A 231,310-nucleotide genomic window follows, 5' to 3' on the forward strand; every position below is an offset into this window, starting at 1 on the left:
GTCCACCATACACTTCATGATGATTGAGCCTCAATGCAGACAGGGGTTTCCCTCAAGCTTCCAAAAAGTTGAGAGACCCCCCATGTGTCTCATAAGACCAAACTGTGCATGATTCCACTTCTCTGTTTACCATGGAACAAGAGTTTGGACAAAAGAACAGACCCAAATTCTACCTTGAGGCTTTTCGTTCTTTCTAGCTCTTTCATCTGAACTCTGAGTTGTTCTCTGCAGGCATAAACCAAACTCTAGCATCATCTTCTAAATTCTTCATTAGTAATTCAGAGTAACGACTCTCCAAACCAGGATGAATTTCCTGATCCACACCCTTTCCATGTGGCCTTAATGTGTTTTATCACCGTTCATCTTTTAAGAGTCAAAAAACCAGTTTTCGTACACTTTGTTGTTCATCTTTCCCCATTCTCTTTTCTCCATTTTTCCTTACTTTGTTTAGTCTCCCTCCAATATGGATTTGACTTGAATTATTCCAACAACTGCATTTTCCTTCTAATTCACATTTGCTCTTTAGACCAAACCTCAACATATTTCTTCTCCATTCACTGTATTCTGTATTTTTTTCTCTTATACCATGACTGCACATACAATCTCAAAAGCTTGAATTACAAGTAGCCAATTGGCATATCTACCTCATCTATGTTTATTATCTTTACTCACAAATACAGGGCACCAAAGTTCTCTGGGAAATCAGCTCTGCTACTCTCAAGGTACACGAAAGAAACTGAGTAAGATTCCCTGAGAGATTTACAGCTATCATCATGATAACCTGGGAATAACCAACTACAATTGCTCCAATGAGGCCCAAGAGTTAATTACCACTGCTTAATTAATCCAAGAGACTCGCTAACTGAATGCCCAACTGGGTTGTGAAAATAATCACTAAATAACCAAAAGGTCTTCCAGAAGCCAAGAGAATAGCACTTGGGCCTGACTGTAAAGGCAGAGATTAGGGGCCGGCTCCGTGGCCAAGTGGTTAAGTTCCCCCGCTCTGCTGCGGTGGCCAGGGTTCGGATCCTAGGTGCGGACATGGCACCGCTCCTCGAGCCATGTTGAGGCTGCGTCCCACATCCCACAACTAGAAGGACCTGCAACTAAGATATGCAGCTATGTATGGGGGGCAGGGTTGGGAAATAAAACAGGAAAAAAAAAAAAAAGAAGATTGGCAACAGTTGTTAGCCCAGGTGCCAATCCTTAAAAAAAAAAAAAAGGCAGAGATTAAATTCCTCCTTCTGGCTTCCTTCTGCTTCACTAGAAAGCTGGTTACCCATAAGGAGAAAGGCAAGGAAAAAAAATCTCTGAATGTAGAGCTTCACCCAAAAAGGAGGCTCTCCCTAGAGAGTGAGCCACACTTCCTAGAAGAGACACAACAGACCATGATTCGAGAAATGGAAAGAAAGATCTGCAGGTAAGTAGCAAGTGTCTTGGCCTCAGAAGGAAAAGATATCCTGAGTAATTACCCTGATGAAATGTATGGAGGTGACCTGACAAGGCTAAAAGTAGAGTTTACTGTCCAGGAACACAAAACAATTTTAAGAATACAAGATGTAGAGATGGCCCAAGTTCAAAACCTGACTCACCATTTACTAATGTGTCATCTTGCTGAGCTTATTTAAGCCTCAGTATCCTTATCTGTAAAGTAGGAGTAATCACAGGATTGTAGTGAGGATTAACAAAATCATCTAAATTAAGCACTTAACTAAATATCCAGCACATGGTAAATGCTCTTAAAATGCTATGACTGATTATTATGTATGAAGGATCTCATTAACAGTTATCCCATGGACCTACTTCTCCCAACTCCTGCTGAGTAATTGGAAAATAACTGAAACCATCAGAAAAAGCCTCACATTTTGAGATACAGGGGGCTCGCCATAGTCATGGGTTTGATCTGTGGTTGGTTGAATTTGCTGATGCAGAAACCTGCAGATACAGAGAACCAACTGTATTCGTTGTACTCCACCATTTTATATAAGGGACTTGAGCATCTGCTGATGTTGAGGGGGTGGAGTTCCTAGAACCAATACTGTATGGATATGAAGACTGTAGTTCTCAAGGGTTGGGCCAGAAACTGAAAGAACTGAGGGGTAGTATTAGTGTTTTTGTCCCCGGTAATGATAAGAAATTTGAAAGATAAAGAGGAATCAGAGTCCAGGAAGTTAGTAGCTGGTACTAGTTTATGGTGTCAGAGAATGGATTTTGGCTTCCTGAATGACTGTTTAGGGTCATAGAACAATAGACACCTGGCTGGTTATAGGGCTGGTGTATGGGAAAAACCACTGTCCATCAGCAAGAGAATAAATAAAGAAATGGTAGTCTATTCATGTAACAGAATACTACTCACAATTTTTAAAGAAATAAGTACTAAACACACAACACATGGATGAATTTCAAAAACATTGTGAGTGAAAGAAGCTAGGCACAAAAGCATGTACTGCATGAGTCTATTTGCATGAAGTTCTAGAATAGACAGAACTAATCTAATGATGATAGAAAATGAAATAGTGATTGTCTCTGGCATGGAGGGCAGGTAAGGAGGGAGGAAATGACAGCAAGAGGCAATTTAGGGAGTGATGGAAATGTCCTATATCTTCTTTTGGTGCTTGTTTATCAAAACTCATTGAACTGAATTAAGAGTATTTTACTGTATCTTAAATATAACTTAATTAAAAACGATAGTGAAAGTAAAACAAAGACATTTCAGATTAACAAAGATCGAGGTTGAAAGAATTTACCATTCACAGCCCCTCTTTGAAAAATGTTCCACAGGATGTTCCTCAGGAAGAAGAAAATTAATCTACAATGAAGAAATGAGAGTAAAGAAACAAAGAAACTGAGAACATCAATTGTATTTAAAAAATGCCAAAATATTCACTGATCTTTTATGTTTTAAGAGGTAAAATTAAATACTATGCAATATTAACAAGAAAGGCAGAAGCTACTGCTTTTTCATGAAAAGAGCAGAGATATTGATTAAATTTAGACTTTTTCGGTCAAATATGCATGCAAAAAAGGAATGATAGCACCTAAAAAAGTAGTATAGTGTATAGCTTTTTGAGTAGCAGGGGATGTGGGGAGATGCATAGGAATAAAGAAAGCTCAATGAATCTAATAAACTTCATCAAAAATACACATACACACACATGCACATACACATAAACATACACATGAGAGAATGAAGAATCAAAGAATTGCATGGTAACTATAAATACAAAATAAAGTGGTAGAAATAGAGACATCAGTAATCACAATAAACATGCATAGACTAAACTCATCAGTCTTACATTGGTTTTTAAAAAGATACACTCTCCAATTACATACTGCTTACAAGAGACACACCTAAACATAATGCCAAAAAAGACTGAAAGTAAAGAGGTGAAAAATTATATAATGGGAAAATACTAATGAAAATAAAATTGATATAGTCATATTAAATCAGATAAAAATAAATTTAAGGAAGAAAACATGATTAAAAATATTACCATGTAGTGAAAACATGAATAATTTTTCAGAAAGATATAATATTCTTGAACCTGTATATACGTAATAACATAGCTTCAAAAACAAAACACCACAAGGAGAAATGAACAAATCCACAATCATTGGGGGAAGAATTTAACATCTTGCAGTAACAGCTATATTAAAAGCAATATGGAAATAAGCATTTAAACAGCACAATTAATAAACTTCACCAAATAGACTGCAATTTATATCATACACCAAAAATTAAAGAATACATTTTATTTTCAAGAACACATGAATAATTTACCAAAAAGTTACTGGATACTTGCCCATAAAACAAGATTCAATAAATTCAAAATATTCTGTAATATACAGACCACATTTTGTGATCAAAGTACTACAATATTAGACTCCAGTAGTTTGAAAATAGACCTCAAAACCATGCATGTTAGGAAATTTTTAAATATTTTGTAAGTAATTTATGGTACCACAAATAAATCATAAAGGAAATTATCACTATTCAGACTCGAATGGCAATAGAAGTACTACATATCAAAATTGGTGGATGCAACTCAATATTCAGTACTTAGGGGCAATTGTAGCCTTAAATGCATATATTAGAAAAGATGAAAGATCAAAATGTTATATCTTCAGCATCTAATTCAAAAAACTAGAAAATGAAAAACAGTAAACCCAAATGAAGGAGTAGAAGAAAGCAAATTAAAACTATTAAGGCAGAAATTCACCATATAGAAACAAAAAACAAAATAGAGTCAACTGAACCAAAGCCTTGGTCTTTGCAAAGACCAAAATTGAGCCAATCCTCTCGCAATGTTGAATAAGAAAAAGAACTAAAGTACAAATTATCCACATTAGACGTGAAAAAAGGTATGTAATTACATATACATTAGAAATTTAAAGCATCTCAGAATACTTGAAAAACTTCATGGCAATAAATTCAAAACGTAGAAAGGCATACATTTTTCGAAAAAAAACTTGAGAGCCAGCCCTGATGGCCCAGTGGTTAAAGTTTCGCCCTCTCACTGCTTCAGCAGCCTGTGTCCGCTTCCCCATCACAGAACCACACCACCTGTCTGCCGATTGCCATGCTGTGGCAGCGGCTCACACAGAAGAACTAGAATGACTTGCACCCACATATACAACCATGTACTGGGGCTTTGAAGAGAAAAAAAAAAAAAACTTGAATTACCAAACTTTCTCATAAGAAATATAGAAAACCTGAACAGATTTACAATTATTAAAGTTGAATCAGTAATTGAAAACCTATGTTCTCCTCCACCTCCACAAAAAGAGCCAGAATGATTGCACAGGTGCGTGCCAAACCTCCAAGCAAAAAGCATTTCCTAACTTATACAAATGTTACTGAGCATATGGAAAGAGGAAAAACTCCTTGAGTCATTATATGAGGCTAATGTAACCTCAGTGCCCAAACTGGAGAAGGGTAGTGTAAAAAGAGAAAATTACAGGCTAAGTTCACTCACGAACACAGATGTAAAAGTCTTGAATAATTTATTAGCAACCAAGTGCAGTGAAATATTTAAAAATAAATACCCCATGACCAAGTAAGCCTTATATCAGGAATGCAAGGATGATTTAATATTAGAAAATCAATAAAAGTAATATACAACCCTAATAAATAAAAGGAGAAAACCATGTGATAGTCTCAAAAGACGCAGAAAGAGAACAGATGAGACTCAACATCCGCTCATAGAAAGAACTCTTAGCAATCAGGAATGGAGGGAAACTTTCTTGACTTGATCAAATGCATCTACCCAAAATCTTCAGCAAATATCATGCTGAATAGTAAAATGTTTACAGCATTCCACGTTAAGGAATAAGATGTCCTTTAGCACTGCTTGTAGTCAGCATTTTCCTGAATGTTCTAGCTAAAGTACAAGGACCAGGGGAGAAAAAAAGGATGTAAAGATTGGGGAGGAAGAATCAAAACTGTCAGTATCCACAGATGATATGATTGTCGACGTGGAAAATCTATGCGATGACATAAAGAAACTATTTGACGCAATAAGAGCCTGATGGATACAAAATAATACACAAAAATCAATAACATCTCTATACATCGGCAACATCCAATTAAAAAATATAATTTAAAAATCATATCAGTCACAGTTGCAACCAAAATATAGGGTACATGAGAACATAGCTGACAAACGATATTCATTAATATTATAGAAACTATAAAATTTTATTGAAAGATGTAAATTTTTGAAACCTAAAAAAATAGAAAAATGCAGAGTGTTCATGAATAAGAAAGATTCAATATTTTAGACAGCAATTCTCTCCAAATTAATCCATAAAATCAATGCATTCCAGTCAAATATTCCTGGAAGATTTTTCACAGACCTCATCAAGCTGATGTTAAAACTCCCACAGAAGAACAAAGGGCAAAGAAGAACCAGGACAATTTCGAAGAAAATAAATGAAAGGGAATGTACCCTAGAAGATATCAAGATTTATTATGAAGTCATACCATAGGGCAAGGTGAGACAGTGGACAATTGGACCAGAATAGAGAGCCTAGAAGCAGACCTGGGTTTATGTATGGGAACTTAGAATATGACAAAAGAGGTCTTAAAAATTAGTGGGGAAACTATGACCTAATTTTTCACAATATAAATAAAATCTTTTTTAAAACGGTAAATCTATTAACACAAACTGTTGGCAAGCATGTGGGAAAGGGAAACGCACAGCTGCCCTCACAGGAAAGCAAAATATCTAGAAAATTTCAAAGTGCTACACACACTTCAACTTGGCAGCTCCACCTTGGTCGTCATCCTGGAGAAACCTTGGCACATGCCTACAGGCAGAGATGTATAAAAATGTCCAGTGTACTCTTTGTGAAAAGAAACAACCGGAACAAAGTGTTCATCAGAATAGACTATAAAATGTGGTTTATTCATAAAATGGAACACTCCAAGCCATTACAATAAACTAAATCTTGGTAGAATGTTGACTGAAAAAAGAAAATTGCAAAATGACTTACACTATATAAACAGGTTTCTCATTTATGTAAATTTTTCAAACACACAAAACAATCGCACATGTTAGTAAAAATTAAAAAGCAAGCATGGGAATGATACCCACTCACCTCAGGATTGGTTTTTTTCTGTCACTTCCCTGAGTGGTCTGAGGTAAAAATATACAATATGAAGCTCTGGTAAATTTGGGTGATGATACATGGGCGCCTTGATAAGTTATTTTCTGTACTTATTTGTATGTTTGAAATGAGTGAGACTAAGCCACTGAAGAAGTAAGTTAATAACTGTCTGTACAGTGTGACTAAGAAGATCGGAGAAGACCTAAGTTCAGTGAAGGTGAAGAGCGGGTGAACACAGGTGGGCAGAATGGCAGGTAATTAAGTGAATTAAGGCTTAAAAAGAGGGGGACCAGAGAGCAGGAATGTGGCAGAGATCCTGCTGTCCTGTGCAGGGAAGAGAAGCACAGAGCTTCACCCTTTTTTCTGGAAAAGAGATAATTCATACAAACCTTCATAAACTCATAAACTACTCCATCAAAATTATTTCCCTCCCTTTTCTCAATTCCGCGTTTAATTAGCCACCTCTGGTATTAATCCAGCTTCCCAGGTACCACAACACTCTGCTATGAATAGTCTGGAATTTTCCTGCCATTGAGAGTATAATGAAGCAATGACGGCCTGGGCTTTGGAATAGGATCAAGAAATACCCGAGCCCAGATCCTGCTCTACCAGTAGCTGCCTGACATTGGGCAAGTTAACTAACCTCTCTGGGCTTCAGTTTCTTCATCTTCAAAATATATAACAAGAATACGTACCTCACTGGGTTATACTGAAGTTTAAATAATATAATGTATGCAAAGAGGTTAACACATTGTCTATCATATAGTAAACGTTGAATGGACCCGCAACATCAGCGTCACCTGGGAACTTGCTAGAAATGAAAATTCTCAGCTCCACCCCAGGCCTCCTGAATCAGAAGCTCTAAGAGGTGGGGTTCTGCAATCTGTTTTTTTAACAAACCCTTCAGATCATTCTGATGACACAAGAGTTTGAGAACTAGTAGTTTCAAATAAGCAGAACCTCCTTGCTAGCTCAGGTCAATTAGCCTCCCCTGAGGCACACGGGCTGCATGGAGGAGTGGATACCTGAACGAAATTACCCTGCTTTTAGGAAAGAGGTAGGGGATGCCAGGTTAGCACTAAGCTCTAACAAACATGCATTAACATTCCTCAGTACTTACTATAAACCAGCCCTGGGTTAACCATTTTGCATACATTATGTAACAACCTACAAGGTAAGTGGTATTTTTACACGCATAATAGAGGCAAAACTTGAAGCACAGAGGGTTTATGCAACTTGCCCAAGATCATAGGACTAACCAGCAAGCCTGGCTTCCCATCCAACAGTCTGACTGCAGATGTCTTCTAAACCATGCTACTGATGAGGATTTTAGGCTGGTTAATTTTAAAACTTCAGATGAGAAGCAGGCTCCAAGGAGTGGAATTTGCTTGCCCTTTGATCAGAGACAGTTGCATTTGTGAAGGAAATCTCCATGCCTCCCTCTCTGCCCCAGGAGGAAGAAGGGATGGCCTTATCTCTGGAAACTCTTAATGGGGAAGGCAAGGACTTAAGTTGTTTACTGTCTGGCAACCTCATGTAACTGAGCGCCCCCCCCCCCCCAAATCCTCTTTTGTCTTTAGCTGAGAATAATATTTAAGCGGTGACTTCTGCCATTTACTCAATCCGGTTTGATTCTTATCTAAAAGTTGTGGGACTGCCCAATGGCTGGACCCTACCAGCACTGGTACCATTTTAACTTTTTTTTTTGTCTTGTAAAGAGATGACTCACACACCTATGCCTTAAATTTAGCCTTACTCTCCACCCAACTTTGCAGCAGAAGCGGCAGCAGCAACAGCACCATGCCGGCAGCAGCTCTGCCTGCCCATGGGTCCTGTCCCCATGCTATTCTATTCTCTAAATAAAAGAGCACTACTGCCAGATCTTAAGTGTCTAAGAAATCTTTCTTTCAACTCCTCAGCTTACTGACCCCGCATCACTACTACATGGGTTTTTGTTTGTGTTTGTTTTTGTTTTTGAAGTTTCTCTACTTGCAAAACGGAGGACTAGCTCCAGATCCGCGGTGACCCCACCGCACCAGGAGAAAGCCAGCCACCCTAAGTAACATCTGTAACTTGCCTCTGTCTCACTCACTTTACAGATAAGGAAATTGAGGCTAAAAGAAGCTGAAATACTTCCTAAAGCCACTGAGTCAGTCAGCAGCACAACCAGAATTTGAAAACCAGTTCTCTTAGAATAAGAAGATTTATGAAATCTGTTAAAGAGACGTCTGTCTTAGCGTGGAAGACTTACTCCCTTTTTTCTATTCATTTAATTTGTTGTTAAATCTGGAGTTTTAAACAATTGAGACACTAGCAGCTTCTTGACTGGAGTAGAAAATGCTGAAGAAAAAAGATCTTAAATGAGCAGTTTCACTTAGCAAGGAAAGGGCCCCTTTTTCCTTCATAAACCCTCTTAAAAAATTGCCATCTGAGCTGGTAGCAGCTGTTCCATTCTCATATTTGACTCCACAGGAAGTAACTTTGGGCTCCTTTTTTAAAAATTGGAAATCAATGTGAAATCAGGTGATGGAGGAAGCCAATGAAGTCTTTTTGTTCATATTCCCTTACTGTGGTATGCAAACACTCTTCTCTTCACCAGCATTGATCTGATAGCAGATGATTGCCTGTGTTTCTTGTGTTGGCATACTGAAATCCTTCAAGTACTCTTAGCCTGGCGTAGCCTGGACTTGCTATAGACTAGAAAAAATAAATCAATTTCTTTCTAAAACTTTTACTTGGGACAGTATTCAGAAGCCTTCTATTTCTGCGCTTTGGTCAAAATAACTGAAAGATTCAGTGTGAGACATCTACTCTATTTTCTATAAGTTGCTGCTCTTAAATTCCTAAATCGACCCAGGAGTGGGCAAAGAGTTAGAGCAAACAGTCAGCCAAAGAAATGGTCAGTAGAAAGACTCTTTCCTCTCAAATTATCACCCTCTGTGATTTGGGTACGTAATTTATCTTTGGATCATTTTCTAGCTTTCTAACAGTGTCTTTCATATTTTCACCCTCTTCAAGTAGATTGAACGATGAGTTCCAGTACTTCACCCTCCCTTGCCACGGCTTCATCACAACCAGAATGTATTTCTTGCTCTTAATGTTGGGCTCTACCATGTGGCTTGATTTCTCCAGTGGCAAGAGGAAAGAAGCGATACTCCAAAGCCTAGACAGGAATATTTCTATTTGCCGTCTTGCTCCTCTGCTATCGCCATGAGAACTTGCCCCTCTAGATGGAGCCAGATGGCTGCTCCAAGGAGGATGAGAGACATGTGGAGCTGATTCCGCCTAGTCCTGCAGTGAGAAACAGAGTCACCCCAGACACTGCAACTGGACAGTTGACACCCCACTGAGCCCAGCCCAGATTGAGCCGACCTCCACCTAACCTACACATCCATAAGCTAAATGGGTGCTTACTGTTGTACGTTACTAAGATTTTATGTAGCATTGATGTAAAAATAGTTAACACACTCTTGTAAAAGAAAATTAGGTGATTCCATGCATAAATGAGCCTATCAGAAAATGTGATTCCTTTTGAAACACACATACAAAATGTGGTCAGATCCATGAATTTGTCCCCTTTAGAGACTATGCATTTATTCTTTTGATACTGCCTTCTTCCAAAATAGTTTGGAGAAATGATTTTAGGAATTGCTTTCTTAATCTATAGCACAGATTTTGGATTATCCTCAGTACTAATAAATCTTCATACTTTGAAAATCTTTCATTTTTTTTAAGCTAAAAGACATTAGAGAGTATTTGGATTGCCTAAAGATCAACCAGAATTATTTTAATTTTTATTCAGGAGAAATAATATAAGTATAGTTCAGAAAGTTTAGAAAATTAAAATATTTCACCCTCAAACTCATAACCATAACGAATTGTTGTTTTGTTGTATTCAAATTTCTTTTTTCTCAAATGCACATGTTTTTCTAAGGTGTCTCAAAATATCATTCCCAAAAAGAGATGGCTTTCTTGTTACTAAGTTTGCAATGTGAAACTTGAATACAAAATAAATGTTTGGTATCAATTTGAATCATTTTTAAAATACCTCTGGCCATCTCTCTTTTATGTATATTTTACTTTATTTAATTACAGCTTCCGGAAAGTACATATGCCAATAAAATTGCCATTAATATATCTCTGTGTTTCCTCTGAAATAAAATCTGGAATAGGAAGATAGCGGCAAAAAACTTCAGGAATTAGAAGAATTAGAATTAGAAGGTATGATCCAGAAGCATAAAAGTCAAGAGCCTCAATGGGTGGCTTAACCAGGTCTGTCGACACATGGGGATGGTGCATGTTTGATGAAACTTTGAGTGAAAGGATTTTCTACTTCAAGCCAATTTCAGGTGGTTATTCTGTGAAAGCTACACTGAGCTCTGAAGAACTAGAATGTGTACATGGAGTTTTAACACCTCCTCCCTGATTTTTGGGGTTTTGTCTATCAAAAACACCATATTCCTTCAACAAAGCCATGCCCCAGCTCAGTAAAAAATGTTTTATCAGTAAAAATCTAGACTGTGGATGGGGTCCAAGTTATGCCACAGCCACATATTTGGGGTCACTAGACTATGGCTTCTTCCAGACCACAGCAGAAGTCATGAAATCTTTGCCTACATTTCCGTGGTGTGGTACTAATGCCCAGAGAGGAGTTATAGTCAACAAAAATGGTGAGCTATATTTCACAAAATAATTTTATTTAGCATGCAGTGAAACATCTGCTTATGGAAATGAACTTGAGATAAGCCTTTCTATAAAACTGGATGTTTTCTTTTTGTCAGTTTCTTTAAAAACGTATCCTAATCTTTGCATAGAGTTGTAATTACATCATGCCTACAAACTTCTTTCCTTTCTTTAATATTTGCTCATAAGCATATAACTACATATATTTAATGACTGCATAATATTTCAGAATTAAAGACATCGCATTTATTTAGTCATTCTCTTACAGTTGGATAGTTCGTTTTTGTTTTTTTTAAATAAATAATAATGAAATGAACATATCTGTGCATATGAATTTCCCCTTTCATATTAGTTTCTTGTGAAAGATTCCTAAACATAAGACTACTAGATCAACAGTTGTGAACATTTTTATGGCACTTTGTACATGATGAGATGCTATTTTCTAGAAGGTTATGCCATTTTCACTGAAGTAAAGAATACCAATTTCACCAGAGTCTCAAATATTAGATATTATCATTTATAAATCATTTTTGCTGATATAATAGGCAAGGAAGTTACCTCTTTATATTTTCAAAATGGCATTTATTTGATTACAAGCCAGATCGAATATTTTTCCATATTTATTTGCTAGCTTTATATCACAAGTTTGTTTGCTGTCATCTTTTCTTGTTGTTGGGTTTTTCAGTTTGTTTTGGTTTTGCTAGTTTTATATTTAGTAAAGAAAAGACATCAGCTAAAGAATCAGTGATTTGCCGGGGGGACAAGAGAAGAGACAGACCTCAAAATGAAGAGGAGATTGTAAAGAATTGTCTTTCCTGTTGGATAAGCATTGAAGATGTCCCCACCCCCAAAATGTCCTTTGAAAATTGCAGGTCGAGGGGAAATTTTGTTAAAAGCATAGAATATGCTAGACCTAATTGACAAACTGGAACTAAACAATATATATGGAGTAAATAACAGCAACACAAGAGTTTTCAAGCCACTCAAAAGTGAAACTGTGGAATGAATGGGTAAAGTGTAAAAGCTGTTGCTGAACTTGGTGTAAATGGTAAGAACCCGCCCAGGGGGCTCAGTGAACCCAATGCTTTTAGGAGAGGCTGGGCCTTACAACGTTAAGCTCCTGTTCATACTGGGAAACACCGATATTGAGTGGTGTCCTTGGACCCACAAACAGATATGATCTCTATTGAGGACAATGACAAGGACCCTTGGGGGACATACAGTGGAGTGGATAAGGGATGAAGATTTGGTTTCGATCTCTATGACCTTCTAGCTGTGCCACCTTGAAAACAAGACTTCCTGTCTCTAACCCTCAGTTCCATACGTGCAATATGAAGGGACTAACCTTGCTTATCCTGTAAGACTGAGAATTCAATGAGACAACACACAGAAACTACTTACCTCAGTGCCCAGCCCGGGTTTAGTTCTCAGCAAATCTTACTTACTGAGCAATTGTTATTAATTGTCTGTAAAAGAGATTCACACATGAATGACATTTTAGAGTTCTTTAAAAGACTAAATGAGACAGTTACTGATAGCCATATTTGCCAGGCCTAGCCCTGTACCTCTGATCCAGCTAACCTGCCTGCCCGCCATGTCATACAGCCAGCACCCAGTAAGAACACATCCATGGAAATTTGAGATTATTCCCAGCCCGGCTTGAATTTCACAACAATGAGTTATAATTTAGTATTAATACATTAATGTAAATTTAATAATAGTGTAATTAATATTAGTTATTTTAAAAATCTTGATTTTTCTGCTAAGTGCTATTGTGCCAAGCCCTGTATTATATGCTGCAATAACACTGTAAGGTGAATATTATTATTATTCCAGTGTGGAAGGATGAGTACAGGATTCTTTTTAACAGCTGGCATCGGAAAACCTCTTATGGAGGGGACTGCCTTTATTTAATGGCCACGTCCATAAAAAATAGATAGTATATGCCTATTCCCCCTTTTCTTATCCTTTCCTCCTTTCTACTGTTCAGAGCTTGGAGTGTTGACTGGGACTCCATTTGGGGCCATGAGAAAAGACACAATACCCTACAGAGGGAGGAGGGAAAAGCTGGGAGGTTCTTGAAGGCCCCATGCCAGCTAGACTGCCCATCCCTGGATTTTACTTGGAGAGAGAAAAAAATTTCTCTCTTTTTGAGCTAGTATTTTCAAGTCTCTCTTCATCACAGCCAATCCTAATCCTGACTGATGGAAGAGGACATTGGACTTTACCGAGAAGCCAATCCTATTTAGGGTCAAAGAATAGAATGACCTCCGCTGACATGTGGGTCACGACTATTTTAAAGATGGAAAAACAGAGGGTCAAAGGGATTAAGTGATTTGCCCAAAGCTAGCTATGTGGCAGAACTAAATTTGGACCAAGGTCTACCTGGCTTAAACCCTATTTTCTAAATTATTCCTTCTCTCCTGATTTCTGCCTCTCCCTTGGGGCTGACGTTAATACTTTTTTTGGATACTGAACTTGTCTCCATCTTGGCTACAGTCTGCACTCTGACTCTTCCCTCCCTCCACTGGTGGTTAGCCTGCAGACTCTCGAGAAAACTGACCCTTCCCCCATTCCAGTCAAGACTGGCTTCCTTGACTCTCTCCCAGGGCAAATGCATATGACCAGTATCCCTGCTGCAGCTCCCCAGTAACAGGGAATTAGACGTTAATTCAGCCACACTTTCCAAAAGACTTTCATTCAAGTTAGGCACAAATGCATTTTTGCCTTCAAGTTGAGTCACAGTGAGATTCCAGAATTTCTAAAAATATGAGGATAATACATTCAAATCAGTTATTAAAGGAAGCTAGAGGTGTTTAGGGTATGTCCTTCGACCTCCTGAGATTGATATCAGGGGAAAACATGCCCTTTCAAAAATGATTCTAGAATGCCACTGTGAGAGAGAGAATGAGAAGCTGGCCTCATCCTTTTGGCATTTCTTTGGATCGTCTAATAAATTCGTTCTTAAAATAATTTTTTTCTATTATGAAAGTACTTCCTGTTCATTACAGAAAAATTACAAAGTAAAAAAGGATTATAACTCAATAAGAAACACTGTTAATATTTTGGTGTTTTCAACTCGCAGTCTCTCTGTGTCATAAATTTTTTAAATCCTTGCAATCATATGGCATATTAAAAAACTTATATAGAGTGATTGTTAACAATAACTACTTTTATTTTTCAAGTTGTGGATACAGATTGCAAAAAACTGGAAAATAGAAATAAGTATGAAAAAATAAAATCACCCAGAATGTCAATGCCAAGAGAAAATTTATGAAAATAATTTTAGTATTTGTCCCAGCAGCTTTCCTGCTATGCTATATTTTTATTTGATTGAAATTAAACTGTAGAGCTGGATTTTTAAGTAAATTCAACACAGACACACCCAGGTCCTATATAGAAGATGTTGCAAAGAGTCTTTCCCTTGGCACCCCAACGTCTAAGTTTATTAATATGAATTTTAAAGAAGCAGGACATCATCACTCAAGTTCTTTGGCAAAGAAAATGTTAATATATTACTCTTTGAAACTCTGATTTTGTGAAAGGAAAAAATATGATTTGTTTAGCAATTTTTCTGGCACAGTATCCCCAGCATGTAAATAGTTTTGTCATTCTTAGCAAGTTCTTGCAGAGTCATGCCAATTATTGTTTCGAATGGTTTTGAAACATGGCAACAATGTCCATCTGAATTATGGTGGGAAGAATGTGGCCAAAAAAACACATTTCCTAGTACTGGAAAAAGCTCAAAAACAAAAAACATGAAAAGCTGAGAGATTCACTGTCTCAGTTTGGGCTGCTATAACAAAGCATCATAGAATGGGTGGCTTAAACAATATTTATTTCTCAAAGTTCTGGAAGCAGAAAGTCCAAGATCTGGGTGACAGCAGATTCAGTGTCTGGTGAGAGCCACTTCCTAGCTCATAGACAGCCATCTTCTTGCTGTGTCCTCACATGGTGAAGGGGGCAACAGAGCTCTCTGGGCTCTCTTTTATGAGGGCTCTACTCTCATGACCTAATCACCTCCCAAACGCCCTCACTTCCTAATACCATCACATTGTGGATTAGGTTTCAATATATGAATTTGGGGGGGGGACATTCTGTCTGTAGCACCCACTTCCTTCCTTTTCATCTTTTCTCCTCTGCTGTCCACTAATATGTCTGCTGTCTTTCTTCACAGAGGACACGACTTCTTGATACAGTTGTGTTTCCTCCTTCCAACTTCCTGTCCCCACAGTTTTCTAGGGACTGCCTCCTCTGCCTAGATGAAGACAGATGGAGGAGGCAGTAATTCACACTGTGGACCTACAAAGAAGTGCAACAGAAATCCTGGCGCAAGGATCCTCAGAGTTCCACAACTCTGAAGTTACATTTGTAATAAAATGAGTCCAAAAAAAGCCACGTGACTACCCCCTGCCCTGTAGGGTCAGCCCATTATAATAGTAATGCATAGAAAGCCCTACATTTCAGCCTCTGAATAGCTTCGTGTTTAATTAAAGAAGCAAAGCCCAGGAATTTCTAATCTTTACTCTTGTCCTTCAAATATTAAAGGGTATCCACAGGAACTCATTAAAACTCCCAGGAGTGCTTTTCTCCACTTCCCCAAAAGATCCCTCTCTCTCTCATCTATACCACCCATCCCTACCAGTCCAGTACCTCAGTGGCCTCTCTCCTCCTTGGCCCCAAGGAACAATCTGTTGGCACCTCTGTCTCTCACTAGAGTTGTCATTCTCCTAGGCATCTGACTATTATTCTCATGAGAATCTACCTAGAGTTTCTGGCCTTTTCTTAGGAGAAGGGGAGAAGAGCTAAGAGGGCAAAGGGTAGGTGAGAGAAAGCTGTGGTTTTCATCCCATCATATAATATGGACAAGGATTGAGTGATCTAGAAGGAATGAGATGTTGGCAGTGTACAGAAAGGAAACCAATGAGACCGGAGCCCAAAGCGTCATCACTCCAGGGACATAGTGGAGTACAAAACACTCTTCTAAGTCAGGTCCATCCTTCTCAAGTTCCAAAACTCTTGCACAAGAGTCTGGTTTTGGGGACGCTGTGGAACAAGCTCATTTCGTGTGCAGAGTTCACACAGAGGGTATGTGAGAACATACATATTATGCTGGAGAAGCAGCACTAACAACCTCCACCAACCCTCCACCACCATCTCCTCCACCAAATGCCACCACCACCGGCACCATGTGTACCACCACCTAGGTGCATGTTACTATCGTTTCCTTTCTAAAGAAATTTTTTCAGTATGAAAAATAAAGAGAATATAAGTACCACTGAGACTAGATCATCACTACCATATCGTCATGTGTTTTAGTCTTTTTTATGATTTTATTTATGCTGAGTTGGTAAGACATCAGCATGGTTCAAAATATAAAAGGTAAGAAAGGGTATATAGTGAAAATCTCCCTCCATCCCCTGCTGCCTAGACATCCAGTTCTCTGCCCCCAGAGGCTGCTATGTTTCAAATGTTTTTTAAATAAGAGAAATAAAACATTATAGGCATAGTTGAAGTCTCCTTTTTCCCATTCTCCTTCAATGCTCCCTAGAGGCAACCATTATCAGGAATTTGATGCATTCTTCCATTGACTTTTTATGATTTTTACATACAGAGACATGTATTTGTGAACCATAGAGAGTTTTGTACTGGTGCTTTTGTAATTCACATCAATGAGATCATACCTTTAAGCACTACACTATGCTGCCAGTTCATTCCTCTTAACTGCTATGTGATATTCTAGCATATGACTACACTATGTCTTATTCATCCATTTTCCTACTGATAGACAGGAAATTCTTTCCTATTGTTCAGTAACATAAACAATGCTACCACTGTGATATTTTCTAAATTAAAATAACGTTTAGGGCCATTTCTTCCCAGATGAATCTATAAATTCAAAATAATCGAGTCAAAATCTAATAAGATATTTTATGAAAATTGATAAGTTCATTCCAAAGTTCATCTGGAAGAGAAAACAAACAAGAATTGGCAAATATTTCTTGAAAACAAGACAGAAATTCACCCTCTAGTTTTATAATCTGCTTTTTTTTCATTTGGTATTTTATTCTAGGGGAGGAAGGATCAACCAGGCGCTTCTAAGGAAGAAAAGGTGGCTCTTCCTTCCCTGGAGGTTGCTGTCTGTACGTGGGATGCTGGAAATGCTGCAGCCACCTTGCTACCAGCCTAAGAATGAAACCAACACAGCAAGGTCCAAGCAAGAAGAATCAAGAGAAACTGAGCTAGACCCTGAAATACTACAGCTGGAACTAGCCCTGCCTCTACAGTTGTTGGTATTTAAATAATAAATGTCCTCAGTTGTATGCCCTAATTTAAAGGAGCAGAGGAGGGGGAAGGATTGTCCTATTTGTAGCCAAAAGCCTGCGGACTGATACAATGTCTTATAACAAAGTCTGATTTAATCAATCCTGGATGTTGGATTTTTAAGTGATTTTCAATTTTTTTTCATGTCCCCCCCACAAAACAAATACTGCAAGAAATATCCTTGTTGCTAAATCTCTATGCAAGTCTATGATTATTTTGCTAGGATAGATTCCTGAATAATTCCTACTCAAGTGGAATTACTCAACCCAGAATATCGAAAAAAGAGGTTTGCTTGATAGAAAATGTTGTAACAAATTCTAATTCAATAGAGAAAAATATGGAAACTAAAATAATCTCTGAGTCCTAACCTTGTACCCAATGCCTCCTGCTTCACTTAGGACAGCTTCCTGCCTTGGACCCCAAGGCCTCTATTCTATTTGCTGCTAGCAGAATGACAATAACAAGAGTAATGACAACAGTTAACATTTATTAAGCATTTATTCTGTGCAACAATGTATTCACGTATTATCTCATTTAATCTTCACAATAACCCTTTTAAGAAAATACTGTTACTATTCTCATTTTATAAATAAGGGAATGAGGCTTAGAGAGAGTTAGTGACTTGTCCAGCATCACGCTGCTAAGTGAAGAAGCTGAGATTCCAACCCTGGTCTTACAGCTCACCATCCTGCTTCTCTGACCTCTCCCAGAGTCCTTGCCAAGAGCTCTACGTCCAGATCTTTCCACCCAGTTTCCTAGCTTTCTCATGTGTTCTTTTAGTTAACATTAAAAGAATAAATATTAAAAGAATATGCAGGGGCCGGCCCCGTGGCCAAGTGGTTGGGTTCGCTTCGGCGGCCCAGGGTTTCTCCAGTTCAGATCCTGGGCGCAGACAGGACACCACTCATCAGGCCATGGTGAGGCGGCATCCCACATAGCACAACCAGAGGCACTCACAACTAGAAAATACAACTACGTATGGGGGGGCTTTCAGGATAAGAATAAAAAAAAGAAGAAGAAGATTGGCAACAGTCGTTAGCTCAGGTGCCAGACTTTAAAAAACAAGAATATGCAAAGAATAATGCCAGAGTTGGGAAGAGGCAAGTAAACAGACGTGTTCCCAGCAGTCTAACCTGCTCCCTCAGTTACTCCAGAGGTGGAGCCTCACCTAAAGGGATGCCTTAGTCTTGGTGGAGCTGAGCAAGGGAAAACGTCTCCCACTAATGTTCCTATATCATCACCATCATGATCCCTCTTTCTCTTTCAGAACTAAGTCAAAACCCTCAGCAAGTGCTACCAAATGCCACACACAAAGATCCAGTTACAGACATTGCTTTTGCTTCCCTAGCATCCATTCCTCCCTTCCAGCTTCCCCAAAGCTCCCCATTTCCTCTGGAGATTGATGTGGCTAAAGGAGAGATGGCTTCACCCCCAGCTTGAGGAGTATAACACATGATTTAAGCTAAGTCCTAACTGAAATGAGTCATTCAGAGGTGGCCTGAGGCCTTAGCTGGACCAATTAGAGTGACTCTTGACCAAAATAGCCTTAACATTGCACTCAGCTTGACTAACACTTAGACAGGCTTCCTGACTCTAGGGCCCTGACTTCCCTTTCCTTAGAGCATTTCCTTTAGAAGATTTTCAATTATAAGAAGATATATTTCTTCTACGCCCAAGGAATGTCTTTCTGATGGACCTGGGAGCCAATACTTCGAAAAGTAATCATCAAGAAAGACAGAGCCCCTATCTCCCAGTCTCTGTGGGAAGGCAGGAACCTAATTTTGATAAGGGCCAATTAGCAAACATAGATGGCCTAATCACATTGACCAACCTCCCCACTGACATCCTCCAGTGCTTTTCCACCAGCTCATCCCAGCACTTCAAAATTCTCCCATCCTTTGTTTCAATAGAGTTGAGTTCATTCTCTCTCCCCTATTGCCATTTCTCTTTGACATTCTCAGCACTCTTCCTGGGACTACTAACATGAAGACAACCTCCCACGAGATCTGAATGAGGAACCACAGGGTCGTGATGCCCACTAAGAGCCATCTTGGGATCTAGAGGCCAGCTGGTCTTGGGATGAAGCTGACATCACCATCAATGGAAGACAGAGCAAAGACATAGGGCGAAAAAGTCTGATTCCTCGAGGATATCACTGACATACTAGATCAAGACTTACCCCTAACCTGGTCTCCCTCTCAACTTTTCGAATACATGAGCTAATAAATTCCCTTTATTGTTTCAGACAATTTGGGTTAGGGTTTTTGTTAATTGCAACCAAGAGTGTTCTAACTGGTTCCTCTCCAATCTGGAGCTTTCAAGTACAGAACTTGGGTCACGGCCTCCCAATAACAGCAAAGTTAATACTTACATAGCACTTACTATGGGCCAGGCAGTCTCCTAAGCACTTCATGCATTTTGATTTATTTAACTCTCACAACAGTCTTATGAGTTAGTTGGGTTTTTTAAAGCCCATTAGAAAGGAGGAAAATGAGGCACAAAAATAGGTTACATAACTTTGAAAAAGCTAGCAGATGACAGAGCCAAGATTCAAACCCAGTCAGAGCCTCTGGCTCCAGAATTCTTGCTCCTAACAAGGCCACCGGCATCTCTCTACTGCTATCCTCAGTTCCCTCCTTAAGGGAGACCAATAACATCATATCGGACTCGGGAAGTTGGGAGTGGGACGTGGGTAAGGAATATGCAGATGTTCATTTCCATTTGTTTTTTAGGGAACTTGAAGATCTGCATGTCAGTTTTCTTATCCCAAAATCCAATTGAGAATTAGACTGTGTCACAGGTGATTTCTCAGCTGCTGACAGTGGTTGTCTACGGCTGGGTCGATATTTTCATGTCTACTCATAGTCCTGTGTGTCAAGATCACTGAAAAATAAATGCCAGGGTCTTTTCTCAGTGTTCTAGCTGCTGCTTTGATTTTAGACACAAAGTCTAAAGTCTATCTCCCAGGTATTTATGTGTATAATTCAAGAGGTGTAAATTTATGTAGAACTTATTCACATAAACATAGAATTATTCTCAACTAGCGTGCTTTTTGAAGCCAAGCAGCCTGTGCCTCATCTTCATTTTGCTGAGGTAGCTGTGGAAGCTTCAACCAATGACACTTGGGTTTCAAACTATGCCTTTATCTCCATGCAAAACAGTCTAAAAATTTTCATTAAAAAAGAAAAAGTAAAACCAGAGTGCTACAAAAATTCTCTCTGCTATCAGGAGCTTATGATGTTTTAGAGTAATAATAATCTTTCATGGAACTGAATGGGCACTATTTTCTTTATTACTTCATATTTCCCTCTCTTTGGCACTTTTTTTTCTATTTATTAATTCAACCATGAAAAGGGCTCAAGAAGCAAAAGAAGAAAAATATGGGCAGTCCTTCCAAGTCAAAGACCAGATGTTGGGAAATTACAGTTCATAACAACTAAAAGTCTGAGCTGAGATATTTGAATCTGTACATTTCAAAGTGAACTAGAACCTTTTCCTGGGAGCCAGGGGGAAAAGGAGGTTTCCAAAATTCCTGTCCTCTGCAGACAATTCTCAGAGTGGTCTATGGAATTAATCAGACCATTGCAAAAATATATAATTTAGCCACAAGTACATATTGCCATCCCACTTGTTGTTTAGTAATATAAACCTCCATTTTTTCACACTTATAATTCTTTTTTCCTAGTTTTATTGAGATATAATTGACATCACATAATTATTTCTTTATTTTCCATTTTATCACAAGCTTTCTGCCTATACACCCCCATTTTAAATGAAGCTGGATTCTATCTGGCAAATATAGATTTATTTTGCCCAATGGGAGGAAAGAACCATCACTTCTCAGAACCTCCCTTTACTTTTCAGTGTCTGTATGCAGGCCAAACATAAATGGATGTAAAGTGAGACCAATTATTGAATGTCTACTAAATACTTAGTTCTAAACAGGATACTTAAACATCTGTTATCTCATTTAAATCTATGGAAGCTCATGAAATGTTAGTCATCCTATTTTAAAGAGGGGGAAACTGAAGAAACTTAAGTTCTGTTGCAATGAGTAACAGATACAGGCTCATAATCCTTCTTATCGATGCATTTTCTGCTACTGTGCTGCTTTTCTAGAACAGTTAAAAAACAAATACACATAGGGTCAACGACTTCAGCACAATGGATAAGCCAATATGAGATAATTCTTGTTGTAGAGATTGTTCTCTCCCATCCTCAGACAGCCACAGAAGGCAGGCATATTTGCAAAATGGGGCTTTACGAAGCTTCCAGTATTACATACATTAATGCAGTAGTTAATAGGAATAGGAACATAACCAGTGTTATAGAAAGGCAGTTAATGAAGACTCCATGCTTTAAATCTAATTATTAAAAATTTACAGACTGAAAGACTGACAAGTCTGCTTGTATCGGCTTGGATACATGCAACACCAGCCAGAGTGTGGCTCCAAAAGCAACAACACCGGCCCAAGATACCAACAGAAGAAAAGTACCCAAACAGGACCAGGACATTGTCCCTCAGTACTTTATTAGCACCTTAGTGTAGAGGGATTCATAGGAAATACCAATAGCTCTAGACTATGGTGCTACGCTTATCAGTGTAAGTTTGTAAGTTTGTTTGTAGTTCATGTACTGTCATGTAGACTATATCATTCTTTCCTTTATGTAGATTCAGTGATCACAAATAATCATCAATGATCTTTTAGAGTTCCATGTTAAAAGAACCACTCCAAATAAGAGAGGAGTACCAGAAATCGAGGATACATCTACTGCTGTTGCTAACGATCAGACCCGACCGATAATTGCTCTAAAATGCCTAGAGGAGAGACAATGTAAGCAGCATGAACTCTTCCTAACAAGTTTCATTTCTGTTTGACTTCCTGCACAAGTTTCATTATATATTAATTAAGTAACATTTTTTAAACCTATCATGCTGAATATAAGATTTATCATGAACCCTTCACCAACTTACTAAGAATTAAGCTTGAATGCCTAATTCTGCCAACGATAAATCAGAGATTAAAATGTGTACCTTTCCATTATTCTTCCAAAGCTTTGTAAGATGCTGGAAGAAATTGTGCAGGAATGTATAAATGTCTGAGACCATTTTGTACCATGAATCACTGGTGGCCAAAGAAGATTCCAGGTTTTTCTAAAACTTGCTTCATCTTAGGAAAGCTTCAATAGCTCAGAGATACACAGTCCTGGTTTCCCTTTACGGAAAATATATCCTTTCCAAGACCAACTCCAGATATATTAGCTCCATGCCTCTCATTGGTTTTTTGACACATTCTCATGAGTCACTTGCACACTCTCAGAGTGTAAGCTTTAGAGAAAGAGGCTTTGTTTTGTTTTATGCAAAACCTTTGACTCCTATAATGTGCAGTTCACACTTTGGTGTCAGATAAATGACAAATAATCATTGTTAGAGGCAATAACACATTGGGATGTGAAGTTTTACAGCAATCCCTGTTTTCCTTGAGCTGCTAAAATCATTAAATTTATGACATTGGTGGATTAGTAGAACTGTATGCCTCTGCTCTATTTACTTAATTTTTGAATTGACTGGAACGTGCTTTTAATGCGGAAATCGTATTACGGTGTTCAAATATTTTGTGCTCTGAACAAGATTATTAGCTGTAGAAACCAAATGGGATTTTATCCATTGTCATCATCCTCTATGTTCCTTGACATGTTCATTCCATCTATTGGCAAACCAAATTTGATGTCAGAATCCGCTCCAAAATACCAACAACATGTTTTGTAATTGCAAAGCTAACACCTATGAATAATAAAATTGCAAACAAGCAGAACACCATCAAAAATTCAAGATGATTATTTTTTAATGATTATATTATTTCCTGTGTGTGACAGTATACAAAGCACGGGACATCGTCTTTCTCAAGATTGAATTCTCGTGAATATCTGAGCCTGGGGACCATGAGGGCAGAGGCAATATTTTTTCCATCAATCTAATAGTAATACATGTCTTGGAAAGCAGTAAGTTGGGTAAGAGAAAGGATTCCTGGCTCATTCCCCATCTAACCTTAAACACTTTTAAGCTAATTACCTGAAGAATGCATGAGGAATTAAATGCCCTTTGCCTCTAGTGATTGTTCAGGGAGCGAGAAGACAGAATTCCAATTCTAGTCCTGTCATTGATCTGTTGGTCTTACTGACTTACTCTCTAAAAATCTATCTCCATTTAAGTCTGTCCTAGAACCACGAGATGATAGAGACCACCTAGTTATCTAACGCCTTCATTTTTAGGTGAAGAAACGAAGGCTCAGCTTAAGGGACTAGCCCAGAGCCATCCTCCTTGATTCTACATGGCTTGTTTAAGCTCTGACCCATTCTGATGCTACACAGCAGGTCTCCAAATTCACCTTAAGATTCACTGTCTTGGTCTCAAACTGTCTGCCCTGACCCAGTTGGAGCTCCACACCCAACTCTCAATCTACCACCTTTTCCTCTTATCTCATTTCCTTCAACACCAACAGCAGGACTAGTTCCCTTTAAGTTGCTTTGTCCAATTGCAAATGCTCTGGGAGGTGTAACACCTTATTATCTAACAATGTCTGCCATTTATCGAATGCTTTTTGTGCCCCAGACACTATATCAGGCATGCCATAAACACTCTTAGATTTAATCTTCACAACACTATGAGATTGGTATCATTGCACAGATGGGAAAACCAAAAGTCAGGGAACAGAATTAACATGCTTAAGTTCACTAAGCTGGTAAGTGGTACAACCAGAATTTGTACCCACCTCTGTCTGGTGCTCTTAACCACTGTGCTTACTGCCTGTCATTTCCCTCTGAAGCATTTGGTCGTTCATTGAACACACCATTTTCAAACATCAAGATATACGCTGGGCACAATGCTGGAAGAACAGGGAATGCAGTGACAAAAGAACAGCTTGGAGCATCCGGGGCAGCAGTGACGCCTGAGACCCTGAACTGTTAGTCCCCAGAGTAGTGACCTGGTGCCTGAGCCTAGTCACAGCACGGGCGCAGGGGAAGGAAGGGGCAGATCCCAGGCAATAAGAAATTAGACCTGGTCTGAAGAGACCAGTCTTCTGAGCAACCACTGCCTCAGGTGGCTCTACAAATTCCAAATATTTCTTTCTGAATTTCCTCCCATCCCTAGTCGCTATTCCTCCGCAGCTCCTCGGTTTGCAGAAGTTGTAGGCTCTCTTCACCTGGGTTTGTAAGTCTAAGGAAAGTGTGGTTTTTCCCCTGGCATACCGAGACTGGGTGCTCAGCAATTCCCTCCTCTGTCCGTTTGTATTTGTTACGCACTCGCGCTCTGCGGGTATTTTAGAAATCGCTAATGTTTGCAGAATTTGGTTCTCTGGCTGCTGCTCCCTCTCTTCCCTCAGTCCCCGAATGCCCATGTAGCTGACGTTCTTCCTTCATATTTGAACATTGGCTCAAGCTTCCCATTTTTAAATTACTTCTGCTGTCAGCTCGTTTACTGGCATTGCTCATCCACTGGTTTGGGGTTTGCTTTTTTTTAAGTTTCCTTCTTCAACAAAGCTTTCGCGCTTAGGGTTCCAGCCTCATCACACTGTACCCTGGTCACTTGGCACCTGCATCTCAAATGTATTCATCAACCATATGCTTTTTCTCCTGCCTCTTCATCTCCTGAGATTTGCAAAGGGTTTTGTAATGGCCTATAAAGACGGTGTTGGGGACACATTGCCTTTGGTTCTGATTTCTCATTTGAGTTTTCACATTTGTCTTAAGTGGGTTTGTTAAGCTCCAGAAAAACAGCAATCAAAGCAACTAAGTATCCATGACATATCAGCACAGCAATAAACCCTACAAAGATGAATTGTGTTTTTTTAAAAAAAATCAGATGATTTTCTCATAGAAAGAAATTAAAAAGTCAAATAGAAAAGGAACAGTGAAGTGTGAGAAGGAAATGCTGACAGCTAAATTACGCTTCAAGGAAAGAGAGAATTCTCCTGCCAGGGCCTAGATGAGGGGACACTGATGCCAGAGCTCCAGTTTAAATTCCGACGGTCCTGTATGGGCCTTCAGACCATTATTCTCTTTCCTGTGTTCAGTTATCAGTTCTTTCTTCATTGCAATAAATGTTTGGATACGTTCAGCGAGAGGCTTTTTGGATGACAAGCATATTTCTACAAAGCAAAATAAATAAACATGATATGGTTGCTGCCTATTTCAAGAACCCCATATGGCTGCTTCTACACAGGGCTGTCCACCTCAGGAGGCCAGCTTCCCATTGGAAAGGGTATGCAGCCCATCTTAAGACAGGCTTTATAAATCGATTACAAAATTCCAATCTCATTCTGTCACTCACTTCAGCTGTGTAAGAAAAGAAAAGGAGAGAATTTTAATGATTCTGGAAACTGCCATATGTGTAAAAGCTGAAACCAGCAAATATTCATTTTCTTTTTTGGCAGATGACTCTGGTAATTAAGGTAAACTACTAACAACCCTTTTCAGAGTGCAGGATAGATTGTTCCCAAACATATTGAGAGGAATCATATTGAGCAGCTTGAAGCCCAGACAGATCCTCAGAGAGAGCCCTGCCAAAAAAAAACTGCCCACAAAGAAAAACGTAAACCTAGGGAAGTGGAAACCTGAGTCTGTACAAGGTTTCCATCTGCCCCATGTGTTCTATGCTGCACCCTTTTATGATCATTCGTTTGTGTTCCAGTTCTTCTCAAAAGGTGATTTACATTAGACAAATCCTTTTTGAAAGCAGGTGTTTTAATGACTGCATTTGCCAAAGAGTCTTGAGCAGTGGTTGCAAACTTTTGCTGTGATGGGCTAGTTAATCAATATTTCCAGCTTTACGGGCCATATTGTCACTCTGGCAACTATCAATTCCGCCATTGTGGTGAGAAAGCAGCCACAGACAATAGTAAACACGTGAGTGTGGCTGTGCTCCAGTGAAACTTTACCTATAAAAATGAGGTGAGGGGCGGGCCCCACGGCCGAGTGGTTAAGTTCACACACTCCGTTTTGGCAGCCCAGGGTTTCGCCAGTTTGGATCCTGGGCGCAGCCATACCTAGAATGACCCACAACTATAATGTGCAAATATGTACTGGGGGGATTTGGGGAGAAAAAGCAGGAAAAAAAAAATGAGGTGAGGCATGTTTGGCCTGGGGGCTATAGTTTCCTGACACTTGCTCTTGAGGATAATGTAATAGGGTATGACACAGAGCAAGCCAGCCACTTCCTCTTCCCAGGGAGTAGACTTCCTGGTTCCAGTCATGAGGTGTACCACCCAGGGAAGATGAGCTCAGTCTGTGGGGAAAACAACCCATTTTGGAAGTCTAGACTTCCTGAGCCCTCTGACAACTGTGACACATCACGGCATTATTTAGTCTCTCATTCGTTTACAATGAGTCACTGCTTGATTTGCAAGATTCCCTACTTCAGTGATAACATTGAAAGCCTACTAATATTAGTCACAGCAAGAAGCTGCTCCTAAAACTGGGAGAGGAAATTACTTTACAGTTTTAATTTCAGACTATGAATTAAAATGCCTATATATCAAATGGTTTTTATGTCGCCTTTGGTACAAACACAAACAAGAATGATCACTTTCATGTTGTTCTCAACAGTAGAACATTGTCTAAAGTCTTGAATCAAAAGACTTGAACAGGTGTGCCCTGCAATATAGAGGAAAATGCATGGGCTTTGGACTCAGAAAGACCTGGATTCTAACCTCTGCTCTGCCATTTACTACCCACGAACCTGGCCGAGTCATTCAACCTCTCTGAGTTCATTTCCCTGTTGGCAGAATAATGCAACGAGCCCTTCCCCGGCTGTCTCTCTACCTCAAAGCATTGTTGGCCAGGAATTAGGGTATTGGGGGCAGACGGCTATGAAATGATATAATGGTTAAGGAATATCTTTGTTCATTGGACAGTGCTCCTCTCACAGGAAGGGTTATAATTTTTGAGACTGGAACTAGCCACTAAACTCAAGTCCCTCTACCTAGAGGAATTAAGTTCATTGAGGAGCATCCTGATGATCCACATTGATACTGAAACATATTGGAACTCACTCCTCTAGTACTATTTCCTATCTTCAGCTATTAGGGGGGAAAAATCACTGAACAAATCTAGTAATAGAAAAACAGGCAGGCAGATGATGCAGGCTCAGTGAGGGACTCTCCTCTTCCCCCATTCTAAGCTCTCCTGTCTTTCTTCTACATTGTACCCTGGAAATCTTCAGAAAGATGGTGCACCTACCATTTTCTTGGTGACTGACATATCCCTAGGCTAGCCATTCTTCTCACTAAGAGATTTTCCTCTTCAACCCAAGATTGTCCCCTGTCTTGATATTTTCATCTCTCCTGATTATAAAAATTTTCTTAAAGCATTTATTTCTTGCCTTATAAGGTATTATATTGTACCTTTGCAATGGTCAGAGGCAGTTGGTCAGTCTTAGATAGGCCCAAGGGATGAAGTGGCATTTGTCAAAAACATCCTGTAGAGAAGAAAATGTGATTTGAATGGAGTGAGCAGTGGGGATGCCAACTCCGTTCTCGGTTGATAAAAGTAAGTACTTTCAAGGTAGCCATTTCTTACCCAATTAATCTCATTCTCTGATTTATATAATTCCCAATCAAAATTCCAATGGGTTGGAGACAATTTTGTTTTGTACACCTTGGCAACACAAAAGTTCATGTGGATGAATTAACAGATGAAACCAGCTAAGGAAAGTTTTAAAATGAAGAATGATGAGTAGATACATGCCTGACTTAACATTCCTAATTTTAAAATTGTGATACTCAAATACGAAATAAAAACTGAAAGTCAGATCAATGGAAATAGCTCCACACTAAAACAGACTCCAGTGTATTTATGGTCAAGAATAAAGGACATATGGTAAGGATAAAAGGATAAAGATTAAGCACTATTTCCTCAGGAAGCCTTCCTTGGTTAGCTCAGTTCTGGATTAAATATCCCTCTTTGGTAATCACATAGCATTCTGTGAATGCTCCTTTTTCTTTATGTATCAAAGTATGCCTTATAGTTGAAGTCAAAGCATAGGGTACATCTCAAGGAATTCTCATAAAATAAACACACCTATGTAGCCAGCAACCAGGTCAAGAAACAAATGTTATCAGAATGCTAGAAGGCCCCTCATTCCCCTTCCAGGGACAATCCCTACCCTCAGCACCAAAGTCTCTGATGGTTACTATTACCCTGACTTCTAACAAAGAGATTCATTTTTCACCTTTTGGAACTTTCTATGAATGAGCTTATATAGTACATACTCTTTTGTGCCTGGCTTCTTTGGCTCAACCTTATTTTTCTAAGACTTATCCACGTTATTGGAGTTCATTTTTTCTCATTGCTGTACAATATTCCATTAAGTGAATGTACCATGATATATTTTTCCAGTCTACCAGATATGCTGTTTACCTTGTTTCCATTTGGGAGCTACGTGCTATTATGAACATCCTTGTGCAAGTCTTTTGGTGGAAAGCATATGCACATTTCTGTTAGTATATGCCTGGTGGTGGAGGTACTGGGTCATAAGGTGTGTGTTCTGTTATCTTTAGTAGACAATGCTTAACAGCTTTTCAAAGTGGCTATACCAATTTACATGCCCACAAGCAGTGTATAAGAGCTTCCTTTGCTCCACAGCCTCACCAACACTTGGTAGCGTCTGTTTCATTTTAGCCATTCTGGTGGGGTTCTGGGCACACATCTAAAAGTACGCTGTCATACTTTAACTGTTTGCTTGTCTACCTCCCTTACAAGTTTGCAGGAATCCATTCTACAATGTAAGAAACCAAGGCCCAAAGAGATTGAGAGATATGCCCACAGTCGCAACGTATTAGTATTTACAGCACAGAAGTCTATAATGGGCAGTGTTCACGGGACCAGGGAGGACAGCCTGCCTTCTTTAAGAGGCGAAAAATCCACTTCCAGATAATTAATGCAACTTGCTCATATAACCAAAGAGTCGCTCAGACAACCACATGTGTATGCACGTGCGCACACACACATCCATTCAGCATTTCTAAATGGAAGGTTTAATTTGGAAGCATACTGCTGTTAGTTAAATGATCCTGCAACCAGCAACCACACATCTCCCCCTTATCTCCCTTTGGTTAAATGTTTTGAAATGAGTTTCAAATGGGGTTGGCTCAAATGACAGCTCTTCATTTCACCTTGTTTCTGCAGATGCCATTTGCGGGAATGTTTTATGGTTCTGTTAATTACCCACGTCAAGAGGTTATTTTATTGTTTCTGGAGAAGTAGAATCATAAATGTAAATATTCTGAGGCAACAAATTTCTTCAGCAAACTAAAATTAAGAGTTCTTACTATATAAATCAATGCATACATTTTAAATGTGCATTCTTTCAGTTATTACTAATATCTAGAATACTTTTCAGGCACAGGTTTATGTGGAAGAGATGAGGTGAATGCTGTGCTTTAAAAACAGACTGGAAGTCCAAAAGATGTGGATTTGAATCCCAGCAGTAGCATTCAGACAGCGCTCTTAGCATCTCTGGACCTCAGATTCCTCATCTCTGAAATGGGAGATTATAATACTAGCTATCTGCTAGTGTTGTTATGAGGTTAAATAGACTATTGCATAAAAAGAGCTGACAATAACAAATGCACAATTATTGCCTACTGATGATTGAGGGTTGAGGAATTCTCTAACAGTGATGAATGGTGTAGACAGCATATAGCATAACGGCTGAAAGTTGAAGTCCTGAAGCCATAATGCCTGGATATATATTCTGACTTTACCAGTTGCGAGCTGTGTTACTTTGGAGAAGTACTCAACCCCTCTGTGCTTCAGCTTCTGTATCTATAAGATGGGTGGCAATAGACCAGTTTTATGGTGGTGTGAAGATTAAATGAGATAATCCATGAAACCTGCTTAGAAGGAACTTGACACATCGTTGAGTGAACAATTAATGCTAGCTGCAGACGCGTATGGGTTTGTCCCATTTATGTTGGGTAGGATCATTTATGTTTACTTTATGACCTGAAAGTGTGGAAATAAGCCTGATTTCCTTTGTTGCTTTTCACTTGCTGCAACTCAGCCAGCACCCTTTCAGTCTAATCTTTCTTCTGCTATGTTCCTCGAAATGGAAAATGAACGCCTTAATTATGAATAAGAATGGAATGTTTCTCTCCTAGGTGTCAATAAAAATGACTTTCTTTTCCTGAGGAAGAAAATACTCTTTAGTCCTCCTGGCAAATCCTCACGTCAGAGCCTTACTGTGCTCAGCATGAAAGGGTTGGCACTGGCTAAGAACCGCAATGTGTGTGCGCCTCAGCAGCTCTGAGCACAGCGAGGGGCCTTGGCACCTCAGGCAGGTGGCAGTGGGAGCAGCTCAACATTCTGACACAGACCAGTGCCCACCACAGAGCTCTTACAGAAAGGGTGTCAGAGGACAGCCTCTCAAGCCATAGCTATCAAGACATTGCTTCATAGGGCAACATGGCCCCACCTCACCACACCACCTCAGTTCCAGCATAGTGAGAAAAGCCTAGATTTTGAAGTCAGTCTGACGTGGATTCAAGTCTCAGTTCCACCATTTCAAACAGCATGACTCAGAGCGAGTTGTGTACCCTCTCTGAGCATCAGTCTCCTCATCTGTAAAATGGGGATAAGAATACTTACCTCAGAGGTAATCATGAAGAATAAATAAGATAAAATAGGTTTGTAAAGCACTTCTGCCAGTAGCTGGCAAGTAGTAGCTACGATTCTACTTTTCTAAACCTCAGCACTAATGTGTCTGGATCATTCCACACGTGACCTCTCCAAGAGCAATGAAAGAAATGGGAGGGGCCAGCCGCATGCTGTAGTGGTTAAGTTCATGCACTCTGCTTCAGCAGCCTGGGTTCGTGGGTTCAGATCCCAGGCACAGACACACACCACTGGTCAGCCATGCTGTGGTGGCAACCCACATATAAAATAGAGGAAGATTGGCACAGATGTTAGCTCAGAGCTAATCTTCCTCAGCAAAAAAAATAAATAAATAAAAGTAAAAATAAGTTCTAAAAAATGAAGTAAATGGGAAGCTCCCAAAAAGAGCTTGAACTGCATCTTATCTCCTACTCTTTGGAGGACAGAAGCAATTGGCTGTTTCAGTCCTGAAGGCCCTCAGCCAGTTTCGGCTGCAGGCCACAGGCAGAGAAGGCAGAGTTTCCCTGGCACAGCTCAATTTCCTTTCATCTGTGCTGACAAACTGGCCAGATTTCTTTTTTACCGAAGTTTGCTAAAAACGTCAAGAAGAAGCCAACACCAATATTCTGAACTTTTTCAACCACTTCCTCTCGAAGAACAGGCTCAGAAGACACACAGTCTCACTTCCAAGGTTGTCACAGGCTATAATTTACTAAATGTTTCACCATATTATAAGAAGAGTCATCAACTTCCCAGACTGCAATCTCCTCATCCCTGCAGCCCAACACTGGGCACCGGCCCAGGAAGCCAAGATCACATATTTGTACGGCTTTCATAGCAGTGTCTTATTCTTCGTTCCAATTCCATATGAGAAAGGATTCAGGTTTCAGCTTCTTTAATATATCAAGAACTGATCAGAGTTCAGGCTCTGGAGTCAGACAGCCTGGTTGCAATCCAGACTCCACCATTTACTACCGCATGACCCTGGACACATTACTTAAATGCCCTGAGCCTCAGTTTCTTCATCTGTAAAATGGAGATGGTAATCATAGTGCCCTTTTCATGGGCTGTCATGAGCATGAAATGAGTTGATGTATGAAAAGCACACGGTGTCAGGCACGTGATAAGCTCTCACTAAGTGTTAGCTCTCGTTATTATCAAACACCTAGTATGTTCTGGACATTCTGCTAGTTATTGGGGAGATCATGGATAACATGTTCCTGGTCTTGTGGAGTTTACAGGGTAGAGCAAAAATATCAGACACATAATTACACAGATAATTATTTATATTGCAGGTACAATCAACGCTACGAAGATGTCCCAGATTGTTCACATCCTTGGTAATCTGGGGCCTCTGAATTGAAGGGAGACTTGCTGAGGTGACTTAATGAACACAGAACCAACATTTGTAACATTCTACATGGAAAGTAAATCTAGAAAAAATCAACTCTTCTCACTCATTCCACTTTTTATAATGCTTTAAAGTAGCCTGCATTGCATGTTCACATCTGTATAGAAGCAGGATGGCATTGTGGTTAAGAACAACCTCAGCAATCAGACTGCCTGGGTTCAAACTCAAGCTTTACCATTGGCCAGCTTTGTGAACTTGGACAGATTCCATACCTCTCTGGGCTTCAGTTCCTCATCTATAATATGAACAAGAGAATAGTTGCACCATGTTATTGGGAGGAAGAACTAATTTAGTTGATGCCCATAAGTTACTGAGAACAGTGCTTAACATATAGTAAGCACTCAGTAAATAGTAGCTCTTATTATGATGTCATTTGAACTTCTCGATAGCCTTACAGGTGGGGTGGTTATTGCCTGCATTCTATAGGTAAGGAAAGCGACTCCAAGAAATACGCCAGTAATTCGTAAAGCTAGAACTCAAAGCCAGCTCTCCTGTCTCCATATCCTTGTTATTTCCTGTACTCCCAACAGCCTCTCAATTGGCCAAAAAAGAAAAATTTCTCTTTGAAAAGTCAACATAAAAAGGGTGTAGGTTAAAGTGTTTTATGAAGAGGGAGAGTATTGTGACACATAACTGAGAAAAACAGCAAAAGAAAGCTAAGAGAAGCCAAAGGTTTTATTTTAAAAGATAAATGAGTAGCAAATCAGCTGACAAAATGAGAGGGGTTAAGAATAGTTTCCTGCGTAATTAAATCTCTAGAGATTTCGTTAGAGTACCATAGTTTACATCAGGTTAAAACAAAAGATCACATTAGCAATTGCACAAGTTTATGTGCAGTGCTTTATCCACAGAGCAACATTAATAAGTCAATTTTAGAGAGTCTGATCAAACTGTTACTGTAAGATAAAAGAAGCAGGACATTTAGGGGACAAGATTTTTAAGGCAGTACACACACCAAAAAAACCCTACATTTATTCTATCACTAACATGTAATCTAGGCATTATCATGTTTTATTTATTTAATTTTTAATTGTGGTGAAATACACATAACATCAAATTTACCATCTTAACCATTTTCAAGTGTACGGCTCAGCGGCATTGCATACCTTGATATTATTGTACAACCATCACCACCATTCATTTCCAGAACTCTTTCTATCTTGCTAAACTGAAACTTTGTGCCCCTTAAACAGCAGTTTCCCATTCGTCCCTTGGAACTATTACTTTTAAATCAAATAAGCTTTTCAATCAGGATCACTTTCTTTCAACTACTTAGTTTTTCCTTTTTTTTTTCTTCTTTTTTTTTATTAATGTTATGATAGATTACAATCTTGTGAGATTTCAGTTGTACATTTTTGTTAGTCATGTTGTGGGTACACCACTTCCCCCTTTGTGCCCTCCCCCCACCCCCCCTTTTCCCTGATAACCACCGATCAGATCTCCTTCTCAATATACTAATTTCCACCTATGAGTGGAGTCATATAGAGTTCGTCTTTCTCTGACTGACTTATTTCGCTTAACATAATGCCCTCGAGGTCCATCCACGTTGTTGTGAATGGGCCAATTTCGTCTTTTTTTATGGCTGAGTAGTATTCCATTGTGTATATATACCACATCTTCTTTATCCAATCATCAGTTTCTGGGCATGTAGGCTGGTTCCACGTCTTGGCTATTGTAAATAATGCTGCGATGAACATAGGGGTGCAACGGACTCTTGAGATATCTGTTATCAGGTTCTTAGGATAGATACCCAGTAATGGGATGGCTGGGTCATAGGGTATTTCTATTTTTAACTTTTTGAGAAATCTCCATACTGTTTTCCATAGTGGCTGTACCAGTTTGCATTCCCACCAACAGTGTATGAGGGTTCCTCTTTCTCCACAACCTCTCCAACATTTGTCGTTCTTGGTTTTGGATGTTTTTGCCAATCTAACGGGGGTAAGGTGATATCTTAGTGTAGTTTTGATTTGCATTTCCCTGATGATTAGCGATGATGAACATCTTTTCATGTGTCTATTGGCCATATTCATATCTTCTTTTGAGAAATGTCTGTTCATGTCCTCTGCCCATTTTTTGATCGGTTGTTTGTTTTTTTGTTGTTAAGCAGTGTGAGTTCTTTGTATATTATGGAGATTAACCCTTTGTCGGATAAGTGGCTTGTAAATATTTTTTCCCAATTAGTGAGCTGTTTTTTTGTTTCAATCCTGTTTTCCCTTGCCTTGAAGAAGCTCTTTAGTCTGATGAAGTACCATTTGTTTATTCTTTCTATTGTTTCCCTCAACTGAGGAGTTACAGTGTCCGAAAAGATTCTTTTGAAACTGATGTCAAAGAGTGTACTGCCTATATTCTCTTCCAAAAGACTTGTTGTCTCAGGCCTAATCTTTAGGTCTTTGATCCATTTTGAGTTTATTTTGGTGTGTGGTGAAAAAGAATGGTCAATTTTCAATCTTTTGCATGTGGCTGTCCAGTTTTCCCAGCACCATTTGTTGAAGAGACTTTCTTTTCTCCATTGTAGGCCCTCTGCTCCTTTGTCGAAGATTAGCTGTCCATAGATGTGTGGTTTTATCTCTGGGCTTTCAATTCTGTTCCATTGATCTGTGGACCTGTTTTTGTACCAGTACCATGCTGTTTTGATCACTGTAGCTTTGTAGTATGTTTTGAAATCGGGGATTGTGATTCCGCCGGCTTTGTTTTTCTTGCTCAGGATTGCTTTAGCAATTCACGGTCTTTTGTTCCCCCATATGAATTTTAGGATTGTTTGTTCAATTTCTGTGAAGAATGTTCTTGGGATTCTGATTGGGATAGCATTGAATCTGTATATTGCTTTAGGTAGTATGGACATTTTAACTATGTTTATTCTTCCAATCCATGTGCAAGGAATGTTTTTCCATCTCTTTATGTCATCGCCTATTTCTTTCAAGAAAGTCTTGTAGTTTTCATTGTATAGATCCTTCACTTCCTTGGTTAAGTTTATCCCAAGGTATTTTATTCTTTTCGTTGCGATTGTGAATGGAATAGAGTTCTTGAGTTCTTTTTCTGTTAGTTTATTGTTAGTGTATAGAAATGCTACTGATTTATGCACGTTAATTTTATACCCTGCTACTTTGCTGTAGTTGTTGATTATTTCTAATAGTTTTTCTGTGGATTCTTTGGGGTTTTCTATGTATAAGATCATGTCGTCTGCAAACAGCAAGAGTTTTACTTCTTCGTTACCTATTTGGATTCCTTTTATTTCTTTTTCCTGCCGAATTGCTCTGGCCAGCACCTCCAGTACTATGTTGAATAGGAGTGGTGAAAGTGGCTTAGTTTTTCCTTTTTAAAACAAAATTCACTACAACTTAAAAGCTTTTCAAGAATTCAAATATGATGCAGTTCATTCTAATTAGTAAGACATCGTTAGTCACATCGAAGTGTTTGGAGGCTACCCTCTGTCTAATGCTATGCTGTCATTTCTATGGCCCCATCCGTAATTTTGATTTCAGAAAGTCAAACAACAGAAAACAGCTGTTGGTAAATCCACACCGGAAGACAAGGACAGAGGTTTCTAGAATCCACCATAAGAACATCTTATCACTTGATGTCAGTCCCATTCCCATTGAAACAGGATAAAAGAGAAGAAGTTTCCTGCACACACAAAACCCATTGACTATCTGGTCGGTGTGAGAGAAAGTGTTGGTCACCCCAGCACAGACCCCATAATTATGCTTTCAAACACGTTTGCCACAAGAGCCAGAATATTCCAGTTGCTATCAGAGCCCTCAAAGAAACTTCATAACATCCAGTTCAGCAGATAACAAGTCACAAAGAGACACTATTCTTTGCAAATGACAATGAATTTTTCATCTCAGCCTTTTTGATGTGTAAGGACATATATTTAGAAGGAAAAGCTTTCATTATGGCTAATCAAAGAAAAGGAGTTTTTTAAAAAGAAAAATTTATCATGAGTTTCTCCAGGACAAACGGTGTGACCCAGGGCTTTGTCCCCAAAGATGAGGTGCTTTTGAGGACAATGGAAACTGTCACACGATTGCAGAATTGCCCCCTCCCCATTGACACAAGGCAGCCCCTTACAAATGGCTACAGCTCGCTGTGCAGGTAGTGATGGAAATAGTCAATCACCTCACATTTATTTGGCATCGTGTCGTTCCCCCAGGTATCATTTCTCTGCTCTGAGCTTTGTAGATGCTGCTGTTCAGCTTGCTAATGACATTAACAGGAATATGGTGTCTCCTCTACGAGCTGTGGCCATTTTTAGCAACAGCACTTGGTCTGGAAAACTCCAGATTCACTAAATGATACACGTGCAAAGGGTTCCTTTAGAACAAACTGCTATTTGTACCAGATTTGCCTTTAAAAAGAACTGAAGTAGAAGTGTGTGTGTGTGTGTGTGTGTGTGTGTGTGTGTGCGTGCGTGTGTGTGTATGTTTGATTGGAAATTCATGGAAATCCACCATTATAAAAAGCAGATATATTATGAAGGGGAAAAACATAGCTGTGTTGCTGCACTTTACAAGGTCGACTCTCTTTGTAATTATATTAATATTCTGTCCAGTATGATGTGTGCATTTCATCCTGTGAGTCCTGTTTATTGATTACGCATCAAGCACTTTAACTGCCTTCCCTTTTCTTAAGGAAATTAGGTCAGGGCTCAGGGTAGCCTGACCAGCTCGCCTCTCAGGTGAAGCTGGCCTCCTCAAGCTCCGGCCACAGTAGTTTTTTCCATCTGCTGGCCTCAAAGATTCATTGAAAATAAAAACATCAGAAGCATCTCAGTTCAGGCAACGCTCCTTGTGAAATGTTCACTTTAATGACACTGTAATGTCATGCCCCTTGGTGTGCCATTTTATTGTGAGACTTAATCAAAGGCAAAAGGAAATAAAGATGTCTGGCTCGGGTGCAGGTGCTTCTTTGTCAGACTGGGTTCCTGGGGGAGTGGGGAGTGGTCCACAGTAGTAGGGGCTTAGGCACAAAGGCTGAGCTTCGCAGGGTCTTGGCAGTTGTTTTTGTGTGAGTCCAAAAGTTTGCTCTATATCTGTGTGTGTGCTTTGTATAGTCCCATATATATGGACCGCAGGATTAAGAGAGAAAAGGAAGAGAGAGAGAGAGAGGATGTGTCAGGGAGCTTTCTATAGTTCTGCATAGGCCCTGGGGTTACGTGTGTATGCAGTGGTCGTGTGTGTGCCCATGTACGTACGGTGAAGTGGGGGGTGTTCGTGTGAGGGGTATATATGTGGTATACGTGTGTGGTATGTGTGTGTGCATGGTGTGTGTGTTCATGGGGAGTGTTCACGTGCTGTGTGATGTGGGACTGCATATATAATGTATGTGTTTGTGCGCATTGTCTGTGTGTGGTGTGTGGTGTGTACGGCATGTGTTCACAGTTTATGTGTGTTATTTGGGTGTGTTTGTACGTGGTATATGTGCATGCCTGTGATACTGTGTGTGCATATGGTGAGTGTGTGTACACATGAATGTGCATTCGCATGCCCATGTATACATATGATCTGCAGAGTCCTTTATAGACCCTAGGATTTGAATGTGTTCATTGCTAGGAAGTGTCTTATGTTTGTGGGTACACGTGCCCATTTAGGCTGCCTTTGGCCTTATACACTGTGTCTCAGGGCCAACCATGCATATTTAAGAGAAAAGACAAAGCACTTCACCTAAGTGCCAAGCTCACAATGGTCACTCAATTTGGTAAATGTTTTCAAAGAAGAAAGATGATAAGAAAAGAAAATTCCAAAGAATCTTAAAATTGGCATTTTTACCTTGACATGGATGTTAGGATTTACGGGATGATGCTATTTAATCACACCTCTTCCCATATGGGTTCTGAATCCATTGAGGAGATAGACCCAGATCGACAGATCTGAAATGATCAGCTTTATTTCCAATAAGGTTGCCTTGAAGAACTTGCCTTGACCTATGACCAGAACCCACTTGCCAACCGTAACACCAGGCTTCCCTCCAAAGCTCAGAGCCACTCTACAGAGTTTATGGTACAGAGGGTCAGAGAATGGACGTGTGGTGAGGACAGGCTTCTGGAAAACAGAGAACTCAGAGGAGCTGGACTTTCACACACCCTGACTCTCTTCCCAGCAAGGAAAGGGGACAGAAAAAAGGACAAAGGTTTTCTTCCCAAGTCTTCCATTCTTCCACAAGGTGGATGTTCCTACTTTATGGATTAAGGCAAAAAAAGAACAGGAGAAGGAAAATGATTTCCCTTATGACTCCAAAGATTTTGCTGTCTTAGCCTACCAGACTTAAGCATCCAGGCTGTGGTCAACCAAGAGTGTGTGAAGAGATTGTGGGGTCCCCATTGGGAGCAATCAGGGGTTAACCAGGACACCCTCATGAGGCCACTTCTCCAACAGCAATCACCAACCCTTTGTGTTTCTTCCTGAGATTGCTGGTGAGCACTTCAGCTTTTGCCCTCAAAATGGGCAAATTCAGTTCATTAAATAACTCCTTGTGGGGTTGTCTAGGCCACAAATTTCACTCCTGAATCTATTCCCATCTTTAATCATGTTCAGCAATGTTAGGGGAAATCCATTTCCTTCTCCTCGCATGTCTGCATGTTGCCACACCCCTCCCATAGAGTAAAACTTCTGCCCTGTCCTACCCCTTGTTCCCTCCATACATCAGAGTGTCTGTACATCTGACTGGAGGAGTGGGAGCAGTCCACATTTATTATCTGGGGGAGTGGAGGTTCCTTCCTGTGTGGTCCTTCTGTCTATACCATCAGGGGCCCCAAGTTGGCCAGGGCAGTCGCTGACCCAGACTCTCCCTGCAGTGGGTTGTCCCAAGGTCTAGACTTGGGGAAAAAATGATAGGAAACCTGTTTGGCAATGGTCAAAAGCCATGTCCTCCAGTCCACTGCTGCCAGTACACAATCTAAGATTTTGCCTCCATCTAAATTATATATTTATTTCTCAACCCAGAGATCCCCTTCAAGCTCAATAAAAGATGCTAGTTGCATGGACTTTAGGGAGCGAGAGAGGCAAGTCTGTAATTATGTTGGAGTTGATGATTATGAGGTAGATGTGATTGTTCAGTGCTACTCAGGCTCACAAAGCCCTTCTGATTCTTCATAACAACTCTCTCTTATGTCAGTTCCTCTTCTTTTCTATCACCATTTCTAAGACTTTTGCTACTACCTGCAAGCAGGCTCCTGGAGACTAGCCCTGGGCCCCCAACCAATCCAGCCTACACACAATTATCTGTTTAGTCTTCCTGAAATTTTTCTTTTCAAATAGCTATCACATGGTCAGGTACATGTAAAGACACCAAAATGTCACCCTAGAGGACTGAACCCTAACTCTTTATCCTATACATTACAGTCCACCATCTGGTCCCCTTGCAAATGTATCTCTATTTCCCCCTAAATCTTCTTCTCCCAACAAACCCAGACATACCCATGTCAATTCCCCTCTTCCCACTTTTACACTAGTCACATCCTAAATAAGCTAAACTTGCAAGAATTCAGCCTTATGCACTCTTCCCACCACCCTCAGCAGACTGAGATAGAGCTTAGAGACACCAAAGAGCTAACCAAGAGCCAAAGGAGTGCCTCTTTGTCCTTTACCAAACTTCAGTTGCTTCATATTCCCAATATTACAAGCATCTTGCCTTGTGGATTTGACTCTACTGCTTAAAACAATGCTATTTTTGTTCAACACCATCCCAGTCACAAGCCAACTATAGAAATTTGAGGGCTGGAAGAAAGAAGTCCAAAGAGGTATCAATCTGTGCTAACTCTGCAGGGAAAAATGACTGTGCTGAGCTCGAAGACAGAAGGTGCATGCACACCACAGAATCAATATAAGAGCCTATACTTTGTCTCTTTAAGGGAATTTTAAGACTAAAATCTGACTTTCCATGAATTTATGTTTATGTGCCCCTCTTTTGAATGGAACTCTTGTATTAGATATGACACTACTCTACCTACACCAAGTGCCCCACCCAATCCTCTCTTTGTTTCAATGCCCAATTGCAGTTCCACCTATTCCTCAGTGCTGCCTCTGACCACTGAGCCCTCAGTGAGCTCTCACTCCTCTGGACTCACTGGATACCCCTATCATTTTCCTAAAATGCAACTTACGCAACCTTCCGTCATCACCCATCTAGTTATGAGTGGTGTATATGTATGGAGCCAATCTGTCTGACAGAATTACAAACCCCTGGAAGATAGAGACTTTATCTCTTAGTCTTTGCATTTCTAGCATCCAGCCAGAGTAAATTCTGGATATACATGTGCAATGTCAATGAATGAATTAAAAATATGGTTCTTTGGAAAGACCCCAAAGTCAAGGTGTCAAGAAAAACGTTTGTATATTCATCCACCTAGAAAATGCCTGCTCATCCTTAATAATCCAGATCAAATGCCAGCTCCTCTTCAGTGTCATGGAAACAAACATGGCTGGGGGTCAGCCGGACAGGAATTTAAATCTTTTCTGCACCACAACTGGCTGAGTGATTGTGAATGGCGAGTTGTCATCGAGCCTTGGTTTCTACTTCTATTAAGTAGAAGTGGTGACATCCACCTTAGAAGGCCAGAATAAATAAAATAAGACATAGATAGTGTCTAGAACAAGGTAGGTCTGGAATAAATGGTAATTATTAACACTTTCTTCAACGTCCTTTCCTCCATGCTCCCACCACACTTTGTACACGTTGCTGTCATGGTCCTTATACACCACACTGTGAATATTTGGGTCCACATTTGTCTCCTCCATAGGCTAGGAACTTCTTGAGGGCAGGGATTATCCCACCTCTATGAGCGCTTATTTCAGGCCAGGCTCTGAGCTAGGCCCTCTACAGACATTATCTCATTTAATCCTCACAACAAACAACAATTAGCTGCCTTTCAAACACGAGGAATTTAACCCCCACAATAACCTACTATTATCCTCATTTTGGGGGGCAATGGGGGGAAGATTAGCCCTGAGCTAACATCTGTGCCCATCTTTCCCTATTTTATATGTGGGATGCCTGCCACATCACGGCTTGATAAGCGGTGTGGAGGTCCACACCTGGGATCTGAACCAGTGAACCCCAGGCTGCCGAAGCAGAGCACGCAAACATAACCACTGTGCCACCGGGCCAGCCCCACTATTATCCTCACTTTGAACATGATATAATTGGTCTTGGAGGGTTCAGGAAACCCAAACACAAGTTCAGACAGGTACAAGTAATGGAGGCGGCCTCTACACCCATGTCACTTGAAATACAAGTCCATATCCTTAATCACCATCTTGGGACCAAGGATGTCTTAGCCATCCTTCGTCATCCCTCTAATATTTACTGGTACAAGAGTGACGTGAATGAGCATTTACAAAGTGATTATTTAGTAAATAAAGGGATTCCAAATTCATATAAATGAATAGCTTTGTTCCACCTTGAGATGATCCTGCATCTGGAACAGGGCCTGAGACATGACTGCAATGGCATAAGTAACCTTTTCAGGAAAGGGCTCTAAATTTGCCAGCTTCCTGTTTCATAGGAGGCACACATTTAGCACATAAAGGAAAATCATGCTTTATATCCCAAAGAACTTCTCCCACAGTTCCTGCGGGAGGATCTTCATTGCAGCATTATTTGTGGAGACAGGAAATTGGAGTCTCCGAGCTGGGAGAGCAGAGATGCAAAATGTGATAGATGTTCGCCCTGGGGTACAGCCACCATAAGAACGGATTATAAGTGGACGAAGCAACATGGGTACTCTTTAAAGGCAAAATGTTAGAAACAAATGAAATTTATAGCAGTGCCATTTACACAATACTATTTACATAAATTCAAAATGCGTACACACAAAGCATAGTACACATTTTGGTTGTGTGGTTCGTGATTAAGAGCATTGATTCAAGAGCTCAACTGTCTGGGTTCAAATCCCAACCTCATTGCTTGGTAGCTGCATGATCTTAGGCAAGTTACTTAACATCTCTGTGCCTCAGTTCTTTCTTCTATTAAATGGGGATAATAAAGGTACTTAACTTGAAAGGTTGTTATGAGAATTACATGAATGATTACACATGCAGGGCTTAGAACAGAGCCTGGCACACAGTAGGTTCTACACAAGTATTATATATCATTTCATTTTTTAAAAACATACAAAGAAAAAATACATATTAAACACATTAGAATGACTGTCTATAGGGGACAGAATAAGGATGGGATAAAAAGGAATAAATACAGATAAACAAGAGGAACCTTGCATGAAACAGTGATTCTAATTCACCATGAACTCAGAAGCATGATTAACTCAATGTTCTTCAGTTTACATTTTAAAAAGATCACTAGAACTTACTAGTCAAGCTGTTATCAACTATTTGCCTGAGGGAGTCGGTAGGTGATTCTTTGCACGTTGCATTTGTACTAAGTCAACTGTTCAAAATACAAATAACTCACCCTAAAATTAGGATCGACTAATACTTAAGACAAAACTACAGCTCAGCCCAGCCTGCCCCAATACCATTCTGAGCCAACACAGCCACTGGGTAATGAATGAACAAGCACTTAAGTGCCTACTATGTGCAAGACACTGAATTGGCTACAATAAAGCAAAAGAAGGTCATTAATGTAAACACCTGAAAAATAAAATACTAAGTTTAAAGGAGAGTAGTACCAACTATAGCTGTTGAAAGCAATTCAAAACTACTTGCATCTGGAGTACTAGGGAAGGCTTCACAGGAAAAGTGGGAAGGAGAGCTAACCCCACCAGCTGCTTGAATAACTTCTAATGGTTCTCCTTATTAAACAAGATGCTTAAGCTACAAATGAACCAACAGCTACATGAAAGGGAAAACTCATGTAACAAAATAATTCCAACCAACCTTAGCCTCCAGGGTAACAAACACCTCATGATGTCTGGTACTACAATTAGGATGGGCTCATTCCCCAGGAGGTGCGCCAGCAACTGCACTGTGGACAGCAGATAAACGTGAAGAAAATTATTATTCCAGAGATTGGAAGGAGGGAATTTTTTATACCAATTTCTTTTGAATCTTATCAAATCATTAATGATTACTAAACTATCAGTAATAAGATGCAAATGCAAAGTGATATGATTATGCTGTGGGTAGAGTCCTAATTTTTTAAATGTGTGTTTTAGTACAAGCATCAAATACACATGTGGATGTATGACTTTTTGCACTACCACAAGACATCCCAAAATCCAGTCTAAAAAGGAGGAGTCTTATTGTAGCATTGCTCGTCATGATTCTTAGCGATTCCAGACTGCACGGCCCAAAATGATGAAGAAGTTTAGAACAGAGTAATCTGTGCATACTAACACTATGTATGTCTTTTTCATTGGTAATAATGTGAAATCAAAGCTTTGATGTGGCCAGCCTTTGGGAAGGAAACCAATACGGCTTGGCTGTTTTCCTTCCTTATTTTAATGGGATGGCATTTGTTAAATAAGTTCTTGGGAGGAACTCACATTCCTTTTTGGCCTTGACTTTGTCTCCTAAAATGTTCAAATCCCTTTAAAGATATGTCTTTCGATGACTGTATCAATGATGAAATGATTATTAGAATTGGATTTTGCTGCAAGTGAGCAAAAGTCCAAACAACAGTGGCTTTGAAAAGATAGAATGTGTTCCCTTTCCAATAAGCATCAGCAGTCCAGTGTTGATGTGGTAGCTCCATAGTCATCGAGGACCCAGTGTCCTGCATCCTCAATTGAGGATAGAGTCCAGATGACTGCTCCATGCAGCTCCAGCCATCACATCAACATTCCAGGCAGCAGAGGAGGAAGGGGAAGGAAGGGAGCACATAATCTCTCTTTAACAAAACATCCAATAGACTTCACCCTGCTTCTTCCCTTCACAGCCCATCAGCCATGGCCACACCTCCAACAAAAGAGGCTGGAAAAGGTAGTCATCGTTCCAAGCAGCCATGGGCCCACCTAACAACAAGGGATTCTATTACAGCAGGAGAAAAGAAGAATGGATTTTGGAGGATAATCAGGAAATTCAGCCACACTATTCCTGAGTAAAACAATGTTATTTTTTATACATTCATTTCCCATCTCGGGTTAACTATTTTAGTATACTGTACATTTTCCAAATGTTACTTTTTCTATCACCAGAAGAATAAAAAAGAAAAATAATATTCAACTATTTCCAGTGTTTAAGAAATATTGGGCATTGTGTTGAGGCTTTCACATTTGTTATCTCATTCAATTCTCACAAGATATTACCCTCATTTGAGGAAAATAAGATTCAGAGCATTCATATGTGAAATGGGAGCATTTAAGCTTAGAGCTCCTCCTCGCTTTCTCCCCTATGAAATGTATTTAAGTAAATTCTTCTCCTCCTTAGAATTCATCAACAACCCTTGTTCAACTCTCCCCACAACCAAGACTCTTTTTCTGAAGCCATCAGTAAATCAATCAGGATTCTGCCGTGCATCCGTAAAAAGGTGACTGCCAACATTTGCAATATGGAACGGAAATTCCCAAATGTTTCTATGCTTGTTTTAAGTCGTGAATTCATGTTCTTCATGCCCCAATCATTAAATGTTTCATTTTACCATGTGCTGTTCAGAAGTGCCACATAATGTTATCGTTTGCTCTAGTGCCACATAACATTGGAACGGATTCTCTTGGCCTCCACCCCAGAAAAACACCCAACTTTCAGGACGTGCTCCAGCAATCCTCCTCCCTCTCTGCTCTAGAATGGGTACCATCTCCATCACTGGAATTTCAAGGCAATTGTATTCGTAATTGTAGCAGAAGATATTGATTGAGTGTTTAATAGGTGCCAATGATGTGGAAATGATCAATGAGGTAGAGTGGATTGCTATAATTATTACTATTCCCATTTTATGGATGAAAACGCAGGGCCTTAGAAAGGCTGAGTAACATGTCACAGTCCTCATAATTAACATGTAAAAGAGCTGGGACTTGAACTTGCTTGTCTTTGGCCAAATAGCTCATACTCTTAACCTGCCTACAATGAAGCAGGTACCAGCTGAAGTGTTGATAACACAGCAGACGTGCCAGAGTCAGTCCCTGTCCTCAAGAATTCACAGTCAGTGGGGTAAACAGCAACATGGCTTCAATTGCACTGCACTGTGACAAGTGTTAGGACTGGCTGAGACCCATTCTTGCTGGTGCCCACAAAGAGGAGCAGCTAATCCCACACTCGGAATGTGAGACTGTGCGTTGTCTTCTATCTTTTACAGGTACTGCATCTCTCTACCCAAAGACCAGAGTCTCATACATCTTTGTTTCCTTGGTCCCTAACACAACTCCTGACACATAATAAGTGTTTATGAAGTGGCCCTTGCTATAGAACCAGCTCTGTACGACCCAGAGTGAAGAGTGGGTACCCTGACAAATAAGGCAATTTAGGACGAAATCCACACTTTCTAGCCAAGATGTTATCTGCCCAGATTTACACTAATTTCATTTTTCATCTAGTGGTACTGTATTTGAAGACATGCAAACTGGTTGGACAGAAAAATCCCAGAGTGAGCAGCAGTTGGGCTGTTTATAACCCTTAGGGAAGCTTCTGGAAGACTGAGGGCAGTCATTGGTCATGTGAACTTGAGGAAGCAGCCACCAGGCAGAGTTTTCTGAAAAGTAGGAAAAAACAGCAAGTCAGACTTGCAGGAAGGCAAACACTATCTCTAGCAACTTGTCCAGGAAGCCAAACAATTCTCCCTATAACAATTGGCCGCAAATGGTCAAGATGTGATTAATAACTCACATCTTCCCTAATTTTTGTCCCCACATCCACCTTAAGACCAACTAGTGAGAGCCAAATATACACCCATTACCAATCATATAGGATGCCCCACTTCTAGTTAGCCTGCCCACAGCTTCCTCATGCCTACAGCTTCCTCAGCCTCCAATCAGGGCATCCCTGAAGCCTTCTATTTCAAGCTTTCCCACTCTTCTGCCTGCCTTAGGGTCTGCCAAATGCAAGTGATAATGGCTGACTCCCTTGCTATAGCAAGCTCTGAGTAGCCTTCGCTTGTTCTCATTTGATTGGTCTTCATTTATTCCCCGCCCACCAACCCCACCCCTGTCACCATGTATTTTCTCTGGGCTATGCTAATTCTCTTTCGTGTCCCACATCAATCTGCTTTCTATGCTGATTTACATGGGATCGTGTTTGACCGGTCTTTTTTGTGTGTTTGAGTTGACATTCCAACTGCAGAAAAATCTCAGTCTCTCCATCTGAAATTGCTCACTGTGCAGAGATAAAGCACTTGAGGCTTTACTAACTGATCAATGGTATTTCTCCAGCTTCTGCTACTTCTGTTCCAATTTGCTACTGTAGTGACCTGTTCTCCAGTTCTCTCAAACATCCACTTGGGTTATTGGATAATGCCTTCATCTTTGCTGCTGAAGACACAACAAAAGAATGCAAGATAATAAGAATCTCATGACATCCTCTGGTGTTTTTATGCCTATTGTAAAGACAAGAAGACTGAGGCAGACAAGTGTTAGTAACCTGATGGGCATAGTCAGGATCCAAGGAGAAAGTTTAGCAGCTAAGTGGAGATTTGCAGGGAAAAAAAAGGTCTGGGTGCTTCTATTAAGAACACACCACAGAGAAATAGATGCTCAGGTACAAATGAACCAAGAGGATGGGACAAAAAGGTTTATAAACGCCAAGTTGTCTTTTCAAAATTTTGCCATTTATGAAATCCCGGCATCTTCCATTTTAGCACTTAGGAAACCATTGTATTTAGTTATATTTGCTTCCCACATTTTGCATTGTTTCTCTGAAATGTTATTCACTTTCCTATGGGGAAAGACGCCTGAAAGAAACAAATGGTCCTTTTTTCAACAGGACCTAATGTTCCCACCTCTTTCAGCCTTGGCCCCCAAGGTCCCACAGACCTCATCTAAGCAGCCAACACTATGGCAGGCTTTGGTTCAAAGAGGCTGAGTTTGTATTGTAAGAAAAGAAGAGGAGCAGCCACTAAAAGTGTTTAGTTGATTTAACGAGGCAGTTTGTACCTTCTGGAATGTACAAGTTGTTAATAAATTGCATTTCTTCTCTTTTTATAGAGTACATTCCTAGTGTGGTGTTTTGGTTTATGTTTTATGATAGGTGCTATAGTTTCAGGTTTTGAATATGAGTTTCATTAATCCTTAATTTGTGCCTCTACCAGAAGGAACTGAATATTTGAGACTTTGCACACAGTGCCCTCTCCTGGATGAAGCAGTGTCTCCTTTCCTGATTTGCAAAGCTTAGAGATGAAGAAATGGATGCTAAAAGATGAGGGAAGGTTCCAGGGGCCCTGCATGGTGGGGATTGCTGATCTTCCCTGGAGACACAAACAGGGGTGCCCAAAGTGATCAGCAAGACCAAGGCCCAATCCTGTCCAGTGAAAGGTGAGAGAGCCCCAGACTTCTACGGCTATAAAGGAAAAAAAATGCCAAGGAGAGGATATAGTTACTATCTGGACCCAGAAGTCTAAGCAGAAATCTAAACGCCTGAGAATGAGTTGGATGGATGGATTTAATCTCACTTCGGATTGGTGCAGGGACTCAAATAGAACCTTAGAATGACTCCTGGAAATTATATACTGTTCATCTGTTAAATTTGTTTAGCTCCATCAAAGCAACTGAGTTGTAAGACATATAGATTGCGTTTAAAGGATGCTTTTTGAAGAAGTGCTAGTCCAGAAGTCGAGGAAATATTGGCCTCTCTAAAAACAATTGGGAAGGGGTGTGTGATCATTGTTGCTATTTACCGATATTTCCAGTTCTCCTTCTGGGCGCAAATGAGGAGTGCACTTTCTGTACCTTCGCAAAACTTCATGTGGCCATGTGGCTTGCTGTGGCCAATGAAGTGTGAGTGGAAGTTAAGCCTTAAAGGACTGGTGCAAGAGTCTTCCTCTTTCCTTCCTCTCCCCACCACAGTGGGCAAACTATAACCCACAGACCAAATCAAGCCCATTGCCAGTTTTTATAAATAAAGTTTTATTGGAACTCAAAATTGTCCATCCCTTTCCATACTGTCTCTACCAGTTCACACACTACAATGGCAGAGTTGAATAGCTGCAACAGAGATCACATGGCCTGCAAAGCCTAAAATATTTTCTGTCTGGCCCTTTACAGAAAAATTTTGCCAACTCATGCTCTAGATGGTAGGATCTCTTAGAGAAAACATCGTGGAGCACAGCCCGTGCTGGATGTGATGGACATGTAGCATGAGAATGAAATAAACCTTCATTGTTTTAAGCCACTGAGATTTTGAAGTGGTTTTGCTACCCCAGCATGACCAAGCCCATCCTGACTGATACACAGGGTAAAGAAGGATCTCCAACAAAAATAGAAAAAGAGAACTTACACTCAGAATCTAAAACATCTTAAAAGAAGCTCTCCAAATATTAACGATGCAAATTCAATGTCACTGACATCATTCTCTTAACCAGATGGGGAATAAGCATCATCTCCACATGCAAATGAGGTTATTTACCAGGTAAGTCAGACAAAGGCATGACATTTTTTTCTCCCTAAAATCAAAAGAAATTAATTTCTGTGTCTAAGGAAGGTCGGCCAGCTTTAACCAGACACTGGTTTGTTTTATGAGAGGAGTGAAGAGGCTCATTACAGCAAATCCCAGGCACACGTTGATAAATTCACAAACTTGGACTCTCATAAAACTCAGGAACACACTTCCCATTGCCTTCCACACTTCTTCTGAATCATTGAGCCAGAGGCAGCTGCCTGATTTGTGACCTTCAGCTGTCCGCCATCCCTCGTAGATCATTTCTGCCTAATAGAGCCTTAAAATTGTCATCATTTTCTTTACTTCAACATTTGAAAGAATGTTAAAGATTGATCCACCACTGGGTTGGCTATTTTGCAACTTCCCCCAGCTGGTTAAGAAGGAAGTCATTGTAAATAAATGCAGCTTTCCTGGACATTTTAAATGGTAGCAATAAGAGCAATATCAGCAACACGGAGAGTAGGGGAGGGGAGGAAAGAAAGGACTGGATAAAACGGGCTGTGGCCAATGCGTATCACCCCTAGGAAACCAGGGTAAAGTGTTTCCCAGTTCCCCTGGATTGAAAGTTATCACCACCAAAGCTTGGAGTTTGGAAGGAAAGGAGTATGCTCTGCCCTTGTTTTCCATCAGTCTTGTCATCACATCTGGCTAATAAGCCTTCTGCAACCCAGGGCAGGATGCTGAGGACTGAAGAGGCATGGCTCCCTCTTGACCCACTACTAGTTTAGAGGTGGTTCCACTGGACCCTGGACGTCACACAAGGGCACTGCAGGTAAATAGGAGGCTTCAATCAGAAAGGCATCTGTGGACCTCGTAATGAATTCATCTGAAAGTGGGAGTGGGACAGAGAGGGTGGCAGGAATGCTGTACTCAGTCTCAGCAATCAGCCTCCAGGCATTCTGTAAAGCAGCCCAATCCCTCTGATGCTATGGATTTGTGCTGCTCACGACTGCTTCATCCAAATTCAGCTCAGAATGGAAATTCTTCTAATACAGAACTCCACACTCCCTCGGGCTGTGACAAGTGTTCTCCACAGACCCAAAAACTAAGGAGAAAGAAAGGAAGGGTTTTTTCTGTTGCCATTAGTGCCAGCCTTCTCTGTGAGCCTGTCTGATTCCTTCCAATCTATTCCAGGACAGTAAGTAGAAATGAATTTCCCAACCCCAGCAAGGCAGGTGGGAGCCATATGAATGGAACTAGAGCTTGGGGCCTCTGATGAGGAAGTTGAATCTGGTCCAGCGTTTTGCTTTTGTCAGTTGTCTGGGGTCGCTTGTTAAGTTCACAGATAATTTGCCAATAGGGCAGCTGCTGAGCACACTAGAACAAACAAAAGTTCAAAATGGCCTCACTAAATTAAAGGCAAGATCCAAAGCCACCAGCAAATGAAGGTTAATAGATGGCCTTACTGCATCTTAGATTAAGGGAGGAACAATAAAACTACCCGAGTACAAAAAGCATGTGAAAGTGCTGGCCGTAGGTGGGTATGACAAAGGAAGATCTGAAGGTCTTAGTGGACAAGTTCATTGAGCCAGCAATATAACAGAAGGGTTAAACAAGAATATAGAAGACAGAAATTATGAAATAATCCTCATAGACTCATGCATTCTTTCATTCAACAAACTCTACTGAATGCCTAGTATGTACCATGCACTGTACTATTTTCTAGAGTAATAGTCAACAAACCAGCACATACAGGTCAAATCTGGCCTACCACCTGTCTTTGTATGGCCCTTGAGCTAAGAATTATCTTCATCTTTCCATAAAGTAAAATTTTTTAAAAAATGAGTATTAGCCCTTCAGAGAGAACAGCTGTTCAAAAAATAAATGGCATTGCCTCTTGGCCTGCAAAGCCAGCCTAAAATATTTACTATCTGTCCTTTTCAGAAAAAAAGTTTGATGACCCCTAATCTAGGGGCACAAAGTTGAGTAAGAAAGGGCCCCTGCCCTCAAAGAACTCACAGTCGGGCATGAACTAAATAATCAGTATCATAGTACTTTGTCCTTTCCTGGCTTCACAATTTAAAAGCAAGATAGAAAATTTGAAGAAAGCTCATGGAAAGTTATAAAGATTAATAAAAGAATGGGAAGAAGAATTTATGAGAAAAGTTTAAAGGAATTTGGATTATTTATTCTTGAGAAAAGAAGTCTATGGGGAGACTTAAGAATAGTCTTCAAATATTTGAGGGGATATTATTAAGCAAAGGCTTTTCCATTGTAGACATAAAGATTAATAGAATGTAGGCTAAAATTTTTTATTATAGAGATGGGAGGATTTCTTGGAAGGCTTTTAAACTTCTACAATGAATTGAGAAATCCATTTTCTTTAATCCTCTAAAACTAGTGTATTTTCTCATCTGTCTGGGGCTGTTAAGTGTTGTTTGAGTGTTGTCTGAGCTAAAGGTGGAGGCAGACTAGATGCCCTGTGTTCGGACTGGCTCTCTGATTCCTCCCTTCAGAAGCTGGGACTATTCAGAAGAAGAAAGTCTTTTTCCCCTTCTGGGCCTCAATTTCCCCCTTTTGTAAAATGAAAGCCTGATATGCTCTGAGTCTGTGATTTCTTGGGCCAAAATTTTGAAATATTTCTGCAGCGAAGGAAAGCATAGAAGCTTCAATGATCTCACCTCACAAGGGAGGAGGCAATGGATGCTGTTTCATTCTTGATGTGAATAGAAAACTTTAGACTCAATATTTTTTTTAATTTAAAGGTAACTACTAATTGAAAAAAGAACAGAATATGTCCACTGGAGGAAAAAGACCAAATAAAACTTGAATAAATGACCAAAGATTGTAAAAGAATAAAAGAGGAAATGTCAAAGAGGCATACACAAAGAAAGACATAAAATAAGTAGGCAGAAGTAAGAACTGACATTCCACCATCACAATCAATGTGATGGGGTCATAGGCTCCTCTTTAAAAGATATACACTCTTAGGTTCGATCAGAATTGAACTCAACTGCATGCTGTTTACAAGAGAGCCACTGAAAACCAAATGACCCACGTGTGTAAAAAATAAAGGATTTAATATAGAACTTGGTTAATGATGTGCATGCTGAAGTCTTTAGGGGTGAAGTGTACTGATTGCTGCAACTTACCGTGGAATGCATCAAAAAAATAAGATGGACTGATAGACGGATAGAGAGATGGATGGATAGATATGTAAATAAGCAAATACAGGACAATATTAACTGTAGAAGCTAGGAGGTAGATATACGGATGTTTACTGAACAATTTCGTATGTTTGAAATTTTTAATAATAAAAATTTAGAGAAAAAAATAAAGAATTGGCCAAAAATAAGCCAAACAAATACATAGAGTAAGATTTCATTTTTTTTGTTAACTCTATAGATGTGTAAAGAAAAGAAAACTTTAAAAAGGAAATGGTATTTGAAGTAGGCAGAATCTGAGTTATTTGCGCTTCTTTGCTCGGCTCTTTTAATGACTTTGATAATAATTCCAAGGGTCACACAAGAAGGTCGACATATTTTGATGTGCGCTATGCCTCTGTCTAAATGTGACCATCCCTTGCTTTTTAGGGAAGATCATAAAGAAGCATAGTTTAAAGACAGGTTTTAGGACTGATGCTGTTAGAGACTACTTTCTTTATGCTAATTTATATCTAGAACTCTCTATCAGTAGAAGGACATTGGTCTTAGAATCAGATAGAGTGTGATTTCACCCAGTTCCATCACATTGTAGCCATGGGCGTATTAAACACTGGCCTTTGGTCAAAGAGAGAGAAGATATAACATTGGATGTGTTATATGCTACAGGATATAACATAACTCTATGTCTCCACGCAGATGTCTAAAAGCACCTTACGCTTAACATGTTCAAACCAGAACTCCTGATTTTTCACCTTCAAACCTCTTTTTCTATAGAGTCCCCATCTCAAATGGGGAAGTTTCTCAGGCCAAAACCCCTGGAGCCAGCTTTTTTCCTCTTCTTTCTCTCATATTCCACATATGGTGCAAATCCTGTTGGCACAACATTCAGAAAATACCCAGAATCAGATTGATTTTACCACCTCCAATGCTACATCTCTGGTGCCAACCACTATTGTTTCTTTTCTGGATTGTTGCAACAGCCTTGAAACTGGTTTCCTGGCTTCGACCTTTAGTCCCTCTAGCTTAGTCTCAACACAACAGCCAGACTGATCTTGCAAAATTATGTCCTGGGGCCAGCCCAGTGGCATAGTGGTTAAGTTCACACGCTCCACTTCTGTGGCCCAGGGTTCGTCTGTTCGGATCCCGGGCACGGACGTATGCACTGCTTATCAAGCCATGGCGTAGCAGGCATCCCACATATAGAGGAGGACAGAGACAGATGTTAGCTCAGGGCTAATCTTCCTCAAAAAAAAAAAATTATGTCTGATCATGTCATTCCTCTGCTCAAACCTCTTCAGTGGCTCCCCATCTCAATCACAGGAAAACCTGAAGTCCTTCAGTGGCTTGCAAGGTCTCTCTGCTGCTATCCCTGAGACCCCATCTCCTCCCGCTCCCCTCTCACCCACTCAGCCCCAGCCACACTGACCCCCTTGCTGTTCCTTGACCTTGTCAAGCACACACCAATCCCAGAGCATTTGCTGCTCTCTGCCTGAAACTCCCTTCCCCTGAGATCCACATGATTCACTCTCTTCCAACCTTCATGTCTCTGCAAAAATACCAACTTACTGTTAGACCTTCCCTGCCCACCCACGTGAAATGGCAACCCGCCACCCTCACACTCCCTATTATACTTACTCTGCTTTATTCTTTTTTTTAATTATTTTATTGAGGTCATATTGGTTTATAACTATGTAATTTCAGGTGTACATTATTATTTATCAGTTTCTGTTTAGACTGCATTATGCTCACCACAAATAGTCTAGTCTTTATCACCACTCATATGTGCCCCTTTAACCCTTTCACCCAGCCTCCCACCTACTTCCCTTCTGGTAACCACTAACTTGTTCTCTTTATCCATGTGTTTGTTTATCTTCCACATATGAGTGAAATCATGCAGCGTTTGCCTTTCTCTGTCTGGCTTATTTCACTTAACATAATACCCTCAAGGTCCATCCATCTTGTTGCAAATGGGACAATTTTGTCTTTTTTATTACTGAATAGTATTCCATTGTATCTATATATACCACATCTTCTTTATCCACTCATCTGTTGATGGGCACTGAGGTTGCTTCCACGTCTTGGCTATTGTGAATAATGCTACAATGAGCACAGGAGCGCATAGTCTCTTTGTATTGTAGATTTCAAGTTTTTTGGATAAATGCCCACTAGTGGGATGGCTGGATCATATAGTATTTCTATTTTTAATTTTTTGAGGAAGCTCCATACTCTTTTCCATAGTGGCTGCACCAGTTTCCATTCCCACCAGCAGTGTATGAGGGTTCCCTTTTTTTCATATCCTCTCCAACATTTGTTATTTTTTGTGTTGTTAGTTATAGCCATTCTGGTAGGTGTAAGGTAATATCTCATTGTAGTTTTGATTTGTATTTCCCTAGTAACTAGTAACTTTGAACATCTTTTCATGTGCCTGTTGGCCATCTGTATATCTTCTTTGGAAAAATGTCTGTTCACATTCTCTGCCCATTTTTTGATCAGGTTGTTCATTTTTTTGTTGTTGAGTTGTATGAGTTCTTTATATATTTTGGAAACTAACCCCTCATCGGATATATAATCTTCCAAATATTTTCCCAAATCTGCTTTATTCTTTTCAATAGCACTTATCTTTCTCTGGCATGTTACGTATTTACTTGTTTCCTTATTGTCTGTATCCCCTGCCCCTCATAAATAAAAGCCAAAAATTTTTGTTTCTGTTGCTACTATACGTTCAGACCTAGAACTGAACATGGCACTCATGTCTCCCCAGTAAATATTTGTTGAAGGAATATAAAAGTGCTTTGAAAATCATAAAGCACTAAATACATGGGATGTGGCCTCATTATTATTTACATGGGTAAGGCAAAGGCAAGCCTTTAAAAAAAATCCCCAGCTCATTTTTCTTCTCAATGAATCCTCTCTGCTATGTGATAAAGGAGATCCTTCCTCTCCCACTTAGACTAGATACTGCCAAGTTTGGTCATGTGTCATCCAGAGGTGATATTCAAAATAGTTAATAACCTGCTCGGGGCTGGCCCCGTGGCCGAGTGGTTAAGTTCTTGCGCTCCACTGCAGGCGGCCCAATGCTTCGTTGGTTCGAATCCTGGGCGCGGACACGGCACTGCTCATCAAACCATGCTGAGGCAGCGTCCCACATGCCACAACTAGAAGGACCCACAACGAAGACTATACAACTATGTACTGGGGGGCTTAGGGGATTAAAAAAAAAGAAAATAAATAAAATAAAATAAATTCTTTAAAAAAATAAATAAAAAAATCTCCTGTTTGGAAAAAAAAAAAAACCTGCTCTGCAGGAACTCGTTGAAATGGACACAATGACCAATCAAAATGATGCCAGTTGAATCTAGCATCTACTAGAGCAACATTGGCCTGGAGAAACTTATGATCAATGACAGTTCTACTACACTGTTATCTTCAAAAACTTGTAGACAAACAAGCATTGAACTAGGCATCAAAAACACCTGGGTTCATTGCCACTCCCTCTAACTGCAAGTTTCTCGACCTCAGCACTACTGATATATTGTACCACATAATTCTTTGATGTAGGGGGCTCTCTAGGGTATTGTAGAGTGTTTAGTAGCCTCCCTGGCCTCTACCTACTAGATTCCCATAGCATTTCCCCTAGTTGTGACAACCAAAACTGTCTCCAGACATTGCTAAATGTCTCCTGGGAGTTGAGAACCACTGCTCCAACTCCGAACTATGGAAACTGAGATAAATCAGTAAACCCCTGTGGGCATTAATTTCCTTGTTCCTAAAAGAGGAACAGTAATGCCTATCACACAGGGTAGCTTTCAGGACTAAAGGAGATAATGTATATAAAAGTACTTAGCAAATTTTACTGTACAATTTTTTTTTGTAACAGTTGGTTTTTACTCCTGACAAATAATGAAACATTTATCTTCCTCTAATAAATGACTTTGTCTATATAGGTATTGAGAAGGGGGAAATCCCCCCTTTCACCCTTTTTGTGTTCTTGTAGATGGACTAATAATAAAATTGACACAAAACCAGATTAACAGGAAAAAAACCAATTTAATATGTGCACACAGGAGATCATAGACAAATGATGTTCAAAGAGTGAACAAAGCAGGCAGTATATATATACATCTTTTTAAATAAAGAAGCAATAAATTTGTGAAGAAATGACAGGACAAAGAAACTTAGGTTTGGGGTACATAACTAATGAGGAATTTGAGCAGAGTTTAGGCTTAAGGTAGTAAGTTAGTAAAGCTAACAAAGTTTCTTTATACAGGCTTCTCAGCCCTGAATTCCCCAGCTCTGGTGATAAGGATACACAGAGAGCACCTTTCACATGGGATTTTTTTCTTGTATGGAGAGACAAAGGAGGGTCAGAGTGTTCTTCTCACACTGGCTGCTTCTCAAGTGATTTTAATTCAAAATAATCAATACGCCATTGTGGGATATTTTGGGGCAGCCTGCCCTGCGCCCCAACATAGGTGGTGCTGATGATGAGCATACTGCAATTCTACAGTCACAAAGCTGAGCTTTTTAGTGCCTTATCAGGTCACACCTGCAACACACAAATTATCTCCAAATCCATTCCCTGGTTGGTTTCTCCCCTTAAAGAGCATGCCCTTTAAAGAGTGCATTTAGAGGCAGTCTCACCTATGGTTAATTTTATGGGCTGTTTATCTACAGTAGGATTTACTTAAGTCTATCTTGGTAAATGTAACAAAGCCTGGGTGTGCTTTCATGGGGATGTGAGGTGAGGCTAGGGAGAGCAGAGAAAAGTCGTAGGCTAGTTTTGGAAATGTCATTTCAGAATCACTTAAGTTGGAAAAGTTCTAGACAGTTCTAAAACAAGACGTCTAATAAACAAACCCATCACAACAAATAAGACAGAAAACCTATGTCTGCTTTTTGGAGGCAGAGAATACTGCAACATTTGGTGTGGATTCTATCTTGGAAACTATTAATAACCTGCTCTGCCAATTTCTCAATCCCCTCAAGGACTGGACAACTGCATCGTGCAGTAGACTATATCTAGTGTGATATTAATTTACATCTTTCTCTGGTGAAAAGATTTAAACAGATGGTAGAAATCTAGGAGAGGTGGATAGAACTACCCTCACTTTACAAATGAAGAGATTCAAAGAGGTTTGGTAGCCTATACGCAATCACACAGATAATGATTGATGGAGCCAAGACTCGAACTCAAGTCAGCTACCTTCAGATCCCAGCTCTTTTCATTAAACTGCACTGAAATACATCATCATTCTTCGAGTTCATTACCTGTCTTCCATTATTTCACCACCTCCCCACAGAAAGCAATGGCAGGAAATATAAGTGGATTTTAACAGGATTAGCACATTTACAAAGGGCAAAGCCCAAAAAGCAGAAAAAAAGTTGGGTTAATTACAGGAAAGACTGTCAGCCCCTCTCTGGAGCAATGTTGGGGAAGGAACACCAGGAAGATCTTATGCATCTGAACCCTCAGATTCGTACATTCTCATATAGCATGCTTAGGCTTGTTGAACCCTAGCCTGCCAGGTGGGTTGCGTGCCATGAAAACTACCTCCAACCAGGGATGATATTCCAAATATGTACACCTAGTCCAGCAGAGGGACCACCCAATGACAGCAGACACTGACCCTGGAGAATTTCTACTGTAGTAATCTCTCTTTCCTTGGTTGATCATGGGGAAGTTGGGGGCGGGGAGTCTCCTGGGTGTATAGACAGTCCAAGGGGCTTGTAATGATTACTCATTCACTAGAATAGGAAAATTTCAGTATTTTAACAACTGTCCACCTGTTTGGTATATCCAGACATTCAGCCCTACTCCACACTTCCTAGATATGTGACCTTACACAATTTACTTAATCCTTCCAAGCTTTCATCTCATTTATTTGCAAAATGAAGATGCTGATAACAATAATTACCACCCAGAATTGTTGTGAGGATAAATGAGATGCAGGTAAAGTGCTATGCACTGTTCCTGGCGCATATTAGATGCACGATAACTATTAGCACTCATTATTATTAAAGGAGAAAGCTTGAAATATGCAACATATCAATTAATTTTGGCAAAAATGAACCAGAGCCTCCTATATAAGGTGTGACTATTTCCTGAGGTCAGACAAACATGGGATAATCTGCCCCTCACTGAATCACACCTTCCAACCCTTGTAAGTGAGTCAACTTGATTCCCTTTCAATTCTATTCTAAGCACTGGTACTAATTTTGTCCCCAAATAAGACAAATAGGATGACCTCTCCATCAACAGTGTGCTTTATGGAGTCAATCATGATTCATTCTGTCTCTACCAGTGGCCGAGTCCCCATCTTGCATCTCGAGATTTCAGCTGCAAAGCCCCAACCTTGCTAGTAGCTGAACACAGAGTCTAATGCCTCAGCCTTCAAAGGTTAGGTTTCCTGTCCCTCAATGCTGGTCACTAGCTCCCTGACCCCTGTTCCCTGGCTTTCTCAATGCTCACTGTCAGCTTGATCAGAACTAAGCCTCTTCAATGCCATGTGAGTCTCAGTCCAACATACTTTCCAGATCTTGGATCCTCAGTAGACCCTGGATTAAAAGGTTCAGGAATTCCGCATGTTGTTCCCCTGGACTTAGCTCCTGGTAGTGGATCTTCCAAACATTCCTATGTGCCAGCCCTGGTTGTGCTCCTGTATTTGGCCCCCATCTCTGACTGACCTAGACTCCAGGCAGTAAAGCTTGGTGGTTATGAACACAATGCTGGAGTCGTGCAAAGGAGAGATCGAATCCCAGGTCTGCCACTTACTAGCTTTATGGTCTTGAGCAATTACTTACACTTTCCAAATCAAATATAAAATAGGGAGAAAAATGCATCTTTCCCAGAGCTGCTGTAAGGACTGAAAGGTAAATTAGGCTTAGTTCCATAGCTGGCACATAGAAGAATTCAGCAAGTTAGTCTTATTTTTGATGGAAAGTAGCTCTCCCTCTCTCCACTGCAATCTGTGGTTTGGCCATTCTCTACTTACCTAAACTAGATCCTTAACAAAACTACTCTGAGTGGTTACTTACTGAATCAAAAGCCTAAATAGCTCTTCACACCAATACTTCTAGGTCTCTCAATCAAAATGATCCAAAACCAAATTTGGACACACACTGTTGTTTACTCTTTGTTTACAACTTCATTTCCTCAACAAATACATAGTGAGCATCTCCCATGTGTCAAACACTGGGCCGTGAGAACAAGATGGACCTGACACCTGCCCTCAGAAATGTTACAGCCGGGTGTGTCCCAACCAGAATTAAGGGACCTTCTTTCAGGAAAACTCCTTACTGAGCCAGGTGCTAGCTTGTGAAATAATTCTTTTGGTAATACTTTTCTACATTTTCTAATATTTTAAATGGGAGCATATCACTCTTATAATTTAAAAGCTCATTAAAATTGACAAATACTTGCTGACTATCTGAGAAGTGCATGAAAGTGATTTGTCAGGCCCCCTTATGAAGCAGGGACTTCCTGGTCATCTCACTACAACAGCATGTGTTTCTCCCAGGTAGACTCCTGGGCTAACAGCCCCTGCTGGCTCTTCGTCTGCTGCCCGACATCTATTCTCTTCCCTCCAGGGGCTTTGCCATTTTCTAGGCCTGAACGACCCAGTATTCTGAAATAAATACTGTGTTTAAAATCCAACCAATTTCCTCTGGAAATTTAGAACCCAGTTACTTTACCTGGATTCTTTAAACAAGACTCCAATTGCTACAGTCAGCCTTTTGGAAAAGCAAAGAAACTTCTCTCTTCGGAATTGCTACGTATGATGCCACTCCGTTTTCAAGGGTCTTAGATAAGTCTTCAATTTTGTGACGTTTAGAGATTAATAATACCTTAGGGGAAAAAAATGCTGAAAGGTAGGCAGGTCTTGTCAGAGTAAAAGGAAAGATTCTTTCCTGCTTTGCCGTGATTAGCTGCAAAAATTGTAGTGCAAGTTCCAGAGCTAAATGAATTAGCATGCACCCCACCCTGAGTTCTTTATTTGTTGAAGTAAAATGCTTACAATCTTTGCTTGGGGGAGAAAAAGGGGGTATGTCTTTGAGTGAATATGAATTAATCAGTACTTTATGGACAGAACCCATAATTTTAAAGCAGTGAAAAAAAGCGAGGCGTTTGTCAGGGTTTCACTCAGCAATCTCCCTCTGTCATTGCTAATAAATCTTTTATGCAGTGGAGTTGCACAATCTTTGCAGGAACATTCCCCCCCACCTTTCTTTGGAAGAAAAAAATAAGTTAGCATTCATCTCTCATATTTTCTTCTCCCTTCTCTATTTGAATCTCTGAAGCTCTTTATTTTTAAAGCCTTTTTTCCAAATTTAAAAGTTCAAGACCTCTTTTATCAGAAGAAATAATTCATATAGACATTCTCCCAGGAGGGTGAAGGAAAGAAGCTGCATTTCAGGTGAGGAACACAATATTTCAGTAAGTATAATATCCTGGCCTGCTAAACAATCAATATTTATAGATGGACTGAGATGGTCCACAGTGGACTGAAGGAGTTTGGAGATAGCTAAGAGGATAATTAAAGGATACAACATCCCAGTTCTAATGCTTTACAATTTTCCGGTAACTACTTATAGAAGCAAGATTCTGCCGAATTATAAACAGCTTGCCAATAACCTCACGATGCCCTGATTTAATTAGGATTTTATGCTCCTACTTGAAGGTTAGGTTCATTAGCTGTGAAATACGCCACTGGATGTCTGGATTAAGATTTAAAGGGAACCCTAAATATGGAGTGGCATGTAGCCAGTTTCTAGCCGCTTAAACCGTGTAAATGGATGTGTGATCATTCTCCTCGAGGCTGGTAACTTTTTATTTTTAGCCACAAATCCACAGGCCATCTCTCTTGGTTAGGGATGGGGCCTGATGGCCGGTCGAAAGCTTAAAAAGGTACATGACTGAGAAACAAGTTGTTAAGAGGCTATAATGAAGGGTTGGCGGGAGGCGGATAGGATGCCCATAATGATTTTGCCATTAAGCTTGCGTTCCATTTTACAGCTTGGATTTATTTATAACAACAGGTGGTGGTATTTGTGGGGAATTGCTTGTTTTTTCATTTGAGAAGGGCAGCTCCATACATCTGCTAGAAGACGAAACAAAACCTTTTCCAAACACCGTTTCCTTGCTTTCTGCATCACCATTAGGAAGGAAGAATTTGTAGCAAAAGGCCACCCTGCCATTATTTCTTCCTGATGACACTCATTTAGCAGCCATTAAAATGCAAATAGAACTATGATTTTTAGATCACAAAATTAACATTAACGGTTGGATGATTGATTAAAGGTCATGGCAACGGTATAACTTAATTTCTTAGATAATTGTGTTCGGTTTTCTGCAGACTGTTTGGGTTTCTGAATTAATTTTATCTGTTGTTGAACACTGACAGGTGCAGTAATTGGCAGAGTCTCCTTTGGGCTCATTTCTTCCCAGGAACCGCGCCCTCTCCTCTTCCTCGAAGCCATCACCTAAAACACAGAAGAGAAGGCCAAATCGGCCAGCACACAACCACGGACTTATGCGTCTGGCTGAGGTCACTGGAGGGGTTATTACAGACCTGCAAAGCCCCAAATAGAATTCCATTCCATGGCTAACGAGTTTTCCCCCTAAGAACTTCGTGCCTTGGGCTCACCATGGTATAAAGTGACCCCTGGCCCTCCCCTGGGGCCGAGGCCAGCCTCCTCAGATCTGGGGCTGAAGGATCCCATCTCAGACCCATTTTTCTTTAATGGGGGCAATAAGCCACAGAGAGAGGTAATAATAACACCACCAGCTCTTTGTGTCACCCCTGTATGCGAGAGTTCAGGCAGCAACCCAGGAAGCTGAGACGGGAAGTGGCCAAAGATTGGGTCTCTCTGCTCTGCTTCCCAAATGTCAAAAAAATAAAATGCCTATGATGCTTACTTGGCAGGCTAACTACCTTCTTTCATCCCAATAAATACAGAACTCTACTATAAAGTCAGGAATTCACAGGAAAAGCACCAGAGCACTGAGAGAATTGAGTTAAATTTTACTATTATTATTATTAGCACTTGAAGTAATTTCTCCTGGAAGTTTCAAAAGACTTCGTCTTCTGGTGATGGATTCTATTTTGCAAACTTCTATCCATCAGCTGCTGGATTCTGCTGAAAGCATATCCTTTCATTCTCCTGAGCTCTTAGACTAAGGCTGCACAGATGACTCCTAACCGAGAGCTGACATTCCAGGGAGAGCGCCCTCTGCACACGAAGCAGTTAAAGAGTAATGCACAGCAATATGCAAAGCAGTTACCAGACGTAAGCTCCTTAAGCTCACAACCGTGTGGCAGCAGGCTTTAGTTCAACACAAGTATTCATTCAACAAATACATATTGAGCACCTACTGTATGCCAGGTTCTGTTCAGGGTCTGAGGATACTCTAACAGAGGACAGACAGTCCCTTCGGAATGGAAGTTAAAGCCTCTGATGAGGTCCAGGGAAGGGAGACCAAGCAATAACCAGCAGTTAAAAGTGAGGTGAGTGCTACAAAAGGGAAAGGAAAAGGTAAATCAGTGCTGTCAGAGCCTGCGGCACACTTTGTATTCCCAGTGTCTTTCACAGTGCATACCAGGTCCTGAATGAATGCTTACTGAAGCCATCAATCTCTTTATTAATGAATCAAGAGGATATAAGGATATAATTCTGAAGAGTCCTAGAAGAGTCTGTGGAAGAAATGGGACTTATGGGCTACCACACTGGCTATTATCAGTTCCTGAAACACACCATGTTCCTCCTACCCCAGGGCCTTGGTACATGCCACTTTTACTGGGTAACACTCCCTCCCCTCCTCTACGCCTAGTTAGTGTCCTTAACTATGCCTAGTTAAGGTACTTCAGACCTCAGCCCAAAGGCTGGGACTACAGGGAAGGCATCCCTGACCTCCCCTTCCCTGCCCAGACCCCAGATCAGACCCAGGACCTGGGTATAGAGGCCCAGTCAGGGGCCCAAGTGTGGGTTCCCACAGACTACACCACTCTACCCGCTGCTATTGCACCCCCTGCATGGCCCACACCACACAATTTATGCTGATTTGGATTATTATTTGATGGATGTCTCTCTCCTCACTCTGGACTCTAGGCTCCAGGAGGGCCTAACAATGACTGTCTTTACACCATTGTGTCCAATGTGGGGCCTCAATAAATAGTTGTGAGACACATTTGCTGTGTTGGGTCTTTAAAAATGGCAAATATCCAAATAGGCAAAGAAGAGAAAGAGCAAGCATGGAGGATGGAAAGAGTGCAGAGTGGGTCTCACGGGGCTGCTCAGGGTGGATGCAAAATATTCACCAGCTGTCCAGCCTGGGCTCAGACCATGCAGAGCAGATGGTGCTGAGGCTGGTGTCCCCTGCGTTACTAGGCATTAACTCTTTAGTTCCTGGGTTGTGGAAGGATGGGCGGGTCCCAGGCAAAGATGCACCTCGGGTTATGGGGTAGGGGTGCTCCTCAGGGCAGCAGCTATCTACCAACATTTTAACAAGCTGAACATTCTATCAGAGAGTATCAGCGGACTGAGAGCAATCTCAGAGGTGAAAGGTGCCCCCCGGGGGGCTATTCCTATGCGGTTGGAAAGGAAGATAAGCTAAATTATGAGAAGCCTTAAAACTCAAGCATAGGCTTTTAATCTTGAGTTCAGCAGGCAACGTAGGAAGTCACTGTAGGTCCCTAAGAAAGGGAGAAATGATGAAAGGCATATTTTTAGAAGGACCGATTTCAAAGTTCAGGCCAGGTGTTGTACAAGGTGCCAGAGAACTAAAGATGATACATAGACATTAGGCTTTACCAAAACTAAGTTTCTCATTTGGTAATGCTCAGGGGACATTCTGAATTCCCCAAAGAGTTAAAGGCTCTGTGCTCAACTGCTATGAGGTTGGTTTTTGTGGTTTCCTCTTCCGGTCTCTGAGCTCCCTAAGGATAATTCCTTCCATCCTTAGTGATGAGGGTGGTGTCTAGGCCTTGGTAAATATGTATTGAATGGATAAATGAATGAATGGCTTTATCAAAACAAAAACATCTGTGCATCTATGCAATTCCTCTCTCCCCTCCAATTCTTTCTTAAACAAGTTTGCCCAACTAAAGCTTGTCTTTCATCAGCTTTGCCAAAACCAAAGACAGCCTGCGTTTTCTCCTCCTTTGTCTGCAATTTAATAGAGCCCCATCTCTGGGTAAGATTGCCGGGCCCCTTCTCTGAATCCAACGCCGTCCCTTCTTGGCAAACACTAACTTAGTAAGCTGTATTTCTTAAAGTTAACCAGGCTCATTACAGGCAACATATTTCCGGGAGGAGGGATGTTAATTTCTTTCTCATACAAAGAACAAAAATCAATATCATAAATCCAGGAAACCTCCCCTAAATGTCTCCCCTGTCATCACTCTCGCCTGCGCTCTGCATAAATACCGTTATGACAGGTTAGCTATATTTCTACTCAGGCAATATGATATTGAGGTGACTGCCGGACGAGTCACGCTGCTGAAGTCAGGAGTATCGTCTGAGATGTTATTCCTCAAGGTATTTTGTGACATTGGAATTCTGTCAGATGGAGCCGAATATACCTTTATCTTTTAAACAAGCCCCAGTTCCCATCCTCAGCCTGCTTAGAACACGCTGAACTTGGATGGCGACCTATAGATTTTCAACACAAGTTGGAGGTGGATGAAAAGGAAGCAGTTTTCTAGGGCATGTCTGCATCTCAATATACTCATTTACTCAGACGTGTAATAAACACCAACTGCACCCAGTGTGTGAGTGACCCATAAAAAAATAGGGACACAGGCACCAATTTTGAAGGAATTTATAGTCTAAGTAAGCAAATAGAGTTTAAACAAAGACTTGGTTTTAATTTTAATGCACACACATCAGATCCTAGTAAATTCCTGTGCAGAAATCTGAAATCTCCAAGTAGTGTTTTTCCTACCACCTTTGGAGAGTCGCTTAACCTCATACAGCCCCAGGGGGAGAAACACAGCTTCATTTTAGGAGTAAACAAGAATCTAATTTTAGAAATCCTCCAAGATGTTGACCTTTGTGCAGGGATCTGTCAGCCTAAGACCCAGGGTCTTGGATGGGATATTATAAATTGGAATCTAATACTCCTTCCTTCTCTCTGGATCTATGATGCCCCTGTTCAATCAGCAATGTCCAGCTTACGTGTGGAACTCAGCTCCAAAAGGTAGACTGCAAAACCTAGTGCCTTCAAAATCCCAAGGTATAGGCAAAATTAATTAGGGCATCACCACTAAATATTAGCCCTCCTTGAAATCTCCCTCCCAAGTTTATTTCTAATTATCTCCCATTGAGTCATGTCCCCAATGAGTCAAAAATTTTATTAGAATTTTTAGGAGCCTATATCCTGACAGCTTCAAAGGATTTTTATATTTTAGCATAGTTGATTCCCTCTAATATGCCTCCGTCCCTTAACTAATCTCCGTCCTGAATCATATTATAAAATCATAGAGTGGAGAGAGTCCTTTGAGGTCACCCAGCCCAATTCCATCTGATCGCAGACAAGGAAACTGAGGCCTAAGGTAGTTTGGTATCTTGAGAAATATGAATAAGGCCACAATGCAGAAACCTGATGCTACAGAGACTACCGTTAGGTCCTATCAAGACCAAATTGGAAATGGTCCTAGAACAAAGGCCTACATATTTTGACTTGGGGGCTATCCCATCAAAAGGTCATCTTATGCTCCAATCATCCTCCAAAAGTACCCCCTGCTAACAAGCTGAGCCTATGCACTCAGTTTCCAAGCCAGCTTCTGGTGCCTGCCCCTTTAATGTGGACAAACAGACAAGGAGCCATCATACATAGGAGCAAAGATTCCACCATGATAGACACTAAAGGAAACTAAAAACAAAACACAAGAAAAAGAACCTAGAGACAACAGAAAATCTGACTAACAGAAGAAATATATATATCAAAACAATACATCCTCAGAGCAATATTTTATACATAAAATATGATGCTATGAAAGGGAATTTATTAAAGAACAAGAAAGAGTTCTTACGTATTAAAAATACGAAAGCAAATAAAAACCTTAACGAGGAGTTTGGACAATCACGCCAAAAAAAGTCTCACAGAAAGCAAAACAAAAAGATAAAGAGACGAAAACTAGGCCAAAAAATGACAAGAATGCTGGGGAATTAATCCAGAAAGTCTGCCTTGCAACCAAAAGGAGTTCCAGGAATTCAGCACAGAGAAAATTGAGGGAAGGGAACTATCCGAGGCATAAAACAAGAACGTTTTCCAGGACGGCAGGATAGAAGTGTGCCTGAGAGAGCTTCCTGAGAGCCCAAAACCACAGGACGGCTGTGTGAAATTTCAGAAGCCGGGGATAAAAAGGGGATCTGGAGAGCTTTCGAGAAGAGAAGGAGAGTTTTCATCAAAGAACCAGGAATCAGAATGGCTTTGGACTTCTGGACACTGGAAATAAAGAAAAAGAATAGAGCAGTGCCTCCAAAATTCTGAGAGAAGATTATTTGAAGCTTAGCATTTGATATCAACCAAATGATAAATCAAATGTAAGGATGGAATATTGACAATTTCACACAAACAAGGTTCAGAGCTTATATCTTCTACATGTTATTTCTTAGGAAGTTATGGAAGGATTGGGCTTCTGCAAAAGGAGAAAGAAAAAACAAGAAAGAGGAAACATGGCATTCAGGAAAGGGACCAAACGAACAGGTAGTAAAGCTAAGTCCAAGCAGGAAAGCTGTAAAGCAGGACGTGGGAGGAACCAGCTGGACAGAGAACTAAAGAGAGAGGCGTCTAGGAGAAAAAAAATAGCAACTGGTAGATGACCTGTTGATTTGGGGAAAAGAAGGCACTTTCGGCTGCCAACACAAGAGCTATCTCCCCCTTTGTCCATGCCACTAGACTTTGTTTGGGCTGCAATCTGCCCAGCTCTCAGGATGAATTGAAATTGGCCTAAACCAATCATAGAGTCCCATGACAATTGCCAACCATTCATCTAATACAGACACGTGACCAGTTCTGGCCTCTGAGATGTAAACACGAGGCTTCATGGGGATTCTAAGAAACTGTTCCCTGGTAAAAGAGAGCAACCAAAGGCAAAGGGCCAGTTTTGACTCCCGCCATCTTCCTTCCTGCTCCTGCCTGTGTGGTATAGGACGTGTTCGCTGGAGCTGCAGCAGTGGTCGTGGGACCACCAAAGAGATATGGTCAACATGCTGAGGATGGCAGAGGAGAAAGACAGGGAGAGCTGAGTCGAAACCTACCTCTAAACCCACCCTGGAATCATCTACTGCCATGATTCTTAGGACATGAGATAATTACATGTCCTTGTCATATAAGCTACTATTTGCTGGGCGCCCTGTTACTTGAGGCCAAAAGCATCTCAGAGATATGGAAAAATGCCATGAACAGGCTTTGGCAGAAAAGTCAGAACATTTACATTACAAAAATTAAACGATAGGGGCCGGCCCAGTGGTGTAGCAGTTAAGTTCCCACATTCTGCTTCAGTGGCCCAGGGTTCACTGGTTCAGATCCCGGGTGCAAACATGGCACCACTCGTCAAGCCATGCTGTGGAAGGTGTCCCAGATATAAAGTAGAGGAAGATGGGTATGGATGTTAGCTCAGGGCCAGTCTACCTCAGCAAAAAGAGGAGGATTGGCATCAGTTGTTAGCTCAGGGCTAATCTTCCTAAAATAAATAAATAAACAATAGGCACATTGAAATCTGAGCAAAGAAAAAATGAGACATCCTTTAGAAGGAATGGCCAATAAACTTAGGGAAAGATGTTCAGCCTCACAAGTAAAAGGGAAATGTAAGTTGAAATCACAGTTAGATGCCATTTTATGCCCATGATATTAGAAAAAATAATAATAAAAGTCTGACAAGTCCAGGAAAACCCTCATACAGTGCTAGTGGGTATTTAATTATTTCAACCTTTTGGAGAACAATTTGACAATACCTAGTAAAATTGCCCATGCTTATATATATATATATATATATATAAATTTAGAAAAATATATGTATATATTTAGGAAAAAATACATATATATATTTAGAAAACTTTTCCACATATGCCCAAGAAGACAATTATGAGAATGTGCACTGCAGCATTGTTTATAATGGCAAAAAGAAATGGACAAAAATACAATTTTGCTTGTCAGTAGGAAAATGGGTTAATATAGTGTGATGCAGTCATATAATAAAATACCATATATACTGTGGTGTTCATAGAATGAAATGCCATACATTAGTTTTAAAAGCCAGAGTTACATGTATCAACATGGATAAATCTTAAAAACAAATGTTGAAAGAAAAAAGTGGGTACAAAAGGCTAAAGTATTATGTCATTTATATCGAATTTAAAAACATAGCGATACTATATATCATTTAGAAGCACATGCATATATAATGTAAGCAAAAAATAATTCACAGAAGGACAAGCACCAACTTTAAGATCATGGCTTTTCCAAGGAAGTGAGGAGAGAAGAACAAGAATGAGATTAGGAAGAGAAACCCAAAGGGTTTCAATTCTATCTGTAAAGCTTTGTTTTATGCCTGAAACAAATGTGGCAAAATGTCAGGTTATGACTAAGTGAGATCATAGCTATCTAGGTGTTCGTGATTTTTTTCCATAGCCATTTGCTTGACGTTTTCATGATGTGATCACAGTACCCTAATTGGCTTAGCCATCTCCTCATGGTCAAAGTAATGTCAAAACTGATTACTGAATGAACTAAAAATTGTCACATAAAAATATTAGTGGAAGAGAAAATAAAAGGTGTGAGAATTCTAACAGAAAATAAATAGAAAATGTTCACAATTTTAAAATTAAGAAAAAATATTAAGCTTATTATTTAGAAACAAAAGCAGTGAATACCAGAAGAAACTTTCAAAGTTGAAGTGATTGGCTCTGGCAAGTAAGTAGGGAGTGGCTGAGGGGCAGGAAACTTGTTACTGTTACTGACAGAAGACTGGAGACAAGTATGTGTTACTCTAGTTCTTGAAAAGAAGGCGGATTCAGTGATTTTGATGTCAATCCCAGTCAAAAATTATCTAATATGATTATAAAGGGAAGGGATATATTATGAGCACTTGGAAAAGAGAGTAGTGATAACTAGGACCCCTGAAGTGTTTAGTAAAATAAATTTAGTCTGTTTCATCCAAAGAATGAAGACTGGTGGGGCTGGAGTCTGGGGTTGTTTTGGGTATTCAAGAAGAGAGTGGCAGTCCATCATTGGGCATTTGAATGGCAGCAGTCAGCAATGAATGGGCTGGGAAATGGATAGAGAGTGGAAGGAGGCAAAGGGAAGGGGATTATGTGTGGCCAGTACACATAGTCCGCGGACAAATGACAGGAGTGGTACTGAGTCCTAGCACAGAGGAGGTCCTGAGGGGGAGATAAATGGGAAAGGAAGAGAAGGTCTGATCAAGAAGGCAAGTTAGAAACAAAGACCCCAAAGGGAGTCAAGGTGGATACCAATAAATATTTGTTGGTATTCAACTAGGCAGGACAAGAGTCAGGAGTGAGTGTGAACAGCAGAAATAGTATTTCTGGAAGTGATGCTGAGTCACTCTAGAGAGGGACGAATACCAGGGGCCAGAGAATGCCAAGATTTCTCAAGATACAGGAACTTGGGGACCTGACAAATCTTCCAAATGGCTTCCTCTTCTCCCAGCATGATTTTTACTGAGCTGTTCATATACGTAATGTATCTCCTTCCCCAATCCCACAGAATCTCAAAAGCATTGCCTGGTCCATGTTCCTACTGCAATAGTCCTAACACCACCAATGTATTGCTTTCTATTATTAAGAACAGCTAGACTAAATGGTTTGGCCTCTACTAGCTCTGCGACCTTGGGCAAGTATTTAGCCCCTCTGTGCCTCAGTTTCTTCAACTTTAAAATGGGTATAATATGAGTACCTACCTCATAAGGTAACATGCTTATCAAAGAGCTTGGCATATAGTAATCATTTGATAAATCTCAACAGTGATTATCATTCATTTTGGAAGCCAGACCTCAAAAAAGGCATATGTCACCACAGACACACTCAGAGGAAAGCAAGCAGGTTGGTAAAGGAAAATGGAATCAACTCAAGTGAGAAACATCGGAAAGAAATTACGATACTTATCACGGCTTGCTTAGTTGAATCCTTGGTGCCAAAGAAGTAAATAGTTTTGGAGAGAGTAAAGAGAAGTTCTAATAGCATAGTTTGAGCAGCTACTCTCTGCCGGGCACTGTGGGAAACATTCTGTAGCAAACTCTATCAGTTTCTATTTCAGTTACCACAACTAAGTAAAAACTTATACCCAAAATTTAGTAGTTTAAAACAACAACCATTGAATTATGCTCACAGGTTCTATGGGTTGGGAATTCAGCCAGCTCAGCCAGGATGTCTTGTCTCTGCTGCACGATGCTGGAGCCTCGGTTGGGAAGACCCAAAAGTTGGAGGCTGGAGTCACCTGAAGGCTCGCTCATTCACCCGTGAGGAGCTGGACTTGGATAACTGGAAGCCCAGGACTGCCACTGAAGTACTTCCATATGGCCTCTCTCTTACCTCAGGGGAGTCCAACTTCCTACAGGGCATCCATCTCAGGGCTCCAAGAGCAGGTGTTCCAGCAAACAAGGTAGAAGATGCATGGCCTTTTATGACCCAGCCTTAGGAGTCACACAGCATCACTTCTGCCATACTGTATTGGTTACAAATGTGGTTTGGGGGGAAGGGACATAAATCCCACTTCTTCTTTTTTTTTTTTTTTTTTATTTGAGAAAGATTAGCCCTGAGCCAACATCTGCTAGCAATCCTCCTCTTTCTTGCTGAGGAAGACTCACACTGAGCTAATATCCATGCCCATCTTCTTCTACTTTATATGTGGGACGCCTACCAGCATGGCTTGACAAGCGGTGGATAGGTCCACACCTGGGATCTGAACCGGCGCATCCTGGGCCACCAAAGCAGAATGAGTGAACTTAACTGCTGAGCACCGGACTGGCCTCAAAATCCCACTTCTTAAAGGGAGGCGTGTTGAATTTATGGATGTTCTTTTAAAACCCCACAGTTACCTATCTAATGTTTATCCCTCATTTCATCCTTTCTGCATGGACTAAATGATTGTGTCCCCCAAAATTCATATGTTGAAATCCTGGCCCCCAATATAATGGTCTTAGAAGGTGAGGCCTTTGGGAGGTAATTGGGTCATGAGGGTGTGGCCCTCATGAATAGGATTAATGCCCTTATAAAAAGGACCCCAGACAGCTGTCTTGCTCTCTCTTCTGTCATGTGAGGACACAGCAAGAAGACAGCCCTATGAACCAGGAAGCGGGCCCTCATCAAACACTGGATCTGCTGGTACCTTGATCTTCGACTTCCCAGCCTCCAGAACTGGGAGAAATAAATGTCTGTTGTTTAAGCCGCCCCATCTGTGGTACTTTGTTATGGCAGCCCATACTTGACTAAGACACTTACCAACAAAACTGCAATTCTGTTCAGAGTAGCAATGTGCCCAACCCAAGGTAATGAACCATAACAACCATATTCCCTTTTGCCAGTAATTTGTTGTGCCAGGGTCCATTAAAACTGAGTCATGTGACCCAGCTCTGGCCAATGAGACATGAGGAAAACTCTCCTAGGGACTTCTAGGAAGTATTTTCCTTTCCTGATAAAAGAGTCAGACTTGGCCATTACTGACACTTCCCCTTTTAGTCTTTCCTTGAATGCAGATATAATGCTTGGAACTATAGCAGCCATCTTGTGACCATGTGTTAATAAGCATGAGAATAAAAAATCAATATGCTAAGAATATCAGGAAAGAAAATACAAAGAGTATGGATCCTTGATTGCATCATTGAGCAGGTGAACAAATGCCAGCAGCTACTTACCACCAGACTTCTTGTTATACAAGAAAAACTAACTCCAATAATATTAGTCAAACTAATATTAGTCAAGTTTCTTTTACTTGCAGCTGAAAGCACTCCCAGCCAATACAGACTCATAATTTCATTTGACTCTCATAATAAATGAATTAGGCATTTTCTATTTGGGCTTTATTATCCCCATTTTGCAGGTTGGAACTTGAGTAATTTTTCCAAGTTCTCAGAACTAGAGAGTGATGCAAGATTTTGAACCTAGGGAAAATTTTAAAGTCCAAAATTTTTCCTCTACCCCTTGATATTCCCAGTGTAGGGAACAGCAGCACCTGGGAGCTTGTTAGAGATGCAGAATCTCTGGACCTACCCCAGATCCACCAGATCAAAATGTGCGATTTAACAAGATCCACAAGTTTACCTATATGATCCTAAGAGAAAGAATGAGGACCACTGATTGAAACCTACAGGAGGCCAGACTTCAGCTCAAAGAAAATGAGAAATTTTTAAATAATTAAAACTATCATGAAGGAAAGAATCTACTTGTGAAGCAGTGAGTTCCCCATCAGTGGAGGTATTCAACGTCAATAGAACACCTACTAGATAGGGATGCTATGAAGATAGCCTTGAGGCCTTTCCATTCTAGAAATAAGAAGTTGAGATTCTAAGTTGTTCCCATTGACCTTTCCAGTACCTGAAATTGTACCATTAGAGACGTCCCTGGACATTAAAAGCCCCATCTAATAAACGTCATTCTAAAGTCGTCAATATCCCACGTAGTAAAGAAGAGTTTGCAGCGCTCTGTGGGTGGGTAAGGGTAAGTGATGCTGGGAGATGAAGAGAAGCAAGTCTGGGGCAGGGTGCTGGCCCACTGATGGCCAAGTCTCATGAGGCAACCCAGCTGGGAGCAGAGGAAGAACACAGAGGCTGGGCATCTGAACCTGGGGAAGCAGGTGGGTAGGGAAGGGAACTTAGGGCCATGGCTGTCAGTGGCCCAGGAAGCAAAATTTGCACAGTTCCCTTCTGCTCCTAGTAGACACCACCTGCCTTTGGGTTTGAGGCGTCCCGCAGCCTCCCCCGCAGTTTCATCATCCCTGACTGAGCCCTGGGCCAAAGCCGAGAGCTCCAGCAGGCTTTGGAAGCGTACACGTGTAACCACATTCTCACCCTTTTGAATTTAATTCCACAGTATAATTAAGCACACATACTGCACACGCACGGCTATAATACGAGCTGTCGGTTCAATTTGGAAGTGTGCATTAAACAAATCCAAGCGAAGAGCAACAGTCTCGGAGCCCTAGGCCTGGGGGAGGAGCCAGAAACCAGCGCGGCAAAATGAACATTTCATGGGACATACTGCCACCCAGTGGCCACCAGGGAAATTGTCAAGACAAGGAAGCCCAGAGTAAATGGTGCCTTGGTGTCCTTGGACCCCCAGAGCCTGACAAATGCTCATAAATGTTTTGAACCAAATTGAATTGAATTAAATTGAGTTGGAGTGAAGTGAACTGAACTGAATGAACATAAAGTGGACAGGATTATAGTGGAAGAATGACCAGAGTTTGATGATCTGGTCCTGACCCCATGAAAGCATAGTATATTTTAGACCAAAGGGAAACATCTTCTTTGCAACTTGCATCAAGGAAAAGGGGAGAGTTTTGTCAGAAAAGATCTCAAAAAGGCAGGCTTTAGTGTGTGCCTCTGCTCAAATGATGATCAGATGTGGTCTACCAGGACTACAGTATAAATTCTGTTCCTGATACTTTACAAATAAATATTCCATAAATAAGTATAGAAATAAATATTCATATACAAAGAAAATATGAACTCAAACGCTTAATAAAATGGTCAAAATTGAAATAACAGTTACCTAACTGCCACCATCAGCCTCAGGAGCCCCTTCCTTGATGTCCAACTGCACCTCAACACACTACTCCCATTCTAGCTACTTCCAAATTGTGTAGTAATGGGGGATTTAAAGGTCTCTGTCCCCTTCAGGCTGTGAACTTTCAGAGGAGGCTTCTGTGCCTAGCACCAGGCCTATCACACAACAGATATGGGAGAGAGAGAAGGAGGAAAGGAGAGAGGTCAGGCATCCTTACTGTAGCATTGATGCAAATTTCAAAAGGAAACATTTCTTCTGTCTGTTTTGACAGGCCTGTGGCCTCCTGAACAAAGCTTCTGCCATTACCCTGGGGTTTTGGGGCCCTAAAAGTGATGACAGTTACAAGCTAAGCTCTCCAAGTCCTCATGCTATGGACTGAAATGTTTGTGTCCACCCAGAATTCCTAGGTTGAAACACTATTTTCTAATGAGGTGATATTTGGAGGTGGGGTCTTTGAGAGGTAATTAGTTCATGAGGGTGGAGCCCTCATGAATGGGATTAGTGCCCTTACAGGAAGAGAAATTAGAGCATGCAAGCTCTCTCTCACTCTCTCTCCCACCACGTGAGGACACAGCAAAAAGGTACCACCTGCAAACCAGGAAAAGAGCCTCACCAAGATCCAAATCTGCAGGCACCTTGATCTTCCCCTTCCCAACCTCCAGAACTGTGAGAAATAAATTTCAGTTGTTTAAGCCAACCAGTCTACAGTATTTTTCTTATAGCAGCTTCAAAAAGACCCCCTACTTTTTTCTTGGCTTTGTTTTTGTTTACTTTGTCTAGCTTCTTTCTGTTTCTAGGTAGCTTCAAAACACGCTATAAGATGTGGACTTAAGATATAATGATGTGGAATGAAATGCGTAAAGTACTTTACAGTTTACAAACGTCTCATTTGGCGTTAATAGGAGACAGCGGTGCCATTTCACAGATGTGGGAACTGAGACTCGAGAAGTTAGAGGATTTACCCAGAGTCACACACAAAGTCTGCAGCAGCACAAGGACTCGGACTCAGGCCTCCGCCACTAGATCGTACCACCTTCACACCTAGCGAACTTCCTGCAGGTGGGGTACAATAGGCCCCCCGACAAATTTCGCTCATAGACTCAGGGTTTCAACAGAGATGCTGTTCTGAGCTCTAACCTGGGATCTATTTTGAGGCCTTTCACCTTTGCCTTTTGACAGTCTGCCCATGGAAGCAAGCATTTGCTTTAGAAGCCATAAGCAGCCCCTCGCTGAAGGGCTCTGGTTCGGAAGGTGCTCCCCACGCAGGCCAGGCCTCTCTGCGTCTCAGAGGCCCACTTGGCCTCTGCAGGGTCATCCTTTCTTCCCACTTCTCCCCGTGGCATCCACGCTCAGAAAGAGCCCTGCAAAAGCCACTTGGAGCTTTTCAAAACTTTACCCCATCATGGTCATCTAGAAAACTACTTACCAGTGATAAACTCCCAGAGAGAAATTATGTTAAACCAGATATGAACCACAAATGAGAGTGACTTAGCAGCATAAAGCCATTCTAGGGAGAAAGGAGGAGCAGGGGAGTCTTTGTTGGGAAGAGTATTTAAATAAGATTTTCATTTACAGCACCAGTGAGTCCAAAATTGAAGCAATTGCCACCACGAGAGCAGGCTATCTCTGCCTATTAGTATTTTTACATTCGTCTTACTTTTCTTAAAAGAGTCATCACACACACATCTCTGTCTAGCATGAAAACTCTACTCTTACTTCTAGAGATTTCGAGACATCCTCTGTGAAGCTCTTCCAGCTGGCCCCTTAGGGAGGCCAAAGTACCCCTCCTCTCCTGCAATGGACTGAATATTTGTGTCCCCCCAGAATTCATGTATTGAAACTCTAATCTTAATGTGATGGTGTTAGGAGGTGGGGACTTTGGGAAGTAATTAGGTCATGAGGATGGAGCCTTCATAATGGGATTAGTGCTCTAAGAAGCCAGAGAGCTAGCTAGGACATAGCAAGCAGTGAGGACACAGCAAGAAGACGGCTACCTGTAAACCTGCAAGAGAGTCCTCACCAGAACTTGACTGTACTGGCACCCTGATCTCAGACTTCCAGCGTCCAGAACTGCGAGAAACAAATTTCTGTTTAAGCCACCCAGTCTGTGGCAACTTCTCGTAGCAGCCTAAACTGAATAAGACACTCCCTCTGCCCGCTTGCACACCCTGCATGATCACTGACCATCTACACTGTGATTGCCTCACTAGCCCACAAGCTTCTTGAGGTCAGGAATGGTGTGAAAGAATAAATAATCACGCCCTTTTGGAGTTCAGACAACAATCAAGATGATTCTAGAGAATTACTGAGCCAGTCAGAGATGCTCACAGCTCCACCTAAATACTGCACTGGACCTGATGTACTGAGTTGAAAACTAAATCTCTTATACATCGTCCTCTCAGATATATGCTTGTGGGTATCATCTAGAGAAGGAAAAAGTACCTATCTGTGGTGCCTTGGAGGATATTACAAAGATGATGATAAAAGAGCCTTCTTTTAAAATTGAGAGGGGTTCATCCATCACCAGCTGATTCTAGAGGGCTTTGTTTTTAACCCTTATAAAGCTCTTGTCCCATAGTACCTTGTAGCATCAGTTTTCTGGCTATGAATTTACAAGTTCCTTGAGGGCAGGGGAAGATCCTTCTTCTAAGATGTGTTAGTGGTCCTTAACATTTTTTGAGATGTGCACTTTAAGGAACCCAATAAATAATGCGCTGTCTTCCCCTTCTAAATTCCAAATCAAGTGAGAAATAAAATACAGGAGTCATGAAGATCAAAGTATAATTGCAATTATTAATAACACTTAGAATGTTCTAGGAACCATGAGTACTTAGACGTGTTAAGTCATTTTATAGTATTACAGGATAGGAAACTTAGGGACATAAAGTTGAGTCATTTGCCCACAGTCACATCACTAGTAAGAGGCAGAACCTGGATTTGTACCCAGCAGTGGTACCAGGGCCCACACTTGTAACCACTAGGCAACACTGCCTCTTGAACACCTAACATGCCAGTGAAGCTGGTTGGAGAGTAATCCTTGGTTCTGTGGCCAAATGGGCTTCCTAAAATAACCCCCCTAGGTTGAAACTTACCAACCAAAACTGCAGGCCTCCCTTAAAGGGCAGAATCTTCCCCTTAATGGGGAGCAGATAATAATGTGTCTTCTCTCCAGGACCAGCTACATAATTTGCAAGGACCAATGCAGAATGAAAACGCAGGGCCTCTTGTTCAAAAATTGTTAATAATTTCAAAACGGCAACAGCAGAATGCTAGACCAAGCACACAGCCTTCTGAGCAGAGTCTCATGCAACTTCATAGGTTGCATGCCCATGATGCTGGCCCTGCCTCAGTGACAAGGTAGATTCCAGCAAGAGAGAGGCCCAGGAAGCTCTTAGAGGAGCACACTCAGACTCCCCAGCCAGAGAAGTCACACCAAGGGTGGAGCGAGCCAGGCTGCTGAGAGAAGGAAGGTGGGAATGGTCTTCCCATCCTCTACCCTGCTGGAGAGTGGAACGAAAATTCCTTCCTTCTCCTCAACAGAAAATGAGAAATGGAGAATAAACCACCCACCATTCAGGGAGCTTTCTTGAAAAGATGGTGAAAGTCACACACATGCACATTACATTTTGCACACACTTTCATGGTCTTCACAAACCCCTTGAATATCGTCTTAGTTGGCTGGGGCTGCTATAACAAAACACCACAGACTGGGTGGCTTAAACAACAGACATTTGTTTCTCACTGTTTTGGAGGCTGGGAAGTCCAAGATCAAGTTGCCTGCTGATTCAGTGTCTGGTGAGGGCCTCTTCCTGGTTTGCAGATGGCTGCCTTCTTGCTGTATCCTCATATGGCAGAGAGAGAGAGAGAGAGAGAGAGAGCGAGAGCTCTGGTCTCTTCCTCTTCTTATAAGGGAACTAATTCCATCATGAGGGCTCCACCTTCATGACCTCTTCTAAACCTAATTACTTCCCAAAGGCCCCACTTCCAACCTCCAAATATCATTACATTGGGAGTTAACGTCTCAACACATTTGGGGAAACATTCAGTTCATAGCAGGTATATCTCTGCAAATCCACTGCATAGAAGGGGATGGGGATGGGTATACACACAGACATACACACAATATACATACACACATATATATATTTTTTGGTAGTGCCATCAAGTTGATTCTGACTCCTAGCGAACCTGTGTACAGCAGAGGGTTTGGGTTGTTTTGCGCCATCCTCTCACCTTCTAGTGCTATATCAGACAAGGTTCCCCTGCTATTCATAGAGTTTTCATGGTTTTTGGAAGTGGGTGGCCAGATTCTTCTTCCTATTCTGTCTAGTCTGGAAGCTTCACTGAAACTTCTCCACCGTGGGTGAAGACACTGCTAGTATGCGAAATACTGGTGGCATAGCTTTCAGCATCACAGCAACACACAGCTGCCACAGTATGCCAGCCTACAGATGGGCAGTGTGTTTCCCTGACCAGGAAATGATCCCTGGCTGCGGCAATAAGCACATGGAATCTTAACCACTAGACTACGAAGGCTGGCTCTATATTCACATATATATATGAGAGATCCCCTTGAGGCCTATTCCAGCTCTCAAATTGATCTTCCTGAAACTTTAATCCCAGCAGGGCTCCATCTGGCTCAGAATGAGTCAGCTCATTTCCTTCCGCAAGCAAAGGTCAAACCACATCCATTGTTTGTGTGCAGGAATCTTCCGTCTCTGTCACCCATGGCTGTCAATCCAAAGGACCAGATTTACATTCAGTGTGGTCTAGGTTCTCATTAACCTTGAATTGCCTCCTCCTACACAGAGCCATGACATTTAAAATCCTATCAAAGTAGTCTAAAGCAACTATCAGACTGAACCTTTGGGGGATAAAATAAATGACCCATGAGTTCAGGATGAGAAAGAAATAAAAGCAGGCCTTAAAGAGGTAAGGTCTCTATTGAATGCATCGCTCACAACACATTACTTTGTGTTGGTCTCTGTGGTGTACCTGGAATTCAATGATATTCATCAAATTTAGCCCTTCAAAAGTAATTTCGGTTCCGAATGCTGCCTTGAAAATGCTCACCAATCAAAATTTCCAAGAAGACTGGGGCTGGCCCCATGGCCGAGTGGTTAAGTTCGCGTACTCCGCTGCAGGCGGCCCAGTGTTTCGTTGGTTCGAATCCTGGGCGTGGACATGGCACTGCTCATCAGACCATGCTGAGGTAGCGTCCCACATGCCACAACTAGAAGGACCCACAACGAAGAATATACAACTATGTACGGGGGGCTTTGGGGAGAAAAAGGAAAAAATAAAATCTTTAAAAAAAAAATTTCCAAGAAGATACATTATAATTTTTAATGTGTTTCAATAAGTGTTATACAAATTCCGAAGACCAAGGTCTTATAAAAATAAATGATGATCCATCCATGTGAGCCATTGTAAAACAGATTGATCTTCTAATATTTTTTTTAAGATTTTATTTTTCCTTTTTTTCCCCGAAGCCCCCCAGTACACAGTTGTATATTTTTAGTTGTGGGTCCTTCTAGTTGTGGCATGTGGGATGCCACCTCAGCATGGCTTGATGAGCAGTGCCATGTCTGCACCCAGGATCTGAACTGGCAAAACCCTGGGCCACCGCAGCAGAGTGTGTGAACTTAACCACTCGGCCATGGGCCAGCCCGCCTCCAATATTTTTATACTGCATCAAATACATCTCTTTCCCCCACCAGGCTGATGAGCAATGTGCATCACTTATACTCATTCATTGGTTGAAAATTTATTGAGAACCTACTGTGTGTCAGATGATGTGACAGGACCTGGGAATACAAGGACAAATAAAAACCAGCTTCTGTCTTAAAACACTTTCCAGGGCAGGGAGGAGACAGTCATATGGAGATAAAGGCTACAAGCGCAACAGTTTCAGAGGACATGCTCTCCAAGGACGCAAAAGGAACTGACAGAATCTGGAAGGAGACAGTCTGATGGGGAGAACATTCCAGGCAGAGGAAAGGAGATGAGTAGAGGTAGAGGGGTGCAAATGTGAAAGCCATCCAAGGATCCTAAATGCAGTCCAGTGTTTTGTGGGGAAGATGAGTCTCGATTCTGCCATTTGTTTACCTTATGATTTTGAGTAGATCACTTCACTTTTCTGAACCTCAATTTCCTCATCTGTAAATTGGGATAATTACCTCTACTCACAGAATGGCTATGAGATTCCAATGAAAACTTGTATAAAAGTTACTTGCAAACTTGATGAACTCTACAAATGTCAGTTGTGCTTATCTGTTATGGTTAAGCCTACTGTTTCTCTTTTCTCTTAATCATGAAAGAATAGATTCTCAGAAGGGAAGTCATAGTCTACCCGGTCCAAGTCACTCGTAGATAACAAAACTGACACCCAGAGAGATGGTCCCGGCATCACCATTGTCAAAAGCAAAAGCATCAGCGTGAGCATCATGATTGTCATAGCTACCATTTTTAAGTCCTTACTGCATCCCGGGCTCTGTGCCAAGGATTTTATATACACCGCCTCCTTTACGACAACCCCGTGTGATCAGTAAGACAATTATTTCCATTTGATAGAGAAAGAAACTGAGGCTTGCAGAGGTTAAATACCTTGTCCAACAACTCAGTTAGTAAATGGTAAGGTCGGATCTGGACCCAGGGCTGACCGCCTGACCCGAGCCCTTCACATTATGCTATAATGCCTCTTTCTGCTTTTCCTTTTCCTCCTTTCTCCTCTTTTACTTTCCTCTCTGATGTTAAAGTAGGCCATTTGTAACACTCATCATTTCCAAGGAGAAACTTTTCTAGGAGGAAGTGAGGGAGGGAAACTGGTAGACAGACCCCCGGCTGCAAGTGTCAGACCCCACGTTGCCTGTCTCCAGGACTGCACCACAGGACACAGGAACAGCCTCTGCCAGAATTAGAGCTGGCGCTGGAAGCAGGAGGCGCACAGTGGGAGCTCCAAGCAAACGGCAGGAGAAGCTGCCTGTGCAGGAACTTCCTGACCCATTAGCCTTAACATATGTGTCTCATCCGCAGGGAGGAGGCAGGCTCTGCAGTAGCTTGCTCGCCCTGCTTTTTTTAACTCCCTCAGCCAGTCCTTCCCTTCCAGCAGGCTCTCTTCCTCCTCCTGGGGTTATTTATTTCTTCCCCATGTACATCTTTTTGTTTGTCCTACCATTTTGTTACTGCTGTAATGGAATCATTTCCTCCCTTTTTATTACAGTGCAACAGACATGTCTTGGGGTGTTGGGAGAATATTAAAACACCTTTGCTTCCACAGTTGTCATTGAGAGGCAAGCAGACACATGATTGTCCCTATATTAAAAGCCTTGTATTCCAGGAACCAAGCTCATGCTCCATTGCATGAATTCATAAATAAGTGTGAGTGCACGGGGACACAAATCAAAAGAGCAAATAAAATTTATAATCTAAAAGGAATTGAGCTGTCATGGGGTTTGGTGGCAGTGTCCCAAAGGACAAGCCAGACCCTGCAGGGGGAAAAGGTGCCTGCCTCTGGGGGATGATAGGAATCCAGCATTGACTCTGCAGTGGCTCTGCTTCAAGGTTCTGCCTTTAGAACCATTCCTGGGTTTAATCCACTCAACTCTAAGCCACGTGAGAGTAGGGTTCTCATCAGAGAGACCTACGGCCTGGCACTAAATAGCTCCCAACAGATATTCACAGAAGGAAGGAATGATGACATTGAAGATCCTAGTAAAAATGTAAATATGTCTTGTAAGTGAAACATGAAGGGCAGTTATGGGGCCACACTCCCCACCAAGAATTTGGAATTGCCTCCTGAGAATGGAAACAGAACATAGGTATGCAAATCACAGTAAGAGAGGATGGACTCTAACCAGACTTGACTTATGACCCAGGCAGAGAAATCATTTACATCCTGCATGCCAATTCCAGTCAGTTGACTGTGGTTCCCAGGAGTTCTGTATAGAGAAGGATTTTTGAGACTTCATTTGAGCCCAGTGGGAAAGACAGCCACGATCAATTAGTAATGTCTGTCATGCATACGGGGCTGGGGGATGGGATGGGAGGGGGTAATGGCAAAGTTAGCATATATTTGCCATCCCGTTATTAACACATCCAAAAAATGGTTAATCAGAAGTGAGACAGATCAAGTGCCAAGCCTTGAGCTTTGGTATGTATGTGATCCCCTACAGATAATGGGAGCCACTGAGGTGGATATGGGCACTGCCTGAGGGAGCCCTAGAGCAAGTATTTCTCTGATGTGGAAGGGCACAAAGCAGATGCCACATCATTAAGTATTCACCACCCTTTGCTGATTCCAGGTTTACCAAGCAAACTCTTATTTGCCTTCCTATTTAGCAAGCCTTTAGAGAAAGAATGATCTGAGTCAGGATACACTTAAAGTCAAGTGGTCAGTACCTCAGACATTTAGAGTTCTTGGCGGAAATTAAGAGGATGCCCTTCTGGTTTCATTATTACTCTCTGCAGACTTGGTTCATGTATGCCCATCCCAGAAGGACGAATCTACACTTAGGGTGCTCTTGGCCAGTCAAAAGTCTACAAGGCTGAGGACTAGATCTCAGACTGTGGAGAATTCACCAAAGTAAGGTTTCTCTGCCAGGCTTCCTCTGGGCTTATAGTAGCACGCCCTTCTGCGTGCCATGTTCTCTTGATAACTGCCACATGCTAAGAGGGCTATGTTGCACAATTAAGTCACTAGCATGTTCTCAGGAATGTGGTTAACAGATCCACTGAGTTCTGAAGGTGGGAAGCCATTGGATTATTCATTTTAATGAGGACAGAAAAGTAAACTTTCTGATGCCTGGATGTTGGCAGGCCTAGACAGGGCTTGTGAGCTCTTCAAGGGCAGAGACTACGTCTTATTTATGCCTATCTATCCTCAGTGCCCATCACCAGCCTAAGACATGTCAGGTACCAAATAAATATTTGGTGAATGAAGGAGTTGATTGAAGGGGCAGCAGAGGGCTGTGGAAGTGTTGGGGAGGGGACTGTTAGGATAAGAGAATGAGCCCTTTTTTGTTTGCCTCCTCCTCCAGAGTGTAAACTCCATGATTACAAGACCATATTGTCTTATTCACCACTGTATCCCTAGTGCCAAGCTCAGTGTCTGGTCATAATAGATGCTCAATAAGTATTTGTTAAATAAATAAATGAATGGATGGATGGGTAGATTGATGGATGAATGGATAAAAAGCACTTCTACATTAATCACCTCATTGGTACAGCACACTAACACTTTATGAGTTAGGCTTCAGTAGAAGGAAACATAAGTCACAACTCTAGTTATTTAGTGATTTAAGCAGGGAATTTGACTCAAAAAATTGTTGGAAGGGCTGGAGGAGTAGGCTCTGGTCTGGGCCTCCAGCAATGACCACTAAAACAACACTGCTGAGTTGGCCCCTACTACCACCATCAGTTACAGTGGGCAGCCAGGAAGCCACCCCTAGAAGGGTTGAGTTCAAAGACACACCACTGAGTCTGCAATACAAGGATAGGGAAGTCATCACCACTGCAACTGTCTCTCAACACCCTTAAAATTAGGTAGAAGGCCCTGGAACATTACTGCAGAGGGAAAAAAAATGTCTCTGTAACTGGACTTAACAGCAAACAGCTAAAAGAGCAGGAAGTTGGCTTGCACCTAACTTTCAAGATCCAAATCATGAGCTGCTGGATCTACCTTGAGAACCCTAAATCACATGTGTAGCCCTAGCTGCAAGGGAGTCTGGGAAATGTAGTGTTTAACTTTCCAGCTTCTGTAGCTCAGGAGAGCACCCTGTGGAGGTTGGAAAGGATGGTGATGAGTTCCAATTTACCAAAACACCACAAGCCCAGGAGGTAAGCAGGAGAATTTGCATTATTGCCATGTTCATAGATGAAAAACCTGAGTCTTGGGGAAATTAAGTGACAGTCCCTGTTGATTGGTTCTAAAAATTATTTGTGGAATGAGTGAGGATGAAAGATTTTCCCAGAGTCAAAAAGCAAACTCCTATTGTCCTTAAAGACCCAAGTGAAAGGGGCCTCTTCTATGATACTCGACCTTACTCTCTAGAAGAGTTTAATACTGCTGCTTATGCACACACACACACACACACACACACCAGGACTTTGATACTGCTACCATGGTGCCTACTGCAACTATTTGAAGGCCCAGTTTACATGTCTGTTTCCCTAAGTAGACTATGAAGTTCTCAAGGTCAAGGACGGCATCTTAACTCTGCTATCAGAGTGAATGAGACAATATGGTCTTATAATCATGGAGTTTATACTCTGATGAAAGAGACAAACAAAAAAGCAAGTAAAAAGCATGTAAGATAATTACAAATGCTGTGAAGAAAGTAAGTTACTATGCTTAACTTATAGGAGATAAAATCAATAATTGATTCATTGGCTTAATAATCGTGAAGTTCTGGGCTTTTGACTCCAGTCCAATGCTCTTTCCACTATGCCACACTATTTCTAGCCAACTCTTCCTGAAACCCACTGGCTTTATTATTCACTTACTCATTCATGCAAGCAATATTTAGTAAGCACCTGCAATGTATCTGTGTTTGGCAAAGGAGATGTAAGAGTAAGCAAACAGAAACTCAGTCTCAGCTCTCATGGAGAGTATAGTCTAGTGGAGAAGACTGGTACTAAGTAACTGATAAATACAAAACTATGCGAACAGTGATGGCACCATCAAAGGGGGTTAAAAGAAAACCACTGTTTCCTCTGCTTACAACATTTCTAACACTAGATGTGTGGGTTTTTCTATACCAAGCAATTCTCCATTTCTCAGCTGATACCAACTGGCTGTCCTACAATTTAACTTAATTCTTACACTAACTGCCCAGAGTTAGTACAAACCCCACAGGTTAAAGGCTCAATCCCACAAGAGCTTCCCCACTTTAGATGCCAATTGTAAGTCCCAGCTTGTCACTTGTACTTCTGACTGACAGACTAAACATCAGGGGTTCCCATGAGCCCCTCCTTAGGTTTGATTATTTGCTAGAATAGCTTACAAAATCCAGAGAAAAAGTTTACTATTACCAATTTATTATAAGGGATACAATTCAGGAACAGCCAAAAGGAAGAGACTCATAAGACAAGGTATGCAGGAAGAGTCATAGAGCATCCTGCCTTCTCCAGGCACACTACCTTCCCAGCACTTCCATGCATTCACCAACCTGGAAGCTCTCTGAACCCCATTGTTCAGATTTTTATGGAGGTTCCATTGCTTAGGCATGATTGATTAAATCACTGGCCACTGGTGATTGAACTCAACCTCCAGCCCCTCTTCTCTCCCCAGATGTCAGGGGATGGGGTTCAAAGTTCCAACCCTCTAATCACATAGCTGGTTTTCTCTAACAATGAGCCCCCATCCTCCCAGAATCACTGCATTATCACAAAGTCAGATATGGTTGAAAGGGGCTTATGATGAATAACAAAAGATCCTCCTTTTAGCTCTACCATTCAGAGATTCTGAGGGTTTTAGGAGCTGTGTGCCAGGAAATGGGGATGAAGACTAAATATATATTTCTTATTATATCACAATATCAGAGGTTCACAGTGGTATGGGAGCATGTAATAGAGGGTTTGATCTACACAGGGATGTCAGGGAAGGTTTGCCTAAAGCAGTAATAACAGCTAAGACCTAAACAATAATAGGAGTTACAGAATGCAAAGAGAGTGCCTAAAGCAGTAATAACAGCTAAGATCTAAACAATAACAGGAGTTACAGAATGCAAAGAGAGTAAGAAAGTACATTCCATGAGGAAGGAATATTCATACAAAGGCCTTGTGACAGGAGAAGTTGAAAGAACACAAGAATGAGGATGGTACCAGATGGGGCTGGAGGAAAGGAGGAAGAAGCCAGATCCTTGGGACTAGGGGTCAAATGAAGGATTTTTTTTAATTCATTTGGGGGAGAGAGAGTGACATGCTTACACATGTGCTGCAGAAAACTTCAGTGTGAAGAACAAATTACCACATCTCATTCATGTATTCAGCATCCCACTGTGCCTCACCCTGGGCCAGCCACAGAGAAGGTGAGCAGAGCTGCCTTCAAGAGCCGTCCCTATACTCTCGGTCCATCTTTCCAAGATTGAATTATATTTTGAACATCATACACATATAAGCTATGCACAAGAAAAACATGCATTTCCAAAGAACATTTTGGAGAGAAACAACTTGGTTATATCGCTCACATACAGAGGCATAGAGAGGTTTATATTGGCTTTTTGCGTTTAATTTACTTTGCAGAAAGAAATTTAAAAGTCTTTGGGATTGGAGGTTTCCTTTGAACTAACATCAAACCACCAGACCTGCTAAGGAAGGTTCAGCCAAGCTTTGATATGCCTCAGCACACACGTAGCATCGCTTCTGCTTTAGACATGCAAAGGGAAGGAAAAAATAGCACACTGTATCCAGAACCATTCCTTATTAAAAATAATTAGTGGAGATAGTGCATAAGTCACTTTTAAACTCCTCCTTTTCTCTAATTACCTTTTAAATACGTACCAAGATCAATTCACCAAACACTGCTTTGGATATTTTAGAAAATATCTTTTTACTCTATCCAATAAGAGCTTAAGCAAGAAACAGTATACACTCAGGCCAAACAAATAACTAAATTGACTTTTTCCCTTGTTTTTAAATCTCACTCACTGCTAAATTTTGTCTGTTGTGTTTTAGCTGATAATTAAATGAATTGCTTCCCCCACAAATTATAATTTCATTAGAAGGCATGGGTAGATCCGAAAGCAGCATTAAATTCTTGTGGGATTTTATATACTTTTCTGAGGATTAAGCAGAAATTTTACATAAAACAGGAAAGTGTACTTTGTGGGACAGATTTTTTTTTTTAAAGCTATCTTAACCTTGACTTTCCATAAACTCTAACTCGATTCCAGTAAAATCCATTTCAGGTTCGCGGTCATTCTAACCTGGCTATGCTCCTTACCAATCCTGAGCAAGGCACTTGTTCATGACCTGACCTTACATGACCTGAACAAGGCACTTGACCTGTCTGAGGTTTGGTTTGCTTACCTTTCAAATGGGAATAATAATTAAGTGAAGGTTTAAAGACAGTTTCAAAGCAAAAGGTGGGGCTATCAGGCCTGAGTTTCTGAGGAATGCTGAAAATGTTGGCTTTTCCAGGGCCTTGGTACATTAGCCACGCTCTCTCCCTGGCACCTGCATTCCTGCTTCACTGAAAAGTGAGCCACTCTTTTCATTGCTCTGGTGCCTCTGCAGATGCTTATGCCGCTCTGCCTAAAATTCCCCAACCTCCACTTCTTGAGTTGATCACTCCCTATTCTGTGTTTTCGTGATCTTCCCACAGCTTATCTCACCATATTAAAATTATTTATTCATGTCACTGGCTTTCTCAGCTAGGCATTTTGTTCCTTGGGGCAACAAGAATGTATTATTCTTCCCTATAGCCTTAACCCCTATCAAACTTCCTGTTATAAAATATGCATTTTCTGAGTAAATGAATGAATGACAATATGTAATAAGTCTAGTAAATTATGGAGAGACTGAAAATTGTAAGACCACATATCAAATTTACTATTGGTTTTTGTCTCTATGCAAACATTATGAACAATTTTTTTTAACATTTTTTATTTTTTTTTATTTAAAGATTGGCCCTGAGCTAACATCTGTTGCCAATATTTTTTTCTTCTTCTTCTCCCCAAAGTCCCCCGGGACATAGTTGTATATTCCAGTTGTAGATCCTTCTAGTTCTGCTATGTGGGACGCCATCTCAGCGTGGCTTGATGAGCGGTGCCATGTCTGCGCCCAGGATCCAAACCAATGAAACCCTAGGACACTGGAAGTGGAAAGCATGAACTAAACCACTCAGCCATGGGACTGGCCGCATGAGCAATTTTAATGGTAGAACATGCAAGGGTGAGGTCTCCCTTTAACCAAATCCACTGTTTCTAAAATCATCCTCTGCCTCTCTTATTCTTTCTTGCCCTTTGTTTATTTCCATCCTAGGAATAATCACAATTTATAACAATTTCCTTTATTGTTGATATTTTTTTCCCCACTAGAAGTTATTGAGGGCGAGATTTTGTCTGTCTTGCCCATTGTCGAGTCATAGCTCCTGAAACACGATAAGCATTCAAAAAAACATTTGTTAAAGAAATGAGTGAAGCCACCAAGTATGGAACAAACTGTCTTATAGAATCTCCACGTTCTGTCAGCTACGTGTATTTAATTTTCAAGATGACTAGGAAAGTTATAATTCTAGCCTTGTTGGGGCCTAATGGGGGCCCAAGAAATAGGACTCTTTTCCCTTGTATGAACCAGTTGAGAATTAAAACAAAGGAGTTGATAGTTAGAGAATTAAAATTTTACTTTTATTAGCAAATCAAGCCAAAATCAAAGAACTTGGCAAATGACCTCATGGTACTAAACCTCAGAATCATATCAAGTCAACCCCTTATCTCTGGGCAGTCCCTGCTTGGCGTGGGGAAGCTTCTCTTAAAACATTCCGACACACGCTGCAACATGGATGAACCTTGAGGACATTATGCTAAGGGAAATAAGCGAGTCACAAAAAGACATGCACTCTATGATTCCACTTATACGAGGTGCCTAGAATAGTCAAAACCATAGAGACAGAAAGTAGAATGCTGGATGCCAGGAGCTAGGGGAGGAGCGAATGGGGAGCTATTGTTTAATGGGTACAGAGTTTCAGTTTTACAAGATGAAAAGAGTTCTGAAGATGGATGGTGGTGACAGTTGTGCAACATCATGAATGTATTTAATACCACTGAACTGTATTCATTTTTTTTTTTTTTTTTGAGGAAGATCAGCCCTGAGCTAACATCTGCCAATCTTCCACTTTTTTGCTAAGGAAGACTAACCCTGAGCTAACATCCATGCCCGTCTTCCTCTACTTTATATGTGGGACGCCTCCCACGGCATGGCTTGCTTGATGAGCGGTGCCATGTCCGCACCCAGCATCCGAACCGGTGAACCCCAGGCCACCAAAGCGGAACGCATGCACTTAACTGCTGTACCACCAGGCCGGCCCCTGAACTGTACTCTTAAAAACAGTTAAGATGGTAAATTTTGTTATATATATTTTACCTCAATAAAAAAATGGATAAAAAAGAGACCAAAAAAGAAAAATTATGGCAGAGGAGGACACAGGTTCCCTGCAGACAGCTCATCCCCAAGAGCAAGGGCAGAAGCTTTGGGCCCCAAATGCATGGCTTCTTCGTCCCTGCTCACTGACAGAAGGCACCCGTCCACCTTCTTCAGGCAGAGAGGGAGGAAACAGACAGGCCAGTCAGCTACTGGGGCTCCCAGTCTCTCCCGTGGAGGAAAACAACAGGAGGGGGGAGTAAGTTTCCCCTCTCCCACCCACAACTAGCCTTGACCACAAATACACCTATTTTCAGACACTCTCTGTAAAGATTCTGAATTTGGCCACATTGGTTAAGTCTGCCAGGTCAATGTTAATAATTAGGAGAGAGAGCAAATAGCACCACTCAAGTCAACAAAATAACCAGAGGCTCAGGCAGCCCAGTTAATTTAGTCATTTTCCATCAGTTTGGGTACCCACAATACTAGTGGCCAGTAATATAACTAAGGGAAATAAAGCTACAAAATAATACTTTCTATCACCTTTGTTGATCCAGCTATGGTCATATGGCTTACTCTACAGCCTCCCAGCCAGTTCGCTCTCTGGTTTGGCCTAGAGCACCCCCAGCCACTGAGCTGCCAGTGAAGCTGAGAACCTTGCCTGTGTCAGCAGAAGCCACATAGGATAGCCCTTTCTTAAATATTTGAGATCCTCTCTATTGAAATCATTCTTTTCCTGGATGGGTAAAGGGCCTGAAGAATTCTCCAGAAGCAAAGCCAGATAGAGGAAGGCAGATGGAGAACTGGGAAGAGACCCTTAACATTCTTCGAGAATACTTCTTCAAGATGCCAAAAAGGAGAAACTCTGAAAGGCATTTTCCCCAGACCTCTCAGACTACTGCGAGCAAGGCTTCTGTGGAGGGATGAAAGAAAATATATCACAAAACAGAGAAAACTCCAATGTAAATGTTTGAATATCTGGTCTTTTCAGAGGCCTGCCTTTTGAGCCAAAAGGGGAAAAAGTAAAGGGTGGAGGGAAGGCCCTTAAAACTACTAAGTAATTTTTTTTCTGCTTTGCTTTTCCCTTGTGTAGAGCAAACTCTTATGTTACATCCCAGCCTGGAATAAATCTTCTGGGCTGAATGATAAATCAGGGATTGTAATGGAAATCACTATTGACCTCTAAAAGGGCACTGTCTTTATATTTTCACACTGTGCTGTTTGAAATGTCGACTCAGAATCAAGAAAATAATATGCCATCGATTTCTCTCCGTACCTCTTATAACAGAGCTTGAAATTGACCTGGAAAGCGTTGGTATGGGTTTACTCATTATGGTTTCAACATCATCGCAAATGGTGATTAATGATTCAGTCCTGGGAATGACATTGTTAGAACTTGTAATTACTTTGTGAGTCGTGTCCAAACAGCAACTAGTTTGCCCCATTCATACCACCTCCCAGAAGTGGATGTATTTTAATCTTCATGCAGTAAAACTTTGTGGTTCCTGATTAAAAGCCTATACAAGACAGGAATATTATTTCCTTCTATTATTTTTACCTTGTTTACTGCCTTCTCCTTGTCCAATTATTCTCTTTTCATTTCTCTTCTCATTTCTTAATGTACCAGGCCTCTCTGGCAATTTGTTAGTTCTAGTTTTTCATTCTTCATTCTTTTTATTTCTAATTTTCCTCTTTGTTTTTCCTCCAGTTTCATAATCTCTCTGTCTCTAATTCACTGGTCTTTTTTGCTCATTTTTCTTTTACTGTCTGATTTATCCATTTCATCTCTCATTTGCTCCAGAAAAAGCTTTTAAAGCCATCCAGATTCTCTTAGCCTTGCCTATTTCAAACGACAGTATGGAATGTCTTCCCTCGCCTACCTTAATCTTCAATATCCTGTCCATGCAGGACACATAGCCATCACTTAATGCCAGCTCTCCTAGCAAACCGCTATAGACAGGTGTCTATAGACATTCAATTAAACACAGAAGCTGGTGAGCATGACTTCTCTTCATTTTAAAAGCAGCTAGGTAGGAATGATTAATGTTTTTCTCTGTTAAAAGATTTTAAATAGCTTTGAGATGATGCAGCTCAGCTGAGCTGACCCGAGGGATCTGCAGAAGCAGGAGGGACCCCTACTCAGAATTTGGTTCGGATGTCCAGGCTGATGATGGCACACACATACCAAAAGGCTATGAAAAGGTTTATTATTTACATAATTGAGGCTTTTCTGGAGAGAGCAGGGCAGGCCTTCCAATCAGGTCCAAAATGGCTTGCGAACCCAAGGAAGGACGTTGGGTTGGGTTATGTGTTGTGGACAGGGGGTGGGGCCAGAGTAAGAGTACTCACCCACACACTGGCAGGGGCTTGTGTGCTTTCAATCTCCCACCAGCACCAAAGGAGAGAGCACTCTGGCTTTCTTATCGGCTTGCCTCCCTGTAGGGCAGAGGGGAAGAGGAAGAGGTGAGGCTTAAAAGCTGTCCACAGAGCCAGCCCTGATGACCTAGCAGTTAGTTCAGCATGCTCTGCTTCGGCAGCCCAGGTTCAGTTCCCAGGCATGGAACCACAGCACTCATCTGTCAGTAGCCATGCTGTGACGGCAGCTCACATAGAAGGACTTACAACTAGAACATACAACTACGTACTGGGACTTTGGGGAGAAAAAAAAAGGAGAGAAGAAGACTGGCAACAGATGTTAGCTCAGAGTGAATCTTTCCCAGGGTGAAAAAGAAAAGCTATCCACAGTCAAACATCAAAAAATGGAGTCAGACTCCTTGCAAGATCTTTGACCCAAGATAACCAAAAGCAAGTTGACAATCCCAGACCTAAACCACAACTGGGGAAGCCCAGGGAGAGAGAGTTCTACAGAGAATCTCTGAGGCTTGGAAAAGAGAAGCATCTCCCAGGCACATTGAGTTCATTCACACAATCTCTTTGGCCAAAGGATCCACAGGAACCTAATGTCTTACTCAGGTGAAAAAAGCAAAGAAGAAGAGCTCACTCTGCATTTAGATGAAGTACTTGGCCATCCACATGATGTGATTTGAACAAAAAGTGTTCCCTTGCCCAAACAGTCTTCTGTCTTAGGGATGCCCTAGAGTCAGACACACTTAATTGGTCCTCCTTTGTAATCAGGGGTCAAAGATTCCCATAATGTTTAGAAGAGCACTGAAGAAAGAGAATATTTTGTGGACCTGGATTCGAGTCCCTCCATTGCCACATTTGTGACCTTTAGAAATGTACTTATTTCTGAGCCCAGGTTCTGCTTCTGTACAATGGGGTAAATAATACCTACTCCATTTCATCAATTCTAAAATGTTACTCTTTCTTTACATTTTAGCATCTCTGAAAACTGAATAAAATCAGGAGCTTCTTAAAAATTGCAATTGGCAGCTTTTTTTTTTAGTTTTAGTAGCACATAATAATCTATGACATCTTGATTAATGAAACGCAGTATTTCACAGGGCCTAGAAAATGTAAATGTGAAAATAACTTTATTCATTATAAGTTCTATATAAATGCTTTATGTACCTCTTCAGGCCTCAGTTTCCTTATCTGTAAAATGGAGGTAATAGTGGTACCCACTGTATGGAGTTGTTGTAAGCATCAAGTTAATAAACATAAAGTGTTCAAAACAGTGTATGGCTCAGGGCAGGAGACTTTAGTACTATTATGGTTCCAAGATTTTCTCTGACTCTTTTGAAGATAAGTTGGTCATTGACTTATTTCCCAAACATTGAGTGTTCTGTGAGTGCCAGTAGGGCTCTAGAGTCAAACTCAATGGTTCTGAATCCTGGCTCTTCCCCTTACCAACTATGGGCAATTTCTGTAGGTTCATTCAGTCTCCTCTTTGGCATCTGTGAAATAAGAATTACAGCATCTGCTTCAGAAAGTGCAGGTGAGCCTTAAATGGGTCAATCCATGGGGGGAGCCTAGCAGCGTCTGGTGAGTGGAAGTTCTCAATAAATGCTAGTTATCAATTTTAGTAAGTGATACTGCTTTGAAGAAGCATCGGGTCTAGCTGTAGAGATGGCCCAGAGAGAGAGAATTACACTATCACAAGTAAAAGATGGCCCCTCTTCACACATTGCCCTCGGGTAAGACCCAACAATGTCCTGTAGTCAACGACCATCCAGGAACACATCTAAGGCCAAAGAGGGTTGGGACTGCTCCCTAATGGGGACATCATGAACAATCATAAAGTGTCTCCAAAAGAGGGTATCAGGAAGGATTTGTTCTAGGAGTTGGGCCTGTACTACCTTATTTGGGGAAGGGCTCGAGGAAGTGAATTGGGAGCTGTCAGAAAGCAGGGAAGTTGAATGATTACCTTAATTTTTACCTGATGAGCAGGAGGAAAGAAATAAGGCTAGAGGAGTCATTGAAGAAGAAGCAGTAATCACTCCTGATAGCCAGGAGAGGCGAGTGTTTGATCATTTTTGCAATTGCATCATGTCTGTCTTTATCCCTGCTTAGGCTTAATTATGGAGTGGTCTTATTTTTGTCCTGTTCCATCACATCCGTGAAAGTCCTCATCAGAGATTGATATTCCATGAAACTGCTTATGTTCACCAAGGGAACAGTATGACCCAACTGGTAGCAAGTAAGGCAGTTACTAGCTTTCAGCTGTGGGGTGACCAACTGTCCCAGTTTGCTTGGGAGCCAGGAGGCCGCCAACTGAGGGACTGGGCCACGACTTCCAGTGCTAAAACGGAGACAGTCATGGCCAAACAGGGATGTGTTGGTCACTCTAGCTGTCAGGGCTGCCTTTTTGTTTCTCAGACTTCACCCTTTTGATAACATATCCTGTGAATTACCTAATTTATACTTTATTGGTTGACTCACTGTCTGCATATGAGGATATGCTTTAGAGGCAGAGTCCCAGCTCTATCAATTACTGGCCACATGGCCTTGAGCAAATTTCAATGTCTCTGAGTCTGGGTTTCCTCCTCCCTAAAATGAGGTGGGTACGTTCTTCATGTGAAGGCTTAATGAGAAATGTTATCTTCAACAATGCCTTGCACATCACAGGCATTACACTGATGTTACTCCTCTTTCCTCCTCTAACTCCCTCCTCTACCCCATTGCATATCAGCTTTGCGCCATTTCATGCAACAGCCTTGGATTAACAGGTTATATTCTGGTAACCTTATTTGTATAGCTCCTAGCATGGTTCCAGGTGCCTATAAATACTTAAAAATTTACTTTGTCTTATCACTGTTCCTTTTTCTTCTCTTCAGTACTCCCACTTATTTTTTATGCTTCTCTATTCTCTTTTTTTTTCTTTTTTTTTTGAGGAAGATTAGCCCTGAGCTAACATCTGATGCCAATCCTCCTCTTTTTGCTGAGGAAGACTGGCCCTGAGCTAACATCCATGCCCATCTTCCTCTACTTTATATGTGGGACGCCTGCCACAGCATGGCTTGCCAAGCAGTGCCATGTCTGCACCCGGGATCCAAACCGGCCAACCCCAGGCTGCGGAAGCGGAACGTGCGAACTTAACCACTGCACCACTAGGCCTGCCCCTCTCTATTCGCTTTTCCTCCAGGAAACACCTGTAAGTAACAACAATAATAACAAATTCTGCATTTCTAGAACACTTTACAGCTTACAAAATGCTTTTCACCAAAAAAACACAAACAAAAAAACAACCTGAGAGACAAGTATTATTACTCTCCTGTTTGCAGATTAGCAAACTGAGACTTGAAGAAGCCGTGTGCCTGATTCAAGATCACACGGCTAGTAAAGAAATAGAACCAACCTTCTGAGTCTCTGCTCTGCTCTAAAACAACTTTTCCCAGGGGCTCAAAACTGGATCCTAGTGCATCCCCGTTTTTCACATAGCAGGGGCCCTGGATTGGGCCTCTCGACCAGATGTGGTTATTGAGACAAGCAGCTATCATTTGTAATTTCCTGTGCTGTCCCCCAGAGTCCACAGCTTAATTTCACTTTAAATCCAGCATGGCTCTTGCCAGAGCCATGAGAAAATCCCATTCGAGGTGGAACCACTGAAATTTGATTCAGAGCTCTCTGCTGGGTCTTCCTCTGACTACCAATTCAGCTTAGTCCCTGGCAGCTGGGCTCAGCTGGGGCTGGATAATTCTAATCTCCTTTGACTTGCCACTCCCCCTTCCCCACTGCCCCAAGAAGGGATGCCACATGGACTCACAATTGTCACCCCTTGGAGTCCTTCAAGTGTCATAGGCTAAGCAGAAATTACAAATAGGGTTTGGTATTTATATCAGACTAGTTCCAAAATATTTCCCTGTCTGGAGTTCTTCCATGGAAAAAGCATTTGTAGTATGCAGATGGAGGGTGTGGAGGAGACCCAGGAATGCAAGATCAACAGCCTTGAGTCCTCCTAGCTGAACACGTGAGAACACAGGATACCAAAGTGGAGAAATTTGTAGTGAAGCAGAAAGAGGCTACAATTTGGGGTCAGCACACCCAGATTCAAATACCAGTTCCCGTGTTCATAGGGTGGGTTGCCATATGCTATGCACTCAGTTTCTCCAAGTTTGTGCTCTCCTTTGAAATAGGAAAACAATAATGCCTGGCCTGCCCTTCTCTTTAAGGTGGTCCTGAGCTAAGGGACATAAAAGCGCTTTAGAAACTAGAAATCGCTAGACAAGCATAGGCTGTTAATATTACAGTGCAGCTCTCTAAACTTTGCAATATATTTTTCAGACAGAGATTCACTATGCATTCCAATTCTCTTTGGTCTTTGTTTTTCCTTCCAGTTCCTTTGATCTCTCTGCACTAGCTCAAAGTAGCCAAAGAACAGGTCTGCATTTGTTTCATAATTCACACAGTTATTCAAGCCAGTATGTGGCATTCCAACCCAAAAAGACAGTTCAAGAAAACTTAAGTGATTAAAAGGAGGGAAAACCACTTTTTGCTCAAAATGTGCTTTTTGGTTTTTGTATCTCTAATCTATAAGGAAATTTTACATTTTTGATTCACAAGAGAAAAAATACAAGAAATAAGAGAACTTGAGGATTGGAAAGGGATATTGTATCTCATACACAAGGATAATTGGAAAGAAACTACATTTATAAAGCTAATTGGTAATGTAGAGTCAAGTAGAAGTTGTGATTTCACAGCACAGTGAGATAAAATCATCAAAACGATGCTCCAGGTATTTGCATATCTTTGCTAAGCAAAGATAAATTTGCTTGTCACAACTCAAGTCAGAATTCTAGTAGATTCTTATCTCTGTCTAGGGCTTTGTCCAGGAAAAGAGACTGTTAGAAAATATGACTCACTTATTCTTTATATCTTAATAACATTTCTCTTTCACTCACACAGGGGTTAACATGTTTTCTGGGCGCTGACTATAATTGTTTATAAATTATCCACAAAGGAGTGAGACTAGGAAAATCCAGAAATATGTTTCTCTTTCTATGTACTGTCCTTCCAATCTGGTCCTGCTTCTGTTCACAGTATCCGATCGTTATGTATTTCCAGTGGAATCTTTTTGTTTTAAAACTTTCCATTTCAACAAGATGATTGATAGATGAGCCTATCTGTGAATAGGTGACAGACAGGACATGTGCATACATACCACATAGCATGAAATCCTTCTACAACACTAACCAGCCCACAGACAGTGGAATTTGGATTTGGCAATTGAATCTTGGACTCATTCCAGAAGATTTAGTGCAGGAAATACCAAAGGTCCTCACCACTGTGCAGCAGCTTCACGTTCAAGACGACACCTCCGTGAGAGGGGCTGCAGCGGAGGAATGTGGACACTGCTGGGTGTCAGAAATCAGAAACTTCCAAGTGGCCACAAGATGGCCTCACTGCTCAGACCCACATTATGTGTTTAGGTTGCAGTTTTGGTCTTCAAAGCAGGGCAGCAGGCACAGAGGTGTGTTTTAAAGACTGCCATTGAAATCGTGATCAGCGAGTGACAGCTTTTCTATTGTTCCACGGATTCTCCATCTAACTTATCAATAACAAGGTACATGCAGTGTCTTCAGGGGAAGAAAATAGAATTTTATGCATTTTTTAACTCTAATGTTACAGCCAAAATGTTTTCTGTTTAACACTACATACTTTGTTAAATTTCCCTGGTATCTTGATGCATAGCAATAAATACACTATTTAATAAGTATATTACCATATTTTTTAAAAAGTGGTATACTGAAGACTCTTTAAACACATCATAAATTGCTTCTACAAAAGGTTGTAACTAGCTTTAGGCTAACAGACAAGCTGAGAATGTTCATCACCTGCACCTCATCATCATTGAGTATAGCATTTTTTTAATCTTTCTTCTATGTAAGATGTTCCTTTGAACATGATTTGGGGGTTTGTCTAGCACAGCAGCTGGTGTTGCCATTTAATCCACTAGGGTTTGGGTGAAATTTCACATCACGTGACGTAGGCTAAGGAATGGGCCTAATTGGATAAAGAAAGTTTCAAGGCCAGGGTCAGCATGACAAGGGACGATAGTCACTCCCTCATTCCGAGAAGAAGCATGCCAGGGTCTGCTGGACCCGTGCCCTATTCCTTCTTATATGACAAGCCATGAGAGAGCAGCCTTATCAGCACGCCAAGCAGTCTGGTTTGGGGGCACCAGCTACTTACAGGAATTGTCTTGGAATGCCAGCTGCCCAGCACCTGGAGGCTCTGGAACCCCAAGGATGCTTCAGTTCAGTCCCTGCCTTGGCACGGGGAAGAAGCCCAGGTTCCATGAGAAGCTGAGCTTGGGCACTGCCCCTCCAACTGCGAGAAGGGCAAGGCCCTGACTCCTAGTTAGCCTCTGGTCCAGGCAACCCAGGTATACTAATCTGCTAGGGCTACTATAATCTGAGTGGCTTAAACAACAGAAATGTATTTCTCACAGTTCTGGAGGCTGGAAGTCCAAGATCAAGGTGTTGGCAGGTTTTATTTTTCCTAAGTCTCTCTCCTTGGCTTCCCTCTCATCGTGGCCTTGCATGGCCTTGTCATGCACATGAACTCCTGGTGTCTCTTCTTCTTATAAGGACCAACAGTCCTGTGACCTAATTTAACTTTAATTATCTCCTGAAAGCCCTTATCTCCAAATGCAGTCATATTGGGGGTTAGAGTTTCAACCTATGAAATCTTGGATGGGACACAATTCAGTCCATAACACCAGGTAAGCACACAGGATTATTCGGGACAATCCCGCTCCTTGGATAATACTTATTCAATTAACTACACAAAAAGCAGTATGACGTTGACAGTTTTTATTTTCATTTCTTTGATTACTAATGAAATTATGTGCCTTTTCACATACTTATTGGCCAGTTATATTCTTTCTATGCTTATTTATGCACTTTGCCCATTTTTCTTTGGAGATATTAGTGTTTACTCTTTGTCATATATTTTTATATAGAACGTCCTTTAATCCATTATGATTAGCATGTTGGTTTTTTTATTGCAACATATTGCTTTAATATAGAGGATATTTGTTGACTATCTCCTCAGAATCCACATTCATTCCTTCCCCACAGCTCTTAATGCTTGTCAAGGGATCCAAGTGGTTCAAGAAAATCTGACTCCCCTTGCAACAACAGGTTGGGTATAGACCTTGACCAAGTCAATCAACACAAGCCATGCCCATGATTGGCACAAGGGTGGGCATGTGACCCAAGTCAGTCTAATCAGGGTGAATCTCAGGAGTCTTGCTATAAAGGCTGACACAAAAATATTCCCTATTTCTTGCTAAACAAGAATATTGAAGCACATAACCTTAAGAGCTGCTGTCAACCATCTTGGAGAATCAGTTTAGGACAAGTTCACAGCAAAGAAAGTGGAGCAGAGAGATCAACTGAGTATATTTGGTATATTGTTGAACCACCAGATCAAGCCTTACCTGAAGGAAGCCTGCTTCAGGATTTTTCAATCACATGAGCCCAGGTATATCTATTCACTTGTACACACTGGACTAGCCCTCTTGGTTGTACATGGCTTGCATTCATTCTTATTAGTTGAGTGTCCATTCTAATTGGCCAATACTCATCTTGCACTGGTTGTTAAATGTTTTTAATATAATCCCTATACATGTGCCAGTAATTTCCCTTTAATATTAAACTTATTTGAGTAAGATTTGATTTTTGGTTAGTGTATCAAGCCATTGAGATTTGGGGGTTTGTCTAGTATAACAGCTAGTGTTACCTTACCTAATATGTAGGGAAAAGTCTTTTCTTTGACTATCAGTTTGCTAATTAGAACTCTGTACCATCTTTTTTACCTAAATTAAATCCCAAATGGATTGCTATTTCCCATAAAGAAGATACTCCCTATTTCTTTAAAGAACAGAATTGTAAGTTGTTTATAAAACAATATGCATGCAGACTTCTAGACTTTTGTGACTTTTTCTCAAATTTTATAGTTGTCTCATCCTTACCTAAGTTAATTTTTTACTGACTCACTTGCACTGAGTTTTTCCAATACATTCAATTTAGCTTTCACAGGAACAATTCTTTTTTCCATGCTCGTATTTCATCAGTGTACATAAATATTTAATTACATTACATAAATAAAGAAGTACAGTTGACACAAACTGGTTTGGAAACCTGTCATAATCAGAGTAAACCAGCAAGAACACACCAGAGCAAATTGGTATGAAGATTTGTCCTTCTGTGAATATCAGTCAGTATGTTTCACAGAGGAAATGATGATCTTTTCTTAATCTGATAAATTGATTAGGAGGAGATCGATCAACTGAATGCAACTGAGTTTCATTTCCTTCTTATTTCACTCAGAAATTTCCCATATATATTTGCAAATAAAGCTGTTCTACAGTTTGACATTTTTGTTGTTCATCTATCAGGTCTTAGTAGTAAGGTTGTGCTAACTTTATAGAATGAATTTGATGGTATCATTTATTTCTATTTAACAGACTACAAGAATTATACGTTTCTTGAAGAAATTCACTAATAAAATTATCAGATCTTAAAAATCTCTTTTGGAGGTAATTCTCTTGTAATTTCTTCCAGGATTGTTGTTCTATTCAGATTTTCCACTTCTTGAGTCAGTTTTAGTAATGTGTTTTCTCAGAAAACCATCTACTTCATTAGGGAGATTTCCAAATGTATCAGCATAGAGTCAGACACAACATTCTCTTATAAATTTTTCAACTTTTAATTCTGGAAAGTTTTAAGCGTACATAAAAGTAGAGAGAATAGTGTAATGAACCCCTACATATCCATTACTCAGCTTCAACAGTAAACAACATTTTTGCCAATATTCTTTTACTTATTCCTCTATCACTTTTTTTTTAAATGGAGCACTATTTTTTTTCAGCTTTATTGAGGTATAATTCACAAATAAAATTGTAAGATATTTAATGCACATTGTGATGATTTATATACATATACATTGTGAAAGGATTCCTCCATCCAGTGAACACATCCATCACCTCACATTTTTTTTTTTTTTTTTTTTTTTTTTTTTTGGTGAGAGCATTTAGGTTCTACTCTCAGCAAATTTCAGTTATACATGACAGTATTATCAGCTATAAACTTTGGTAATTCTTCCTACAAAAAATAACTTCTTTATATAAAAGCTTAACCTCTTCTATGTCTCTGATTTTATCCTATTTCTCATTTTTAACTTTTTAATTTTTTCTTCTCTATTTTCACAAGGTTTTCTTGATAAAGATAGTGGTTTTTCAGTGAATCAGCTCTTAGCTTAATGTATTAAATCTATATTGTTTCTGTTGTCTAATTCAAAGGTTTGTGTTAAGTTTATTTAATACTTCATTCTTACTACTGCTTTCCTTAACTTGGTTCAGTTTGTTTTTCTTGGGTTAAAGCCTTGCTTGTTGAATAATGAATTCCCTTGGGAATATCAATTTGCTTCTGAACACAACTTTGGCCTCATCCCTTATGGTATTCTCATTTTCCATATTTTCTAAATAGTCTATAATTGGAGTTTGTAATGTCCACTTTAAACCATGAATTATTTAAATAAATTGTGTGCTCTCTTTCTTTTTTCCCCCATTTATAAGCGCATGTGAATTTTTGTTTAAAATGTGCATATTAATTTTGTAGTATTTATTTCTCTTCACCCACTCCCAAGTTCTAGTGTTTATTATTATTTCACATATTATAATAACACTACATTATTAGGAAAATTATTAATTTTAAATTTTATATATTCACTTTAAAGAATTTTAACACCTAATTTTGTGTCTACAATTAGTCAATTAGACTTTATTTTAAAAATTTCAGCACTCTCCACCAACTCTTTAATACTATAACTTTCATTTTGATAAATGTCTTGGTCATCTGGACCACAACTTCAAGAAAACTTGTTGTCAAAATGACATAGTAAGAAAAAGAAGAAGAAGACTGGCAACAGATGTTAGCTCAGGTGCCAATCTTCAAAAAAAGAAAATGAAATAGTAAGTATTTATTTTGAGGTCCTCTCCTCTGCTCCTTTGCATAAAAGATAAATACAGAAGAAAAAAAGCATGCTCAAAACCAAAATGAACACACGTCCCAGACTAGAACCAAAATGAAAAGCAATAAATGGGGATAAAGCTACAGGCCTGCTGGGCTCCAGGTCAGAAGCAATCTGAGGTGGTCAGCAATTCAGCTTCTGTGGGGTAACAAGCAGGATTGATATTGTTAATATTAATAACTAGCACCGCACAGGCACCAACCAGTGAGGACGGATGCTGAAACCAATTAGTACAAACTCTGGCTGTAAAACAATAGGGTCACCCCAGAGCATACCAGCTGACTGTAGCCCCTAGCGACAGGAATAGGAATAGCCCACAGGAGTCTGGGCTCCTGGCTTGGGACCAGGGGCTAAGGTGAGGCCCCCCACCTCAAGAAGGGAGGACAAAAACAGCTGCTACCGATTGCTGTCTGTGACCACAACCACAGCACCTGTAATGCTGCAAGCTTAGGAAGGCAAGCCTCAGCCTCTCCACTTGGGTTCCAGGCAGATCATCTATGGGCTCAGGGACTGTATCTGTGATAGCCCCAACATCCCTGCGGGGCAGGAACACCAAGCAGCTGATACAAGACCTGGGGACTCCATGGACCAGGTGGAGACAAACCTCAAACTGTTAGAATGGGGAGTGGGGGGAATCAGAGAGAAACAATAGACAGAATAATAAAGAAATAAAATCTTCCATCCTCCTTCCCAAGAAAGGCCTGCAAACTGAAATCCAGAAAACTAATATTAAGAAAGATAACCAACACTACCAATCACTACTAAGAAAATAAAAAGGACACACTTTAAATTTTTTAAAAATAAATATATTTTAGTATCCTCAAAAGATAAATTAAAGAAAAATAGCCAGGAAAAAAAGAACAAAAAAATTATGAAACAAAAAGAGGCAGAAGCAAAACAGGGAAAAATCTGTTGATATGAAAAAATATGATATGAAAAAAACTGCAAAGAACTTTTTCAAGAAAGCTCTATGCATGCTATATTTCATGAGTCTTTGCATACCTAAAGGTCATTCTGCTCTGTTTACACCTGAAAAACAACTTGACTGAGTATAAAATTCTCAAGCCATATCTTTTATCCCCCAAATATATATGTAGTCATTGGTCCATTTCCTTCTGCCATTTAGTTTTGCAGGAAAGAAGGCTGAGGCCAATCTGTATATTGTTCTTTAATAGATTTGCAAGGGGGCAGGGGAGGTTGTCTGGATGCATCTGAGGTTCTTTATCTTTACAATTCAAAGAATTTGTCTGAGTGGGTCTGGGTATGGTTTTCTTTTTATTAATTTTGCTGGTAAATATTGAATCTTTTTCATGTTTATTCTTATCCAGTTATTGCTTCTCTATCAGCTAGTATTCACCTGCAGAAAACACAACTCACCAGTTTAAGCAGAGAGATCTGTTACAAGGTATTAAATTATTCACTAAATCACCAGGAGAACTGAAAAACAGACTCTAGACCTGTGCTGTCCAATATAGGAAGCACACATGGCTACTGAGTACTTGAAAAGTGGCTATTCTCAAATGAGATATGCATCAGTACAAAAAAAAAAGAATGTGATATATTGACTACATGTGGGAATGGTAATATTTTGGACATTTTGGGTTAAATAAAATATATTATTAAAATTAGCATCACCTAGTTCTTTGTACTAACTGCAGCTATTAGAAAATTTTAAATTACATCTATGCGTCATATTACATTTCTGTAGGATAGTGCTGCTCTAGACTGACCTTCCATGAGCGACTCCCAAAGGCACCTCTGAGAAGTGGGCTGCCAATAAAGCTGCTGCTCCAGCCACAGCTAGGGAGTGTAGAATCAGGAGGCTGCCTGCCAAGACAGGAGCCACTGCCACACCTGCTGGCTCTGGAACTCAGCCGCCCCATCCTCATCAGGAAACTGATCAGTGAACTGGAAAGCTGCCTCTAGAGTCGCCTCTGCCATAATCAGCACCAGAAAACTGGATGCCCCACAACTTCCCTCTCTCCCACGTGACTGAGTTCTAAATCCAGTTTCACTTGAGTGCATCGTCTTGCAGAACTTAAATCACATCCAAAACTGCAAGCAATTCTGGAAAGAGTGGGATTTGGCTTTCCAGTCTCTGCATACTATCAGAGGGTTGGAATGCATTCCAAGGAAGCCAATCTACAGTAACCAGCATTACTTCTATTACATTCACTCTTATTTCTTCGTTGGGAACACAAATACTTCTTGGGTTGAATCACTTCCTGTCCACGACGTGTTTTCCCATTATCTTTCTCTGCATTCTAGGAAAACCTCTAAAGTTTCCTTTTGATATCACCACTTCCATATTCTACAGTATCAGTTTGGCTCCTTAATACTTCCAATTAGGATTTTAATTCTCCTGTTAAATATTAGTTTTTTTGGAATTCTATGATGAACAGTACAAAAATGGAATTATGGGAAGGTATAGCTTGGGATCCTAACTAAGTCTAGGGATAGAGTTCTTTTTTCTTTATTCAGTGGTAATTTTTTCCCTAGACTCTATGTCTTGTTTCATTTTATTGTTTGCTTATCTTTCAAAGAAGAGATACCTTTAATGGGTATTTGCCAAGTATCGATTGTCCCACTGTCTGTCCACCATCAATGCCCTCAAGCCAAAGACCATCAGTAATGGATTGAACAAGTTGGACTTATAACCAGTTGCAGTGAGACAGAATGCATGCCATGGGGAACCATGGACATTTCAGTAAGAGGATGTTAGGAAAAACTTATTATAGGATTTGGGATTCAGTTGGGTGATTTGGCAGATCTTGCACCGTCAGAAAACAGGGACAATTTTATAATTGGGTATCTCAATAAGTCTTATTTACAAGGAAGGCAGACTGTAATTGACAAGGAAGCAGCCATCACTCATCTTAGCTGGCAAAGGATGTTTGGCATTTTGTGACCTGGACAATGTTCATGTGTTGTCTGTGTTCATACATAATTACCGAGTGCTCTTGCTCTGGCTTTGAAGCATTGTGGTCATGGAGTGGCCTTGTCTGATGCTGATGTTCTGTGAAACTGCTTATGTCCAACCAGAGCACATCAGACTTAGCTGTGAGTGCCAGGCCTGCTTACAACACCACCAAGGGCTAGTTCCTGAATGTCAGGGACTGCTTTTCTCTTTCTCATCACTTAAGTGCTAGTATAATTCCTCTATGGAATCCATTGCTGGAGGGAAAGCTGTTGACAATTCCTTGGCTTGATTCCCAGGATCAAGCAGACATTCATCTAGAGTCGCTGTATCTCCATTGCTGGTTCTCTCACTCCCTGAACAGATGCAAAGTGTTCTAGCTTGAATTCATACTAGAGCTTATCTCCAAGATGAAGTGCACCATCTCCAATCCCTTTGCACTTCCTGCCATTCATCTCTGGAAACTGCAGACTCTGAGAGTGTGAGGAAAGTGAGGTACCCTGGGAACAGTGAGGAGAGAAGTACTCCAGGCCTCTCCTCTAGCAATACTCACACAGTACAGGTAAGGTCAAAACGTACCCTGCATTTTGAACCAGGGTACAGGCAGTAGAAGACTGATAAAACACGTCTTGAGAATTCTTTTTAAACATAAATATTTCAGGCAACATTGTGTTTCTCAATCCATTTCCATCAGCTGTCCAGTAAATGGAAGTTATCCTAGATTCTGCCAATACATTGAGAGTTTGTTCTAATTTTTGAAAATATATCACCTTTTCTTTTTCTGGAGAAGATATAACAGGATCCTCTAGCCGGGCACCATTTTCAATTAGAATCTTGCCAAGCCAATCATGTATGGAAAACTTATCTACCTTGTCCAGGTTTCCACTCTAGAAATTATTTCTAAGAAAGATGCCAAACTTCTCTTAGCAACTGACACAGGAGATTAGATTACCTACTTAAGTTCACTGAAAATGGCTATTTAAAATTAGCATGTCTACGTAGGGCCTGCCTACCTTTATACAAATGGTCACGTAATCTTTGCCTGCAGAGACAGTCTATAGAATGTGGAGGATGATAGCTTTGATTTTTCTCTGTTCAGGCACTACATAGATAAATAGATGGATACGCCCACATCTACGTCTATATATGCAACTCGAGCTTGTTTGGGGTATAGTGACCCACGTGTAGGATGACCTAAAACCATGTTATATGAGGAAAAGTTGATGGAACTGAAAATGTCCACCTTAAAGCAGAAAGGATTTGGTGGAAGGAGTGGGGAGTGGGGTTTCCAGAGGGAGTAGAAATATAATGGTCCTCAAATTTTTGAAGGCTGTCATGTAGAAGGGAAAATAGTTTTGTTCTAAAAGGTAAGAACCAGAACCAACTGGTGGAAGCTTTAAGAAAGCAAAACATCACTCTGGACTTTCTCACAGACCTGGGTCCCATTTATAACAGACTGGCCCTGGAGGCATCTTCTGCAAAAATATGATTAACAGGGATTTTTATAGAGGGAATTCAAGACTCCACATGGTGATTCATCAAGAAGACCTTTAATGTCTTTTCCAATCTTAAAATTTAATGATACAAAGAAGACATTACGACTAACTGCAATGTGGGATCCTGGATTGGATTCTGGCCAGAAAAAGAACGTTCACGGGAAATCTGGCAAAACTTAAAGTCTGTAGATTAGTTAACAGTATTGCATCAATCTTAATTTCCCGGTTTTGATCATTCTAGTATGGTTATATAAGATGTTAACATTAGGGGAAGCTGGGGAAAGAATATAGGGGAACTCTATTTTTTTGCAACTTTTCTGAGTTGTAATATCATTGCAAAATAAAAACTTTTAAAAAATTAAACAGCAATATCAAAAACTTCAGAAAAACAGAGTCCATAATACCAAAGTCCCAAAGAACAGTCTGTTGCCTACCCATCCCTAAGGCCTGGCCTCCTTGGAATTTACCTAAAATTGCTATTTAATCAGTTTCTCGAATGGGCAAAACTCAGTGGTGTATAACAGATAAGAGTTTTATTTTTTTCTAATCACTCCTTCCCAACATGCTCTGTCAAATCACCCTTCTCCACCCCTGGGCAACATCTCAGGCATATCCTATAGATTCTTAAGTTATTTTCAAGAATTAAAACTCATTTAAAAGTCCTAGTTAAAACTTCAATCACATATCCAATTCAGAGTTCCCCCTCACCATACCTCTAGCCTTACCCCAACCTGTGACCTGAGGACTACAGCCCTACAGCATGGAAAGGAAGTGCCATCTGTCTTTCTTCCATCTCCTTCACCCTCCTGCCCCTCACCCTGCTGCTTCTGGCTTCTCCAGGGTCAAAACATGGAGCAGGGGGATTAGAGGAAAATGACTAAATGTATCTTTTGTGGTAGGGACTGTTATAATACAGTAGACCATGGCCTTGATGTTGGAAGAGCCTATATGCTGACTCTCTCCAATGGGATACATTTGTGAGACTTTCAAAGGCTCCCTGTGGTGTCTACCTGGCTGAAAAGCCTCCCCTCAAAGCAAACACACTCTCTCACTTCTGCCAGAAGTTTCTTGCAAACATCTCAGCTCCTACTCAGAAATAAACCAGATAGCAGCTTATTGCTGGGGTCCCCTCCTGGTTCAATGCCAGCTATCTTCCATTGTAACTCCTGGAAAGCACATATCCTCACCATTACAAATTCTCGTCATACAGACAGCTCTAACTGCTGCCCTCTTCATTCATTTAGGGTTCACTGGTTGTTCTGACCAGCCTCCCACACTCCAGACTCATCAGGCAGGAGCAAGCACCAGTTTCCATCAATTTACGTCCCTAAATTCCAGAAGACACATATCCATTTCTCCACGAATTCTCTCACTCTGCTCTATTCCAATCCCAGGGACACTGCTAGAGCCCCCAGTCCTCTCAAGGGCCTCCTCATAAGAAGAGAAAGGGAAATGCCACAACACTGTCCACTGCCCAGAGCCTCTTTAATCCCCTTTCTCCTGAAACAGTTGGAGGTGTGTGAAGGAGGTTGATAGTCACTGTACCTACCAGTTTTGCTGTCTTTTGACAATGTCTGCATGGATATGTCCAGTGCTAGTACCTGATTCAGAAATCTGGGGATACTTATCACCTTTTGTTCTCACCTTTGGGGCTTCAGAGGAAATTTGAAGACATCATGAAAAGTCCCATTCGATATCCTGTTACACTGAAAACACATCAAGACACCTTCCATATAAACCCTCTGTCCTCATCAGAGCTATCTGCAGACTACACAATGGGAAACAGAGAAGCTGCGACTACTGGCAGAGTCCTGCATCTGCACTGCTGAGATAAGACTTTTGGACAGATTTAAACCACAGACTTTTGCAATAGTTGCACAATCACTTCCGGCCCACCCTCATGCTGAATGTGTTCCAGAAAACTGTACATTCCTCAGGAGGCTATCATACAACTAAAGTAGAAAGGGTTGTAATTTGATGTGTAGGATTCTCCTTTGGGGGACTGAAAATATATCAGATAATAAAAAAAGACTTAATTAGGACAGGATAACTTTATATAGTTAAAGGCCATTCTGTAGAGAAGGGATTTAAATCATTCTGAATCATCCTAAGGAAGACTTTATGGAAACCCAGAGAAGTCAGTTTTGGGCCCAACAATATTCGTTCAATTACTCATTAATTCACTCATTCATTCACTGAGTTACTGCCATACTCCAGGCTCTGAGTTGGGGCTGGTGTTGCCACGATGGATAAGATTTGGTCCTTGCCCTCAGGAGCGCAAAGACAGTCTCCACAATGGAATTAGCTGCCACCACAAGTGGTGAGATCCTCTGTGGATCTTACATATGCATTATCTTGGATGACAGTAAGGAGTGGGAAGAAAGAAGTAGTGAAACAGCTGATCTTTAGGGTCCTCTCTACTCCTCCAAACCTGAGGTTCTGTCTGTGCTGTGGAAGGTGCAGATGAAAGGATGATGTCCTGCTGGCAATTTTCATAAAATGGAATGAGAGACTGAAGGAACTGACTTGGTCGCAGAAATTAATTTCAGACAAGTAATAGGACCTAAAGTGTACAGAGTTCAGCATGAGGGATGTGTTCATCAAAATGCAGAGGACAATCAGTAACAGGATCTCCATACAGGAGACCTAGGCTGGCAGAGGAATTCAAGTAGCTAGAGAGTAATGGAAATGCTTAGAGATGGTCTATATGCGCAAGCACTGAAACACAGAACAAGGGACAAGATTTACGATTGTTATTGTCCAACGAGGTTAAATGAGGCTTTTCCTGCCTCTGCACTGTGACTGAGGAGGTAAGGTGCTTAAATAAGGTGGTAGACACAGCAAGACATCCACCTCCAGCCTATATATAAGAAAGAGTGCTAACAAAGTTGTCAATCCAGTGGTATAGAAAAACACACCATTGCCTTCCCAAACCATGCGGGAGAAGCTTCAACTTTTTTTCTCCCCAAAACCCCAGTACATGATTGTATATCCTAGTTATAAGTCACTCTACTTCTTCTATGTGAGCCACTGCCACAGCATGGCACCTGACAGACATGCAGTGTGGTTCTACAATCGAGAAGCAAAGCCAGGCCACCAAAGCTGTGAGAGCACCAAACTTTAACCAGTAGGTCATCAGGGCTGGCTTGAGAGAAGCTTCAAGAAAAGCAATGGTAGAGAATGGAGGTAGAGAGTTCCTGTCAAGGGAAGGATACAATCTTACCTCCCTCTTACCCCACACTTACAAAGAGGCAGAAACCAGTAAGACCCAGGGAGAAAATCTGGGAGAGAGTATATTAGTTTTCTATTGCTGCCATAACAAATTAGTGCAAATTTAGTGGCTTAAAACAACACAAATTTATTATCTTACAGTCTATAGGGCAGAAGTCTAGTAGGGGTCTCACCTGACTAAAATCCAGGTGTCAGCAAGCTAAGTTCGTTTTTGGAGGCTCTAGGGGATAATCTGTTTCCTACTCATTTAGGGTGTTGGTGAAATTCAGTTCTTTGTATTTGAAGGACTTGGGTCCCCGTTTTCCTGCTGGCTGTAGCTGAGGATCATTCTCAGCTTCTCGAGGTCACTGCATTCCTTAGCTTGTGGCCTCTTCCTCCATCTTCAAGCCAACAATGGTGGAAGGGATCCTTCTAGTGTCACATTTCTCTGACGCTTCTGTAGTCACAGCTCCCTCCCTGCCTATAGCTGGGATAGGGTCTCCACTTGTAAAGACTCATGGGGTTAGATGATTAGATTTAGCCCACCAAATAATCCAGGATAATCCCCCCATCTCGAGGTCCATAACCTCAGTCACATCTGCAAAGTCCTTTTTGCCATGTAAGGTAATATATTCACAGGTTCCATGTTCTAGGGATTAAGGTGTGTATGTCTGCAGGGGGCCATTATTCTGCCTACCACAGATGCTCTGACTGTGTTCCCTGGAGTTTGAGGAGCACAGAGACTAGTGCCTGATTCTCACCTAGAAAAGGGAAGAGGCCGGCTGCAGCTGCCTATGATGGAGAGCAAAGAAAGAACACTGCCCTTCCAGACTTGAAAGAAGCAACCTGCCAGGTTACCTGTGGGCCAAATGGGTGCTGCAAAGGATAACCAGGCTAGAGTTCCTTGAAAGGACCTCACTCAAGAATACTGCCCACCAGGCTCCAGGCTCTCTCAGCAGAAAAAGGTTACACAGTGTCAACTGCTGGAGTACAGTGGAGGGCATATCAGAAGAGGGCGGCAAGAGAACGCCTCGCCCATGTCAGGAAACGTTGCAAAGTCAGAGGTCTCCAATAGGGATTCCCCAAAGAACCCACAAAAGTCCACTATTTTAAAAATGGTCAATATTTGAATGTTTGCTATGCAGAGGGTTTTAACAGACTAACACCTACTAGATTTAAAAAATATATCCCTCAACTCTAGCCCCTCCCCACAGACTAACTCTGGAGTATCTGGCAAGCAGGGGCAAGAGGTGGTGAGAAGAAGAAAGAAAAGGCAGACCTTGCCTCTCCCCTTCCCATTTTAAGTCTCTGGAAGAACATAGAAGGAGAAGCTTTTAATCAGATATGTCATTAAAGTCTTGATTTAGCTTGGGCTAGAATTTTTAATAACTTGAACTGCTCTAATCCCCAATGTCCAGCAAAACAAAAAAAAACGAAGCTTGCAGTGGAGTTTATTTGAAAGTTTATTTTGTTTTGTTTTGTTTTTAAAGATTGGCACCTGAGCTAACAACTGTCGCCAATTTTTTCTTTTGCTTTATCTCCCCAAACTCCCCCGTACACAGTTGTATATCTTAGTTGCAGGTCCTTCTAGTTGTGAGATGTGGGACACCGCCTCAACATGGCCTGATGAGCGGTGCCATGTCCGCACCCAGGATCCGAACCCTGGGCCGCAGCAGCAGAGCGCGCGGACTTAACCACTCGGCCACAGAGCCAGCCCCGAAAGTTTTATTTGAAGGTAGTGATAAGAAAGAATAAAGTGATTTGCTCCTGGCATAGCACCCAAGGCCAATACCTTCAATATACAGATCACATTTGTGGGGGCCTATCTAGCATCCCTTAAGAACCAGGATGCTGCCCAACAATTGTGCACTGACTCAAGAAAAAACAGTAGACACATGAGAACCACCAAGGGAAAACCACCTCTCAGAGGCTAGAGCAGCCTTTGATAAGATTCTACCCAGAGCCTTACCTATGCAGTGGCACCAAAACTTCCCGGGAGGGTGAGCTCTACATGTGCTTTATTTTGTTTAACGTCACACTTGAGCAAGTCACTTGACAAGTGAGTCTGGTTTTAAGTGAGGAAAGGAGGGAAAGCCTCCAAGAAGGAAGCATTAGGCATAGAAGGTACTACAGACTGAATGTTTGTGTCCTCCCAAAATTCATATGTTGAAACCTAATCCCCTGTGTGACGGTATCTGAAGGTGAGGCCTTTGGGAGGTGATTAGGTCCTGGGGGTAGAAGCCTCATGAATAGGATTAGTGCTCATATAAAGAGATCCCAGAGAGCTCCCTTGTCCCTGCCATCATGCGAGGACACATCTGTGAATCAGGAAGCAGGCCCTCACCAGACACCAAACTTGCAGGTGCCTTGATCTTGGACTTCCCAGCCTCCAGAACTGAGAAATAAATCTCTGTTGTTGATAAGCCACCTAGTCTATCATACTCTGTTTTATCAGCCCAAATAGACTAAGACAGAAGGGAAGCAAAGGCGTAACAGATGGGACTGAACAGGGCATTGCAAAGAAAAGAGGCCAGAGGTACTTACCTGGAGCAAATGTGAGTGTCCAGAAAGCAAGAGAAAAAGTTACCTAAGTAGGGCAGGGTCTTTAAACCTGGAAAAAGAAGTTTGGGCTTGTTGCAATGAGTAGTAGGGAACCATTAGAGCTTCTGAAATTAAGCATTGGCACTCATATATAGAAGATTAAAAAACACATGGATAAGGAGAACACATTTGTGGTTACCAGAGGGGAAGGGGAGGGTAGAGGGCGAAAGGGGCACACACGTGTGGTGATACACAAAAACTAGACTAGATTGTGGTGAACATGATGCAGTCTATACAGAAACTGATATACAATAATGTACACTTTAAATTTACACAATATGATAAGCCAATATAACTTCAGTAAAATAATTTTTTGTGTTCTTTTTTTTTCTTAAACAAAGATAAGCAAAACGGATTAGAAGAGAAGAACGAGGTTGAGAACACCAGCTAGGAATCTGTTGCCAAATTCCTGTGGTGAATCTACCTTTTGAACACAAGTTAGGGCCTATGATCTGACGAGTAGGAGTGAACATCCATCAACAAAATAGAATAACTGAACCAAGGGCGTTCCAGAAAATCTCTAGTTCTTGTAAGTACTCCAGGCATGTGGCAATGAGGCGGTATGATTTCTTAACCCCTCCTTCTTCGTTACAACATGTTGTAAGATGAGATCTCCACCATTCTTCTGAAATTGGTCAATTTGAGGGCAAGCAGGAAACTATGTAGCAACAGTTGCACCATTGTGAGATTTCATTCTTTTCCGGAGCTATGTTTTAGGTAGACTTCTATTTACAATCAATTCATCTCAAACAACCAAAACAGAACCAAAAAATCATTCTGAATGTGAATAAACTAGTTGGCTACTTCCCTGAAGCTGAATTTCCCATAAAGCACCACACTCCCTACTTTCTTCTTACCACATAGTCTCGTCTCATGGGTACCAGCCTCACTGAAGGTATTGATAGTTCTCAGGAAGGACAGCATAATTTCTCTGTGGGAAAATGCTTCACACACACAAACACAAATTAACACTACAACTATGGTATAACCTTAGCTCTATCTGTCCTGATTTCCTTACTCAACTCCCATTACCATTAAGTTCCCAGCATGCCACAGCACTAGGAGCTCATTGGGTTTGACAACAAGCTCAGCTCAAATCTCTGGAGGAGTAATAACTTTCTAAGTTTTGAGGCAATAGAAGAAACTGTAAGGGAAATGATCAATAAGTTTATCCTTGAAAATTCAAAACGTGCTAAACAACAACAAAAAAACTAAACTGGAAATAAACACAACAGATCAAATATTGACAGTAACTAAACAAGCAAAGGTTAATACCTACACTAAAATGAGCTTGTAAAAATTGGTAAGAACGTTATTAAGGCTCCCTGGACACAAATGAATATATGACATAATCAAACAGTTTGCATCAAAAATTAGAAATTATAATTAGTAAACACAAATACAGGGAAAAGTTCAACCCTTCTAATAATCAAAGGAATAATCATTAAAATGCAATGAGATATCACTTTATATCGATCTGATTTCAAATTAGAATGCCCGGGACTGGTGAGTTGGTGCACTTGTACCTGCATTGAGTAAACGGGGATGATAACGCTTTCTGAAAGAAGAGTTAACATAGTAGAGAACCATTAAAATGTTATGTCCTTTGATTCAGAAATCCTATTTCCATGGATTTATTCTAAGAAAATAATCCAAAATTTTTTCCTAAACTTGCATAAAGATTTCCATGTCAATATTATAATACCAAAACAAAATAAAACAAAACAAACCTGGGCTGTGTGCCTTACAGTTTGGAAATGATAAATGAACAACATTCCATCTAATAAATGCAACAAAAGAAACCTAAAAAATGAAAAACGAGACCTGATTAATTTTCAGGTAGCAGGAACGTGAGTGCAATATTTTTCTTTCATTTAAAGTTCCACTCATGTTGCTATAATAATGTTTGTATAGTTAAGTTCTTTCTTCATCAATGAGCTTATGGTATTCATGATAAAGAACCTTCCTTTTTTCTTTCCTTTTGCCCTTTTCGGTAGAGTTGGTAATTCAAAACAATCATAAGTAATTATCAGTTTACATTGTAAATATTCCATGGAAAGACATTGTAAAACATGCCATCTATTGATTTGTCCTCAGATTTCAACTCTCCAGACCAGCTAATTCGGAGCTTCCTGTGCCCAGTGAGACTTCATTTCTTTATTAACCATCATTTTATTTCATTTTTATTTTGGAATTATCACCCTAAAGTAGCCTGTCTATATTTTACTTCTAAAAAAAAATGAGAAACCCATCTGTAAAATGTAGAGATATTTTTCTTGAATAATTAACACTTTACTTTGACAATTCAACACTTTTTAGAGTGAAGTTGAGATTCTGAACTACAAACTAAGCCCAAAGAACATGAGACAAGATAAGAAGTTTTTCAAATGGGTCAACAATATATAAAGCTGTTTCAAAAGGCATTCCTTTCAAATCAAATCGAAAGTACTAAACAGTAGTTTGTTTCGTGAATCATAGTCTAAAATTAGCTTAGAATTTCTCAAGGAAATTGCACCATTTAAAATTGAATTTTTTTTCTTTTCTGAATTTTGTCTTTATCCTAACAAAATATATTCAACCAATCAGGAGAGGTAATGTCCTTGGGAGACTCTGCAGAATTAATCAAAAAATTATTGCAAGTCTCTTTATATACTTAACCTGGAAAAGGAGTAGCAAGATTTCTATATGAGAACACAAAATATTTTGAAATACAATTTAAGGTGGCCTAAGTAATTCAGAATTACAGTTCTCTTCCTTGCATATATTTTAAAAACTTTATCCAAGATGCTATTTTTTTTTTAAGATTTGCACCTGAGCTAACATCTGTTACCAATCTTATTTTCCTTCTTCTTCTTGTCCCCAAAGCCCCCCAGTACATAGTTGTATATTCTAGTTCTAGGTCCTTCTGGTTGTGCTATGTGGGACGCTGCCCCAGCATGGCCTGACGAGGGGTGCTTGGTCCACGCCCAGGATCCGAACCACCAAAACCCCGGGCCACAAAAGCAGAGCACACAAACCTAACCACTCAGCCATGGAGCCGGCCCCCACAAGATGTTACATTTTTAAAAATATATTTAGAACCCAAAATGTTACTAGTCTCATACTATTTCATGCAACATCATGAAAGTTACCACTAATTTTATCATATTACTTCTTCTTTTTCATCAAGGAAATGGCCTCTTGGTTACTAAGAAGCACCATGTTTCCATGTGGGAACTTCCACTAGAGCAGTGGTTCTCAATCCTTGCTATATATTAGAATCATCTGCAGCTCTTTAAAAAATATAAGGTTCCACCAAAAACCTATTAATTCTGAAGGGGAGGGGAGGGGGAACTAGCCTTAAACTTTATAAAAGCTTCCCATGAGATTCTAATGTTCCTCCAGGGTTGTGAATCACTATAAAAAAGTCATATTTCTATCCTCTCTCCACACTCCTCACTTACTCATCCCCAAGTGAGAAATTTACCTGCCTGTGAGAGATTAGAGTGTAACATACATTGGTTCATCTTCCTCCACTGGGTGGAATTAATATCTTAAAAAGGCAGTTCACCATTTCTGACAAAGTTAAACATACGCTTACCATAGGATCCAACCACCACACTCCTGGGAATTTAGCCAAGAGAAACGAAAATGTTAAGTCCACACAAACACTTGCAGACAAATGTTTAAAGCAGCTTTATTCATAAGAGCCAAAAACTGGAAACAACCCAAATGTCCAGCAACTGGTGAATGGATAAACAAACTGTGATACATCCATGCAATGGAACACAACTCAGCAATAAGTAGAAACAAACTGACTCACGCAGCAACATGGATGCTACATACTGTATAATCCCGTTTATATGACATTCTAGAAGCAGAGCTATAGAGACAGAAATCTGATCAGAATTGAGGATCTGGAGGTGAGGGTGGAAAGGAGAGGACATTCACTGCAAAGGCATAGGAGGGAACCTCCTGGGGTGATGGAGCTGTTCTCTATCTTGATTGTGATGGTGGTTACACAATTCTATATATTTGTCAAAACTGATCCAACTATACATGGAAAATGATGAATTTTACTGAATTTAAATTTTATTTCAGTTTTTAAAAAAGACAGTACCCAGTTATGGGGTTTTATTTCTTTTTCTGCTCACACTATTGGGGCTCACAGAGTGCAAGACAGCAATTCTGGGTATGTGAGTCTGGTCTAAACACTGAAACTTTCCCTCAGGGGGGTTAACCCAAGCTCTAGAACTTGGGGAAAGGAAGCCCCAGTCATGGATCCAACCACATTTTCCAATTCACTTTACAATAGCAAGGCTGATACGTCCATCTCCTGAATGACCCCTGAATCTACTTCTCAAATAGTTCTAAATTCAAGGAGTAAGAGAGAAGGTGGAATTAGGCATCACTCCAACTCTTCCCCTAATACACGGCCATACTGACGAGGAAATCTTGTAAGATCAATGCTACACTAGATGAGGGCAATCGAAACAACACATGGAAAGATAAAGGACGATAGGAGGCTGTGACTTCAGTACTTTCATAAGTCTTGACCATCGTAGGCTGCAACACATTATATTTTGGCTGATGTTTACAGACACAGGCCAGTTTTTACTGACATTAGTAAGTTTTTTCTGGCAGACTTAGATTTAAGTAGGTGTGACCGAATCAAATATTAGTTTACCAGAAAAAAGTATTTTCACGCCATGTAAGACTTACAAAACTTCAATAAACAGGATTATTACGCATTGGTAGAATAACTTTTGCTCACTATAACATATTTCTGAGTAAGGACAGTAGACTAGGGCTTGAAATTGCACCAGACAGTGAAGTGCACTTGGACCACAGAGGCCTGGCCTTTTAATTGCAGTATCTGGGTATGCATAGGTAGCAAAAGTTCAGCAGACCCAGGTTCAATTCCTCTCCATCTTGTTTTTTTTTTTCTTTTTTTTTTCCTGCTTTTTCTCCCCAAATCCCTCCAGTACATAGTTGTATATTTTAGTTGCGGGTCCTTCTAGTTGTGGCATGTGGGATGCCGCTTCAGCATGGCCTGATGAGATGTGCCATATCTGTGCCCAGGATCTGAACCTGTGAAACCCTGGGCCGCCGAAGCAAAGTGTGTGAACTTAACCACTCAGCCACGGGGCCAGCCCCTCCATCTTGTTTCGAACTTCAATAGTTCTAGGGCTAAGGAAAGAATTCAGTATAAATCTCTTGAAATCATTTGGTTTGTCCAGGGAAATTTGTTAATTAAGATGGATACTGTAGTAGGGTGGATCCTTAATTCAGTATGACTGATGTCATATTTGGACATAAGATGACCACGTAGAGAGAAGAGGATGTGAAGAGACACAAGGAGAAGCCACCATCTATAAGCCAAAGAGAGAGGCCTGGAACAGATCCTTCCCCCACAGCCCTCAGAAGGAACCAGCCCTGCCAAAACCTTAATTTTGAACTTCCGGCCTCCAAAACTGTGAGACCATATATTTCTGTCGTTTAAGTCACCCAGTTTATAGTACGTTGTTACAGCAGCTATAACAAATTCATACAGCCTTCAAAGGGAGCCCAGGTCAGAAAACTGCTCAGGAGCATCCCATTAAAGCTGTTAACAGTCCCTCAGGAATCAAGGAACCATCTTGAAAACTAGGAATGCTACACTAAAGTCATCCAATAAGATTGGAGAGGGAAGACTGAGACCATCAGGGCAGAATTCTCAAAACCTTCCTGAGTAAGTTTCAAGATAACACAGCTATTTTAAGAAGAGACACAGGTATTGCTTATGTCCTGAGGAAACAAGCCCGGGAATTTTAGAAAGTTAGCACTTTAAGCTGCAGAAGAAAATGAGACATACTGTGGGGGACCCAGGGAGGACTATAATACATTGAGTGCAGGCCTTGACCGGGTGCTAGTCTGATGGTAGAATATCTCCCAGAATGCTTTAGGCAAAGCCAGAACTCCCTGTTTCATCTCTCTCACAAGGAAAAAAGCCACAGTAGAAAAATCTAGAAGAGTATGTTAGGAAAAGACATGTGTGGCCCAGAAAAAAAAAAAAGTAAAAACACTCAGATCCTTCAGTATTAGCCCTGTTTACATAGAGAAGGAAAGGAACAAATTAAAAGGTTCGATTATTATCTTTTAACTCAGCTGAGCCTCCCTGGAAAGATTAGGGGAGACATGGAGGAAAATGGACCACTAGGTCACATCCCATTATTTCAGGCAAAGGTGTAATGAATGAAGTGGTTTTGTTCCTCTGAAATATCAGAAGTTAGTCAAGAACAGAAAAAAGTCAAAAAACGAGAACAGCAAGGTCCAAGATAGAATTCATTGAAGAAGTATGGATTTTCACCAGGCCCCTAGGAACACATCAGAGACATTAACAACAGCTCCAAGTTGAAGGCTGAAGAAGGCAAAGCTCATATGCCTAGGCCAGTAGTCAGCAAACTTTTCCTATAAAGGCCAGCTAATAAATATTTTAGTCTTTGTGAGCCACACAGTTGGCTCACTCAGCTGCCCCTCTTCAACTCTGTCTTGGAGTGTGAAAGAAGCCACAGGCAATACAGAAATGAATGGATCTGGCTGTACTGCAATAAAACTTTATATACAGACATCAAAATTGGATTTAATGCTATTTGCATATGTCAAGAAATATTATTCTTTTGATTTTTTAGCCATTTAAAATATAAAAATCATTACATTTATTAATGAATGTAACAAATTTATAGTATGCTTAAATATAAATGCAAATTTATATTTTACCATATAAAAAACAGGGAGTGGGTTACATTCTGCGCAGCAGCCAGAGTTTGCAAACCTCCTAGCCTAGTCAATTCCAAAACAAAAGCCCATGATAACAGCCCTTGTAGTAAAGGAGTAGAAATGCCTCTCACTGGAAAATGTGGAGACAATGCCCTGCAGAGCTCACACTCACTTCTGCCCTGGTGCGGCAGAGACACAGGCCTCAAAGGCAGATGGGAGGAAGGAGGTTTTGAATATGCTAAATAGGAAGGAGGGCATCTCAAATAATTGTCTGGGCATGTCACCTTTGTAAATTTCTAAATTTTACAAAAGCCATTCTCGGAGACAGGAGGCATTATGCATAGATGGATTTTTCCCAAGATGCAGTAAACATAGGGCCTAGCGCATATAGCCATAGCTACTGTATAATTAATCTCTTGAGGAAGATTCTCCTGAGTTTCCATTTCACGGTCACGGTCTCCAAGCACCAAGCACACACTGACTGATACCCTGGTGAGGCTAAGACCAGGATGACTTTCTCTTTGCACATGTGTGTTCGCACCGTCTCTCTCCTTCCTTCAAATACCACTGAATGTCTGGTCAGGGATATGCCAAGATCAGCGTTCTGGGAAGATCACCTTGCTTGTAGTAACTACTCAAGAGGCAAGGGATTTGACTATGTTTTCAATTTTTTGCTGGATAATTGTATTTACATGTGACCCATGCATATTTTAGACCCCTTAAAAAGTGGGGCTTTTTTTTTTTTAAAGATTTTATTTTTCCTTTGTCTCCCCAAAGCCCCCGGGTACATAGTTGTATATTCTTCGTTGTGGGTCCTTCTAGTTGTGGCATGTGGGACACTGCCTCAGCGTGGTTTGATGAGCAGTGCCATGTCCGCACCCAGGATTCGAACTGACGAAACACTGGGCCGCCTGCAGTGGAGCGCACAAACTTAACCACTCGGCCACGGGGCCAGCCAAAAGTGGGGCTTTTGAAAGACTTGAAGTTGAATTTAATTCAATTTCAGTATCCCTGAGAGAATGTATCAGTCAGGATGAACTAGGTATTATGTAGTAACAAATAATTCGAAAACATTGTTTTGAAAACAATGACAGTTTGTTTTTCAGTCCACACTACATGTCTATGACAAGTCAGCAAGGGGATTCTGCTTATCATAGTAAATCAGAGACCCTGTCTTTTGACCATTCCATCTCAATTTCTGCTGGGGCAGAAGTATAGGACTAAGCAAAGCTCACACTGGCTCATAAATTCCCACCAGGAGGTAATATATCATTTCACGTCACATTTCTTTGGCCAATGTGAGTCATATGACAAGGCCTAATTTCAAAGGCAGCAGCAAAGTGAAATCCTATCATGTGCCATGAAAGAGCAACGCAGGAAATCTTTAGTTCACAGTGCTGATAATTCTCACGGAAAATGATATCCATTCCAGTGGAAGAAAGCCAAAGCTGCCGATGGTAAAGAACTTGATTCTCCCCAGGGTCTGAGTGAGACCCTTCTGAACCTGAGCAGAATGACAAGTTAGCAAGAGCTCTAATTTCTTGGCACTTAAATTTATATGAAGGAAAGAAAATTTAGTTATTGGACTTTTGATTTGGGGGATGTTTTTTATTTTGCTGATATGATATTATTTGAAGAATCTTACCATGTTGTCTGGGCTCGTTGCCTGACTTCTGATATTCTCTATTGACTAAAATAGCTGGGCATAAATTAAAATGAGAAACAGACTGTGGACTCATTTTCAGCCAAGAATGCAGACCAGCCTTGCTGATAATTTAATTCATTTTCTTCTTCCGTCCCCTTTCAGAGCCTTCTGGTAGCAAAAGATAAACCTCTTACCTGTGGTCACAGGAGGATACTCAGAGGAGCTGTGGTTGGTAATAAGAGTGTGATTGCAGGAGAGAAAAAGCGGTAGAAATTGACCATCTCCTCTACCAAGAGAAATCACCATACTGGACATGAAAAACCCTAAGAATTAATTAAAAAGCAAAAAGCTGGGGATTGCCAGAGAAGAGCATTACTCCCCTGGGTGAGCTGTCCTAAAGTTGAGGCTAGGAGTGATGATATTGGGAAATTTAATTGTTGCCATAGACCCATGCTGCAGTCCCCATTTGAGTTTTGCCAATAATAAAGCTGATTTTTTAAAAATCTCCATCTAACTACTGCATTTACTTCTCAAATAGTTTGAAAGTTGGAAGAGAAAAAGATGTGATTAAAACCAGAACAAAGATACTTAGAAAAAATCAAAGCAGGACACTGCTTTCAAATATAATCTTAGATGGAACCTGAAAATACAAAACAGACAAAAGTGGGATTATTTTAGTGAAAGGAGAGAAAAGGAAGTTATGAAGCTCATCCTCTCAGCATGGCCCTCACCTCCTGTGGGACCTCTGAGTGCTTCTCAGAGCACAGCTCGAAAATCACTGTCTTAAAGAATTAGAATCACCAGCCATTTGATGCATATGTCAACTGGCCATTTTTAATGAGAATGAGCCCACCAAAAGTGCCTAAACCCTACATTACCCCATAAAAAACTCTCCTGATCTCTCCTTTCAGAGTACCTCAAAGAATGAGGACTCCTCTTTTCCGCACTGGGTACTCCTGAAGTTCAACATGTGTAAGAATCACCTGGGATTCCTGGGCCCTACACGCAGAGATATTCACTGTTTCCAGAGAGGATCTCAAGAAACTGTAGGTTCAACCACATCCATGTAAATCTGAGTCAGGTGTCCTGAGGACCAACTTTCAGAAATACAAGACACAAACACAGAGAATGTGAAAAGAAAAACTAATGGAGAATACACTGAAACCATCCATTGGTCCTAGATCATGGAGGGCCTTGAATGCCAAATGAAGACTGAAACTTTATTCAATGAACCTCAGAGAGCTCCTGAAGTGTTTTGAGCAGCAGAGTGACATGATCAGAGGCGAACTTTAAGAAAGTTAATCAAGAATAGGGAAAAATAAGTTAAGAAGTTATTGTAAGGGTCTAATAAAGAGATAACGAGTTCCTGGATTGAACAGAGGCAGTGAGAATGGAGAAAAGGGAACAGGTTTTAGCCTATATTATAGACTGAATGTTTGTGTCCCCCGCAAAATTCATATATTGAAGCCCTAACCCCCACTGTGATGGTATCAGAGATAGGACCTTTGGGAGGTAATTAGGATTAGAGTGGGGCCCTCTTGATGTGATTAGTACCTTTATAAGAAGAGACACCAGAGAACTTGCTCTCTCTCTCTGCCATGTGAGGACACAGTGAGAAAGTGTCTGTGTACAAGCCAGGAAGAGAACCCTCATCAGGACCTGACCATGCTGGCACCTTGATCTTGGAATTCCCAGCCTCCAGAATCATGAGAATGTTTAAGCCATCCAGTCTACGGTATTTTGTTATAGAAGCCCAAGCTAACTGATGGTCTACAAAGACAGAATCAATACGATGTGGCAAGCAGGAATTGGAAATCAAGAGGAAAAGTGGATTCAAATATGAGACTAGGGTTTGCCATCTAACTGGAAGACAAGAAGATTGTTCCTTTAACAAAAGAGAAGTGATTGAACTTTAGGATGATCCTGGCCATGCTGGTCATTGTGCCTGTCCTGCCATGGGCCCTGCTTAAGTGGTAAACGGGCAGTTCTCAGGGACCACATAATCCCTCCAGCCACAACTGGTTGGCGCAGTGTAGACATCTGACCCAAAGGCAGCCAACCTATAGGTCATCCAGGGGCCTATGAGCTGCCCTGGCTCAAAAACCTGAGCACAGCCAATCAGATTACTTGCCTCCGGAATCCAGAGAGAGAAAGAAAAAAAAAAAAAAAAAACAAGGAAATAAGACTGTTAACTGTAGGTGCCAAGAAGGGTCATGAACTTGAGAAAACCATAAAGCATAAGTAAAATGAAGAAGCAAAAGCTGTGAGAAAGAGGGAAAACTGAAGCCAGCACTTAAGATAGAAGGAAGCAAGACACGCAGAAAGTGAGTGCCATTGATAGTAAAGCACTAGAGTAGAAATCTACCACCAGCCGCAGCTGAGGTCTCTTACTGGGTATTTTGGGATTCCTTCCTTGCCCGCACATAGTAAGCACTCAAGAAGTAGGTTCTTTGAGAATTTAAAACAAAGGCCATTTGAGTCTTGTCCCATCCTCCAGTCCCTGCTCTTCCTGAAGCCTTGATGTTTACTTTCCCCAGGTGCCTATTTGTGTTCTCCCCACAACATACCCCTCATTGCTTGGCAAGTTGAATGAGAATTTTGTTCACACCCAAGCAAAAGGGTGTGACTAAATCAGGGAATACTGTACTTAGGGTACTTTCAGAAAATCAAGGTATAGAGGACGAAACTGCTGGAAAGAACCGAAGCTCAGGAAAGAGGTCAAGGCAAATGTTGATTTGAAGGTCATGCCCATAAAAGCATTATGTTAGACTAGATAACCTGACAGAGCAGATCACATAGATGGAGAAAACAGACAAGCCTAAGTCCTGAGGGAATCCTTCACTTACAGGAGAAGAGACAGAGGAGGAAAAGGAGACAGAACCCATACTTTCAAAAGGTCCCAGCCTATTTTGCATCAGGTTCATCTATGATTGCCAACCCTGGTGGTCTAGTGGTTAAGATTCAGCACTCTCACCATAGCAGCCCAGGTTCGTTTCCTGGCCACTAGTATTTCAAATACCAGCAGGGTCACTCACAGTGGACAGGTTTCAGGGGAGCTTTCAGACTAAGACAGACTAGGAAGAAGGTCCTGGCCACCCACTTCTGAAAAATTGACCATGAAAACCCTTTAAGTAGCAGCAAAGTATTGTCTGATATAGCGCCGGAAGGTGAGAGGATGGTGCAAAAAGTCCAGGCAGGGTTCTTCTCTGCTGTACCCAGGGGCGCTAGGAGTTGGAATTGACTGGACAGCACTAACAACATATGTGGTCATTTAGGCCATTTGAACAGGGCTGCTTTTATCCTATACAAAGCAGTTTTTAGTGGAAGACCTTTCCTCTGACTTCATCTCTTCATGCAGTGGGGCCGTCACAAAAGTAACAGTCCTAGCTTCTTGCCCACCTCCTTATTCACTCCTCCCCAGGAAAGGAAGAATAGGTAATAGAAACAGCTATAAAGTAGGCTTAGTGGGGCAAACTGAGTAAATTCAATTAGGAATGACATATTAGGAAACCTGTTAGGCTCTCAGACAAGCCATGGTCTCCAGGCTTAGCTCTTCAATAATCAATCTAATGAGATCTCTGTCTACTGGACCCATGTGCCAATCTCTCAATTGGTTCTAACATTTGGGCAGGGCAAAGAAAGGTGTTTATTTCGAATTTCACTCTACTGCAAGCTTGTCACCCAGAAAGCAGACTCTGAGATTGAGGTTAGCATGCAGGAAGTTGGTTAGGGTGAGTTCCTAGAATCAACACCTGTGGAGTAAGGGAAAGAAGCAGGATTACAGGAGAAGAAGTTAGGCTGCAAGGCCTCAAAGGACTGCCAGATTTAGCAAATAATCATACAGGATGCCCATTTAAATTTGAATTTCAGATAAACAGCAAAAAGAATTTTAGCAGCAATATGTCCCATGCAACATTTAAGACATGCTGGTTCTAAAAAATTATTTGTTGTTTATCTATAAGTCAAATTTAACTGGGCATCCTGTATTTAGTTTATCTGGCAACTCTAAGACCTCTGCCCCCCACAGGGAGCTCTTGAAGCTGGGAGAGCCCTCTCAACCTGTCCTGGGTTGGGCAAGGGTGCTGGGATTTTACAGCCCCACATAGGCCAGTCGTTGGATGCAACTGCTCCTGGGAAGGGGGTAGAAGCTTGAGCAAGGCAGTTCTCTTCAGCCACGGGTAAGTTCTGGAAAGGGTCGGCAGCTGGAAAGTGTCAGCCAACTATAATCGCAGCAGCTGGGGGGATAAGTCCTTCAGTCCTGGAGAGATCTGGGTGGTGCGATATAGCTTCCATGACCTTTACCTCTCTCCCCCCAAAAGTCTCTAACAATGATACATTATTTATTTAGTCCCTTCTGTGTTTTCATCAATGTTCTAGGCCCTAGAGGTACTTTTACTCTTATTGAAAGCTGTCAATGAAAAGAGAGAGAAACCAACCTAAATATTAGGTGAACAAGTTTTCAATGTTTTTTTTTTTTAAGATTGGCACCTGGGCTAACAACTGTTGCCAATCTTCCTTTTTTTTTTTAAGGATTGGCACCTGGGCTAACAACTGTTGCCAATCTTTCTTTTTTTTTTTTCTGCTTTAGCTCCCCAAATCCCCCCTATACACAGCTGTATATCTTAGTTGCAGGTCCTTCTAGTTGTGGGATGTGGGACGCCGTCTCAGCGTGGCCTGACGAGTGATGCCATGTCCGCGCCCAGGATCCAAACCCTGGAGCAGCAGAGCGCGCAAACTTAACCACTCTGCCACAGAGCCGGCCCCTCAATGTTTTATATTAAGATTCTCATACCTTTTTCTTTGGTCTTTTGAGACAGGTGGACCTTGTTACAGTTTTTCTTTCAAAAAAAATTTTTTTGAAGACACATTTAATTCTATACCCATCCCAAATAAAAAATTTACAATAAGCTAGGGGAAAAAGACACTTCCTTAATTTGAAAAAGGATTTCCACCACAAACCTAAAACATCTTGTTCTTTTTTTTTATTTAACTCTATTTTTTTTATTTAACTCTTTATTATGGAAATTTTCAAACACACATAAACATACAGAAAAGATTAATGAGCTCTATGTACCTATCGCTCAGCTCCAATAATTATCAACATTCTGCCAATTCCAAATATTCTGAAAAGTAAAATATTAGGCCACATCTCCATAAAAGTCAGGAACAAGATATAATAATGCCTATATTTGTGGTCAATAATTTTGTCCTAGAGTTACTGGTCAATACAAGACGATCAGAAAAAAGAAATAAATATGAATATTGGCAAGATAGGCATATACCTAGAAAATCCAAGGCAATCCACAAAATATCCATATGGACTAATTAAAATTTTTGGAAAGGTAGAAACAAGATTAACATATAAAAATCTACAGCTTTTCTATAATCAGCAAAGCTAATTTGAAAACATAAGAGGAGAAAGCTATATTCTATTCCAGTGAAACCTTGAATCACCTAGGAAAAACTTAAAAGTATGAAATTTATTGAAGATAACCATATAATTTTAATGAAGGCCATAAAAGATACTCGTAGATAAAAAGGTTCAATATTGCACAGATATTAATGTTCCCCAAATTAAATAATAAATGTGATGCAATTTTAATCAAAATTCCAACAGGATGTTTTATAGAATTGGTGAATTAATTCTAAAGTTCATCGATGAGAAGTGTCAAAAAAAGTCAAGATTTTTAGAAAAAGAACAAGAAAAAGGACTCTCACTCTACCAAAATGTACTATAAAGTCACAATAATTGAAATAATGTGGTATTGTGAAAAACAGGCAAATAGATTACCAGAACAAAATTAAAAGCCCAGAAAAATATATATATACATATAATCTTAGTATATGATAAATGAGGCCTTTAAAATCAGTCAGGAAATGACAGACTATTTAATAAATGGTGTTTGGACAAGGAGCTATCCATTTGGGAAAAAGTAAAATTAAATGCCTTCCTCACATCATACTTAAAAATACATTCCAGTTATACTTAAAATGTAAAATTTTTAAAAGATAAAAGAAAAAATGGGAAAAAATATTTATAATCTTGCAGGGGAGAAAGCTATTTTGACAAAACATAAAATTCAGATATATATTGTGTGTATGGTAGAAGACATATAAACAAATTCAAAAAGCAAATGAAATATGACAGTAAATATTTGCAACTGATATACCAAAACTTTACACCTCATTTTATTTTCCTATGTATACATAAATATATATCGCATTTTATCTGAATTATCTAATACAGTGGAATATTTTATATACATATATATGCATATAAAGAACCTATCAATCAACAAAAAACAACCCAATAGTTGAGGTCTATCCCCATGGAGCTTTTCCTGTAGACTCACATTGTTGGAAATGCCTCACAGAGTAACCTTGTGGTTTTCGCTTTACTCAGAGAACTATCTACTAGATGTGTAGTAACGAACTACAAGACAGAGCTCCTAAAAGTATGATAGACCTAATGGTTAAATTTTGTACCTTAGGTATTGGCATACCCCGCATTCTGTACTATTCTTGGGCATGATAGCTTAGGAGTGAATATGATTTGAACTCATTCATGTTTAGAGGGTGTCTGAAATTGAGAACCAGGCAGATACATCTACTCTGACCCTAAAAGTGGCCCTAAAATAAATTATTTTCACAGATGGGAAATCTGAGGTTCACAGAGTTCAAGCAGCTTGCCTGAGGTCAAATAATTTCTAAGTGGCAGAACCAAGGTTGTAATAAGACTTTCCTGACTCCAAAGACCAAGTTCTTTCTTTTGCACCATTTAGGGGTGTTCTTCCCCTTCCTGTATTTCTACATTTTTTAAGGCTTTACACAGCATAATAAAGAGGTTAGGAGTGCAAGCTCTAAGTGCAGACTGCCTTGTTTGACGATCTGGAAAAAGTTACTTAATCTCTATTTATAAGAATTGGGACAAGTTACTTAACTTCTCCAAGCCCAGTTTTCCCATCTGTAAAATAATTTTAATAGCAATACCTACCTCAGAGATTTTGGGGCTGATTAAATGAGATAGCATTTAACACAGTGCCTACCCATAGGCCAGTACACAATAGATGTTAGCTGTATCATTCCCACTCCAGGACACCTTGCTGGTACCAGCCAAGTCTGCCTAGGAAACTATCCTAGAGTATCTCCAGGGATCCACATCAAATTTACAAAATTTCTTTAAACTTTCTTAAGTACATACTTTCCTACATCTAAGATATGTCAGATTACATCTAGAGTTCTTTTCCTCACTTTTATGAACTCCAAGAAGATAGGGTTGAAAAGAGGGAGAAATAAAGGCCACCATAACTCATAAAATGCATAATAAGACCCAGAAATAATAGAAAGTTGACTTCAGCTGTGACTCACCAAGAGCTATTTGCACCAGTTCCTACTGCTTTACCACAACTCACTTCCCATATTGCTTAGCCCTATATATTGATCACCTGCAGCTCATATGTGAGGGCACTGATTACAAAATGTTATTTTGTACATCAGCTCAGCTGCCAGGAGCTCCCAACCCCAACACTCAGCAAAACTGGTTCCGATAACTAAGCTCTTCGTATTTCTAGGCTGAAGGAAAAGTAACTTATAATCCCCACAAAAGCTCTCTAAGATATTTATTACTGTCCTCATTTTACTGCTGAGGAAGATGGGGCTTCTCAAGACCATTATTTGTATTTCACTCAGTCACAGAGTTGACTGGGTGTGAAGAGAAGAGTTGACCCAGATCTCCCACAATGCTGCTCCAGGAGGAAGGAGACTGTGGGTTGCAAACAGCAGTGGTTCCCAAACTGGTCCTCCACCCACATGCCACCCACATCAGTTTTGCAATATCCTCCTACCTCCTTTGGGATTATTTACTCAATTTTTTTTAAATCAGTACACTTTTTGCTACCTAAATAAATTAGAGAACACCAGTCTAAAGAGCAACAACTGTGAAATCACACATTTTATACATGTATATTTTGAATAACAATCTTTAAGTGCATTCATTTCCTAGGCCTCTGTAACAAAATACTATAAACTGGGTGGGTTAAAAGAAGAGAAATTGATTTTCTCACAGTTCAGGAGGCCAGAAGTTCAAAATAAAGGTGTCACTAGTGTTGGTTCCTTCTGGAAGAGAAACTGTTCCATGCCCCTCTCCTAGCTTCATGATGTCCTTTGACTTGTACACACATCATTTCAATCTCTACCTCCATTTTCACACGCCCTTTCTCTCCCTGTCTCTGTGTCCAAATCTCCGTCTTCTTTCTCTTATAAAAACACTGGTCATTGGATTCAAGGTCCACCCTAAATCTAAGATTATTTTATCTCCAGATCCCTAACTAATTACATCTGCAAAAACCGTATTTCCAAACAAGGTCACATTCTGAGCTTCTGGGTGGACATGAAATTTGAGAAGGACACTAGTCAACCCACTATAAGTAAATAACCATTAGGATTTTCTTGAAAGTTTATCCATACATCACCTAAAATCATCTTGCACTCTGCTAGTGGTTTGCACATCACGCTAGGGAGACCTCGGGGTACACAGCATTTGGAGGCCCTTAGGCACCTCTCCCAGTTTTAAAAGCAGCAGATTTTATAGTCAAAGTGGTTGCACTTCCTTTATTGCATTTGAACCAATGTATGTTTAGGCAAATCAAGAAGTTGGTCCCCTATATAGAGCCAATTTTCTGGTTTTGAGAACTCGGGAAATGTTATTAATAATAGATTGCTTCAAGTGCTATTTCAAGAAGGTAGATGAACACTAGCTTATTGCATGATGCACTGTTTTCTGAAATCAGTAGCTGTGCATGTACAGGTCTCTGCAGGGTTGTCTTTGGGGATTTATTAAGTCTTCCCTCCACAGAGACAACCAAAGGATCTTAAGGTGGATTTGCAATTTAAAAGAGGTCATTAGTTAACACTGGACATTGTGGAACTCCATTTTGTGCAGGAAGGCAGGATGCCTGAGAGCACGTAAACAGGAACCTAGAGTAGGCCCATATTTTCAGTCCAGAGAAGAAGGATGGATAGGAGAATTTTATTCTCAGCAGCGTTTATGTGACCTAGACTTTCATGTGAAACACAGGTTGAATAAACTTGGGTTTTTCCATTTGAGAAAATATCCAGAAAACCTTATTCTTCTAAATGCACAGACTTCAGCTCTTTCTAAAAAGTACGCACTGGATAACAGAAATTAAATATCTCGGGGGAAGACATTTTTATTGTCATTCTTATTTTTAATTCAGATGCTATTTTTCTCTAAAATATTAAAAGTTATTTATCAAAAACCTAAGAGGAGAAACTGTCTTAAATGAAAAATTATCAGATGGTGAAGATCAATTATTATATGGTCTTGATGCAAAATATTATAAAAGATGCATAAGAGCAGATGCTGTCTTTGGAAGCATCTCTATAAGAACATTTCCAAAAACACATATGGTGTAGGAGCTGTCACATACATACCACCTCAGTGTTTAGACTGAGTTAAATAATTCACGGTGGTGTAACCAGCTTACAGAAATGTAATAAAACACTCTAAATAAATTGGGTTGTTGCCATGACAAATAACTGAAACAAAAGAAACAACAGCAACAAAAAAACCACTTAGACAAGAGGAGGTGTGCAAGGTCGCAAAACTGAAAAGTTCAGTATTTGTCAGCAAAAACTCAAAGTACAAGATGTTACTAACCTGTACCTTGTGTTTCTACCAACAAATATATCTTAAAGAAGCGACCCAAACCTTTATGTATGAATGGTTGCTGGCCTTCAAACAGTATTTGTCACTATATGACTCATCACCCAACACCATTGCCAATACAGAGAGCTCATAAACCACTCCCGCAGAACTTCCTCAGAGACTAACTACTCGTGCCACAAGAAAACGTGTTCCTTTACTTTTTAACCACTCCTAGGTTTTCATGATGTACATTGTCCAAATGAACAGGAAGGCTTTGGAGGGTCAAAGATGAGCAACTCCAAATGAAAATGTACTGCTTTGCCAGAAACATACATTTTTAACAGGAGACAGGCAGCATTCTGACAATGATTTTTAATAGGTGACAGGCAGCACTCTAATAGGGAAGGAGGAAAGGATGGGGGGAAGGGAGAAGGACCCACTGGAAGGAAAGTTGGAGAATCAGAAAGAAACTGTGCTGTTATTTACTCTATCCCCCTTTCAGGAATTCAAAGCAGATGTCAACGTGCTAAAAGCTATATGGAAACACTGCAGGAAAAAACTTGTTTAGTTTGGTTTAACATATTCTTTCTCAAACTGACTTGACTGCAAAGTCTCTTCTTCATACAACAACTTCTAACATCCTAATTCTATAGCATGTATTTTGGGGAATGTGGTACGCAGCCTGCAAAACAGCCTGCAAGATGGCCTCCAGTGATTCTCACCTCCTGGGATTCACACTTTTCTGTAATCCTCTCCCACTTTTAATAGAGCTAATCTAAATAATGAAAATGATATTGCAGAAATGATAGAGTGTGACTTTTGAGGCTGGGCTTCAAAGACATTGTGGCTTTCCCATTGCACTTTCTTGGATTGCTTATCCTGGGAGAAGCCAGTCAGTCACCATATCATGAGGACACTCAAGCTGCCTGCAGAGGCGCCCAAATGTAGAGGAACTGAGCACGATGTGAGTGAGCCATCTTGGAAGGGAATCCTCCAGCCCCAGTCAAGCCTTCAGATGACTCCAGACCCAGCTGGCATCTTCACTGTCACCTCAGGAGAGACCATAAGCAAGAACCACCCAGCTAAGCCAGTCCTAAACTTCAAACCAGAGACTATATGAGATCATAAATATCTGTTGTTGTTTTAAGCCACTAAGTTTGGAGATAACTTGTTATGCAGGAATAGATAACTAGTACAGGGAATATGAACCTAAAGCATTTGGTATCAATCATTTTGGTTTGTCATTAACCATCATGAAGCTTTAGTGTGGAATATGTTTTTACACTATTCCACCTCTCTAGACACAGTTAAATGGCCAAGGGATGGATTCATACCTACAGCCAAGCCAATCAGTGTTATTCCTTAGCATTTTTGTAACTGAAGCTGGACAAAGAGATTTATTCTCTGGTGATGAGGCCAGGAGATGTGGGACTCAGGAGCTGCCAGTGGCCAGATTTCATGCTGTGAAAAGAAAGCTTTTCTAAGACAAAGAAGTTGACAACACAGAGAGAAATTGGGTTCATAGAGTGAGAATAAAATACCTAGTAGCACTGAAGTCCCTAGTCCCAGGGGCCACTGATACCACTGCCCCTCATCCTTCTCAATGTGAGCCTTTTTTTTCCCCCACCGAGGGAGATTAGCCCTGCGCTAACTACTGCCAATCCTCCTCTTTTTTCTGAGGAAGACTGGCCCTGAGCTAACATCCATGCCCATCTTCTGCTTTATGTGTGGGACGCCTACCACAGCATGGCTTGCCACACGGTGCCACATCTGCACCCGGGATCCAAACCAGCGAACCCCGGGCCGCCAAAGCAGAACGTGCGCACTTAACCGCTGCGCCACCAGGCCAGCCCCACAATGTGAGTCTTTCCATTTCCCCTTTTTGCCTAGATTGGTTTAAGTTGGGCTTCTAAACCTTGCCTCCAAAAGAATCTTGACTACTACATTCCCATATAACTCCGTGCTTCCCCTAACACAGCACTGGTGACACAGGGCTGTAATTGCTGTTGCTTATCTACCTCCCTGTCCACAGAGAGTGGAGTTCATGGTCACAGCCTTCTTCCCTTCTCTGGGAACTGCACTCAACAGACAGGGTAAGACTCCGACAACCATGTCTGTACTTCATAAGCTTGGGCCCTGAACCATAGTTGATTCACTCAAGCTGGACCAATCAGATGCCCCCTCTAGGAATTTGGAATCGAGACCCACGGAGATTGAACACAGAAACCCTTCACACTAACAATAGCACTCTTCAGAGATGTTGTTAACCTCTAACTAGCAAGGTGTCCCAAGCTGCCTTAGTCTCTGCCTCTTGCGTGAATTCTCTAAGAACCTCCAGTATTCTTTCAACAAGCATACAAGGTCACTTCTGCTTCCTTAAGCCATAAGAAACTTGGCTAATCCGTGTCCCCACCTATTGCAGTCTCCGTGTGAGCAGGGACGACTTGTTCATCATTGTGTCTCCAGGGCCAGCATAGCCCCAAGTACACAGTCAGAACTCACTAAGAAGTTCATGAATGACTGAAGCTTACTGCACTGGGTGGGAGATGCTCTTCTTCCTACTTAGATGGAAAAGATCTAAATTCTTTTTACTCTTTTGCTTTCAAGGTCCTGCACTCCTCTGTCCTGGCCTTGGTTCTTCCTGTATAGGCAGCTACAGGGACCAGTGTGTCCTTTGTAGGCAGTACATCACGTCCCTGCTCAAGGAGGCACATTAGATACTAGAGGTCTCAGGCCTCCTGACATCCAAGAAACTCTGCCCTTGCCTGCATGCCTGGGGTCACCAGTCCCACCATCCTGCTTTTACTGTGCTGAGCTAGAGCCATGCTGACCAGATGATTTCCACGGCCAGTGCTGGCTTTATCCTGACAATGCCATGATTCCAGGAGGCTCTGACCCTCATATCTTATTGCTCCTCTGGTCCTTGCTCTCAGCATTCTAGGAGGTGCTTTTTAACATGGTCTCACTGCTTTGGGTAGAAAAGAATGACTTCCAGGGAAATTTCTACCTTTCTAGAGAACCATCCTTCTAAGAACAGATCTCATATATGACTAGAATTAAAAGAATTGGTGGGCTATGGGACAGAGCATGAGGATTATAGAGCAAGTTCAGGAGCTTCCGACTGCAAGAAGAGGAGCTAAGAAATCACGGTTAGCAAAAGCAGTCCTAAGAGGGAAATTCATCGCAATACAGGCTCACCTCACTAAACAAGAAAAAGCTCACGTAAGCAACCTCAAACGACACCTAACAGAACTAGAAAAAGAAGAACAAACAAAGCCCAGAGTCAGTAGAAGGAGGGAAATAATAAAAATAAGAGCAGAAATAAACGATATTGAAACAAAAAAGACAATAGAAAGGATCAATGAAACAAAGAGTTGGTTCTTCGAAAGAATTAACAAAATTGACAAACCCCTAGCCAGACTCACCAAGAAAAGAAGAGAGAAATCGCAAATTAATAAAATCAGGAATGACAGAGGAGAAATCACAACAGATACCAATGAAATACAAGAGATCATAAGAGAATACTATGAAAAACTATATGCCAACAAATTGAACAACCTGGAAGAAATGGACAAATTCCTAGACTCCTACAATCTCCCCAAACTGAATCAGGAAGAAATGGAGAATCTGAATAGACCAATCACAAGTAAGGAAATAGAAACGGTAATCAAAAACCTCCCCAAAAACAAGAGTCCAGGACCAGACGGCTTCTCTGGAGAATTCTACCAAACATTCAAAGAAGACTTAATACCTATTCTCCTCAAACTGTTCCAGAAAATTGAGAAAGATGGAGAACTCCCTAACACATTCTATGAAGCCAACATCACTCTGATCCCCAAACCTGACAAGGACAACACAAAGAAGGAGAACTACAGGCCGATATCACTGATGAACATAGATGCAAAAATCCTCAACAAAATTTTGGCAAACCGATTACAGCAATACATCAAAAAGATTATACACCATGATCAAGTGGGATTTATACCAGGGACACAGGGATGGTTCAACATCCGCAAGTCAATCAACGTGATACACTACATCAACAAAATGAAAAACAAAAACCACATGATCATCTCAATAGATGCAGAGAAAGCATTCGACAAGATCCAACACCCATTTATGATAAAAACCCTCAGTAAAATGGGTATAGAAGGAAAGTACCTCAACATAATAAAGGCCATATATGATAGACCCACAGCCAACATCATACTCAATGGACAAAAGCTGAAAGCCATCCCTCTGAGGACAGGAACAAGACAAGGGTGCCCACTTTCACCACTCCTATTCAACATAGTACTGGAGGTGCTGGCCAGAGCAATTCGGCAGGAAAAAGAAATAAAAGGAATCCAAATAGGTAACGAAGAAGTAAAACTCTTGCTGTTTGCAGACGACATGATCTTATACATAGAAAACCCCAAAGAATCCACAGAAAAACTATTAGAAATAATCAACAACTACAGCAAAGTAGCAGGGTATAAAATTAACGTGCATAAATCAGTAGCATTTCTATACACTAACAATAAACTAACAGAAAAAGAACTCAAGAACTCTATTCCATTCACAATCGCAACGAAAAGAATAAAATACCTTGGGATAAACTTAACCAAGGAAGTGAAGGATCTATACAATGAAAACTACAAGACTTTCTTGAAAGAAATAGGCGATGACATAAAGAGATGGAAAAACATTCCTTGCACATGGATTGGAAGAATAAACATAGTTAAAATGTCCATACTACCTAAAGCAATATACAGATTCAATGCTATCCCAATCAGAATCCCAAGAACATTCTTCACAGAAATTGAACAAACAATCCTAAAATTCATATGGGGGAACAAAAGACCGCGAATTGCTAAAGCAATCCTGAGCAAGAAAAACAAAGCCGGCGGAATCACAATCCCCGATTTCAAAACATACTACAAAGCTACAGTGATCAAAACAGCATGGTACTGGTACAAAAACAGGTCCACAGATCAATGGAACAGAATTGAAAGCCCAGAGATAAAACCACACATCTATGGACAGCTAATCTTCGACAAAGGAGCAGAGGGCCTACAATGGAGAAAAGAAAGTCTCTTCAACAAATGGTGCTGGGAAAACTGGACAGCCACATGCAAAAGATTGAAAATTGACCATTCTTTTTCACCACACACCAAAATAAACTCAAAATGGATCAAAGACCTAAAGATTAGGCCTGAGACAACAAGTCTTTTGGAAGAGAATATAGGCAGTACACTCTTTGACATCAGTTTCAAAAGAATCTTTTCGGACACTGTAACTCCTCAGTTGAGGGAAACAATAGAAAGAATAAACAAATGGTACTTCATCAGACTAAAGAGCTTCTTCAAGGCAAGGGAAAACAGGATTGAAACAAAAAAACAGCTCACTAATTGGGAAAAAATATTTACAAGCCACTTATCCGACAAAGGGTTAATCTCCATAATATACAAAGAACTCACACTGCTTAACAACAAAAAAACAAACAACCGATCAAAAAATGGGCAGAGGACATGAACAGACATTTCTTAAAAGAAGATATGAATATGGCCAATAGACACATGAAAAGATGTTCATCATCGCTAATCATCAGGGAAATGCAAATCAAAACTACACTAAGATATCACCTTACCCCCGTTAGATTGGCAAAAACATCCAAAACCAAGAACGACAAATGTTGGAGAGGTTGTGGAGAAAGAGGAACCCTCATACACTGTTGGTGGGAATGCAAACTGGTACAGCCACTATGGAAAACAGTATGGAGATTTCTCAAAAAGTTAAAAATAGAAATACCCTATGACCCAGCCATCCCATTACTGGGTATCTATCCTAAGAACCTGATAACAGATATCTCAAGAGTCCGTTGCACCCCTATGTTCATCGCAGCATTATTTACAATAGCCAAGACGTGGAACCAGCCTACATGCCCAGAAACTGATGATTGGATAAAGAAGATGTGGTATATATACACAATGGAATACTACTCAGCCATAAAAAAAGACGAAATTGGCCCATTCACAACAACGTGGATGGACCTCGAGGGCATTATGTTAAGCGAAATAAGTCAGTCAGAGAAAGACGAACTCTATATGACTCCACTCATAGGTGGAAATTAGTATATTGAGAAGGAGATCTGATCGGTGGTTATCAGGGAAAAGGGGGGGTGGGGGGAGGGTACGGAGGGGGAAGTGGTGTACCCACAACATGACTAACAAAAATGTACAACTGAAATCTCACAAGGTTGTAATCTATCATAACATTAATAAAAAAATAAAAAAAAAAGAAATCACGGTTAGCAGAGGATAAAGAAGCAAAGCGTAGTAGGCAATTGTTGAGGTGACTACCTCAAACTCATCCCTTATTTTCTCCCCTTTTTAAAAGCATCCAGAGTCTCCTTTGGGGTGTTGCCCCTCCTCTATGCTTGGCCATGGGTAGAATTGATACCCCTTTAGCTCCAGGCCCAAATAGCCTGAGCCAATCACTTTTTACGTCAGTGATCTATCATCACGTAGCATTTCTCCTGTCACAGCAACTGGTGAGCACATAACCTCAACGGGTTTAACCAGAATGAAGTCCAGCATTTTCTTTAATATTTGAAGGAAAAGTCTATCTTTCTCTGACATCGAAGAAGTATGTAGACCCAGGAGCTGCTGGAAGCCATCTTTCACCCATGAGAGCAGGCAGCCTGCCTTTCAATAAAGCTGGCACCATGAAAGGCAGAGTTGAAAAATGGAAATGAACTAAGTTCTGGGTGACATAATTGAGCTCCCAGATCAAACCAATTCTGAAGGCTATTCTACCTGTGGACTCTGAAGTGACATAAGCCAACAAACTTTCTAAAAGGTTCAATAAGTTTGAGTTCAGTTCGGTAGTACTTAACACCTAAAAAGTATGAACCAATACACATGGGCTAACTAGCAAGCACTACATGCTAGAGTCTGTGCGGAACTATAGGGACAGTTTTCTACTGTAGAAAGGACTTTTCCATGGTCTCTCAGCCCTGCCTCTCAGTAGGTATAAACCTACTGGTTTTAAAAGGGTGGACTTAGAGAAAGAAGCTGTGCTCTTCCGTATGCTTGGCTGTCCAGGAATGCCAAGCACTACTTCATAGATGATACTGGACAGGCACATCAGCCTGACAGCAAGAATGTGCTCTGGGCTGAAGCAACAGCCAGGAGACTGCCAAGAAAAACAGCATCCCATCTGGCCCCCCTCAGGGACTGTGTGACCCTGAATCAGACGTAATCTGGACTGGGATCCAAACTTCTAGCCTAGAGCAAACCAATAGCTCCAGACCGGGTGCTTTGGAATCTTCTAACCTAGGAATGACTTAGGAGAAAGTGAGTTAAAACCCACCAACCCAAGCTAACCTAAATCAGGGGCTGCCTCTGAACTAAACCAGCATTTATTCTTCCTCCAATGACTTCATTAACCTCTGACAAAATTAATCAAAGAGGTTCAACTGGGTTATAGATCTGCCCTTTATATCTACCCCCTAAATATCCTGTTGGCAATATACACTAATATTTGAGTGTTATTGTATTATAGTAATTAAAATTATATCCTGGGGTTATTTGATATTTTAAAAATCTTTATTTTCTACATCTGGATTATACAGATCAAAGATTTTAATCCTATAAGTAAAAAATTATATCCTTGGATCATTTGATATTAAAGAATCTTGATTTTCTACATCTGGATTATACGGATCAAAAATTTTAATCCTATAAGTAAGTTATACTTCTTTATAGTATACAACTTAGAAATACAGATAAACAAAAAGAAATGGAAAAAATCCCCATGATTTTCTCATCATCCAGATGCACATGATTCTCTTTCCTATGTATATGTGGCAGGATGATACATAAAATATTAATTGCTTTGCCTTCTAAGAGTCTGTGTTTGTTGCTCCCTGCCCCCAGCTAGATGGGTGGGCATCCACTACTTTAGAGATTTTTAGCAGAGGTACTAAAGAGAACACACCACACATTTTTTTCTTTTAAGACCAAAAGCCGGGGGCCGGCTCCGTGGCCGAGTGGTTAAGTTCGCGCGCTCCGCTGCGGGGGCCCAGGGTTCGGATCCCCGGCGTGGACATGGCACCGCTTGTCAGGCCACGTTGAGGCGGCATCCCACATCCCACAACAAGAAGGACATGCAACTAAGATATACAACCGTGTACGGGGAGGGGTTTGGGGAGATAAAGGAGAAAAAAGAAAAAAGATTGGCAACAGTTGTCCCAGGTGCCAATCTTTAAAAAAAAAAAAAAAAAAGACCAAAAGCCATATTGCAGCATAAAACACAAAGGACTGGAAACACGGTCAGTCCCCTGGATCTCCATGGCTCCCTGATTGTCAAGCAAGAGCTTCCAAAAGCTCCCCAGGGCCCAAATGGTGCTCAAAAGCAAGCTGAGAGAGGAAAAGAACAGTCTGGACTACACGATCATCCTTCAGCCCAGACAAGAAATCACTGCAGTGGAGGGATACAACATGGAGTAGTTGCACTGGGGGAGTGTGGAGGATGAGGCCTCATCTCCAGAGAGCACCAGCATCAGGAAACCAGGCAGAGCCAAGCCAGGGCCTTCAGACAACAGGTGGGCAGAGAGACACCTGACGCAGGATGTCATGGGCAAGATGAAAAAGTAGGCACTCCCTTCCCCAGCTGCCAAAGTGGTATTTACACAAACTCTCATTAAATTAATTAATCAAGGAGGCCATTAGACTCATGTGACTCTAATGCCCTGGCAGCCTACAAGCAAACCAAAATCTAAACCTGTAAATGCCTCAAGGTTATGAAATCCAAAGGCTAAGGACAACCAACCACAAACAGCCATCCAGGCTTTAAACTGTAGCCAATCAAAGAATTTCTTTTCTTTGCTTTTGCACCTTCTCTATTTGTCTTTCCCCTGGCTCCAGTCCACAGAATGCCCCTAACCATTTCCAGTTTGGTGCTGCCCCATTTGAACCAATTTTTGCTCAAATAAACTCTTAAAATGGTTAATATGCCCCAGTTTATCTTTTAACACTCCCTTAGCTTAGCATTAGCTTAGCATAAGCTTAGCTTAGCTTAGCATTAACTCCAGGGAGGCAAGAGGAATACTGACAGGAAACAATCCTGAATATGTCAGGACTTTAAGACTGAAGTGACTGAGCAATCACTGAAGTCAATTGTGTTTATCTGGTAGCAACTAAGAACCATTTTCTGTGTCAGGAAGAATGGGCAGAAGAGAGACTCTGGGGGGAGGAATATGGGAATAGTAGTCAGAAATTGAGTTTTAGAAAACAATTGTCATATTTCTAGCACACCCAATTTTTGTGCCCTTGATATATCATACCCACTACACACTCACAAATGCACACATTCACATATACATGCACAGACATACAGATACAGCTTTGCATATTTTTAAACAAAAATGAAATCGTACTGTACATGCTGTTCTACAAGCTGCCTTTCTCATTGAATAACATATCTGAAACATCTTCACCTGAACCAAACTTTCAGTGCCAGGCTGAAATATGCTCAACCCACTTCACCCTACCAGGCTCTGGGAAACAGCACTTTCCAAAGAGGCCTCAACATCTCCTATCCCACATGCTCTTCTGCAATGTGACCTGGCCACTCTGCCATCCAGAAGTGGAGCCTAATTCTCCTCCCCTTGAATCTGGGCTGGCCTCGGTGACTCACTCATACCAACAGAATGTGGCAAAAGTGACCACTTTGTGACTTCTGAGACTAGGTCAGAAAAGGCCACACAGCTTTCGCCTGGTACTCTTGGATTGTGCGCTGTCTGGATGCTCTCTCTTAGAACCCACTCACCACGCTGTAACAAGCCTAAGCCCCACAGGGAGGCCAAAGGTAATGCTCCAGGTGACAACCCTGGTTAAGCCCAGTCTTCAAGTCATCCCAGCCCAGGCACTACATATGTAAGTAAAAAGTCTCCAGGTGATTCTAGCCCCTCACCTTTTGAGCCATGCTTAGCTATTGAAGTCTTCCCACCTGAGGCCCTAGACATTGTGGAGCACAGGCAAGCCAACTCCGTGGTCCCTTGTTGGATTCCTGACCCACAGAAACTGGGAGCATAATAAAATTATTTTATACCACTAAGTTTTATGGTGGTTTGTTCTGCAGCAATTGAAAACCAGACCACAGGTCCAACAGTATCCAGGGTGCTAGAGACTGAAAGTTTGTATCCCCCCAAAAAATTCATATGTTAAATCATGACCCCCAATGTGATGGTATTCGGAAGTGAAGCCTTTGGGAGGTGATTAGGTCATGAGGGCAGTGCCCTTATAAAAGAGACCCCAGAGAGCTCCCTTGCCCCTTCCACCACGTTAAGACACAAGGACATGACAGCCATCTATGAACCAGGAAGAGAGTTCTCACCAGACATCAAATCTGCTGTAATCTTGATCTTGGACTTCCTGCCTCCAGAACTCTGAGAAATAAATGTCTGTTATTTATAAGCCACCCAGTCTATGACATTCTGTTAGAGCAGCCTGAACAGATTAAGACACAGGGGAAACTAAAATAATGTTGCCAGCCTAAAAACTTACGAAATTCTCTATAAACAGCTAAGGCAGTACAATGAAAGTCAAGCCCCAATTAAGTTTTTTTTAACTGTCTCTGCTACCTTTTCTCTTTATCATGTGTGGCTAATGCAGACTGTGTCAGACACTTCACTAAGCACCAAACATACTGAACACTTCATTTATTTCACAAGAACTCTGCAAGAAAAGTATTTTATCTCCATTTTACAGATGACAAATCTGAGGCTCAAAACAGTTACTCAGCTAATAGATGGCAGAGTAGAGGTTTGAATGCCAACCCTCTGGCTCCAAAACACTGTGCTCACTACACTACAAGGGGGTTAGCTGTGGAGCACTTGCAGAACAGCCTATGCAGCATAATAAAACCAGACTTTCATCATTCCTCTAAAAACAGAGGGAGGATTTCAATGAAATGTGGACATGGAGAGGATTCCACTGCCTCATTCCTTGTTCTTTTTTGTGATGGTATACACTGGCAATGCATCCACTAACCTTTTATTTCATAGAGATATTTACATGTTAATATCCTTTCCCAGCAAAAGTTTTCATCAAACCAGTTTATTATTAGCACATACATATACAAAAGACCCCTTCCACCAAAAAAACAACAAACATAACATTATCAACATCAACATGAACTGAGCTGTTCTTTTTCTACTTTGGTTTTGATAAGGGCACATTTTGACCCATAACTGGCATTCTGTGATTGTACTGATGGACAAATATTAAGCAAGGAGAAGATATAGGAAGATGGTGAGTATGACAAAGGCATTTATCAGGATATTCGTACTAACTCCTTGTGGGGTTCTTTGAGCTAGAAAAGGAGGATCTGAATTTAACACTGTAATCGTAATTCTTGGGAGAGAAACCACCAAATGTACTGTAAAGGTTCAAATTTATAGTTTAGTTTTGATTGTCCGTACATCAACAATAACAATAACCACATCAACAATAATAATATGAACTTGTAATTGGTGAGTGTTGATCATGTACTAAGCATCAGGTTAAATCCTTTATGCTTTGCCTCATTCAATCTTAATAGCACCTCTACAAGGTCACCACTATTATTATCTGTATGAGGAAAGAGGCTTGAGTAGCTGACCCAGAGTGACTGTGGGGAAGCTGTGGAGCTGGACTTGAACTAAGGTCCATCTGAATCCAAAGTCCATTCTCTTAGCCCTGTCTGTCTTCTTCCCATTTGGCATGTACCCTCTTCACAGCAGCCCAGCATCTATTGTACATTCTTCCTCTGCTTGGAGAATTTCCCACCACATGAGTCCCACTCTCAAAGGCAGAAATCAGAAACTTATTTTCTAAGCCTCTCTTGCAGCTAGGGTGCTGACATGTGACATAGGCTCTACTAATCAGATACAACCATTTGAAAACTCAATTTGCAGAACAGGAGGAAAGAGGCAGTGTACTGAATCCATGTTTCTGGAAAGGGTGCCGGTACAGGTGCCGACCTGAGGAGGCAGCAGTGGTAGATGTTCCGATGGGGGTCTTCGGTGCAGACAGAGGTAGAGGGCACTCTAACAGGGTCTTCAGCGGCCGACGATATAACGGAGTCTTCAGTGAAGCCACCATGTCATTTGTCTCTGGTTGTGAGGCCACCAAGCCTGACTCTGACCCTCCCAGAGTTTCTCTGAGCTCTCAGTTAAACCTTAATAAATTGTTTCTGCTTAATCTAGCTAGTGCGAGTTCTAAGAACCCAACTGGCACAATCCCTTCAGAACTCGAGAACAAATATTTCAAAAGGAACTACATGTACCTGTTTGTCTTGTTTTTCACAAGCTACAATCAACTTTACTTTTTAATGATTTATTTCAAATGCACACAGCTTTTTCTAAGTGGGTGAGTCTTCTAATAATTCATCAAAAGCAGCAGGATCAGCTAACCTCCTCAGCTATGTAGAGAGGTCCGCTGACTTTTTTGCCAACTGAAAACTATTTCTTTCATGAATAGAAATCCCAAAAAGCTTCAAATACACTTTTTTCCTTTTGGAAGTATTTTCTTTCTTGGCTTTTTTGCTATTAATGTTAAAGTGATGTATCTGGTTCTAGCTGTGAATTTAATCAAATTCTTATTCCATTGTCTTAACTTTCTTCCTAAAGCAAACTCTGAAACTTTTGCTAATTCTGGCCACCTATCTCATTCTTATAAAATACCATTCTTATCCTCTCCCTCTGTGCTACTGATGGATTGATCACTGTACCTTAAATGATGTGACATCATCAGGAGGCATTCAAGACACTTTTATCTGCTTTTTGCCTACTGGTTGTCAACTAATCAACAAGTCTTCAGTGTTACGTGTAGCATGCTCATATCAGGAACATGGCAAACAATGTAGGTTGCCTATTTGGCAGATATTTGCCCTTATCCATTGCTCACAGAGGCCCCTGTTTGTGCAGGTATAAGGCAGAAATATGCTTGGAGACAGTGGGCTCTTCCCCAGCCCCAGCTACTGAACCCTGATGGTTTCCTTTCCCTTTTGCTATGATTTGATATAGGGGTGGGCATGTGGTGGGCATACAAATCTGACCAATCAAACTGAGAGGTGGTCTAACTTTGGAACAATTTATCTTCTCAATAAAAACTTCCTTCTTCCTGTTTTGGATGTCATAACGCGTGGATGAGAGGTCAAGAGTTGCAGCAGCCATTTTGTGACTTTGAAGAACTTTTTTTTTTTTTAAACATAAATCCACGAGTCAAAGGGAACAAAAGAGGAAGCATCAAGAAATGTTGGAAACTAGAAAACAAATGGATGAGGGGTAACTGATAGCAGACCCAAGAAAGGTGAATTCTAAGCTGGCAGTGAGGGAAGCTGAGAATCAACCTGATTAACACTTCAGAATAACTGCTAGTATCAAGGACCTCTGGAACTGGGGGCAGAATATGATGATAAAATAAAGAGGCAGCAGTTAATCCCCTAGGTCCTTTTATTCATTTCATACAGCTAGGCCAATGCCCCTTTCTCACACCAGCAATATACTGATGGTATATTCACTGGGGAAGGTAAAATGGCATTCTCTGGACTTGAAGACAGTTGAAATCATGGATACTGTACGAAATCAGGTATATTAAGTAACTATGTGTTCACTGAAGGCTGAATGCTGAGACCCTCACCTCTCTTTCCTTATTTGGCTCCCAAAACATTGGCAACCAGATCTTAGTCCTCCAGGTAGATGACTGAAATACTTTCAGAGTAACCTAAGCAGCTCAAGAGGAAAGAACTAAGGATACAGACATGGAAACAGTGGATAGTTACTCAGGACACCTACAGTGAGGCTCCCAAAGAGAACAAGCTTTACCCACACTCTCAAAACTACAAATTGTCTTCGGGTTCTCTCTTAATCAGGAGCAGACAACCCAGGACTTCCAATCAGTCAAGAAAAGCCCCTAGCACAGGCACTGGAAACCAAACAAACAGAAAGTTTAGCAACTTGAAGGAAACAGAAAAGAGAAGAAAACTTCAAAAAGATTCTAATATTCTCAGAGGAAAAAAAAGAATATTCTGTTCCCATAAAACGAGAACTAAATGCCATTTTAAAATTGTAATTTTTATGTGAGAAGGAGCACTTGAAATTTTTCAAATATGCTAACAGAATTAAAAACTCAAAGGTTGGAAGATAAATTTGTAGAAATCTCCCAAAAGTAGAGCAAAAAGATAAAGCTATGGGAAAGAACAATTAAAATTTTTTAAACTAGAGGCTAGCCTGGTGGCGTAGTGGTTAAGTTTGTGTGCTCTGCTAGGGTGGTCCAGGGTTCACAGGTTTGGATCCCAGGTGCAGACCTAGCATGGCTCATCAAGCCATACTATGGTGGCATCTCACATAAAATAGAGGAAGATTGGCACAGATGTTAGCTCAGCGACAATCTTCCTCAAGCAAAAAGAGGAAGATTGGCAACAAATGTTAGCTCAGGACCAATCTTCCTCACCAAAAAAAAAAAAAAAAAATTCACTAGAGAACTAACCCAAGAAGATCAACATCCAGATAATAGGAGTTTCAAAAATATAAAATGGAGAAAATAAATTGAAGAAAATAATCAGTTCATAAAAACATCATAGAACTGCAGGGCATGAATCACCCCAGTTTGAAAAGACTCTCTGAAAGCCATACGCCATGGATGAAAACAGAACCACTCATGACACATCACTTGGGATTTCAAAACACTAAGGGTCAAAAAGATGATTCTAGCACCCCCCAGAGAGGATAAAAGAGTCACATATAAAGTATTAGGAATCAAAATAGTTTTAGATTTCCCAAGAACAATGCTGAAAGCAAACAACTGTATCAGTCTGGGTTTGGCCAAGAAAACAGATGCCACTGCAGGTACACAAATAGGAAGGGGTGTAACAGAAGGAATCAGAGGCTTAAACAACTGAGTTGAGGGTGTGAAGAGAAGGTCAAGGGAGAAGCTGGTAGAAGCAGGTGATTCTCAGAACTTCACCTGTAAGCCACAGAAATCTCATCACTCTAAAGAGCTGCTGAGCAAGGACCTGAGGGCCACCTCCAAGAGCTGAGAGCAGTCCCCACTGGCAGCCAGCAAGACCATGGGGACTTCAGTCCTACAGCTGCAAGGAACTGAATTCTGCTAACAACCTGAGGTAGTTTGGAAAAGGATCTTTCTCTAGCTGAGCCTCCAGATGAGGACAGCCAATCAACACCTCAATTTCAGCCTCACGAGATTTGGAGCACAGAAGCGGCTAACATGTGCCGGACTCCTGACCTGTAGAAACCTGGGAACGACAAATGTGTGTTGTTTTAAGCTGCTACATTTGTGAGAATTTGTTACACAGCAACAGAAGACTAATACCTCCACCATGGCCTGTTGTCTGGGTGAGCTGAGGAAATTACTTCACCCCATGGAAGGGTCTGATTTCCTCTCGAGAGTAGGAGAGAGGCCATCGAGAGATGGAAAGCAGCAGATAGAGAGTTGCCCACCCCCGACTATATTTCCGCAGATGTCCGTTACCTGGCCCAAATCACAGCTCTAGCAGATTTCCCAACTGTGGTATACCCTGTGTTTCCCAGAACTCTCTTTTGATCCTGACCCCTCCCTTCCCTGAGGAAGCTCTTGGATTCTCTTAGGAACACTGAACCTGAACTTGACTCAGAGATCTGTTCAGCTTATCTTCTGAGAGCCTGCCACAATGGCTGTGCTTGCCACTCAGTTGTCAAAAACAGAAACGGTGTATTATCTAAGGATACATATAGGTGGTAAAAGTATAAAGCAAAGCAAGGAATAATTACCAAAAAGTCAGGAGAGTGGTTACCTCTTGAGGAAGAGGGGAGAGAATATGATTGAAGTAGAGTACGGAGGAATTTCAAGCTACTGGCAATGTTTCAGTTGTTAACCCGGGTAATAGGGACACAGTGTCATTTTACCATTATTCTTTAAACTCTACATATATGTCTCATACAGTATTATACTTAACACACAAGTGCATAGCAAAAGGTATTGTTATTGTAAAATGAAGAAGAGTAAGACATGAAACTAAAGATTAAATTTTCATCCTGACTGCTCTGCCCTTGAATTCCTTTCCTTAGAACTTACTAGAGCGTTAAAAGTACTGGTCATAGGAATGGAGTCCCTGAAAAAAGGAACCCTTAAGAGTTTCCATTAGTAGGAAAAAGGTGGAATATTCAATAAACAATATTGGCTTGGATTCATACCTCAAAGCTTACACCAAAATAAATTCCAGATGGATCAAGATGTACAAATCTTGAAAATTTGAAAACCTGAAAGTATGAGAAGAAAATACGGGAGAATTATTTTATAATCTTGAAGTAGAGAAAACCTTTGTGAGCATGATACAAATCAAAGAAGCTATAAAATGAAAGAAGTTAAATATAAATACATTTTTAAAATTCTGCTTAGGAAAAAAAACACCATAAACAAACTCAGCAGACATGAGAAAGTGGGAACAACAATTCACATTCCTACAAATCAATAAGAAAAAGACCAATAACTTGATCAAAAATGGGCAAAGGATATGAACAGACAGTTCCCAGGAAAGTAATTTCAAATGGCTTTTAAACATATGAAAATATGCTCAGTTTTCTCCATAATAAGGGAAATACAAATTAAAGCTACCAGATTGGCAGATAAAAATTTTGATAACACCATGTGGATGAAGGTTAGAAAAACAGATGCTCTCACATATTGCTGGTGGGAGTATAAACCAGCTCAACCCCTGTGGAGAACAATTTGATGAAATCTATCAAAATCTAAAATGCATGTTTTGGCAGGCACCATTGGTTATATACCCCAAACTTATTCCTCTATATTCCTTGCTAACAGAAGCCCGTTGCTCAGATGGCAATGTGCCAAGCTCCAAGCAATGAGTTTAGTTATTGATTTATTCATATTTATTAAGCACTTAACTGTGTACTAGGCACTGGTCTGGGCTCTGGAGATACAACAACAAAAGAAGCTGACCAAACTCCAGCCTTCATGATAATCCTGCGCCTAGTGATTGAGACTCGAGCAAAATGACAAATGTGATATTTTGATGTATATTTCAAATAATAGATGACCACATAATTTTTCATCCAAATCGAGACACTTTTAAGAGTGACTGGAGTGCTTTTAATAAAACCCACGAGGACAACAGGCAAACTGGGAGATACAGCTACCCCTAGTTATCCTGAGATAATGATGATGTCACCATTGTCTCAATTGCTGTTCTAAACCATGCCCTTCCATTCTAAAATGACCCCACCAGGAGTCTTCCAGTCCACTCTGGAAGAAAATTAGAACCCCAACTAGCTCTGGAGAAAGTACGAATGACAGATAAATATGAGAAGATAGTCAACCTCTTTAATAATGAGGAAAATTGGAAATAAATCAACAATAAGATGCTGTGGAAAGACTTGAAATAGAGAAAGGATGTGGTCAGAATGCTTTCAAAACATGTGCACCTTTGATTTGGAATTTTAATGCAGTATATAATTTTCTGGGCATAGCTCCAGACATAAAACTGATTAAAACATTATTGCTAAATGAAGGAAAAACAGTATTATACTAACCAAATTTCAGTTTTCAAAAACAGCACAGAACACTAGAATACTAAAAACTGATATTGTAATCACTACGCATTCCCTTTTGCCAGGTAGTCACTTTCCCAGCCTCCTTGTGACCCAACAGTGGCTAAAGAAACATAAGGGAACAACTGCCACAGTGCTTCTGGGAAGCCTTTCTGCCTGTCAAAAGGGACAAATTCAAAAGGAGAGTTTCTTGGAGCTGTCTCTTCCCTCATGCTGCAACCTTGAAAGTGGTCATGATGCCTGCAGCTGCAGCAGCTATCTTGTAACCATGAAGTGACAGTCATGAAAAGAAAAGTCAGTTTGCTAAGGGGTGCACAGAGAAAAGACCCAGAGGAAAGAGAAGAAAGAACCCAGAGCTCTTGATGACCTTGTCGAGCTGCTGCTCTGATCCTCATATCGTGATATCCTGACAACGTGAGAATTGTAGCTAGGGATCAAAGATGGGAGAAAGACTTTCCTCTGTATACCCTTTGGTACTCATTTAATTTCATACCATGTGCATGCATCACCCGTAACAGGTGGCAGAACATGCCACCCCAAAATATGCCACTTTGGCATAAGGATTATTTTTGAGTAAAAAGCACTTGAAAAACAACAGGTGCAAGAAGGGAGCTCTGACCTCCCCTTTTTCTTCTGGAAAGTAGGAGACAAAACTCCCATGTGAAAGGTGTCCTGCCTATGACAGGAGGAAAGAAAAAGAAACATTCTTATCCCGAGAGGAGGCCCAAAGGATCCTGTACAAATAGACCTTGTTAAAATAGGGGCTGGCCCTGTGGCCAAGTGGTTAAGGTCACATGCTCTGCTGAAGGCGGCCCAGTGTTTTGTTGGTTTGAATCCTGGGCGTGGACATGGCACTGCTCATCAAGCCATGCTGAGGCAGCATCCCACATGCCGCAACTAGAAGGACCCACAACGAAGAATATACAACTATGTACTGGGGGGCTTTGGGGAGAAAAAAAAAAGGAAAAAAAAATAAAAGCAAAAAGTTAAAAAAAAAAAAAAAGCTTAATCTTGAAAAAGACAAAAATAAAAAATAGCTTATCTTCCTTTAGCTGCCCCATATATTTTGTTCACTTTTCCACAACAGCATCTCTTTGTTCAACCTAGTATAAAAAAACACTTAGGTTTTGCCACTTCTCAGGGTCTTCATTTTCCAATGGGGCCTCCCATGTACACATAAAAATCTGTGTGCTTTCCTCCTGTTAATCCGTCTTATGTCAATTTAACCCTCAGGCCCAGCAGGAGACCCTAAGAGGGTAGAGGTAAACTTTGGTCTTCCCAACACCTATTCAAATAAAACCGCAATGCCTGAGATCTTATCAACCCGTAAACATTTTTAAAAAATATTCCTGGGGCCTCACCGTGGCCGAGTGGTTAAGTTCGTGTGCTCTGCTGTGGTGGTCCAGGGTTTTGCAGGTTCAGATCCTAGGCACAGACATGGCACCACTCGTCAGGCCACGTTGAGGTGGCGTCCCACATGCCACAGCTAGAAGGACCTGCAACTAGGATATACAACTATGTACCAAGGGGGATTTGGGAAGATAAAGCAGAAAAAAATATATATACATATTCTTTGTCTAGGGGGCCTGCCCCGTTTGCATGCTCCACTGCAGCAGCCCAGGGTTTCGCCGGTTGGGATCCTGGGCGCAGACATGGCATCGCTCGTCAGGCCACGTTGAGGCGGCATCCCACATGCCACAACTAGAAGGACCCACAACTAAAATATACCACTATGTACCAGGGGCCTTTGGGAAGAAAAAGTAAAAATAAAATCTTTTAAAAAAAATTCCTTGTCTTTTTTTTAGTGGAAATGTAATTTTAAAAAACATGTAGTTTGGTGAAACCGCAATACAAAGATGTAAAGTATAGCTATAAAGCACCTTCAGTATCAACTCTCACATCATTTTGATAAAGCTCAAAGGGGCAGAAATCATTGTCAGTCAAGCTAAAGCCTAGGTATCCAGACCTCTTCCACTTAATTTAACTGCAATTAACCCTAAGTATTGATTTATGGTGTAATTATAGAAGAAAATTTGACCTTCTTAGTTTTAGAACGCAGAAACCTGTACCAAATGCTTTGAGAACTGATCTAATTATTTTTTAACATACCCAGATGCTGATTTTCATTTAAAAAAAAAAATCAGTATCCACACCTCTATAGTTTCAAAGAACGGACCTGTCAAGATCTTTGATGTGTGATTCCTTCCTCTAAAATTCCAGACATTCTTGTCTCCAGGCATCATCACGTGTGGACAGCGCTGTGTGAAAATGGCTGTGGTCTTTGTGGGTTACGTTTGGTTATACCTCACTGGGACACCAGAGGGCGCGCGGAGGGCCGGCACTTGTTTTTCTTTAAATTCCGAATCAAAGTCCGTGCGGAGAACAACAAAAGACCAGGAACACGGGAGCCGGGAGACAAAGGGACAAGGGAAAAAATGCCGCACGCCCAGTTTTACTGGAGCTGCTGTTTGCTTCCTAATCCACCCCGACCTCTGTGCCTTAAAGAACTAAAAATAAACAACTTAAACTGCAAAATAATGAAATCTTCGACTAACAAGGAAAATCACAGTCGAATAGATTAGCACAGGCCTGGGGAAGACTATCACGGGTATGCGTTTGAGCTGTTTGCTTTGCTTGATGTGAGTAACTTGAAAAAAAAATTTTTTATTGTTTGTTCTTCCGAGTTCAAGAATAAAATATGCACATAGTAGAAAATTTAGAAAATAGAGAAAAGCAGAAAGAACAGAGATCTCCCAGATATAACTATTTTTAATATCTTCATGTATTTCTTTCCAGACTTTTTTCAATATTTATAAATGCCTAGAAAAATAGGACTCTGCATGCTATTTTGTGCTGGTTTTCTCATTTACGGTATCATCAGCTTTATTTTTATCAATAAATTCTGATAACATAATCTTGCTAATCACATGAGTGAATCATCAAAGAAGAAATTTCAAAAGCGCTTCAGGCAGCATTTTTCCTAATATAGGAGCAACTTGAATCCAGACCTGCGTCATGCATTTGCAGCAGGAATTTTTCTGCTACTTCGCATTTAGAGGACAAAACAGGTAAAGACTAAAGAAAAGAAGCAGAAACTATTTCACCCCACCCCAAATAAGCAGAATGAATTTGAGGAGAGGATGGGTCACCAGGACTGAGTGGTCCTCCCAGCGGGACCAATGCTTGCCTTAAGGCCAGACAGGTCAATGAGTACTGCTACTAACCCGGGCAGGTCAGCAGGTGGTCAGCAAGAGGAGGAGGAAAAAAGTCAGGAACAGGGAGGTCACTGACCTTGAGGCTTGGGGCCAATGCCAGCAGGTGGTTTCCTCAAAGGACAGGGAGCTGAGATCAGCCCAGGGGGAGGTAACCACAGGGAAGGTGATGCCAAGGTCTGATGCCCTGGAAGCCACCAATGATCACCTCATCACTAAGCCCACAGATTGCCTTGCATTACTGCAACCAATGAAAGGAAGAATAGTGACGTTCTCAGCCTTGAGAACTGAGGTAAATCACTGGAGCTCTCTGGGCCTCAGTTTCCTTATTTGTATAACTGAACAGGTCAAAAAGATCTGTAAGGTTCCTGCCAGCTCCTCAAGTCTGTGATTTTTAACTCTCCCCAACTGTGCACTCCAACGAACGAGGAAGACACTCCCACCTCCTGCAATCCTCTCCCACAAGCAGCAGCCCCTCTCCTTGCTGTTTCCGAAACCCCCACATACTCTTTCACAAGCTCTGAGCCTTTGTATTAGTGCTTCCCCCTTCCAGAAGTGCTGGAAAACCTTTCCCCTTCTCTTTCAAAGTTCATCATCCTTTGAATGCCCAGCTGAAGGGTAGGTTTTCTTCAACCACCCCCAGCAGAGCTAGTCCTTCCTTCTCTATAAGCCCATAGTGTTTTGCACGTACTTCCATGACTTTGTACTTGTGTGACCTTAACCTTCTTATGCCTCAGTTTCCTCATCTGTAAAAGGGGGAGAATTATTGTACCAAATTCATAGGATTGTAATAAGGATTAAATGGTTAAGATATGCAAAGCACTTAAAACAGAGCCTACACGTAGTAGCTCTCAACAAGCATGCACTGTGCCTCCTTTATAGCATTTAAATTGTATTAGAACCATCAGTTAGAGTCCTGCTCCGCGTGAAATCTCAGTTCCTCGACGGCAGTGAGTCTTACTCATATCTTTGTCCCCAGTGCCTAGCTCCATACCTGGCACAAAGAACAAATCAATAAAGGTTTATTTTTTAATGAAAAGGAAAAGACAAGACTGAAGTGTTGATTGAACTGGAGGGAGACAGACTTCTCTGCCTCTCACTTTTAACTTTGGGTTATTGTTTAAATAAATTACACTGGGACATAGCAAAGTAGGAGCATCCTTAATAGATTTTTTTTTCCATTAATAACTAAACATGTACCCATGTAGGTCTGTCTCCCAGGCCCACATCATAAACATTCACCTTTGCATTTTAATGTTTATGGAGGGTTAGTTCCCATATTTGCATGGGAAGTTTTGCATTTTCATAGATGTACATAATATTTCTGTGAATGAATGATTCCAGAATCCAAAAACTACTCAGGAGCAATTTAGGCTCTTCTTTAGTTATGGAGGAGGAGGGAAGGGAAGAAAGACAGTTGGGTAGTGAACTGGCCCAAATTCTTGTTTACATTATGTTCAAAGGTTGGGTTGAGGAAGTGAGAATAATAGAGAAAAAAGAAAAGAAACAAAAGAAACCAGGTCATGTATGCTCTCATAAAAACAAAAGGTCTTTAAGAGAGTGAAAAGTCAAGACACAGCTCGAGAGAAAATATATCTCCCAAGATATATTATATATGTGTTGGTATATATATTATATATGTGTTGCTATTTCCCAGGATATAAACACACACACAAAGACTACTAATCAGAATCTGTAAAGAACTTTCAAAACTCAATAATAAGAAAACAACCCAATTAAAAAATGGGCAAAGATTTGGAGGCTTAAATAAATCCATGAAAATATGCTCAACATCATTAATCATTAGGGAATGGCATATTACAAAAACTGTGAGATCCCACTACACACCTATTGGAATGGCTCAAATAAAAATATATTTGAAGTACCAAGTGCTAGCAAAGATGCGGAACAAGAAGAACTCTCATATATTGTTTGGTGGGAATGCAAAATGTTACAGCCAGTTAGGAAAACAGTTTGGCAGCTTCTTATAAAGATAAACATACACTTACCCTAAGACTCAGCAGTCCCACTCCTAGGTATTGACCCAAGAGAAATGAACATACACGTCCATACAAAAGCCTGTACACTGATGTTTACAATAGCTATATTTATAATAGTCAAAAACTGGAAACAACCCAAATGTCCGTCAACTAGTGAGTGGATAAACAAACAAACATCCATACAATAGAAAACTAATCAGAAATTAAAAAAGAAAAGCTACCGAAACACACAACAACGTGGATGACTCTCAAAAGCATAATACTAAGGGAAAGAAGGCATATGCAAAAAGCTACAAACTGTACGGCTGCATTAATATGACACTCTGGAAACAGAAATCAGGTCAGTGGTGCCTGGGGCTGGAGGGAGGGGAATGACTGCAGAGGGGCTAAAGGGAACTCTGTGATGGAAGTGATGGGGTGATGGAAATAATCTACAACTTGATTATGGTAAAAACTCATAGAACAGTACACCCGAAAAAGAGTGAATTTTACTGTATGTAAACCCTAAAGATAGAAAGGAAAAGTAGTGAACAACAGGCCAAAAAATGGGGGGTTCTTAACACAGCCTGAGAGACCCTGCATCGTCCTACTCCCATTGGCCTTTCAGCCTCATCTCTCCCATGATCTTCCTCACTCGCCCTAGCCACTTCAGCCTTCTGTCAACCCCTCTGCTCACCACATTCTCTCAGTTCCAATAACCTTTGCACATCCGGTTCCATCTACTGAAAAAGCTCTTCCCTCCACATCTTCTTCTTAGTAACTGTCACAGTTGTAATTTTACTTTGTTGTTGTTGTTGTTATTCTTTGATTAGTGATATGTGTCTCCTCCACTAAAATGAAAGCTCCCTGAGGTCAGGTTCTTTGTTCATCACTCTATGTCCAGCACCCAGCACTGTGCTTGGCCTATACAATGAGTATATGCAACTGCCTACTCAATGTCTCAACCTTCACACATCCAAAACTGAAATGCTTATTAGCCCTCCAAATACTATTCCACATGCAGAGATGCCATGTTGCACAATTCGAAGGAATGCCATCCACAGAACATCTATGTGAATGGTCCCCTGCCTCCTCCCCAGCGTGCCCTTCACATGGACTATCAATATGGACGGTGCCCTCTGAAGTTGTGCATTCTTCTTCTTCACCTCAGTTGATGGCAACACTATTCTTCCAGTTGTTCACGCCAAAAATTTTGGAAGCATCTTTGATTCCTCTTTTACTTTCACATCTCAGATTTACTCTATTAGGAAATTCTATTGGCTCTACCTTCAGAATAAATCAGCACGTCTCACATTCTCCACCACTCCCACTCTAGCCTCAACTACCATCATCTCCCATGTGGATTATTGCAGCAGACCTCTTTGGTCTCCCTGCTTCTGCTCCTGCCCCCCTACAGCCTCCTCTCAACCCAGTAGCCAAAAACCCTTTAAAATGTAAATCAGACTGTGTCTCTTCTCTGTCCTAAACCCTATAGTAGCTCCCCATTTCCCCTCAAAATAAAAGGCAAAGTCTTTACAATGACTTCTAAGGCCCCATGTGCCCCCCAGGTAGCTATCTGACTACATCCCTTACTTCTTTCGAGTCTGTTCAAATGTTACCTTCTTAAAAACGAGGCCCTCGGACCATTCTGTTTAACTTACCACTCTCCTTTACCATGCTGTCTTTTTCTATTTCCACTCTTGTCACCATCTAACATATTTATTATATTCCTTGTTTACTTATATCTTCCTTCTGCTAGGATATAAGTGCCATGAGAACAAGATTTACACCTTTAAACCTCTCCATGCATCTAAAACAATGTCTGGCATATTGTAGGTTCAACAGTGAATAAGTAACTACAGTGCCTGCTAAGTAATTAGAGTAAACGTTAATACGTACAGGAACAAGTGTGACACATATGTTGATACTAGTAACAAAGTTTGTCTCTCCATACATATTTATTTGTTAATATACCTGTATGTGGAATTGTGCAGCAAAGTGAACCCTGCACAAGATTTGCAGTCAAGGCTTGGGTGATTCCTGGCCTTTCACCACTTCCTACCTGTATGACTCTGCACAAAATTCTCTTTATCCACCTGTAAAATAGGGATAGAACATTTGCCCTATTAACCTCCCGAGGCTGTTGAGAAGATGAAATGAATGTGAATGGTTTTGTAAGCTGTGATAAGCTATCCAGTTATTTAGGTAGTGCAAGATTTGACACTTTCAATAATATCGACTGCCATCATGCTATTTACCTCCAAAGAGAGTTCTGTGCCTTCTGTACTGCCAGTCAGATTTTAACCTTTACTTCCTCCCGGTGCTGACAGGGAGGAATCTCTGAGCTCACCTACCCTGTTCAGGTTAACTACCCCCTCTTTTCCTTTCCATTTTAGGAAGATGGACAGCAGGTGCTCAGTTCTCTGCTCTGCGGTCTTTGCTGACTCAGGTTGCTTCTTCATTTCCCTAGGGAGAAGAAAAAAGAAGAGCAGTAACAACACACGTATGAGCACTGGCATAGCTTTACCAGAGCTTCAGTGGAGAGGATGGTGTCTCTTCTGAAGGGACAAAGATTAAGCCTCTTCTCCCACGGTGTGGAACATGGGGGTAACGGGCTGTTCAGACTTGGGTTCCCACTGCCCTACAGCTTTGCCAACTGAGAGACCTGGGGCAAGTCCCTTCAGTCTTACCAGGAACAGGACATCACCATACTTATCGCAGTGCCCTTTGGACCTCACACGAGTTACTGGAGGGTCAGAAGTAGAAGGGAGTTCCAAGAGACTGAGTTTTATTAAGGCTTTTGCTGTATTTAAGAGTAAAAAAAAATGCCAAACAAGCCTCAGAAATTGCCATTTGTTTAATGTCTGCATTAAACAAATAATCTCTTTCATCAGATGGAAAACACCATGTAAGTTATGATCTATAAAAATATATTAATTCATAGTACACTATAAGGAATGGATTCCTTATGATACACAAGTTTAAGTTCTATAATGAAAACTTTCAATCACATCAATTTGTCACTCTATGAATTAGCTTATTTAGAAATAATGTCAAAAGTTTATATGTGAGGCCCTCCTGATTCCCCTGGGAACAGGTCTGATCCTGTTTATGAAAAGGCTCAGGATGATACAAATTATTCTGTTAGTGCACTTTCCTAACCCTATGTTTAATCAATGGAATATCCTTGTTTTGAATTATTTAAATATATTATTATTTAACCACTTATGTGTTTGTGATTTTCAAGTAAATTATAGACGCCTCAGGAAAGAGACCCAAATACAGAAAAAATCAGCTAATAAAATTTCATTTGGCTGCAGCTGGTCAAAGCATGAGCAAGAGTTTTGTGTCACGAAAGCTTACAAGTTGTTTGAAGAGGCACCGGACTGAGGGACAACCCCGACTGCTCCGGACATCTGGCAACCATATGATATCCTTGAACTTCGACTTCAGAATGAATACATAAATTTGTGAAGGTAAAGCTCTGCTTCAACTCACATACTCTTGGTCACGATTAAATAAAAACCTCCCGCCAGAAACCTAAATCATCTGGAAAGCCTAAGGAGTCCCAGGAAACTGTTTTCAACACGTCACCATCACTAAAACTGGAAGTGCATTTTTTTCCTTTTTTCTATACCATTTACTCTTCCCACCAACGAAGACTACAAGGTGCCCAAGGAGGCTAATGAGAGGAGCGGCGTCAAGTGTCAGGTTTTCACACTTCGGGAGAGTGAACAGAAGGCGGCCGAGCCTGAGGGGAGGGAATCTTCTCTTACCTTGAAGAGGGACTTGGGAGAACGTTGGATATCAGCTCCTCGTTAGTATAGTGGTTAGTATCCCCGCCTGTCACGCGGGAGACCGGGGTTCAATTCCCCGACGGGGAGGTTGGCTGTCTTTTACTAACACAGAGCATTTTCTGTGTAAAATTCAACTGCGTTACTCTCCTGACAAACACAAGATGCTTCTATGTTTTGTAAGTGCTTCTCTTCAAAATGGTGACTTTTAAGCTTAATGCTCACCGTGAAATAAAAGCGCACCCTGAGAGTAAAATGCTTTATATCGTTGGAAGAAGAAGGAAGACAACGTTAGCCCTCAGCGTCGCTTCCAGCCGCTAGCTGGCAAAGGTCTGCGCGTGCGCAGTGGCGCCCCGCCAAATTCCAACTCGAGGTCACGAACTCAGCGCGCGGAACCCGTCGGGGGAGGGGAGAGTGAGGGCGAAGTCTCCGCCCCTAACCGGGCGGGTAAGAACGGAAATCGCTTGCTGAAGAAGAGGAAGGACCGATTTCCTTTGACGCTTGGGACCAGACCAAAAGGGAAAGCCCATTTTCCCGCCTCCGCTGGTTCCATCCCTACTTAGGTAGAAGGCTAAGTGTCAGGAAAATTTGGGCGCTAACGGAATCAGTCTCCAGCTCCAAACTGTACTGAGTGGAGGGGCAAGGAAAGAATGCAAGAAAGGTCCGGAGAGCCCGGAAGAGCCGCCATGTTACCGGAGTCCTAAGACACTGCGGGAGCCAGTGCCCAGCAGGACCTCGTGGCGCAACGGTAGCGCGTCTGACTCCAGATCAGAAGGCTGCGTGTTCGAATCACGTCGGGGTCACGGCTTTTTATTTCTGAAGTCGCTGGCTTGTGTAAACCTAGGTGTATTCCCGCCAATTTTTGAAAAATATCTTTCGTTTTAGGATTAAATGTTCATTGATCAAATGTTATCCTAGTAGTACTTTGCAAAAAGACAAGGCTAACTGAATATCGTAGAGCCTGAAACCTTATGTTTTTATGTACCCTCAGGCCTTGTAAAGTGAGTTTTCTGTCGCTTAACGTTCGTAATGTGTAGAAATGAGGACTTGCTGTTGTGCATTAGTGGGCATACCTATCCACGGTGGTCCTTCACAGGAAATGTACAATGCACTGTACAAGCTGTTTTTCCAAAACCGGTTTTAGACCCGTTCGCCTTTTGAAAGCAAGTACGAGACAGCACAATTTCTAACTCTGAATGTTGTAATAGTTTACGTGTTTTAGTCCCGTGAGCCAGGCACTGTAAACAACCCCAAAACGTAATTAAATGTCACTTTTACAGGTGAAACTGTGGCACACAGAGGAATAGTGACCTGCCAAGGGTCGCCCAGGATTCCAAACCAGGTGAATGACTCCAGATTCCTCTCTTTACTAAATGTTTTACAATAAAAGTGGAAGCAAACTCTTGAAAGAAAGTGCTAGAAGCCGTTGGACTTAAGTGATACACCAATACGCTTTTTATGTTTTCCCCTATTCATGCGAATGGTAACAAGTGAGATACCACTTTCAACTATTAATCACTTTAATACGAGGAAGCAGAGCTTACTCATTCACCTTTGTAAGCTCCAGCGTTCTCAGTACTGAGGAGTTTCTTCAAGGCATGTGTCAAACATTTGTTTTGACACAAAAATCACAAAAAATCAATAGCAAGACTATGAGAAATTAATATTTTTAGGTCTTTATTGGATATGTTCCATGAAAGTCCCTGAATTTTTCTTAGTGTTTTGAAAATATGTTAACTTATTATAATTCAACCTATTATAGCAGTATATATTGTATTTGCACTTCATATAGTTTATTCTTCCCTCTATTTGATTAGATTGAGATTAGATCAATTTCAACTGTTTTTATGGACCACCAACTCTGATGAGTCTGATGCTGTGCTAAGCACTGAGGAAAAGGATACACAGTAAAAATGGGCTTTTTCGAGCAACAGGAGACATATATTAAGTAACCAAATACCATAATATGTTGGGATAAGTGCCATGAAAGTAGCATGAACAGAGTGGTGTGGGGTCCTAAAATAGGGACGTTAACTCTGCCTTGGTTAGTACAAGAAGGCCTCATAAAGGAGGATCCGGAAAAATAATGAAAAGTTTCCTCTGTGACTTTAAGGCATTGTTTACCTAATGGACGTATTTGAATGCCTTCTATGAGTCAAGTATTGTCACTTAATATCCCTGGAATCTGATTTCTTCAACTTTAAAAGTAGAGGTTGAGGTTTGTATTAGTTTGCTAGGGCCACCATAGCAAAATACCACAGGCTGGGTGGCTTAAATAACAGAAATTTACTTCTGGGCTCTCAATATTGTTCCATTGATCTGTGTGTCTGTTTTTGTGCCAGTACCATGCTGTTTTGGTTACTGTGGCTTTGTAGTATAATTTGAAATCAGGGAGTGTGATACCTCCAGCTTTGTTCTTTTTTCTCAGGAATCCTTTGGCTATTCGGGGTCTTTTGTTGTTCCATATAAATTTTAGGATTCTTTGTTCTACTTCTGTGAAAAATGTTGTTGAAACTTTGATAGGGATTGCATTGAATCTATAGATTGCTTTAGGAAGTATGGACATTTTAACGATGTTAATTCTTCCAATCCAAGAGCACGGAGTATCTTTACATTTCTTTGTCTCTTCTTTGATTTCTTTCAACAATGTTTTATAGTTTTCAGTGTACAGATCTTTCACCTTTTTGGTTAAGTTTATTCCTAGGTATTTTATTCTTTTTGTTGCAACTGTAAATGGGATTATAGTCTGAATTTCTCTATCTGCTACTTCATTGTTAGTGTATAGAAATGCAACTGATTATTGTACATTGATTTTGTATCCCACAACTTGACTGTATTTCTTTATTATTTCTAAAAGTTTTTTAGTGGACTCTTTAGGGTTTTCTAGATATAAAATCATGTCATCTGCAAAGAGTGACGGTTTCACTTCTTCTTTTCCAATGTGGATCCCTTTTATTTCTTTTTCTTGCCTGATTGCTCTGGCTAGGACTTCCAACACTATGTTAAATAAGAGTGGTGACAGTGGGCATCCTTGTCTGGTTCCTCTTCTTAGAGGGATAGCTTTCAGTTTTTCTCCATTGAGAATGATATTTGCTGTGGGTTTGTCATATATGGTCTTTATTATGTTGAGGTATTTTCCTTCTATACCCATTTTATTTAGAGTTTTTATCATAAATGCATGCTGTATCTTGTCAAATGCTTTCTCTGCATCTATTGAGATGATCATGTGATTTTTATTCTTCATTTTGTTAATGTTGTGTATCACGTTGATAGATTTGCGGATGTTGAACCATCCCTGCATCCCTGGAATGAAACCCACTTGATCATGATGTATGATCTTTTTAATGTATTGTTGTATTCGATTTGCTAGTATTTTGTTGAGGATTTTTGCATCGATGTTCATCAGTGATATTGGCCTGTAATTTTCTTTTTTTGTGTTGTCCTTGTCTGGTTTTGGTATCAGGATAATGTTTGCTTCGTAGAAGGAGTTAGGAAGCCTCCCCTCCGCTTCAATTTTTTGGAAGAGTTTCAGAAGGATAGGTATTAAGTCTTCCTTGAATGTTTGGTAGAATTCACCAGGGAAGCCATCTGGTCCTACTACTCAGCCATAACAAATTACGAAATCCAGCCATTTGTGACAACATGGATGGACCTTGAGGGTACTATGCTGAGTGAAATAAGTCAGAGGGAGAAAGTCAAATACCATATGATCTCACTCATAAGTAGAAGATAAAAATGACAAAAAAAAATACACATAGCATTGGAGATTGGACTGCTGGTTACCTTTGGGGAAGGGGGGAGGGGGGAGGGTAAACGGGGTGATTAGGCTCACATGTGAGGGGATGGACTATAATTAGTGTTCGGGTGGTGAACATGATGTAATATATCCAGAATTCGAAATATGATATACATCCGAAAAAGAAAAAAAAGCACAGATAAAAAAAAAAGGTGGAAAAAAAATAACAGAAATTTATTTTCTTACAGTTCTGGAGGCTCAAAGTCCAAGATCAAGGTGACAGCAGCATTGGTTTCTTCTAAGACCTGTCTTTGGCTCATAGATGACCATCTTCCTGCTATGTCCGCACATAGTCTTTTCTCTGTACTCACATATCCCTGATGTCTCTCTCCATGTCCAGGTTTCCACTTAAGAAGACACCAGTCGTATTGGATTAGGGCCTACTCTTATGGGCTCATTTTAACTTAATCACCTCTTAAAAGGCCTCATCTCCAAATACAATCACCTTTTGAGGTTTAGGGCTTCAACCTATGAATTTTGAGGGGCACAATTCTGCCCATAACAGAAGTCATGCTCTTTCTTCCCTCTGGCAACCTTTGCATATACAGCATGTATCTGTAACAGTACTTACTTGATCTTAGCTCGGACCAAGCATGTTATCTCATTTGTACAAAATCATACTCTTGTGAGGTAGACAGCAGGTTGTATTACCTTGTTAATCATTTTGTTATGGCAGCCCTAGCAAACGAATACAGTACAGCTTCTTTGGAGAACTACTAGTTCTCCAGTATGGCTGGAGAGAAATAAACCTGTAGAGGTAAACAGGAGTGAGATCACACAGGACCTTCTGTGCCATTCTAACTCAGATTTTATTCTGAAGGCAATGCTGAGCTATTATTCAAGAATGTGACAAGGTCAGCTGGAGCTTTACAAAGAATGTAAAAAGTGGCCTGGAGCTGTTGTTTCTGGACCAGCATCCTGGGAACAAGTTAGAAATATAAATTTCCAGGCCCCACCCAAGACCTACAGACTCAGAAAACTGTGGGAGTGGGCCCTACCAACGTGAGTGTTAACCAGGTGCTTCGGGTGATTCTGATGCAAGCTAAAAGCTGAGAACCATGGGCCTATAAAGCAAGGCCAGGTGGGAGGTCTCCCTTACCTCACAAGGTTGTTTAGAGAATCAAATAAGATAAAATACATAAAAATGTTTTATAAGTTGTAAAGCGGTATATATGTATGTCATTAATACTGCTATAGCTCTAAAACTGTCACTTCATGCTTCTTTCTCAAGACTGGACATCTGTAGTTTCTTAGAATAGCCCATTTGCTGACTTGCTACAACTTTGAAACAACCGAAAATCCAACACCTCATTTTAACTTAAACGTCTACAATCATTGTCTAGGAATCATGTGAGAAAAGAGGCTCTGGAATAGACAGATCCATATTTGAATTCCTAAATCCTGACGCTTAATAGTTCTGTGATTTTGTTCTATTTCACTAAAAAATTTCCAGTCTATCATTTATTCCTCCAAGTGGATTTATCCACTAGTTTAGAATACTCTGAGCATTTATTTCACCTGTTTAATAAGCTAGCTTTCTCTTTTGAGGTTATTTTTAATCAGTTACCTATCTGGATTCACTGATAAAATGGAGGCTTTGGAAAAGCAAAACTGAAAGACTCGGAATCCTGATAAACCAAGTGATTCACCAATTTCTCACACTAATTCAAAAAGAAAAGTAGCTATGGTTATAAATTCATGTGTTCATTGTACAAATCTTGGGAAATATAGAAAAACATAAGGAAGAAAATAAAAATCACTTGTGCCCCACCACCTACAGGAAACTACTACATTTTAGTCTATATTCATTTAGTCTTTTTTCTTTGTATATATATTTTTTAATTATTTATTTATTTATTGAGGAATATTAGCCCTGAGCTAACTACTGCCAATCCTCCTCTTTGTGCTGAGGAAGACTGGCCGTGAGCTAACATCCATGCTCGTCTTCCTCTACTTTATACATGGGATGCCTACCACAGCATGGTCTGCCAAGCGGTGCCATGTTTGTACCTGGGATCCGAACCGGCAAACCCTGGGCTGCCAAGAAGTGGAACATGCAAACTTAACCGCTGAGCCACTAGGCCAGCTCCCATTCTTTGTATATATTTTTAAAGATACACATATCCATACACACTTCAGTTCTTTGTAGAACTGAGATCTTACTCTACTAATGGTTCTCAATATTTCTTACTTAATGCTGTATTGGGAACATTCTCTCATATTCTTTTTTTTTTTTTTTTTCTGAGGAAGATTAGCCCTGAGCTAACATCTGCTGCCAATCCTCCTCTTTTTGCTGAGGAAGACTGGCCCTGAGCTAACATCCGTGCCCATCTTCCTCTACTTTATATGTGGGATGCCTACCACAGCATGGCTTGCCAAGCAGTGCCATGTCCACACCCGGGATCTGAACTGGTGAACCCTGGGCCACCAAAGCACAACGTGTGAACTTAACTGCTGTGCCACCAGGCCGGCTCCTCATAGTCTTAAATAAATGTCGAGAACATAGTTTTTATGACCATGTAGTATTTCATCATCCGCTCTGTTTGAGGTGACACCCTTAAATTCACAACCAAGCTCTATGCAAAACAGGATAATGAAAAACAAAAAAGTCAGCTGTGCATTAATAACATTAAGAACTTCAAAAAGGGAAATGAAGGCTGTTATCCAAGTGATTTAGGAAAAAAAGTTTTGGAAGAGTTTTCTGACAAAGTAGTTGCATCAATTTTATTTTTTAAAGCTGTGGCTTCACATATAAATATCTTTCCACTGTTTCCCAAGGTTTTAGGCATCAATGCTGTAACATTTATTTTTTTTTTATTTTTTTTTTCTGCTTTATTTCCCAAACCCTCCCGGTACATAGTTGTATATCTTAGTTGCAGGTCCTTCTAGTTGTGGGATGTGGGACGCCGCCTCAACGTGGCCTGACGAGCGGTGCCATGTCCGCACCCAGGATCCGAACCCTGGGCCGCCGCAGCGGAGCGCGCAGACTCAACCACTCGGCCACAGAGCCGGCCCCAATGCTGTAACATTTTAAAGAGTTTTTTAACCTAATACATGTTTCAACATAAAAGATAAAAACTAATTTTGTTAGATGAATATAACACAAAACACCAAGTTTTTGTTTTTATTAATACAGGAATTTCACAGATGACTGAAAGAATCAACTCCTTGAAGAGAGAAGGATGAGATCCACAGCACAAGTGGTGGAATTCACTCTGCTATAAGGATGCTTCTTCCATAGAAATAAGAAAGATGCAAGAGAAAATGAGGCAAGGTCACCAGCTGAAAATAGAAAGAGGTGGTGGAAAGGGATGTGAGAGATTTGAGGAGAGAAGTGAAGCTATGAATGTTTAATCCAGAGAATGAATAGCTTTGCCAGCCAGTGTTGAGTGCTCCTGTGAGGTCTGAGGTTATGAATTAAAACCAGTCAGCCTGCTGTATGACTTTTCTCCAGTAATCTTTGCTACTTGAGTACAAGCAGTAATAAAGTTTGTTCCAGCAGTTTTCGGTCCAAGCAAGGTTGAGGTTCTTCCAAGCAAGAGAGCATAGAGACATTGAAGTAAGAGAGTTCAAAATGTTTGCAAAAGAGCGAGTAGAAGGATTGATTAGAGAATCTAAGTCAACTGAGTTGGAAATTATGATATGACGGCAGAAGCTGGATAATAGATTTTTTTAAGTGTTTGGGTTAATGGATTAGGGGTCTCAGGTCAGTGAGCATACAATAAATAAGCTGAGAGGAAATGGCAAGTGACTGACAAGTGGGATGCTTGAAGTTGAGATTTAGAAGGTAAAAGTTATTGATGACAAGGTTCAGAGTCTCACCACTGGGGTGGATGGATAAGACGGAATAGAGGAAAAAAACGTTGGACATGAAAAGGTCTAAGATCTAAGAGGCCAAGTGTTGGTGTTGCATGGGTCATCTACAAGGGTGTTGAATTCACACAGAATGTAGACAAGAGGGATGGTGAGGAAAACCTAGAGCAAGGAGCAAGTCTCTAATTTCTGAGGGACAGTGGCCAGGAGGTTGATAAACTGTAGCAGTAAAGATGGTTGAGGGTGATTTAGCCAGATAACATGAACTTCAAATGATTTTGGAGGAGAATTTGGAAGAAGTAATCATGAACAAAGAGGACACCCAAACTCTATAGCCCAGCCTCTTAGCCTTAAGGTACACAGAGTAAGAGAAAAAATAACCTCTACTTTGAAGCTCTACAGCAGTTAAAAGCAAAAATCACTTTCATCACTAAAAATAGTGGTGCTGGGGATATACCTGGATGCATCTAGGATGATATAAAATCTAAATTTGATAATTTATGACTTTGTGGATGATGGAGAAAGGCAATCTCACTTTCTGATAGCTCATGACATCAACTGTCTCATGAGAAATGTAGAATCTGCAAGTAGCCTCCTGTTGATACTGTCCAGGGATAGAAAAGGAGAGAGAATTAGTGAAAGTGGATTCAAATGATATTCTTGCTCAGGGAACATTCATTTCAGGCATCTAGAATGCAGTTCTTTGTCAATTATATTATCTTTAATGTTGGCCTATAGGGCATAGTACTGTGTCTATTTAAAAGAACGTTCCAATTCAAGTATGGTTTTTTTTTTTCGCTTGTGGTAAGAAGTAGGATGAATTTTTGTCTCTAGGGATTAAATTGCCTGCAAAGTTTCTGGTGCCAAGGCCCCATGAAAAAAGCAGAGTTCCAGTGCAGCACACTCAGTTGGCTCTCTCAGGTGGCTCTGTGACTCCAGCATTGTACTCTACTCACATCAAATTTAGGGAGAAGACTAATCTTTCAGTGTTAGCGATGCCTCCTCCTCTGAGGATCCACTTGAGGGACCTAGCTGCCCAAGTATCCTTAGTCCATGGGGCATCTGTCAGAGCCTGGGGACCCTTTATGTACTCCAGCCTAGTCAGATCAAATCTAGCCCTGGCAACTCTGACCCTTTTCAGTTACAGCAGCAAAACCTACCTCTTACTATTAGTACAGTCAGGCTAGAGCCAAACTCTTCATCTAGCAAGGTAACGATTTAACAGGATAACCTGCTAATTCAAATAGGGTAGAATAAACCCATCAACTGTGGCCTTGCAGAGATTACACTCAGGACTTTGTTGCTCTGCCCATTATAATTTGAGACTAACCTGGAAGAAATAACTGAACTGTGGCAGGCACACTGCAGATTGGGACCATCCCACATGCATTAATTACATTTGTGGGGTTACCAGTCACTGCAAAATCATGGTGCTGTGCCTGTCAGTTCAGTTCCCCCTCTGAAGATAAAAACACTTGCCGATGTGCCCAGAGAAGCTGTTGGGTAGCAGGCAGGGGAATGAGGTAACTTTACAAGTCACCCTAAAAATCTACAAAACAACCTGCTAATTAAAATACAATTTTTAATTTGCATTACTGAGCTTAATACTGTTGCTTAAATATATGTAAATACTGAGGTTTTTAGAAAAGAATGAATAATATAAAATTGCCTCTAGGGAAATAATCCATCATTAAGAAGAATAATGTCGCCTCAATTTGAACAAAATAGAATGGCTTAATCCATAGGAAACATTTTCAGTGAAGGCGTTTGTTTTAACTTTTCTCGAACTTAACCATGCAGAAATCAGACAAATACTTAAAAAGAATTTTAAGCAGTTTATAAAGGCATAGTTTAGAGGTCAGAATTTGGGAAAACGATTAAGACACTCTAAATCCAAGGTTAGTTTCTTCCCTTTCTTGGAAGAAAGCATCTTGAAACATATGTAAATTCGTAAGAAATACAAATATTTGTCATCAATGGTATTTGTTTTCAGGAAGATATTTTAATTGTAGCAAATTTCTGAGACTCTACCAGGTTTTAATTTGGATCAGTAATACGGGTTTGATTAGGGCTCCTAGCCTAATTATAAGTCACTAGGCTTCCTCCGCGATTAAAATCTAGTATGCACCTGTTATCTTAAGTTGCCCAATAAGGCATTTCTAAATGTTTCGTTTCCTCTTGTTGTATTATTAAACATCAGGTTAGATGAAGTTACAGTAAAATACTTACGGGCGAAGGGATCTAACCCAGAGGCGGCTCTAAACAAAAATGCAGTGGAGCCCCAACTAACCGTTCAAGTGAAATAATTTAGAAATGCCCCAACCTTTGGGGTAAGAAGCAAATGGCATATTTGATGATACAATTTTGTCACAAATTCGAGGGCAGTTTCAAGCGTCCAGTGGTCGAGGTCTGGCTTTTCCTGGATTTCGGGAACAAAAGAAGCACTTGCAAGCGGACCCGGGGATTTAACCGCCTGCTCTCCCCTTCCGTCCCCGCAAGTCAATCATATCGGGGAGGACGAGCGCCTACAAACACGCCTCGCCTCTGGTCTTTCCCTTCGGGGCTGGCGTTTGGGAAGGGAGAACCAGTGACTATTATTCGGTAGATCAACGTCCCGGGACCGAGCAAGGCCCAGCCCCGGGTCCTCGCAGCCGCCACGAAACTCGGCCCGTTCGTAGGCGACCGACACGGGATAGGAAAGCTTCTCAAGCAGGGGAGGGAGAGGAAACCGCGCACAAAAGAAGTACGGCGAGTCCCTTATCAGCGTGGAAGAGGAAGGGTGGGGAAAAGAGAAACAGAAACAGGCCGGGCGCCCGGCAGCCCGCCCGAGCGGCTTTTAAACTGCGTTTCTACAACCTCTCACACGGCGCCGCGGCTAATGGAACCCGCGCGAGGCGTCCCGCCAATCAGCGCCGCGCTTCCTCCCGCCACGGGCCAATGGCGGCGCGCGTTCTTGGGGCGTGGGCGAAGCAGGCTGCTCGCCCCTGCCTGTAGTGTGTGGGCTCGGGTTGCTGCGGGCTCCTAGCTTGGCCGCGCTTGCTTCGCGCTTCTGCCGCGGGGCCTTTGTGTCCGCCTCTTGCTTCGCTTTGTGTGTGCGAGTTTTGCCGTGCTCCGCGGCGCTCCTCCCGGGCGGCCGCCGTGAGGCTCGGAGGCGGCGGCGTCCCCCTCCTCCGGGTAAGGAACGAACGCGCCGGCGTGAGCGGCGGGAGTGAGGGCTGCGGGAAGGGGATTCGCCGCCGAGATGCCGGAGTTCCTGGAAGACCCCTCGGTCCTGACGAAAGAGAAGTTGAAGAGTGAGTTGGTCGCCAACAATGTGACGCTCCCGGCCGGCGAGCAGCGCAAAGACGTGTACGTGCAGCTCTACCTGCAGCACCTCACGGCGCGCAACCGGCCGCCGCTCGCCGCCGGCGCCAACAGCAAGGGGCCCCCGGACTTCTCCAGCGACGAGGAGCGCGAGCCCACCCCGGTCCTCGGCTCCGGGGCCGCAGGCCGCAGCCGTACCGCCGTCGGCAGGGTAAGGACGCCCGGCTGGGGCCACAAAGGCGGGCGGTTGTCGCCCCCCGCGCGCTCGTAGCCCGCCCTCCTTGGCGCCTCCTCGGCGGCGGGCTGTCCCCGCGCGCGACCAGCAGGCTGGCGTCTGGGTCTGCTGGTGTCGGCTCTCCGGCCGGGAGGGTCTGGAGAGGGGAGTCCCGGAGTCGGGCTGCAGGGCTGGCGTCTTGGCCGTTGCGTGGCTGGAGGTGTGAGGTTGCCCTTTGCTCTAGGGTTGCGCGCGGGTGGTGTCCCTGGACCCCCGGCCGCCGGGCGTGGGTGTTTAGAGCGGGACTTCCGTGCCCTTCTCGAAAGCCCTGGGGAGGGTCAGCCCGAAACTGCTGTAGGTTACGATCGAGCGTTTTCCCGCTTTATTAACTGAAATGACTAGTAACCGAGTCTCAGAGCGCTCCCTGGAGGGCAATTTGTGACATACTAATTTCTAACCAAAATTTGAAATAAATTCCCGCCTTTTTATGTTTTTGCATATGGAGGGCTTTTTGAACCGTTTATGTTTTTCTTGTTTGTTACTCTTTTCCAATCGCAGGCCATCTTTCGGCGGGGCAGTGTTGCTCTGAATGAAAGTGGGCATTTAAAAGTACATCTGTAAGCGCTTATCATAGACCCTCATATTTGAAAATTGTAATTAGGATTTAGGTTTGCGGATTTTTTTTTTTTCCTTTTTGGTAAATTTTGCATGAGAAAAGGAAAGACTTCGGAACTAGGAGAAATGTCATGACATTCTGATATATCAGTATTGCAATTTGAAATATCTAATCCCTGATAAATCTCAGATTGGCTCCAGCAAACGCATATTTTGTTTAGGAATAGTTTGTTTTTTGTTCTGTGGAGTTTTATATGCTATTTTTGTTGGTGTAAATCTGCTTTGTTACCAGACTTCAAATCGTAATAGAATGTAGTTAAAAGTAGTGATTGGTGTAACGGACAGTGCTGTGTAAAACATCCCATGTTGAGTCAGGAGTTGTTGCTAACTGATTACTAGGATAACTCAAGAAAGTGCTGCTTCTTTCAAGGTTATGTTGTTTAACTTTAGTTTTTAAAAACCTATCTGATGTGTTTTCTGGACTCCCCAGGTGGAAATGAAAGGAAAGTGTAATAGACACATGTAAATTTAATTGAAAATCTTAGCTTGGCGTTTAGAGAAACTGAAAATCTTGTGTCTTAAGTCAGTGCTTGGCACATAGTAGTGCCAAATAAGTATTTGTTCACTAAATAAAAGACAAATTCACTTTATTGTTTTTGAGGTCTTGTTTTTGTGGCTTTGAAGAAAGCCACTTTACTCCTCCAGAATAAACAAATTTACTTTTTAAAGTAAAGCCTGACTTTTATCTGTTTTTTTCCAACCCCTCTGAAAAAGAAAGTAGTCTTCTATTTTAGTAAAGATCTGGTTGAAAATGAAATATTTTCCATTTAAATCAGCACACTGTTTAAAAAACATGTCTTGTATGGAACCCTATATTGGTCTTCTTTGTATTATTCTTGAGCCATAGGAGTATTTGGTTGTATATTTATAATAAAATTATTTGATCTTATGTATTTTGATGATGGTTTGTTTTTTACAGAAACAGCCATCTCGGTTTTAATGTTTTTCCTTCAGGAACTTCTTAAAAGAGCGTACGTCCCAATCTATCCTGTTCTTTGGAGTATAAGAAGACCTGAATGTAAAAATTTTTAATTTCAGTTCAATTATCCAATATTTTTTGAGTTCCTACTATTGCTCTTAACTACTGAAGATTGATTTCTGCAGACCCCACCTACCATCATAATAATTTAATTGCTTGGATTTTTAAAAAATTTTTGGTATGATAATTGATTGTACTTTTTCATCTCAACAGATTTCCCATGTTATCCACGTTGGTCAGCACCCTGCAAATAAGCTCTGGGTGAAAGGAATTAACATTTTAAGGGAACCTGTGTCTGTATCTATATCTAGTGGCGTGCTAAGCCCTTTATACCTCATTTAATGGTTTGATCCATATAAAGAAAAACTATTTCATAGACATGGATTTTAAGTCTTCTCTACCTTGAGTACTTAAACTCAAAAATGTGTACCTAAATGGAGTCAACAAGTTGAAAAAGTTAATAATGGTAGTTAATCAGTAGTATCATTTTCTTTTCTAAAGACATTAAGTAAAAGTGAGTTATAATTTAACTTATGAATCTGATAGACTTTCTATCTGGCATACGAAAAAATCTTGAATTTATAGGAAAAGAAACAGGATATTTTAAAATAATTGGTGTATAAAATTATTCTCCATAGTGTATTCCTTTTATATATATAATATTTTGTTTCTGTCATTGTTAGCTCCATATGTAATAATAATACATATACAGTTACATTTATTAAAGAATATTTGTAGGGGCTGGCCCCGTGGCCGAGTGGTTAAGTTCGCGCGCTCCGCTGCAGGTGGCCCAGTGTTTCATGGGTTCGAATCCTGGGCACGGACATGGCATTGCTCGTCAAACCACAGTGAGGCAGCGTCCCACATGCCACAACTAGAAGGACCCACAACGAAGAATATACAACTATGCACCGGGGGGCTTTGGGGAGAAAAAGGAAAAAAAAATTTTTAAATCTAAAAAAAAAAAAGAATATTTGTAATCAAGGAGAAAGCCAAATTATGTTTGAGAGCTGCAGATAAGGCAGATTTTTTAAGTGGTGAATTTTTAACATTTTAAAACAAACATTAATGACTTGGCCAAAGGCATAGCATATACCTTCTATTTAAAAACAGGTTTATGAGGAATATTTTTAATTAAAGGAGAAATTATTTCATATTGGCCACCACCACAGTCTCTTAGGCACTTGGTGTGCTATGACAAATATTAGCATGTTCAAAATTTGGTTTTGGTTTTTAGTTTTTGCATTTTATGCATCTTGATGATACCAGTAATTTTAGGTGTTGAAATTATGTAGATCGTCGACACAAAAATAAACACTTACAGAGTTGGTGATCTGCCTTTTTGTTCCAAGGTGCAAAGCAGTGTAGCCATTTGGAATCTAGTGGAGCACAGCATTCTTGAATGGCCTGATCTGGTAGATTATGAATTCTTAACTGGAAATATTTAAAGACATGACCAGAACAATAAAAAGTATGTTAAAAATGGTAAATGTTAATTAAATCATAAATTGGCCACCATACTCCACAGTAAGGTATTAAGGGTACAGACTTTTGAGTCAGAGAGTTATAGATTCAAATTCCAGGTCTGATACTTATTCAGATGACCTCAAACAATGAACATTGTCTATCAGACGCTCAGTTTTCATCTGGAAAATAGTAATAATCTGATAGCTATTTAATTAGATGGAGAGTTACATGAGGTTGCATTTGTAAAGGTGTCTAGTGCTCAGCAATTGGTACCTATTACAGCATGTGATTTCTGAATTTTTTGGTCTTTATTTAATGCCAGATCAATACAATGTTACTATCGTATGTTTTTCAGAATTGCATGAGGTAAGTTTGTGAAAGTGATGTATACATAAAGTCTGTTCAAATGTTACTCTGTAGCATTGTATGCAGATTGCCTGAGTAAGCTGTGTAACTTTGGACTTCAATTTCCTCTCGTAAAATGGGAATATTAGTATCTATCTTGGGATTTTTAGGATTCAATAAGTTAATATATATAAGGCACTTAGAGCACAACTTGGTACATAATAAGTGCTCAATAGAATCTATTGTATAATTATTACTGTTATACTTTAGCATCTTTTCTGGTAATGGTAGAGATTGAAAGTAAGAATAGCTCATGGGTGATATCATAACTGTTGGATTTTAAAGTTGAAAAAGACATTGGAGATCATAGGGTATTTGGGGAGAAACTGGAAAACTGTGCTTGGCATGTAGTAGGTACTCGTTATTTTTGACTGAATGAAACTAAGAGATTACGCTATTTACTTAAAGGAGGCAAAAATGAGTACAACTCATAGTTCCTTCTTCCTGATTGAAACTGCTGGCTTGATAATTATGTATACCACACTACCTGTCACCCAATTTTTATTCCTATTAAATGTGATATTTCATAAAATGGTATTACTTTTCTGGAAGTTTTCTTCCTACAAATTAAAAATCAGGTAGGCTGTTATGAACCTCTACTCTATTTGACTTGCCTTATGCCAGTTTATTGGCCTCTTAAGATTTCTTTATACCACCGTAGTTTTTCATCATATTTTAAGAAAATGTAGGGGAGTTGGTTTCCTGCTTCAATTTGATAAGCCTTTGTTATTTCTTAACAAGAAATGAGTTTTTAAAAATAAGTGGCTTATTTTTCCCTTCCCAGATGCCACTTTTATTCATTCATTCAACAGAACATCTGTGAGGTGCCTATTCTTCTGTCTGGCCTTGTTTTTTAAAATTTTAGATGCTTCAGATACAAATATGAGTGTTTCACTGCTCCTGCTGCCGTCTTAAATGCTGTATCCAAAATCCCCTGATACACATTAAAATTCAGGTTCTCAGGCCCAAGAGTTAGGGCTCACAATGGAGTGAGACTTTTTAAAATAGGGATAACTTTTCCAAAAGTTTTGAGGTTTTGATAACAAACCAGACTTGGGGACAATTTTTCAAGGAGTTCACCATCTGGAGAAGATAATGCATGTATACAGATAACTAATAAAAAATAGGTAGAATGTGTTGAGTGCCAAAGAAAGATTTCTTGAAAACCTCAGGCTGTTGCAAGAAGTTGAAATTCCTGGATGTTTTCTTGTTAGTAGATTTGAACATTCTTGTGGTGGGAGGGATTATCTACAAGCAATCTGTACCTGATTTGATTTTCTTTTATTAAAAGTTTTTATGTTATACAATGGAGTTTTTCTTCCCAACCTGTCCACACTTTTTGGGAAATTCAAGTCCTCCCTAACACTGGATTAGGTTTGTTCTTTTAAAAAAAGTCATTTCTCGAAAGAATTCAAGGCTCTGATAGAGTATAGTTGTCTTAGATTCTAGACCACTATTTGACCTCAAGGTGTGGGTTTCTTCAAGATTTGTGCCTGATGATCCTAGATTAGTGTAATATGTGTATTAAAGCCTTCTGAAAGTACCTCACTAACTTTTCACAGCCCTTTTTAAAAATTATGTTGAAGGTTTCTCTTGAATTGATATCATTATTCTTATTAGCAACTATGTTTAAAGAATAATTTCTCATAATATTTATATGAAATATTTCAAATTTTTATTTGATTTAAAAAAAAGAAATTCTGGTAAAGTCTGGTTACTCCCGCCCCAGCATCATTGAAAAGTAAGCAGTTGAGACAACTTTATGATTTTTGCCGTTTTGCATAAAATATTTCTAGGATGCAATATTGACTCTTCTGCCTTAAATATGGGCCTAAACTGACTTTGATATTTGTGACCGTTATTTAACAGCCATTTATGTTCAGTACTCTGATGCTTTCTGGGATCACTGAGGCATTTGTAAGGCTATTTGCCACAACCCTAAAAGATACCATATTTTTGCTCCCTTCTTCTGTTTAACCTTGGAAGTTTATATAGTTTTTCCAGTAAATACTGCCATTGCTTAAATTATTTTTAAAACTTCCTTTGAAATTTCTCTCAAAGCTTGTTCTATGTTCTTTCAGTTATTCATAGTGAAATAAGCGTGTAGAACTAAGTGTGGCAGCAAAGCTGTGTCCGAGGTGATATGTAGCCAGAAAGGCTGTCTGACTTCCTTCAAGCACCAAAAACTGGCTACAATTCTTATTGTACAATTTTACAGTAAGAATATTCGTTTGGGCTTCTTAAATTCTGATATGCTTGTTTAAAGGAAATCATATTTATGCATGACTAAGTATAAACCTTTATGGTAAAGTCTTAACTTAAGCTTTTCTATGTTAATTTAAACTTTTAAGGATTATCAAAAGAGGCCAGTAGTAAGTTGTATTTGTGATTCTCTGGAAAAAATATTTAAACCTACTGTATGCTTTTGAATTTTTGATGCCATCACCTCCTCTTTAGATAGGTTGGCCAAAATTGACTGTTTTAATAGTAATGTCTTTAAAATTTGAGTTGCTTGCTTGGCTATTAGGTTTGTGTAATTAAACTGAACTTAGAAAATATCTGCAAACAATGAGTTGCTTTGAAGTTAATCAAATTGCTAAGGCCTTGTATAACTATAAATCAACTTAAAGGTGAATTTGCATGTTTATTGTATACAGTTATTTATATAGTAAACGAACATTTTTTAATTCATGTCACGGTGATAACTGGACTTTGTTTACAGAAAGCCACAAAGAAAACTGATAGACCCAGACTAGAAGATAAAGATGATCTAGATGTAACAGAGCTAACTAATGAAGAGCTTCTGGATCAGCTTGTGAGATATGGAGTGAATCCTGGTCCTATTGTGGGTAAGTTGATAAAATTTCAAACATCTTTTCTATAAAACAGTATCCCAAATTGTTTCTAAAGGCCAGTCTGTCATTAATCATTTATATGACCAGTATCTTAGTTTTCTTAACTATAAATGAGGGAAATAAAATGAGAGAACTAGATAATCTCCAAGATTGCCTCTGTCATTGAGATTATTTCATGTGGTGCTCGTATCACACTGCCTGGTGAGACATTTGGATCTTAGATGAGGTAACATGTCTGGCCACATTCATTCAAATCAGTAAGTTAAAAGTCTTGATTGGAATTCAAGAGTGATACCCTAAAGAAAAACTTAAAAAAGAAAACCTGGAAAAACTAAATACACTAAATTTCCATCATTTGGTTACTGTTAATAGGTGATTTTGCAAGGCTGATTATGCCTTAATTTTGGAGGGTCTTGGCAGTAACCTCAAGATGAGAAAGATCTATTTTGATTTTCTAAGTTATGTAAAATTTGAACTGGTGATTTAGGGGTTTGTTTTTTCCTATAGGTATAGTTGCAAACAAGAATTTGGAATGTTGTCTTTCTTTTGTTTTATTTAATACACTGCTTCCAAATAGGTGATAATAAGCCTATTAATGTGATTACCAACAGACATTTGATATCCTTTTTAAATTTTTCACTTAAAATTCCAAAAGGGAGGTGATGAAAAATGTGTATTATGCGTCAACATAAATTACATGTTGGTATTATCAGCTCTTTATTTTTTAAAGTTGTATATGTTAAGGTGTACAACTTGATGTACATAGACATTGTGAAATAATCACCATAATCAAGCTAACTAACATATCCCTCACCTCCACCTCACGTAGTTTTCTTTTGTGTATACGTGTGGTGAGAGCACTGAAGATCTACTTTTTTAGCAAATTTCGAAGATGTAATAGAGTATTGTTAACTGTGACCCATGCTATGACATTAGATTCCAAAACTTAATTATCTTGCATAACTGGGGTTTTGTACCCTTTGACCAACATCCTACCATCTCCCCCTCCCTAGCTGTTCATCTTAAGACTGCTTATATAACATTTTGAGATATGTGTTGTTTCTAAAAATACATATTTATTGTCATTTTATTCATCTTACAGAAATCAGGGAAAGACATACAGCTGGTGTAAGCAAAATAAAAGCTATTTTTGATTTTAAATTGTCCTTGATGTTGAAATGTGTTAAGAATTCGTTTAGAATCAGTTTTACTTTGCTAATTGTATAATTTCTATTAGTAACACACATTTCCATAAAAGGTCATTTTAACTGCAAAGTGGTTATATTTAAAGACAACACCTTAAATTTACACAATGTTATGTGTCAAATATATTCAGTTTTTAAATTGATTTCTAGGACTTTTCCCATAACTGAATGGCTGTTTATAGGCATATTAATCTCCTAGAGTTGTGGCGTTTTAAGCATAGTAATTCAAAGGAGTACAATCTGTTTATAAAAATGATTTTTCTACAAAGGCAAGTACTCTTAGATAATACTGGAGAAAAGACACAAAGTCCAAAACTTTTCAGTCAGAAATCCTCACTCATACATGGCTTTTCAGAAGATGATGTGTAATAAGATCTGTATCAATCTACTATGTATTCTATGCTATTTAAAGAAACATTGCTGTAATCATGTGTTAAAATCCCAGAAGAAAGCCTATTTTAGAAAAGAATCCATTGTATAGTATTTTTAAGCACTTAAGTTTAGGAAAGAAGAGAATGAAAGTAACATTTTAATGTTGCTAAAGATGAAGTCTGAGCTGGATCTTAAATAAGATAACATGAGTCCTAAAGCATGTTGTGCCTTAATGCAGGAACAACCAGGAAGCTGTATGAGAAAAAGCTGTTGAAACTGAGGGAACAAGGAACAGAATCAAGATCATCTACCCCTCTGCCAACAATTTCTTCTTCAGCAGAAAATACAAGACAGAATGGAAGTAATGACTCTGACAGATACAGTGACAACGAAGAAGGTAAAATTTTAAATGATGTTAATCAAATATATGTAATTTTTTTCAGACTCATAAGATACAGTAACAGTGAAGAAGATAAAATTTAGAATAATACCAAGATTAATGATATAAACAAAAATTACATATGAGTAATCCTTTAAGTAATTTGATTTAAATATCTTTTGTTGAGAATTCTAAGAAACAGAAAAGTACAAATATCTAATTTTTTGTCGCGTAAAATTGCCAGGTGCCTGGATCTTTTTTCCTTCAAATGTCGTTTTTCTAAGAGAATAAAGTATTACAAATAAAGACAAAGTTCCCCCATTTATGCCTCTCCAAGTATCATCTCCACAGAAGCAACCACTATTGTTAATTTGATGCTTATCTTTCCAGTCTGTTTTTAATTAATTTTTCATGTACATCTATCTAATACATGGTATTATTTTGTACTTTAAAAAGTCTATATAAATGATATCGTGTTAAATCTTATCACTTGCTTGTTTTTTTGCTCTATTATTGAGATCTCATCTTATTGATTTGTTACATATATGTCTGGTTTATTTCTCATGATAAATAGCAGTAATGTTTACGTATCGCATGTTTTCTTTGTTCTCTATTGATAGGCATTTAGATTTAGAGTTTTTACTAGATAATCTGATTTTAAGGCAACTTCAAAGCAAATATTTTGACATATTTTCAGTAGACTATTTTAAGAAAATTTGACCATATTTAAATATTTTTTGGAAACAGTACCTGAAATAAATGACCTTTTCAAATTTATTCTAAGAACAACTTGATATTTATAACCTTTTAATTCAATGACTTGTTTATTAATTTCGTGATTTAATTTGACCCAAATTAGTTATATCTCCATAAGCATTGCCTGCCAGGGCACAGTCTGTCAGATTGGTTGTTCAGAATATGAAATATAGAGTCTTTTCCTTCAACAGCACTATATTAGCAAGGAGGCAAAGAATAAAGTCAGCTTAAACACAAGTAATACTTAAACTTCCTGCCTCTTTTGCCTCTACAGGAAAGAAGAAAGAACACAAGAAAGTGAAGTCCACTAGGGATTTTGTTCCTTTTTCTGAACTTCCAACTACTCCCTCTGGTGGATTTTTTCAGGATATTTCTTTTCCTGAAATCTCCACCCGTCCTCCTTTGGGCAGGACTGAACTACAGGCAGCTAAGAAAGTACATACTTCTAAGGGAGACCCACCTAGGGAACCTCTTATTGCTACAGCCTTGCCTGGCAGGGAGCAGTTGCAGAAGTTAGCCTCTGGAGGGAATTTGTTTACTTCCTCCAAGTCTAGCCATGATAGATGTTTAGAGAAAAGTTCTTCGACATCTTCTCAGCATGAACTCGCTGCCATGTTGGTCTCTACTGCAGCTTCTCCTTCACTGATTAAAGAAACCACCACTACTTGCTATAAAGACATAGTAGAAAATATTTACCGTGGAGAGAAAAGTGGAATTCAACCATTATGTACTGAGAGGTCCCATGTTACAGAGTCTGAGAGATCACAAGTAATTTCTCCACCACTTGCTCAGGCAATCAGAGATTATGTCAATTCTCTGTTGGTCCAGGGTGGGGTAGGTAGTTTGCCTGGGACTTCTAACTCTACACCCCCACTGGATGTAGAAAACACAAGGAAGAGAATTGATCAATCTAATTATCAAGAAACTGAATCCCTGACTCCTCCACGAAAATTCCCTAGACTCAGTGAAAAGTCAGTAGAGGAAAAGGATTCGGGTTCCTTTGTGGGATTTCAAAATATACCTGAATCTGAACTGATGTCGTCTTTCACCAAAGCTGTTGTCTCTCACTCACTCACTACCTTAGGCATAGAAATGTCTAAACAGTCACAGCATGATAAAATAGATGCCCCGGAACAGTCTTTTCCCTTCCATGAATCTATTTTAAAAGTAATTGAGGAGGAGTGGCAGCAAATTGACAGGCAACTGCCTTCATTGGCATGCAAGTATCCAATTTCTTCCAGAGAGGCGACACGGATATTATCAGTTCCAAAAGTAGATGATGAGATCCTGGGGTGTATTTCTGAAGCCACTCCACCAGCAGGTATTCAGGCAGCTTCCACTGAGTCTTGTGATAAACAGGTGGACTTAGCACTTTGTAGAGCATATGAAGCTGCTGCATCAGCATTGCAGATTGCAACCCATACAGCCTTTGTAGTTCGGGCAATGCAGGCAGACATTAGTCAGACCGCACAAATTCTTAGCTCAGATCCTAGTCGTGTGCACCAGGCACTTGGGATTCTGAGCAAAACATATGACGCAGCCTCATTTCTTTGTGAAGCTGCATTCGATGAGGTAAAGATGGCTGCCCACACCATGGGATCTTCGACTTTAGGTCGCCGGTGTCTCTGGTTAAAGGATTGCAAAATTAATCCAGCTTCTAAGAATAAGCTGGCTGTTACTCCCTTTAAAGGTGGAACATTATTTGGAGGAGAAGTATACAAAGTAATTAAAAAGCGTGGAAATAAACACTAATGGAGTTAAGAATAAAGACATCTATTCTATTATTGATATGGGGAACTTAGCAGCTTTTCTAAGAATTTCAAGTACTTTTATGCCAAAATTTTATTTTCTCTTAAAGTAGTTTTGGTTTCCAGATTGGGCCAATTTCGGTGTCAAGCTTCTACCCATCAAATTACAGTAATAAATAAAAATAATTGCCTACAAAGAACTGCCTTTTTTTTTAAGTTGCGCAGATGGAAAGCCTGATACAAACAATTTAAAGCTTTGTAGATCACTTTTTTGTCTCAAATAATCCACTCTTTCCTATTAAGACTTTACAACTCTTGAACACTAAAAATCCATTAACTAGAATATAATTAGTCTTCACTGTTTTACATATTACTAGATATCTTTTCACTTTCTAGAACTTGTCTACATTTTTCCTTTTGTTTTCTCCCTTTTTTTTTTTTTTTTTTTTTTTACTTATGTCTACAGTGTCACTCATAATAGTCTAGATCAGTGCAACTCAAAGTGCCGGTCTGCAAACTGTTACTGCTCCACAGACAAGCATGCACCAGAATTTGAACCTAGAGGCACTTTTAAGATCGATGACAGGGTTTATTTCTGTGGTAAAATTTTGTTGGCAGAGAAAACAGTGTACTAATTTACATTCTGATGCAAGTGCCTCGTTTCTTCATGGACTGGGAGCATACAGTTTGTGGACTACACTTTGAGAAATAGTGCTCTAGACCATAATATTCTGAGATAGTGCATTCCCACCATGGCTGTAGTTTGTCAGATGAATTAGACAGTGGAAAGATGGGGCTTGATTATTATTTTTTTTAGTAACTCTTTCAAGGTATGTTGTACTTCATGGATGATTAGGCTTAATCTAAATTCTAAAAGCAAATTTGTTATTAGATTTTTTAGAAAGATCATAAGAAATACTCTATTCCAGTATCTTGTGTGTCTATATAAAGCAGTATATTCTGTTTACATTTTTATGATTGTAAGATGAATGAGTCTTAACTGTAGAGACATTTGATAATCAAATTTCTTTGTATTTCTGTGGAAAATAGTAGTATTGAGTATAAGCAAAATGCAGTTTCTTGGGCACTCCTAGCCTTTACTCTATTCTTAGACTATGTCCGTCTTTGCCCCCTTCAGGGAGTAATTTTGTTATTTGTCTTCTGAAATGTACATGTATACATGTACCTACTAAGCACTATGTGATTTTTTTTTAATGTATTGCTGTAGAATGCTTCTTCAAATTCAATAAAGTTGTTAAATTTGAACAGTTTTGTGTGGTCTCCAGAAACATGTTGTATGTGTGTTTTATTCTTGGAGTTGCAACAAGTTAGATATTTGTGGGTGAACATCCCTTTTCCATGTCATCATGGAAACTCGCTTGACATTTGGTATAGTTGAAAATATTCTAATTGTTGTGTGGTTTTTCTTCTATTTGAGGACCATGTTATTGGCTGTTGGAATTTAAATTTGTTAAAGGAATTCATCTATAACCAGATACTTTATTTGTTTAATCAATTTCTGCTCAACTGATGTTGGGTTCTTTATTTTGCCCTTTCTAATTCGTAGATTCTGAGTTAACAGCATAAGATTTTATAATGCTAAGGATTGTCCTAAACATAGATACAATGATAGATCCATTAACAGAAGTATTGGGAGGTGGGGGATGGAGTTGATAACCTTAATCCTAAATAAAGATTGAACTATTTGAACTAACACAGTAAAAATCACTGTTCATTTTGGGGAAGCTTGCAAGTAGACTCTGGACTGACTAGTACTAGACAAGGTAGTTAGCAAGACACAGCTATCTGGACTACTTTTTAGCACAACTGCATTGAGTTTATGCAAAACTAAGTTTTTGTTTAAGAATTGGCTTCATTTCTGTCTAGTAAAAAAGTAATCTAAGAGATTTTTGGTAATACTAATAGAAGTTTTACAGGTAACTTACGTTAATTTTGCTATACTATGATTCAAGGCCACAAAAATGTGGAAGTTAATTTTATCAGTCTTTAAAAATCTAGCTCTTCAAATGGTGATAAGATCAAGACTAGGAGAATGGAGTATTGAAGCCTATAAAAAGATGTATATATATTTGAATTATTAGGTAAATAACCATCATGGTGATACGCTAAGGAATACATATGCATTAGCTTCTCTTGAAAGAAATGTTACCTTGTTTTCATTATGGGGAGGAGGAAGAGAAGAAGTGACTTGTGATTGGTTGTGCTTTTCTGTGAACAAGATTCCTCCCTTCCTCCTCAACTGTACCCGGGTTTTTTATAATCACATCAAAAAAAGGGGGAAAGACTTAAACTTCACTTACGTATTAATGTCATCGCACTTATTTATTGTTATTAGAGGCTTGATATCATACAGGTTTTTTTAATTCTTAAAATTCCCTATAGCTTTTTCCCTTCCATATTCCAAAATTTAATAGCTAACCTTTGTTAATATAGTACTAATATGCTGTATGAACAAAGAATGGTTACAACTATGTATTTTAATGTCCTTTTCTTACATCTGAATTTTTTTGGTAAAAAGCCTCCTCAGGAGCAGTTTGAACTCACTTTATGTTTCGGACTACTAGTCCCAGAAAAAGGAGAGGAGAATAAATAGGAAGAAATAGTGATCTGATTAAGGACTGGAGGAGAGAAACAAAAATAGAATAAAATAAGAAATGGAAAAGAAAAGTTTGTAAAGACAGAGACTGCAGTTAAAGACTAATTTGCAGTTAAACAGTTTTCGTCTATTGAGGTAATGCCAATAAACAAACTTCTTTTACATATTAATGTGCCTAAAACCAGGGTTCCAAAGAAGTTTCAGGATGACACTGTAGTTTATTATATGTTTCAGAAAGTAATGGTTTCTCCAATGTTATTTCCAGACTCTAAAATAGAGCTCAAGCTTGAGAAGAGAGAACCACTAAAAGGCAGAGCAAAGACTCCAGTAACACTCAAGCAAAGAAGAGTTGAGCACAATCAGGTATCTTGAGTTTTGTGATCCCTGTGTTCGGGTGTAAGTAGTCTGACAACACTAATTTGCCTGTGTCCTAGCCTTTGGTTAATTGTTGACACCAGATTCCAGCGCACTCAATGAAGTGTTCGTTCTATTGTTCATTAAATGGCATTCAAAATGTAAACTTTGTGTTTTTTTGTCAATAGTGTAGCCTGTGCTTACTGCAAAAGCAAGTGTTTAATAAATGTCTCATTTGTGTTTGATTCTGTGCTAAGCTTGGTTCAAAGCCAGTCATACTGCTTTTTTAAGAGAAATATTTTTTAAAGGTGGAAATGCCTATGCAATTCTAATTTCTTTAAAAGGCAGGGGAAGGGTTTTATATTTTTGTCTTTGTCTCTGGATTTCTGACTGCTCTTACTTTTGCCTGTCTTATCTTCTGTGGCTTTTCCCTCAACTCTGTGGCTAGTCTGGTCCTAAGACCACACTAGTCTTCCTTATTCTAGATGAAATTTACCTTTTTTATCATGGGTGAGGCAAGATACAGATTTTCAAAGGAAAATATAGGAAACTAAGGGGAAAAATAAGCACAGGTATGAAAGAGCTAGTTTACAGAGAACAAATTACTGACTCTAATCGAGCATTGATTTTGCTGATGTTTTACAAGACCGCTGTCACTAATCATTTCCTTATCTATCTTCTGTCCAGCTGGAAGATTTATCTAGTTGGTTATTTATATTTTCCATCTTCTCTTTGTCATTTTAAAGTCACACATCCTCAGAAAAAGTGTTCTTGATTTCTTAAGCCATGTCTCTCTCGGTTTGATGTAAGTTGATAAGTTGAATTTCAGAACTGTTTGTTAGAAATGAGCTTGGTGACTGGGGAATGTGTAGAGCATTGAATGAAAGAAGATTTTATTTAATATAGAACCAAATACTGGAATAAATATTACCCTTTTATCGAGTATTGCTAGGGAAGAGCTGCAGGAGCATGCTGAAGAATAAGGAAATAACAGAGCAAGAGAAACTAGGAAAATGTGGTCAAGGACACTGAAATAGACAGGCATGGGGAATTTAAGCACATAGAAAAGTTGGGTGAAGAGTTTAATGACCCTCCAGTCACACAGTCATAGAGCTTCAACAGTTGACAACATTTTACCAGTTTTGTTTCGTCTTTGCCCGCACCCTCCAGCCTTTAAATTCTTTTTGGTTTTGTTGTTTTGCATTTGCCAGAGTGTATTAAAGCAAATCTCCAACATCACATTATATCATATCTCACACATTAAAATGTCAGTATGTTGGTGTATATCTCTAAAGATAGGAGCTGTTTTTTTAATATATATATATGCGTTACTATATAAAATATGCCAGTGCCACTACCAGACCTAATAAAATTAATAACTTTTTCATATCTAATCTGTTGAAATTCCTTCAGTTTCAGAAATGTCTCTCTTATGATTAAATTGTTCATATCAGGATGCAGACAATCTCCACATATCATTTGGTGTTTTTTGTTTTGTTTTATCTCTTAAGTAGGTAGCGATTTCCCCTATAACTGTTTCCTTTCCCTCCATTATTTGGTGAAGAAGCCAGGTCGTTTCTCTACAGAATTTTCCACATTCTGGATTTGGCAGATTGCTTCTTCCTAAATATGATTTAATTTGCTCTTCTATACCCTGTATTTCCTGTATGCTGGGAGTTAGACCTGTAGTAAAGCTGTGCAATAGACTTTTCTGTGATAATGGAAATGTTTTATATCTGCTGTCCATTATGGTAGCCACTAGCCACATGTGGCTGTTGAATACTTGGAATGTCGCCTCTGTGGCTAAGAAACTAAAATTTTAATTTTATTTAATTTAAATAGCCACATGTGGCTAGTGGCTACCATAATGGACAGCACAGAGTGTGTTGGTTACATTCAGCTTCAGTTTCTTTGACAAGAATACTTCATAAATGGTGTTGTGGCCTTCATATTGTGTCATTTCGAGAGGCACATGATGTCTTTTTGATGATGTTAAAATTAATTAGTAATAGGTTCAGATGTTGAAAACCTGATCCATCCATGGTAAAGTTCCACATCACCGTTTCATTTATTGGTTATGATAGCCATTTATGATTCTTGTCTAGATCCATTATTTTCATTTGAGGTTGTAAGATGGTGATTTATCTCATTCTCTCATTCCTTTACATCTATATCTGGAATTCAAATAACTTTCCCTCATGAACTGCCTAGTTACCTTGAAATAAAATTCATACAGGAGAGTCAGTATAAATGCTTGTTTTTTGCCTTTTTTTCTTTTTTTAAAAATTTTTTTCTTAAAGATTGGCACCTGAGCTAACAACTGTTGCCAATCTTCTTTTTTTTCTTCTTCTTCTTTTTCTCCCCAAATCCCCCCCAGTACATAGTTGTATATTTTAGTTGTGGGTCCTTCTGGTTGTGCTGTGTGGGACACCACCACAGCATGGCCTAATGAACGGTGACGTGTCCATGCCCAGGATTCGAACCAGCGAAGCCCTGGGCTGCCACAGCAGAGCGCTCAAACTTAACCACTCGGCTGTGGGGCTGGCCCCTGTTTTTTGCCTTTTATTTGCCAATTTTCAACTTAAAGTGCCCTAGTCACTTTGAAAAGTGATCAATAAAATCTTTCTACTAGTATAGTTTTTATATATTTGACTTATGATCAATTATAGTCATTCCTTTTTCATGTTCAAATTTTGCTGTCTTTAGCCATTGAGAATTACTGAGTTGGTTCGTCTGTCTCTTTATTGATGCTGTTTGTCTTTGATAGTTTGTTTTCTGGCAAGTAAGACCTCCCAGGCTCATGTGTATTTCCCGCCTCTTATCAAATTAGCCATTTTTCCAAAGGACCTTTATCCTTTTAATAGAAAATATTTGGAAGCTACCAACAATCTGGATGCTAGTGTTCATTCCTGCTGGGCTGTCACTGCTTCTAATCCTTTTCAGTAGGTAGAGCTAGGAGTACTTGTTTTTTAGAAAGAGAAAATAAATCATGAATTCATCAAATTTATTAATTCAGGCTATCTAACTTCTAGGTGTTATTCTTGTATTTCTTTCTTTCTTTTTTTTTCTGCTTTTTCTCCCCAAATCCCCCAAGTACATAGTTGTATATTTTAGTTGTGGGTCCTTCCACTTGTGGCATGTGGGACGCCACCCCAACATGGCCTGGTGAGTGGTGCCATGTCCATGCCCAGGATCCAAACTGGTGAAACCCTGGGCTGCCGAAGTGAAGCACACGAACTTAAACACTGGGCCGTGGTGCCGGCCCCTACTTGTATTTCTTTTATGCTGAGTATCTTGGTTCTTAAAATAATATTGTTACTTTTATGTAATTATCACTATATATATATGTGTATGTGTTTCTAAGTAATACAGTATTACCACTAACAGGCTGCTAAATGCAGTTTGGGGGTTTTCTTGGGCAGTTTTTCTTGTCTTTAGGATATAAAATCAAAATACTGTGCTCAGGCACTTGCAAGAATCTTTTCTTTCATTTATTTTTTAATTATTGAGAATATGTGGTTTTATTTAGGCATAAGAGAGTCAGAAATCTAGTTTCTATCTTTGTTCCTTCCATCTATAGGTAACTATTTTTAAGTTTTGAGTTATATTTCGTTTCTTTTTGAAAATATAAGTAAATACATAGATTTATATATTTATTTATGCTCTCCTCCTTACGTAAAAGGCAGCCTACTTTGCACATTCCTTTTCTGTCTTTCTGTTTTTAATCTAAACACATATCCTGGAGATCACTCCATATCAAAATATAGTATAGCCGTTTTCCTCATGCTTTGTACCACTGCATGGTATTGCATTTTATGGATGTGCTATAATTTATTCAGCCACTTTCCTTTTGGTGAATATTTGGATTGTTCTCAGTTATATGTTATTTTGAATAATGCAAAGATGAACTGATGAACAGCCTTTTGTATGTGTCATTTCATATTCTAGCCAATTTATCTTCAGTAAATCTAGAATTGAAATTGCTGGGTAATTTTGCTATTATGTTACCAAATTCCCCTGCGTAAGAGTTGAAGCATTTTGCATTCCCATCAGCAATATATGAGAGTACCTTTCTTTAATGGACGAATATGCTGTTTTTAAAAAAAGTTAATACGAGAAATCATCTTGGTCGTGTTTTACCTAAATTAGTAGTTCTTCAGAGTAAGGTGGCTTTTAATTAGTCTGATTATTTCTTTTTAAATTCCTCTATTTTGTATGTGGGACACCACCACATCACGGCTTGAGCGGTGTGTAGGTCTGCACCTGTGATCCAAACTGGTAAACCCGGGGCCACCGAAGTGGCGTGCATAAACTTAACCACTATGCCACTGGGCTGGCCCCTGCTTATTTCTTTTTATAACCTAGTTTTGTGTACATTTTTTTTACTCATTGGGATTTATAGCCTCCTTTAATAGCCCAGCTCCTACATTCTCATGTGCTTCAACTGCATAACGTCTTCTGAATAACTTTTTACCTGAGAGCTTATTAAAAGTCAGTGTGAGAAGGTTTTTGTTTCCTCCTCTTGTTGTCTCATAATAAATTCAGGACTTCCTATAGAATATCTTGCTGAAAATTGATGACACTGCAATTCTGATTTTGGCCATAGAACATACAGGAATCACATTAATTACTAATTTTATATAGCATTGAGTTTCTTTTCAATCAATAATTGTTTGGTCCATCTTATTAAGTAGTGATAACATTGAATGATCATTTTATTTTTTATTTATATTTTCTTCTCAAAGTCACTTGTTTATGGTGGATTCTGGTAGAAAAACATTTTTAACCTTCAGAATATTTTTTCTGGTTGTGTGAAGGGTTGCCAGTTTTCTGTGAAGATGATTACTTCTAAATTAGATAATGATAGTAAAGAACTAAGAAAATTGGTTAACAATCCTCAACCAAAGAACTAAATACATCTGAACAAAAGAAAGTATAAATGATTTATAGTGAAAAGTGTCCTTCCCACCCCAACAGTTTTCCAGCTGTTCCCACAGGAAACCAATGAATTTCTTGTGTTTCTTTCCACAGAAGAAAATAAGAAATCTTTAAATGGAGCTTGGCCTTTAATGTCAAAGATAACTCATAAAAACATATAAATGTGGGGGTTTTTATTAACCATAATAGTTTCAGTAGATGTTTCATAAAATTTTTGATGAAGAGATTATTTCAGTTATTTAGTCAAAATAAAACATAACAAGTGAGAAGTCCTGGAATTTGGTAGATAATCACTTTTAAGGAAAGGATGTGTCTTCTTCACCCCCTCCTTTTACTTTCATGGACATAAGTAAAATATCTGGTCTTTATAGTGTATCATTTGCATAACTGATAATTTCATTAGCCCTTTCTAATTTCATTAGATTTTAATTCTTTGAAGAGTTCTAAAATACTGAGTATACATTGATAATACCAGATAGGCTATCAAACTAGAATCTTTTGGAGGGGTGTAGTGAGGAAGATTGGCCCGGAGCTAACACTTGTTGCCAGTCTTCCTCTTTTTGCTTGAGGAAGATAGCTCTGAGCTAACATCTGTGCCCATCTTCCTCTCTTTGTATGTGGGACACCACCACAGCATGGCTTGTTGAGTAGTGTAGGTCTGCACCCAGGATCCGAACCTGCAAACCCAGGCCACCCAAGCAGAGTGCGCTGAGCTTAACCACTTCACCCCTGGGGCAGCCCCTAGAGTATTTTTTGTTGTTGTTTTGGGGGTTTTTTGGTTATTTGGGTCTTTTGGCTGAGGAAGATTAGCCCTGAGCTAACATCTGCTGCCAATCTTCCTCTTTTTTGTATGTGAGCCACCACCACAGCATGGTCACTAACAGACTAGTGGTGTGGTTGGCGGCCAGGAACTGAACCTGGGCTGCTGAAGTGGAGTGCACCAAATTTAACCACGAGGCCACCGGGGCTGGCCCTAGAATTTTTTTTAAATACTTCTAATTATTTTTATTGGTGTTGAGTAATTGCTTATTAAAGAGAAAACAGTGTTGAAAGTAGTTTTAAAAAAATACTTGCCTTTGAGCTGTATCATAAGTCCGTCATACTATCATAAAACAGTTGTTCTCAACTCTCCCTGCACATTAGAATCCTCTCAGGAGCTATAAAAAGTAGCTATGCCCAGGCCATTCTAGAAGAAATTCTGACTTAATTGGTATAAGTTGGGGTTGGGGGCATTTGATATTTTTTTAAAGCTCTCCAGATGATAGTGTACCACTGGGATTGAGAACCATTTAAATAATCAGGAATTTAACTAACAAGCATTTATTATATGTGTGTAAATTGTTTACAGATTTGTCTTTTGACTAACATTAAGTTTTCATTCAGCAAATATTTCCTAATTGATAGGAAAAGGAACCCAGAGATTCAGTGTGAGTCAAAGGAAACTTACAGTGTCAATCCCAAATATAGATTAATACAAAATCAGATATATGAGACTATGCCTGTACCTTGTGAGGTTTTGGTAGTAATACTTCCAGTCAAATAAACCCTTGTCTCAGGATAAGAGTAAAATATATCTGTCTTTAAAATTAATAGACACTGACTTGGATATAAAAACATCAGTTATTTAGATAAAATATTAGCTTGAAAGCCAAAGTGACAATATAAGCACACTTTAGTACTAATCATTGATAGATGTTCTCTAGTTAAAAGAATTTAAAAGAATCGTCTGGTAATACTGGCTTCAAAGTTGAATAACATGCTACTTTGAACTTAGAATCTCAGGCCCCACCCCAGAGGTACTGAATCAGAATCTGTATTTTACCAAAAGCTCCAGGTGATTGATGATGCACATTACAATTTGAGAAGCACTAGTCTAGTGATTTTCAAACTATTGTGTAAAGACTGCTGTGCTATTTTTTAAATGAGGAAAAATCAGTCAGCTCTTCAGGGAGAAATGAATCTGGGACTGGAAGGTAACAGTGGTCTTTTCACTGTGACCTTTCCATCTTTCTGCAGTGAGGAGTGGGTCACACTGAGGCAGTGGCATTTTAGGCTTGCATGTTCGTGAAGGAGGTGAGCACCAGGTTTTTGTTGCTGCTCAGTTTTACTATCTGTTTCTAAGAAGAGTTTGACACCTGGGAATTTTTAAGTTCAGATAGCCGTGTATGGATTATAATTTAAACTGATTCTATTTAAATAATCCTAATCACATGAAAATAATATTTAATCTATGGTGACAATTGTAAAAGTTTGTATTTTGTTTTAAAGCTGGCTTGTCGTAACAGATGACTTTCTTACAAGTCACGATTAGCCCAAGAGATGCAGCTGCGATACTAGAGCCAAATAGCAAACAGCAAGTCACAAAAGGAGCCAGTGATAAACTGATGTGCTTTTTTCTCCCTCCTTTTTATTATCATTTGTGAGCTCCTATAGTTGGACTCTTTAATGTATTTTACCATACTTTAAGTGTTTTCTGATGCCTACATATCAGTTCAATCAATAAATTTAGAAATATTTTGAGGACGTAGCATTGTTTGCAAATGCTGGCATTTGGAGATTTTTCATGGCTTCTCAGTGTGCTAATATGGCCATTATTAAGGTGTTTGATGTTAGAATATGACTTTTTAACATGTCGATGCTTGAATAGAGCTATTCTCAAGCTGGAATAACTGAGACTGACTGGACAAGTGGATCTTCAAAAGGCGGACTTCTGCAGGCATTAACTAGGGAATCCACAAGAGGGTCCAGAAGAACTCCGAGGAAAAGGGTGATGCAAGGCTTACTGCTTAGCATTGGGTTTTCAGATTGGTAGGGTTTTAGTGATTATTTTATATTTATTGTTTTTGTTTTGTTTTCAAACTAACAGGTGGAAACTTCAGAACATTTTCGTATAGATGGTGCAATAATTTCAGAGAGTACTCCCATAGCTGAAACCATAATGGCTTCAAGCAACGAAACCTTAGTAAATATGTTTCATAAACTATACAAGTGGTATTCTTTGTAAATTACCCTTTAATTAGAATTGGGGAGGTGGTGAATTTTGGCAAATCTCAAACTTACATGTTTTTAAACGTTATGTTTTAAACTCGTTTTCCCCATATAATTCTGAATTTTAGAATTTTTCAATGTAACCAATTTATATAAATTTAATTCATCGTGCAAGAATCCTAAGTATTATAAGGATAGTTTTTTGCTAAAATATTTAAAGAATGATAAGGTTTCACGTGTAAAAGCAATGAATATGCTCATTTCTAGGTTCTCTTGCCTAAATTTGTGTTAAGGGAAAGTTTCAAATATTACAGAAGTAGAATATCTTTTTTTCTTTTTACGTGTCTTTGTTATGTTTGGATAATTCTGAGTCTGAATAATTTGAATCTTGGCAGGTTGTCAATAGGGTGACTGGAAATTTCAAGCACGCAGCTCCTATTCTGCCAATCACTGAATTCTCAGACATACCCAGAAGAACACCAAAGAAACCATTGACAAGAGCTGAAGTAAATGACTAAAATTTAGATCGATGCTATCATTGATCTTGTAAAGAGGAAATATTTATATTTGTTTTTTGGAGTGGGAGGGAGCAGAACTTTCTTTATTGGGTGCTGTGTGTGTATGTGTGTGTATATGCATATATTATTTTAAAGACATACTTTTGGTAGTGACAGTGGAAAGTAACTAATATAGTATGACATGCTAATACTATCCTCTTGCTTCTGTGCCTCAAGTTCTAGTTTTCAAGGGAGTGGTCATTTGTGTGCTGCTTTGTAATATGTTCTCTTTGTTATGGATGTGAGTTGAAAGTGTTACTGGGCTACATGTTCTCTTTGTTATGGATGTGAGTTGAAAGTGTTACTGGGCTGTGGTGGGGAAGGCTACAATACTATCTTTCATTGAAAGGTCAAGTAATGGGACTTTAAAGAGATGTTGTATAATGCTTGAATTGCTTAACTCCTGTATAATTAAGCTTTAAAGTACCAACTGCATGATGGAATATAAGTTTAATGAATCTTTACCAAAAGTTATTTCGATCTGAGCATAAAGGTGAACACAGCAAATCAGGTTGTTAAAAAAATTATTTTATGTTTTTTAAGTTAGGAAGATTGGATTGACTCTAGTTAAAAACATATACTAAAATTTGTTAAAGATCCATGTTAATTTGATATCTTCTATATTTGATCATTTAATTACAAAATTATTAACAGTAAGAAACAATGTACTCTTTAATGTTAAAGAAAAGCATGAGAAATCCATCGAGGAAACTTTACACTGCCATATTAGCTGTACTGAATTTTAGGGTTTGTGGGGTTTTTTTTAAACTTATTTGAATGTGTAGTGATTTGCCCCCACCTCCAATTACCAAATTAACATATCCTTACATTAAAAAAATTTGAAGAGAGTCTTGGAAGTGTGTGGATACTTAGGCAATAATGAATTTAGAAATGGCAGTTGTAAAAGCTAGGACAGATATAAGTGCATTCTGTTCTCTGAAACTTCTATTTAAAATTATGTGTTAATTGTGCATTTACACTAAATTTTAACTTGTGGTTGTTTGTTTCTTTCTCTCTTATTAGGTGGGAGAAAAGACAGAGGAAAGAAGAATAGAAAGGGATATTCTTAAGGAAATGTTTCCCTTTGAAGCATCTACACCAACGGGAATTAGGTATTCAGATATATTGAAACAAGTATTAATGTATTCTACTAGGTCATTTTATTTATTTACTTATTTATTCCCACCTTTATTGAGGTATAATTGACACATAAAAATTGTGTATATTTAGATCGTACAGCATAATTATTTAATATTATATGTCTATGGGGATTTTAATTTTTAATTCTTCACAAGTTACTGTACCTCTCTTCTCCGAATTAAACTGTTCTTTTGGGAGCAGTTTAATTCTTCTAAGCCACTAATTCATATTCTTGAAAGTTGTCCGTTTCAAAATTAACTTTGTTAAGCTGAGGGTTTGTAAATAAATCACTTACCTACTATTTAGTTCCTATTTTAAAATCTAAACAGAAACCTAGTAAGAGAGAAATCGTGTTTTCCCTGAGAGTTTTTCTTTTATAATTGGAAAGACTGTAGTTAGGTATGTGAATTGTTTCTTGACTGAAGGAATCATAGCCAAGCTACCTTATTTTTTCCCTCTTATCTCAGAAATATATTAGCTCTGAAAAGCCTTTACGAGGGTAAGTTTAGTGAATATTTATCAAGGTTCTGCATATTTTTTTCTAATAAAAAATATGCATCTAACTTTTTAAATGAAAAGTGTATACAAGTTTTAAACAGGTTGACTGACCTCACTGTTTATATGTGACAGTTTCCTACTGTTACCTGAAGGAATGTGTTTGGAATTAGGAGTGGTAAGGACACTTTACATTATTTAACTAAATCATGACTTTAGCTAAAACTTATTTTTCTCTTCCTCCTTTCACTCCCAACAGTGCTAGTTGCCGCAGACCGATCAAAGGGGCTGCAGGCCGGCCGTTAGAACTGAGTGATTTCAGGATGGAGGAGTCTTTTTCGTCTAAATATGTGCCCAAGTATGTTCCCTTGGCAGATGTCAAGTCAGAAAAGACAAAAAAGGGACGCTCCATTCCCATGTGGATAAAAATTTTGCTGTTTGTTGTTGTGGCCATGTTTCTATTTTTGGTCTATCAAGCTATGGAAACCAACCAAGGAAATCCGTTCCAAAGTTTTCTTAATGACTCTGGAAAATCCGATGAATGATATCTCTTTGGCACATTCAACTTGGTCTCCTGTTTTTAATAACTGTATAAAAAAAGGTTGTGTACACTTATTGACTCAAGAACTAAAAATAATGTGATTTCACCTCAGTAAATGTAGTATTCCATTGAAAAGCAAACAAGATATATAAATGGACTTCATTTAAATGTTTTGGACTTTGGACTAGTAGGAGATCACTTTGTGCCATATGAATAATCTTTTTTAGCTCTGGAACTTTTTTGTAGGCTTTATTTTTTTAATGTGGACATCTTATTTCATTTTTGAGAAAAATGTATATTGTTTTTGTGTATTTGGGAAACAAGAAGGGCAAAACATGGTAGTATAATGTGAAGCTACACATTTAAATACTTTGAATTCTTACGGAAAAGATTTTAAGAATTCTCTGCTGAATAAAAACTTTAGAGATGCGTGAAACATGAAATTCAGTAAGAGAAAAAATAACTCGGGGTTGTACTTTTTGTAACTGCAACAAAGTTTGATGGTGTTTATGGCAAGAAGTACAGCAATAATCTCTTCTGTAACTTTTATTAATAGTAATGTTATTGTTGTAGCCCTATTGTACTTACTTTTTAAAAGATTTCTAGTATCATGAATGTCCTACTTCAGTAAGACCCATTTAAATACAGTTGATTTCTAGTAGGGATCTCTTAGCGCAACATGTTCATGTTTTAGAGAACTGTGAGCTGGCTGTACATGTTTTTAAAAGCTATTTAGCTAGCTGTAAGGCTGTAATTGGAAACTTGTACTTTTTATTTACAGCAAAACATTTATTGTCAATCCAATTTGCTACCAAAATTTTTTTAGATAAATAAGTGTGTGTGTCTGTTTAGAAGTTAGAAACTTTAAACCCTGGTCTTAGGTTCCACTTGGATTCATTATTGCATCGTCTTCTGTTACCAAAAAGAAACTCTGCCAAGTTTTTTGCCCTATATTTCTTAACATAATTTGATTTAAAAGTGCAAAAAGTATTTGCTTATAAATTACGTAGTAAACTTTTCTTGGATACACGGTAGTTATACATAAATTTGTAAACTCTAAATATGAGGCGGGCATTATGATTTTTGTGTACTCTTGAAATGGTTAACTTTATCGTTGTGGCTGATTTATTTTTTTAGCTAAAAGTTACCTCATGTATAACTTGGTTAAGTAAAGTAGTAGGTAATTGAAATTTCAATAGAATCAAGTAAAACAAAAATTTTAAATTTACTCATTTGAATTTCAACTTTACAGTCATTGACCATAAAGCACACTGAAAATACAAGTTATTTTTACATATCATCTGAAATAAAAAGATACTTTTTAAAGAGGAAAAAGCTGGAGATGTATGTTTAGACCAGCACACAATTTTGATTTGAATTAGCCCTATTCTGATATTTAGCTTTTAGATAGTTGTAGACATTTTTCACATACTTTGCAATTGTTCAGAAATGTTTGTAGGTCTGGTCCTGCAGGGGGAGTGGCAAACTTACTCCTACATCAAAATGCTTCCCTTTCTGAATAAAAGTGTTTCTTTGAGATGAGCCACAGAGGGGGCATGTTTTACTCAACTTTTCCACTATAAAGTAATAGCAGTCTACTTTGACTTTGTTTTGAAACTTTGTTTCCCATATTGTTTTCAATTTTTTGTTTGTAATTAGAAATTGTGAGAGGCTGCATTTAATGATTAAAAATGTGGGAAGATAAATCAGACTTAATATGTATGTAAGATCAGTTTTCTATTAGAAAAGGTATGGTCCAAATAGCAAAAATAGGACCAGGTAAAACGTAGTCTTTTTTTTTTTTTTAATGTGTACTTGGTCTTTTTTGTCTGTGTCTGTTTTATTCCACTAGAATAAATGTGTCCTTGATGTAAATGCAAAGCATTTCTTCCTGATTAAATTGTAGATGTAGACTTCACAATATAATTCAATAATAAAAAAGTAATTAACCTCTAGTTTTGTCATTGCAATAACTGCTTTTCAGATAGCACAAAACTATAAGATTTCCAGGTAACATTTCTTATGTGGTATTTATGGATTGTTGAGGTTTAGTTCTCATTTCAATCTATTCCTTTATGTTTTGCTTCTAATCATTATAGTAATGTGATGAGGTCCTCGTTTGCTCATAATAAGCAATGTATAGCTATTATACTTGCAGAATGACATAGGGAAGCTCTCAGAGGCACCTCTCCCACTCTGCAATATAGTAACTACTACTTTCAGTCTCCATTTCCTTTTTTTCCTCTAGTTTTACTCTCTTAGTACTTATGTCTAACACTCATGATTGTTAGTCTTGCTTTGAAACTCAGCAAAGATAATTGCTGTGGTATATTCATCAGGGAGCTGTGTTCATAAGATGAAAGTGCCTTTATCTCTTCATCATTCATCTGTCCCCCCAAAGGTGATTTTATTTAAATTAGTGATTCTCAGATTAATATATACACTGCAATTAATTAGAAAGCAAATAGCATCAAAGGCTTAAAACAACAGGTGTGCTTTATTGCATGTTTACCATGTGCTAGATACTGTCCTATGCACTTGATGTGTATTGACTCAATCCTCATGATAATCCTATGAAATAGATATTTTCTTATTCTCTCATTACAAATGAGGAAAATGAGGAAATTGATGTTTGGAGAGGTTAAGAAACTTGCCAAAGTTTGAAGAGCTGGAAAATGATGGGTCCAGTGGCTTATCATGTGGCAGAGAGGACCTAAAAGACCAATGCTCCAGAGGCCAGCCCAGTGGTGGAGTGGTTAAGTTCACGTGCTCTGCTTAGGTGGCCCAGGGTTTTGCCAGTTCAAATTGGGTGCGGACATGGCACCGCTCATCAAGCCATGCTGAGGTAGGGCCCCACATGCCACAACGAGAAGGACCCACAACTAAAAATACACAGCTATGTACCGGGGGGCTTTGGGAGAAAAAGGAAAAAAATAAAATCTTTAAAAAAAAAACAACAACACTGCATATACAAACTCTATGCCAGTTCAGCCTTGCTCCTTTCTCCAACATTGGTGGTGGCTCCAAACCTCCTAGGGTTTCTTTTTCTTTTTTTTTCTCGTTAAAGATTTTCTTTTTCCTTTTTTTCCCCAAAGCCCCCCGGTACATAGTTGTATATTCTTAGTTGTGGGTTCTTCTAGCTGTGGCATGTGGGATGCTGCCTCACTATGGCTTGATGAGCGCTGCCATGTCCACACCCAGGATCCCAACTGGCAAAACCCTGGGCTGCCGAGGCAGAGTGCGCGAACTTAACCACTCGGCCATGGGGCTGGCCCCACTCCTGGGGTTTCTTTAAGGTTCACTTCTAGTTTCAGTCTTTCTCTCTAGCCATTTAAGTTTGAGCTGTCTTTAACTTTTAATTCATTTTACATTTCTTAATGTTTTCTGTCTTCATATACTTTTTCAAAATATATTGTCTTTTGACGTCTTGCTTCTCTCCCATTCTCTGTTATTGTGTTAAACATGTTTTAATTCTCTTTTCAGTAATAGCCTCAACAGGATGAGGCTATAAACACATGTGGTTTATCTGTCACCTTGAATTGACAGTTAAGCGAGAGCTTTTCAGAGTGTGTATACCATCTTCCCATCAGAGATTGGGAAAGAAAATAGAGGAGGAGACATAGAGTTTTGAGTGTAGGGGGACACTACGTGATTCTGTTATGTTCCAGTATAGAATCACTAGTTGAACTGACATTTATGCTATGTTTGCAGTTTTGAAACTGATTGCTTATGAAGTTTTACCACCCACTTCAACAAATACTTATTTGCCTCCTCTGTGCCAGGTATAATGTTTGGCAATGCATGGATGCAGTTTTAGAAATATCTTTGAACTTGTCTTGGGTGTTCTTTGGAAGAAGTAGTTTTTTTTAAAAAAAAGAAAACATTTGGCCATTCCATTAACTAATAGCAATATAGGCTTTTTAGCAGTTTAAATATTGTTATTAATTGTTCTTTTTTCTTAACTGAGATGCATTAGTAATGTTTGACCCTTGTAAGTCAAAGAACCATAGTTTGTCAGAGCTTGTTTGGAATAAATCAAAGCTGATTATAAAAATATAATCCTAATCAAATGCTTTTTATACTAGACCACTGCTGACTTTATTGTCCAGAATTTAACACATTGAGCTTGTGATAGTGAACAATTTGAAATTACAAAGTAGTGTAAAGTGTACTTGTTTTATTTTGTCCTAATAACAAATCACAGTCTATCACAGCTTATGGTTTGATTGGGAGAAGAAATAATTTATCTATTGCTATGTAACTTCAAAACTTAGCAGCTTGAAACAATTACTGCAGTTGCTATGTGTTAGAAATTGGGGAGTGGCCAAGGCTGCAGTATAATATGAAGGCTCAGCTCGGGCAGAATCTGCTTCCTGCCTCACAGGGTATATGGTAAGCCTCAGTTCCTTACTGGCTGTTGATTGGAGGCATCATAGGTTACCTCATGATATGGCAGCTGGCTTCTCCCAGAGTAATCCAAAAGAGAAAGTGCACTGACAGTTTAAGCCATAGCATTTATATAACCTAATTTTGGAAGTGATAACCCATGACTTTTGCCATATTCTGTTGGTCTTACAGATCAACTCTGCTGAAATGGGGAGGGGACTACACAAGAATGAATCCCAAGAGGTGGAAATGATTGGAACTCATCCTCTAGTTTGGCTACCACAACTCTCTTAATCTGAGGGGTTGTATAGATATTTAATTTGGCCATGCTATAGCGTTTGGAAACAAAGTTAAGTATTGCTTTGGAATTCATATGGACATTTCTTTGGAGTGTTCACTTTGCTATCTGTTCATTCAAAGAATTGATTATAAAATTAAGTAAAAATGAAAATTAAGTAAAAATGAATAGCAGTGAAACTGGAGAGAGAGGTAGGTTTGACTTATCTTTCAGAGGTAAATTCAACAGACTTGATTAATGAGATATGATCAGAGAGAGATAAGTAAAAAATTAGAGGTTTTTTACTTGGTCAGCCTAGTGCGAGGTGGTACTAGTCACTGAAAGAATTCTAAAGGAAGACTAAATATGGGGGGAAAAGATAGACTTTGGGATTGAATACATTGAATTTGATATCCCTGTGAGAAATTCTAGCACCTAACAATACTTGACACATAGTAAGCACTCGGATACTATGAATAAATCCAAATGGAGATCATCTGTTGGCAGTTAGCTTAACTGAAGCTTAGGGAAGAAATTAGAAATAGTTTGGGAGCCCACAGTAAATAGATAGATTCCAAGTGATGGGAATATATAAGATTATCCACAGTTTGGAAGTGAGAAAGGGCTGAGGATGAATCTCAGTATTTAAGGTATGGGTAGTGAAGGAAAAACAGGAGATGCGGTGTCATTGAAGAGAGCATTTTAAGAAGAGCGGTCAACAGTTATGCTGAGTAAAATGCGGGCAAAGAAAAGATGTCCACTAAATTTACAATCAGGTGAATTTGGTGAGATAATTTCAGTGTTAAGGCAGGGCAGAAGTGTGGATAACTAAAAAAATAGGACAATAGCTTGAGAGTTGGCAGTGTGTCAAGGAGGGTGTTTGTTCTAAAATGAGAGCACATAGGTCAAGAAACATTACCAGTCCCCCCAAAGGTTCTCATCTCCCTTCTAGCTTCTATCCCTCTCCAACCTCACACCTAGAGTAAGCACTGTGCTAACGACACCATGAGTTTTTCCCCTGTTTTTGTTGCTTTATAAATAAAATCATACATTATGTACTTCTTTGAGTGGCTTTCACTTCGTATGTTTGTGAGATTAATCGATTTAATTACATGTAGTGGTAGACTGTTCATTGTCATTGCTATATTGTATTTCATTGTGTGGATATAGCACAATTTATCCACTTAACTTTTAATGGGCATTTGGGTAAGTTTCAAAGTTTTGGCTATTACCAAAAATGCTGCTATGAACATTTCTGTACATATCCTTTGGTGGGTGCATATATATATATACTTCTGTCTGTTGGGTTATGGGGTTTGCTTATGTGCCAGTTGTCAGTCTTTCAAACTGATTTGTAGAAGTTCTTTATATGTTCTGGATTCTAGCCCATTGTCAGTATATATCAGATTCTAATCAGAAGGTGGACACCAGTTATTTAAACAGAAATAAATGTTTATTAAAGTCATAAAGTTATTAACTAGGTAACTAAAAGAGTAATGAGAATTTTAAGGTATGACAGAGATAGCAACTACAAAACCTAAGGCCAAGAGAACAGCGGTTGGAATTATTAAAACTTAGAAGGTTGGAGCAGGAACCCTTGGAGCTGAAACTCAGACCACTAAAGAGGGGATGCTGCCAGCAGAAGGGTGAGGGGAGCACAAAGAAACTCCATGCTGGTTTCAGCTACTAATAGAGGAGCAAACTGGAGCCACCATAGAGAAGAGGCATCGCTGGGTTGATGCTCACAGAAACTGCAAGAAGATAGTCCACGGGAAGGAGCAAGTCTCCTCTCTGTTATCTAGCCTCTACTGTTAGCAGAGCCATCAAGGAACCAGCCTGTGAAGCAGAAATGTTGCAGAGTCCAAAACTCAGCATCACAAAACAGAAATGTAAAGGTGTGTGTGTGGAGCCAAGAGACAATAATTGGTACAAGTCAACTTACCAAAATTAACTTAAGAAAAAATAATAGTACTACATCTGTTAAATAAGGTGAATATCTAATTTAAATCTTCACACAAAGAAAACTCCACAGTAGATTCTATCAAAAAATATAAGGAAGACATCATATCAATGTTGCACTCCCAGAGAACAGAAATAAATTAATCACTTCTCAACGTGGTCCATGCAATTCTGTGAGTGAAAGGATGACCTTTTCTTTTTAATAAATAGTTCTAGAGAAATTAGATCTCTATAGAGAACAAAAAATTAACCTTGACCCCTAACACACTTTGCACAAAAATTACATTGAGGTGGATCATTGACCTAATGTGAAAGATGAACCAAGTTTGTAGGAGGGGATTGTGATCAGGAGAGGACACAGGGACAGGGAATTAACTGGGAACAGGGTTATATTTCTTCACCAGGGTGGTTTTATGGTCATGGAGTTGTATACTTATGGTATGTACCTTCTTTATGATACAGCTCATAATTTATTTTTAAAGTCCAAAAAGCGGGGCAGGCCCGGTGGCGCAGCAGTTAAGTTCACACGTTCTGCTTCTCGGCGGCCTGGGGGTTCGCCGCTTCGGATCCCGGGTGCGGACATGGCACCGCTTGCCAAAAGCCATGCTGTGGTAGGCATCCCACGTATAAAGTAGGGGAAGATGGGCACGGATGTTAGCTCAGGGCCAGTCTTCCTCAGCAAAAAGAGGAGGATTGGCAGTAGTTAGTTCAGGGCTAATCTTCCTCAAAAAAAATAAAGTCCAAAAAGGTTTCCAAAGTCAGCTAAAAAGTGGTAGAGATCACAAACATGAGAGTGATTTTAGCAACTGTAAATGTTATATACTTGATTTTTCAAAAGTCACTTGTATCTGACCCTGAATAGCCAATATAATCCCAAAGAGAACAAAATTGGAGGTCTCACATTTCCTGATTTCAAAGCATTGCAAAGCTACAATAATTAAAACTGTGATGCTGGCATAAAGACAGATATGAACCAGTGGAATAGAATAGAGACCCAGAAATAAACCCTCACATATAGGGTCTCATGATCTTCAAAGAAGGTGCCAAGGCCACTCAATGGTGAAAGAGTCTCTTCAACAAATAGTATTGGGAAAACTGGATATCCACATGAAAAAGAATAAAGTTGGATCCTTACCTTACACCATATACAAAAATCAAAACTCAAAACAAAGACTTAAACATAAGATTTAAAACTATAAAACTAGAAGGAAACATAGGGGAAAGGATTCATGATATTGGATTTGGCAATGAAATGGAATGGCAACAAAAGCACAGGCAACAAAAGCAAAAGTACCTTACACCATACGAAGATCTGAGCAGATACTTTTCCAAAGGAGATATGCAGATGGCCAACAGGCACATGAAAACATGTTCAACATAACTATTAGGGAAAAGCAAATCAAAACCACAATAAGATATCATTTCACACCTGTCAGAATGACCATTATTAAAAAGACAAGAAATAACAAAGTGTTGTAGAGGATGTGGAGAAAAGGGAACCTTCATGTACTGCTGGTGGGATTGTAAATTGGTGCAGCCACTCGAAAACAGTAAGGAGATTCCTCAAAAAATCAAAAATGGAACTACCATATGATGTATCTATTCTACTTCTGGGTATTTATCCAAAGAACATGAAAACACATTCGAAAAGATATATGCACCCCTATTCACAATAGCCAAGACTTGGAAACAACCTAAGTGCCCATGATGGGTAAAGGACATGTGGTATAAGGGGCTGGCCCAGTGGCTGAGTGGTTAAGTTTGCACGTTCTGCTTTGGCAGCCTGGGGTTCACAGGTTCGGATCCTGAGTGCAGACCTACACTCTGTTCATCAAGCCATGCTGTGGTGGCGTCCCATGTAGAGGAACTAGATTGACATACAACTAGGATATACAACTGTGTACTGGAGCTTTGGGGAGAAGAGAAAAAAAAGATTGGCAACAGATGTTAGCTCAGGGCCAATCTTAAAAAAAAAAAGTTGTGTGTGTGTGTGTGTGTGTATATATATATATATGTATGTATGTATACAATGAAATACTACTCAGCCATAAAAAAAAAAGATGAAATCTTGCCATTTGCAACAACACGGATGGACTTTGAGGGTATTATGCTAAGTGAAATAAATCAGACGGAAAAAGACAAATACTGTATGATTTCACTCATCTGTGGAAGATAAACAAACACATAGAGACAGAGAACAGATTGGTGGTTGCCAGAGGGGAAGGGGGGTGTGGGAGAGGCAAAAGGGGTAAAGGGGCACATGTGTATGGCAACAGATGGCAACTAGACTTTTGATGGTGAACACGCTGTAGTCTATACAGAAGTCAAAATATAATGATGTACACCTGAAATTTTAAAAAAATTCAAACAGAACCTTGATATTCTATTTGGGAAACCAACTGAGTGATAATTACAGAAAAGAGAGCCTGTGACTCTAAAATGTCAATTAAAGAGAATCAAGAAAACACCACAGTTTGCTGGGGTTTCATACCAGAGGATTCTCATGAGCCATACAGAGATGTACATTGGTCCTTGGAAACCTAGCTTGAATGTCTCCAACTTCTCTTGTTGGTAGCTCATCCCTATCTCAGTTTCCTTTATCACAAATGCATTGTGAGGGGGAAGAGAGGGGTGCATTAAAATGTGAAAACATTAACTTTATACAGGTATATGTAACTTTAGCCACATTTTATTAAGTGTTTTCAATAATGGATGTGGATGTCTTACATATAAAAGTAATATGAAACCCTGTATGCATTCTAAAAAGTTCAATTACAAAGTCGAGTGGAAAATGAAAAAAATAGGTTAACTTTGCCATATTATGTAAAACAACACAGTAATTGAGACTGAAGTTTTGAATCCAGATCTGACCCACGGGTTTCTATTCTTACTTGTGATAATAACAAAGGAATGTCAAACCAGGCACAACTAAGTAACTCCAAACATTCAGACTCTACTCCTGAGTTAAGTGAGCATTTGGGGGTATCGCTGATTAATGGAATGAGGGCTGCCACTATCAGATAACAGAACAATTCAAATTTTTTCTTTGGTGAAAGGACCAGAAGGGCCTCAAGTAAGGTTTGTTTGGTTAAATTGGGTTGAACACATAATACTAAGGTATTTTTTTCAGGTATCATAGTAACAGTGACACTTTCCCTAAGACTATTCCAAATAATATAATAGAAAAAACTTTCCCTAAGACTATTCCAAATAATATAATAGAAAAAAAGTTATATGGCGTTATCTGTAAGTATTCACTTATAGATTATTTTATTTTTGTAAACTTTGGAGCTCTTTGGACTTTTTACCATACTAAAGGGCATGTCTGTTAGTAGAGCCAAGCATACACCTATTACTGTCTGTTACTCCTTCATTAGTTAAGAACATTTCTGATATTTTCACTCAGCTGATTTCTAACTTCCTAATACTCTATAAATAGAATTTTTGTTTTGTGTACAGAGATCCCTTCTGTACCATTTTCATACTCTAATACCTCGAGTAGCCTACGTTGAATTGAAGAGTTCTTAATAATTTTAAAAATTTCAGATGAATTCAAACTTTCTCAATTTTTCTCTCATCATAAACTATGTAAATTTTACAGTAAATTTTAAAGCAGCCAAACATAACTATTTTTAGACTGCAGTGTCAACTGCTGTAGTAAATTCTAATCCCGCTAAAACATATACAGTGAGAACCCCAAACAATATCACATTTTGCACTGTAATCTAAAAACTCATAATAAAGATTCACAAGCAGACTTTGGTTAGGCTGCTTACTTCAGGACTTTAAAAATAGTGCTAGTCATATGGCCACAAGCTACCATCTCAGAAATATCTGAGTCTAACCAATTTTACAAAAAGGGTGCACTAGATGTCGCTGTGGAGCTCATTGCAGGTTGTCTAGATTACTATTACGTAAAGCAGTTTCAATACATATTGGCAAACGGGCAAGAAAGTAGGATGCTTAGATACTTCCTGAAAGATTAGACCTAACTTGGAGATTGTCTTAACAGAAAAATGATGACTACAAGTAGCCAACAGGACTAGCACATGGCAGCACCACTTGTCAAGCCATGCTGTGGCAGGTGTCCCACATAGAAAGTAGAGGAAGATGGGCATGAACGTTGGCTCAGGGACAGTCTTCCTCAGCAAAAAAAGAGGACTGATGGCAGGTGTTATCTCAGGGCTAATCTTTCTCAAAGATAAAAGGAAAGAAAAAGAAATTCTTAATGTTTAAGACTGAAGCTTGTCCACGTAATTCAGAAGGAGATTCATTTGTGTAATAAAAATTATGAACATGGTAATACATAAAGGCAATTCAGGCTGAGTACAATTTGTTTGAAAGACAGTAGTAATATTGGAATAAATAATATTGTTCTAGTGCAAGAACATAACATAAGGAATCTTGGACTCCACCAAAGTACAAAGAATGTATCAAAACTTAGTTCTAAGAGTAATTACACTTTCTACTGACAACATAACTCTTTCATTACCATAGGAGCCATTTACATTACTAACTTGTGTATAGCAAATCCTAGAACACCCAGAAACATGAGGGTAATAAATTTTTTGTTTCCTTTCTTTAAAATTGAAGATCTGAAGAAGTAATACACACACGTGGTTCAAAAGTTTAAATATATAAAAGAAGATAGTGAAACTCTCCCTCGCCCCTGACCTCCAGCTATCCAATTCTCTACCCCACAGGCAACCAATGTTACTAGTTTTTGTGTATATTTCTTTCCAGACACACACACACTATTACCCTTCTTTTACACAGATGGTACTATATTCTCTATATGTCTTACTTTTTCATTTAACAATGTTTTGGAGATCTTTCTACATCAGTACAAAAAGTTCCAGTTTTACCTATCTGTCTGTCTATCTGTCTATTCATAGTTGCATAGCATTCCATGTATGGCTGTACTATAATTTATCTAACCATATTGGTGGACATACTGCATTATTTCCAATCTGTTGTAGTTATAAATAACACCACAATGAATCATCTTATACATACATTGTTTTGCACAAGTGTTATAAATGTGAGAGAAATTCCTAGAAGTGAGATGATTGGACCAAAGGGAACATTCATTTGTGATTTTTGATAGATGGACATTGTCACGACAGTATGTCTTGTCTGGTAAGATATTCTCCCTCTCTCTGTCTTTGCACCCCCTGTAGGTGTGTGTGTGTACGTATGTGTGCATGTGTGTGATAAAAATATATGTAACCATGTACTATGTAAAGTTGTTTAATTCTAAGTAGGGCCAGAGCCAGCTGTATGTTTTTAGTTTATACATTTTTTTATTCTAGTTCTTCCCTTTTCTATTATCTGTCCCTCCTTTTAGCTGTCAGTTGACTTGTATATAACAGCTTCTCCCCTGCCCCCTCCTAATTTTCATCTTCTAATCTTTCAGTGGCTTAAAAAGCAGATCTCTAAGTTTATTAGGTTTCTGTCAAGAAAAGATCAAACTACACTCACTAACTTTATGATTTGTTTCTCGAACCAGTGATCAATTCTACCTGTTTCAAATTTGTAATCTGAGTTATTTAGATTCTTTATATCTCTTTCCTTCACAGTAAGACAGTTCTATATATTAATGCTGTTTTTTAAATTAACCATATAAATCTTGACACAGAACTTTAACAAAAGCTGACTATAAAGAATTGAGTTAATATATGCATAAAATCCATCAAGTAGGCATACAAATGTTCTGTCTATAGTGTAGTATTTTAGAGTCTAAATGTATCAATATAATAGATTGTTTTAAAACAGAGCTTCTATAATTGCTGTGCTGGTTATTAAGTGATTGTCTCTTGGCTCCAAACCCACTCCTGTATATATACTCTACGGCACTAGAGTTGAGACAAGCAAAAAACTATTTCAGCTTCCACCAATATGGCGTGCTAGAAGAGACAGGAAGGCAGGAGGAGGGAGACAGCACTTTGCTGCTGTTCCTGTCAGAATCCTTCACATCTTCACTCTGGCAGCAGAGTGATCCTGTTCCCAGCTCTTTCTAGCGCTTCCAGAATCAGCCTCATTGAGTGCCTTCAGACACACCAGCAACAGCCTGGCAGTGCCTTCTCACAGGTTCTGGTCCCAGTTCCAAAGGGTCCCTCTTGCCAAATGCTAAATTCTAATAACCTTGACCAGTTCTCTCTGTTCCTCGAGCACTGCTTTCTGCAGTTATTACCTGTGTGACCTCAGGGTTCTCTTTGTGCCTTTCCAGTTCTCCAGTGCCCATTTAACCAAGTCCCATATTAAACATTCTGTTAAAGTAACTAGTGTGCTTTCTTTTTTTCCTGATAGAATGACTATAATCCCAGTTTTATCAAAGAAAACAAGCGTAAAACACTCAACTATTCATTGTGAATTAACACCTCAGACTTTGTAGAATGTCAATACTGCCTCAGTCTTAGTAAAAGGAACAACGTTTACTGAAATCACTTCCTAGCTATTTAGAAAATCGTGAAAACAGAAGAGTCTTGAAAAAGGGACGCTAAAAAATTTTTGTTGACTAAACTGTTGGCTCCTTAAGGTTTCCAATACAACACTAAGGTAAAAGGTAGGATATGTAGGTCTATTTTAAGCTACAAATCTATAGCATGACAAGTGGCTATAATAGTGAATGCAAACAATGTAACTGCTCTTTAGTGACCCTTGAACTGAGAATTGGAATCATATGTCAAATAGTATTCTCTAGGGCAGGCTTGGCAGCATGTGAGCCATTCAGCAAATATTTATGGAATGCTTTCTATATGCGTGCCTGGAACTCCACATGCTAAGAATTCACTGATGAGCAAGACAGACCCTTGGAGAACTTATGATCTTATAGATAATATAAAGGAGGTAAATGCTTTCTCAGTCTGAGCAAATGGGACCTAATTCACTTCTGCAGTTCAGAATGCCCAAAATAAGTAGGTTCAATAATGTGAGCCCTTCCTTAGCAAAGGATTAGGGAATGCCCAGCATTTGGTTCCAAAATGCGTTACTCTGTAAAAGGAACCAGGAATTCATGGATAAATGACTGATTCCAGAACTAGGACATGAAAAGAAAAAATAAACCAGGAATATGTAGCATTGGAAAGTAAGGATGTGCTCAAAAATTGATGGAACATGTTAAAAGAACACAGGAGCCAGCTCGAAGGGCCTCTTACTGAGAGAACTTGAACATCAAAATAACAGTACTGTATCATAACTGAGAATCCAGACTCTATACTGATAAGAAATACATAAGAAAGAAAAGCTTATTCTTAGAGTAGAATAGTCAGCTAAAAAAATGTAAAAGGAACAAGGATTTAGAAAATCACCATTTTGCAACCATCATGGTGGTCATTAACCCAGGCAAGAATCATCAATGGATGTGAAAATGAGTGGGTGCAAGATTTTTCAGAAACAGGGCATTTACGCAGTCTCGAAAGTCTCTCCCCCAAAATTACTTACTAATTACAAAAGGAAAAATAATAACTTTACAGTGAATAAACTTGATAGACACTACCTTAAATCAAGTGATCAAAGTTAACCTCACCAGCAGCGGTGTAAATCAACAACAAATGCCTCCCAAGGGATGCAGTGAGAAGAATACATCACTTACATAGTATAGTCTTCTCTCCCTAATTGCACAGCCTGAATCTAATCATGAAGAAATATCAGATAAACCCAAACTGAGGGAAATTTTACAAAATAGCTGGCAGGTATTCTTCAAAAATGTCAAAGTCATGAAAGACAAAGAAAGACTGAGAAACTTATGGAGAAAGAGAACTAGAGACATGACCACTAAATGCAACGTGTCATCCTGGATTGAATGTGGGAAAAAAGGCATTAGAATAAAGGATATTAACTAGATAATTGGCAAAGTTTGAATGTGGACTATAGATTAGATTATCAAAGTTAAATTTTCTAGTTTTGCTAATTATACTTTGCTTATGTAAGAGAATCATCTTTATTCTTAAGAAATTCACTCAAAGTATTTAGGGGTAAAATGGTGTAAGTCTGCAACTTACTCTCAAATGGTTCAAATTATATGGATGGATGGAGACATGGATAGACAGATAAAAAAGAAACTGTTAAAGCAATGGTGGCAAAATGTTAAAACCTGGCAACTCTAGATGAAGTATATATTTGTACTATTTTTGCATCTTTTCTGTAAATTTGCAATTATTTCAAAATTTAAAAAATAATTATAATTAAAGGAGGAGACACAGGGCCATTCCTTGTACTGCAGTTTCTTAATGAACCCTTCCTAATGATCCAGATGCTTACAAGGGCCACCAGAAAAAGGGTGTGTTAGTCTTTGGATTAGGAGTGGCTGTTACATAGACACAACCCTGCTAACTACTAACTACTGCTAGAAAAAGTGGCTTTAAATCAACTAATCCAAAAGCTAAATCATTTTTATACCTGACGGCTGCATTTTACTAATGTATATCTAAGGGCCATATATAATAGGTTTACTCATTGTTTCCTGGTCAGTTTCATTGTTACCTCCAAGAATGTTCATCAGGAAGCTACACTGTTATCTAGATATAAACAGAATCTATTCCAATATGTCTACACTGCGTGAGGATGAGACTAGGCACTCATCCCTGAATGACTCTCTGTATGCTCCTCTACCTTTCTCAGTCCTAGGCATCTGGGTAGCGTCATGAGATTAATTCTAGCTCAAAGAACATGAGCAGAAGTGATGTGTCACTTTCACTCTGAGGCAGCTGAAAGAGGGTGTGCCTTTTCCTTGTTCCATCTCTTCACCTTTGGCCAAACCTGTAGCAGTCACGTGTTGAGAAGGCAGAGCTAAAACTAAAAGATGAAAGCACCTTTGATCCCTGAGTTGCCACTTGGAGGAGAGCTCCATGGAGAAGCACCTAATCAGCACCAAACTCTATGGGAGCAAGAAGTAAACTTTCATTGTGTTATATTGTTAAGATTTGGGGTTAATTTTTTAATTTAAGATAGCCATAGCTGCTTTCCATTCCTCTTTCTCTTCTCCCTCTGTTACCTTTTCTTTTCTTTAAAAAATATTGATTGTGGTGCTGGCCCCGTGGCTGAGTGGTTAAGTTCGCGCACTCTGCTGCAGGGGGCCCAGTGTTTCATTGGTTCGAATCCTGGGCGTGGACATGGTACTGCTCATCAAACCACGCTGAGGCAGCATCCCACATGCCACAACTAGAAGGACCCACAATGAAGAATATACAACTATGTACCTGGGGGCTTTGGGGAGACAAAGGAAAAAAATTAAAAAATCTTTAAAAAAAAAAAGAATTGACAATTTCAAAAGTATTTAAAAAAATATTGATTGGTTTCTTTTCTTTAATTTCTTAGTTTCTTTTTTTTCACTTCAGGCTAACAGAGCCAAGGGGACCTGCAAGGTTGATGCCTAAGAGGCAGCCAGCAGGATTGGGAAGTTGGTTACAAACAAGGGAAATGAGCAAATAAGAGACAATATACTGAAGATAATGAAAACCAGTTTTATCTCTGTCAAGGAAAGGAATTACAAACATGGAATGAAAAAAAGGCTAGGATAAATTCTCTGGTATTCTGATTTGGAATTGGAGGTATTAGTGTGAACTCATAGTTTTTAAAAGAAGAAAATAGACAGATGATAGATAAGACAGATTTAAATGTATATGTGTGTATACGTAAATCTGCTGAGAGAGCCTAGAAGCACTAACACCTTGGAGCAATGAGAATATTTTTTCCCCAGATCTTGGTTTCTGCATGCTATACTCCTCTAAACAGAACCAGAGCTCTTTGGAGAAATGGCTGATTCCAGGGCTGGGGTAGAAAAAGTAATAAGGGGAGCGTGGGACATCTTGCTAGACCGGAAAGTACCAAAGTGTTCAAAAAATGAAGAGGATTTGTCTAAAGAATACAGGATCAGTTTAAAGGGGTTCCCACTGGCCAAATCTGAGAAAATATAAGAATCAAAAGAAATTATGCTAGTGTTAGATTATAACTCATCAAATAAAATAGGAATCCACTCGTTCATACTGATATAAATAAACGAAGAATAAATAAATGAGGACAAAGGGAAGTGCTTCTTTACAGTAGAATACTAATAAATGTAGAACTGACAGAGTTAAAAAAAATCACCATTTGGCAATTATCACAATAATAATTGATTCACGCAATGATCATTGATACAAGCGAAAATTAGTGGGTGAGAGTTTGTTGAAGAACAGAATATTTATGCAGTCTCAAAGTATCTCCTCACAAATAACTTATTAATTACAGATAAAAATACTAACTTTACAATGAAGTCACCTGGCAAATACTACCTTGATCAAGTGATCAAAGTTCACCTCACCAGTAAAAGGACCAATAAATATCACGTGACTTCTGACAGGACACTCTGAAAAGAACAAAGGATCATTTCTATGATATTCCTGCTCTAAATGCATCCTCTAAATCTAATTGGGAGAAAACATCAGAGAAATCCAGATTGAGTGACATGCTCCAAGATAACTGTCTTGTATTCTTCAAAAATGTCAAGGTCATGAATGACAAAGAGAGATAGAACTGTTCCAGAATGAAGAAGATTAAAGAGACATGAAAATTAAATGCAGTGTGCTCCTGGACTGGACACTGGACTAGAAAAAAAGTATTTTTGGTTTGTTTTGATTTGTCTTTTGTTGTAAATGACATTGCTGAGAAATTTGGATAGGACTTATGAATTGGACGGTAGTGTTATATCAATGTTCATATCCTGATTTTGATGGTTGTGCTTTGTCTTTTAGGAAATACCTACAAGTATTTAGGAGTAACAAGGCATTGTGCATTTAACTTAACTCTCAATTGGTTCAGGAAAAATATGTGTGTGTATAGACATATAAGCGTATTTATGTGTGTATATATATAATCTATATATACTTATAAGAATATTTAATATGTGTGTATATCTCTACATGTATGTATAACAATAGATAGGAGAGACAGAGAACCATAAAGCACACGTGGCAAAATATTAACAATTGGGGAAACTGACTGAAGGATATATAGAAGTTCTTTGTACTATGCTTGCATCTTTTCTGTAAATTTATTATTTATTTATTTATTTATTTTTAAAGATTTTATTTTTTCCTTTTTCTCCGCAAAGCCGCCCAGTACATAGTTGTATATTCTTCGTTGTGGGTCCTTCTAGTTGTGGCATGTGGGACGCTGCCTCAGCGTGGTTTGATGAGCAGTGCCATGTCCGCGCCCAGGATTCAAACCAACGAAACACTGGGCCGCCTGCAGCAGAGCGCGTGAACTTAACCACTCGGCCACGGGGCCAGCCCCTGTAAGTTTAAAATTACTTCAAAATTAACAGAAGTAAACTAGAAAATATGAAAAATAAGATATCAAGAATTTTACCATAAAGGATGAAAGCTAATCCTGTGGGGGTAAAGGAGATTCCTGGGAAGAGAATGTAAAGGAAGAGAGGCCAAAGACAGAACTTTGGAAATATTCACAGTGCCATAAAGTAGGTGTCCAATAGATATTAGATAATTTAAAAAGAGATAGCCTAGACTAACCTAGCTATTACATTGTGGGCGTTTTTGTTTTGTTTTTTTTTGTGAGGAAGAGTGGCCCTGAGCTAACATCTGTGACAATCTTCCTCTACCTCTACACCCACAGCGTGGCTTGACAAGCAGTGCTAGGTCCGCGCCCAGCATCCGAACGAACCTGCAAACCCTGGGCGGCCAAAGCAGAGCACGCAAACTTAACCACTATGCCACCAGGCTGGCCCCCAACGATTACATTGTTTTTTAAAATTATTGTACTAAGATACTTCTATTTTTCCTAGACATATTTGAACTACCATACTACATTAGCCATTGTAACACTTGAAGCATGCCTCTGACTTTTTTTCAATTACTCTTGAATTCATCGTGTTAAGGCAAAATCTGAAATGTTTCAACAGTTTTTAAAAATATGTGATGTTACTTTCCCTTGTTACTATTTTTTAATGATATTCTTAGAGTGAATGTTATTCCAAAAACTTTTAGGTTGTCTAGATTACTATTACATAAAGCAGTTTCAATACATATTGGCAAATGGACAAGAAAGTAGGATGCTTAGATACTTCCTGAAAGATTAGACCTAACTGGGAGATTGTCTTAACAGAAAAATGATGACTACAAGTAGCCAACAGGACTAGCACATGGCAGCACCACTTGTCAAGCCATGCTGTGGCAGGTGTCCCACATAGAAAGTAGAGGAAGATGGGCATGAACGTTGGCTCAGGGACAGTCTTCCTCAGCAAAAAAAGAGGATTGATGGCAGATGTTATCTCAGGGCTAATCTTTCTCAAAGAAAAAAGGAAAGAAAAAGAAATTCTTAATGTTTAAGACTGAAGCTTGTCCACATAGTTCAGAAGGAGATTCAATTATGTAATAAAAATTATGAAAATGGTAATACATAAAGACAATTCAGGCTGAGTACAATTTGTTTGAAAGACAGTAGTAATATTGGAATAAATAATATTGTTCTAGTGCAAGAACATAATATAAGGAATCTTGGACTCCACCAAAGTGCAAAGAATGTATCAAAACTTAGTTCTAAGAGTAATTACACTTTCATTTACACAGACGTCAGGTGTTTAATCATATTTTTTTAAAAAATAGAATATTAGTTCCTAAACTTCAGCCACACCATGTAAACAATGAAGTGAATAATATTGTTCATTTAGTTCAGACATCTAATCTGATCATTCAAACACACAGGAAAAGTTATTCTGACCCATAATCTGCCCTTGGTAAGTAAATCAGATGGTCGACAAAACTCTGCTTTGATTTTTATTTTGTCCTGCTTTATAATTTAAATGCGGGGTGATTTAAATATTTTTCAAAGTTGACATTCTTGAAATCAAAAGAGGAAAAATACTATATCTTTTCCACAATGTTTCAAAGCAGCACAGATTATAGAAAATTTAAGTAATTGCTAGTGTTATGTAGGTTAATTGCAATTGTGTAACAGTCAGCAATATTCATGTTCTCTCAGAGGAAGAAGTCAGTCAGTTAATTCCAGTAATGTTTGAAACTACAGCTCTGTAAAAAATATGTTTGATTCCCTGAAGCTATTCCTTCTCAACTGACTACCTTCCAAGTCTAGAGATATAATAATAGAATTCAAAAATTTTCCCTGAAGTTTCATTACATTTGAAAATTTTATTTATTTATTTATTTTGAGGAAGATCAGCCCTGAGCTGACATCTGCTGCCAATCCTCCTCTTTTTTGCTGAGGAAGACTGGCCCTGAGCTAACATACGTGCCCATCCTCCTCTACTTTATATGTGGGACACCTGCCACAGCATGGCTTGCCAAGAGGTGTGTAAGTCCATACCCGGGACCTGAACTGAAGAACCCCAGGCTGCCAAAGTGGAACATGTGAACTTAACCGCTGCGCCACCAGGCCAGCCCCTATAGTCATTATTTTTCATATTTTCTATTCTTCCTCAGGTCTATATATTTCTCCCTAAAATTTCCTCTCCATTACCAAGCCCACGGCTATATGTCCATCTTTAAGCAGCTGATATTCTCCTCTCTCTTTTGACACATCTCTTACCTCATTAAGAAGTTACCCCATTTCGTATGGTGTGCTGATGGCCTACACCACAGCCCCGCACCTTGTTCTTGTGTGTGAAAGTGCAGCTGGAAGTAAACGAGATCAGCAGGATTCCTTTCTAGTAACTGAGCACTTTCTATCCACGGCAAACCAGGTCATTCAGGATATTGTCTCAGTTTACAGATGGAAAACTGATGTCAGGCTCATTCTCTAGGCTAATGTCTATCTTTGAATTCCTTAGGTCTGCATTTCCTAAACCGGGCTGTTGATAAGAATCACCTGGGGAGCTTTTGAAAGTGGTGGATTCCAGGACTCCTTATCAGACTTAGTAAGCATCATCTTTTGAAGCCTGAGAACACTGGTGTCTAAAAAACTCCTCAAGGGCCAGCCTAGTGGCATAGTTTGTGCACTCCGATTCAACAGCCTGGGGTTCACAAATTCAGATCTCAGGCATGGACCTACACACCACTCATCAAGCCATGCTGCTGTGGTGGCCCACATACCAAATAGAGGAAGACTGGCACAGGCGTTAGCTCAGCAACAATCTTCCTCAAGCAAAACGAGGAAGATTGGCAACAGATGTTAGCTCAGGGCCAATCTTCCTCACCAAATAAAATAAAATAAAATAAAAAGCTCCTCAAGAGCTTTGATGAGAAACCAGATTTGGGAACCTCTAACTTGTGACGGTCAGGCCTCACTTAAAATCTGTCAGAGTGATAGACTGTAATCATTGAGTGACTAAAGTTGCCACATATGAGTATACCTTCTATGTGGACTATTTTAGGGTCTGCATTTCTAGGCCTGCCTCTCCTCTCTGGGCCAAAGCATATTGTATGGTTTTAATTGCAGACAGAAGGAAATTTCAAGATGTAAAACGTTAAAGGCTGGGTAAAAGGATTCACCTGCCTTTTATTCTTGAATAAAAAATACAATGTCCCTGAACATGCAGGTAAAACTTTCAGTTTTCAGCCCCCTGCACAAAGGTGGGTGACTTCAAGAGTCTGAAGCCAGGCCTCAGAGCTGGGGCTGCTCTCTTAGGATGCACTTTGGTAAAGGGGTCGCCCCTAGTCTTACAGCCAAGGTACTGTAGGCTCAACCTAGGATACCCTTCCAAAGAGGAAGGGGCATGGTTTGACCTTTTAAAACTTTCCAGAATGGAAATGATGGCCCCATGGTGACATCTATTTTATCTTATTTCAGATACAAAGAGACAAATTTCACCCTACTCTATTTATGGAGACATGCAAAAACAAACATATAAGATTTATAATCATAAAAGACAATAACTAAGCGGATGTTACTCTTTTTTTCCTCAGAGCAGATATGAAAAGAGACTTTAGTTTCCCTTGCATAATTCATTATATCCCTCTATTATGGCTGTGCTAGAAATTATTTAGGGATTTTCTTGTGATTCCCCGTGACAGGGATGATCCTCAAATCCACAAGTGCAGACTGGACCTCTAGCTCTAAGGTTACAAATGTTTGTTGGAAATTTCCACCTGAATGTCCTACCTCTCTACCATCTCAAATTCTAACTGTTTATCACCAAAATAGGTTCTGGGTTAGGACTAGCCACAAGGGAAATTTGTGCAAGGTTTCAAAGGCAGAGGTGAAGCGGCAGTCATTACATTCTGAAGGTCAGTAGAGGACGTAAGGCTCTGCAGCAACTCAGGCACATTGTTGCTGATCTGCTGGCTCTCCTTGGAGTGGGGTAGTGGCCAGGTGTGGAGCTCTTTCAGCAACTCCTGGACCTTCTTCAGTTTCTCTGAGTCCTGGGCCAGATGTGTGCACAGCAATGTGGCTCTTATAAGCACCTGCACCATAGCTTCTGCAGGTACCTGCATCATCAAGGTTGTAGGTGGTAAGAGACAGATGCACGGTCTGGTTTATCCTCATGAGATCCAAACCTTGAGAGTTCCAGTTTGTCCCTGCTCACCCCCACTTCATGTCCAGCTTTCCTACCTGACCATAAGCTCTATCAATTTATAGCAATTTCAGGTCCAACCCCAGACAAAGAGGCAACTTGTCCAGCTCCCACAACTTCATAAGGCCTAATCCCTAAAATAAATGTCTTATTCCATATGACTCAGTGGTTATGCTTCTCTGGTCAAACTCTTCTATGGACAACGGTATTGGAAGTAACTCCAGGAGAACCAAACCTTAAGAATGGGTTCTCTGACTTTGTTCTGGGTTATCTAATCTGATTGGATTTAAAGGTGCTGATGACCAGTTGTCAATGATAAAGGTGACACTGGTTATCTATGGCATGCATTAGCAAAAACAGTTTCTTAAACGATCACCTGTGACACCTGTAATCAATTGCCTAAATAAGGCAAGGCTTTGGGTGACCCAGTAGATGTTTCCATAGAATACTTAAGTGAAAATAAGGAATACAGTGGGGTTGTTTGGTTTATCCTAATTATGTTGGATAACTGGGGGAAAGGAAATGATGAGCTTAGGGCTTCAAGTTCTCAGTTCAATCAAGATGAGATAAAGGACCAGAAAGTTTATATGACTACCTTCCTGTATCTGCAAGGCTGTAATTTCTAAAAACCAAACCCAAAATCTAATCCCGAATTACAATTCAATTGAATTCCCAATCTTGTGGGTCTCATGATAAAGTTAGAGCATTTTTTTTTTCTTTTTTGGAGCAGCAGTGAGACCCTGAATATTGGAATGGGAACATACAGGGTCAGATTCTGACGACACTGGGTTCATGAACCCTTAGATTCTGCTGAGCCTTCTTTGCTAGCAAAAACAGCTCTTCCTTCCTTGCCTGAAAAACTTAGTCTCTCCTTACTTGTAAAGCTTCTAAATGGCCTCCCCTGAAGAAGTTGCCTTGATGGGTCTGCTGATCGTCCTCTCGACTGTAGTCAACACCTCCCATTGCTTCTAGATCCCCATGCAGGAGATCCTAGAGACTAAGAGAAAAAATGTGCAAAATTTATATTGGCAGAAACCTGGGCAACATGTATGGGGATGGGGACTAAGAATGTTGGGTTGGGGAGGTGATAGTCAGCCTCTAGGATGGCCCCAATGATTCCCACCACCCTTCCCACATCGTGTTGCAATTGGTCTGTGTGACCAATAAAATACAGTAGAAGTGATGGTGTGTCCCTTCTGAGATTAGGTTATAAAGGGCACAGCAGCTTCTCTCTTGGTTGCTGTCTTTCTTTCCTGAATTACTCACTCTGGGGAAGACATGTCAGAGCAGCCGTATGAAGAGGCCCGCATGACGAAGCACGGAAGCATCCTGCCAATGGCCAGGTTAGCGAGCTTGGAGGCAGATCCTCTGGCCCCAGAGACTGCGGTCCCAGTCAACAGCTGGACTACAACCCCATGACAGACCCTGAGCCAGACCACCCAGCTGAGCCACTCCCAGATTCCTGACCCTCAAAAAATGTGAGATAAGTGTTGTTTTATGTTCTTAAATTTTGGGGTAATTTGATAAGTAGTGATAACTAAGATAGGATAGAAGAAATATAATTATAGGTCAAGCCAAATTTATTAATATGCTTACAGTAAACAGAGTGTCTCAATCCATTGTTTTAGCTCAAATTGCTGAGAGTAACTCTAACAGTTTGGCTGAAATTTAAATTCAATAGTGGCTTATAATAAATGAAATTAAAATGCCAGCCTTCCTTGGTATACTGAATAGGAAGGTATTGACAAAGACTCTCTCCTTGACCAAACCTTAGTTAGGCTCCTCGGAGCCCCTTTCAACTAGGCCCATCCTTGGGCAAGTCTTTCAAGAGCCCAAGTGTAGTAAAAATTCTGTCAAGTTGGTTTAGCCAGAATCCCCCTAACCCGGATATGTGATCACCCTCAATACCTGATCAAATTCCTCATCCCGCAAGTAATATCTGATCACCCTGGCCCGCCTTCAGCAAGGATCCTGTTAGGTCAATTTAGTGAGAATTATCCTACCTTCTTAGTAACTTCCCATCCACTGACCCCCTCCCCAACTCTGTTCCTTGGCTAAAAATCCCCATTTTTAGACATTATTTCATTAAGTCTTCATAAACTCTGTAAGATAAGTATTACTCCCATCCAGGACCAGCTACATAATTTGCAGGGCCTAGTGCAAAATGAAAAATGCAAGGCCTCTTATTCATAAATTATTAAGAATTTCAAAACAGTGACAACAGAGCATTAAACCAAGCGTAAGTTCCCTGTGTAACTGCACAGGTAGCAAGCCAATGAGGCTGACCCTGCTTCCATCTCACCTTTAAGAAACAAGTTCCTAGAGATAAGTAAATTCCCAAGGTTACTTTATCAAGAGCTGGGGAAATGTCAGAGCCAGAATTCTAACAGAGGTTTGACCCCTTCTAAATTCTCCCCAATTTTACTAGGCCCTTTTCTGTTGAACTGAATCTAATGAAAATTTTCTAAATTTATTAAACACACAAAATCTGCAGCCAGTCACTTTCACTCTGTTCATCCCTGTACCCCCAGGTGTTAAAAAGCATTTATTGAATGGTTTTTTTTTTTTTGGAAGATTAGCCCTGAGCTAACATCCGTGCCCATCTTCCTCTATTTTATATATGGGACGCCTACCATAGCATAGCTTGCCAAGCGGTGCCATGTCCCTACCCAGATCTGGGCCTGGGAACCCGGGGCCTCTGAAGCAGAACCTGCGAACTTAACGCTGCGCAACCCGGCCAGCTCCTATTGAACGTTTTAATGTTGTATAAACTATTGTAAGGAAGTAGCAACCTGTCTTGTCTATCTGACGAGTTCTTGCTGCACATATCCTTTTAAAATACTCTCCTGCAGTCTGATGGAAAATACAGACATATCTATGTGTAATGTCAATGGATAGAAGTTTTTTAAAAAGTACCGTAGGGACAGAGGTCGTGACACAAAATACTGCAGTGACATTCTAATGACAACACTGAAATAATATATCATCAAGCATTGGGGTATTTGTTTTAAATGACTACTATACTGCGACTCATTTAGACGGAAAGCACTAAAGCGACGGCTTCAAGGAGAGGCTCTTGAAGGTGAAGGGACAAAAAGAGGAGGTCACAAGGACAAGCCGACATCACTCAAACACCTGGCCCTGAACGCGCGCCTGCGCAGAAGAATCCTCCTGCGCAGAAGCCGGGCCGGAAGGGCTGGGGCGAGCGGGGGCGGGGATAGGGTTGCTAGGAGAACGCGATGACGCTACGGCCTCCGCGCTCTTCCCCGCCAATGGGTGCCGCCGCCCTGTAGCAACGTGCTGTGTGCGTCACGCTGACGAGGCGCGAAGGGCACAGACCTAGGGCCCGGGAGGACGTTCGGCCTCTGTGAGCCGCAGCCTTCCGTGGGAGCGGGTGTGTTCGCCATCTTAGGGAGTGAGTGTGGCTGGCCTTCCCCGCAGTGGGTGCGGGGAGCGGAGCGCGGAGCCCCTGTGGGGCGCTGCTTTGGCCATAGGCCTGGTCGGCCTCCTCCCTGGGGGAGGCCGTCGTGACCTCCTCAAGGGCGCGGAGGCGGGAAGAAGGCAGGCCCGGTCGGGGTCCCCGGTGCTGGTGACTTTGGCCGACCTGACGGTCCCCTTGGCCTGTCCTCTGACCGCCGCTCGCTCTTCCCCCAGGAGGATGTTCTCGTCCGTGGCGCATCTGGCGCGGGCGAACCCGTTCAATGCGCCCCACCTGCAGCTGGTGCACGATGGCCTCGCGGGCCCCCGCAGCAGCCCCGCCGGGCCCCCCGGCCCGCCCCGCCGCTCCCGCAACCTGGCAGCCGCCGCTGTGGAAGGTGAGGTCAGCCCCTGGCCCGCTCGGTCGTGGTGTCCCCTCGTGGTCGGCTCGGCCTTCGCGGCCTGGGCCGGGCCTGGAGGACGGGGAAGGACGCGCCCGGTTGCTTGCCCGAAGATGTCAGCCCTTTCCGCCCTAGGCCGGTGTCCGATCCGCGGCCCTCCCTCAAGGGCGTGGACCCGCTTAGGGACAGCTCCCTCCGTGACCTCCACGACCTCGAGGGAGTAGAGGCATAGAGGCCTGACTGGCTCCTTATCTTCTCCGCCCTGGGCGTCTTGGTCAGCAGACTGGGTGTTGGGTAACGTGTCCTTAACCACTGGCTGCAGTTCTAACTGTATTCTCTGTTCTTTGATTTGACTTTAATTTTCTTATTAAAATACTTCTTCCTCCCTTAAGTATTCCCGAATATTAGTTGACATAAGGTATGTGAGATTAACTGGGTCTCTTGTTTTAATGCGATTGGTGGAGGGGGCGACTTGCAGCCCTAGAAAGGAGATGATAATTGAGAGGGATCCCTTTGGTCTTACCTCTCGGGCTTCTTGGTGGTTAGACCCAACTTTAACAACTGTATGCATTTTAAATCCCAGTGGAGTGTGTGTATAGAGAAAGTAGAGACCGACTTACAGGAATCCTGAAAATGTTATCTATATTGTGCCTGTAAAATACAGTGTTTTTAAAAATCACTTATGTGTTTCTGTTTATGTCTTTAGTGTGGGTAAAAAAATCTTTACACTTGAGCTATCATTCCATCCTTCGATTTAGAAAGTTAAAGCTAACGTCATTTTTGTAGTAAAGGTACTTGACTCCAGGAATTTATCTAGTTTTATGCTGTGGAGATCCTTAAGTGGGGATAGTGTTGGTTAGTGGCTGGGGGAAACTTAGAAGTTTGCAGGCTTTTACTTGTCAAGTGCTCTTTCCGAGTTTGATTTGAACTCTGAATGTTCTAATCAGTGGTTAATAATTTGAAGTTTGATTTTAATTGGAAGAGCCATTAATGTTGTGGAGAACTTTTTATTAATATAGCAAGATGAGCTAGCTAGTATCTCACAGATAGAACCTTCATAATCTTTAAATGATTCTTTTGATCATGGCACTGAATTTCTTGTTGTTCGCACTAGGTGGAAAATCATTTTCAACTTAATTCTAAGCGGTGGCCCAGGCTGTTCAGTTGTGATAACTGTTTCATAGGGAAACAGTTCCCTTTCATTCCCAGGGCTTTAGTCATCTCTGAAGAAATACTTACTTGATTTTTTTTTTTTCTTCAATCAAACAGAGCAGTATAGCTGTGAATATGCATCTGGCAGATTCTTTATCCTTTGTGGACTTGGAGGAATTATTAGCTGTGGCACAACACATACAGCATTGGTTCCTCTAGATCTGGTTAAATGCAGAATGCAGGTTTGTTTTGCATGTTGGACTAAATAAAGCATATTGTCGAAGCATGGCTGTTAAGTTGTAAGATGTAGTCCTCTACTAACAAGCCGTGTGGAAACCTAACTATCCAGGAGGTAAGTTGATAACCAGTAACATGAGTTTTATATTAAAACGCATGGTGTGTCTTGTCTTATTACAGAGTACAGTTGTGAATATGGCTCCATGAAGTTTTATGCACTGTGTGGCTTTGGTGGGGTCTTAAGTTGTGGTCTGACACACACTGCTGTGGTTCCTCTGGATTTAGTGAAATGCCGGATGCAGGTTTGTATTGAGATGACAATGAACCTATCTTTCATGTGTGACTTAATTCCAAATAATCTTAAAGGACTTCACAAGTGAGAAGAATTGGCAGACATCACAACTGGTAGAAACTTTAATAGGAAACCAAACCCAAATTTCTTTAACTTAGGATCTTTATTTTAATTAGTGTTTTAAATCCAAGAAATGCCTCTTTAAAATAGTGTGGGTGGATTGTCGCGTCTCAGACTGACTGTAAATGGTTTTTTGCTGCTGGCCTCAATTCTGGCTAGAGTTTCTCTTTAAGGCCTACTAGTTCTTTATGCTCCAATAGTCATTTTACAAGCAGTTAAATGTCAACAGTGGGTAATCGTTCTTTGCGTATTATGTGCAGTAACTTCTTGTCTCTTACTTAGATCAAGAGAGCACTATGTAGATTAAAAAAATACTCTCAGGGCCGGCTCAGTGGCCGAGTGGTTAAGTTCGCGCTCCGCAGCAGCGGCCCAGGTTTCAGATCCTGGGCGCGGACATGGCACCGTTCGTCAGGCCACGTTGGAGCGGCGTCCCACATCCCACAACTAGAAGGACCTGCAACTAAGATATACAACTGTGTACAGGGGGATTTGAGGAGATAAAGCAGGAAAAAAAAAAGATTGGCAACAGTTGTTAGCTCAGGTGCCAATCTTTACAAAAAAAAAAATACTCTCAGTATCTTAGTATTAAACATTTGTGGGTATAGCTTCTTGTATATTTATTTACATAAAAGTTTTTTATAATTAGAATATTGTAATTAGTTTTATTGAAACGAAAGTAATCAAACGTCAAAAATTTATTTGTCCCAAACAGGATTAGAAGTCTACTTACGTAAAAGAGAAAGGAAGGTGAAATATTAGCAGGGAGAGGAAGGTGATGTATACCAGCCCTTGTAGTATTGGCAGAAATAGTGAGATAAGATTTTTTCTTTTCCCAATTGTTCATAGAGTGGATGTGAAGTATGCTTTTGCTAAACTTATTATGCATGTCTCTTGAATTTAATTTCTTAAGTCAAAAGACAGATTCTCATTATATTGATGTACCTTTTTAATGTGTATTTAGTTTGTCTTAAGTTCACGTGACTTTATAACATCTTAATGGGTAGCATATATCAGGGATATACACTTACCTATTATTTAGGCAGTAGCTTTAAAACTAATTTTTTACAAGTGGTAGAAAGAGTTGGATGTTGAAAAATCTCTTTGAATCAGTTTTATCATGTATATTTGTAGGACTTTTACCTTCTTAACTAACCCTTCAAGACTTAAGTCTGACTGAAAGCTAGACCTTAATGTACAAAGTTACATTTACAGATAGAATGATGGATAGTAAGCTGATGTCATACAGTGACGTTGTATTCACCTACCTTTTGTGTAGTTGCTGAAGTTTATTTTAGAACCAAAGGGAAAAACTAATAATAATGAAATTGTATATTTATGAGAAGTGTTAGCTCTTTGGTCCATCTAATTAGTTTTTTTTCTTCTTGTTTTATATAAAGGTGGACCCCCAAAAGTACAAAGGCATATTTAACGGATTCTCAGTTACGCTTAAAGAAGATGGTGTTCGTGGTTTGGCTAAAGGATGGGCTCCGACTTTCATTGGCTACTCCTTGCAGGGGCTCTGCAAGTTTGGCTTTTATGAGGTCTTCAAAGTCTTGTATAGCAACGTGCTCGGAGAGGTATGTCATTTAATTTTGAAATTGAAAATCCTAAGATTTCAACTTAAAGTTCAAGACCAAAAAAGATCTTAGATTTTTGTCTGTACCACCTTGTTTTAGAACTGAGGAAATGGTCTCAGAAAAGGTGAGCAACATGCTTCGAATCATAAGGCTGTTGTAGCAGAGACAGGATGAGAAAAAGAAAATGTATTTTGTTAGATTTCAGTGCTCTTTTTATTATCCTATGCTGCCTTTCCAAAAGTTGGATTTTGAATTTTTTAAAGAGAAAGACTCTGAGATTCCTTTGTGTAGTTCAAAGGCCAACTATACTTGGCACCTAGATGTTCAGAAAATAGTCACATTGTACTGTGGCTGATGAGGTTATGAGAGATGACATTCAATCTCCTATTGTGTGTGTTATCCATGGAGTGTGATAAAGCAGCGCTTAGAGGCCGGCCAGCCAGGTGGTGAAGCAGTTAAGTGTGCACGTTCCGCTTCGGTTGCCAGGGGTTTGCTGGTTCGGATCCTGGGTGCGGACATGACGCCGCTTGGCAAGCCATGCTGTGGCAGGCGTCCCACGTATAAAGTAGAGGAAGATGGGCACGGATATTAGCTCAGGGCTAATCTTCCTCCAACAAAAAAAAGAAAAGAAACACTTAAAATGTGTGAAATTTAACTGTTTCCTACAACTGTCCCTTTAAGTTAAATTGAAAACAGCTAATGCAACAGCAATTCATGTCCCTCCTTATATTTTTCAATTAGGAGAACGCCTATGTCTGGCGCACATCACTATATTTGGCTGCCTCTGCCAGTGCTGAATTCTTTGCTGACATTGCCCTGGCTCCTATGGAAGCTACTAAGGTTCGAATTCAAACTCAACCAGGTTATGCCAACACTTTGAGAGATGCCGCTCCCAAAATGTATAAGGAAGAAGGCTTAAAAGCGTAAGTAAACATGCCTGGATTTCTAGTATAAAGATACTCATTGGAGGGAGCTGCAGTTCTTAGCATTAAGCTCACCAGACCTTTTTTTTTTTAAATTATGTTATGAAACTATTATGTCTTTTTAACTATTTAATTATTGTGTCTTTTTTTAAGTATTATAGTTATTTAACTATTGTATCTGTTTCTCTCTTACATAGAACATAAATTCCAGGGGCAAGGATAAGTTGGTACATGGCTTGAGCCCTGAATTAGGGATTTTTTGTAAAGTTATGAACCATTTGTCAGTCTACAAATGACTTGATATCTGACCTTAACATTTAATGTTAACTTTGGGGGGTGGGGACTTGTTAGAATTCTTGTCATCTGTGTTTTCAGTTAAGACTTTGTATAGTCAGACCACAACATGCTTCCTTAGATCCACCTTTGTGGGTGTTAGTCTTGAACTGTGTTCTACTTGTAAACTTCTTGTTTCTTGTAGTTCCGGTCAGAGAAACATCCAGCAACTTTTTTGGTTGTATAGTCAAAGGTGCTTGAGTCATTGGCATGTGAGATAAATATACCTGCATGTTAGTCTTATGTTCTGATAGAAATGACATGCAGTTGTGCTGTCATTTTTTTTACTATCAGGACTCGACTGGTGTGCGGACACTTCTGTTAATGATGAAAATCTCTGTTAGGTGAATATATGCAGCTGAGTAAAATAAGTCTCCTGGTTTCCTAGATTCTACAAGGGGGTTGCTCCTCTCTGGATGAGACAGATACCGTACACCATGATGAAGTTCGCCTGCTTTGAACGTACTGTTGAAGCATTGTACAAGTTTGTGGTCCCCAAGCCCCGAAGTGAATGTTCAAAGCCAGAGCAGCTGGTTGTAACATTTGTGGCAGGTTACATAGGTATGAATTATTTAGAATACACTTGTCTAGGAATTAAGGAAAAATAATTGTTTCCATTATTGGCCTCTTTTGTGAGGAAGAAATATTCCAGAGAAGTTTTATCATCTCATAGCATTTTATATGCCCTTCAGGATTCATAAATACTTGCTAATTAGTTCCTAAAATGTTTTATGGTTTGCATGTCATGATTAAGCTTGGGAACGTATTGATTTTACTACTGCACCATTTGGTTTTAGTTCAGTTTTTCAAGAAAAAATTTTGGTTTTTTGGAGGAGGATTAGCCCAGAGTAACATCCGCTGCCAATCCTCTTTTTGCTGAGGAAGACTGGCCCTGAGCTAACATCCATGCCCATCTTCCTCTGCTTTATATGTGGGATGCCTATCATAGCGTGGTGTGCCAAGTGGTGCCATGTCTACACCCGGGATCCGAACTGGCGAACCCTGGGCCGCTGAAGCAGAACGTGCGCACTTAACTGCTGTGCCACTGGGCCGACCCCAAAGAACAAATTTTTAATACAAGAGAAAGTGTTGATTAAAATATGAATATAAAAACTTTTGAAGGGTTGTTCTGTTTTACATAGGGTGGACTACTTTGTAACCTTTTCAGTCTCTAAATCTGATTTTGGTTTTATAACTAAAAGAAAATTTTATTACTTAGTCATGAAAAGGTTATTGGCTATGATGTGAATTTTTTTTTTTAACTGCCCTCATTTGATCATTTGTCTTGACTTTTTTCAGCTGGAGTCTTCTGTGCAATTGTCTCTCACCCTGCTGACTCTGTGGTGTCTGTGTTGAATAAAGAGAAAGGGAGCAGTGCTTCTCAGGTCCTCCAGAGACTTGGATTTAAAGGTAAGATTTTTTTTTCCCCTCTAAAGAAAGAATAACCCTTTGGGGTATATTGCATTTTTCATTCATGTTTCATACTTGGACCAGGTGTGTGGAAGGGCCTCTTTGCCCGTATCATCATGATCGGCACTCTGACTGCGCTGCAGTGGTTCATCTACGACTCTGTGAAGGTGTACTTCAGGCTCCCCCGCCCTCCCCCGCCGGAGATGCCGGAGTCTCTGAAGAAGAAGCTTGGGTTAACTCAGTAGACAGATCACTGCAAATGTGGACTGAATCTGCTTGCTGATCAGTGTTGAGGAACGTGCAAAAGGAACTTTTATATATATTTGACAGTGTAGGAAATTGTCTATTCCTGGTATAATTACTGTAGTACTCTTGCCGAAAGCAAGAGTTTCAAACTTAATGTTGAAATAAACCCAGCTGTTCATGATTTGTCTTTGACTTGATAATTATTTTTAAAACAAGTTTTTAAAGATTTAACTCTAAAATGGAAAGAATTAAGTGCAAATTAAAACATCAAGGAAAAATGCAAACTAACCACTGTTGGTTGAATACTCTGATCCCTATTCATAATGTCCTATGTCTTAAGTTTTGTCACTCAAGGAGAGTTCCTATATTTTTAGGAAACATACCCTAAATTTTCAAAAGCTTAATTAAATTGTAGTTATTTAAATACAGATAAATATTTGTTTGTGCTTATATTTTGACAAATTTAAGCCTATAATCAAATTTTTGCAACATGTACTATACTTTTCAAAATTTTAATGAGTTTGCTAATCTTTATTTGTAAAAGAAGGTAATCTAAATTAGGTTGATTCTTAGAATGATAGTTTTTAAAAGGACCAAAGCAATTGAAAGCTAAAAACCATTTCAGGTAACACTCGTCACACAAATCCGACTTTAAATTACGATAAACCTACCATAAACTATTTTCAGTTTTATTTTTAAGAAAGGTACCTGCTTGACAACTGAAGTAGGTAAATGCTGCCGGGAAGGCAGCTCTCTGGCATACTTGAGCATCTGAAATTTGGTTGTAGGTTTAAGCACAAACTGATTTAAAAGCTCCTAGAAAGTAAGCCACTCTGTTTAGTTTTGACTTGTGTTTGGTTAGAAAATATAACAGCCCAATCTATAATATAGTTAATGTTTTCAAGCCTAATTATGTTTTACCTTGAGGCCTTTAGGTATAGTATCTGGGTAGGGTTGACAATCCCTGCATAAAGCATACAGATGGAGCCTCAGGGAAAAACTTTCAAGGAGTCTGATCAGGGAGAGATGTTTTAACTACAAACCCATATTAAGGTAGTGAACTCAGTGTACAAACCACATGCATCTAGTTGCATGTTAACTTCTCTATGTCATCATCACCTGGTCTTGTTTAAGGTTCCAATCTTGTTTTAACTGTGTTGCAGAGAGAAAAGAAAGGTTATGGGTCCAAGTGTAGGCCAAACTTAAAAGGTAAGAGCTCCAGTCTGAGCCCAAGTAGTTGCTGGTTATGGAAATTGGCATCACTAGTGTGTATTAGTTAATTGCTGTGAAACAAATCATCTGAAATGCAGTAGCATGAGCCAATGTCATCTCAAGCTTTCTGTGGTCAGGAATTCAGGGACACTCTACAGGATTCTTCTGGCTCTGAGTCTCGTGAAGTTGGATAGTAGTTCTGGGGTTATTGCCAAAGGTTTTTTCACTCATCTGAGCTGGAGAGATACTCTGAGCATCTCCCTGTTAGTGGCTTGTCTTTCCTCAAGATCTATAGCATGGTGGCTTCAGGGCAGCTGGACTTATTTCAAGGCTCCAAAGGGAACCAGGCAGAAGCTGGATCTTTAGGACTTAGCCTTGGAAGTCATAGCATCACGTTCACTGCTGTTAGTCACATCAGAAGACCAAATTGCAGCTTCAGGCAGAAGGAACATAGATGCCACCTCTTGGTGGAAGGAGGGCCAGTCACATTGTAAGAAGACTCCAGGATTGGATATATTTGTATGTTAGACCAACTCAAGAGTGGACTGGGGCTTTGAAAACTTCAGGGTATGCAGTTCAGCCAGCCTTCACTATGAGACAGATTTCCACTGCCAACCTCGTAGGATTCAAGTTTTGTTTTCAAGAGACAATAGGTTTTACTTGTGGGTATTGACATAAAGTATGATGTGTTCAGGCTGTCAAGAACTGCTTGTTATCTGTAGTTAGAGATGTATTTCAGAACTTTCTGAGAGAGAAAACCATTTCCTCTTCAAAATTCAAGTATAATGCCCATTTAAATTTTGTGAATACCCATTTCACATTTTAAAGTTTATTCATACTGAAAATAAAGATTCTAGTAAGGAAATTTTAATTACAGAGTTGTTTTATCACATTTGGTTTAATAAAATGTCAATTGCATAAGGCAGAACCCAGTGGAATGAGTATATGTGACTAGTAGTTTAATTGAATTATCTCCTAATCCTGGGACAAAATAGCATTGCACAGTAGTTTCCAAAGGGATCAGGTGTAGTTCAAATTGTCTTTAAGAACAATTGAAACTGAGAAAGCTTGAGTTTTGCTGAATTATGCATACCTAGTGACATGTACAACAAAATTGAACAGAAAGAGAAGTAGCAGCCTAACCAAATCTCCATTGTCTGGAAGCTTTGCAAAATGTCTTAACCATATTTTAAAATGAGTTTAACATTTCTGTGACATCATTTTTTGGGGATAAATAATGTCCACAGTGTTCATAAAGTTTGGTGCATGGCAGCCTTGCTGCTAAATTAAGAGTTATGCACTGTTTGGCATAAGAAATTATATAATATTGTCTACACAAGTTTTATTATTTATGAGATAAATCACAAAATAATTGTTAAAAATCTCAGATGCCACATGGTTAAGAAGCAAATTGATTTCAAACTTTGAGGAATCTGTAGTTCACAGTTGAATGCTGCACCTCTCGTGATATAGTAAAGGATGATGGTTACCTTAATAAGCCAGCTACTCTTAACGGCTCTTACATCAGATATTATCTATTGAATCATTTATCTCTTTTACAAGTCAGCCCTGACTTCACAGTCTCAGAAGTGTTCATAGTGTGTGGGATGTTAACGTCACCATTGATATGGTTTATGAATCTTCTGGTTATTAAAATATGACTTGAGTTTCCTAGCATCATTTCGAAGTTTACATCTGTGTTTTATCGACTCTAAAGTGCCATGCATGCAACAGTCACTTAAAGGCTTCCTATACTGAATGAAAGCCTAGGGGATGTGTGTCCTACACAAGATACATAATTCCTACCTAAAACTGACTTGATGTACAAATAAGCTGGCTTGCTTTGTGGACTGCAGCATATGAAGATTTGAAGATGGAAAATAATTCATGTGAGGAGCAATTTATTGTTTCAAGACCCATGATCTCAACACCAGAGGGCTATATCGGCTAAGGTTAAGACTGCTTTTAAGACAGCACTAACATCTGAGAATATGACATACCCAGCTTTTACTTATGGACAATTATTTACTAATTTTTACCAATTACACAGTTGGTTAGACTTTAAATGGTATTAAAGCAGGGAAATTCCACAGAAAGCTGAAGATGACTCACCCGTAAGAGACCATATCTATTAAAGTGATTAATTTTACATTTTCTACTGTTAGGAAACAGATTGAACGTTTTCCATTCTTTTGTAATTGCCACAAAAGCTATCTGACTTGAAGACAAAATCATGGCCATGGGCCTAGTGACCTTCCAGATTTGAAGATTGGAAAGTCCTGCTCAGCATGGCTACCAAATTACTGACTGAATCATTTCCATAATAGGTAGAACTAGCACCAAATGAGACGAGTGCCTCATTTATTTGGCAGTGATAGAAACACACATTCCTCATAAATGATTTTCAAATAGCTGAATTTATATTTTTAAGTGCTGAAAAATTTCTTTAGAAATATTTTTCATGTTTAAAGTGCGTTACTGTGTCTTATTAAAAAGATTACATGGAACATAATTTGCATTTCATTTGTTATCATCATCATGAAGGTCAGACACCACATTGGGATGTACTACAGTGATGCTTTCCCTGTGGAGCATAGAGCTGCTTACAAAAAAGCAGTCCTATATGATGTAACTTTTTGTTCTGTTAATGGCTTTGCGCTTTATTAGATGTGCCAGGCACTTTACATATGTTAATACTAATACATATTCACAGCAGTCCTGTAAGGCATTCTTATTTACAGATGAAGAAGTTAAGGTTCACAGATACTAAATTTGTCAGAAGCCACAGAACTAAGTGGTGGTAGAGCCAGGATTGGAACCCAGATATCTCAGATTTCAAAGTCTCATGTTGTTTCTACTATATTAAAACAGACATGAAAAAAACAGTCTTCAACAAATCTGTCTTTTTATCTGCCACTTATGGGAAAATCCATCATAAAAAATCCTTATAGCTTGGAATAAGATAACGCAATGCACTAATAGTTGCTGTATTTGGTAACACAGTCAATATTTATAATAATTCTGTTCTTAGTATTTAAGGCAAACACATCTAACTGCTTACTCTGTCTCAGCTATGTGCTAGGTGCAAAGGGATATCACTTTAAAAAACGTAAGACGTCATTTAAGTGATGAAGAAACTCAATCTAGTTTCAGACACCCATGAAACCATTTGCAAAGAATGATGGACACCTAGTGCTCAAATAAAATTTAAGCAATGCAATTGTGAGGGAGATTTCAAGTGCTACAGCAGTTAGGAAAGAAGAGAATAATATGGAATCAAAGCAGGAAAAAGTTTCTTTGGGCTCAACGTGGAATTATGTGAATAAATTTTAATACTGATTATAGTAGCTAACATGTAATACTAGATTTAATCTTTTTTTTAGAGTGGCGCCTGAGCTAACATCTGTTGCCAATCTTTTTTTCCTTCTTTTTCTCCTCAAAGCCCCCCAGTACATAGTTGTATATTCTAGTTGTGAGTGCCTCTGGTTGTGCTATGTGGGACGCCGCCTCAGCATGGCCGCATGAATGGTGCCATGTCCGCGTTCAGGATATGAACCAGCGAAACTTTGGGCTGCCAAAGCGGAGTGCGTGAACTTAACCACTCGGACACGGGGCTGGCCCCTAGATTTAATCTTTTAAAAAGTACATATGTTCTTAGGAAAACTTGTAAGGATATATACTAAAAAATGAATAGGGTTGACTGAGTGAAGACCATGGTGACGCCTTGAAGAACTGTGTGGAGATGGAGGATAAACAACTTCATCCCAGGAGTCAGAGGCGTCATCAGGTCCGTTCCCTCAGCTGCTCTTCCAGCAATCATTCTTAAACTTCAAATCACCACAGGATTTTGTTACAAATGCAGATTCTGATTCAGTAGGTCTGGGGAGGAGCCTGAAATTCTGCATTTCTAACAAGTGCCTAGTTGAGGTTGCTGCTCTGGCCCGCAGACTATACATGGCCCCTGAGAGGGAGAAAGAGAGTTCTGTCTCTATTGGCACTGGCCTTCTGGTTCCAGATCCTGTGAGCACTGATTAAATCATAATTCTTTCCTTGGGATATTCATGAGATACTTATAATAAACCGTCTTTTTTTGATGAGGTAACTTAGATTACTGTTTCTTGGAACCAGAGCCCTAACTAAACCCCCTTCTAGCCGACTCTGAAGCTCTGAGGTCATGGACACTTGTTACCTAGCTGCGTATCCCCCGAAGCACCTACATATGTGTTTTGCACATATTAAGCACTCCATAAATGTTTTTGAATAAACGAATGAAACAACTAAGGACAAACGTATCTGCTACCTATCTAGAGGCAGAACCAGAGTCATGGAACCTGTGTGGACACAAGCAGCTAAACTGGAGTGGAATAGAGTTGGACAAGGAGTGTTGTTCAACCTGTTCTAGCTGTACCTATAACCCAAGTGTCTGGACACTAGACAGAGGTGGAACAGAGACAGGTCAGAGGTGAGAGAACTGTTTTACCAGCAAGTTATATCCCATAGCCTTCCTTAAAAGGGAGATAGAGGTGACAAGGTGTGATAATTTTATGTATCACCTTGGCTGGGCCATGGTGCCTAGATATTTGGTCAAATGTTATTCTGGGTGTTTCTGTGAGGGTGTTTTTGGCTGAGATTAAAATTTAAATTGGTGGGGGGCCGGCCCGGTGGCGCAGCGGTTAAGTTCGCATGTTCCGCTTCTCGGCGGCCCGGGGTTCACTGGTTCGGATCCCGGGTGCGGACATGGCACTGCTTGGCAGCCATGCTGTGGTAGGCGTCCCACGTATAAACTAGAGGAAGATGGGCACGGATGTTAGCTCAGAGCCAGGCTTCCTCAGCAAAAAGAGGAGGACTGGCAGTAGTTAGCTGAGGGCTAATCTTCCTCCAAAAAAAAAAAAAAAAAAAAAAAAAAAAATTAAATTGGTGGATCTTGAGTAAAGCAGATAGCCCTCCATAATGTGTGTGGGCCTCATCCAATCAGTTGAAAACCTTAATAGAACAAAGACTGACCTCCCCTAAGCAAGAAGGAATTCTGCCAGCAGACAGCCTTTGGACTCGAACTGGAACATCAGCTATTCCCTGGGTCTCCAGTCTGACAAACCCACCCTGTAGATTTTGGACTTGTCTCCATAATCATATGAGCCAATGAGCACCAATTCTATAAAATAAATCTCTTTCACTCTCTTCTCTCTCTCTCTCATATGTGTATACACACACACACATGTATCCTATTTGGTCTCTTTCTCTGGAGGTTTTCTCAGAATACAGAAGGTTTTGGTAATAAGGGACTAAATTTTTCAAGTAAGACATGAATATATAAAGTATTTCCTCATCAATAGTTTGGAGAAAGCCAACCAAGTCAGAGGATGTAGCTAACTCTTCCATGGCAAAAACTCCACAGCATGGGGACAAGCCATTCTGGTATAAGAATTCATAAACTCTTATTTTTGAGGTAACCAGCTCCGTGCATCTCAATACCCTTCATGCTAGATGTTTGAAACGGGCTAATGCTGTGTGGGGTGTTTTTTTGCTTTTTTAGATTATTGTAACTTTTTTCAACAACTTTGTTAAGGAATACTGATGTACAATAAACTGCACATATTTAAAGAGTATAACTTGATGCATTGTGACACATGTAAATACCTGAGAAACCATCACCACAATAAAGATAATAAACATCTTCCCTCCTCAGGATTTCCGTGTGCCTCTCTATAATCTATACCTCCCTCCATCCCTGTCCCCAGGCAATCACTGATCTATTTTCTGCTCCTGTAGATTAGTTTGCATTTTCTAGAATTTTCTAGAATTGGAATTGCTAATGCTGTTTTAAATGTTAGAACCTCCTTCTTTGCTTTGGGTGCTTCTGGTCACATCATCACCACACGAACTGTGCTGCTTTGGGGAAGCCTCTATCAAGGGCACCCCCCACCG

General features: G+C 39.9%; 2 protein-coding genes, 2 long non-coding RNA genes and 3 other non-coding genes across 16 annotated transcripts; 6 read left to right on the top strand and 1 right to left on the bottom strand.

The window, feature by feature from the left end:
* Positions 1–23,444: 23,444 nt before the first annotated feature.
* Positions 23,445–156,727, bottom strand: LOC106782690 (uncharacterized). The gene is made up of 7 exons (XR_011433603.1): positions 156,363–156,727; positions 154,845–155,052; positions 146,022–146,087; positions 91,440–91,526; positions 43,513–43,600; positions 28,020–28,093; positions 23,445–25,766 (listed from the first exon to the last, which is right to left on the bottom strand). It is a non-coding gene; the product is annotated as an uncharacterized lncRNA (long non-coding RNA).
* LOC111771145 (small nucleolar RNA SNORA18) lies at positions 126,449–126,581 on the top strand. The gene has a single exon (XR_002804812.1). It is a non-coding gene; the product is annotated as a small nucleolar RNA SNORA18 (small nucleolar RNA).
* Positions 156,728–156,782: 55 nt separating the features above from the next.
* On the top strand, positions 156,783–163,613 carry LOC106782691 (uncharacterized). Of its 3 annotated transcripts, none has more exons than XR_001379965.3 (3): positions 156,783–157,128; positions 157,661–157,722; positions 160,365–161,966. It is a non-coding gene; the product is annotated as an uncharacterized lncRNA (long non-coding RNA). The 3 variants fall into 3 exon arrangements; XR_011433602.1 differs by lacking the exon at positions 160,365–161,966 and adding an exon at positions 163,313–163,613 and having other exon boundaries at positions 156,826–157,547; XR_011433601.1 differs by having other exon boundaries at positions 156,826–157,547; positions 160,365–162,681.
* Positions 157,112–157,183, top strand: TRNAW-CCA (transfer RNA tryptophan (anticodon CCA)). Its single transcript has one exon. It is a non-coding gene; the product is annotated as a tRNA-Trp (tRNA).
* Positions 163,614–165,812: 2,199 nt separating the features above from the next.
* Positions 165,813–193,932, top strand: TMPO (thymopoietin). Of its 5 annotated transcripts, XM_014736760.3 has the most exons (9): positions 165,813–167,503; positions 173,755–173,881; positions 175,703–175,861; positions 181,230–181,327; positions 188,904–189,023; positions 189,123–189,218; positions 189,640–189,750; positions 190,825–190,913; positions 191,696–193,932. In XM_014736760.3, exons 1-9 carry the CDS (start codon positions 167,231–167,233, stop codon positions 191,979–191,981), a joined length of 1,359 nt encoding a protein of 452 aa, XP_014592246.1. In that variant the 5' UTR covers positions 165,813–167,230; the 3' UTR covers positions 191,982–193,932. The 5 variants fall into 5 exon arrangements, with proteins under 5 accessions (XP_014592246.1, XP_023487273.1, XP_023487274.1 ...); XM_023631505.2 differs by lacking the exon at positions 188,904–189,023; XM_023631506.2 differs by lacking the exons at positions 188,904–189,023; positions 189,123–189,218.
* A 23,284-nt stretch (positions 193,933–217,216) lies between these two features.
* Positions 217,217–224,354, top strand: SLC25A3 (solute carrier family 25 member 3). 4 transcript variants are annotated; one of them, XM_023631251.2, is made up of 8 exons: positions 217,217–217,480; positions 217,720–217,880; positions 219,453–219,574; positions 221,082–221,261; positions 222,003–222,184; positions 222,906–223,078; positions 223,817–223,927; positions 224,012–224,354. In XM_023631251.2, exons 2-8 carry the CDS (start codon positions 217,724–217,726, stop codon positions 224,170–224,172), a joined length of 1,086 nt encoding a protein of 361 aa, XP_023487019.1. In that variant the 5' UTR covers positions 217,217–217,480; positions 217,720–217,723; the 3' UTR covers positions 224,173–224,354. The 4 variants fall into 4 exon arrangements, with proteins under 4 accessions (XP_023487019.1, XP_070110184.1, XP_023487017.1 ...); XM_070254083.1 differs by having other exon boundaries at positions 217,273–217,459; XM_023631249.2 differs by lacking the exon at positions 219,453–219,574 and adding an exon at positions 219,153–219,277 and having other exon boundaries at positions 217,285–217,480.
* Positions 222,585–222,834, top strand: LOC111771146 (small nucleolar RNA SNORA53). The gene has a single exon (XR_002804813.1). It is a non-coding gene; the product is annotated as a small nucleolar RNA SNORA53 (small nucleolar RNA).
* Positions 224,355–231,310: the final 6,956 nt, after the last annotated feature.

Source organism: Equus caballus, chromosome 28 (assembly GCF_041296265.1).
Source record: "Equus caballus isolate H_3958 breed thoroughbred chromosome 28, TB-T2T, whole genome shotgun sequence".
NCBI lineage: Eukaryota > Metazoa > Chordata > Mammalia > Perissodactyla > Equidae > Equus > Equus caballus.

Coding starts and splice junctions, on each gene's coding strand:
- TMPO (XM_023631504.2), top strand. CDS start 167,231: ATGCCGGAGTTCCTGGAAGACCCCTCGGTCCTGACGAAAGAGAAGTTG. Junction 173,882..175,702: donor GAATCCTGGTCCTATTGTGG/GTAAGTTGATAA, acceptor GCCTTAATGCAG/GAACAACCAGGAAGCTGTAT. Junction 175,862..176,873: donor ATACAGTGACAACGAAGAAG/GTAAAATTTTAA, acceptor TTGCCTCTACAG/GAAAGAAGAAAGAACACAAG.
- SLC25A3 (XM_023631249.2), top strand. CDS start 217,724: ATGTTCTCGTCCGTGGCGCATCTGGCGCGGGCGAACCCGTTCAATGCG. Junction 219,278..221,081: donor TGGTTAAATGCAGAATGCAG/GTTTGTTTTGCA, acceptor TTTTATATAAAG/GTGGACCCCCAAAAGTACAA. Junction 223,079..223,816: donor ATTTGTGGCAGGTTACATAG/GTATGAATTATT, acceptor GACTTTTTTCAG/CTGGAGTCTTCTGTGCAATT.